This window comes from Sinohyriopsis cumingii, chromosome 16 (assembly GCF_028554795.1).
Source record: "Sinohyriopsis cumingii isolate HCF-2022 chromosome 16, ASM2855479v2, whole genome shotgun sequence".
Classification (NCBI taxonomy): Eukaryota; Metazoa; Mollusca; class Bivalvia; order Unionida; family Unionidae; genus Sinohyriopsis; species Sinohyriopsis cumingii.
The window spans coordinates 86245169-86533526 of NC_142976.1; the positions used below are offsets into that span (position 1 = coordinate 86245169).

Consider the following 288358-nt stretch of genomic DNA (forward strand, 5'->3'; position numbering starts at 1 on the left):
GATTATCATCACTTACACTTTCATATCCAGGTTTTACAATTTTATGTTTATTAAACATACCAATTAATATTTTTCCAGGTAGTTCTTCATTTTTAGTATTTTTAATATCCTCGACAATCCCTTCCATAAATTTGTTAATCAATTTTACGTTTTCTTTTATTGGTTTACATGCAAGTTTTTTTTTCCTGTCGGCGAGTTCAGCACGAACTTCACCAGTAACTTCAGGTATTTCTTCGCCGATGGGTAGATGTTGAGCTGTAGCTATATCAGCTGGAAGATCTCGTAAAATCTTTTTTGTTTTCTTAGTTCTCGCCGCTATTTTTTCAGTTTTCTCAGCGGTTTGTTTTAATACTGGAAAAATACCCTTTTTCCTCTCCTTATCCTCCTCCGCAATATCTCCCCATATAGTTTTTTCAACAGCCGCTGAAGCTTTTTCGGTAGCTGTAGTGACGAGTTTAAATAACTTTTTAGTGTCTTCTTCGTACTCAACTTGTGATTGTTGCTGTGCTTGTAGGTTTTCTCTAAATGAATCTCTAACAGGAAGAAATTTCTTCATTGCTTCTAATCTTTCTCGAGCTAATCTAGCGGTGTGTGATTGCTTGGCTGGTGGCATTTATTAATATAATAATTTTTAATTGATAGCAGCAGAGGGGGGGACCTCATTTTTTGGCCAATATATATTAATCTTTTTTTTGTAAATAAAAAGGGTGACCATTCCCCACAGTGATCTGTTCGCCCCCTCTGCTGCTAGAGGTCAAAGTTTCACATTAACTGTCTGACAATAGAACGGGGGGGGGGGACTATTGACCCACCCACCCCCACCCCAGCCGGCTTGCCCCAATGTGCGACCGCCCATTTGACGTGTCTTTTCTCCCTGTGATACGCCTTTTTATTCCCCCATGACAAGCCCCTTTTGCATATTCTGGTCAGTTCTGGCTAAATTGCAAAATAGCTAAAGTTTTGATTTAAGTACGTAAACGATAAAGCCGGTGTGACTAATAAACATAATCCTTATCCTTGCATTGATCTGGTGAAAAGGACTGCCCTTCGGACATACTTCAAAGAAACCATGTTCGACAGTGTGTGTATGCGTAAGCACCAGCAATTGATTACCAAATAAACGATGCCTATTTTGTTGTTACTTACGATGCCATGGACTTAATTTTAACAGTTCAAATCTGCAGTCACAAGTTACCGTACTTGTGGCAACTGTTTTTCTCACGTTTTATGTCCCACCTTATTTCCTTAGGTTTAAGTCTTAATGCATGTAATACTGTTTGCTGAATAAAATATTTATTCAGAATTAGTTCTTTAGGGCCACATATACTGCATGGTATATTTTGTTTTATTCCTTGTAATTTAATCATGATAATTAAACTTTTCATATACGGTAGAGGAATGTCAGGTGTTAACTGGCCTAGTTTCTTTGGCGGAAATGGAGATGCGATTTTGTTTGCAGAGAAAATTTCAAAGTGATCATTCATTTAAGCTAATTGGTGACAATTTTATTCTTTTAAATTTTTTTAATACTATAGTACTGTTGTAGTTGTTTAAAAAATCTGAAATTTACTTGAATAATGTTTAATCATCACGTTCTATTTACTGAAGAAAAAAAACAACTGTTGTATGATATTAATTATTTCGTCCAGTGCCGGTTTAGACGTGTGTGCGTGTGATTTGAATTTTTAACGTAGCTTTAACAATTTTTCAGTCATATAGCTACGATGTCTGCAGTGTGGTAGTTTAGGCTGTGGATTGCATACGTTATATTTAAAAATGGTTTGGGGTTGGGTTTTTTTCTTCTGACAAATGAAAATTGACAGACATAATGTAATAATAGGGACTTCGCTGCGCAAAATTGAGAGATATTACGAGATCGGGAGGTAGATGAGGAAAATACCCCCAAAATCGGGAGGTTTTTCTCCCGGCTTGAGAGTTGACAGGTATAAACTGTCCGGGCTTGTGGAATTTCATTCAGGACTTTAGTTTATTTAAGTCACCAGCCCGGGGCCTGTGCCTAACAAATTTCTTTTAGCACTTACCAGTACAGTACATAAACTATTATATCAGATTGCAGATTCAACTTTTGAATGTGCAACCCAAATGTGGTCTCCTGTCTGCCTCCCTCGCTAATGTTTATGTTTGTATTCGAGGACTTGCTTGTATAGCGTCACGGTACCACGTGATCTGTCGTCTCATCAAAACTCGGAAAAACTCGGCAATTTACGGAATCGTGGTATCTTCCACGCAATATAATCACTACCCGCTTACGATATTTAATTTATAAACATTGCAGTCGAATTAAAATCTGAAGAGAATTACATACGTAAAAGGAAAATTTTGATTTCTAGTCTCCTTTAAACTCAACAACAACAAATCAAGCGTTCCCTACAGAACTCATAAGAAATCAAGTTAAAGCACTAGGGAAAGACAGTAAAATACTAAATTTTCTATAAATTAGGAAAAACTTTGAGAAATGTGCCAATATATGGAATGATAGGCAAATAAATTTATCCGGAAAAATACAAATAGCGAAATCGTATTTATACAACTCGATTTGGTACGAATTTGACGTATCGGAATTTGAATTTTAAAAACCTAAATAAAATTGAATCGTTAATAATAAAATTTATATAGAATTGGGATCCACAAATACCAAAATACACATTACAAAAAGATAGAAAAAAGGATGACTCAGTCTCCCGGACTTGAGAGTTAAACAAGTAGTAAATTATATTTCCAGATCGAATAAACTTCAGGAAAATCCAGAATATCACTGGCAGGGCATATACCTTTACTGGTTTGGCTTTCTTCTATCCAATAAGCCTGAAATTTATAGAAATAATAGCATAACAAAAATCGCTAGTGCACCCCAAAATAGCGTACAGAATAACAAACTATAAAAAATGACAAAACAAGCAAATAATATTGGACAATGTTTAACAAGAATGAACTGGAAAATCTGATAAAACACAATACAAAAGTAAAGCCAAACAAGGTGGAAACACTAAATTTAGAGATTGACTGAAACATAGCGTGGAAATCGTTGCAAAAAATAAAAGTGATAAGCAAATAAACGAAAATTGCCAATATCTATCTACATGATGTAGAGTGGACAGGTGAAAATGCCTACCAGAGACACCTTATCTCAAACATCCCTCCTTGACCCATGTGCAAAAAGGGACCAGATAGCAAAAAACACATAATTTTATACTGCGGATCCTTAAATAAACAAAAACAAAACATAAAAACTAAAATTATAAGCAAATTAGGCAATTTTGAGCCCAAAAATCTTCTTTATACCTATAAAAGAACAGACAAAATTTTGTACAGAGAAGCGATAGACTTCATGTATAATGCTATAGAAAATAGGAGATAACAGGTTTGGATTAATGAATTATAATTTATACTCTGGAAAGCCAATAAGCGGCTAGCCACTTATAATGAGCTAGCTATAAGGACACCGACAGACACGCACCCCCACTTAAAAGGCAAGGACCCGACTTCGCCATTTAAAACCCAGCAAACCTTAATACATGTAACACTGGCCACTTTGGATCATGCATAACTATATACCAAACAAAATATTTGAAAAATGGAAAATCAGGAGCATGACTCCACGAAAGTGAGAGTCTTTCAACTGTAATACAATAAAACAAAATAAGTGGTAAAATATAGATATAATGAAATAAAACAGTTTGTGACATAATAGTAAATGGAAGCAGGACTCTATAGTGAACAAGCCACTCAGAAGTGGCATTCCAATGAGATTTCATGATAAGATTTCTGCAACCGTCCAGTTAAGAACTAACAACAATAAATACACAAATATAACATCTCTTCCCTTAGACGATCTCAATATGGACATGACGACAGACTGATGACAATATCCACTTTAACTAAAAAAATTTCCATCACGTTCACGTGATGGAAAATTTCAATCCCTTTTCGGGAAGAAAGCAATAAAAGCAACGAAAGTTTTGATCTTTAATTGAACACACATATGACGATTTGTTAACATTGATGTATTACTAATATGTAAAACACAAAAAATGGAAAATATAGAAATAGGGAACAATTTGCAACATATAATTAAACGGAAGCAGGGCTCTCCAAGTGAAAAGCCACTTGGAAGTGGAACTCCAAGGAGAATTCACGATGAGAATTCTGCAACTGTCCGAACTAGAAAATTGTCAGAAAATACTAAAAAATACTACGCAAAAAATGAAATGTCTTCTAGACGTACTCAATATGGACGTGACGACGGACTGATGACTACGATGGCCGATAGCGGCCGCCAGAATATAACATCAAAGTAACATTAATTTGTACATGTACACATTTTATACATGACGGATCTACATATTAAAGTAACAGAGATTTGTACATGTACACATTTTGCTCAAAAGTGTTCGTGACGGATCAACATATTAAAGTAATAGAGATTTGTACATGCACACATTTTGCTCAAATGTGTGCATGTACAACTCTCTATTACTTCACAAGTAAAACCAATTAACATTCCTTGCGCAGTAATAAATTAGAAAGAACAATTCACCTCTCTGATAACCTCTCGGCTTATTTATTTGTTCGTCTTAACCCAATTACCTTGGTCTCTATGTTAGCAAGAAAGCGGGAGGAAACCTACATCACAGTTATAAGAAAGATGTAGTTGGATCATCTCAGTTATAAGTAATCATGTGAGTGCATCTCTCTCTCTCTCTCTCTCTCTCTCTGTGACTGTACATACATACATACATACATACATACATACGTACGTACGTACGTACGTACATACATACATACATACACACATACATGCTATTTCATTTTTCATTTTATTTTACTGTAATTTTATGATGTTTGGTTTGCTTGTTTGTTTTTCTTTCTCCATCCGATGTGAGCCCTTTTGTTGCTGCAGAATGACGTCATGACCATGGTAACCTCATTGTACTGTCATTACTCGTGACCAAACACAGTACGTGACATACTTGTACTCGATTCAAGAACATTTTATTCTGAATGGAATAAAATAGAATAGTTTTATTTTTTTGAAGACTCGGAAATATATATTGGTGCTTTGTAAAAACGGACTCAATATTTGATCTACATACAGCATGTAATACAATAATTATCATTACCATGAGCAATGGAAAACTATCTGTTCAACAATGCTTTATGAACTTGCATACAGCTTTTGTATTTACAATCGTGATAAAATTAATAGCTTTGCATCAATGACTTATGTCTTTACAGTGTCAGCTTTGAGATCCCAAAAATCTGATATTAAGTTTTGTAAATAAGTTTTTATTCTTCTTGCATAAAATAAAAAAAAATAAAAAAAAATTTGTATCATCTTGAACTGGACAACATGCCAAACGTTTTTGATTTATATGGAGACTTCTTGGCTTGTCATTATATACCTCTTTGACTTTTGCACTGTTGATAGCTTCGTATTGTTATTATTATTATTATTATTATATTTTAGGTCGCACATTCCGAAGATATAGACGACACGACGACTCTCTCCCTCCCTCCCTCCCTCTCTCTCTCTCTCTCTCTCTCTCTCTCTCTCTGTACACACAGGGGCTCGTATCGTTGCTTACAATTGACCTATCATACATGTACTATATAATAACTACTAGTTGCATGATAGGTCAATTGTAAGCAACGATACGAGCCCTGTGACTGTACATCCATTTATCCATCCATCCCTCCATGCATCCATCATGTGTATCATTTCATTCTATTTTACTGTATTTAATACCTTAATTGGCCTTGATGATGGGAAATAGTTTAGCTTTCATCCTGTGAAATGAATACGAGTTTGTGATTTTTGAAGGTGTGGAAGCGTTAACACTGTTCTACCAATGAATGAAATTAACGTCCTATTTACGTCACTGAAAAGGTCGCATAATTGCTACACAAATTATAAAAATTGCTGAAATTCCTTTACTCTCAACAGAGCAATACTCTCCGATGAATACTAACAGCTTTCTGCAACTTGTATTTATATGCAATATGCTTCTTTATTTGTTAGGTCAGAAAGTTAGAAGGCTTTCAAGGCAAAGAAGAAAAAGAAAACGTACGTAATTGGAATTTTTACTTCATACTATCATGACGGATATCGGAAAATGTCCCGTCTTCCTATCAGTCCAGCAAAAACTAGTCGCTATTTTTGTTCTCCAGTTTTGCAGACAGAATACTTATGGAGCAGCCATGTAATTTTTTTTTAATAAATAGCCTTTGATGTATAAAGCAATAAGAATGCTCGCTCTGTCTATAATACGTTTTGGGTTTTGCTCACGACATATAGCCTATATTGTAATTATTGTTATAATTGTTATAAAGCTGACTTCTGAATTTTCTGAATTTGCTTGAACATTGCCCCACCGATAACTATAATAAGAGGTTCTTTCGTTTAATTATTTATGATACAAAAACTATATAAATTTCGCATGGAATATATTCTTTATTTTGATTTCAGTGAACTTTGTCTTGCACAACGCTGAGAAAAACTTCACGTACAAGGCAATATCTGATTTATTAGAAAAACTCCATGGCATAAATCTGAGGTAAAATGCACAATACATTTTGTAATGTAGTTATTTCTGACTTTAAATACAATCTGATATGTGTGTAACTCTTGTCGCATTTCAATCATAAATACAGGTTAGGCTTTTCGTGAATATTTCAGGTCACTATGACATGTACATGTATTGATATGAATGGGCAGATTACACATCCTACATTAAGATTTCTAAAAAGGAATACCATTCGTGAACATTTAAATTGACATTAAGAACAATGGCTGGCCGAGGTTGTAAGAAAACTACCAGGCATTTAGTTTTTGTTTTTTTAAAATTAAGATTCTTTATCAAATTACTCTTTTGCTCGTTATATTTAGATATGTGTTATATACTATTTACTTCAGCCATCGTCAATACAAATCGCCCACTTTCTTAGTAACTTCATTCATAGTATAATTTGCTATATAAATGTAGCTTATTGTAAAGATTCAACATTGGAAAACCCTGAAAATGATTGCCGTTAACATTTCATTTTTTTTGCCCGGATCTTGAATTTCAGTAGAGAGAGAGAGAGAGATTTTTAACGTAGCTTTAAAACGATTTCAGTCATAAAGTCTTATGTTACGTGTTTAGGCTCGAATAAACAGTAACAAAGGAAAGAGTGAAAACAACAAGCTTTGAAAAATTTAACAAATAATTTATTTCCCTGGAAAAACACTTTAAAAACTGAAAAAAATAAGAACTTACGGTTTTAAGAATCAAATCCAAACATAATTCAAACGAATGCGCAATTTCGGAAAGCCCAGAATTACGAAATGGAGGTTGTTTACATATAAAAATCACGTACCCCCAGAATAGCCTTGATTAAAACCAATTTTTGTACTCCGTGAATTAAAAATATAAAAAGTTGTTTATAGATTTCACTGATTTCTAGATCAAGGTCGGGAAGTAGGTCAGCATTAGGTGTTTACAACTGATGAGTCAAGGTCAAACTATTTGCTGGAAAAATATCGAGTTCCTATTAAACAAAACTACATTATTTTGACATGCAATGAAATTTAAAACAAAAAAAGATTTTTAAACCTTACAAACAATTATATTAAAACAAATATAAATTAAATCTAATATACATAACAAGAGCTTAATAAGTTTTCAGTCATATCGCCATGATTTCTGCAGTGTTGCAGTTTATAGTGATGTCTAGCACCGTGGCATCATGTCGCAGACATGTGGCATGATTTCCCACCCAGTCACAGTCACATTATCCTGATACCAGGCAGAGCAGTCCTAACACTAACCCCTTAATGCAGAGCGCATAGTGAGACATCTGTTACTATCATGTTTTAAGTCTTTGGTATGACTCAGCCGGAATGCCGTCAAAGACAGGACACACCATTCACAGTATACATCATGTGAAATTGATTGTTCATGTAGACTTTCATGAATGAATATGACAATAAATACAGATTTCTGAACTTTACATTTGTTTCCATGATATGTCATTTTCCTCCGTTTACAGTCGTTACATTTTTGCATGTTCCGAAACAACAGACCTAATTTAATCGTAACGACCACCACGAACATACCTTAGACTCTTTCCGTCATTTTATAGTTTTCAAAGAGCCATATGTTAAAGAGCTATATGTTAGAAGAAGGCTTCTTCAGATATAATTCAAAATGACTGCCATCGCTTAACAGGCTTGATGAAGCTGCTCTGGACCTTGTGATGTTTCTTATATCATATGTAATTCTTGATAGTGTTCATAACATTGGTGGTTTCGTCATGCATTGATTGTTCTGTTGTTGTGTGTTTCTTCATTTGCTAGGCTTCTTTGGGGTGGGTGGGGAAAAACTTAGATTTCTTAGTCGATTTCAACCACTCATACTACAACCGTATTTCGTTTTAAACATAACATCATCACGTTATACTTGCCAGTCCACCCATTTATGCCACGATGGACCCACTTTAACTGCACTAAATAGCAAGTCCGTGGCGCTCGATGCTACATTGTGCACTAAACTTATCAACCTGGGAATACATTCAACTTTACTTAAAAAGGGAACAGCAGTAAAAACAAGAAACGTTGTCAGGCGATAAGCCAAAGTGTGTGGATCTAACACCCTCCGGTTACTCCATGAAGCCGTTTCCACGCCAGTCCTTAAGAGATGGAATTGCTGTCATCGCAAAGAACTCCATAATTCACCGTTTTCAAGACACTACAACTATCAATATCGAATACACATAGTTTAAACTGGTTCAGACCTCATTCACAATGGAACAAAGGTCACTCCATTTTTCTGCCTCGACCTCCCTCCTCCTAGTAAAAACAAAAAACGTGACTGAATTTTTGTTTTTGGAGTAGTTTTCTACCTCCTGTAGTATGGAAGTTTGATAGTAGAAACCTGATCATTCTTGGACAGTTAAATTTTCACTTTGACTGTCCTGGAAATCCATACACGTCAAAATTCCTAGATTGTATTCACATTTTCAACCTCCAACAGTCAGTTATCCAGCCCACCCATCTTCCTGGTCACATTTTAGACTGGATTCTTCATTGGCCTGATGATAATATTCTAACGTCTTCATTGAACGAACTTCCATCTCATCACCTTTGCATTATATGCCATCTCACCTTACCAATCCCTAACCCTCCATCTCTACTACTAGGAGAAAACATCCGCATGATGCATAGAACCAAACGAATGCATGACATCGAAGCAGACCTGGCATCTTCACTTTGTTTTTGTAATGCCATGGTATTTGTTTTTCTAATCTTGTCTTTGTATATGTTTCTTTGTGTTATATAATAATGTAAAGCGCTTAGAGCTTCTAAAGATTATGCGATGTCCTAAGTCCATATTATTATTATTATTTGATAATCGTCGTGCCTACGTGAATAATATATAGAGCGAATTTCTATGCTAAATCTGCCCCTTATGGATCCGATTATATTTATCATTTGAATTATTGTGCATTTTATTTCTATCCAGTAAATAGTTTCTTCTTTTTCATTCAAATCGCTATTACCTGATTTGCCACACACTGTTGGCTACAGACAAATAACACACTTCGACAAATGAAAATACACGTTCGTAGGTATGTAGAGGTTGTTAAACCAGAAAGAATGTCTCTGAGCTAGTCGTTAAATATTTTAAAATTTATCCTGTTTTGAAAGTACACTCTTTGCAAAGTTCGTAAATATAACAGGCAAAGCATAAAATATTGTTTATGGAATAATACAGAAATAGTCTGTTGACTACTTTCTGCAAAATAATTGACAAGAGATTATGCTTTAAGGTCTGAAGTAACCTTCCTAAATTGGAGATTGAAGAGCAGCAGAGAGACTGGGCCCACCAACTTTTTCGTCCAACAGGACCATCTATTAAAAACTCTTCTGATAGAAGTTCTTATTTCACAAAATAAACCCTTCTAGCCAGAAACTATGATGACTAAATCCTCTTTTCTGGCTAACGGGGTTATTTCGACAGCGATAACTCGCTATAAAAAATAGTTTCTTCACGGGGGTGACGTCGACGGCGACGTTGGTGGCGTAGTCCCTCTGCTGCTAATCATTTTAGGATTTCTAGTTAAAAATTGTATCTAACCCAACTCGGTATCGTGTCCGAGGATCATGTAAATTTATCGTCACAAACCCGTGTGGTTTTCGTTGAGCATGACTAAAGAAATTTCTGAATTTATTGAGGTCCATGTCACCACTGCACCAAGTCTGATGAATATTTCTCAGCGTGTGTGCGTCAACTCCGTTAAACACTGCAAGAACGTTACAATTATCTCTGATCACTTTTGGAATTTGTGTATACCGTTGAGTCACATAAATGACATCAGTGTTTTTATGACGCCCACGGGAAAATATTCTCGCAGGGTTTGTTTGTTTATCCAGCATGACATCATCGTACACTACTAGATTATTAATTGATCCATCGATGTCATCAATGCCGGGTGCATCATTTATGTCAGTTATGAATTCAACTACGTTTTCGTCGGTCTCACTGATTGTTTTTGCACTCTCGTTAAAATCTTTTAGCACTTGATAACATCGCTGATCGTCCACAGACGGGGCTATCAAATATAATTTATCCCACTTCATCCACTTCATTATCAAATTCAACAACAGCTGTGTTTTACCCGACCCAGATGGGCCTATGATAATCATTCGAACAGAATTTGGTAGCACTGAGTTATGCTTGATTGGCTCTCGTCGCTTTGTCGCGGAAAAGTCAGTGATTTCCATTAGATATATCATAAAATAATATGAATTTATATTGTGTGAAATGCCGAGCACGTACCCCAACTACGGATACAACAACAATTACAACAAAAAATAATCGACAAGCGCTCACGGGTAAGTGTGAACGATGTGGCACAAAAAAATTTAGATTTATTTAAAAAAAAGCGGAGGTGATATCGCAGCCAAGTTAACAGCGCTGCCAGGAGCTCCGTGGGCTAAATATCCAGGAGAAAAACATCTTCCAGGATATAATTACTGTGGTCCAGGAACCCGACTTGATATCAGACTTGATGCTCAGGATCAACCAAAACCAGGTGAGTATCCGATAAACGCTATCGATGCAGCGTGCCATGCTCATGATGTAGCTTACCGAAGCAAGGATTTGCAACAGCGCCATCTCGCGGACGTGAAATTAATTCACGCGTTAAATGCCATCCCTGATAAATCTTTCAAAGAAAGGTTAGCGTCTTGGTTGATAAAAACTGCAATGAAGGGTAAATTAGCGTTAGGTACTGGTATATAATGGAGTCGATTTATTATTCCCCAAGCGGATATTGGAGAGGTAACGCAGCAATTGATAAACTTGCCAGCGCGGCATCAGTAACACGCGCGGTTGCCAAAAATTGGTTATCCCAACAGGCAATATGGCAAATTTATCTACCGCGCCCTAAACAAATTTACTTTGCGCATTTTGATGTTAGTGTACCAAATGAGGTTCATCAAGCTGATATATTATTTCTGCCACATGATACTATCCGAAGACGCACATACAAGTACGCGTTAACCATAGTTGATGTTGCCAGTAGATACAAAGATGCGGAACCGTTAACAACTAAAACAGCATCTGAGGTTGCTTCTGCGTTTGAAAGAATTTATCGGCGAGGACCTCTGCGATGGCCAAATTTATTACAAGTTGATCCTGGCAAAGGATTTCAAGGTGCGGTATCATCGTTGATGAAACAACATAACGTCACCATACGACGAGGACACACTGAAATTCACCGTGATCAGGCAATTGTTGAGCGATTCAATAGAACACTTGCTGAGCGGTTATTTGGATATCAATACGCGAAGGAATTCATTCAGGATACGAGATCGCGCGAATGGGTTGCAAGATTACCAAGCGTGATAGCTGCGCTAAATAATGAAATTACCCGAACCACCAACATGAAACCTTCCATCGCGATCACGAAAAAAAATATACCACTACAACGAAAGAAAGAAAAACAGCAAATACTGGGTAATGTTACTGTAAGATATTTATATGAACCAGGTGAACTTGAAGGTGGTAAACGAAGAGCGACTGATCCCATCTGGAGTGTTACCACACATAAGATATCCACCGTGACAAGATCCACTGGGAGACCAGCAATCTACAGGTTGGATTCAACTACTCCTCAACGCGGATTCACCCGTGAGCAACTTCAGGTAATTCCCGAGGACACACAATTGCCGCCAAAATCACTGAAGTGACTTAACTAGCGCTGGCACCCCGACGTCGATTACACTCAAGACAGGTCAACATGACATTATCACGTGTATGACCGCGACTGTTATCTTTTCTATCTACGGTAAATTGTCTTGAATTTTTATTCGAATACTGCCATAGCATTATACAATTACAGCTCGCACAGTGATTATTCTGCTGTTGTTTCAGCGCAACAACGAAGTCAACATCAAGATCAAAATCGCGATTATTTTTTTTGTCACTCTGTTTGTAACCGGCGAGTTTTTTTCTTATTACATCACCATCGGTGATGCTGTTGTTTTCATTGTTTTTATCAGCGTTTGATTTAAAATCCGAAGGATTTTCCAAGACAATTCTTCGCAGCTGAGATATTCTTCTGACTCTGGACACCGCCAAGTAGACTAAGTTGGACCATTCGATTCGATCATCAATGATCCAGACAGTTGTATCAGAGATAGTCAGTCCTTGAGAACAATGAACGGTCATTGCATATCCTAGCGTCCACGGGGATTTATTCATCGCTAGTGCATCCTCAACAGCATCGATGTCAACTAACACAATATCATTCAATACTAAATTCTGTTTCTCTGTCTTTCCTGGAATATCAACATCTATATTTTGTAACCGCGTATCAGTTGGTCTATAACATAACGGCGTTGGCAGCATTGGAAACTTTTTTTTTGTAACTGAAATAGCTGTTGTTGAAGTGTGTCTCTGACTATCTTTCTACTCGCCACTATCAAATCGTTTGGTTCCACACGCGTAAAAAGTCGCTCATCGAAGTTTCAGGAATCATCTCGCGCATGATTTCACATTGAATTTTATTCGGTTGTAGCCTGATTAGTGTTTTAAATTCTTTCAGCGTTGCATCAAGTGCTCGGTAATCATCAGTTACTTCTTCGTGATAATCAACAAAATTCCTCAGCCAATCATGCGGAGATGCGCCGACAAACGGAGGTGGTTGACCGTGATCGCCGCACATAATCACTGCGGTATTTTTCGTTAGCAGCCAATCAAGAAATGTTTTTAACGTTTCCAGCGGCACCGTACATATCTCATCCCAAATTATTATATCATTGATATATTTTGTTCCCATTCGATCTGGCGTCCACGTACCGCCGCTGTATTTGAAAAAGCTGTGATAAGTACAAGAATTGACTCCTCGCTGTTTCATCTCTCTGGCAAGTCTGTGTGTAGGTGTTAGCACAATCATATCTGAATTTCGAAATAATTCAATCGCTCGAGTTGTTTTACCAGACCCTCCCGGCCCGTTCAAATAAACAGTTTTATGTCTGGTGATTGGATCATCCACAGACGGTGCGGAAGATATTTCTGGCATTGTTGATTTATAATAATTATCCTCTGTTGCAACATCAGCGGATTCACAATACTCGTGTAACATCTCGGCTTTTATTCTCCACGAACCCCATTCATCTCCGCCGCAGAATTTCATTATATCGGTCAGTGATTCTGAATATTTCTTGTCGATGTAAAATGAATCCGTGGCAACTCTGACTGCGGTGTCAGGAAATCGATTTACCATCGATAACAAATTTATAGAAACATAAGCCAGCATCGAAGATCTCAAATGTGTGTATTGAGGCGATTCTCCGTCGATATAACTTACAATTGTGCCCAACTTTTTCCCGTCGGACAAGAACACATCCTCCCTGTTACAAAATATGTCTCTGGCAACCGCGTCGGCGATTATAAAATCCAATTCAGCTTCATCGATAATCAACCGCGAGTGATGCATTTTATGATCAAATGCTGCACCCTGAGTAAATTTACCGATTATTCTTCGTCCAAGATCTTTCGCTGTGATTTCACTGTTTTTGAGTTTGATCTTGAGAATTTTAGGAGCCTCACTGACAATGACATCCATTGGGGTATTTGGACACTCTCGTGCATACTCGCCGATAACTTCTTCGAGGGTAACACGCTCCGGTGTTGGTAACCAAACTGATGTCTGCGGTCGATAACATATGATTACTTCGCTGACAGTCAGCGATACCAGTATGCCGCTGTCAAGCATGTATCGCAATAACACTATTGGTACCCAGCGCTTTTCAACGAAGTGTCTGCCAAACCAAACATAACAGCACGGATGAAGTCCCGTGGCGAATTCAAACGAAGTCACACGAGCAAATCCTGTCAGGTCAGCGTCGGGTAAACTGCCGTTTACGGCGACTCGTGTCATCGAGTTCGTGGGGTGTCCAAACCGCGCAAAGTATTCGCGGCACTCGCCGTTCCCGAGAAAGCTTCCTGGGTAGCAGGCAATCATATCCACGGAAATCATATCCCGGTAGTCATATCGGGTATTCCACAACCCGCCATGACCATACTCGACACAACTTAACTGTATATCCGAAAGAAACTGACTTCGGGTTGGTCTCCACGAATTTCTTTCTCTGGCGGCGTGAGCGGCAACACTTGGAACTGTAAAACAATTAATCAATAATTGCTCATCGCTAGCATCTCTCATATACATTTTTGCGAGTTTTTTCATTTGTTGGTGCAACGATTCTGTTCTGTATAATTCTCCGTTGGGTCTCACAAATTGATCATAGTCGCCATCTTCAGAGCTCCTAAATAACCACACCGACACAGGGTCGGTTTTACTCAGCGCGTAAATAACCTCGTATATGTTTCCACGATAAAACTAGACAACACGGTCTCGTGGAAATATTGTAACCGCATCAGTCCACGCGTGCGAATTATGATCAATAATTTCAATCGGTGTTCCTGACTTTTTATAATGCTTCGAACTGTATAATATTTCCCCGGTTAGTGTTTTTACTGTTATTGAGTATTTTAATTTACTTGATAGCGCAGCAACATCATTTATTGTTGCCCCGGTATTCTTAACCGATTCACCCCATGATGTTATTTTTTTACGTCGCAGGTCGGTTAAACCGTTTCCTCGTTTTGTGTTTTTAAAATGTTCCATTACTCGCTCGGCTACACAATTCAGCGTAGAAACGCTTGCGTTTCCAAATCGCATCGGAGCGAGTTTATCAATTTTTGGTTTTTTTACAGGATATATTCCATAAATGACTGCGGTTACAGGATACGCTCGAGCGTAATATGGTATATCAATCCCGGTGAGCATTCCTGATTTACAATTGCTGCTTAACAGAGCGGTCTTTCCGTTAGCAAGAACAGGGTCGAATTTGTCACGGATAATCCACGTATCGTCGTCGACGTTGACAATAAATTTTATTCTGAAAAAATATTTCTTTTCACGTTGATGAAAATCAATATAATCAATAATTGTTTTTGCTCGGGCATCAGTCATTGTAGCATCGATGATGTCCTAGTCGCGGATAATTTTAAATGTCGACCATACATGAGATGCGCCGTCGTCGAGGAATTCTTTCTTACCCTCGTTGATAATATCGAACAGATCAGTTAGATGCCGTCGTCGTGGATCCGGGTTTAGCCTGTCAAGATCGAATCTCCCGGCGCCAACTGCGGTTAGCCTAGAAAACTCCTCCATTGTTATATTTAAGACAAATATTTAAATAAGAAAATATTATATATACAATGAACAACTGCAGATGGTTAAAAGTTGGATCTGTAACAGTCTGTGGTAAGCCCTGTAGGAAGGAATTCTGCGGTGAACATATACAGAGCATCAAACGAGGAAGCACAGGACCTATTCGTTGCCTGCGATGTGGCATTGGTGTCAGGGGTAAAACACAATTATGTGCGGGGTGTGGAGGGAAACGATACCGTGAACTCAAGCGATATTACAATAAAAAAAATAACGGAGACGCGCTAAAATCCGAAAGTGATTATATAACTAGGTTTTCAGACAAATTATAAATTAGACAAATACATTATTATATAAATGAGCCAAGAATTTTTCTCACATCCCACAATCAAGAATTACGAAGCATCTCGCGAGGGAATAGTCAGACACTGTAGATTGAAAAAACCAGTTGGTGTTGTTAATAATACTGGTTATCTCCGATTTAAGGTTGCTGGGGGTAAAAACTATTATATTCACAAGTTCGTGTTCGAGTGTTTCCGCGGAGAGATCAAAAAAGGTCTTGTAATTGATCATATTGATGGACAGAAACTTAATAATAATTTATCCAATTTGAGAGCTGTGACGCAGAGCGAAAATTGTAAGGCTGGTAATACTGGTCATGGTAATAAGATCGCCAGGAGAGTTATATCTATAAATTTAGATACAAATGAAGAAATAATATTTCAATCGATATATGCAGCTGGGAAGTATTTTGGTATTTGTGTGGCTTCAGTAGGAAAAGTTGCAGAAAATATTACCAAATCGGCGTTGTCAAAAACATATAATAATCAGAAAATTATATTTCGTTATTGTTAGGTAATTTACTGTAATCGAGAGAATTTTCCAACGGAGATAACTCTGCAGTGACTGTGTGAAAAGTCAAAGATATAATTATTTCCCCGTTGTTACCTTGACTTTGTCAAGGATGACAGCGCGCTATAACACTTTACAGGTAACAGCAGACGGTTTTCTGCACAAGGAAGTAAATAACTTCCCTTTATTTCCCCTTGACGCTATCAAGGTGACAGCGCAAGAATGACAAAGTACTTGATGAAATCAAGAATAAACGTGTATTCATCTTTTTTTTTCACAGACAATATCGTTATTTTATTACACTTGTTCGGGTTTATGGCTCATCTGTGGTTTCCACATGATCATATTTAAGAATATACGTTTTAAACAAATCACGCTGAGCTATTTCTGAACTTTCAAGTATCAGTCAGTTTATATACAATATCGTCCTAATACTATATTGGGGTTTCGAAACCCAACGAAGTTGCACACGTACTCTGTTATCGCCCCGTTTCGGGGTAACCTTTTACCCGGAAACAGGGTTGATTTCCGGGTACGTGTGCAACTTGTTGGATGTAGAATTATAACCCCGCATTGTGTTTGTACCGTCCTAGGATAAGTTATGTGTTTGTGCCGTCTTAGGATAAGTTAGAATTTAGTTATATGTTTGTACCGTCCTAAGATAAGTTATATATACAATTGTAAAATACAACTGCTGTAAATAGCTTCTACTGCTGTAAATATGCTTCTACTGCTGTAAATAGCTTCTACTGTAAATACTATATGTTTGTGCCGTCCCTAGAATTAAGTTATGTGTTATGTGTTATCCCCATATGAGCCTTGCTAGCATATCAAATGGTAAGCTAGGAGGTTCACAAATGGGGAATGTCTCTTCGTTTCGCAAACACACCCTCTGGGCCTTCTAGACTGTTATTTGGCAGTTTAGGAGCTCATCGGGGGTAGTGTTTCCGCCCCCTCCTGAGTTTGGTAGGATGTCATAAGACACCCTAGAGACTCAAAGGAGATGTGATGTTTTTTATTTCTTTAAATATTTATAAATATTTAAAGATTTAAAAATATATATAAATATGAATCAAGAAAATATCAATAATGTGATTGATGCTATTAAAAAATTAGAAAAACAAGGATTTAATATATTACTAAATGTTGAAACTATTCTGTCAGATTTTGAATCATTATACGAAGCTAAATGCGCAGGGCGTTATATTCTTCCTGCTCAATATCGATTCATAAAGATGATCCAAAATAATTTGTATAAATCGCTGGCCAGCGTAGCGGAGACACAAATAAATGAATTTGTTCCACTGTCTCGTGCAGTCGGAAAGATCAGGCTGGCACTGGCAGCCGAGTATGAAACTAAAAAAATAATTAACAATCGGGTCCGGAAATTAAAGCATTGTATGTCTGCTGAAAATCCAGAGAATTTAGAAAGCAATGATAGCTTTGCCACGGATGACGAAGTCATTCACGAAGTCAACGGGAAGTAAAAATACCTCACCTTGACTTCGTTAGATGCCTTGATAAAATCAAGGAAGTGAAATCGGGTACCTAGAAGTGAAATCGAAAGTAAAAAAAAAGTAATATTTTTTTTTACTGTGTAAATTATGCAACTGTCCGATTTCGTTGGTTTTCATAGCAAATTACCGTTATGAATCCACGACGCTGGTCTGTTTTGTTAATTTTTACTAGCAAATGCCCCCATGAATCCGTGACTTTGGTCTGTTGCAGAAAAATATTATAATAAAAAATAAAATCCCGCAGGAAAAATAATTATTATAGTATTTTTTTTGCAACTGTCTGATGTCACTGATTTTTACTAGCAAATACCCTATCAAATCGAGGAAAATGGACAATTTGGCTGGTTTTTACTAGCAAATACCGTTATGAATCTGTGACTTTGGACGATTTCCTTGATTTTTACTAGCAAATACCCCATCAAATCCACGACGCTGGTCTGTTTTGTTAATTTTTACTAACAAATACCGTTATGAAACCAGTGAAATGGACGATTTCTTTGATTTTCATAGCAAAATACCGTTATGAAATCGGGAAAATGGTCAGTGGTAAAAAAATATATATAAAGTAAAATATTTTTAAAGAATTTTCACTGAAGTATCTTATCGAGATGATCCCGTGAAATGCACGAGTGAGCAACATTGAGGATTTGGTCTGCATCACAAGTAATCATCGTGATATTGTTTTCGCGGAGTTGCTTCAGCTGAAAATCTGTCAGTAAAAAGTCATCATTGCCGTGTTTATCGATGATTATTTTAACAACGCCCGGGGAATGATTTCCGGTAAATATTTTTAGGATGAATTCTTCAAGCGCGCGCTTGTCAACGATGGAACATTTCACGTGTTGATACATTTGCTATGTTATTCGCGTTCATTTAATATAATTTATTGTGACAGTGCTGTCATTGATGATGATGCCGTTGGAAACGCTAGCGTTTCCCACAGTGCTATCATCGTCATCGTTGTCACTGTCAATAAAATCACTGTCAGAGACATCTTCATCTTCATCACTGACAACAAAATCACTGTCAGAGACATCCTCGTCATCATCATACTTCTGATAATTCGAAGATTTTTTGGACATTATTATGATATGATATTATTAATTGAAAGTCCTTGAAAAATACTTTGTATTTTTACGATGGAAATCGTTTCACGATGAAAATCTTAAGATGGAAATCGTTTCACGATTTCACCAGCAGATTAATACTAACAGTCTCCCCACGCAGGTCCAAAAGTCTACCCTGCTGGTCAGTGACTTTAAAATTTATCCTTGTCAGCGTAGGGTTATGACACCGCAACGATACCGGATTGATTGGCTCTTGCACAATCAAAAATCCAGGTGGCTCTCTAGGAGTAAATGAATACTTGATTTGATATTGTTGTGTCTATGTTGTAGCTGCCATCGATTACGTCACATACAAGATTGACCGCGACAACATCAGTGATTGCTACGATGCCAGGAGAAATATGCCGGCCATCACCGCTGGTGGAATTATCATGTGCTAAGATAACGGGTTCTGGTAGTATTCGTTTGTGTTGTGCAAGTATGTCATCGAAGTATTCATCGACGATATCAGTGACGAATTTTCGCAAGATGACCGGGGAAACATATCCTGGTAATTTAAAATTCGGCAGTTCAGCTTCGGTCAGCGAGTACTTATCCAAAAATTGTTGTTTAATGATGGAGCTACTGTCGGTTACTACCTGAATCATTCGTTGGTTAATATATTCCATATCTGCGGCAATCTGATTTAATATTTCGATTTGCTTAATAATGTGTCCACGTGAACCTGTTACATCAGAAAGATGTTCTTGGAAGCGTTGCCGTAGATGCGCTAGTTGCGCACGGTGCTCCACATTAATAGTTTTAAAAAATTCAGTAATTTCGCTCAGATAAACACGAAATCCTAATCCTCCTACTCCCGTTGAATATGTTGCACGAGTAAAAGTCCACACAATATCGCCGCCGTCACTAAGAGGCGGGATCCACCTATCCACCGTTGCACCTTTTATATCATCCAGACGCGGCCTATAACCGGGTGTAATTCCGTGATATGACTTCGCGTCAGTGATATAATCGGATTTTTCGGGTGCAACGGGTGGTGTCGGTGGTGCCGGTGGTGGATTTCGAGGCCATCCTAATACTGTTCTGATTGAACTGTTATAGATATCAACGGCGTAACCCGGTGTTGAGATTTCGATGATCGTGGACAGCGTTGGCTCGTGTGCAGTAATTGATATTTTTGCTTCTTTTCCGGTGATACGTTTTATTTGACGCTGTATTTCTTTGTTGATTTCCTCTATCTGATAACTCCCAGTGGATAACGCAATGACGTTCCAATCTGGGGTTCCATCAGCGTTATTCTGATACGAGAAAACAAATGAGTTATTCGGCAACTGTCCGTGAAATGATGTCGACCTGATATTGGGCCAACTGTGATATACTCGTAATTGTGCCAACGCGATTTCACTTACTGGAATTGCAGTTGGAAAATTAATGCTGAACTCTGGTTGCGTCGAGGACACTGATATCATTGTGGTCCTTACCGGAGGTGTATTCGCGGCTATGTCGAGCAACGCTTGGCGCTGAATTATCTCCATCGTTATTGTTATTGTTGGTTTTCAAATGAAAACCGTTTGCGGTTTCAGTATTTACCGCGCGCTCATAGTCGTTATATACACCGGACATCAGCGTGAATTCAGAATCTGATATGTTCTTGTCGTCTACGCTGGATGATATCAACGAGGACAATTTCGAGTAGGCGCTGTTGGCCGCGTTGGCTAGTTGTTGATACTCGTGTAATTTTGTTGTCGCGCACGAGGATATTTTTTTTGCGATGATGTTGGCGACTCCCGCAATCGTCGTTGAGGCTGAAATTGTGATTGTGATAGCGATTGCAGCAGTTACTGGTGTCAGCGCAGACAATAGCACACCCGTGGATGCAACTACCGCGGATACCGAATACACTGTTATGTCCAGCGCGGTCACACGGCGTTTATATTTTTTTATTTTTGTTGCGCATCTGTCAATGGTATTTTTCAACGTTGATTGCCATTCGCGTACCTGATCATACCGGTATTGCTGAGCGCTTGATGACAGTGTTGTCGTTGATGCTGATTTCATTTTTATTATTATTTACGTAACCAATTGAGGCGTTTCTGCGACGAATTCCAAACACCACCAGTAAGATGTTGCAGTTAATTTCTCGTCTGCGGCTTCAAGTATAAATATTTCTTCGGTTCCGCTGTTTAGTATTACAGTTACAACCCCGGAATACTTATCGGTGGAATGTCTCCAACGATATGTTGTGAAGATTTCAAACTTAGCGGCGGAAAACACAGACAACCTGTACACGCCAGTGGCTGTTGCTGTGTGTTTGATAGTATTATTTTGTCGGGACCATGTTGCGAATCCCGATGATACCGTGAATACGATGTTGGTGATATGCCCGGGAGTAACTGTAACGGGGACTTTAATCAAACTGGTTTTGTTAACGATCTCAGGAATTCCCGATACGATATCCTGCTGTGTTCGTTTGATCGTGTCAATGTCGGTCTTGATATCAACGAGTTTCATATCGACGACTGGAGGAGTTCCAAAGAACTTATCAACGGTCTCACCAGTTTTTTGATAGTTTCTGCGAAATCTTGTAAACGCGCCCACGTGAACATCATACTCTGCCCGCAACGTGGCTAGTTTACCGTCAATGGCGCTATCGCTTGTGTCTACGTATTGTTTGTTTGCGGCATCTTGGTCAGATTCGGGATTTTTTAACGCGTTTATTTTGTTGTGATTCATGACAAGTTCACCTGTCATTGTGTCGCCGGATTTTATTACTCTGTCGCTGACTAGGCCAACAACGAGTTTGTACTGCGCGTCGACGTATTGTTTATTTGCGGCATCTTCGGGACCTATTGGATCCGCTAACACAGTTATTTTGTTGTTGTTCATGCTGAGTTCGCCTGTCATTATATCACCGGTCTTTGCTACACGCGTCGCTGCAACTCTTCGTGCGTCCTCTCGCAGCATCGCAATTGATATCGACGAATCTCTGATTTTGCCGCCGTCAGTAAGTACAACGATGTTGTCCGGGACAGCTCCAGAAACTTTCATAATTATGTCGCCCAGTTTAACATTGCTGGTTTTTAGTTTGCCGTGTGTGTCCTGAAAAATAACAACCTCATCTGGGCCAACCTCGGCTAGATTTAAAAGATTATCAACGTCATCTTTGGTCGCATACTTCGATAGGTCGATATCTTTTTTTTCTTCCTTGGTTCTGCTTGATCTTCCATAAATGTCAACCATTATCTGTTATGGGGTTGTTTAAATTTGGAGATGATTTTTCAACGTGTATTCATGCACGACTTTATGAGGAGGAATCGCTGGATGTTTTGTTATCGCGTCAAGAACATTCAATACCTGCTGACCACATATCGGAGGATCGGTTAGTGTTTGTGTTGGTAACGTTGACTGCCAAACTGGAATTGAAAATCTTTGGACGTACATGAGAAACTCAACTGGCGGTGCTAGCCCGTACGAATCGAAATAGATAATTCCACGCGGATCGATCGCGTAAGCAACCCAGTGAGTTCCAGGACCTTCGCGGTTGTCGAGATTAATAATTCCTGTTTCTGGATTATTCGGTGTTGCTGGTAATTCATCTCGCATAAATACACCTCTGAAATTTTTTATACGTAATTGTTTAACAGCATCAAGCAAATCAAAATTACTCGCTGGAAGCTTCAATGGAGGAGGTGTTTTCAAAACCTTTTTGGGTACCATGACGCCGGAGTTCCCGGTAGTCTTAGACCCGCTCCGTATTGTTCCACTGGAAGTTTTAAACGATTGGGCTGAGGCATAGTTGTCTTTCGGGGGCGTCTTGTTGGTTTTTGTGTTCTTGTTTGTCTTTTTTTTAGACTTTCCTTGTGTAAAATTCCTTTTCCGGTTACTTTCTTTAGTGCCATTCCAGCAGCGGTTCCAACTGCTCCTAACGCGGCTGCCTTTGCCGCGGCGGCTGCTGCTGGTGCTAACGCGGCGGCAATTATTGGAAGAAATGGAAGTATTCCGCCGGTCTTTTTGACCATATCTTTGACCGCGGCCGGAGAGAGATCAATTCGAACTCCAGTCGTGCCCTGCTTCGCGCTGTTGAAATGTTTTAGCTGAGTTTTAGTCAGCGACAGCTTGTTTGGACCGCCCGCTAGCTGATTGTGTTTTAACGTTATTGATGTCCCACATGTGCTCGCGTTTTTCGATTGTAATTTCTTCGCCTGACCAGGAGTCAGTGACACATTAACGTAACTATATGACATTTTATTTAATACGATATTGATCTAATTGTTTACAAGTTGCTGCTAGCAGTGTTACATATTTTCCACTGGAGCATCGATGACTCTCATTCGGCCGCCAACACCCTCAAGCAACATTGCTTTATCGGAGAGTATGACAGCGATTGCTCTAAAACCACCAGCGGGAATATCACCAACTTTAGCCTTGAAGTGTATATCAACGACCGATTGTTTGGTTAGATCAAGATGTTCCAGTGAAAAGTAATAAATCGGATACAACGTTGTGAAATCCAACTGTGATATCTGCAAGCCGGTATCAATATTTTGATCACGTCCCATAAATGTCATCAGACGATGATATGCACGCGCAACTTGATTGTTTTCAAAATCTATCACTATATCCTCGGATGGTTCTTGATGTCCGTTTATTCGCAGCGAAACTTCAGAGACAGCTAGTTTGTCAAAAATCATGTGCGAGCGTATTTGACTATTTACTCTTGCGTTAGCCTGGAGTGCTACGAAAATATGTCGTGGTGCTGACACCCCCTGCTGTGATGCTATGTGCCACGTGAATTGATCAGTGGCACTCTGAATGGAATCTGTAGATGTTGTCAGCCACGATATCAATGATTTACCACCTGTGTCCATGAAAGAGAGTAACCGTTGCTCTTCAGCTAACGATGGTGACATCACTGGCATCCACAACGCAAGCTTAGATAATATTACTTTACCAGGATTAACAGCAGGATCATCACCTTCTCGCCAGATAGCGTCGTTGTCGTCACCTTTTCTAACAAGTACAACTGTATGCTTGGCTCCAAAAATAACCTTTCTGACACCTCTGCAAAATCCAAAGATGTGAGACAGCGGAATTGCACATGAAAATTTTCTACGATTATCTGATAACATCAATTTACGCGTAGCAAAACCAAGATTGTACTCTGGACTAGGCCTTAATATTGGAAACGCATCACCTGGCCTATCATCAAATCCAGCTGGCTGTGGGTGAACAGCAGTGTCTCGTGCTGTTTGTACCAGAATAACAGATCTGTGTTCAGGATAATCAGCATTATCCTTAGCAAACATCATAGTCGGACCAGCCGATCTAGTGTAATCATCTGAGTATCGTGCTAATCCCACGATTGTTGTGACAACGTCAACGTTATCCTGAATCGTTTCAATTTCCCTTCCATCGATGCTATATGAAGCACTTCTGAATAGTGCCATGATGCCGTTGTTGACAAGACCAACTCGAAAATTAGCTCCATATGCTGTATTAGCGATAACATCTGTTACAACTTCACCCGCGACTTCAAGGAATGCTTCAGCGGGTAAGAAATATCTACTTGTATCATGTACTTGTAATTCAATTCGCCCCCGCTGATTGGCTGATCTTGCTTCGTAGGAATAATACTGATAATCACGCACAGACTCATCTTTAAGCGTTGGTGCATCCATGTCGAACGCTGGATCTGATACTCGTTTGAACATTTTATATAAATTATCGACGTCTAAAACGAAGACCACTTCCTGATATCAGGCTCGTATTTATTTGTTCGGGTATTTGGTTTACTAGCTCCGCAAGTTTTTGATTAGCGGATTGATTTATTACTTTACTGACATCCGCGGGCATAAGTTCAGTGCTCGGCAATTTTACTGGCGGTGGTTTAACCGCGCTAGGTCTACGTGCTAACCGTAACAGTCTACTCTTAACTGACGTAAATGCCTTTCCGGCAAGATTACCAACAGCTCCAAGGGCTTTATCCTTGACAACATCAATCGCTTTCATCGACAGTTGTTTCGCAATCGGTAACGCCTTAGGGGCTATCCTTGAAAACAAACCCGTAACAACATCACCGAGACCATCTCCGTAGGTTGCTCTGTAGACCGGTAATCGTGAATTCACTACTCTAACTGGGCTGGGTCGAGTATCGTGTATGATCATTTTATTTAATTGTTGTTTTCTCTAACTAGTCGCTGTAATAACCATCTGCGAGTTCATTAACAAGTTCACGGTAGATGCCGATATCCATGATACCACGCTGAAATAGTCGTTGACAGATATCAGCCGCTTCATTAATTATTTCTGGTGAGTTATTTCCGGCACGTTTTCCTCCGATGAGAACTTCTAGCCGTGATACATCATCGACGATATTATTAGGACAAGCAATAAAACCGCTTCCTGTTTTTAGACCATCTCCGTTTTTTTTCGGATCCTTCAGAAGATATCATCCCTAGATCTTCAAGTACATCCCCCCTTTCTTCCGGAACCTCTTCTATTTTTAAAGCAGAGAAAGATGGAACTAGTTTCTCTTTTTTAGGTCTTCCACGTTTTTGTTTAGGTTTCGGTTGTTGTTCAGGTGGCGGTTGATGTTTCTGTCTTGGAGTTTGCTTTTGCTCTTGTGATCGCTGTTCTTCTTCCGGTTCTATGATTAATGGCGCTGTAATTGCTAATTTTTTAGCACCTTTTTTATGCCGTTTATCCTGTCTCGTTTGGATATCAAATCGATCCGATCCTGACATATACTCTCGATAAAATTGCTCACTTGTATCTAACCGTTCGATACCCCTTTTTATTTTATACACTCCATCAAGAAATTGTTGTTTTTTCACCTGTTGTTCGGCATTTTTTAGAAATTTTTCTCTTGAGTGATAAGCACGAGTAACCTCAGCACCAAAAGCGATTGCATCCTCTCTGGTATTAATTGGAATTTTTTTTATTTTATCCACAAAATCTTCAATAAAGTCTGTTTTATAATTAAATCCCTTAATTGGTTTAGGTTGAGCTTGTTTAAGTTCTTCTATCGCCTGAAGCAAACTTTTCTGTGATTGTTCAGGACCAGCAGGATCAGGTTTTCCTACGATAGCCGTTGTAACCGCTTTGGTAGCTACTGTTACAGGTTTGAATAATTCCTCCGCGGCCTCTGCGAAACCTTCCTTTACTTGCTGTCTTACTTGTAATTTTTCTCTGACATTATCTCTGACAGGAATAAATTTTTTGATTGCTTCAAGTCGTTCTCGAGCTAGTCTAGTAGTACGTGCTTCTCCGATGTTGGCCATTATTGTTAACTTAAATTTTTAATTCACAACAGAAATCCTAAAATGATTAGCAGCAGAGGGACTACGCCACCAACGTCGCCGTCGACGTCACCCCCGTGAAGAAACTATTTTTTATAGCGAGTTATCGCTGTCGAAATAACCCCGTTAGCCAGAAAAGAGGATTTAGTCATCATAGTTTCTGGCTAGAAGGGTTTATTTTGTGAAATAAGAACTTCTATCAGAAGAGTTTTTAATAGATGGTCCTGTCGGACGAAAAAGTTGGTGGGCCCAGTCTCTCTGCTGCTTGAAGTAACATCACTTGTTATAGTTTCAGCTTTTGTGTCTTTTGAGACTCTCTCTCTCTCTCTCTCTCTCTCTCTCTCTCTCTATATATATATATATATATATATATATATATGGGGGCGTGTTAACAGAGTCTTGGCTCTCCGCATGCATCAAACATAGATACGATCGTAGTAAGAGTTTGGAAAGTCATGGGCAGAGCAAGTCATACCCTTTTTCATTGTTTGGTGTCATTGCAGGGTATCAGGTATTGCTTTATGCCAATATTGCAACAAGAATTGGACATTTTGCTGGAAAGATGGAACAACCACAACATTTCACGCAGTAGACAAGCAGTCTGTCCAAATGCAGACCTACTGTTCTACACTTGCTTCCCGAAGAAACTGGTAATTGTTTTTAGGCACACAATGATTAACAGTGTTTTGCTGTATTGTATGCATGTTGTGTACAATACAATCCCGACATACATGTATATTGCGTTCCTGAAAAACCTCGTGTATGTCGAATTCGCACGACTCGGTTTGAATTTTTTTTCTCATAGGAAATAATAGAAAAATGAGGGGTTGCGTTACTTAGACTTAACATATATGACACCAAAGGTACCAACAATAAAAACTTTTCAACCATTACTTTATTGCCTCAGTTTGCGCATCTCGTAAGGCGTTCGCGTGTATAACCGAATGACGCATAAAATATTGCTTTTGGAATAATACAGAAATACAGAGGTGTATTTTCTGCTGGAGTGTTCACATTAATTCGCGTCAACGCGAAACATGGTTAAATCAAGTACGTGTAAGTTAGGAGCTAACTGTATTACAGGTATTTTGGCTATTGTTTATAGGTATTGACTAACCGTTGTTAGTGAATGTGGAAAAGCTAGTTCAGTTCTCACTTTGTGCGTGGTTTGTTCTGAGGTTTATATTTCAAGTTGTCTCTAGAAATAATACATGCAAGTCAAGGCAGTTAATACAAAATGGATTCATAGCTTGCAAGCGCCTTCGAAAAAAGGAATTTATTTTAGTGTCTCTGATGGGGATGTGGATATACATGTATTATGTGAGAAATATAACATTATGTTATTCTTTCCCTTTGGTTTACAACATGGTCTATGCATTATGATTGCATTGAAGTCCTTATGTAATTCCAGTTATTAATGAATATTGTGCTATAAAAGAAACCATGTAACATGATATTTGATAACATGTATCATTAAAAAGTGTCTTTCTTTAGAAACTCTGAGTATCCGACTTAGATTGAAGAAGTGAAAAGAATTAATAGTGAAAAGTGAAATGCCAGAGGTTCCAGAGGTCCAATAGGTGTCACTGTAAAATACCCGTATACAGACATTAGGTTGAAGTTGCTTGCCGTGTTCGCTCATCGTCTTATTCGTGCACATGTTGAATACCGATGTTGAATGTTATTTTTTTTTTTCACACATTGGTGATTATGTGATTCGACAGTGATATATTTGTATTGGTCCTGCAAAAATGTCAGCGTTTCTTGGATTCAGTCATAGTATTCATTGCCAACCTTATACGAAAATAGACATTGGTTTGTAAGAAATAACAGATCATAGTGAAAAAGTCTAGGGTGTTACTGTCAGGTTGTTATTCCTATATTGAACACATTGAATGAAGTTCTCTGAAGACAAAAAATCAGTGAAAGATACCATTTTCGTTTTTGCATGATAAGCCAATAAAATGAAAGCAGGCATACTTATATAACCAGATATGTACTGACAAATTATTTTTAATATATGCAGGTTTCACCGATTGTCAAGACGACATAGACTTCGCATTTTTTCAATGTCAAGAACCAAGCAGAAGTGGATCACCAGAGTTGACCTGCGTGATCGTGGTGTGTAACACATAATTGGCTGGAGTGATGCGCAGTAATGGAAAGAGGCATTGCAACAGTACTTTAATATCCTGGAAATGAGTCTTTACCAACATTTTCAATGTGTACTTTGAAACGATGAAAACTACTTTCCATCCCTCAGTCCGTACTTTAGAGTATTCTGCTGATCAAATGTATTGTCATAAACAATCATCTGCTTTAATGTTCTTAAAATACAAACAGTCTTAAGAATTACAGCCGCTGTTTTCTTCCTTTGAGATAACAAATGTACAGCTTTTTCAGTTTGCTGGAATGGGCATTTAAATTTACATTGCTTGAATTTATGGTCGCAAAACAAGAAGCATGATAAAGATTGTTTTATATATTTTCTTTCTCTTAACGACCATAGGTAACGTGCAAACCTTCTTTCTACTGTTGCGTGTGTGGTTTATTACTTTAACCATCTGGTCAAGAGGTTTGACACTTTGGTCACACGTTTTCTTCATTACATATTCTAAAAACTCTTGATTCAGTTCACCTCTTGTTTGGAATGTAGCATCTCCAGACATGTCCCCAGAAAGGGGTCATACGATCAAGAGGTATTCTTTACACTTTTTAACTAAGTTCATAACACTTTTCAGCTAATACTATATTTCACCAGTTACATATTTGATAATGTTTAGCAAATGTATTCCATTACCGGAATATCACATATCATATAATTTCCCTCAGTATCGTTCCGTCACTTCGGTTATTCCCATACATGGAGTAACTGCGTCATGAATTAACCTCAACTGCAAGGTTCATTAAAGGTGCGTTTGTCAGTACGAATAAAGTGGTGCTGAAGTAACTATCTCTGTATGATGTGTTCCATTTGGCTTCAGTATCTACACTCAGTTTAAGTTCATATGTGTCAATGAAAGAAAGACTCGAATTTGCAAATAAGGGGCCTGAGTGGGAGTGATATCGCTAACATTGCTTATGTTGGTCTGTAATGTTAAATACACATTGGGAGCAGGCAAAACTATTTTCGCTGAGTAACAGGCTAGTGGGTATGTTATGAACTATTGATGTTGCTGGTAATCCCTAAAACAGGAAGAAACGATGCATGCAATTCTTCATGAATAAAGGAAGGATAGATTTTATTACAAATTATATTAAGGCATTCCAGATTGTATCATACGCAAACGAAATACAGAACGCAAACTGAATTGGGTATGACTAACCCATAACGAATGAACACAAGGTTCTACAGGTCTTTCCTAGGGAAGCGAAACAGTTGTTAAGGGTGTCAGAACACTTTACCGACTGAAGATATCCTCATGCAGAAGTCAAATATTGAAACTAATATAAATGAAATCGAAGAAACAGGTCTTATTACACGCACAAATGTTTATTACTGACTACTGAAGAAGCGGACGTGTTGCTACGTAGGCCAAGAAAATCGAAACAGTTAACGCATTGCTTCATATAATAGCCTAATATATAAAAACAACAAGAAGCCAAATGGTTGCTTCAGTGACCATTAAATCGGTATCAGTGCCAGAAAAAAAAAACATATATATATATATATATATAAAACTTTGGAGTCGTAAATTGTTTGAATGATATCCCTTATAAAAAGTTTTGCCACTTCTATGCTTGTATGGAGTCAACAAGCTAGCTAGGTCGGCAAGCAAGACTTTGTCAGTAGCCAAGCGAAAAACTAACTATGAATCAATCAGCTAAGATTGTAATGAGGTCTCATACAGGCAAGATTTTACCGAAAAAAAGCTACTCGCCAGTTAACATTATCATAGTGCACTCGTATGCGTATGCACATATTGTGGACCTTTAAAGATCCGTATAAAAATACGAAACTTAAGTATAGAATCATTTGCATCACACACGTACTTGGTGACAATAAGAACGAAACAATACTTATAATAGTCAATGATTTTAATAATGATAGCATGTTTAGGCTGCAAGCTCAATAAAAATGGCATTTCAACAGCAACGTGATAAGCGCAATTAAAGGTGACGTTATTGCTATAAGAAGGCCTTGCAAGTATGAATTATTATTATTATGGCTGATACTGGCCGACAGATTACAAAAACAAAGTCACAAATTTGTACATGCACAAAAAAGGAATGAAGTTGCACGAAACCTTCACTTCTGCACTGCCATAACAGAGTTAAATGTGGAGTATCAGGACCAACCAGGGACATTGATTTCGTATGTATATTCTGTTTTCCAGATGATCGAATTTACTCAAAATGGAGTGGAAGTATTCCAGTTGTTCTGTATAATGTTGGTGTCTCGATCGGCAAATAAGTTCCATTTATAGATGTATGTACATTGTAATAAAAGCACATAAAAATCCACATATTTGGGATTCGTACAATCGACATTTCTCTCTCTCTCTCTCTCTCTCTCTCTCTCAGGCTTTACTCTTTGTAGCTAGCGCTCTCAATTTCTCTTCATATGTTCTCATCACGTAGGTAAATTATACTTTTTGACTTGCGTTATAAAAGTATAATGTACCTGCATGAAGAGCATTCTTATCGAGGATAGAAAACGCCAGAAGAAATAAAGAAGAACTGTTGCCAACATGTATGTCAGGCAACACCTAGGTAATATATAGAATCCTTGCATATACACTTTGTTATGAATTTAATTTATAATCTGTAAGTGACATAGACAATAACAGCTGTGTAAATTCATATGTTCTTCTATTCAGATTTGCTAATTATCGGAAAGTTTGTGCCGCGGGAGTTAGACGGACAAAGGATCTAGCTAGTTCCTAAATTGAACAATGTCTGCATGTCTTTAACTGTAAGAAACTGTGTCATAAACAATCTCGAAAACGGCGCCATGACTAAGCAAATAGGTGTATTGACTTTGTGACCCACTTCAGTAGCGCCTCGGCTTACGGAGCATCAATGTGCAAAATAGGAACATTGACACTCTAATTTTGTTCCGGTAAATTCAACTTTGAAATAAGTCATTCATCAACTTCCCGATAAAAAATTTAGTGTATCTCATGACAATATTTCTGACTTCTTGTTGAACTAACACATTTTTCTATACATGTACCGGCACATGGGCTTATTCACTTTCGGTGTTGTGCTGAGCCTGAAAACAGAAAATTGAGCTGGTGCAATACATAGTATGATATGCTTTAACATTATTAAGGTTGAACAGTTTCATGTGACGTAAGATATCGTAAAAATGCATCTTCTTCTGATAATCATGCACTGGTTTTGCGGTTTTAACATGTTCGGTTTTGATCGACAACATTAAATGGTTATATTCAATATGTTGCGCGCATGCAAACATTTATGTAAAAATCCCATTTAATATCACCTTAACTTCGTGACATTCAGTGCTACTTTCTTTTCGTATTTTAAAAAAAAAAAACTTGATTCGTTTCATCACTTTATCTCGAACTGGCAAAATGGAAAATTAGTAACAGTAAGGTAAGATCCGTTTAGGATAGCATTAATTTAGGACATTTAATGCACTTTAAGATGATAGATCGATTAGTTTGGACATGTGAACAGTTTGTATTATCAAAAACGTTTAGGCGATTGAATATATAAATACAAATACACAAATTATGCAATTATTTTTATCCAAAGTATATATGACTTCCCTGACCAGAACTAGTGGACTTGCCACCTATCACTGTTTACGTTACTTAGAAATATATTGTATCATATAATAGCTGTATACAAAGCCGGACACAGCAGTGCGATGACGAGACACAAATAACACCCAATACTGAGATAACCAAACCGTACACCTAAATCTCGAATCAGGTTTTAAAAACGAATGAAACGAGAAAAATAGTCGCAGCAAACGTCATGAAGATAAACTAGGTGTTATACACATTTATTGCAAGCAGATGTAAGATTAATCCGAAAAATCAACCATACAAATCTGTGTTGATACTGATGGACGATCTTGTGGGCCTGATGTCGCCTGTACATTAAAATGTGCAATTTTGCTGCATGCAAATGATTCAGAAACAAACCTGCGTACACTTTAGACACATTCCGTTAATTGGTAACAGCCATATCAAGCGAGAAATTCAAAGTGGCCACAGGACATATGGTTGTAAAAGTCCAGGTGGATTTACAAGTCACCAAACATATGATTTTCTCAGGAAATATAATCTACATGTCACCATAAGAACCCTTCAGCCGACGGTAGCTGCACAGCCACGAGAAATACCTGTAAGTGTATAACATGTACACCGATCTGTGCAGCCAAATTTGAATGCAGATAATTGCAGCTTTTAATGAATATGTGATATCAGCCCCTCACCCAGAAATCAATATCATCACGGGTGAAGGGCTGATTTATCAGTCTAATGTAAGATTGAATACGAAAAACCAGCACGCATTTTTCTAAAAAAGATGCAATTTTTTATCACGTCTTACGTTACATAAAACTTTTCAGCCTTTGATATTCTTGTGCAATTGTCAACTATGCACAGATTACATTAAAATATCACCAGATATATTGTTTGCAATACCCCCACCCCCAGTCCCATTGTATCGCACAGGACCGGAAGCGATGCCAAAGATTCTAAGCTGGTATATATACAATACACATTTTTGTCTTCTAGATCAATCCTAAGGATCATACTTTAAATATATGCAGCTTCTTCCATTCTGACCACCTTTGTTATTTAGGAAACAATGATTGACCGAGAAGATCCGACTGCAAGGAACTACTTTATTTATTCTACAAACAAATAGAGTGGTAGATATTGTTGAAGTAGTCTGAATAGATTGTTGTTTATTTGTCTTGTTTGTGGTTGCTTTTTTGTGCCGAGAACTTTCCTGCGGAAAAATAATGTACGATTTTCTTCTGTAAATTATTGTGCCGTCATACATCCAAGGCATAATCTTGTATCACAGAAGTAACCGAGGACTCACCTATTGATACAAGACAGTGAGTGAACTATAACAACTATATCATCCTACTCTCATACTCAAGCCCAAAGAAGTCATTCAGAAATGCCATATCAAATAATTCGCAATCAACAATTTCAACAAGTAGTATTAGTTGATTAATCGATGTGCTCGCGGATGGAAACATCTTTTCGGCAAATTAGATGGTTGGGTTCATGCTGAATTCAAGAAATGGTTCTCTGGATTCCCCTGTTTCAAATTTAAGAATTCTCTCAATTGTGACCTGCCGTAGTCTTCCAGCTGAAAAGACCGATATAGGAACGTAAGTAATGATGTTCGCACATGACGTAATAGTTGCATGCTTTTACTATGACCCAATATTTCAAATCTCATTATTAATGTCAACACATATTTACTAATACGTCGATCTTTCGTCGTAAATGTAAAATGAGCATAACAATGTTGTTAATTATTGGCATAAATGTTTTGAGCATTTGTAGTTTCAATATTCTTAGCAGATTTCTTCGTGGTGTGTGACTATTATCAGAGTCATATGCTTCTGCTAATACGGGCTAATACGTATAGTGGTCTTGTTTTGACTTTAAATATTTGGCACTGTCGAGGTGCTATTAAAATTATAAACAATACATATTTAAATCAACTTGTGAGATTTATTATATATATCTCATTCATGTCATTTATACTGCCATTAGTTTTTTCTTCAAGATTTGTCTTTCAAATGAATGAAGTAATAAATATAAAAAAAGAATAAAGATGGAATGTTAATTATAACAAAGAACATTTATTACTAATTGTGTATATCATTAGATGTTGAAACTAAAGCGAAACACAGGGATAATCACATTCGTGAATTGGGCTGCATGATAGGTTCGGTAATTGTCAGTCTGAGATTAACACTGCATATTACATGTTAGACATTCAAAACATTATTCAAAAGTTATCAAGAAGAAACGTTCTGCTTGGCAATGTTCAAAAACGTTATCAAACAAGTACGACACCACAACAAGAAGACATTTCATATGGTTCTGACGCTCTATTGGGCGAAAAGAATTTCCACCAATGACAGATAAGATCACTCCTTCCTTTTAACGTGTGAGTCAAAATAGCTGCTGTGGTGCACGTATTGGAAATGCGAGTGGCACTATTTTCATTTAGGATAAAGTACACATCATTAGAATTGTTTTGGTGAAAACCACATGTCATAATGATTATACATTTACAGAAGTAGTGACAACAAGATTCTTTTAAAATAGTCGTCATGGCAATCGTATTGGATGTACAAGTGGACGATTCCCATTTAGGTCCCACTTGGTATAATAATAGGTATACTTCTGAAAACCCCTTGCAGATATAACCATCCATTTTGAAGAAGTAGAGATAACAATATGCATGAAGGAGTAGTAATAAGAAGATATTCAAGATGGCTGCCATGACAGTCATATTGGACGCACGATCAGAACCATTTTAATTTAGGACCCGCTAGACATCACATGAAATCATTTAGTGAAAACACTATGTTAATATAACGATCTATGTACGAGGGGTAGGAGTAAAAACAAAATTATGACTGCGGCAGTAATATTGGTAGTCAGATAGGTACCATTGTCCTTCAAGACCAACTAGACCTGATAAGAAGCCTTTTAGTGAAAACGCAATGCCGATATGACCATCCATTCCGGAGAAATCGCAGTAAGAATATTTTCAAGATGGCTACCATAGTAGCTATAATGGACGGCAGATCGGTACCATTTTAATATAGTACCAAGTCGCGACATCAGTGAAAATTTAATTTTTATATTACCATCCATGAATGAGAATTAAGAAATAAGAAGACTTTCAACACGGATGTCAGATTGACACCATTTTCATTTTGGAGCAAGTGAACATTAAAGACGTTTTAGTGAAAACCACGTGTCATAGACCATCCATTCAGAAGGAGTAGGGATAACAAGATTTTCAAGATGGCTAGATACGGTTGTCTGCAGCAACATTTTCATTTCGGGTAAGGTAGACCATGAGATAAATGTGTATATAAAGTTTCATGACAATACTTCAATTAGATTAGGAGTAGCGACTAAAAACTTCTTCAACCATTTATTCAGGAGGACTAGCGGTATAAAGATTTTCAAGATGGATGTCGGCCATACTGGACGTCAGATTTACACTACTTTCTTATGCGACCAACATAAGAAATAATCTGTGTGAAAACCCTATGACGATATCATCAACCATGTAGAAGAAATAACAAAAACAAGATTTTTAAAAGAGCAGCGGCTACAGACATATTGGACATCAGACTGACCACATTTTCATTTGAACCAATTAGACAGCATAGTAAGTTCTTTTATAGCGAAAACCGCGTGTTCAGATGACCATCCATTCAGGATGAGTAGTGATAACAATATTTTAAAAATGGCCATTGTAGGGGCCATATTGGATGTGCACACAGCACGATTTTCATTTAGGGCCATATAAGCCATAAGATGAATGTGTATGTAAAGTTTCATGGCAATTCTCGCAGTAGTTCAGGAGGTGTAACAATAGCAAACTTGTACCAACGAACAGACGGACAAGGGAAGACGGACGACAGACGACTGACAATGGACAATAGACTATCCCATAAGCTCTTCTGATCTATGGCCAACACCATTTCATTTTGAACCGATTAGAAATCTTAAGAAGTCTTTTAGTGAAAACGCCATTTTGATTCAGGAGAAGTAGCGATAACAAGATCTTCAATATGGCTGCCATGGCGGCCATATTAACATAATATCATAAGCATTTTTATTTATTTATGTATTTATTTTATTATGATAAATATACATTTTCACAAGAAGTGTTTCAATTAATTCCATACGGCAATATGACCATCCATGCAGGAGTAGCAGCGATAAGAAGATGTTCAAGATGGCTACCATGGCACCATCTTCATTTATGACCAGATAGGGGTCATAAAAAGCCTTTTAGTAAAAACGCCATGTTGATATGACTATTCATTGAGTAGCGATAACAACAGTTTCAAGATAAATAAGGTGGTGACCATATTGCATGGGCGACCAGCACCATTTTCATTTTGAACCATGTAGACCATGGGATGAATGTGTACGTAAAGTTTCATGGCAATCATCTAAGTAGTGAAGGAGGAGCGGCGATAACAAACATGTGGTAACGGACTGAGGGACGACAGACGGCGGAAAGCAGACCAGTACAAAAGATTTTCTGCTCTATGGCCAGTCAATTAAATACAAAAATATTTTGAACCATCTTTATGTACCTTAGGCTTTCCTAAATGGTACTGGGAAATAGCAGAATACAGAAAATTCTGGCAATTTATGAAGGGGTGTGTGTGTGTGTGATTTAAGTTTTTAACGTAGCTTTATCAATTTTTCAGTCATATCGCTACGATGTCTGCAGTGTGGCAGATTATATTGATGTCTAGCACTGGGGTATGATGCCACAGACATGTAGCATGATGCCCCACCCAGTCACATTATCCTGACACCAGGCCGACCAGTCCTAACACTAACCTCGTAATGCTGAGCGTCAAGTGAGGCAGCTGTTAGTACCATTTTTGTAAGTCTTTGGTATGACTCGGCCGTGTATTGAGTAATTTATGAAGGAACTCGATAATAATAATAATGATAATAATAGGTCATTAAACATGATAATTACTGTTGATCAAATAAGATGAAGATTTAATTGATGAAGATTTAATCCCCTTAGCCGATAGATCTAGCTGAGTTGAAGCCTATAAAACTCGTGCAGTACAAGGCAAATTTAAAAAAAAAAAAAAATGCACACACATTCATTAATGTGGATAGTCACTTTATGCTGATTGGAAAAACATAGTTCTTGTTTATATCAAATGAGAATGAACACTAACTTAGCTGTTAAATGTCGTCTGCAAAAGTCTCAGCCGAATGCTGTAAATACGCCTGCCGATTATCAGTTTGGCTAACAGCGCCCCCCTGTGTTTGTTTGGATTTACGCTAGATGATTTACATTTTGACCTTAAATTGTAATGCTGTTTCGAGTCAGACCGTTTACTTTCCATACATTTCATTTAATACCACGCCATCTGGAATATGAGTTGATCATTCCATTCTGTACTTCAGACTATTTTAATTAATGCCGCATCATTTGGACTCGGAATACATCATTTCATTTCTTTTGGGTTAAATCATTTCATTTTAAACAACATAATTTCATTTAATACTACGTCATCTGGAAGCAGATTTCATCAATCCGTTTTGTTCTTTAAATCATTTTATTTAAAACCACATCATTTGGAATCTGAATTCATCATTTCATTTGTTGGGTTAAATCATTTCATTTCAGACTACGTAATTTCATTTAATAATACGCCATTTGGTTTCAGAATCCATCAATCCCTTTTGTTGTCAAAATCATTTTATTTAATGCCAGATCATTTGGAATTTAAATTCATGATTTCATTTGTTGAGTTAAATTATTTCATTTTAGACTACATCATTTCATTTAATAGCATGTCATTTGGAAGCAAATATCATCATTCCGTTTTGTTCTTTAAATTATTTTATTTAATACCAGATCATTTCGTTTAACGCCACATCATTTGGAATCGGAATTCATTGTTTCATTTTTGGGGTTCAATCAATTCATTTCATGCTACATCATTTCATATCACACAACATTATTTGGAATCTAATTCATCATTCCGTTTGTTGGGTTAAATCATTTCATTTCACACTACATCATTTCATTTAATACCAGGTCATTTAGAATCTAAATTCATCATTCGGTTTTGTTCGTTAAATCATTTCATGTGACACCACATCATTTGGAATCTGGATTTATCATTTCATTTGCTAGGTTAAATCATTTGATTTCATACTACATCATTTGATTAATGTAATTTTGGCGGCGACGGCTGCCCATACAAATATCAGCTGCTTCATTGGTTAATTCCGGAGAATTATTTCCAGCTCGTTTACCCCTAATCAGAATTTCTAGTCGTTGTACGTCAGAAAGGACGTTGTCAGGACAGGCAATAAGACCACTTCCCAAACCACTACCAGTAACACCGGTGTCAGGCATATCGTAAAATTCTTCTTCTGTAGGTTCTCCATATAGTTTATAAAAGTGTTCAGTTGATTCTTTTTCCGCTTGTTGCAATGGAGGAGGAAGTTGAAAGGAAGGCTTTTGCTGGGAATTTTTTGTTGTTGTCATTCTTGTTGTTGTTCCCTTTCCTTTTGTTTCTGTTCTCGTTTTTGTTCCCTTTCTTTTTGTTGTTGTTCTCGTTTTTGTTCCCTTTCTTTTTGTTGTTGTTCTTTTTCTTGCTCTCTTTGTTCTTTTAGTGTTTTATTATGACTTTCTGCTCCTGCTGAATAAATTCTATAACCAATTATCTTCTTTGTTTATAGAATCAACATTTTGATTTAATTTAAACACCCAGTCGTTCCATGTACCACTATTTTTTTAGCGTACTCAGGTTTTAAAAATTCATATCTGGAAGGAAAACCTTTGGCAGCAAACTCACCAAACTTGGCTATATCCTGTCTAGTTTTCATGTTATATTTTTGAATTTCTTGTATACCTTTTTTAGTAAATTTCTCCCTAAAATCAATTCCTCCCTTTCCTTTTTGGGGGTTTTTCACCAACAGCACCTTCAGGTATTTCTTCAAGTTGAGGTTGAGCTGCAGCTATCTTTGCAATTTGTTCAGCGGTTTGTTTGGAACGTGGAAGAAGACTTTCAGTAGCCGTTGCAACTCTTTCAGTAACCGCTGTAACAGGCTTAAATAATTGTTCTGCACCAGTTGCAAATTCAACTTGAGATTCTTGTCGTGCTTGTAATTTTTGTCTGACACTATCTCGTACGGGAAGAAATTTTTGTATTGTCTCTAGTCGCTCTCGAGCTAATCTAGTGGTATATGCTTCTCTGATGTTTGCCATTATTGATATAATAATGATTTAATTTACAGCAGCAGTGAAGACGCTGTCTCCAACTTGGCACCGACGCGATCGCTGCGATTTTTCGTTCAGAAAAACTTATCAGTGATAGGCTGGGTAAGTCAATTAGAGTTTATTAAGTTCGTTGACAGGGTTGCCTCATACCGGGTACTGAGACAATCGCGACCCCCCCCCCCCCCCCCCGCGATTCTCTAGGAAGGCTTATTTTGCGAAACGGAGAGTGAACCAATTAGAGGCTGTTCACCCTCTCTGCTGCTGAGAGCTTGTCCTACTTGTAAGGGGGCAGGAGCCAGTTTTTATGTACAAATTTAATACCGCAATCAGCGACCTAGTATAAAAAATCATAAAAAATCAAAAAAGTCCATATTTTTAGATACCTATATTAAAACAAAGCATAAGAATAGTATTCACTTGACCAGAGAAGTCAATGGCAGTTCATAGCAGAAGTTTATGCACCCCAACCCCTATTTTATACATGCATTTTTCACATCCAAAGGCCATTTTTGACAGCATATGGTGCTCACAGTGCAAACGCAAGCTCTTTCCCTGGATGAAAATTTTGAAAAACATTGTCTGCTAAATAGTTTGATGCAATTCAGAATAGTTGTCATCCAAGCCGTTTTTGAGATACTCTACTTGCCTTGAACCCACGTGTCTACTGCTATGGGAGGCTAGCTCTTCTTCCTAGCCGACTATTGGTATTTCACTATCAACATACTGCAAGCAACTATGGAAAGTGTACATGCCTGACATCAATTTCAAGAACAACACAAGCCAGAAACATCTAGTTCACAAATATGTTCATATCTATAAACAGTAAACAATAATAGCTGAAAAAGTCACACCATAGCCTTAAGTTAAGAAATTTGCCAGAGGCCAATTTAAGAAACTGGACCCTGCCACCTAACTGAAAAAAGTGAGGGACATTGTTTTATTAACATAATTTCCATCCCTTTACAGACCAAAGTTTGGATGACTCATTACTGAAATCAGCAGCTGACTCTTTGGTGCGGTATTGAAAGCACACATTTCAAATCTGTATAGATCCAGAAAATGGTGCGGCTGTTATGGTTTTCTTTTCACAAAAGCTGTCGTCACAGATGTGTCTATACTGATATAAATTTGATTATGAGCACTCAAAATTTTAAGTTACTGAATTTTAATATCATGGTGTTTGCACAAATTTAAAGTGGGAACTGAATTAGTACAGAGAGTCCTGAACTCTTGAGTTTTGTGCAGAAATATGGAATCCAAGCAGAATGCATCCAGAAATGTAGAGGTTTTCAATCTTGGATTTAGTCTCCCCATTGTGTTTCACACTAATATGCATATTCACAGAACATTTGTATACTAGTAGGAAAAGTAAGTGAGAAATTTAGATACATATCATAAACAAGACAAACACTATGCAGGGGGACAAGATCATAAGAACAGGCTGGAATGGAGAAGTATAATAAAAACAGTAATAAGTAGAAGTGTGCCTGCTTTTTTATGTGTGCAACATTATTTTCTTAGCTTCAGTTATAAATTTCATCAAAAGGAAGACAATAAAGGATGTACAGTTAACTAAACCAATATGAATTTAGCTACTTAAAAGCTGTATCAAATCAATTTTAACCTTCTGGTCTGTTTCTGTCCATTCTGGTGATATGTCCACTGAATTAGTATGGTTGGAAAAAATATTTGGCAAATTTTAAAAATTAAAAATCTTTTGGCAGATTATGATTATACTCTACTTCTGCCTGAGAATGTGAATAATTTTATTTCTTGGTTTGTTTATTGTGGTTGTTGCTCAATCAATATGCATCATTGAAAAACATTGATGCATTCTCATACTTTGTTACAAATATTTATTACAGATGCATATCTCCAGATATTGGTGAATATAGCTTGAATAAGTTATAACAGTTCTAGTTGGAACAATGAACATTGTTAAGAGAAAACTTAAGTGAGCTAAAATGTAAACTTTTTGGCAGTGTGTGATGCAGGATTGCTCAAGACTTTTCCATCTCATATGCTCACCATGAAAAATCCATTTGCACCAACTGATGATGACTTTTAGGTAACTGCCAGAAAGGCATAATTGATGATATTCTAAGTTCTACAAAAATTACTTGAGTCAAAAGTTATAAACTCATACAGCTGTGGCAAAAATGATTGACTAGTACCTTTGCTGCTGTTGCCACAGTTGATTAGTTGGTTGATTTAGTGTGGTTCGATTTGGGTTTTTTTGGTGATTTTTTAACAATATATTAGGTGGAGGAAGAACCCCGAAAGACCACCAACCTAAATTGGTTGATCTGTGACACAAACTCACTCTGTGAGATGTGCAAGTGATGTAAAAGCAAGCACCTTAGTACACTTGGGCACATGGAGCCTCTGTTGATTTGATGTTTATCTCCAACAGCTGAAGTCATTTAGACATGAGATCTCGGGGTTTCAGTAGATCATTATGGCCTTTACACCATTTTCAGATAAAGAGAATCTATATATGGCAGCCACTTTTACTGCTGAAAAAAATCCACGTCCTTTTGAGACTTATGTAGAACACTGACCTTCCACAAGTAACTGGCAACATTCTCATTTACACATTGGAGGCAAGTAATCACATGACAAGCATCTTGTACCACTGCCATGGAAGCTCCTCAGATCTGTTCACAAGACAAGCATCTTATACAACTCTGCCATGAAAGCCCCTCAGGCCATAGGTATAAGTCTCATATGAAAGACTAGAAGTGGGAGATAGAACCTGTGACAACTGGATTGAAAGTGCAGAATGTTACTGCTAGGTCATCAGTGATGATGATGATGCTGTTGACAATACAGTTAACTGCAATGACATTGATTTTATGAGTGCTCTGGGAAAAATGATTCCTTGACTTTCATCCATTTTTTAAAATCTAATTTATAATATAAAAATGTTTGACTTGCTATATTTTTTTTATATAACTTTATATTAGCCTTGCAACAAGGTGTAAAAATAATACATCGGTAACTGAAAAAGATGTTCTTACAAGAAATTATACAGTGTAAAAGTAGACAAACGATGCAACATCACTTCCACAGGCATCATTGGGTTTTTTTCTGACAAATCATACAAGTTTACCAAAACATTTATTGAAAAAAATAATAACAAGGAATCATAGAATCTGACCACACATTTAAAACAATGCAAGATTTAACTATTATTCTAATCAAAAGCAGCATGCCTGAGAACAAAGAAAAATAGCAAGACATAGTGATCACTTTAGTAAACACAGAGTTTAGTAAGGATACAAATTCATGATTTCTGTATTAGAATAGAAATATCTATTATAAAATCTGTATTCATGGATGTTAAATTAGTAGGTATTAAGGGACTGATCAATGACATCTACAAATAATAAGCCACCATGAAAATTTGTGATTTCACAGTATCAGAGATATACTTGGCTGACAGACAAACAACCAAAAGGACAAAAGACTGATTATAATGAATGAATACAAATAAAAATGTGCAGTAGATAATATGATCTATAAGAATTCAGTAGATTACCTCCAGCCAGCTGTCATTTAAATTGCTTCTGTCCCCAACCCAATATTAAAATCGCTTCTACTGCCCACTAACCCATAGCCAGAAATTATGTTTAAAAAATATACTTCTGTAGGGGGCAGTGTTTCTCGATTAAAACACATCTGACAGTGGATCATAATTTTTTAAACTTGCTTCTGTTGTGGGTTGGTTGAATTTGAAAGTGCCTCCCCCCCGTGATATATGTTTTACTGGAACAGCCCTAATATTCTGATGTGTAATGGAATGGAGTTTTGTTAATTCCAATGTTAGTTACATGATATATTAACAGTCGTAAGGAATAATTGTCATGACATGCACAAGTAGGAAATTTGTATCTTTCAAAAAATATTATTCAGATAAACCTAAAGACCCACCATTAGTTATTTTTAATAGACTATTTGAAGAATTGGGAGAGCTTTTGCATTTGTGCTTAATTCAGCTTCTTTTTCCCATCAGAATTAAGTTTTTTTAGTTAATGTAATTGCTGTCTATTTTATAAATGGTATCAACTTTTGATATTGTTGATTTTGTTTTCACTGAAATTGCTATTTTATAAATGTATTAACTTTTTATATTGTTGATTTTGTTTTCACTTTCATTACATGGCAGGAGGCCGTGGGTTCGATCCCTGGCTGAGTCATACCAAAGACTTACAAAAATGGTACTAACAGCTGCCTCGCTTTGTGCTCAGCATTAAGAGGTTAGTGTTAGGACACGTCGGCCCAGTGTCAGGATAATGTGACTGGGTGGGACATCATGCTACTTGTCTGCAGCATGATGCCCCAGTGCTAGACATCACTATAAACTGCCACATTGCAGACATCATAGCGATATGACTGAAAAATTGTTAAAGCTACGTTAAAAATCCAAATCACATCACACACACACTTTCATTACAAAAAATGTGCTGGGCTCTTGGTAGAATGGGTGCAGTTTTAAATTTCATCATTGCAATAGTCTACATTGGCTACCATTCTATATCCATGGGCAAAGCACTCAGCTCAACTGTCTCAGCACTAAATAACCTTAAGTTTCTGTGTTTCATAATACCAGACCAACCAGTGATGGGGGATTCCATCAGATAGATATCTTTATATAGCCACTATTTTACTGAGGTACTAAAGAACACTACATACATATATACAACTATATCTGCATCCTTTAAACCCATATGGATCAAGTTTTGAGGTCTGTTCATTGGAGCTAATGTGTGTCTAGTTTTTTATGTGAGGATTTTTCTTAGTTCAGAAATAGGTGGAAGAATGCCTCTTCAAGAATCAAAGTAACATGAATAAAAAACATAAGATCACTGTTACCTTTGTTATTTACTTTTTTGATCACATTTTTTTTCTAGTAAGCTTCCAAGGCATCATCTGTATCCTTGGTAGGGTAATGAAATTTGATAAGGACATGCATATTCTGAGCAAATGGTTGGCCCATTATTACACACTGACTCAACTATTCTATAAGCATTTAAAACAATTAGTCTGCCAAGTAATTTTGTTGAAAAGCACTTCTCACCTTCTTGATCTGGAAGCCAATGGCAGATCTGACAACCTTCATGAAGTAACCCTTAAGGGCTGTTCCATTAAAACATACATGGGACCCATGGATGGCACTTTTAAAAACATATATGCGAGGATAGATTAGTTTCAAAATTGCTTCTGTCCCTGGTTATTTATTCATTAAAATTGCTTCTAAAGGTGGTTGTCATAATTGGCTCTAGAGGTCTAAAAGTGCAAGCTAAATGTAATAAAAAAACTTCCACTTAAGATATGCTGTCATCAAATTCATAATTTATTTGATCTTAAATGTAAGAATTGTGCAGCCATTCGATGATGTACATTTTGTAAATTTTATTATGCATGCCAATTTATAGAACTTTAAAATTTTCCCATTGATCAGCTATAAATAGGTTGGAAAAGCCTACCACGTGACACTGCACTTCTAGTTTAACTAATCAAAGTGAAAATCTATTTTCTTAACCATAATGAAAACTAGCAGATTTTTTAATAAATCTCCTTAAAAATGAAAGTATAAATTCTGTGGCCACATTAATTTTAGTCTCGTAAGACATGGGTTGCATCATTCAGATCTGATACAATGCACACTGTGAAAAGAACAATGTAACCTGATTGGGACAGTAATGGTGGTGAGACATGTTTTTGACTGTGGAAGAAATCATTATTTGGTTGAGAAAGCACATCCTCGAGAAATAATTGACCGCTTCGAGGTAAGTTGTTATTTTTCAGCAAGCTAATCAAAAGGTGGTAAAAGACTACTGAAAATCAATTTATTCAATCATTACAAAAGTTGTTGTAATAGACACTCGTTTCTGTAGGTCAAAACCCATTAGGGTCTATAACAACACATACTTTTCTTCATTCAGGTAACATAGGATGATGGATATGCATAGAACTGGCAAGGGGTGTGTGTGCAGATTTTGCATTAATTTGTTTTATTAATTGGTTGAAGAAGTGTTTACTTTTTTTTTTTTTTTTTTGCAGACAGAAACAAATGCTTGTGTTTAATGGAGTCTCCATTGGAGATTTTAATTCCAACAATAATCATTCCAAGTCCAGCTCCAATGGATAATTCCAATATTTTGGAATATAGCTTCACAAAATGTTACTATTTAATGGTTATCAGAGGAAAAATCAGACTGATAATGCTTATAGTTGGAATGGAAAAACACTATAAAATTGGCATTGTATGTGTGTATGAAGTATCTTATGTGACACTTTAAGTGAACTAGTTGGATTCAGTTGCATTAATTTTTATTTAATTACTGTGACAGTTTAAAATAGTGGAACTATTGTAACAAGTATCAAAATATGGAAAGGAAGTTAAAAAACAAAAGAAACTTATCTTGAAACCAATGAGTTGGTGAGTAAGAGATGATTGGTTACTCAATCGTCCAGTTATTTTTGCGTAGAAATGATACTGTGCATACCTAATAAAAGAGTAACTTTGTTTGATCCAAGTCAAAATGTGTTTGGGTTTTTCATTGATGCTTCAGATTCTTAATGTGTAACAGTTCTTATTTTCATTGATGGTAGTAACAACCATGCAAGTATTTAGTAATGTGTTGTGGCTTGTTAACAACTTTAGTACAAGTCACACGGGTCATGTAGGCATTCAACACCGACTATTTCAGTCATGGGTGCCATTTTTTTAGAATTTGATTCTACATATTCTTAAGTGGAAAGTATTGACTTCATCTGGTTTCATATAGATCCATATTACTTTGGAAGGTCATTATTTAGATGCCCCAAGAGGTGCATATGGCAAAATCAATGTTAAAGTACATAAAATTTTTTAAACGAAATGAACCTAAAGGTGTGATCCAGTACAATCCGGATTGATGTCATGTGCTTTGATGTCACAATGAAAAATCCGTATGTCCCTTGATTGTGACAATTCCACTTGATGCGCTCTTATTTTGAGCCAAGTTTAGTACATGGCTACAATTGTAAAAGTCCACAGCGATAGATAATTCTTGTCTGAATGTTTCTTGGTGACAGTTAAGGTGCAGAGCATTCAATATTCAGGATTCAATAGACTTTGGTTAAAGAGAATTAGTGTTAAATTTTAAAAGAATAATTTATATTTAATTTTAAATGAGTAAATGTGCATACATGACCCGTATGACTTGTACTTTAGATGATTATTACAACTTTCTGCTTAGTATCCTGCCATCTCATTTTATCCATAAAATTTAAGTACAATGATATCACAGTGGCTGGCTGAATTAAACATTGATGACTTTTATGCTTAGATTTTGTCTATGTGCATGTCAAGTTGCGAAACCTTTGGACAGTTCATAATCTCCAAAATATACATAGCATGTAACAGAATTGTTGCCTTACATCCCATGCCTATTTTTTATTCACTAGAATAATTTACAAAATGAATGCACTAGGGTCTTTTTGAGTTCACGTTTATTTCGGTATGAATCTTATGTTGGCTTTAGATTAAACTTTGTTTTGTTAGGAACTGTCCATTTTGTATGTACACTGGGGGAGGGGGTTGAAGTTTGAATATTTGTTCATAGGGGTGGGGATAAGACCAAGTAGTACATACACACCTAATGACCATAACTTTATTAAAGCTACAATAAAGCCTATTTGCCATAGCCAACAACAAACAACCTGTTGTATTTTTGCACCTTCCAATTAATTTGTTCCTCCTTACCAATTTAAAAAATGACAAGCATCAAGGAAAGAAGTTGTAAATTTGTACAGTACATCATTTTCAATTGGTCAATGACAGGTCAGTCAACCATTCAGCATACAGTACTTGCGCATCAAGCTGGTGTGATCATGGCCATACAAGTCATATCAAAAGGGAAAGAAGTGTCCTCCCATGTAGTTTTTTATGTAACTGTTAAGTACAGCTAAAAACCCATTATAACGCGATGCTTCGGGTCCTAAGAATAACATTGCAATATAAGCAGGATCTCGTTAACAAATTCAAAGAAAATGTCAAATTAGCTACATGTTACTTCCTCCAAACATTAAACAGTGCCATCTGTATTCAAAAATCATTTAACTTGTCTGAACTTTACAGCTTTTGTTTATTTTCATTGACAAAATTATAACTGCAATATGTTTTGGAAAATTTTGGAAATAAAGGCAACATTAAACAAAGTGCTGGGATTAAAAATCTGCTAAGGATACGAATAATTGGCTTTTCTGCGAGCATGTATTTTGGATGTTAAAAAGAGAGGTCACCTTAAACTACAAAATGGGAGCCATGCTGCCATCGCGTTATAAGCAGAATTATAACGAATCACATTATAATGTGTTTTACCTGTAAATTATAAGCAACTTGATGAGCCCCTGTGTTTTCTGGTTTCCAGAATGGATGATGCATGGCCATCAGAACTGTTATCTGCATCCAATATTTACAATGTCCAGTTTTAATATTTTTAAAAAAAAGAACAAATAAAAATGTAACTCCACAATTTACAGAATTAGTGAGATTATCACAGTGAATGATCACATATGTTACTTGAAAACAGGGACTTGCCCATGCTGATATGGAGACCATGTTACTAAAGAAACTCCGCTTGATTCAAAATGCAAACTAATTGGCAGTGTTTGAAGTTGGGGGGGGGGGGTGTACTAGGCAAGAGCATATGTACACTCTGGGGAGGGGATAGAAATAACTACACCCTGCAGTGGGATGGGTGGAAGGGAATGACTGTTTGCATATGTTCTAAATGGATAGCCCCGTATCCTCACCTGGAATAGTAACTCATTAGGCCAGCAATGATGATAAACAAAAGTTTGTCTATTGTGGGATATTTTAATTGAAAGGGAATGACTGCGTGAAATTTAAATTATTTTTACGCCATCATATAATGTATTTTATTTTTGCTGTTATATCTCTGGCACACACACACACACATATTACTTGAGCTTAAGTTACAAGTTTTCTTTCCCACCCATCCAGTCAATGCCAACATGGGCAAGGCACCTTACTCCAGTGTCCTGGTGCTACATCAGTAAATAACCAAATAGTTTTAGTACTCAGCAGTGTAATAGAAGAAATGGTTTTATCTTAGATTCCTAGAAATTCTTATTGGTCATTAGAGGTGCTTCCCTTTGAAAGACTTTTTTAAGTTTTAAAATATTGCTTCTCCTTCTGTCATACTCTAGATGACATTTTATTGCTTTTTTCCAGACAGAAATGCTAGAAAGTGTACGTAATGTTATATCAAGAATCACTGTAATGGACCAAACAGTGACTTTAGTACAAAACAACTTCTGTTCATGTTGACATATTAAGATATAAAAGTTGAACTTGAGGTCACTGAGGAAGTAGCTGCCATCAACAATGCAAGTGCTGCTCTTAAATAAAAAAAAGGCCTACAAATAGAGTTCAGTACTTGATGCAGAATGGAGTAATCCAGAAAGTAACCAACTGGTACAAAGTCAATTAGTGCTTGTTTTATTTAGGTGATGTTAATAATTGTACAAAATATCGTAAGATTTCTTTGAAGGATTTCCTGTTTAAAAATGTTATGATAAAAATTGTTATGTGTATACATCTCAACAAAAGTCTGTATAGTGTTACTTTGATTGCACTACCAATCCAATCAGTGAGGGTATTCATGTTTATAATACAAAGTGTTGACAGAGTTTCCTTTAACTGCAGATAAGTTTAAAACCCACGCAGCTTGTACATTTACAAACTATGTCATATATAGATAAATTACAATGAAGAATACATTATCTGACATATATTTTTGTATCTCGTTTTCCCGAAAATTTTTAAATATCTTACTTTGAATTTAGAAATGAATCCCTTAAAATTGTCATGATGTAAAATGCTGAAAGAAGAAAGATTTATTGGTTCTATTGATATTTCTGTAAACTTTGTTTTAGTAGATTAAATTACCAAAGTATACGTTCAGAATTGAAAATTTGCAATTTATGGATGCCATCTATGGAATTTCAGACTGTGCATTGGTCATTATTATAAATGTTAATGTCATACATATAACTGAAATCCCAACATATCAGTTATCCTGAGCATTCAGTTTTTAAAATCACATTTTCTGCCATAAGCCTGTTGCTACAATCTAGGTACATGTATTTGTGATCCATAAAATAACAAATGTGGATGTAGATACAAGGGTTAGGGTCAACACTGCTTGTGTTAGCTTCATTTCAGATGGAGTTGTCATGAACAAAATATTGAGTTCTAAGTTTGTTGGTTAACTTTACTGGCTCTCAAATTACAGATGCTCATGCATATTTTTAACAAACTTGAATTTCTTTAGTGAAGTTTGGACAATTTATTGTTTTAGCTTGTTAACGACTGGGACACAACATTTTAACACTGATGTAAGAAATCATTTTGGTAATATACTTTGAAATAAAGATGTTTATACAATATAAAATAAATGGAATGTTGGACAGGTGCACCATATGCACCTCTAGCTGTACTGACAGGTGAACTGCATATATGATATTAAGCATACAAAGAACTAACAGAGGTAGTGCCAACTCTTTAATCAACTATTAAGCATTATAAAACAGGACATATTATACATCTTTGATTATAAAACAGTACATATTATACATCTTTGGCATTCCTTGGGTCTCACCCTCCGCTGCATGAGGTTAGTAGTGGTAAGATGGTAGAGAAGCATGCAGTAACTATGAGGCGGAATCGCCAGTCTGACTGATGTCAGGGCCAAATGGCCAACATGCCCTATCTATGAGGCAGAATTGCCAGTATGACTGATGTCCAGGCAGAATTGCCGATGTTTTGAGGCGGACTCGCCAGTATGACTGACTGACATAACTGTTAAGGCAGAATTGCCGCTGTATTGAGGCAGAGTCGCCACAACTGTTATGTCTGTAAGTCGAGTGGATTGGGGACAGAATGCCCAAATGACGCTGCATGCCAAGTAATGGAAATGCAGTAGTATGCAGCGGAGAGCCCCAAGGAACGGATAGATAAGGATGAGAAGTACCCTCAGTTCTGTTAAACTAAACCTGAAAGTCACTATCAATATAAGCAATTATATATATGAAATGAACGATTGCCATACTAAGAATTACACAACAGTGAATCATCATAAATGGATACTACTGCAAGAACCCGTGCCAAGGTATGACTATTCCGGGGTCTATGCCTGCACACCATGTTATGGTGATACCAAGACTGAAGTCACATTATATCTAGAGTGGAGTTGTAATTGAGTCTGTGATGCAAGAATCTGTAGGCAAGTCATATATGACGAAACTGGCACTGCAATGTTCCCGGCTTGTTCTCTGTTGGGCGCTGATGTATAAATAAAGTTAAGTTTCCACATACTGCCAAAAATTACTCTGCAGACACGTATACAGTTCATGTAGTTCAATACTGAAGTCAGATGCATATAACCGCTTGCAGTGCACATGCAGTAAACTGATTAAATTAGAAACCAACTCGATACACCAATGAACATTAGTAAACACAATGCTTAATGCCACCCAATGGCCATGAATCTGATGATCCTGCTCCACAGAACACAGTAAACACACTACTGGTGCAAAACACACCTCACCGCCGACTGAATCTGATGATCACACTACGCTGAAAACTGCAGAAAGAACACGCACAATTAAACACTTAGAATAATACACAGAATCTGCTTATTCCCTTCCCAGAATAACTCATGTAAGGAATCTGAATGATCACCTCTGAAAGAATACCAGGACACACGAACTAGTCTATTTGAGAACACACATACATCCATCAGATGCACTTCTCCGAGAGAAAGGCTTAGTTGAACATGCTCCTATGGTGTTACATCATCTATGAGTGGGTGGCTCCACACATGGCCTGCTGTGCTTGCAGAATGGCGTCATTCGAGGTCCGGATATAACGTAAATAAGAATCTGAAGTCCAGCGGCCTAGCGTTTTAACACGGTGGTCCTCGATCCCAGCATTTGCGGCTGTAGTGGCAGCCCCTATCCGAAAGGAGTGCCCGTTGAATTTGTCTTGTGGATACCCTAGTACGTGCAGGAGCAAACGTAGCTTCTCCAAAAACACTGATCTAGATAGTGGATTAATACCATCTGTAGTAAATAGCGGGTCCGAAGGTCTAAGACAACCCATCCTGCTGCGGAGTGCTAGGTACTCGTGCATAGCCCGTAAGGGGCAGGTACAGTTATGGACTGCAAAAAGTCTGATCTGCACACCATACCGGAATGGATCTGCCTTTGACGCTCCCAACATTAAAATCCCATTAGAATTATCTGCAGAAATAGTAAAGTCACTAATACGTAAGTACTCCATATCCATAGCTGACGTCACCGTAAATTCGCCACAACGTAAAAAGGCAAAGAAAGCTAGTGAAGAATCAGCAAGCAACATACCATCCACTCAGCGACTAAAGAAACCTTTTTGAAGCAAGGTGCACATGCGCACTAAGATATCGAAGGTAATGGGTAATCTTGAGTTAGGTGCATTATTCTGCAATTTCTTCACACCCCGCAATACCATTTGCAATCTTGGACAGCACGAATATGACTGGCCATCAAGGGGGTGCTGTATGCCACGTTTTACACAGAAATACTTCACACCACACAAATACAGCTTGATAAATGCATAACGAATAGCAATACTCTTGAAGCAATATGCCACAAAACCAACAAGGGCATCCTCATCAATTGGTCCTGAAGGTTGATGACTCCTATGATCCCAGCGACCCAACATGACCAAAAAATGACAAGGTTTTCCAACCCGTCAAATAGACCGCTTGCTATGTGCTGCTTGTAGTAACCTGTCCACAGTTTTGGTTAGTAAAATATCAGTTCCTCCAAGACTGGGCATGGGTGTGGAGTTCTCTCTGCAGTTGGAGCCAGATGCCAGAATTTTTCCATCTGAAAACGAGAGAGAGCATCTGCAATGAGGTTATCTTTCCCTGGGACATATTCAGCTAGAATTTCACAACAATATTGTGTTGATATCCAAGTTAAACGCCTGAGCAATTTCATTATCATAGGAGACTTAGATCGACGCTTCATAATTATCTCGACTGTACTGATGTTGTCACAATGGAACAAAATTTGTTTCCTCTGCCACGTATGGCCCCATATATGGGCTGCAACTACAATGGGGTAAAGTTCCAGCAGGGCCATTGACAACTTGTCTGTGCCTAATACATCTAAATTATCTGGCCACGATCCTTGGAACCATCTGCCTTGGAAAAAAACGCCAAATCCAAGAGTTGATGCTGCATCAGTAAAGAGATCAAAATCTGTAGCAACCGTAATATTAAAATCCAAGAAAAAAGAAACTCCATTCCATTGAGCCATAAAATCCCCCCACATCTTTAGATCCATTCTATATTCGCTATTTATTTTTACATGATGATTCAATTCGGTGGTGGTTGTTGACAAGGATATTAGATAGGATGTGAAAGACCAACCTGGGGCGATCACTCGACATGCATAATGTAAATGGCCTAACAAACTCAGCAATTCCCTCTTCGTACAAAACTTCCTTTGCTAGAAAGTTTTAAGCAGTGCAGCTAATCTGCTCAACTTATCTTGTGGCAATCTAGATTCCATTTTTTCAGAGTCCAGAGTTATACCTAAGTATTCCATGACCGGAGACGGGCCTAAAGTCTTATGGGAAGCAATTGGAATAGATAACCTATTGAAAATCAGTGTGATTAAAGCCATTGTTCTTTCAGCTGGAAAACCAGGCTCATCAATGGACAAGAAATCATCTGGTAAATGCAAAAAACGTGTGAAACCATAGTTATGTTGGGCTATCCATGCAATTGCTCTGGATAGTGTATCGAAAATCTTAGGACTACTTCTACTACCAAACACTTAGTGTAGAAATAATACTGTTTTCTCCACTGGACACCGTATAGAGGCCATAATGTTGGGAGTATGGGAATTAGCTTGAATGCATCAGTAATATCAGTCTTACACATATTAGCACCCATTCCTAACTGCACCAGAATGTGAATAGCATCATCTATTTTTACGTAGGAGAGTGAAAAATCCTCTTTGCTGATTAAGGCATTGATACTTTCATGCTCAAGAGAACTGTGTGGAGCCGACAGATCTACTATAAGTCTGTACTTGCCAGAATATTTGCTTTGTACTACGCCCAGGGGGCTAATCCGGAATACAGGAAATGATGGACTTTCGAAAGGGCCTATGAGGTAATTTTTGGAGAGCTCGTACTCGAGTAATACATCAACTACATCGGGTTGTGATGTCGCTGATACCAAATTTTTACACACCAATGAAGAAGTCGGCTGATGAGAAATTCCTGTATGAAAACCATAGCAGAGACCATTTATAAGATAATCCACAAATTCTTGATCTGGATGGTGTTGCAATTCTTCTTGTAATCTAGTGATGTTGATTGGTGTGGTTGCCTGAAATGTGACCGCTATCTCCTGATTTAGTCATTGAGGTTTTATAGGTGGTAGGACCTGCTTAGGCATCAGGTCGCACTTAAGCTGAGAATGAGTTTTTTTGCAAGTCAAGCACACGTGTGCATTACTACAGTTTGCTTGGAAACATCCATTTGTGCCATTGAAATTATTACATATTTCTTTCCCTAAGTGTAATATTCTTCTCCGACCTTGTCTATCTATTGGAGTCTGTCTATTCATTAAAGGTCCTTGTCTTGGTTGACAAATTGCTGTCTGTGGAGCAAGGTGACAGAAATCTGAATCATGAGCAAAACTCCGGCAATGCTGACATGGAACAACCTTGTAAGCAGACAAGACATATGTTTGGAGCTTGGGGTCAATTCGGCTCCAATCTACTTTTATATTCATGTAGGTGCAGTAAATGGCTGCTTTGCGTGCAAATTCTTTGTGATATTCGTAGAAAGCTGCATTTTTATAATTTCTTTTTGATAGAGATCTAATTCTTGAGTTCTGGATGGGAAGGCATCACACATAATAGCCTTGTACCGACTAAACGCCAGTATAAACTCGCTAATAGACAAGTTCTTGGACAGCCTATGATCGCCGACCTGTGTTAAATTTGCATTTTGACCCGGAATCTTTCCCACCAATTTCATGCCCCACTGGCCCGACTGAATGGTTGTCTGCTCTTCAAATTCATGCGGCATGAGAAGTAACGATAAGTTTACGTATTTACCTGCGATGATCTCCTTCCGCAGTTGTACGCTGACGGGGTCAATATCCGGAAGTGTAGAGATAGGCACGCCATGGTCAGACAAATCGACGAACGCTCCAGCGTGACCAACCTGGTTTCCGTGGCCGACATCGCTGTTGCGAGGGTATGAGACTGTGTCTCAGTACAAGGATATCCCGTATGGTTTGACATACTTAACTGTGCTTGCATTTTTATCACTGCTGCTTGGAGAGATGATACTGCCTCCAATAGAACGGTATCCTTCACATGACACTGGTGTGTTTGTTGTTGTGGATGATTAACTCCGGTGCTAAGAGAACCATCTTGTTGTGGTTGTTGAGTATTCCTTCCGGTGCTAGGGGCACCACCTATCGGGGACGTAGAACAAGGTATTCTTATTGCACGCGGCTGCGCACTACGTTGACTGGTTCTCGATGTTGATCGATTGGATGCAAGTAAGGGAATAGCTGCCTCGGTAGATTGCCGCAGGCTAGCCGCTGGCTGGCTGGCAGAAATACTGAGCCCAGGTTCGTCCAGATAATTGAGCGCGTCTGTAGGTAGTGACGTCATCACGAGCTGCTGCAAACCCTCCCTGCTGGTCATGTTCTGGTGACCATTTAATTTGCCATGGAGATTCAACTTTCAGAAATTTGAAATAGAATCAAAACATTTGGCACAGGTTGCTGCACTTCAGGCATAATGCTCAATCTCCCAGATGCGAAGCCTTCATCAGAGTGGCTGATAAATTTAGTAACTATGGTAATACCATAGGTCAACAGAATATGACCCCTAAGTTGTTGCCATCAGATCTTCATGTAGGACAGTGGATAATCAGATTTAAACTTTGTAAACATTTTGGTTCACAGAAAGCACAGAGCACAAGACAGTTGGATAAAATAAACAGTTTTGTTGAGACATTCAAATGGTAAAGACTTTTTTACGTTCTTGGATAAAGTGGGATTTTATTTTTAAAAGGTCGAAGTTTAATTTCCATGGCCAAATTCAAAAGGCTTTGTTATAATGTTTCTTTGTTACCAGGTTTAATTGGTTATGCGTTTGATTTGTGTGGTCCATCGGAGGAAATTATCTCAATTATACTATTTTAATCACCTGACGTACTGAAGCCAGGTAGGCAAGGGCAGTCATTTAAATCACAAAGGCACAAAAACACCTTATTCATTACATTAATTTAGAATTTCATGTTACTGATTCAGTGCAATTAAAGTATAAATAGAAATGTTTTTGTTTTGTGCTTTGTATCCATTAATTTATAAATTTACCTGTATGTTGAATAATTGAGTACAGTTCATATGGACAGATCTGATTTTCTTTATGAACTTATGCATGTCAAACAAGTGATTTTTATGATTCAACAGCTAGTAGATGTATATTTACACTTACTGACTCCTGTAATATGTGTGTGTGTGTGTGTGTGTCTATATATATATATATATATATATATATATATATGAAAAGGCCTTAATAACATCTACAGCTGGCTACCCAATTTCAAAACTGCCTTCCCCCAGTTCCATGTATGTTTTAGTGGAACACCCTAAATCACAGACTTGTAGAATAATAGCATACATTTTTAAAATAAGATCATTGCAGTCAGATCTGGAAACTGACTTGTTTGTTCATGTTTAATTTGGACCTGGGTTTTATATAAAGTTCATTGGAGCTGGTCAGGGAACAAGTTAAACTTTTTCAGAAATACCTTAGAGGCATTACACAGCCCATGTTTTTCAAACAAAACATCTGCATGATCAAGCCGGTGCTTATTAGCATTTTCTAGAATAAGTGACCATTGAACAAAAACACCCTGAAGACAAGAGAAACCACAAGTCTCTTGAAATATTCAAACAGCCAGCACAGATATATAAAAAGGAATACTTAGATTCTTTAGGGTAAAAACTGGAAAGGCAACAATTACATTTATTGGACACCATGTGTTGATTTAAGTATGTCGCATGACAAGAGTGATGATTGCAATTGCCACTATAAACTGAAGAAACAAAAATAAAAAAGATTGCACTGAGAAATTTTTCATGAAGCCATTGAGCTCCATGAGGTTTGGAACTGCAGTTTCAAAAACTGTACAGAAGTAGTTATCATCTAAGTGAGCATTACAAGCATTTTTAGTTAAACCCTTTACCTCACAGAGCATAGTGACAAAGTACAGCGTGCTATAAATAGAACACATGTTCCCTTGCATTCGCATAGGCCTTCCTGTGAACTGTTAAGCAATGTAGTGTATGTTACATTTAACAGCAATTTTAACCATTTTACATTTTTGGTACACATATATGTGGAAAAATTTAAGAGTAAAGTCCGATTGTTATAGCTGTGTAATTATTTTTCACAGAAGAATTTTTTATGTGCTTTAAAATCTTGAGAGAACTCATTCACCGTTATGTCAGTTAGGCTGCGTAACCAACCGTAGCTGCCATTTCCCATACTCAAAATTTACATATTTGTCGTCTGCATCTACATCACTAAGTCGTCTGAATTTGATAATTTATAAAAACTAATTGCTGCCTACATGAATATCAGAGCCTTTACCTAAGTTAATGAATCTTTCATAGTTGTGATTCTAATCGTGAAAACTTCGTAAGTACTGAATGAAATCTGCTACCGCCATTTTGGAGAGTGGAGATTACGACCCAGTTACTTTAAATAGCAGATATCGACCAGTGCATAAAAAGTGACCACGTGATCTGGCGTAATTGTCATTTGCAGAAAAGAATGTAGTATCTAATAGGGGGGTTTTCCCTGAAGGTCGCGCTACAAAAACCAGCTCAAATGGCTGATGTTTACAGCAGGCGTCAAAAGGCGCTTCCATCATTCCATGCAAATGGAGTAGAGGTGTCCAAAGACGCTTGCATGAGGTAAAGGGTTAACATAATATTAGCCTTAGCAGCATCCATCTTTTACCATATTTCTGAGCTTTTTAAAGGCATGTTTCCATGTAGACTATAACAGTACATGAAATCTGTTACACCATCTCAATAGTCTAACTTAGAGAAAAATTGCAACTGCCTTAATGAGGTCTTGCTAGGGTTGGCAGGGTCTGAATAGCTGTTACTGAATGCCTCTAAATGCATGACCAGAGCAAAACATTGGTAGATTGTAATTATATGCAATATTTATGTAAATCTGTATTAAAATTTACTAAGAAGCTTTGAAGGGGATGTCAAATTTGTTTTTTCCACTTGCTTGCAAGGATGCTAAAAGGTTTCTAGTGATAACAACAAAGCTTCAGTAGAACATATCCTTAGAAACATTGTTAACTGTCTAAAACTATCCAAGTGGGGGATGGTAGAGTAAAATTCCACTATGGGATTTGTATGGTTCATAGCGAAATGACCAAAATATCCCACTGAATGAATAAAGATAATAAATATTAAGCAACCTCTACTTCCTCTCTGCTAAGGAGAGATCATTGAGTTCCACTCAAACATAAAGTCGGCAAAAAATGTTTAATGAAAGTAACAAGAAGATGTCATCTGTACAAAATACTCATTTGGTTTAAACACTGTTTGCTTGCACTCTTGTACAGTATGAAATTGAGACTGAAGTTTATTTCTGAGGGCTTGTGAATAAATAATTTCAGTAAAACGTTTCATAACAAAATAGTCATTTCAGTGCTAAAAAGGGAAATATTGGTTGAACATTATAGTGACTCAAACAGATAAAAGTCTCAATATTTGCTTTTGTTTCATTTTAACCAAGTCTACTAATATGATGTGATATAACTGCAAGAAATTTTGGAATATGAATTTACTAACTCCTGAAAGATGGACACTACAAGATTGCTGAAATGACTACATCTGCACCAATAAAAAACTGATTTAAATTATCAAAAGAGATTTTTTGACTAGCTTTTCACATAAATAAGGTATAAATGTCCAAAACAATTTTATATCATTATTACACTGCCAGTCTAATAATCTTATTATTATTATTATTATGAAAGAAGGCACTAAGACTTTGTTGCAAATTTTCTATGGCTATGACCTTGACCCCACAATTAAATGGGTTCAGTAATCAAGTCAAAGAATGAATTGTCTTCTGTTTCTTGGTCTTACAAATGCCTCCTTGATGCCTGGCGAGTTAAAATGCACCATCATTAGCATGTTTTTGGGATGATTTATGAACATCAATGAATGAAGTTCCAGTACACTTTCATATTTTTTCCAAATATTCACTGAAAAAAGGTTTTAAAATAATGCCTTTAGTCATTTTAGTGGATTTTTCCACCACTTCTGGTACTTTCTTACTCTCTTCTCTTGATCATATATATGATCACATTCTCTCTTCATCTAATTTCTGACATTTCAGCAAAAGCTCTACACCCTGTGAAACTTCCATTTTTCCTATTGTCAGTGCACAATGCACTGATGGTTTAATTATCAATGATAAAACTTAAAAACATGGCATTCAATTCAGTTTTTCTGACTGAAAATACTAACCGTAAACCCAAATTCTTTAGTTATAATCCAAATCAAAATATGTATGCCATGCTAGTTTCACCTGCGCAATGACTGTTTTCATAATTATCACCATAACTTACTAGATCCATGGAGTAACATCTGATATTTCCACTTCAGGCATTTATTGTACCTCATCATGTGCAGGATGTTGATAGGTATTCAATGAACAAAATAGATCAATTAACCACGAATATCTGATATATATGTTAAATATTTTAGCAAGTAGTGGAAATTTTCACTGATTCAATAGATTAGTGATGGCTGGGTTTTTAGTGATCCATCACCAAAATCGCCAACTTCTTGCTAGTGGAATAGCATTAATTTCAAGATCTGCTAATAATCATTAATGTGCAAGTAACAATTAAAGTACACCCATGTTTCAGCAAATATTTTTCAATCTTTTTCTGTTACCAGATGTATGCAAATTTTTAAAAATAAAGGTACGCTATTTGTGGGTTCAATTCGATACTGTTTTTGTCTTTATCAGCATGGAAACACATTCATTCCAAGTATAACTCGATATATATATGTTATACAATGAGACCACTCATATGACTTCACTTCAGAGTTCTTTCATATGACATTACATTAGAAAAAATTTGCTAAAGGTCTTTCAAACATGTCAGCCTTCCCGAAAGCCGTCGGTCCGTCGGACATGACCGACAAATTTTTACCCGGACCGACAGTTTGTTAGTCGGCATCAGACCGACTGTCCGGCAGTTTTCTCACTCTGCACCGCTCGAGTAGTCGTTCTTGAATCTAGTTTGTTAAACAGATTTTCATTGGTTACAAGCTTTTGAGCGATCCAATCGCTACGCCTGTTATAAACAGTTATGCGGCTCACCTGTCATCATGGCATCGTTGAAATATTACGACGGAGCGAAACCAGGGAAAAAAAGAAAACTATCTTATGAAGAATTGAAAGAAAAGAAAAAAGATTATGAAAAACATAGAGTTGAAAGAACCTTTAATGATAAATGGAAAGAAAACAGAGACTGGTTAATATTTGATGAAATAAAGCAAGTTATGCAGTGTGCCATGTGTCTCAGTTTCTACGGCGAGAAAGCGAGGTCTGATGAAAATTTGCGAAACACAAACGCGTTTATCGTCGGATGTACAAATTTTAGAATGTCAACAATAAATGATCATGAACATTCCAAGTCCCACAAAAAAGCATCAGAGTTTGTTTCAGGCAGACAGAAAACTGCTCAGGAAAACTAGGGTCAGAAGCCGGCAAAGCACTTAGGCAATTAAAGGCAGCTGAAAAAGGTAGATTAGTGCATTTGTTCAGAAATGCACACGCAGTAGCCAAAAATAATCGTCCACTATCAGATTATACATGGCTGTGTGAAATTGACAAAGCTAAACAATTAGACATAGGCAGTACATATATTAATGACAAAGCAGCTGCAGATTTCATACACAGTATAGCACAGACAGAGAAGCAAAAAACTGTCAATCTTATAGAGTATAATCCATTTTTTGCCTTTATGATGGATGGAAGTACAGATATCTCAGGAGATGAACAGGAGACCATATACATAAGAACTGCAATGAAAGGTGTTGTTAAAGAAAGGTTCCTGAACATCAGCACTCCAAACTCCACAAAGTCTCTGGATCTCTTTGAGAATGTTATGCAGGTCTTCAAGGAGAACAACATCAATGAAAGTATGATTCATTATAAAAGTTTAACAAATTCTGTAAATTTGATTAAATAAGATCAGATTTTTTTTAATTCTACAAAGCAATGATTAAATTTGGTAAAGTGATAATTATTAATAGGTACATTAAAAAACTATTCCAAGAATAAATTAAATTCCTTTATTTGATTAAAGTTAAGATAAATGTTTTTTTGTACAGATTATTATTATAAAAGTTAGTTTTTTGTGTTTATAGAAAAACTAATCGCTATGGGTAGTGATGGAGCCTCCAATATGACAGGAAAACAGTCAGGCTTATCAACGTTGTTGAGGGAACAAGTAAACCCAGAGCTGGTCAATGTGCACTGTCTTTGTCATCGCCTTGAACTTGCCTTCAGAGATGTTGTTAAGAAAGTAAAACTATATGAAAAACTTATGACACTCCTTATTGGACTCTATTATTTCTACAAGAAAAGTTACAAAAACAAAAAAGGGCTAAAAACATCCATTGAAGCTATGGGAAAAGGTGTATATCCAACGAAAGTCACTGGTACAAGATGACTGCCTCATTTATTCAGAGCTATTTTTGCATTCTTGAAGACCTACAGAGCACTGGAAGCTCACTTGTCAACAGCAAGCAATGGCAATGCCAAAGCCGAAGGTCTTCTGAAGCTGATGATCGACAAACAGTTGATGATTTTTGTATTGTTTCTACAAGTAAGTATCATTCTTAGCATATTAAGAAAAATCATTCAATTAAAATATGTTTAGATTTTGGACTGATAATAAAATTATCCTCTGCTTTATTGCAGTACACTGTTCCTTTATGATAATTATAGCCAAAAAATTGTAAATTGTTGTAAAACTCTGTTCTTTTTAGGATGCCTTGGAGCCATCAATGAGACTTTCACTGAAGTTGCAGAAACCAGAAATGACATTATCAGACAGTTTATGTTGGGTGGAGTCTACTATTGAGCTACTGTCAGAAAAAAAAGAGAAGTATGTATAGCATATTTGGTGAAAGTGCTTCTGTAGAATGTGAATGTAGTGTTCTGTTTATAAACTGTCAGATATTTGATCACCTTTACACATATAAAAATTTTAATTGCTGAAAATTGTTAGAAATTTAAGAATATTCCTTACCCTGAAGTTTGCAGTCTGTCAAGAGTACCATTTGCATGAATATTTTTTAGGACCTGTGAGGCTATGAATCAGCTTGTTGTTTCTGGAAAATTTGAAGGAATTGCTTTGAAAGGGGCTACTCCAGCAATGAAATATGCAGCTGAAATTTTGCAAGGTTTCTGTGATGCCATCAAGGAGAGATTCCAGACTGAAGCCAAAAATGTTGTAAATGCTACAAAAATTCTCAGTTTCGGAAGTTGGCCTCTGGCGGGAAGCTCAGAATTTAAAGGTCTATTTTTGCTGCAGTTGAAAATTTCTACAGTTGACAATGTCTTGCACAGTTTGTATAGCTGTTCAGTTTTGTTGTTACTTGCATGTGTTTGCCTTTCTACAGTTGGCAGTGTCTTGCACAGATGGTTTATAGCTGTTCAGTTTTGTTGTTTTTTGCATGTGTTTGCCTTTGATGCTGCTTTATTGGTTGTCACCGTTGTGACAAAATTCAGTTTGTGTTTGCATTTTTGCTTGTTTTATTTTTGTTTCTGTTTCATTTTGTCACACAATTGACAGATTTATGAACATGATCATGTTATGAAGAACTGCTCTACACTATCGCAACAACATGGTTCTTTTGTGTTAACCACTTATTGAAATGGAGTGAAGGAATGTACAGGTATAAAATGTGTGGGTTCACATATGTAAGAACTGTTTTTTTTTTCTTTTAAAGATTATGGAAATGAAGATGTGAAACTGGTTTACCACCATTTCCAAAAGAGCCTGTCACAAGTGGTTCCTGGCATTTCTGCAGACAGTTTGGTCAATGAATGGAACCTTCTAAAGAAACTGGTTAAAAGAAAGTAAGTAATGCTGTTCTAAGTATAATTAAGGTTTGTAATAACAATAATTCATCCTTATCATTTTGAATCAAGGAAGCTGAGTTAAAAGAATAAGATGGTTTTTCTCATTTATTAGTTTATCAGGCTTACATAATATTTAGATCTTGAATTTTCCACTTTATCAATCAGTGTTTATTTATCTTTTAATTACTCTTTGTATTACAGTGATAAAAGGTTTGTTTCAACTATTCCAGGTTTGGTGATATTACATCTCTTTCATGGAGTACTGTGTTCAGGCAGACTACAGATCTCAGCGAGATAATGCTGCTAATTGACCTGATGCTGACTGTACCATCAACCAGTGTAACCTGCGAGGCAGCATTTTCTCAGCTGAAGCTGTTAAAAACTTGTAGACGATCTCGTTTGGGAACTTCCCTATTGAGTGACCTGATGATGGTGAAGCTTGAATCCCCAGAAATTGCTGAATTCAACCCTGAAAGTGCTATTGACATTTGGCTGGTAAGCATTATATGTTCAACTATAAATTGCAAAGTACTAAAAGCAAATAAAAGTATGTAAAAATGTGCAGAATAATTGACATTATACAAACTGATGCAGTTTTCTTTTTAAAGGACAGGAAACCATCAAAGAAACACACATGTTGAATATTTTGTAAATTTCTGTGTTTGAACATTTAGTTTTTGGATTTGGATTAAATTTTGTGGCAGGTGCATTTGAAAAATGCTCATGTTCCTAATGGTTCTGTAAATTTCAACAATTTCAGGCAGAGTCTGTGATGGAAAGAAATCTTACATACAAGAGAAAGAACAAGAAGGAAACAGTCTCAGAACCTCAAACATCACAGGAAGTTATCACACTGTCTGACACTGAACAAGTCTCTGAGGCTACTGATGATTCCATCAGGGAACCAGTTGATACACAACCATCGACATCACATGTAACAGTTGTTGTTGAAACATCGGTTCCCTCTGGGTCTGTCATGGAAGACCAAGACTTAACCCAGCCTCAAACTGCCAAAGTGGCTGAAACGGTTTCAGCTATTGATAGTGTATATATGTCACTCGAGATGGAAATTAATAAGCTATGCGATGATGATGATATTAACTTGGACATTGAGGAAGAATGTTTAGACTATCAAGATGAACTTGACAATTTTGATAAACTGATCATGTTTACAACAGACTATCAGTGAATTTGACTTAACTTTACTTGATTAACATGTGTTATTTACACTTAGAAAATAGAAAACAAAACACGTTACAAAATACCTCAATTTTGTTATATTTTGTCGGTCTGACAGATTTTTTTTCGGTCTGACAGATTTTCAGGTTTTGTCAGACCGAATGTCTGACACTTTTTTTTAGCTTTCGGGAAGTCTGACATGTCCCAGTTAAATTTGATATTTAATGTTATTGCTGTCAGATAAAAGACAAGTTAAACTCATAATATTTAATATCATTATGTTGACAATTTTTATAGCACCACATTTCTATGATTATGACAAGCCATGTTCTTTCCTTTCTGCATTCATTAACCTTAACCATGCAGCCTTTGGTCTATGTAATACTGGATGTACATAAATACATACAGTTTAACTCCACATCATCACAATCCTGACAACATACGCTTCAAAGGCTTTATCTGGTAAAAGGAACATTTCTTGGCATGTTGTTTAGGGTCTTTTTAAAGTGGTTCTTTTTTAATTCTGTCTGTATCCTGGCAAGTAGAAGTAACCATAGCTATTTTATCCAGGAACACAATTTTTCTGCACTATCTCAAAAATCCAGTCTGTTCTTTCTTCTTGCCTTTCTGTTCTTCCTGACATAAAACTTCCTTAAGACTTTTATTTAAAGCCTGGCCTACTCTTTTCCCCGTCTGAAAATAGTAAGGTATATAATCAGAACATGATTAGTAAACACAAGCTGACTTTTCAACAAACACAGCAATGAGAATAATAGTAATATAATGGTTGATTCAACTGTAAAAAGCCATTTTCATCTTTGTTTATTTAACTATGTGCACAAAATTTAGCAATACATCAGTGAATCATAAAGCATCATTGGTTGAAAATTCAGAGTATTGTGTATATGTTCAATATGAATATTTACAAAGCAAACATGTTCAAATATCAAACATAAATTTTTTTCCCACATCCATTAGCCTGCAAGACAAGCTCATATGGAATTCAACTAGCCCAAAAGAAGAACAACTGGACCTCTTAATCAAATTCAATGATGACTTCTGAAAATTCAATTGTCCATGCCAACATGTAGCTGTCAGTATTGACTGGCCCTCAAAACAAACAGGTCATGTACTGGCAACTAAACTGACCAGACACAATAGTATTCAATATACAAATTGAAGTTTTAAATGTTAACAGATGTTACCCATAATTTGTATAGAATAATTCCTAATTCAAGGAAGTGTTGCTAACCACAATGCACTAAGAATACATTCCTATCTACATGTCATAATGCAAGTATTTTCATTAATAACAAATACCGGATTATGAAGACCTTTAAGTTATTACTCCACTAGAGTCTAATGTCCATATCTGTGTTTGCCGATTTGCACCTATCAGAGGCGGCAAGCTTCAAGTCGGCAAATATATAAGATAATGTTAGAATGAAGGGTTACCGCTAAAAAACATTTCAAGTTGTTTCCTTCTGAAGCACTGGTGGCTCAGTGGTTAACATGCTAGACCGGCAATAAAGTGTCTGATTTCTAAAACTGAATCAACCTGGGTTGACTACCATCATGTGTTCTAGTCAAAGGTACTTTAATCAAATTACCTCGTCACTATATAACCTACCTGTATTGAATTACCTTGTCACTATATAACCTACCTGTATTGCTGTGCTATAAAGCACCAAACCAAGCCTCGATAAACTCATTTACTTTTTTTAAATGACTGCCTTTGCCAAATGTTCCAATTACAAGCAAATACACGATACAACATGCAATAAAAAGCTGCAGTAAAAAGTAATTGCAAACAATGAAAACTGCTTTTACTGCATGTATCACCAAATTTGGTGTTTACAATTGTCCTCTTTATTCTATATAGAGAATATATTGCTATAAATAAAGTGATCTGATCTAGTATTACCTCCATCATTTCTTCTACACTAGAAGGGTCTAGACTCCCTGAACCTTCCTTTTTAAGGGCTGTCACTGTTCCCTTTTCTGTTACACCCATCATCAACCTGCAGGTACATGTAACAAGATTTTAGTAAATATCACAAGACATTTTCTCATTTCAAGTGCAATTCACTTAGCTAAGTTTGCCTGATACTTATATACTGGTTCACTTCTGGAAAAAATAAATTCAGTTTTGTGATTAAGAATGTATTTATTTTTACTGCAATAAATTACTGGAGACAATTTTCTAAGTTTCCCCCAGTATATTTATCCATTAGTTTATTGTAAGATCTGTAAACTTCATCAGCAAAAAAATAAAACCAGTCACTGTGACCATGAAATTACAATCCCCAAACCCACTGGCCATTTCCTTACCCAAAGTTCAATCCATACACAAAGTCTGATCCTGGTCTGTTAAGTAAAACTAATGCTTTTTTTTCAGAAAATATTTTCCTTCTTTCAGTCAGTGACCTTGGCCTTTGACCTCTTATCTCAATAGGCTTATTTCTTACCCCTGCGATCCACAATGATTAGTAACTGACGATTGGTAGAGAACTCAAGTTACTGTGTGTAATCCAGACTGGTAACACGAAAATGGACAGATGGGCAATATCACAACATTTTGTCTTATGGCAGGTACATAAAGAAACAAATTAAACTTTATCATGTAGCAATAGGTTAATCACAAAGCACCTACTCTCTACAAATTGCTTGATATGACTTTAAACTGAAGAACTTAATGTTAGCAAAACAAAATCTGAAGAAGATAAACATATAACATGAGAAAAGGTTTAAGCTGCACACACAGCCCTTGATTATTAGTGCTATTAACATTTACAATGAAAAGTTTCATTAATCTGGGTGCCATAATTTTCCTTTTCAACATACTATCATACATCTTTAAGAGTTAGCTATGAGAAAAGTTATGAAACAGAAAAGTTGACATTTTCATCTGGTAGAACATTGTTATGCTTGCCCCACATCAACATTATTTCATAACTATGCAGCTTTATCACCATGACATGCCAGCAGATATTCAAATAAGTATAACAACTTTTGACATGAGAAATGTCAGTAAATGTACTTAGCATTTCAAAGAACAATTCAGACCATTTCAATTTCCACCAACTTTTGTACTAAATGATCCAATTTGGTCATACCCACTTTCTAAGGATCTAGGCAGTCACAAAAGAAGAATGCTGATTGGCAAAAAGAGGCAAAACTTTCCAGGTCATTACCCCAAATAGATTTCAACATCAGTTATTGTCTAGACATTCTCTTCTTTATAAATAGATTATAACAGGATGTATTGCATGAAAAATTGTGGGAATCAAAAGAGAAACTTAAAATGCTAAACTTGAATGCAAATTTGGAAATATTTTTCTTGTGAAAAGTAATGATATGCCAACTAACAGAAATGCTTTAAATCATCTTTCTAACTGAGGTTGCATGACTGAACCAAGTCATACCAAAAACTTATAAAAATAGTATTAGCAGCTGCATCGCTTGGTGCTCAGTCATTCACAGGTTTGTGTTAGGATTGGTTGGCTTGGTGTCAGGATAATGTGACTAGGTGGGATATTATACTATATGTCTACAGCATGATGCCCCAGTGCTAGATATCACTATAAACTGTCACACTGTAGAAATCATTGCAGTATGACTAAAACTTTTAATGCTACATTAAATATCTAAATCACACACAGATGGTTATTAATGCATCAACAGCAATCACATCAAACTGACAACAAAGTCAGGGAAGCATGAAATGTGGTTAATGGTGATCTATTTGATGGATAAGGTTGTAGTATACATTAAGATGCACCCCCTAACCAAGTTTTATGTTCCAAGTAAAGCAGTATTATACAGCAGAGAATAAAAACCATGATGGTTATGGGCTAAGCACAAAATCTAAACATTTTAAGCCAGTTAATTGTGAAATGAGGTCTGATGTAGTATGGATTTGGTCATAATAGAGGTGTATAGAAACATCTAGTTTTCTAGTTTGGTGAGTCTCGTATGAACAAAACCTGAGAAATAAAATACAAACTTTAACCAAAATGAATAAAGCATAATATAAAGGACAGTGACCTACTTTATAATGAGGTTACTGTACTCCTCAAGTGGTATTCCCACACCATGTTTCACAATTCCAGGCATTACAGTACACACAGTGCAAAACAGCTAAACTTAATGCAAAAACTTAACCAAGCATGTTCAGTTAATGGACATGTTTACACAAAGTAAGTACCTCGGGGCAAATCCTAAGAAACCTACTCGCAACTGTTGCCCAGGAAATTGGAAGAATAAATGTCTGATATTCAGCGAAGGCATACATATGTACATGCTTTTATCTGTGTGGATGGCAATGTTGGATGTAAAGGGTAAGCTCATAATTAATGAAAAACGTTAACTCAAATGTACTCCTAATACAATTCTTGAGCCCATAGCTGCACCCAAGAGCAACAGATGCTGAGAAAAGAGAGGGGTTAGAGTGGGGGTGAAAAGATGTTATAGGCCAAACATGAAGTATATTGGGAAAGGAGTTAATGACAAAGATGTGAGAGAATAATTGTTAGCCAAAGCTGTACTTGAATGTACCTGCTCACTGACTTTTGACCCAAATACTGTTTTGAGGTATTAAAAAAAAGAGAACACAAGCAAATAAGAAACACAAACACACACACATAAACAAACACACACACACATAAAAAAACAGAATAAATGAAGGAACATAAAAAAAGAATTCACCTGGCAAGACAACATGCCTCCTCTTTCTGACTTGCATCAACAACATGAGAATGGCCAATCTGAAATTATAATTCAACTAAGATCATGTACTTGTGGACATGGACAAGTGTTATTTGGTACAAAAGCTATTCAGAGTGATTAATAAAACAAACTTAATACAAAGTGAAAATGTTGATATGACCTAATATTTACATGATAACATGCCCGGATAACTCATGATCCCGCTTATAATGCAGTGTCCGGCGTGGCTCTCGCTTTTTCCCCAAAGAAAATATATTTTAAATATTTTTAAAATATGCTGAACATGAAAAAATTACGATAAGAATTGGTAAATTAAACCTTGATACATGGCTCGTTTTATCATCGAAAATGGTGATTAATGCCCGTAAAGATAGAATCCATATTGTGAAATTTACACGTTCTAAATAAGATATCATATATTATGTAAGTTTTTTATGATAAATATTTGTCAATACACTGTAAATAAACAGTCTGGTGAAATAGAAATCAATGAAAATTTCTGGTAAATGCTAACAGGTGACAACAGAGAATGAAAACAAAACACTAATTAAATGTCTTGCTACGTGAAAGTCACGTTCTAATCCTTTAATTCCGTTTCAGTGTAAACATTATAATTGCAACACATTCTGTTCTATGAAAAGATTTAAAGAGTCAATCGACTGTCACATCGAAACCCATGAGAACTTCTGTGAGAACCTAATTACATGCCGGCTTTGTTTTGATAAACAACTTGGGGAAGTGTTTGTTGCATTAACAAATCAATTATGAGAGCTGAGTTGTTTTATCACTTTGAATACGTCTTTTGTATCAAATCAAGCAAGGGAGGTAAAAAGAAAAAAAATTCAAAGGCATGCAAATCTGAACATAAGATCTTGTGGTCACAACTGTTATCAAAATTCATTTTATTTGACCAATCGAAAATGGTTTCACATTTTTATATGGTGACTGGAGCCACAAAATGTTGACTATGTAAAGATCATACAGTTGAGAAATCTGCGGGATTTTTCTCGGCGGCAGAGAAATCAAGGAGTAATACACAAAAATTAACTGATTTTCTTTTCAAAATGTGAAGTTACCACCATGTCAGCTAATTCTGCGCGTTGGGTAATTCTGTGCAATGATACATCATTTCTGTAAACACTGAATCACATGTGCAATGATACATCATTTCTGTAAACACTGAATCACATGTTATTTTTGTTCAAAAATCCATTTTGTATCAAGAAAGAATGATCGTACTTTAAGTAAGGAAAGTGATCTTCATAAAGTGTACAAAAATATCCAGGGCCACAAGTGGTCTAAGGCGATCTCTGTTACAGATCACTGCCATCTCACCTGTCTGGTTGGGTTAGAGTCTCAGATTCGGCTAATGTGCATATATGAGAAAGCTTGCCAGTAGCTTCTCGTGGGTCGGTGGATCTTTCAGGGGCTATCCTGGGTTCTTCCTCCACCATTAATACTGGTCACCATGTATAGCCTATCGTGTGCTGAAAAATGGCATTAAACCCTACAACAACAACAAAAATGTCCCGCATTTCGACTTGAAATGCATGTGAAAATGTGATTTCTAAATGTCAACATAAAGACCAACTCCATGACCTTCTTGAACTGGTAACTGAGAAAATCCGATTTACTATTATCTTTAGAATCATACAAATAAATACATTATATAAAAGAGGGAAAGGTTTACCTTAAAATACTGCATTTTAATCCAAGTTTCCAATTTTGCAAGTTGTCCCACAAGTACAAAATGTCTGCTACCCAAAGTGTCAACATGCCGTTAGAACATAAATTCTCAAGAAATTCCCCAGCATATAGTCTGTTTCTAAATTCTTTAGTAATTTTTTCACCATCAATAAGATGTAAACACATTACATCCTATTCATTGTTGTTTCTCTTCCACATAATAGCTTATATTTTTTATAAAATGTTGAACTTTACTAACTTTTTTACAAGATCAGTTTAGTTTGCTTAATATCACTTGCCATTTATTGGCATTTTACCTCGAATTTTGTAAAACTAGCTATAAAGCTAATCTAATTACTTGACTGAACTGCTGACAGAAACAGTCCAAAGTAATGTATTTCATTTCTATAGTCCGATGGATAAACATTACATCTTTTCAGTGCTGTGCGCAGAATAGGCCAACAAATCGCGAGAGAGGAAAACAGGGGTGGTATCCCCTGTGTCCAAAATTAGTATTATTTTGAACAGAATATTCTGGTGACAATTGCCTCTTTTCAAATGGTTAGCATTGATGTATTTTATTTTTGTCAATCGGTCGAATTCGGTATGCATTTTGCTTCAGTATTGGAGACAGAAACCTTAAGTGCGCAGAAATGCCAGACAGCATTGTACATTTGTCAAGTGTCACAAACGGCAAGTATTATCGTGTTCTAATTTACGTTGTTTTAAATTTGTAGACCCATTAAATTCATGTTGGTACTGATTAACCCTTGTGATTTTTGTTTTCATTTTACTTCTACCACAATCAAATCTATCTTTCGTTTGACAATGTTTCTCAAAAAGAGTGTCAATCTTTTGTATTAAAAAAAAATTTAGAATTTGGATCAAACAATTAAACTAGAATGTATCCAATTCAACACATAAATTAGTGATGTAGTACACAATATGTGAAGTGGTACATGTGTTAAGTGAACGGAAACCATGTGGAATAATGTTTTGATGATCTCCTCAATATACTGTAATTTTTCCTGAAACTAATGTTGCTCTAAACAAAGTATACCGTTATGAAGAGATATTTATTCACAGTTAATCTCAGCACAATTATAAATTGAGTATTTAATACTATAACCTGCCAACACACCCACCACCCGTTTTCCTTTACGTCGATCCCTTTATTGGTTTTGGCTTTTTTTATAGGTCCCGCGATAACTCGCACCTCACTTATAGTGCGTCGATGTTTTTGGACCCCAATGTGCGCAAGTTATCAAGGGAGAGGTGTATATTCTCACAGGCCATGACATCGTTCATCATTGAACCCAACAAAATTAATCTCTGATGTTGACCTATGGATCACTAATGATCTTCAAATATCCTTTTCTAATATTTTTAGAAAATGACTGGTGTCTCCTGTCTGCTTTCTTTCTGAAAACTTGATAATGGTTGAAGATGTGTACAAGCATACATTCTGACTACTATGTCTGATCCATACCAGCATTTGTTCTCGCAGGTGAGACAACTTTGTTTCCTTCCAACTGACATTTGTTTTCCTCCAAAATATAAAAGGAAAATTATGTAAAAGATTCCACTATAAAAAAACTCGGGAATAAAATTACAACACTCAGTGCAGATTTCACCTTGAATTAAACAAAATGCTACATGTTAAGGGAACCAAAAGAATAAAAATGAAAATAACTTGCAAAAAAAATGTTCTGAGGGGTAGAAATGGAGAAATATGTATTGCAAGAAAGAGATCAACTATCACAATATTGCATGTTACCATATATGAAAGAGCTTTTGGTGTCACTGAATTGGAAATATCCTAAATCTCCATAAATCTCAAGCATAACAGCTATTTCAAGTTTCTGATCTATGCCAAAAATAATGCTGCAAGCATGTAAATACTTCGGCACCAAAAATACAGATAATGTGTCCGAAGATGAAAAGATAAATATTAGATTTACAGAAGATAAGGTGTATGCATATTTTCTTCTTCAGTTAACAATACAGGCAATGAACTCAAATACAATTCATCACAATTCAAATACTTCCATTTTTTTCTCTTCTGGTTTTGGACAAAAATCCTTTATAAATGCTACTTTCAGTTAGATGATCTATTGAATTGGCATTAAAAGAGATGTCATGGCACATTACCTTACTGTTGTTACTTACCTTGCTAAGTGTAACAATACAAGGAGCAGATGTGACATCTAGATGTTGGACATCAAATGGATCATCAGACAGTTCAATGTCCACATGCCCCTCATCTTGACTGACCATAACAGTTGGAATGCTAAAAAAAGAAAGTAATTGCATCATGCAATCTGGCTGAACCTGTGTCTGTTCTCCCATTGAAAAAATGATCACCACCATCACATAATTATAAAATATGTCTCAAATCAATTTATTGTAAATTCTCTGACAATTACTTTTGAACCATATGTAAAAATTGTTGGGTATATTTTCAATTTTGTCAGAAAACAAAATATATTCATTGCTGCATTAATTATCCCTGCTGATGACAAAATTCAATAAACCTTCAAAATAATGAACCTTGCTTTTATGAACTCCTTGATATAATGAGCAACCTCTTTGGTTTCATTTGTTTGTTTTGTTTGTCTCAATGACACACCAAGGCAGTTAATATAGGCTGGCCTGGATGGGTACTGAAGCCCTGACCCTTGGATTACAAGTCCAACACTACCAACTGATATAACCACAGCTTCCTCAATCACTTTGGCAACAGCAAAAACATATTTAACTATAACATAAGGGCTCTTAATAATGAATTATTCATTTACACCCAAAATTGTTCATTACAGGAAAGGAATAGTGTAAACAAGTAAAATAAAACTGAATACATGATTTGATGTTTCAAATGTTTCTGGATTGTGCACTTGCTTGAAACTCATTTGTTCTGAATTTGATTCCTGGTGCTGATATAGGTGATCATTGATTATCATGTTTTCTATAGTTTCCTTTTCTGCAATAAACATCTTAGCCATCGATGTAGATTTTAATGGGTGTAAGAAACTGAACAAAAGATTAACAGTCAGGTGGACAGACAGGCAGACAGACAGACAATGTCAAAACTGAATGCCCCATTCATTTTTTAATGAATAATATGAAAATAGTTTGTGTCATCTGAAAACAAGATAAACAAGAAAGAAGATTTGGAAACTATGATTGTATAAAGCAAACAAAAAGCAAAATGTTATTTCATATTTTTTTGTTACATATTGTAATAAAAATAAGCAAAAATTGAATAAACACATAATAAATGGTCTGGAAAATGTTTATCATTCCATAGAATTTAAATTTAAATGCACAATCACTGCAAAAGCTTACGAAAACCTTTTGATCATGACCCCCCCCCCCCACAACCAGGCTGGAAAAAAGTACTCTTAACTGAGAAGTGGTCTGATTGCAAAGGGTAATTTTATTCATTTAATTGGCTAATGGGTCTAAACAACCTTACTTTTATAGGGAAGTGGTCTTTACTCTCGGTGGTTGCATTGGAAGATGATACTGTATATTACAAAGCTATAAACAAGCTTTAACATGCAGTCTACATATAACAAACCTTAAATTCAGATTTCAACCATACACTTTCCTATTAATTGCACCAAAAAGAAATCAACAAAATTGGGTTAAATTAGTTTCTGAAAGTCAGAGACATGCTTTTTAACACACAAAAGTGAAATACAAATTCAGTTTTTATCCTAAATGCAATAAATAAAACGTTAACACAAAACTCTACATGCAGCAAACCTAAATGTGACCTTTAAACTCAGAAAACGTGAGTACCATGAACAGCAAATTATATGCCCTCCATGTGTTTCATAGACCTGTGTAAGCACTAGTAGGGAAGTCGTGAACAAAACTCAATGTGCAGAAACCATTATTTTCTAATTAGACTTACCATGACCTCTGACCTTTAGATTCCAGAATGTACATTTTATATGACCTTAAATGCAAGCCACCCACCAAGTTTGTTCAAGGAGCCTACTGCAAGACAAAGTTATTCTGCAAATTTTCTTTGAGCCAAAATAACCTTGACCTTTGCATATTTTTTAACCTCAGAATCAATTGGCTTCTTTCATACCTTGCTGAAAGCTTTCCACACACTTTACTCAAGGTATGCAGTCTAACATATTATGCAGAAACCTGTGTTAATCTTTGCACCACAGTGACCATGACCTTTAACCCCAAAATCATAAAGCTGCTTTGTTACCAAACAGGTCATTCATATATTTTGGGGAAGGTACATGATCATCAAAACAACAACATGGTCAGATAGGGACACCATGAACCTGAAATTCTGCTTTCTTTAACCAATAATTTCTTTCAGTTGTCATCAGTATTTACTAAATGCTATACACCTCTTGTTTAAAGTTGTTTAATACTTGACATTCTATCTGGCTCATTTTGAATTAGTCCATTCCTAAATATTTAGCAGAAGTTTAAGGTCTCTTTAATGATTTCAGTTTTCAAAGATGCAAACAGTCAAACAGAATGGTGAAAAAGAATTATAAACATACTGGCAGCAACCATGGGGTATTTATGACCACAGCAACATGATTTCACATCAAAACAATAGTTTAGATAGTTCAAGTAATGAGAAAGCAGCATCACTAATCAGGAGATCCATTAACATCAACCTCACTTGATGTCAATACAGCATACATGGCTATCACTAAAAATAGTTGAAAGACTCCATGGAAATCAAATGACTGCAGCTTTATTATTTATACTTTGGAACAAATTTGCCTTTTATTTGAAATGCTGAAATCAATCTGTGAGTTACAATTAAATGTGTAAACTTAATGAACTGTGGTATTTTGTATCATGTACTAAAGGACTTTATTAAGATTTTTCTAATCCATTAAAATCCATTGCTGATGCAATTAACCAATCTTGATCTGAATCTTGTAATCCGGAATACAGACCAATACCAAAATCTCCTTATTAAACCAATCACTTATTTTTGGGTCCAAACATTTTCTTTCTTCAATTACAATCAACTTTATATCAGTAAACTGAAACCAATCCACTCTGAAACCAAAATAAGTTTTCAATTCCAAAAGTCAATTTTACACTAAAATTAATCCTACCAAAATGAATTTAATAAGTACATATGACTAGTTAATGGTCTTTAATCAATGGTCTTTCAACTTCCTACAGCCATTAGAACTTACATAAAACACAACTTAAAAACACCCCCAGATGCAATGAAATCCTAATTATCAGACATTTTAAAACGACTGTTATTTTATAAAAACATTTTAACATTAACTTGCATGTCAGAACATCTCATACCTAGGTCAAAAAGACAACCTCAGTAAACTGAAAACCTCTACAAACTGAAATTTCATTCTGAACAGGTTTGACTGGGTTAGTGTCAAGTCAATTGCTATCAAATGCATGCACAGAATAAATCGCAAATGAATTAATACAATCCTAAATGCACTGAATGAAAACAATTTTAAAATAAGGAACAGTCTTACAATCTCAATACTGCGAGGTTTAATTGACATAAAATCTTACCATGTATTATAGAGAGCTGCTTTCACAGCAACTGATGCTGCATCAAATAGGTTCCCACCACATTCAAGTAACTTAAAGAAGAAATGGATGAAAAATATGGTTTGGTTACTAATGCTGTTTATATTTCCATCAATGAAACACTCCAAGCTGAAACAGACTGTACCAAGTAGGACATACTGATACCATATATGATCACTGATAAGTCCAACTGCAAACTGCATAGACCCTGATCTGCTGGTGCAGTATGCACTGGCAGATCTGGGTATATGCAGTTTGTTGGGAGTAATCAGCAGCACAAACAAGGTCTATGTTGTTTGCAATTGGATAGGGCTCATAAGTGATAAAATAAACAACACCAACACGTAGAATGTGTGACCGGTTTCACTTTAATGCTTCATCAGACTGAATTCAAACTGAATTCAACATCACTGCCTATGTCATTAAATATGTTGTTTCTAAGTGATCAATGAAATAAGCAATATGACATAAACAAGATGACGTCATAGCTTACATTTTTAACCTAATTATCTTATACTTTAACGAATAATTTACATGGTGATGTGCATATACAGGAAAGATTAATGATATCTTAATTGTTTGATTGCTTTCTGGGCTGGGGTGTAATTAATCATTGGTAGTTATTGTTCCAAGATTCCTGTCATCATAAGCTAGAAAAGATTTTAATGGGATAGTTTGGATACAGGTTCATCATATGATGTTTCGTTTAGGAGGTTATTCATATTTAGTTGTAATTTCTGGGGTTTTTTTTGTTGTTTCTTAAAATTAAAATTATATTATTTTTATTTTTTGTTGTTTTTCTGTGTGTGTGTGCATGTACGCAGTTTACTTTGTTGTTGTGCATACTTATCTGCTTATTGTTAGGTTCCTATAGATACAAATGGTGTGTGTGTGTGTGGGGTAGACTTTATCCAGCAGGCCATATCTGTTTAGCAAGCGTTGCATATTCTGGTGGGTCTTTGTTTATTTTGTATTCTGTGGGGGGTATCAGTTACAGACGTGTTGACTGAGATTCCCTTGGGATAAACTCTTGAAGAGAGTTAATTCTCTATCCCTCACATCTGTTTCTGTTATGTTCCTATAGCTATATTCGCTAGTCAGGATGAAATAGTTGTGTTTTTGTAGTATGGCCAGGTTTACCGTACATGTATAGGTGGAGGGATTGGATCTGCTCAAATTAGTACAGTCACAGACAGGGGTGGGGGTCCATTGGGATAAACTCCTTAATAGGGTTTTTGACTACTGCCTCCTCTGTGTACTGTTTCTGTGTTACTTAATTTCATAATTGGTTGATAATTAGTTGCGGTGGTGATTTTTTTTATATAATGGTAGACAATCCTGATTTAGTTAGTTTGTGATCGCAGGATGGGGTGGTGGTTTCCATTTGGGATAAACTCTTTAATAGAGCTATGCCCGCCACCCCTTCTGCCTACTGTTTTAATAGGTTGTTGGTGGGGTTTAGTTAATTGCTATGTGCTTTGTGTTCTGGTTTTTTTTTTTTTTGTAATAGTAATTAGTCCTTTGTACATGTTGGTTGTTATTTTGATGGTTTGGTAGTCCATATTTTATCATTTCTAATTTGCAAGATATTATTTATGTATTGAATTATCTCATCATGTAAGTTTTTATCCTCTATGTTGTCTGTGTACAATAATTGTTTTGTCTGCAAATTCCCTATTTAATTTTTTATTTTCTGTTTTATGGCATCCCTTTATGTTTTTGTATTTGAACAATATAAAATTAAATGTCGTTTGCTATCGTATTGAGTGTTGCATAAGATACATGGTTGTTGTTGTTGTTGTTGTGGGGTTTAACGCCATTTTTCAGCACATGATAGGCTATACATGACAGCCAGTATTAATGGTGGAGGAAGAACCTGGGAAAACCCCGCAAAGAACCACTGACACACAAGAAGCTCCTGGCAAGCTTTCTCACATACCCACATTGGCCGAATCCGAGATTCAAACCCACGCAGACAGAGGTGAGATGGCAGTGATCTGTAAGAGCGCTTTAGACCACTCGGCTATTCGGGGCCCCAAGATACATGGTGGTATGGATGGGATGATTTTCCTAAAGAAGGCTTTTTCTCCTGTCGACCACGCATCGTGTAGGTATAGATATAATCTTGTTTGAGTGTTGGTGTTTTTTTACTTTACCCCATTTCTCCCAGATTCGTTTCCAGTTTAGGTCTGGGTGTAGATATTCTATTTGTGTTTTGTGTTGGTTTGTATAAACGTTATGTAAGCATCCATATGTTTTTTCTTCATGTAAGCTCCATATTTCTTTGCTAGTTCTATATTCTATGATTGTTTTTTTATTTTATGTGCGATGTCTGGGGGTTTGAGTTTCTTTGTTAGTTTGTTATTTTTATATATTTCTGGGAAATTATTTAAGATTTATCCAAAGAAATAAACATATATGTTTTTCCATGGTCTTCGTCAAGGTGTTGTAATTTTTGCATTCTGTTAATGATGTTTGTTGTTTGTTTGATTGCAAGAATAGGGATGTTAAGCCCCCCTTTCTTTTTTTCCCTTTGCAGTGTCTGTTTACTTAGTTTGTGTATTTTCCCATTCCATATGAATTGGTATATTACCTTCTTGAATTTCCTAATGTACTGCATATCAAAGTCTATAACACTAAACTCATACCATATGTTACTAAAAAGGTATGTTTTAGCTATGTGGGCTCTGTCGATAAGGCTAAAATACAGCGAGCTCCACAAACGTAATTGTTTTTTAGTTTGTTTAGTACATTTAGGTACAGTCAAACCCGGTTATCTCGATTACGTCGGGGGTGTAAAAAAATCGTCGACATAACTGGGTCCCGAGATATCCGGGTTCATAAAAACCGGTAATTTTAAAAATGTCCTTGAGCATTACTCCTGTCTCTTGCTGGTGTTTACTGGAATCCCCTCCCACTGAATGTTACAATAAAATAAAAAAAACGCTTAATTGATAATAAAATGAAATGAACTAACCTGGTGTTGTTATCATTAGCAGCAGAGGGGGCGAATCGGACATTTTGTCCAATCGTTATTTGGCTTAATTATTACTTTCTGCACTCAACGATCTAGTGTCGTCAGCGCCTGGTAAAAAAAAAACGACGACGTCGTTGGGGGATCGTCGCGTCGTCATTTGGTTTAATTAACACCTTCTGCGCGTCGATCCCCAGCGTCGTCAGCGTCCGGTAAGCACATCGACGACCGCGTCGATGTCATCGCCCCCTCTGCTGCTAAGTGGTTATTTACAATGATCTTACAAACAGAGTGATCACTAACTCCTCCTCCTGTAGATCAATTAGGTTATTTGACTGATCGGTAAGTCTAAAATTAATTCTCGTTAAAAACCGATCATGGCATCGCATATAGACCGGATTAATCGGACTCTCAACGATTAAAAATCCCGGAGGGGCTGTTGGTGAAAACGAATAAAGGATATACCCCTGTTGAGCTTGATTTGATTGCTTGGTATCCACCTGGTAACTCCCTTCGATAACATCACACACTAGATTAATCGCTATCACCGATGCAATATTTACGTTGTATGGAGCAATATGCCTACCACCATCTCCGTTATCGTGTCTGAGGATAGTTGATGGGGGGGTGTCCGCGGGTGGATTCTCAGGCCAACCTAGTATGGTTCTTATTGAACTGTTATAAATATCAACCATATACCCCGGTGTGCTTATTTCAATCGTCGACGATAACGTCGGTTCATGAACCGTAATAGCGATTTTTGATTCCTTTCCTGTGATCGATTTTATCCTGCGTTGAAATTCTTTATTGATTTGCTCTATTTGGTATGACCCAGTTGGTATTGTAACCTCCTCCCAGTTTGGGGTCCCATCGGGTTTATTTGTCCGTGCAAAAACCAGCGAGTTATTAGGTTGTTGTCCGTTAAATGCGTCCGCTCGGATATTAGGCCAACTGTGATATACTCGCAATTTTGCCAGCGCTATTTCCTTTACTGGAACCGGTGATGGGAAGTTCACACTGAATTCGGGTTTCGTTGATGTTATCGATATCATACTTGTTTGTACCGGAGTGGTGTTCTCCGCGATCCGCTGAAGTAATTGAGACCCTTCGGGGTTCAGCGACATTATTATTATTCGTTGTCTTTAGTGTCTAATTTTAACAACCAGGTGGTTTCGGCTTCCAGTTGAAAATCCTCGATTTTTGACATCGCGGAGCTATATAACTGGACCATCGTGGAGAATTCAACATCGGATACGAACAAATTATCAATCGATAACGAGATCAACCCGGATAATTTCGAGTATGCGTCGGATACTATTTGATGTTTTACTGTATACTCGTTGAGTTTTTTCTGAAAACACGATGATATCTTCCTAGTGATTGCGTTGGCAACTCCAGCAACTGTTGTCATTGCGGAGACAGCGATTGGAACAGCGATCGGGGTTATCGTGGTCACCGTGGATAAAATAACACCGGCGCCAGCTACTATACCCGACACCGAGTACACGACCGCGTCGATGGCGGTTATTTTACGACGGTATTTTTTTATTTTTACACGGTATTGTTCGGAAAGCGTTTTCAAGTTCGCGGAAAATTCTTTTGCGGTATCGAATCGATATTGATGTGACGTCGGTGATACCTCTGATTCAACTTCCTTGGTGGTCATTTTTATTTTAAAAGAGCTAGTGTTTTTAATTACTTAGATTCGCTGCAAATTCCACATACCATGTAATGTTTGCCCGGGCTAGATTTCCATCAACGGCATAAATTGTAAACTGTTCAGTTGCGTTCTTGTCTATAATTGTTGATATTGTATTGTTAAACCCGGATGAACTCGACGATAATATATTAAACTGCATCATTGAAACCAGTGTCAGTCGATAAATACCCTTAACAGTTGCGGTGATATTTACTGTATTCTGTGTAGGAGTCCAATCGAATGATCCATGCCGAATTGTGTATACTGTGTTGATGATGTTCTCATGAGGGGTTTTTATTTTTTCGAATTGCTCTGCTACTCTCGGTAGTCCGTCTTTAATCGTTTCAACATCAGTTCTGATTATTCCTACTTCCCGCCAATGCGCGTCTACATTATTTATGATCGTTACAACATTAGTTTTGATTGTTTCTATTTCCCGTGTATTCTCGGTCATACTTTTTTTGTTTGCTGCAACATCAAGTTTGATTGTTCCTATTTCATATGTATGAACGTCTATACCTTTTTTGTTCGCTGCAACATCAGTTTTGATTAATCCTATTCCCCGCCAATACGCGTCTATATTTTTTTTATTCGCTTCAATATCAGTTTTGATTGTTCCTATTTCCTGTGTATGCGTGTCCATATTATTTATGATCGTTGTAACATCAGTTTTGATTGTTTCTATTTTCCGTCCATGCGAGTCTACATTATTTATGATCGTTGCAACATTAGCGCCGATTATTTCTATTTCCCGTTCATGCGCGTCTACACTCTTTTTGTTTGTTGCAACATCAGTTTTGATTGTTTTTATTTCCTGTCCATACGCAGTGATATCATTTATAGTTATTGTAATCTCATCCGGCTTGGTATTTTTTTTACCAAAGAATTTATCAAAGTTGTCATCGATCCTGTTAACATTTTTTCGCAACGGGGGTAAATTGGCCGACATCGCCGTAAACTCCAAAATAGCATCTCTTATTGTTTTAAGATTTGGTTCGGCTATCATCGCGGTTCCAAAAAAACTATTGATAATGAATTGCATACCGGCGACAGATACTTGTACCCCCTCGAACTGAATTGCTTGTATGTTAAATTTATTATACAAATTTTTTAACGAATCCGACATGGTTATATAATTGTCGCCAAGTGTACTTATTTTTCCATTTATTATCGATATATCTTCACCCGGTTTGAGTCGTCCGTCGCTGGTATACAGCGCGATAGTGTCCTCGGCGGCATTACGCTGTCGTATTAAAACGTCATTCAGTGACACATTACCGGATTTCAATTTACCCTGGCGGTCTTGAAATACAACTATTTCGCCCGGGTCAACACTTGTTAGATTCAACATATCAGCGATTTCATCCTCAATTAGTTTTTTTATGTCGGCGGCGGCCGTTTCCGTGGATTCTTTCAGCGCCGAAACCGGTCGTCCCCAAATATCAATCATTATTATTGTAAATGTTATTCTCTAAAATCCGTTGAGCTTCTACAACCCCACTAGTGTATTCGTTTACAACCATATGAGGTGGTTTCCGCGATGATGAAATCGCCGCGAGTACGTTCAATACCTCACGGCCACATATCGGTGGGTCACTTAATCGCTGTGTTGGCAGCGTGGAATAAAAAACCCGGGCTGAACACGCCCGGGCTGAACACGCCCGGACATACCGCATGAACTCTTTCGGCGGGGCTAACCCGTATGAATCAAAATAGACGATTGCACGCGGATCAATCGCGTACGCAACCCAATGAGTTCCCGCTCCGGAGGACCCATCGAGGTTAATTATGCCTGTTTCAGTATTCCTTGGGGCCGCCGGTAATTGATCCCTCATAAAAACACCTCTGAAGTTTTTTATCGCTAACGCGTTTGCGGCGTCTATTAAATCAAAATTAGACATGGGAGTTAATAAACGGTTCCCGGTAGTCTTAGACCCTTTCCCGAATACCATGAATACGGGGTTCCCGGTAGTCTTAGACCCTTTCCGGCCACGGGTCGTTTTTTTTTGTAACCTTTCCCGGTTGCCTTCTTCAATGCCATCCCCGCCGCGGTACCAACGGCTCCTAACGCCGCCGCCTTAGCCACTGCTGGTGCGGCCGCGGCAATTAATGCCGGAATCGCAGCTAACAGCGGAAATATCCCACCGGTCCTTTCCATGTTTTTAATTGCTGCGGCTGAAAAATCTATTTGAACACCCTTTTTATTCTTCATCGCATCATTGAAATGTTTTATTTGACGCGCCGTCAACGATATCTTATGATTACCACCTGCCATCTGTGACGGCTTCAGCGTTATTGTGGTTCCGCATTGTTTAGCCGACTTTGATCGTAATTTCTTGACTTGACCATTAGTCAACTCTACACTGACTACACTATACGACATTTTATTGTAAACGCGTTTGTGCTTTCAATTACATGTTTTCCACTGGTGCATCAATGATTCTCATTCGTCCACCAACACCTTCTAGCAGCATTGATTTATCGCTGAGAATGACAGCAACCGCTCTATAATTAACACCACCCGGGGCTATACGAGCTCAGAAGTGTATATCAACGACGGATTGTCTCGTTAAATCAAGATGTTCCAGCGAAAAATAATAAACCGGATACAGGTTTTTAAAATCAAGTTGTGATATTTGCAAACCAGTGTCGACGTTTTGATCACGACCCATATACGACAGCAATCGATGATACACACGTGCGATATGGTTATCGCCGTAATTAAGCTGTATATCCTCGGATGGTTCCTGTTGTCCGTTTATTCTCAGCGAAACATCCCTGACTCCTAATTGATCAAATATCATATGGCTGTGTTCTTGACTGCTCAATCGTTCCCTATTCTGTAGCGCTATGAATATATGACGCGGGGCTGAAACACCCTGTTTTGACGCCAGGTGCCATGTAAACGTATCGGCGACGTTATCCTCTTTAGCATCAGTTGTTACCGCTAGCCAACTCAACAACGATTTCCCTCCCTGTTCCATAAATGCTAACAATCGTGCTTCCGTGGTAACTGATGGAGTCAGCACCGGCATCCACAATGCCATTTTAGTTAAAATGACTTTACCGGCAGCGACGCCAGCAGCATGCCATATTGCATTGTTATCATCGCCCCTTCGCGTCAGCGCGATTGTATGCTTAGCCCCATAGATGACTTTTCTAACATTTCTGCAGAATCCAAATATGTGATGGAGTGGAATCGCGCATGAAAACTGTCGGCGTGGTCCTTGCAACATTCCTACTCGTGCTGCGAATCCTAGATTGTAATCATTGTTGGTGCTTTTTATAATATTGAAATTAGCGCCTGGTTTTGCTCTGCGATCTGGATTGGTTGCTTCAACCTGGTCAACTGCGGTATCTTTTTCCACCAGCACGTTGATGTACTGAATATGGTCAGCGTTATTGGTGGTGTCCTTCGCAAACATCATAGATGGGCCCGCCGATCTTGTATAATCATCCGAGTATCTCGCCAACCCAATTATCGTTGTTGCAACATCAACCTCGCGTTCTATTGATTCAATTTCTCGCCCGTCAATAAGATATCTGGCGCTCTCAAATAACGCCATGATACCGTTGTTGACGAAGCCAACTCGAACACGATGGTCATTTGGGTATGGTGCATTATCGGCGGTATTTGTCACGAGTTCTCCCTCGATTTCGATAAACGCTTCACACGGCAGAAAGTATTTACTGGTATCTTGGACTTGAAGTTCAATTCGCGATCGTAGGTCAGGTTGCGCTGCATAATAAGAATAATATTGATAATCACGGACAGAATCATCCCTGCGCACTGGGGCATCCATATCAAACGCGGGATCAGCGGTTCGCGCAAACATTTTATTATTTATCATGTTGATGTTTTCAATTGCGATTTTTTCGTCGTAAATTCTTTGAATTTAAACCACTTCCCGCTATCGCGTTCATGAGCGCGTTGGTTGCCGCATCGGCGGATGGCGAAGTCGCCAACGACGGAGTCGTCGCCAATGACTCTAATTTTTCTTCCACGGCGTTATTTATTACTTTACTGACATTTGCAGGCATCACTGTCGTTGATGGCATTACCGGTGGTTTCTGTTTTTTTCTCCTGGATTTCACCAATGACATTAGTTTGTCTCGTGCGGCAGAAAACGCCCTTCCGGCAACATCTCCAATGGCACTAATACCCTTATCACGAATAACATCAATAGCCTTCATTCCTAATTGTTTGGCTAACGGCGCTACTTTTGGAGCCATTCTTGTAAATAACCCCGCAATGGTGCTACCGAGACCATCTCCATAGTACGCGCGGTAAACAGGCAATCGTGAGTTTACCACGTAGACGAGTACTGGTTTATCGTGGTTGTAGTGTATGATCATCCTTATTAAAAACACCAGTTTTCCAATTAATCATCCACGAGTTCGTCTATGAGCGTTCGATATGCATTAATGTCCATAATACCGCCTGCAAATAACCGCTTGCAAATATCAGCGGCCTCATTGATTATTTCCGGAGAGTTATTTCCGGCTCGTTTTCCTCCGATTAGTACTTCCAGCCGTGATATATCACTGAGAACACTATTAGGACAGGTAACGCCGTAGGATTCTTTACCAACAGAGTATCCTTTTCCTTTTTTTGGTGTTATACTCTTAACTTCCTTGTGGAATGCGTCGTAATCGGATTTACTACGATGTGGTAATGCATCTTTATGTTTACTCGCTAAATACACTATTCTTGCCCAGTCCTTTAACGACTTTATATTTTTCTCGTAACCGCTATTGATATGCTTCTTATCTCGTATGTTCTTAGCAAAATTGTTGGCAGTAAAATTAATTAATTCTTCCCTGTTGCTGAAGCCTCTAATTTCATCTATTGTGCTCTTCTTGAGTACAATACGGGGTATATTCCCCTCTTTTTCTTCCGGTATTTCTTCTTCTGGTATTTCTTCTTCTGGTATTTCTTCTTCTGGTTCTTTCGCAGTAGCGCCTAGTTCTTCTTCGTCGGCCATTGTAACATAGGGTTCTTGTGGTTCGGTTATAGCGAGTGGTGGCGGCCTCCGTGTTGTAGCAGCCGCTATTTTTGCAGGAAGTGTTTCTAAAGACCTTTTTGTTTGTTCGGTCTGAGCCGCTATCTTTTCAAGCGCACCAAGAACGGGTACAGTTGCCGCCGTAACATCCTTAGTCGCTTTAGTTACCGGGGCAAATAACTGTTCACTTCCAACAGCAAAATCAGTTTGCATTTGTTGTCGCGTTTGAAGTTTCTCTCTCACTCTGTCTCGTAACGGTATAAACTTTCTAAGCGCTGCTAGCCGCTCTCTGGCTAGCCGAGTAGTAAGTGATTCACCTACCATTATTGTAAATTGATCCGCAATTTTCTAATTTTCCGCCGAGTGTACCATCGGGGGCTCCACGGAGTTTTCGTCTATAATCCTTCTAATGTTTTTGATCTTACTAGAAATCTCCCGGCGTCGTTCATAAACACGTCCGAGTTTTTTTCGTATTATTTCAACGGCAGTAAATAGTCCAATGAATGCATTTGCGTCATTGTGGTACAGGTTCTCATTAATCGTATGTTGTAATCGTTTTATAAAAAAATACTCGCGGGCCAGGGTAAAACGCCCCCGTTTCGACTGTTCGTTAATAATCTCATAATCGGATAATATTTTTTCACTGTCGAGACCATCAGATAATTCAATTCCTTGATTTTTTAATTTTGAAATCTCAGTTAATATATTATTGATGTCTTCGATATTCATTATTCTTATAAAACATCTTATTTCTAATATCAAAAATTTTAATAAAATTATTGGGGCCATTTTTGACCCCGTTTTTTGTATGGACAGTACAATGCCGTAGATCTCCACTCGAGTGTTGTGGCAGATTGCAGGCATACATGGACAGTACAATGCCGTAGATCTCCACTCGAGTGTTGTGGCAGATTACAGGCATATACATATACTTAATTAAGGACATTCACATCTTGGAACCCCAAAGCATACATCTCCGGGAGGGAGGCCTAGGGTGACAAACGTCATCGTAGACCGCCCAGAAGATATGCTTGGGGGACATCACTACATGTACTTAATTAAGGATGAATATATTTACAATGAAATGATTGATGGATGATGGGACGGCACAAGACAGCACAAACATAAAACGGCGGGGCGGAACTCTACGGCCAATTCAACCAATCAAAAGCAACCCAATTAAATTAACCCGGTTGCATGATTGTGAACAAAAGACAACCACACGCCCGGGTCAAGAGCGTGGGTTAGTTTTGATTAGTTGAATTGGCTTTCGAAAGCCCCAGGCTTATAACGAGTCATCTTGTATATAAAGTGACTAATACAGCGGCGTCAGTCACAAGGTGTGTGTTAATTTGAATTCCCTTGAATCGTTTGAATCCTTAAATACTTATTAATGGTGTTTCACGGCATTTAAATGAAACCAAATACTCAAATAAAACATTAAAAAAAAGAATACAGCTGTTAGATAATAGCGTGTATTTCATTAGTTTTCATCGTAAAATGATTAATTAATCGCAACATTAATTGGACTTGAAGGGACGCAACTCTTGTCATGAGACGCTATCACAAAACGAGTTATCTCCCTTTGATGTTATATATGAAAATCGAATTCTGTGACCCGTCTTTTTTGAGATCGCTGTTTTAGTTATATTCTCCGCAACATCTAGAACTGATTTACTACAAATATCGAAGTATTTACCAGCCGCATTCATAGAGCGAAATATTTTTTCCTCGTGCGTTATTGTATCAAATGACTTTACGGGTTTTGCCTTTCTCATCCCTCCTGTTTTTCCAAATTTGGAATTTTGACTCGGTGTAACAGCTCTTAGATTACACAGTCTGTTATTTTGAGGACATCCATCAATGTGATCAATAACGAGACCGTCGTTGATCAGTCCGTTAAACGCTTCATACACCATCCTGTGAATAAGATAGATTTTTTTCCCAGCATTAAATCGCAAGTATCCGTGATTATTTACGGTACCAACCGGCTTCTTCAGTCTGCGGTTTCTAACAATACCGTCGCGAGATGCCTCGTAATTAACAAACACAGGGTGAGGTCTGAACTCTTGGTCCATTTGTATAATAATACTACTTGTCTAATTTATTATTTGGTTTAATTATGAATCTTTCAACGTAGTCTTGGGGGGTTTTGATGACGAAGTCGGCGGTGGGGTTGATGACGGCGTTTTTAATTCGCTTGTCATAATAGCGTTTTAGTTCCCTGTATCGCTTTCCGCCACAATTGATACACAACTGTGATTTTCCTCTTACACCGACGTGGCAAACCAAGCACGGGAGGGGGCCAAGAGAACCATTACGAACGCTTTGTAAATGATACCCGCAGAATTCACCTCTACATGATTTATTGCACGGGGTTGTCGACCCAATCATCAACCATTTGCAGTGATTCATTATACTATATTCTTTCATTTAAATACTTGTTTTAATTATATGGATGAGTTCGAGAGATTGGCAGCAATTAAACCCCGGAAAAATATTAGGTTTAATCTCGATAGAGTCCTCAAGGACACATCAAAAGCGTTAATAAACGATAAAACCCTGTTGAGTAAAATACGCGATTGTATCAATGAATTCAAGCGTGATGGCGCATCTCACAGTTGGTCAACATTTCGAATTGATGGCATTGTTGATGCTACCATGAACGACAACCGCGCAGCAATGATAATATCACAACTTGACGGTAAAAGGTATTTCTTCAGAGTAAAATTCATTGTCCGGGTGGAATCAGGCGATTGGATCATGCGTGATAAATTTGAACCAGTTCTCAGCGACAAGAAAACAGTCACTGTCAGCCGCGACTCCAAGCCGGGGTTGTTAACCGGAATTGACAAACCATACTATGAACGAGCGTATCCTGAAACAGCAGTTGTTTATGGAATATACCCGTTAAATAAGAAACCTGATATCGGAAAACTGAAACCGATGAAACAGTCAACTGGGATAAATTGTGTAGCAGAACGAATAATAGAGCATTTTACAAATGCATGTCGAGGAAACAAATTGACTGATTTACGACGTAGCAAAATCAACCAGTGGGAACTAACCGTAAAAGAGCGTGGAGCAACCATCAGCGACATAGCGAGATTAGAAACATCGCTGAGATTTCCAATAACCGTTACAACGATAACCGGTGAAGTATTACACGAATCAAAGTACAAATCAAAGGGAGCCCCAATCAAAATTATCGATCATAACGAACACGCATGGACGCCCGTGATCACAATATTTCCACGGAATAGAACAGTAAAGTATATACCCGAAGAATTCCTGGGAGAACAATTCTCCAAGGACGGTTTTCTCGCGGAGAGGAAACTATTTGATGCTATTGCCTACTTGTGTAAAAACGACCCTGTATCAGTGTGGTTACTTCGCAGCGCTGAAAACGATGCGGATACCTTTGATCAGTTTGTAAGGCCAAACGGTGAATTATATCGCACTGAAGCATTTCACAACAGGATGAAAAAAACCGCCATAGAATTTGAGGAGCATGATGAACAACTGCTAACAAATTGTTTTACGATTCCATCGGTTGCGGCTCATGTTGCAGCAAGGAAAAATGCGTGGAGACCAACGCGCAAGGAATTTCTGCCGGATGTACAATCCAGTTGTTTGGAGTATTATCACGGTGGATTATGGAACACTGAATACAACCGCGACGCTATGATCTCGGTTGATATGGTTGCCTGTTATCCAGCGAGTTTTCTCGGGTATGGATCCGCCGCCGAGTACTTTAGACGATTTGGACACCCCAGTCATGAAATGACTCGTGTTGCTATTAATGGACCACTGCCTGATTTTGATTTAACCGGATTCGCTCGCATAGTATCATTTGAATTCGCGGCAGGACTCCATCGCTGTTGCTATATTTGGATCGGTAGACACATGGCTGAAAAGAAGTGGCTGCCAATAGCGCTGCTACGGTATATGATTGATTGTAGCATGCTAGTTTCGTTGATTGTCAGTGACGCGATTATATCATACCGGGCACAGACTGAAGTCTGGTTACCAGAACCGGAGCGTCTAGATAGCATAATTGACGAGTCCAGAAAAAACATTGATGCCGACGAGGAATATATCATCGAATGGTCCAGGAGGATATTTAACCAACGAAACCGCGAGGCAAAAGATCTCGGTAGAAGAATAATCGGTAAGTTCACACAAGGTGGAAAAAACTGCGACTACAAACGATATTGCTCACGGCTGATTATAGATGACGCAGAATATGATTTCGTAATCAAGGACGCAGTGGCAAAAAATAGATACGTGAACTGCAAAACAGCTTTCTTGTCCAATGGAACGAGGTTGGGTACAGTTGTTACCTACAGCGATGGAGACAGCCCAGCATACCCGCATTTGAGGGCGTCTATGCTGGGTTATGCCGCTATCAATTTATTCTCGATGATAAATAGATTCCCCGATACCGCGGTTAGAGTAGCAGTTGATTCGTTTTACATAGACGTAAAGTATAAGGAAAACGTAGCCGAGTTTACTAGTCCGGACGAGAGTTGGGGTACATGGAGAATTAAAAATGAAATACGACGCGATTATTCCCCGTCAGCAGATGTCACCGTTGAGAACAACTACTTACGCGGTGATAAATTGTCAGAATGGTCTAATGCACCATCGTGTTCTGATCCAATTTGTAGACACAAGACGGTTTATTTAAGCGGCTGTGGCGGGTCAGGAAAGACGACTCGGGCAATTGAATTATTTCGAACGCGGGCAAGTATAATCGTGCTTACACCGACCCATAGACTAGCGCGAGAGATAAAACAACGAAATGTTGACGCCGTTACTTATCACAGCTTTTTTCGATACAGCGGCGGTGAGTGGACTCCTGATCGAATGGGTGAAAAATTTATTCCCGACATTATCATCTGGGATGAGATATGTACTGTTTCGTTAGATACTTTACAAATGTTTCTTGAGTGGTTGCTGCGCGCGAATACAGCGGTAATCATGTGTGGGGACCATGGCCAACCACCACCATTTGTCGGCGAGGGTCCACATGATTGGTTAAGGGGTTTTGTGGACTATTATGAAGAAACCGATACTGATTACCGAGCACTTGATGAACAACTGCGCGAGGTTAAGAAATTAATCAGATTACAGCCGGATAGAATTCAATGTGAAATAATTCGCGAGGTGATTCCGGAAACGCCGTTAAATGAATTCTGGGAAACATGGAGACCAAACGATTTGATTGTAGCGAGTAGAAAGATAGTCAGAGACACACTTCAGCGGAAGTTGTTTACGTTGCATAAGGAAAAGTTTCCAACGCGTCCAGTGCCGTTATGTTATAGACCCGCGGACACACGGCGGCAGAACATTGAAGTTGAAATTCCAGGCCGGACAGAAAAACAAATTCTCGTGCTGAATGATATCGTGCTCGTTGATATCAGCGTCGTCGAGGACGCGCTACGTGCTGATAAATCCCCGTGGACGCTAGGATACGCAACAACAATACATTCCTCGCAGGGACTAACCATCACGGACACAATTGTTTGGATAGTTGATAATCGCATCGAATGGTCAAATCTAGTCTATCTTGCAGTGTCCAGAGTACGAAGGATAAATCAGCTTCGAAGAATTGTTATTGACGGAGCCGATGACGGAGTCACTGACGAAGCCGGCGACAAAGTCACCATCGATGCAAGCGTCATTGATAGAAAACTCTCGGGTTACCGCCAACAGGATAAAAAAAAACAGCGGCGTTTTGATATTGATGCCGAATTAATAATCTCGCTACGACAACAACAGAATAATCACTGCGCGAGTTGCAATTGTATAATGAGTTGGCGTTATTCGGATAAAGACACTCGCCAATTTACCGTGGATAGGATCGATAACAGTCTCGGTCATGTCAAAAACAATGTGAGGTTGACCTGTCTTGAGTGCAATAGACGCAACGGCGCTAGTTAAGACCACGTGGGGGTAATTGAGTATCGTTAGGTATCACTTGTAGTTGCTCGCGTGTAAATCCGCGCTGAGGAGCAGTTGAATCCAGTCTATAGATCGGTGGTCTACCAGTTGATCGTGTTATCGTTGATATGTTATGTGTGGTAACACTCCAAATAGGATCGGTAGCCCTTTTTTTACCGCCTTCAAGCTCTCCTGGTTCATATAGATATCTAACAGTGACATCGCCAAGAATCGGCTTAGAAACGCTATTTATTTTTAATTTTCCGGGTATATACTCGTATTTAATCGCGTCGCTGGGCTTCATGTTGATTACTCGGGTAATCTCGTTATTTAACGCTGCAATTACACCTGGCAACCTTTTGACCCATTCACGAGATCGTTTTTCTTGAATGAATTCCTTCGCGTATTGATATCCAAATAACCGTTCAGCGAGAGTCCGATTGAATCGTTCAACAATTGCCTGATCACGATGTAGCGCAGTATGACCTCGTCGTATCGCGACGCTATGATGTTTCAGCGTTGATAAAACAGCGCCGCGAAATTCACTACCAGGATCAACTTGTAATAGATTTGGCCAGCGCAGAGGACCTCTTCGATAAATCCTCTCAAACGCATCGGCTACTTCAGTTGCTGACTTTGTTTTCAACGGTTCCGCTTGTTTGTATCGACTCGCAACATCAACTACGGTTAGCGCGTATTTGTAACCGTTGTCATGCGGCAGAAATAGTATATCAGCCTGATGAACTTCATTAGGTACGCTGACATCAAAGCGCGAGAAGTTGATTTGTTTAGGCGGTGGTAGATAAATTTGCCATATAGCCTGTTTGGATAACCAATTAGCCGCAGTGGTCTTTGTTACCTTTGCAGCGCTTGCAAGCTTACCAATTGCGGCCTTCCCCTTCCAGTATCCTCTCGGAGAATAATAGATGGAATCCATCGTTTTTCTTGGATGATTGTTATTAATTACCAGCGCCAATCATTAATTTACCTTTCATAGCCGATTTTACCAACCATGAGGCCAATTTTTCTTTGACGGATTTATCAGGAATAGCATTTAGCGCGTGAATTAATTTTACATCCGCGATATGACGCTGTTGCAGATCGCTACTTTTGTAAGCAACATCATGAGCATGACACGCCTTATCAATAGCATTTATCGGATACTCACCTGGATTGGGCTGATCCTGAGCATCGAGTCTAATATCTAATCGTGTTCCGGGGCCACAGTAGTTATATCCTGGGAGGTGTTTTTCTCCTGGATACTTTGCCCACGGTGTTCCGGGGAGTTTTGCCAATTTGGCTGCGATGTCACCTCCTCGCTTTTTTTTAAAACATCTCCGGGTCTAATAGAAATAAATCTAAATTTCTTTGTACCGCATTGTACACACTTACCAGTAAGCGCCGATCTGTTATTTCTTGTCGTAACGGTTGTCATATCATTTGTGCCAGTACGCACTCTACACTTCACACAATATAGATCCATAATTTATGTATAGAGATATGAATATAATTGATTTTTCGGCGACTAAAACAAGAGAACCAGTTAAGCATGTTGCAGCGTTACCAAACTCGATCCGGATGATTATCATCGGACCATCTGGATCCGGCAAGACGCAATTGTTACTCAATTTAATAATGAGATGGATGAAGTGGGATAAGTTGTATTTGGTTGCTCCTAGCGTAGATGATCAACGATGCTACGAGGTGTTGAAAGATTTCAACGAGAATGCATCAGCGATCGCTAAAAAGAATGTTATTGAGTTTATTACGGATATCAATGATGCACCGGGTATTGATGATATTGATGGCGACGTTAACAATCTAGTCGTGTACGATGATGTTATGTTAGACAATCAAAAGAACCCAGCTAGGATATTTTCCAGAGGCAGGCATAAAAACACTGACGTGATATATGTCACTCAACGATACACTCAGATTCCAAAAGTAATCAGAGATAACTGCAATATTCTTGCTGTATTCAACGGCGTTGATACACACACGCTACGAAATATTTGGCAGACATGGTGCGGCGGTGACATGGACTTTAATGTTTTTCGAAACTTTTTTAGTCATGCTCAGTCGACCCCACATGGATTCATAACGATAAATTTACATGATCCTCGGACACGATATCGTATCGGACTTGACCAAATATTCGGTTAGTTGTAAATAATTTTCATTGTAAATAACCACTTAGCAGCAGAGGGGGCGATGACATCGACGCGGTCGTCGATGTGCTTACCGGACGCTGACGACGCTGGGGATCGACGCGCAGAAGGTGTTAATTAAACCAAATGACGACGCGACGATCCCCCAACGACGTCGTCGTTTTTTTTTTACCAGGCGCTGACGACACTAGATCGTTGAGTGCAGAAAGTAATAATTAAGCCAAATAACGATTGGACAAAATGTCCGATTCGCCCCCTCTGCTGCTTCATTTATTCCTTTTTTATCATCATAAGTAATTTATTAAAGAAAAAATATATCTATGAACTCCTTATATCACATGTAGCGTATGCATCCATTACTGTAGTGTGCATCACTTATGTCAGATAACACACGACGCATTTTTATAATTGATGTGAATATTGAAAAACAAATCATGTTTGGTTGTACTCAGAGGTTTGAATATGTTATCAGATTGAAAAATGGATCAAAGAAAATCACAAATGAGAGAGTGAGAGAGAAACATCCACCGATTGCTTTCAGGCACCCGCCATTCACGCATAACGCGGTGTTAGGTGCAAAATAACCAAGATTGTATTATATCCAGGTTAATATATGACAGTATCTCGCAGATAAAGATCAATAAATGTTTTTGAAAATACATGTACATGTACATTGACTGTGAGTGCAAATGACACTCCTTTCGCTAGCATGGGTTACAAAGAGTATTTATTAAAGCAAGTTAATGTTGAGTAGACTACTTACCCCGCAGGCATCAATGCGAGTTTGTATCAATTATGATTCCAGATGGCAAATAAATAGATGCGCGGGTGGTGAATAAACACATCCGGTAGCGAGCAGTAAACTAATTCTTTGAACTTACCGGCAGGATATCAAATACAAAGGTTATTTTATTGCAAAGCAAACCGACTCTGGAAAGTGACTTTTGATTCTTTCAAGTGTGCCGATTCTTATTTTCTTTTCTGTTTTTCTTTTTGCCGACTTGGGTTCCCCTTTACTGGTATTCACAGGAATTTTGAAAATAAATTAAAACAATGGAAGCCAATTTTTCTGCCAGACCTAAATAAGATATATTACAAATAAGAAAACAAAACAAAATTAAGAAGACCTCAAGCATGAGAACTAAATTATGGGGCCTCGACTGCCATTGTATAGAAGCCAAGTGCCTGAGATTATCCATTCGCGTGCATATATACGAGCATATATATAGGGTGATATTCATGTGACTACTGCCGTAACGGACCAAAATTGTGCCTGAAAATCGATCGCTTTTGCTGACTATTTCTTGTACAATTTCTGTGAGATTGACGTTAAAAAGTTGCATTTCGTCGAATTAAGCGGGTCCACATGTTACTTCGGACCGAAACTTATGCCCGACATAACCGGGTTATCGACTTAACAGAGGTCGAGATAAGCGGGTAAAAAATAGCATAACAAAGAAGAATTTTTTCGGGACCGGGCCAAAACGCTCGACATAAGCGGGTTGTCGAGATAACCGAGGTCAAGATAAGTGGGTTTGACTGTAATTTAAGTGCTTCGTGTTTTTACCCAAAAAATGCAGTGTTTTAATGTGTTTCTTTATTTTTTCAGTTGGTAAACCTGGATAGTTTCCACGCCAGTTCCCGAGTAACAAGATTTCGGTTTTCCCATCGTTTATCTGGGATCTGGATGCTTTTCCATAGTTGTAGTATTCTTGCATTAGATGGTTATATGAGGTTATGTCTTTTATAAAATTGGAACAGTCATCCGCATGCTGTAGCATCTTTATTTCCTCTTTTAGGTTAGGTATATGTATCCCTCTGATGTTTTTATTGCTCTGTATTTTGATTCTTAGTGCTTCAATGCCCATTACAAAGAGTAACATGGATAAAGGGCATCCCTGTCTCACCAATCTCTCTATCGGGAATTTGTTTGTAATCGCACCATTAGTTGTATTACTGCTGATATGTTGTTGTATAGGATTTCTATCCACTCTTTATAAATCGGTCCAAAATTAAAACAATTTAGGATTTATGTAATTTTTTTCAACCCTATCGAAGGCCTTTTCTTGATCTATTAGGATCATCGCTCCGGTGTCCTTTTGGCTCTCAATAAAGTCTATAATGGTTTATATTGATAAGGTGTTGTCTAGAATATTTTTGTTATTTTTGTCATCACCTCCAAATGTTTGATTTATACTGATTATATCGTTAAGTGTAGTGGTGGTTCTACTGGCCAGTATTTTACTTAGTACTTTATAATCTGTGTTTAGTAGAGTGACTGGTTGCCAATTTGTTAATTCATTTGCATTCCCTTTGTTTTTGTAAATTAGCATGATTAGTCCTTGTTTCATGCTTGGGGACATTTCTTTTTGTTTGAATATTTCCTTGAAGATCTTACATAATAATAGACATCATATATAGCCTATCTTGTGCTGAAAAATGGCGTTAAACCCTACTACAACAACAACAAATCAGTACATGTTTTTGGAAAGTCTTATAGAATTCAGCAGTTATGCCGTCTAGTCCCAGGGATTTACCCTTGTTTAGTTGGTTTATTGCGTTTATTATTTCTTGTTCCGTGATGGGTTTTTCGCATAGGTCTGTATTCTCCTGGCTTAGTTTTGAAAAGTTTACATTTTCCATGTAATGTGTTATACTTGATGTTGGTATTTTTTTGTGATTGGTATAGATTTGCATAAAATTTATGTATATAGTCTAGTATTTCTGTTTTATGTTTTAGGACTTTTTCTCCTTCTTTTAATTCTGTGATGCTTCGTTCCAAACCTTTTTTAATCTACTCTTTCCTATATAGGTGTCTCCCTTCTTTGTAAATGTAGTGAAATTTACCCGCTCTGAGTCTATTTCTTATTTCTTCTTTTTCTTTCAGTGTATGTAGGACCCTTGTATATCTTTGTTTGTGGATTCAGGATGGTGGATAATATGACATTCTCTCTTAATGTACATTTTGTTTTTTGCTATGGAGAGTGCATATGACTGGGAGATTTTTTTAATGTTCTTTTTTTTCTGTTCCCATTCCTCTATTATATTATTGTAGTATGTATTGTGGTTGGTCAAAATATGAGCAATTTCCTGCTGATATGTTTCCAACTGTAGTAATTGATTGTTTAATTTCAAGTGTCCCCTTCCCCACTTGTGTGGGTTACGGGTTTTTATTTCCACTGAAATAGCATTATGGTCCACTAGTTTAAAAGGTAGGATTTCAGAGTTTGTTATATTTTCCTTGGTTTGGTCATCTACATACATTCTGTCTAGTCTCAAGGTTCCATCATTTTTATAGTGATATGTAAATTGATTTCCTTTTGGACTTTTGAATCTGAATGAATCTGTTAGTGAGTGTTCCTCTATCAGGCTGGATACGGTGGGGGCAAGTTCTCTGTCAAATTCAGACATTCCTCCCTTCCGGTCCAGGTCTGATATACAGTAGTGCAGTTAAAGTAACCAGCTATCAACATGTGTTTGAGGCTGAATTCTCTTAGGTATTCCTGTAGGGTTTGGTAGTAGTGTTTCCTATGTGTTTTACTTCCTGGTGCATATATGTTAATTACGTGTATGCTGTTAATAAAAATGTGTAATACCCTACCTTTCAGTGTGTCGGGTATGTTGCAGTTTTTCCATTTATTATTTTTATGTTCTTATTTAATATAAAAGCTACCCCTGATCTTGGGTTAATTAGATCTTTTTGTACGATGAGTGTAGCGTCCAAATTGTTTTCCAGGTATTGTATTACTTGAATGTTTATGTCATGTATTTCCTGCAACAGGATAATGTGATAATTTCTTGCAAAATATAAGAGTTGTTTGGCTTTATCATGGTTTAGTCATTACAATTTAGAGACAGAATGCGTAGTGCTTGCTACATTTCCACAGAGAAAGTATATAAGTGTTACTGAGTGTTTATTCTGCTTTTTGAGTTTTGGTATTGGTTGTTTGTGGTGGTTTGTTAGCGGTTATGATTTTGGGTTGGTGTTTTAGTTACTGTTTTGTATTTTGTTGGTGTAGTGTTTTGGTGATCCATGTTTTGGTGGCTGTTGTATTTATGTGCTTGGTTGATAGTGCTGCTTCTTGTTGTTGGTGCTGCTTCTTGCAGGCATATGAGTTTTGCTGGTTGTTGCATGCTGATTTCGTGCGAGGTTGCTTTTGCCATTTTTGGTGGGGTCTGCTAAAGGTTGTTTCCTCTTTGTTGTTCCTTGTCATTGTTTTCTTGGGGCCTGGTTTCATTTAATTCGAATTGCTTGTTTTTCAAATCCTTTTTTTTGTTTCGTGGTTCTACAGTTTGGTAATCTGTTTCGGTCACATTTTCACTGTTTGCCTCCACCTGCGGACCATCGTGCTCATCATCCAGTGCTGCCTCCTCCTCACTCTGCATGGCCTCCTCCTCCATTTGTGGAGCTGCTGGGGGCTGGGGCTGCTCTACGCTGACAGCCTCCTGGTTCAGCTCATGGTCAGAATCCCCACCATCGTCGGAGATGTGTCTGAACAAATCATCATTTGTCGATACCACCGCCGTATATGTACCCCGTCCGTTTGCTTCTCTGCAATATCTCCTCACGTGGCCCTTTTTCCTGCAAGCGAGGCAGGGGCGTGTGACATTGCACCCTGGGTACCACGAGTGTACTACAAAACCATGCACCTTAAAAAACTCTGGCACCCTTTCCACATCTGCAGCATCAATCTGCACTACTCTCTTTCCCGTCCTCACTGTCGGGAAACCCTGCAATGTCTCCCATCTGACCTTGCAAAGCCCGATATCCTGTCTGGTTTCTATGCCCTCCTTAAACAAGTCCATCGGAAACTCATTCAGATATCTGGTAATGTGAATATCAATGTATTTTCGTTTTGTAAGCCTAGTTATGGGTGGTGCTGCTGTAATCAGGACTTATGGGTGGTGGTGTTGTAATCCCTTTTATAGTAAAACTCTCAAAATTGATTAGCTTTGTTTTGTTTTTAGGATAGATCAGTATAATCCCTCTTCCTATATTTGTAATGAAATCGATATTTTCAAGGGTTACTCCCCTGGCAGTTAGTGCCCCGAGAATTTCAGGGGTTGCCGGTCTTTCCGATGCATGGACTTGGGACAGATCTACTGCTTGGACACAATCCCATCTTTCTGCGGTGAAAAGTCTGCCTTCTTCCGCTTCGGTGAAGGCGTGCTTGGGTAAGAATTGCTTACAAACCTCTTCGCTGTACATCTTGTATGAATGAACACAGAATGCTTAATTGTACCGATATATGGTAAACCTTACAATTTGATGTGTAGTGGTGGTGTGTGTTGCAATAGGATCTGAAGCTGTACTTTAGAGTGTTGCCACAGCCTGGTTCCAATCCCAGCTATGTTAGCTGGGTAGGACACAGATGTGGCACCCTTCTAATCCAAAATCAATGCGTGTAGGTGTAGGTTTCCCTATCCACCCAGTGATATTTGTTGTGTATTTGTATTGATTGTTAATGAAACATTTTTGACAGGGTTTCTTTATCCCAATGTAGGTTGGAGGGCTGAGTCCCTTCCGTCTGGCTCCGGGCATGGGCATCGGCCCACCATACCTAGAACTTGAGCTGGTACTACCTTCCCTTGAGACTATCTCAAGTCTCAGGGTTGGTCTCCCTCCTCTTTGGTTTTAGTAATTTGTCGTGAAGTGACTTTGCCAGAGTTATGTTTTTCCATGTGTTGTGTTTGATTGTGATTGTGTTGTAACTGTTGTTCCCATTTTTGTGTTGGACAACTCTATTTAGGTCAAATTCTTCTTGAGTTTGTTTTCCTTACTTATTCCTAGTGTATAATTTTGAAAATTTGTTAATTTATTATCAAAGAAATTGTTTTTTCAGTAAATTACTGAAGTGTGAAGAGTTTTTTGTGTGCGTGATTGTATTTGTTGTTTAAATTGTTTTTAGTTATCCTGTATACCTTAGTATACTTTATCCAAATTAATTTGTTTGCTTGTGCACCTTGGCGCTAATTTGTGTAAATTGGTTATTACATGAAATCAAAGTCCATTCCAGGAGTAATTTGTATGAAGTTACTTTTGTAATGGTCACGGTAGTTGAGATGAGGTTGTTTGTTGTATTAGATTCAGATTTTTTTGTGGGTCAAACTGATCAATTGGTTGTTAAGAGTGTCATTATTTCTTATAAATTCTTAGCGAGTTTCTTGTTTTCAGCCTGTTAATAAGTCCCATCTGTTAATTATTCCGTGAATTTCACTGTTCTGTACACTTGGGCTGGTCTGCCATTACTCCTTATGTGCCTGTGTAGCGGTCATTAAAATCCCTCACATTGGTATCATGTTTCAGGTAAAGTTGGGTTCTATCACATTGGTTCATGTGGTAGCGGGGAGCTGAGCTTCCCTGCATGTGGTCGTTATGTCAACACTAGGGTGGTTTGTAGTCTTTGCTCATGGTTCGTGCTAGTGGCTTGGGTTATAGAAACCGTTATTAGCCAGTGTACGTAATAATAATAATAATAATGAGGACTTTGTATAGCACCTAATCTTTAGAAGCTCTAAGCGCTTAACAACATTACACAACACCTATAAGATAAAAAAACATATAATGATATGATTACAAAAACAAACACCATGAAATTAGAAAACATATGCTGAGAATATTTAAGGTAGGAAACATTATTAGGTCTTTAAGTTTGTTCTTGCAGTCAAAATTAGTGAGTTTTGAGAGCACTCTTGAATGTGAGCACTGTGTCTTTGTGTCTAAGTTCAGTGGGCAACTCATTCCACGTTGCTGGGCCCTGGTATGCAAAAGAACGTTGTCCATATGACTTTGTTTTCATAGTGGGAATAATGAGTATACGATTGTCAGAAGAGGAGTGTAAGTATCTTGCTGGTGTGTACACATGGGTGAGATCGGATAGGTATGCTGGACTAGAGTCCGACTGTGAAACATAGCACAGAGAACAAATTTTGTATTTGATTCTGGATCGAATGGATAGCCAGTGTAGGGTACAGAGCAGCGGGGAAGTGTGCTCTGATTGTGGTACTCTAAGCATGATCCGAGCAGCTGTGTTTTGAACTTTTTGAAGTTTCTGGAGTAGATATTGAGATGAACCAGACAGAATTGAGTTACAATAGTCCAGTCTTGAAAGTACTAATGAAATACAAATGTTTTAGTGGCATCAACTGAAAGATATTTGCGAATTGAGCTGATGCGTCTCAGCTCAAGATATGCAGCCTTGCATATGTTCATGACATGTTGGTGCAATGTGAGAGTACTGTCCAGAGTAACACCTAGGTTTCGTACTGATTGTGTGAATTTAATGTTGGTGTTGCTGACATTTATTGTTTGAGGTAATGGATGTGAATGAAGTCTTTGTGTTGTGATCAGAATGGCAACAGTTTTATCATCATTCATCTGCAGCTTGTTACATGTCATCCATGATTTCACATCAGAAATGCACCTCTCTACACCTTGGATGGTAGCATCAACTTCAGTTGGGTGGCTAGATTTGTATATTTGGGTGTCATCAGCGTACAATTGGTGAGACACTGGATGATGACCTATGACACTTGAGAGCGACTGAGTGTACAGAATGAAGAGAACAGGTCCAAGAACAGACCTCTGTGGAACACCACAACATAGATCAACTGGGCTGGAGTGTATTCCATTTGCAGATACAATTTGTGTCCTGTTGACCAAGTAGGACTTTAACCACAGTAAGGCTGTATCATGAATGCCAAATACATGCTGGAGATGGTGAAGTAATATGTCATGGTCTATCGTGTCAAATGCTGCAGACAAATCAAGGAGGGTGAGGACTGTAATCTTCCCGCTATCCAACGCAGAGAGAATGTCATTAACTACTTTTAGAAGAGTAGTTTCAGTACTGTGGCAAGGGCGATATGCAGATTGTACATTGCAAAAAAGACTGTTTGAACTTAGATGAGATACAAGCTGGGATAGAACAACCTTTTCTAAGATTTTTTATACGAATGGGAGATTAGAAACTGGGCGGTAGTTCTTTAAATCGTTATGGTCTAGTGTTGGTTTCTTCAGCAGAGGCTTTACAATGGCAGTTTTGAAAAATGATGGGAATTCCCCGGATGAGAGAGAGGTATTAATAACATCAGTTAGTGAAGGCAATACTGGATCTAAGCACTCAAGCAGCAGTGATGTTGGAATTGGATCAAGTTCACATGACTTTGGTGCACTCTTCATCACGACTGTACGTACGAAACCCATAGAGACAAGTTCAAATGCTGCTAATGGTTGCCGCTCAAATTCTGTATCCCAACTGTATGGTGACGACGAGTCAATTTAAATTGTGGTGTCAAGCTTATCTCTAATGGTTTGTACTTTGTCACAGAAGAAATTTGCAAACATGTCCGAAAGGTCAACTGGAGAGAAGATAGTTGGAAGTGGTGTATATTTAATCCTTGACATTAGCTTGTTAGTAATCTCATAGAGCTCTTTGCAGCTGGAACTTTCCATGATCTTAGTAGTGTAGTGGGCTGATTTCGCTGCATGGACTATATTTGTGACATTTTTCTTAGCGGCTTCATAGATTTGCTTATGAATAGTGAGTCTGGTGGAAAGCCAGAGCCTCTCAGCTTTACGGCGGTCTCTTTTAGCAGTGCGAAGCTGGTCCCTAACACTGCTATACCATGGAGAACACTTTTGAATTGATACTCTGCACTTGGTAGCTGGGGCATGTTTGTCAAGCAAAAAACGCAGACAGTTATCAAGTTGTTCTGCGGTAGTAGGTAAGCAAGTTGTTAGGTTAGCTTGGATGTCGTGCATTAGTTTGGTTTTATTTATCATACGGAGGTTTCTCTTAGTAGCAGATAAAGGTGGAGGGTTAGGGACTGATATGTCAAGATGGCATATAATGCAGAGGTGATCTGATACAAGGTCATGGGATACCAAGGAGGACCGTAGAATGTTATCATCAGGTCTGTCTCCCTTCTTTCTTCTGTTTTGTCGTTCTTCCTGTTGTCCGTTGGTACTGGGTTGGCTCCGTTACAGAGTCACCTGGTAATGGGTATACCTCTCCCAGAGGTACTTTCAACTGGTTAAGTTGGATAATTTGTGTTTCCATTCTCTGTCTATGGTCTTAAGCACCGGTTGCCTTATTCCACTGCTCAATTCCACAAACATTGAGTGTACTTTGTTGTTCCAATATTTAATATTGGATTGTTTTTATTTTTATTAGTTCCTGTAATTAGTGTGAGTCCGTTATTCACTCATAGTCCGTATGAATTTCCATTTCATCAACATTGTGTTATATTATTTTGTTTAATTGATTTTGTTTAAGTATCCTTGTGTTTGTGTAATTCATATTCTATTCATAGTCCTTTTATCATTTCCAGCTGTCAGCATTTTTTTCAGTCCAGTTTTGGTTATTGGTTTTTCTTTTATGTTAAGAGTTCCTTGCATATACGTTATCCGTGTTCAAGTTGTAGTCCTTTGAGCGTTTCCTAGTTGTCAGCATTTTTTTCAGTCCGGTTTTGTTATTGGTTTGTTTTTCTGTTAAGAGTTCCTTGCGTATATGTTACCCATGTTCAAGTCGTAGTCCTTTGAGCGTTTCCTGGTTGTCAGCATTTTTTTTCCCAGTCCGGTTTTCTTATTGGTTTGTTTTTTCTGTTAAGAATTCCTTGCAATATTGTTATCCGTGTTCGAACCGTAGTCCTTTTCCATTTCCTGGTTATCAACATTAATCCATTTGTTTCTGTTTTGTGTTTAGTTAAAATAATCCATGTTTGTTGTAACCATTTAGACGTGAAATTGTTGTCCATTTTTCCGGTCCAGTCGTTGATCACGGTATCACATAGCTGATCACGGTACTCCCAGAAAAACTTAATTGGTAAAAGTATAATCTAATATCATAAAAATAAGTTTACTAATTCTTTAAAAATGAAAGTGAATTTATAAATTAATTCTCAATATAATATGATTAATTATTTATAAAATACTTGATAGTAAGCGTTATGCACACCATATTTTTTTATTATATAAATTGAGTTCTGATAACCTATTTAACATTTGTCAAGATTGTATCAAGATATATTTTTTATATATAGTTTTTATTTTATTTTTAATTATTTTTTTTAATATTTTTGTTCCTATTTAATATTTATTTATTTTCTATATCTAATAAGTGTGCATTATACATAATACAAATATTGATAAAACTTTATCTCTATTTAGTAATATATATATATATATATATATATATATATATATATATATATATATATATATATATATATATATATATATAAGAATATTTGGTTTAATTTGGTTTGGTAGTTTTTAATATTTCTTTTAATTTTTTTATTTTTTTATTTTCATTATATGCTGTAGTGAGACATTGTATCTAGTTGCTGACCTTGTTCCAAAATCAGTGACAATTTTGGTAAAAAAAAACTTTTTTTCTCTTTTCTTTATAATCTTTCTCAGATTAAGAAACATTAAGTTGAGTCAAGGTCATACCTGGGCTACATGATATTTATCATGTGCCAATTGGTAACAAACTTGTATTTTTTCTGGAAGAATGAACTTTTGACCCTCATCCGGGAATTTGTTTTGCATCTTAGTCAGTAGTATAACTGACGTTTGGAGAAAGGATTGTCAGATGAGCTTAAAACACTTGACACGTTAAGTTGTATTATTATGTGACCAGTTTGGACTGAATTTTATTTTCTTCAAATTATTGAATTCAAAAGATTACTTTCCCTGGAAATACAAAAATGCTCTGACAAAATTCTTGGATAAAAACATTCATTGGAATTTTATACTTTTTTAAAACTTCATTCTTTTTTCAAAAATTTTTCAAACAGAACTTTATACTGAATTCAAACTGGAATAATATTTATGTCATTCAACAAGAGACTGTTGACAAATTAACACTTTGCTGGCCATAAAAGACACACCATCGCATTCAATTTTGGATCTCAACGGGACTTCAACTCAGTTTCATTCAGACTATTTATTATTAGGACTTGTGTTTTTAATTCTTGGATTACAATTTGGATTTAATTCGCATACCATGAGTTCCTTTTTTCAAATTTTTACTTTGTATTCTAGGGAAATAAATTATTTGTTAAATTTTACAAAGCTTGTTGTCTTCACTCTTTTCTGTTACTTATTTTAAGAGTACAGACTCGTAACAATATACAATATATAAATATATATATATATATATATATATATATATATATATATATATATATATATATATCATATTGTAGACACATGTGGAAAAAAATCAAATCTGCTGAAAAATATCCTAAACAATATACTTGACAGTTGTGAATAAAATCATAAAAAAGAACCATGAATATATCTTTTTAAACTGAGTTCTAAATGGGACACATATGATATACAAACAAGAAAAGTTTCCTTGATAAAAGAGAAACTATTACTAATTCTGATTTTATCAAGTGACAACCAACTTCATCTTTCATAAAATATCTTAATTTGAGTATGTGCTCAGCTTATAAATTTTTCTCTTCTGTGTAGAACTGGCTATATTTTATTGTGATGACAATATGACCTGCCTGCTATGAAGATTTTAGAGTCGCATCTGACAGGGCTGAAAAAAGACCTTCATCCAGCAGTCCAGTAAGAGTGAACAATTTTTCAAGGCAAGTAAAATGTTTTTAATTCTTGGATTACAATTTGGATTTAATTCGCAATACCTTAAGTTCTTTTTTTCCTCATTTTTCACTTTGTATTCTAGGGAAATAAATTATTTATTAATAAATATGTGAAGGCAACATTCACAATAGCCCAGAACTAACTCCCATATGAAGCAAGTTACATCTGACTTTTCAATCTTTACAGGAAATTTATGATATCATAACCTGCCAGATTCACACATTTTCTGTGATGATGGACAAATGAATTTCTGGGTATTTTTCTTTGTAATTTTCAGATCAGCGCAAGCATGAAAGTATCCAGTTTTCCATTTCTTTCCAACCTCGGATCCAAACTGAGGTCTGAACACGGCTGAGCTATATAACTTAAAAGGAATGGAGGAAAATAGGCACTGCTGCTTGTATTACTTGGAAATTCAAGATGGTTAGTCAAGGCAACATTCACAATAGCCCTGAGAAACTAACTCCCATATGAAGCAAGTTACATCTGACTTTTCAATCGATACAGGAAATTTATGATATCAACAGAGAAGAGTAATTGTAAACTGTACATCTGTCATTGGCCTAACATGTGTCAAAGTAATCCATACTCTGAATAGTCTCGTAACACATACTATGAGTGGTCTTGTAAACCATGCTATGAATGGTCTTGTAAAACATGCTATGAATGGTCTTGTAAATCATGCTATAGTCTTATAAACCATGCTATGAATGGTCTTGTAAACCATGCTATGAATAGCCTAGTAAAACATGCTATGAATGGTCTTGTAAATCATGCTATGGTCTTATAAACCATGCTATGAATGGTCTTGTAAACGATGCTATGAATGGTCTTGTAAATCATGCTATGAATGGTCTTGCAAACCATGCTAAGAACAGTCTTGTAAACCATGCTATGAATGGTCTTGTAAATCATGCTATGGTCTTGTAAACCATGCTATGAATGGTCTTGTAAATCATGCTATGAATGGTCTTGTAAATCATGCTATGAATGGTCTCACAAACCATGCTATGAATTGTCTTGTAAACCATGCTATGAATGGTCTTGTAAATCATGCAATGAATGGTCTTGTTGTTGCTGTTCTAGGGTTTAACGCCATTTTTCAGCAAAAGATAGGCAATAAATGTCGGCCAGTATAACTGGTAGAGGAGTACCCTGGAAAACCCATGGAAGAACCACCAACCCACGAGAACCTACCGGCAAGCTTTCCCACGTATCCATGCTAGCTGAGCCTTGGACTCGAACCCACGCAGACAGAGGTGAGATGGCAGTAATCCGGAACAGTGAGCGCTTTAGACCACTCGGCCACTCAGGGCCCCGAATGGTCTTGTAAATCATGCTATGAATGGTCTTGTAAACCATGCTAAGAATGGTCTCATAAACCATGCTATGAATTATCTTGTAAACCATGCTAAGAATGGTCTTGTAAAACACGATATGAATGGTCTTGTAAACCATGCTATGAATGGTCTTGTAACCATGCTATGATCTTGTAAACCATGCAATAAATGGTACTGTAAACCATGCTATAAATGGTCTTGTAAACCATGTAATGAATGGAATTGTAAACCATTTTATAAATGGTCTTGTAAACCATGCTCTGAATGGTGCTATAAACCATGCTCTGAACAGTATTGTGAACCATGCTATGAATGCAATTGTAAAGCATGCTATGGATGGTCCTATAAACCATGCTATGAATGGTATTGTAAACCATGCTATGAATGGTATTGTAAACCATACTATGAATGGTATTATAAGCCATGTAATGAATGGTCTTGTAAACTATGCAATGAATGGTATTGTAAACCACAATATGAATGGACATTCTAATGTTAATGTCATAAGATTTGTGTGATTTTGTAACCAGCCCACGATCTAGTTACACTTATAGGGGACCAAAAGACCTGATCCAAAATCAGAATCAAACAATAACAGTTTGACTAGCAAGACCGTGTAACCTATTACCATTGCCCACTTATATAAAATTACCTTGACTTATGCCATTCTTATGATGTCCAGATTTTGCACCAGTAACTAAAAATGTATTTGTCGTGTGTTACATCAATGACAAGGTATGTTATTTGTTTATCTCTGGTGGAAGACAATCTACAAGGTGCTTCCAAAAAGAAATCCTTTTCATTTTAGAACATAAATATTTGTTGTGTACAGAATATTTATCCTATATTTTTAATAAAATTACTGAAAAGAGTAAACCATTTCAAACACCTCTAAAAAAATCAACTATTTGTAAGTCAACACAAATTCTACAAAGACAGTTTTGAAGTGGCAGAGATCTACAAATCAAAGTATACAGTATGTATCTCCGCTTGGAATTTTAACACTAAAGGTAATGTACAAGCTGAAGTGAGGTTCTCATCAGGTTCAAAACAGACCATTCACACCTATAACTAAGCCTCTAAAATCTAGACTGTCAAACACCATCAGGAGACACACAAAATGGTCAGCATGATCAACAAGTCAGACAAATTCTGCTATGCAATTCAGAAGGTTACATATGTTGTTAGGCAGGAAATCAATTACAACGAAATGACAATGTGGATAATCAGAACTCAATAATCCTGGTCATACTGCTAAAAACATTAAATACTCACTAAAATATCCACATAGAGGACCCAACACTGTTGTCCTTTGACCACACACAGCTTTCCAAGGTCCAGGCAGCTTGGACAATCATATGCTCTTGTCAACATATTGCTTATTTCCACTGCCAAATCCTCCCCTCCACGTCCTTCAAACTCAGGGGTGGCATTAGCTGAGCTGAAATGTAAATGTGGAGCTAATCAGGAAACGTATTGTTTTCAATGCAGTCAGTGCGAATTTCAATGGGTATAAGTGTTTGAAAAGAATTTATTTCTTGTAAAAATCACCATACCTATACCTTTCTAGTCAAAATAATGCAAGATAAATTTTAAAAGATGGCAACAAGTATTAATAAATTATCAATTTTTAAATTGGTCAATATATTCCTCAGAAAGATAAAATCCAGACCTGCATATAGATTAGTGCTAATGGCAAATAATGAAACTGAATTGATCCATCAAATGCCTTCATGCTAAATTTTTTTTCACTGTAACATACTGGAAAGATCCACTTGAAAAGCACAATAAATATATTTTGAAAAGTTTAATAAAGTTCCAGAGTATTTACATGAGGTCACCTTTCAATGTAAGCAGTGAATTTACCAGTCCACAAAGAACTCTAGCCTGCCCTTGTCAGGTTTCTCTGGGGATGGTTCTCCAAGCTCTGCCTTCACACCCACTAGGATCTCTGTGTTGGCCTGCCAAAGAATTGTCAAACCTCAGGGAAAACTGAATGGTTATTAAAGATAATATAACATCTGCTAATCCAAATCTACAGAAGATGCATGGTATTATCATCCCTCATAAAATATAAAAAATTTCATACTGTATGGATTGAGAGAAGAAAAAGTTTTAATGCTCCTTCCAGTGTATTGGTACGGTAATATGGAATTCCTTGCCCTACATGCCTGATGACCAGTAAGCAAGATGCCCACCAGAGACAGAGGTGGTTCATTCAGAGGCATCTACATAATGCTTGGACACCAGAAATTAAGGCAAAGAGATCTTTGTACATTTGTTAATTATTCTAACATGTTCAGGCTAGACCTGAATTTTTGAGGTGAGTAACTTCTCTTTTTGGACAGAACAAGTGAGAGCTGAACAGAGAGAATTGGAGCAAAGCAAGAAATGTATGTGGGTGGGTGGGAGTGTTTTTGTTCTCCTACTGAATTATGCACTCTATTTCTCAGTATGCATATCTGCATTGAAGCAATCAAGTAGAAAATAGTCTCAGTTGTATGTGTATTATAAATACATTTTGTATGTGTACAAAAATTATCATATTCATATGCAGTGTATTTTATCCATGACTTTAAAACAGCACAGTAGAAGCTATACAGTGCAATTAATTTTAACTGATATAGGTAACTAGATTACAGTATTGTAATTACAAGTTAGTAAAAATGCTTAATCAACTACACAAGAACAATGATTTTTCTTTTACTTTATGAATGTTCACTATAAAGTGGCAGCTGAAAAGATTTTTAAAATTGTTTGAAACAACCCCTTTATAATGTACAAGACAGCAAATGTCTCCATACCATACTGCTCATCCTAATTTCTATGTTGCCAATAAATCATTACTATAACCATTCATAGACAACACAATGACGCATTAAAGTTGAAATATAAATGAAGTAAACCCTTCTTTCCAACTGAATCAAAACAGTCAACATGTGAATGCATCTATTTCTAGAAAAAGCGGTTTTCATATTGTAACCACTCACTTTCTAGCTTCATTATAACAGTCTAGATTGCAAATTTATGGTTTAATTATGTTATGTGTTAACTGGCATTGATTAAATGGTATTTGCTTTGCTGCTTTTCCCCCCCGATATTTTCACATAAATGAGTGGTCAGAAAACAAATGAGACTTTACAGTGCTTCTCAAATTCCACAATTCCATTGTCCCATAAATGTCTGACCTACATAATTACATCTTTAGGCTAGATCTTCAAAAACATAATATTCAGATATTGCTTTCTATGAAATGAATATCTTCATTAATATCTTTGCACAATGGTTTATGAAAACAAATTCGTATCATCAAATGATAACTTGCAAAAATTGGGCAGTGATAGTTGCTCACCTACTTAGTAAAAGGTCAATTTTAAATCACCCATCAAAACAAATACCCATGAATGTGCAAGAGTTTCTCATATCAACACCAACTGTTTAATACCTTGATGCATACCAGTTTACCGTGAACTACAACACAACACTGGAACTACCTGCTCGGGTGAGGAAGCATCTCAAAAACTATGTTCACACAATGTACATCTAAAACAAATCACAGGGTAAAATTGTTTTCACTCACCTAACAGAAGAATGCAAAGTTTACAATTTTTAGGTGACTTATTTGCCCACTTTTTCCGGTAGCATCAACCTGCTTGCTTCATATTATTTAAAAGTACATTATCATAGCACTGATGTACTGTATGCTACACTACAGTGTTCTGTATGTGTGTGCCTTTTTTTCTTCAAGTGTATTGTAGTACTTATTAGTGAGCCTCAAGGGAGAATAGTATTTACCAATCTGAAAATAACCTCCAATATCCAATGAGTCCAACTTATTGGAGAGCAGGCTAAATTTATTAGAGGGCAGGCTATCTTTACTGGATGGGAGGCTATATAAAAATCTATTCATACTTTTTTGTGTTATCACAATCACAAGCCTGAACTGCTAAAAGCCCAGAGGTCTCACTAGGATTTTAAAACTAGGAGTCCAGGACTCCCATTTTGGTAAAAATAGAAGTCCCACCATCAAAAGTTGCAGTCCCTTCTTTCCTACAGAATCAACACAGACGTGAATGCATCTGTTTTTATATGGAGAGGTTTTCGTAATGTAATCACTCACTTTAATATAGCTTCATTACAACAGTCCATTGACAGGATTGCAAATTTATGGCTTATTTATTTGTCTACGTACTTGTAGTCATGTTAGGCAACGGTTAAATAGTATCTGATTGGCTGTTTTTTCCCGGTATTTAAGCAAATACATGTCAAGTCAGAAAACAGCTTAGACCTTAAAGTGCATCTCGCGAATTCCACAACATAGCATTGTTCCATAAATTTCTGACCTACATAATTTGCAATTTAAAGTTAAATCTTTAAAAAAATAATACCTAGGTTTTGCTTTCAATGATTTGTATATTTTTCTCAACATATTTGCCCGATGATTTACGAAAACAGACAATCTAATAAACTGGTACATCCCAGACTTAGCGAAATCTGCCATTATTTCCCATTAGGCCTACTGGTTCACTTACAGTTTCAAACTAATTTTATGACGAAATAGGGTACAAGAGGCAGTCAATATATATCCACATCACCGATTCTGATCTTAAAACACATGTTTGTATGTTTTATCATCAAAGGATATCATGCAGGAAATTGATAGTTGCTACCTTACACGGAAAAGGGTTAATGGTCAATCAGCTATCAAAACATATGCTTGTGAATGGGCAAGAGTTTGTTTGTCAACGTAACTGATATCAAAACTAGGCCCAGCTACTGATGTCTTGATGAATTCATTTTGCTAAAACACTAGAACTAACCCTGCTAAGGTGTGGGGCATTTTAAAAAAAATATGGTCAGCCAATGTACCTCTTAAATAATCACAGGGCGAAGTCGTTTTCGCTTTTCTAACAGAAGAAGGCAAAGTTTACATTTTTAGGCGACTTAGTCACCCACTTCGCCTGGTAGTGTGACCCCTGGCCCTCCCCCAAAAACTATGAAAATTAAAAGAACTATTGGTTGCCAGTGAGTTTAATTTCTACATTCTTTATAACACAGACATAGCTCTTGTTCGTCCTCAGAGTGAGACTGAATTTTGTCAATCCAAGTAAGGACTTATTCCAAACACTAAGCTAGGCATCACACACTTTCTTACACTTAGCTACTGTCCCATCTGAACTATCAATTCTAGCAGCTTTAGCACTCTTCTGAATCTCGTTATAATCTTCATCAGTTTGCTGTTTAGCCCCAAAATACTTATCCAAATTTACGAATGACATTTTGTCTAGGTCTCAACATGTCTTGACTTTGAGGTCAAGTGCACTGCTTGTTCTGCTACCTTTGGAAATGAACACAATAATGAAAGCTAAAGTTGTTTATTTGATGTACTTTTATAAATGGCCACATGTACATCTCTGGGTCTTTCTGCCTCTGAATTCAATCACTGTAAATATCAGTACATTTTCCCACCCGGCTGCCAGTCAAAGCCTTTGAACTTGCAACCCAGCTATTGCATCATGTTCTTTTTGATGTACTCTTATAATGGTAACATGTATATACATCAAGGGATCTTTCGGTCACTGAATTCTGTCATTGTAAATATCAGCACAGCTAACTGATCAATACATTTTCCCAGAAAGCAGGTGGCTGAAGCAGGACTGTCAAGTTTTTGAATTTTGCCACACACCTGTTACATGCATACAGAGGACTCCCGCCTCAGTGATTTTCAGCGCCCCAGATCAAAGATTGTTGTCCAAATATGCGTAATTAAGCGTTTCCGAGACCACTGAAGCCACTGAAGCCAGAGTCAAAATATTTCAGCCTTTAAATCAATGTCAGTGTGCATTAAAAATATAATGGTCTACAACTTGCTGTATTCATAAACTTTCATTTTCTATCTATGTTTACATCTTAAAACCATACACGTCATGCCAATAATTAAAGTTATCAAAAAAGATATATGCAAATAGTACATGTAGATAGAAAACAGAAAATGAAGATAGGAAGGGTTAAGTTATATTATATAGTCTGAAGAGCAAAGACAAACAAATATCTATTTGCAGATCATGATGACTTGAATTTTAAGAGAAAGAGAGAGATATATATCTTGACGTAAAAGTCCTTTAATTGAAAAATTAAATGTAACCAAAAACAACTGTTACGTTAATTTTAATTGTTTTAATATCTCATAATACTTTTCATCATATGTATTTTTCTTTGTAGAAACTCGTGCTTGCAAATTCTTCTGTGACAAAGTGCAAACCATTAGAGATCAAGTTGACAACACAATTTCAAAGGTCAACCTTCAAAATCTTTTGAACCGGTCTATAAGGATTTTGTACATACTTGCTTGATGAAGAACACCACAAAGTCATGTCAACTTGATCTACTGCTCGAGTGCTTCGATTCAAAATTGCCTTCACTAACCGATGTTATTATTTCTCTGTCATCCAAGGTATTACCATCATTTAAAGAAACCAATGCTTGACCCAATGATTTAAAAAACTACCACTATTTAAAACCTCCCTTTTATGACAAATATCTTAGAAAAAGTTGTTCTGTTACATATTGAATGTCATCTGAATTTAAAGTCCTTTACAGTCTGCATATTGCCCTTGCCACATTATCAAAATGGTCCTTCTAAAAGTAGGTAATGACCTTCTCTTGGATAGTGGAAAGATTACAGTCCTTACTAAGCCTAACTGACTTATCTGCAGCATTTAACACAATAAACCATGATATATTACTTCCCTGTCTCCAGCACGCATTTGGCATCTGCGATACAACCTTACTGTGGTTAAAGTCATACGTAGGTGAAAGGGTACAAATTGTGTTCATAAAGGAAACACAATCCAGCCCAGTTAATCCATGTTTTGGTGTTTCACAGGGTTCTGTGCTTTTTTTGACCCATTTTCTTCACTCCGCCCCTCTTAAGTGTCATAAACAGTCATCTGGTGTCTAGCCAATTGTACATCAACGACCCAAATATACAAATCCAGTCATCCAACTGAAGTTCATGCTATCAACCAAGATGAAGAGAGGTGCATTTCTGATGTAAATTCATGGATGACATTCGACAAACTGCAGAATGATATAAAACTCAAGCCATTCTGATAAACATATAATGACTTTCTCATTCCTACCCTTTACTTCAAACAAAGAGTCTCTGCAATAACAAAATTTAATTCACACAGTCAGTAAAAAACTTGGATGCCACTCTTAAGAGTACTCTGTCATTACACCAACATGTCATGAACATATGCAAAGCTGCATATATGGAGCTGAAATCCATCAGCTTCATATTCATACACAATTACTTCCTTTATATCAATGCCACTAAAACACTTGTGTGCTCCTTAGTACTTTCTAGATTGGAAAATGGAATTCTTTTCTATATGGTTTATCTCGATGTTGACTAAAGAAACTTCATGAAGTTCTGAACAAATCTGCTTAGATTATCCTTAAGTACCCTTAAATGGCAGCCTATTCACTCAAGAATGATATACATGTTCCCTATGCTACACTGTGCTGACTACCTCCACTTGCAGCCTATTCACTCAAGAATGATATACATGTTCCCTATGCTACACTGTGCTGACTACCTCCACTAGCAGCCTATTCACTCAAGAATGATATACATGTTCCCTATGCTACACTGTTTTGACTACCTCCACAAGCAGCCTATTCACTCAAGAATGATATACATGTTCCCTATGCTACACTGTGCTGTCTAGACAGTATACATTTGCAAAATGAACAAGTGTAGATTTTCATCCACTACAAATAGGCTCGAGTTGTCGATGCTGTAAATATCTGAACTGACAAACAGTCATCAGTTTTAAAACATGTTCAACCTAATATTCATTATGTTATTACATTTGTTTAAATTTTGTAATGGGACACTGTCTGATGAAATAATGATTAAAAAAAATCGCACCACTATCAGACAAATGCAAAGTTTTGGTATGACAATTTTATTTTTACTTTGACAAGTGTAGCAAATAGGGCTGTCAAAAATCACGAAAAACCAACCCGGGTACCCGTTGCGAAATTTAACGGGTACCCGGGTACCCATTAGCACATGAATGACATGTACAACCATAGACCAACTAATTGTTATCCCCATTTCTTTAATATTTTATATGGCGATAGAGGCTAACCGTGTAATGCACTACTCGGTCTGATGCGTCCGCACCGATGTAGCTGCGAATGATCTGACCGCACGCTATTAATTAATAAATTTATTTAGAATGACCTTTGTACACAGATGGTAGGTATAAAACCGTCTTTGTGTGTGTGTGTGTGTACGAAGATTTCAAGGTGTCTAGGTGATAATTGTTCATAATATAAATTGTGGGATTTCTTCGACATGTGTGTTCGGAAATCAAAGGTATCCATCTGGATTTCATTAAAAGAGCACGCAATGTACCGATCATTTAGCACCCACAATCAATAGTTATCGTCTACAAAGACGTTTATTACCTGTAGAACAATGCTATGTTTTAACCTTGGTATATAATGCCTCGGGGATAATGGTTTGTCCTGTTGCACAATGCCAATGAATTTTATTAATCCAAACAGACTCACTGATGTATTGTTTATTTATATTAAGCAGGGATCTGGTTTCTAATTAAAGCCATAGCTGTTACACCTGTTTGAAGTGGTTGGCGAGTGTGGCGATTTTTTTTTATGGGTACCCGCGTTTACGTTTCAATACCCGGGTTTTTCAATACGGTCGGGTACCCGGGTACCCGAGTACCCATTGACAGCCCTAGTAGCAAAGTAACTATATGCACACTTAAAATGGGTTCTTAAATTCCCAATGCATTGATAACATTTGATAGGATCAATAATGTTTTCAAAATACAAAACAAAAAAATACAAAGTCTGAAAGTGATAAATTATTTTGCAGGTACATGATATTGAAATGTTAGTTTTAATTGAAAGATGGCAGCATTTCCTGGTACATTCTGCAAGGAGCTAAATATAACATCACAGGATTTAGAAGATCAAACCAACCTGAATCCTACTCACGAAATTAGGTCTTGCAACATTGTTTCAATGACAATTATGAATAAACATTGCATTTGTTTTGTTTTTGAAGTTGTTTTACATACATATGAACTACTGCTAATGTGATACATGTTTATTAAGTTAAATTCATAAAAGTTGTGAAGTGTTTATATGCTTTTCATTTATAAATGAAAATACTGAAGTCGGACAACAGATTTAATGCGAGCAATGAATTCAGCAGGATAAATGCAATCAGAATATCAAATTTCAGAATAATATCTCAACAAAAAAGAAAGTTATAACATTTTTTATGGAAAGAACATTTTACTTCGATTTCACGACTGCCACATAATCTGAATATATTTATGTAAGATACAAATTCTAAAAATTTGTAAATCTTTTGAACTTAAAAGTTGCATAACTTTTTTTTTAATAGAGATATTTTAAAGAATTAAACTTTTGGAATGCTGTTAAACAGATCTATATCAAGAAATCACGTGCTTTCAGTTCTTTCAATATCAGAAAAATGACTGGGGTTGCTAGACAATGTGATCTCATTCAAGAGTGCTCTAAAAAGGTACCTATTTTGAGTGAAAGAACACACTTAAGACTGTTTCCTTACCCTTACTTATTTTCAACATGCTTTTGTTTGTTATTTCATGGTGTTTGTTTTCATAATCTTGTCTATACACATCTGTATGTGTTAAATGATATTGTAAAGTGTGCAGACCTTATACAGATTAAATGCTGTACCAAGTCCTCATTATTATTATTATTATTATTATTACATACCCTAGGGGCCCCCAAGTGGCCAAGTGGTCTAAAGCGCTTACCTTTCCGGATCACTGCCATCTCACCTCTGTCTGCGTGGGTTCGAGTCCAAGGCTCGGCTAGCGTGGATATGTGGGAAAGCCTGCCAGCAGCTTCTCGTGGGTCGGTGGTTCTTCCCTGGGTTTTCCAAGGTTCTTCCTCCACCAGTTATACTGGCCGCCATGCATAGCCTATCATGTGCTAAAAAATGGCGTTAAACTCTAGAACAACAACATTACATACCCCAACAGACTAATCTCTTCAGTGCCATCAACAATAATGAATAGCAAGACTTTCTGCAATGATTTATTTGCATTCCCAAATGAACTGTTCAAGAATACCTTCCTTTATATACTTACCAAAAACAATTATAACCTTGACACTTTGAAATAAGCAGCATGCATCAAAACAATCTCAGATGCAAACATTTTAAGGATAATTTTAGAAAATTTATTTTTATCAACTTAACTATATGCCAACAGTATGCATGCATTGGTCTGCTGTATGTACTGCATAAATAACAGATAATAAAACTGTGCATTAATAATAATAAAGGTGGCTAATCATTAGAGGCAAGTGTCTTTTTTATTTCCAAACACACCTGTCAAAAAAATCTAACAAGTTATATTATTAACAATTATCATATATTCAGTCTGAAATCATCATCGATGCATCAAAACAATATTTTGATAAGCTGAGATTCAGCAAGCTCAGCTTGTTTGGGCCTATTCAAACAATATCTGTGATCCTGTTATGACCTGAAAGCTATCAAATCCTATACTTGCATAAGCTACAATTAAAATGAGAAGTTAAAATATACATATTTATTCCCTATTTATCAAAACTCACTTCAAACAGAAAATATTCACAATATCATATCAGTATTGAAAAAATGCAAGACTAGCTTTGACATGAACTACACAATGGAAAAGACAAACTTTAACGATGTAACATATCAAATAAAGATCAGTAGATGAAGCAAAAACAAGCAATTATGGTACAGAAGAATGCAGTATAAATAAATGCTAAATCAAGGCACTGATATATGCACTGTCTTAAAAAAACAACCTAAAGCATTACTAAAACTGCCAAACTCCCTGTCCCGAAGGACATGTATCTTGAGAATTTGAACAAAATACATATGACAGATTGCTTTTATATAGCATACCAGCCTGACTTTTGCAGAACCACTAGTACTGGACACCACATCTGTCTCTATCTCCATATGTCTATAATCTTCACATCCTCTTCCATCGTCTCGAAGGTTGTCCTGTGAAAAAACCACCAGGATCAAAGAAAAATAATGTAATGGTTAAAAGTCTTTTTCCTTTTATTTTCCAAATAAATAAATCTATTTGGTTTTGGAAACACTGCAATGATTTCTGTTAACAAACAGGAATACTTTCATTTATTTGAACTGCAAATGAAACCTACAAAATACCAAATGATGCAATGTTGTATACAGCCTGCTCACTCTATAACCATTTATTTGTGGTGAAATTTCTGCCTTTAGTTTTGCCATGTCAAAATTTCAGTACTTAGTCATAATGTACTTTTAAATATTGTAGTCTTTAGTTCTTGTGCTATATTGTCTCATACTTGCCATAAGTTATGTTTCCTACTGCATAATTTTGTTAAAGTGCCTTCATTACAATGCAATCAGAATACATGATCTTGCCATGAACCCTAAACTAAAAATGTTAAATAAAGATATAAATGTCTATTTTCCAGTATTTATTTAACTGGGCAATTCATGAAATGACTTTTATCAATACTTATATGTGAAATTTAGGTCATCTATGACCTACTTTGGCCTTCAAGTCTTATGTCTGTACATACAGCAGCTTCCGAGAAATTGAGCTAAATTAAACATCATGACATTGGTGCCATCACCATTGGAAATTGGATTAATGTGAATCACCTATGCTCTGCAGGCAAGAAAAACATGAAAATTTACCAAGGTATTGTTATAAAAAAAAGTGCTCTGTTGTTTTAATTGAATTTTTTTTAGGTCAAGGGTACTGGACTTGTAATGTAATTGAGATGAAATCTTCAACAGGTGTTTACAAAAATAGATAAGTCTTTCTCTAAAAGAGAAAGGACAAAATAAATAAAATAAACCCTATATGCATTTAAACTTTTGTGTATGATTATGACTTTGTATGTGTGATTTGATGCTGTTATCTGCATTTCTGGCAAGAAAATAAAAAGGATTAATATGGGGAAGGATATATATATATATATATATATATATATATATATATATATATATATATATATATATATATTGCAATGATCAAAACTGCCACCCACCAAATTAGGGAAAAAACTTGTTTCAACATGCATGTATGATGGCTGAATAAACCAGCACTGGTGAGACCAATTGGACAGTAAATTTCTGATTATTTATAAAGTTATAAATCATGTACGCTTTTTTTAGATTTTTTGACCATCACTTTTGTGCTAGCTATTCCAAATGACAGCAAACATCTGTTGGCTATTGTTTACCCTGGATTGAGCAACAAATATATATATTATGCACTGAAGACAAACTCAAAGACTATATGGCTTTATTGTTCAGTAATAATTTGATTAACAATTATCAGTTTTTTAAGGGGCTAATCTCTTTAAAAAATAATCAATAATTTATTCTTCAAAATACAATGCATCATGCCAATCATTAAATCAGTATTATTTTATTTCACACTAAAGCTTTTAAGTTCTTTAAGAAATTTATGAAATTATACAATTTTGGAAGTCGTCGACATGTCAATCATGTTATATCCAAATTTGCGTTTAAAGAAAGCGTGTTACAGAGGGGTTTTACTGTACTTCGTACTTGTCTTGTGTATACTTATTTACTGCTATTGTCAACTTGGGTTTTTGTTTTAAAAACTCATTGCTACCATCATAACCAATGCATTGGGTGAGTACGTAGACCACTCGCCCACCCGGGACAATGTACGTCTTGTTGCGGTAATAAGGACACAGCTTGTTGAGGTAATACACGATTATGAACCCTTCCTAATGAATTTGATGGGAACCTGAATTCCATGGATAATGAATGTCTTTTCTGCATCACTTAATAAAACGTCAACCATGGTTGCTTTTGGTGGGAGCAATGTAAATTGGTGAAGGTTTGGTCGAAATGCACATGCGACTTTATAGTAAATATAACCGGAAAGTGCTTTACGTCAGCATTATTAGTGCTTAGTCTTCTAAACAGGAGTGACTGTGAGCCAGATGAAAGTCGAGTCCAAGTATTTACCGCAAACCACCACAAACCTATCGCAAACCAACTTTAAAATGCGTTATAATGCTAATTTATCTGTGAACATATGTTATAAGTAAGCAAAATGTGCAATCATATATTACGTGAAAACATATTTAAATGAGACTGTTAATTTTACACCGAATTGGATTTGCAGCAATAAAGTGTTGTCACGATATGTGCATTTCTTTTTTCATGATCATTTAAATAGCCATTACAATTGAAATAAGCAACTTTATTTGACAATATTTGAGTGTATTTTAGTACAGTTTAGTAACTAGGTACGATGTCGTAGCCTCAACGGCCCCGAAGTTGGGGTACTAACATATGCATTTCTTTTTTATAACTGTTTTTAATTTTATTCCCCAAAATTTCGATTGTTCTATTGATTGTTATCGAAATCATTTATGTGAAGAAAAAAATGTTTATTGGATTTATTTCTTATTCTTACATATTAATTTAATTATCTACCATTTCCATTGCAATCACATCCCTTGCTGGCAGGCATGTCTAGGAAGGAGTTGTTTAAACAGTATTATTTCCTGTTTTTGAACAGATGTAATGTAAATTGTAAGAGTTTTCACCAATTTACATTGCCCCTCTCAGTGAAATTTAGTAAATAAATTTAAATAATGTGGACAAATTAATTCTGCATAAAGCGTTTGAGACAGTGATATTGATAATAAGTTGTCATTTGATAGGCTTTCGCAAATTGCAGCATATCAAAGTCCATTTGGAAACATCTTTGATTTTGAAATCTATGTTTATTTCAAATGATTTTTATTTTCAGTTTTGCGTTCTTGCCTAGCTATATAATACTGCAGAAATATTTCAAAGGAACTATATCATTGTATCTACCATCTCAATCTGCCAGTTCATATCATCTGACTGGAAGATGCATGCTATTTTTATTTGATGTAAAAACCAGAGAGAAAAAATATTTTTAACAAGACAGGGTTGCCATAACTAGTTCTTACATAAGATTAAAAACTTTGCACAAAAAAACACATACTCGCAGAATAGTTACATGTCAAAGTGTATCCTTGAGCAAAACAGAATACTGACTGACACTCGATTGAGGAGAAAATAAATACTAAAACGTTTTTTTTATACATATAAATGCATATGGCAGAAGCCCCCTCAAATTTTAGAGTTCAGCATTTCAAAAAATAATTTAAAAAATCAAACATAATAGATTACAGGATAATGATATGTTCAATATAACAGTCAAAGTCACTCACCTGTCAATTCATTCGAATTGTTTTGCTTTTTCATTTCGATATTTTCCGTTTGTTTGACTTTGAGCAATGTTCTTACCACAATTTGAAACAGATAATTTTCCTATTGTTGAAACTATTTCTGTTACGTCTTGCTTTATTTCTCGATTTCTTAAGATAAATTTCCGGAACATTTCTTTGCGTTTCTCATGTTGCAACGCCATATTATGCAGTTGACGCAATATGCGGTATCATTTGGGTGCAGACGGTAATTACTTTGACAATGCAGTGCACATTTGAATTCTACAAGCTGGAGGTATACTGCTTGAAATAATAAATACCTGAACCAGCTCAGGGGTATGCTGTGGCTTCCAGTCAATCTTGTTTGTATTATGTTGTTTGGGCATTATTGTTTGTCCATAAGTTCTGGTTTAGATTTTATTTTTCTTCTTCTCTGTTCAGCTACATTTCGATGCAATTTCTGTTTTACGTGGCTGTCATAATATTTAATCAAGAGAGGGTAGTCACGAAGAAGTAATTTCTCAGGATTCCCCTCAAAGACGACTGAAATGTTTGCATTAACTAACCCGTGTACTATCACTTTACACACGGCTGTTTCCCACACATACCAATTATCACAGTTTATCGGCAATAATTTCTAAGTAATTGTTTCGGTTTTGCTATTTTCTTTAACAATTTTCTCGATACAGTTTGTTCCTTACTTGGAAGTTCCGTGGTCCATTTAAAGAGTCGGCTCGTTTTAATTCGCAATAAAGTTTCCTAGAGTTTGAATAGAGCAGTTTATCTGCTATTTTATTAATGGTTTTGGGATTAGTTTTCACGCACGGCCGATTGACATAAGGTTAAAAAAAAACACTAACTGTTGGGAATAAACTACTATCCGATGACCCATGTCTGTTACTGATAGTGGAAACTGTTGTAAAATATGCACATATTCAGATTCATTTGAAATTTTCAGATTTGAGTGCATAAGAGTGAGATTATATATTACAAGCCAGGGGTCTTTACTTGACCGAGCGGCGTCAAAACCCTGGCGCGATTCCCGCTAGAAGTCATAAGTTTACCCCAACTTTCCAAAGACTTCCATACAACTTCAATTGTAAATTAGAAAGCCCGACGTATCCATTCTATACCTCTTTTACTCTAATTAATGCAAGACCACAGATAAAACAAAATGCCGAATATCTATCAACCGCACATGTGTATGGTTTCTCTTCATCAGGGAACTATTTTAACTCCGCCACCTTAGGCCAGTCAATGTACGCTTTCCAGGCACATTTCGCCAATATAACTGCACCACATTTGCCACCATGGCGACATAAACGGTATCTGCCGAGTCCCATCTTATTTATTCCTTTGTGTAATTTACCAGTTTCCTACCGTAAATACTGCCACTGCAGTCACACCACTGTGGTGTAAAGTTGACATTGCCCGGAGTGGGAGTGGGAGACAAGCGCCCCAATCCTCCAAAAATGCCCCATACGGCTTGCATCTCTGATTGCCTCTGTCAACTAAAATCCAGCTCCTGGCCTTCTTGAGTTGCTTAGATTTGAAGTCCGGCAGACCACGTTTTCCACTAACAGGAGAAGGGGTGAAGGCGGGCCACTGGCGCCTTAAAACCAGTTGCTTTGGATAGATGGGACTCGTAAACCTAGGATGGTAGCTCATCTAAGAAAAGGAAAACTCCGATTCCAAACCTCTGCTGCCTTGTGGCTATACCCACTCATGGGAAAGGCTAAGGGAGTAAACCCCGACAGAAAATCCGGAGATGGAGTCCCTAAGGCGGTCTGGCATTGAATTCAACGTCATTCCGGCAACTACTGCGACGCCGTTGGTGCCAAGCTGTATCGGCATTCGTCGTTCCCTTGGGCCCACCAGCTGCGTGGAGAGGGTGGATCTGCTGCATGGACAACAGCTGATTCTCCATACCACCCTGCCCAGGCTTCATAGCTCCACTGGAGAGGACACTCCAGCGTCGTCGTACGGCGTCGGCACAACACGAGAAGTAGCAGTCTACCGGTTCTAAGTCAAAGCTCGATTGGCGAAGAGCTTGGCGCCAGGGGTTACTTCTGACGGTGGGGGAGATCACCAGGTCTCACTGGACAGCTACCGCCCGCCTCAAGCTGGGCAGCCCCCAGTCAGTACGGTGCTGCCCGCCATGGCCTGTCTGCTTCACTGGGTGCGTGGAGCTTAGAGAAACATCTCGACAAGTGGTCCACAAAAATCCGCACCAGGAAAGACTAAAAAAAGAAATAAGAAGACTCCAACTCTTCGTTTTGCAACCTGGAACATCAGGACCATGTGTCCTGGATTGACTGCTGACCTACAGCAGATCGACGATGCACGAAAGACTGCCCTCATTGACAGAGAACTCTCCCGACTGAACATCGACATTGCCTGCCTCCAGGAGACCCGACTGGCTGACAGCGGCACCATCAGGGAAGCCAATTACACGTTCTTTTGGCAGGGGAAGCCCTCTGATGAACCTAGGCAGCATGGTGTAGGCTTTCCCGTAAAGAACACGCTAATCGCCTTCATTGAACCTCCATCATCAGGTATTGAGAGAATCCTTGCCCTCCGGCTGTCAACATCCTTAGGCCCGGTCAACATCTTCAGCGTGTACGCCCCAACCCTCTGCTCCACCCACGAGGAGAAAGACAAGTTTTATGAGGCTCTTGATCAGGCAATATCCAGTATCCCCAACAATGAAAGCCTTTACTTACTAGGAGACTTCAATGCTACAGTGGGAGCTGACCATGAGGCCTGGTCCACCTGTCTCGGCTTTTACAGAAGGGGCAAGATCAACGAGAATGGTTAGCGACTGCTGGAGATGTGCTGCTTCCACAGCCTATGTGTGACCAACACTTTCTTCAAAAGCAAGGAGATCCACCAGGTGTCGTGGAGACACCCACGTTCACGCCACTGGCACCAGCTAGACCTCGTCATCACCAGGCGCGTGCAGAACTGGCCAGTGTCCTCCTCACCTGGAGCTACCACAGTGCCGATTGCGACACGGACCATTCCCTCGTGGTCAGCAAGGTGCGAATATTACCCAAGAAGCTGCACCACGCCAAGAAGAAGGGTCACCCATGCATCATCACCTGCTGTGCAAGCAACCCAGAGAAAACACAGCAGTTCATCAGCAAACTGAAAGAAGCCCTCACCAAAGTTACACCTGATGACACCATTGACTCCAAGTGGTCCCATATCCGTGACTCTGTGTACAATTCAGCCATCACAGCTTACGGGAAGAGGGAGCGAAAGAATGTCGACTGGTATGAGGTAAACTGGGAGGAGATGGAGCCCATGACTGAGGCAAAGAGGAAAGCCCTCCTGGCATACAAGGCTGCACCTAGCCCCAGAACACTACAAGCCCTCAGGATTGCAAGGAACAACGCCCAGAAGACCGCCCGCCGCTGTGTCAACACCTACTGGCTGAACCTTTGCAACAGTATACAGACAGCTGCCGACACCGGGAATGCAAGAGGAATGTACGAAGGTATCAAAAAGGCGACAGGCCCCCCACCCAGCTACAAGACCGTCCCCCTCAAGTCCAAGACGGGCGAAGTCATCACAGACCAGGGGAAACAACTGCAGCGATGGGTTGAGCACTATCTCGAGCTATATGCAACCTAAAACAATGTCACTGGAACTGCCCTGGACGCCATTTCAGACCTGCCTGTTATGGACGAGCTAGACACACAGCCCACCCTGGAAGAGCTCGGAAAACCATCGATCGCCTTGCCTGTGAGAAGGATTCTGGAAGCGACGGCATTCCGCCTGAAGTCCTCAAGAGCGGAAAACCAGCACTGCTCCAGACCCTACACATACTCCTCTGCCTTTGCTGGGAACAGGGATACATCCCACAGGACATACGTTACGCCAACATCGTCATTTTGTACAAAAACAAAGGAGACCGTAGCGACTGCAACAACTACCGGCGCATCTCCCTCCTCAGCATCGTCGGAAAGGCTTTCGCCCGTGTTGCCTTGGCGCGCTTGCAGATCCTAACCTTCCGCGTCTACCCAGAGTCCCAGTGTGGATTTCGAGCCGGCAGGTCAACTGTAGACATGATCTTCTCACTACGTCAGCTGCAGGAGAAGTGTCGCGATCAGCAGATGCCCTTCTACATTGCCTTCATAGACCTGACGAAGGCATTTGACCTCGTTAGTTGGAGTTGACTCTTCAGACTCCTGCAGAAGATTGGCTGCCCCCCACGTCTGCTTGCTGTCATCATGTCGTTCCACGAAAACATGCACAGCACAGTGTGCTTCAATGGCGCAACATCTGAAGCATTCCCAGTCATCAGCGGAGTCAAACAAGGCTGTGTCCTTGCGTCGACGCTCTTTGCCATTTTCTTCTCCATGCTTCTCCAGTACGCATTCAAGGACTGCAGCGAGGGAGTGTACATCCATACCAGGGCTGACGGCAAGCTGTTCAACATCGCCCGTCTCCGTGCTAAGACTAAAGTCACAGAGGTAAGTCATCCGTGAATTGCTCTTCGCCGACGATGCAGCCTTGACATCACACACGGAAGATGGACTTAAGCAGCTCGTATTCCGCCTCTCCCATGCTTGTAAGTAATTTGGACTGACCATCAGTTTGAAGAAAACGAACTTCATGGCGCAGGACGCAGACTCCCCTCCCTCTGTCACCATCGATGTTGAGAACTTCACATACATCGGGTCAAACATCTCCAGCTCACTCTCCATTGATTCTGAGGTGAACGGCAGGATTGCCAAGGCAGCAGCAGTGATGTCCAGACTTAACCAGAGAGTCTGGAACAACCCCAACCTCTCCGAGAAGACCAAACTGCGTGTCTACCAAGCCTGCGTGCTCAGCTCACTTCTCTACATCAGCGAAACATGGACCACCTATGCAAGACACGAGAGGAAACTCAACAGCTTCCACCTGAGATGTCTGCGGCGCATTCTGCACATCCAGTGGCAAGACAAAGTACCCAACACAGAGGTTCTAGAACGCGCCAACATGAACAGCATGTTCTCCATTCTCAGCGAGAGGCGCCTTCGCTGGCTTGACCATGTCAAGAGAATGGACCCAGGGGGCATTCCCAAGGACCTGTTATATGAGGAGTTAGCAGAAGGTGCACGACCAACTGGACGACCACATCTGCGCTACAAAGATGTTTGCAAGAAGGATATGAAGACGGCAAACATCAGTGTCAGCGACTGGGAGAGCTGTGCAAACAACCGTTCCATCTGGCGTCTAGCTGTCAGGCAGGGAGTTCAAAACGCAGAGGAAGAGAGAAAAATAAAACAAGCTGAAAAGAGAGCTAGAAAGAAGAATAAACAAAAGCTTACTTCGGAGCTACGCCATCGTCTCCCGTAGATGGACGGATGCCAAGAAGAAAAAAAAAACAAAGAAAAAAAACAAAAAAAGAAAAGTCACACCACCAATGTACACCAATAGATTTTAATATGGACTATCTTACCTTCGGTTTTGGCCTGAAATCACTACTATAATCTAACAATACAAACCCGTTTGTTTGTACCCCCCTCCCGATTTAAATAATGGAAACTTTAATGTGATAAAAAGTGAAAGGAACTTAGTCAATTCATTCATTGATTTATAGTTTCTAACCTGACTGTGAGTAGAGTGGCCCTAACACCGTCACCTTTTGCGCTTTTCGTGCTTAATAGAAGTTTTCAGTATAATAGACGGACATACTCGGATCCATTTCCAGTTTCTAGACAAGTCCATTTTCACCAAAGGGGTGTTTCACGACTACAGATGTACATATTTAAGTCGTCTGCTTCCGATATTTACAATGTCGAATCAAGCAAAGGAAAATAATGACAACTACAAATTTGCTTTTCATGTGGATTTAACAAGCGGTTTAATTTCTATGTTCATATATGCAAAGAGATATAATTCCAAACTCTCAACGTTATGTAATTTACGGAATTATCCGGCAGTTGCCGAACAGGATAAACTACATCATTATGTTGTCTGATGGAAATAAACTAGCGTATAGTGTACGCAATATGACTCCGTGTTATTATGGAAAGTCCATTAGGCATGAAATGGTGCAAGGGATGCCAGCATTAGTGTCATTCTGGACACAGTCAGTTAGAAATTATAAATTAGTGATTCAATTGCTATAGTTCTGTAGAGTTTTTATCACACTAAATTTAAACGTTCTCGTTTTTGAAAACGGTAGGGGGGTACAAACAAACGGGGATGTAGAGTCAGACTATAGTGAACCATGGTATCATGGAAACTTACTAACACTTCACTCCGTGACGTTTGCTCCTAGTAATTGGCTAATTATTTCGAGCTAAGGATATTTCCATTGCGCCGAATTCCAATAATCACACAAGTAATCACACAAATCTAAGAATTCCTTAATACGGGGCGCTATAACCAAATGCGCATAAGACTCATTAAAGAGTTGAATGAGATCAGGCTAACTAGATACTAGTTTCGCACTGTTCGTTCTCAGCTTATTGCATTTATCTTAACAATCCCTGACACACATGATCCTTTTCTGGATCCAGTGCACTTGAAAGGATTGTTATTCGCCATATGATCTATCTATCTATCTAACTATCTATCTGTATGTATGTTTAGTTTATGTAGACCTGTTACATAATTCGGTATGGGTTGATGGCATAGTTTCATCCACTAATCTCTTTAACAAAGGCTTAGCTCATTAAAAGCCATTACTTGCAGAAAAATAGTTACACTTTTATGAATTTCACATATTCTCACCCTGTATTCTATATTGCAGTATTTTTCAAGTTTGAAAGAACATTTTGAAAAATATAAATTTGTATTTTGTAAAGTGTATATGCTCCCAAAACAAAACGTTTGTTTTCTGTTAAATGTTGGAGCAAAAATCAGGAGTAACACATCTGATAATCCCGTATGTGTTTAATACCGAAGTGTTTCAATATCTCAGTCTCGTCACGGTCGTATCTTAGTATTGACCTTGGTGACGATTATATCATCATTTTATGCGTACACAGGAAGGCACTTCAGGCAGGAGAACTGTTTACAACATAACTCTGAAGATCTCACTTTTATTCAGCGTGTTTTTGGTTTAGGGAAAATGGAGGATAGCGATAGCTATAACAAGTACATTTCTGCATGATCTTGAAAAACTATGAATATTATTTAAATTATTTGCGTTCTTCTGATTTATTTGAGCACGTACAGGGGGGCATTCCAATATCTCCCATATTTCGATAAGTCGCTATGCTTTCGCGAACTGCCAGTTTTTTCTTTTAATACAGATGTGTTATAACTCTTTCTTCCTGTGATATGAAAAATAAGGACATATACATTACTGAGTCACATCACCCTTGCTTAATACTCCAGTCCAGTTCTACGTTAGTTGCTGGCTTGTACGGTCCTGTCTATAATTACGATACGGAGTCGAAACAAGTTCTTATAATCTGGCCTAAGATGATTTATGGAAACTAGGTAAACCCTAAATACCAGCAAAGCTTACTGATATATGCCACATGACATAATAGAGGTGACTGATTGATTCTGGTGCATGTTATAATACCTGTTTAAAGTAAAGGTTAGGCAAAGAGACCAAGCTATCAGGTCACGCCGATCCTTCATTTACTATTTTCCACTTTTAGGACAGCCAAAAACATGCAGGCCTCCACATTTAGAAAGTCCCATCTTGTCATCCAGCAGCAATACAAAAACTGTAGGTATGTTTAAAGAATATGTTTATCTCTTTGGTAGCCTCTCTAGAGCCATCAAGGCCAGCCCACCACTCTCGCCAACCTAATCTATAAATGTATATGCTGCAGCTGCTAATTAAAAGAATGTTTATATTAATGATAGTATTTGATTTGTTACAATTTTCATTTGGAGGTAGGCTTAGTCCTACATGTAAGACCTTGATGCCGATATTTATGTTATGGGCGTCATGGTCTTACAGCCTAACTAGCGAAGCTGTGTAGCGTGTTTTGATGTCAACTAATATTGTTACAAAAGTCAAATTTTCAGGAATATTTCACACAAGTGACAACTTAAATTATGACGCTTTTCTACAAAGTCATAATGTCTTAGTCAGACTTTACTTACTCTGATGTCTTTCCTCTAATAAATTCAAATTCTCACAAATGAAATGGACCTGTTTTCCAGTTTCGTTGGCCTCCATTTCATTTGGCTGGAAAGTGATGAAAGCCAGGAATGCCAAAATCAGGTTAAGTTGAAATATTATTCTTTATCGAAACGAATAAAAATATATTATGCCTATTGGAACTGTAAGCAATGGTTCGTTTTAATCAAAAAACATATCCCCAACATGTACCTATTTGAACTTACTTTGGCATACCTCGACTACTTCCACATTGCAACAAATTTAAATATATGTCAGTGGAATGTGAAAATGCGTCTGTTTGTTAGTATCATATTTTCATTCCTCCAGGATAAAGACAGCACAGTAATTATAGGTTACTGCATTTGTATGGGAAAATATGAACAAGTTTTTTGGATGGAATACTGCACAACCTTGGGAGTGCAGCATATCCTTCTGACAAAACGAGTTCATATTTTCCCATACAAATGCAGTAACCTTTTTATTATATGCTCATTTTTTTATTCTACTTAAGGCTTAATTATATAAACAAAATACACTACAAAATACAACGTAAATGAATGTATGCCGTATTCCAAACTAAGTACGCAAGCGCATATTCATCATTACGCAACAACAACATTATTACTGTGCACATAACTCCACCCAGATAAATTTGAACTTAGTCGTGCGCTCGACGTAACTTTCGAAAGAAAATGGCATGTCTGGATAAAATTGAAATTTGGAGTTATATTGTAAATGAATGTGCATTGCAACAACTTTTCCATTTGATCTGGAATGAATAGATTTTGGTAATTTTTTTTATTCTACGAAAGTTCGTGATTATGGACTGGATTTGTATGTGCAGTTCCACATGAAATACATGGGATTGAAGAAGCTAGGGAGAAGCGTGTTGACATCTGCAGATGTGTTTCTGTTTCTGTCATTGAATGTTTGAAATCATAATGTGGGGAAAATATGAAGTCTTTCAATTGCAATTATCAAAAAGACGCTATGGAATTTAATGCTTATTTCATTTTGAGTGCAGTAAGGAGGATGTAATTGCACTTATCGAAATTAACAATACAATTTTGAAATGTGTAATCAAGATTGAGAACCTATGACATGGCTCATGTAATTCGGATTTGCAGAACTAAGAAAGTACATTTTGAGGAAAATCAGGATGTAAAACTGTAAGTATATATTTGTTTTTGCCATTCTTATCACCAGCTAAAGAAGACAGTATAGGACTTGTCACTTGTACGTTATTTGTAAGGAATTGTTTTGTTGCGTTTGTTGTATACTGTAGCTAGGCTAGATCCAAAACATTGTATCAATGTGGAATGTGCCAAAGCAGCTGGTATGTGGCAGTCCACGAAATGTCTGTTTTAGTTCATTCAGAAACAAATTTAAACAACCACAATGTAAAGGGCCTCTTACGCGAGTGTCGCAAGTGTACATGATTTGTTTAAAAATCAAAAGTGCTGGCATCAGCATCCATTGTTTGTTTACAGTAGAAAGTAGTTCCTTTATGCATGTGAATGCTATATGTGTATTGTCACGCAGGTTCAATATCGGGTAGTACTGAATGATTCTGACAATGTAAAGTTAACGGGGTAAAAAATGAGCATATAATAAGTATATTAATTACACATAAATTAGCGGAAGAGTGTCGATATAGGCTGCCAATTGTGTGAGATGTTCCTAAAACTTTGATTACTCATTCCGATCTCAACTACATCGGAATACACTATACAAGACCGTTATTTGGATGGTAAGACATAGCATTAAAACAAAAACAACATGTGCTATGTCTTGCATGGTAGGACTAGAGGTAGGCTAAGAGCATGGGTGCCTCTGCTACTGACTGACTTTAGAGTGAAAAAATTATGATAAAAGTTTATCTTAGAGCAGCCAAATGTTGATTTGTAAATGCATTAATAATTCAAATATCTGCAGCATGCACAATCAGCAAATATAATTTTGGATCCATTGATGAGTGCAAAATAATTCAAATATTTGGGCTATTTTTATCCTGCCATTTTGTTACATCATCATCACTTTCTTCAAAACAGCTATGTGTAATTTAGAAAAGCTAAGAGTAACAAAATGCATCATTATGAATAACCCTCGAAAATTGTAGCCATGAGTAACTTGGAGTTTGTTATGACAACTCGCTAGCCAAAGAATGCCAACAATGTGGGCTCTGTCTGCGTGCTTTTGAGTCCAAGGCTCGGCTAGCGTGGGTACGTGGGAAAGCCTGCCAGTAGCTTCTTGTGGTTCGGTGGTTCTTCCCTGGGTTTTCCAGGCTTCTTCCTCCACCAGTTATATTGGCCGCCATGCATAGCCTATCTTGTGCTGAAAAATGGCATTAAACCCTAGAACAACAGCAACAACTAACAGTGTGGGGGCTGGGGGAAGACAACAACAACTGTCAACATTGAATATATAGTACCAATTATTTAGAACTTTTTAAAAATTGCTACATTAAATATCACTGTAAATAATACTATTATAATCCAAACAGCAAAATGGGGGATGAATAAAAGATGCTGAACACAAAATAGAAAAAAATGAGCTTAAAAACAAAGCATGCGGAAAGTAACACACAGCATGTGATACCCACGTGATGTCTGAGTGGGACAGAGTGCTTGCTGCTGACTCGTTAGACTCTATTGAATCTGAACTGATCTGAATATGGCCTAGTTACTTCGGTACAGATGTGCAGTTGACAATATGCCGAAAGGGGTGGGTATGTGTGCACCGAATATGCCTCTGTGCATACCTCTCGCCCATGCATGGCATGCATTCAGGATGTATAAGTACATTATTTTTGTTATTCGAATTCTGTGTTCTTGGCAATCACGTCTTGCATCTAAACTGAAAATAATAGTCAAATTGATTGTCAGTAAATAAATTATTTTTTAAAAATAGATAGAAAATCATGATTTTTTGTGAAAATATCGCTGTATGAGAGCCTACTTGTTGTTTTCTGAGCTCGCAATGACATTTTTACACTCGCAAATTGCGAGCTTGCAAGTAGGATTTTTGTGGGTTGATTATGAATTTATGAAAGACAAGGTAATGTAATCAAAGCCCAGAAGAATATACCTTTAAAATTCTGCAAACTTTAAGACCCAGAAATGTTAGTCATGCATATAAGTCTTCATGTCCACCAAACCAGATACTGTTTATTGTTATGTATAATTACAACAAAGACACCAGGAAGAAAAAATTGCCCACAGATAATAAAACATGCCAAAACCTTTTTATCACAGATGCAGCATGTAATAAAGGTTCATATTTTTTAAAGTATGAGTCATAATTTCAATATACTGAATTTCGTTTCTGCAACATTTTTTGCGAAATCCATTGGTTCACGTGGGGATCTTTATTGTGGTGCTCAAATAGTTTCTAAACATAACGGCTGGAGCACACGAAACTACCTTACATCATTAAAACATACAGATATAGCTATTTGATTACAAGCACTTGCACATCCTTCATGTCCATGGAGTTCCAGAGTTGTTGTATGCAGTACCAAATGTAACTACAATCAGAGGAGCGCCAGTTTTGTTCAGGTAGCAGAAGTTTCATCTGAATCAAAAGCAACATAGTAAAATTAGACCATTGGTTGTAGTAATTTTAATGTTAGAATTGGTGTTTCTGAAGGGATTTTTCACTGTAGATTTATGTAAGCATGGTTGAATCTGTAAAAATGGCAGTTACATTGTGCTGTATTTCCTGACCAGTGTACAATATTACTGTTTTTGCCTTATAAGAGCTACATTTAACTCAGAATTTAGTAATGTACTTAATGCAGCAAAATTTGTCCACATGCAGCAAGTACTATGCTGCCATGACTATATCTTCAGGGTTATTGTTTTTGGAAATGCTAATAAGTAAGACACACAAATTCATTATCTCTGTTATCTCATGTCATAAGCAGAACCCTTTTGACATAAATAGATATTTTTTCTCCACCCATTTATTTTACTTCTGTTTACATTTTTTTTACAAAGTTATGGATTTTTTAACATCACATGTGATGTGTTGTTTTAATTTATTTGAATATCTATAGAACATTTGCTATTTTAGTTTTGATTAGGTATCCAAGTTATATGTATAAAAAATGTATTTTCTTTTGAAATGTAGGTAATTAACTTATAATATTGTTTTTTCACATGTGTATACCTGACCACTGAATACTGTCTAATAGCACAGATCAGATTAAATAAAAAAATTGTTTTCAAAATTTTTAAGTTTGAAAAAGTTAATCTTGTGTATGTTCTGCAGATAATGGTGTCCAATTATGTATGTTTGTTTTATGTCAAGTTATTTCTTTATGTCAAGTTTCATAGAAAGCTTCAATTAAAAATGCTGTGAAATCAAATATTCTGTATTATTATGCTTATTTGTGCCTATTATCCACTTTTAATATGTGCAAAAAGAGGACACCAAGTTACACGCGCAACTTTTTCAATGTGTTGTTTTTCTCATCATGTTTAATTAAGTTATGAATCTCTGAGGTCAGCTTTATAAATATTAAATATAAGCTCAAAGGAATGCATAACAAATATTGTTTATATATATTCAAATTTTGTCATATATGTAAACCTTTTGGGACCCGCGATCACAGCCAAGCACCTAACTAACTACATATACCTATTAACATGTGTTGAGGCAGAAATACTTGCACTTGCATCATGATTGGAAGTACTGAGAAGTGTAGCATGTGCTGTATAAATTACTACTGTAAAGTACATGCATAGCAGCTTTTTAGAGACAGTGAAACATATCACTGAATGGGGTGTTATATTGGTGTTAAGACACGCTAAGCACTTTGCAGGACTTGTGGCTCAGAGATTCTATGTGCATGTGGTAGGAAAGAAATAATAATCTGCTGACTGAAGAATTTTTGAGGCTAGTTGCTGTTAATATTTTTAAAAGTTTATCTGTGAGTATACAGACCTGTTTGACACCCTTAGATATGAGGAATTTCTCAGAGGGTTCACCGTCAGAGAGAATCATTCCAGTCATGTCATCGGGAAGGAGCCGGATGAGGTTGGTCAACTTCTGGGGACAACCAGGCTTCTTGAGTACTATCCAGAGTGTGTCTCTATTGACTGTATCGAAAGCCTTTGTCAGGTCCATGAAGATGGCATACAGATTCATGTTCTGCTCAAGGCACTTCTCTTGGACTTGTCTCACTGCGAAGATCATGCTAATGGTGCTGTAGTCTGAGTGAAAATCACACTGAGACTTGGGGATGTTATCTTCTGATACTGCCGCAATAAGCCTGATGTGAGCAAGTATTTGGCTAGCTATGGAGAGCAAGAAGATGCCACTGTAGTTACTGCAGTCTGTACATGTGCCTTTATTCTTATAGAGGGTCACAACTGATGTGTCATGGAGGTCATCTGGCATATCTTCCATCTAGATGCTGATTAGCTCATCATGGAATGCCTCCAGAGTCTGTTTACTGAGAGCCTTGTACACCTCCACTGGGATACCACCCTTTCCAGGTGCCCTGCCACAGTTCATTTGCTTAATGGCCATCATGAACACCTCTATCACTGGTGGAACATCCAGTTGGTCATTTGTTGGCTGTTGGGGTATTTGATCAAGATCAGATTGGCTGGCTGATGAGGGCAGGTTTAGGAGCTGACTAGAGTGTTCTTTCCGTCTGTCCTTAATGCCAGCCTTGTCCTTTATTAGTGTACTGCCATCTGCAGGAAGCAAGGGGGCAGAGCCAGACTTTGAAGGGCCAAAGATTGACTTGCTGGCATTGTAGAATTCTTTGGAGTTGTTAGTATAGGCACAGTGTTGCACTTCATCAGCTTTCCTTTCCCACCACTGGTCATACATCTTGCTGAATTCTCTTTGAGCATCAGCTTGATAGGATTTGTAGTGTGTTTTGTTTCGTAATGGAGTTTGTGTCATTCTGCCAGAACATGAATGCTTTGTTCTTTCAGGCAAGTAGATCTTCAATGGCAACATTGTTCTCGTCGAACCAGTCATGATCAGTTTGCTTCTTGGGGCCCAGAGTCATCATAGCTGTTTCTCTTATCATGTCCCTGAGCTTGTTACATTTGTTAGAGGCATTTCCATGGATAGGTCCATTGGTGGACAGCTTGTCTTCTAGGCTTTTCTCGAAATTGAGCTGGGTTAAGTCTGCTGGAGTTTGACAATGTTGAAGGCTGTGCGCACAAACTTAGGATGCCTTGGGTGATGTGGGGCAATGTACAACTTTACGGTAGTTTGGACAAGTCTGTGGTCTGTCCAGCATTCCACTCCTCACATTGCATTGGTGTTGAGGACAGCCTGGGCATCACTCTGGTGGACTGTTGCATAGTCGATTAAGTGCCATTGGCGAGATATGGGGTACATCCAGGTTTTCTTGTGTTTGTTCTGAACATGGAGTTTATGATGAGGAGGTAAAATTCTGCACATTTGCTGAGTAGGAGTAGGCTGCTGTTGATCATCTTGCTGACACCATGCTTGCCAAGCACACCTTTCCATCGACCATAATCAAATCCAATGTGGGCGTTGAAGTGCCCCAGTAGTATGATCTTGTAGTCAGCTGGAACTGAGCACAGTACAGAGCTGAGGTCCGCATAAAACTGCTCGATGGTTTCCACTGGAGTCAAGAGGATATGGGGCAAAGGCACTAATGAATGTTGTGTGGCGTTTGTGGCTGATTGGTTGTCACAGTTTCATTATCCTCTCATTGATACCAACAGGCAGGTTCGGAAGCTGCTTCAGAAGACCTGGTTTGATAGCCAGGCTGACTATGTGGATCCTGTCATTGTTTTGGGCTTGTCCTTTCCAGAAGAAGTTGTAGTAGCTTGCTAACTCAGTCAGAGAACCCTGACCTCTGTGAACCTGGTTTCACTTAAGGCTGCAGTATCAATATTGTAGCGTGAAAGCTCCTTAGCAACTAGGGCTGTTCTCCTGTGAGGTCTTGCTACGTTCTCTTTGTCCATGAGAGTATGGATAGTCCATACTCCAATAAAAAGTTTTTTTATTTGATAGTTTTGACCACAGATATGGATGATTTTGCCATCTGCAGCAAGCTTGCCAGATTTTGAAGGGCAGGCTGTTTTTTTAGGCCACCTATTCTAGGCACCTCCCTATGCAGCACTGTCTTGAAAAGTTCTGCTCAGTTGCCCTGGATGCTGCAGAACTGTTCCGCTGCCCTGGGCACAGAGCATAGCAACCACTTGTCCAAGGGCTGCCTACATGCAGGTCTCTGACTACAACTCCCAGTGGTCATCTCCACCTATTGCTTCGCCAGTTGCCCATTGCCATAGGACTTTGGTAGGTGCAGGTAAGGAACGTTGAGTGTGATGATGGGGATGAATGATAGTTGCACAACATGACCTGTGCAGGAAGGAGAGTTAAGTGAGGCAGCCTCACTCTCCCGGCCTTGGTAGTTGGAACTCAGTAGTACGAAGATTCGTCATGGCTGGGGGCCACTTCGGTTGCATTGGATGTCCATGACATCTTAAGTGCCTTTTCATGCCCTGCACTCTGCACAAAGCATTTGCAGATTTTCCTTTGTGTCCATTGGTTCATTCAGTTGATCTCTTCAGCCCAGTCTATCGAAGCTGGCTTTGCATGCAGTGATAGGTAAGCTCCTAACTCATAGAGTGTTTGAGGCCTGTCAGCCACCCTCAACCTGGTTTAGCTGGCCAGTCAAAGCCATTGCCCGGGGTGTGGCCGCTGCACATGCTACAGCTGCTTGGAGCCACATTGTGAGAGCTGAGCGCCTTGTGGAACCAAAGGTGGACAAGCTACTTCTAAAGGAGCACAAATTGCACCCCCACCATATGTATTACCCCTCCCAGATCACCCCGAACACCACACACATACATACATACATACATACATACATACATACATACACACACACACATACACATACATACATACATACATACATACACACACATATACATACACATGAAGAAAATCATGATCAAAATTAGTAAATGAATATATCGCTTGCTTTATTGTCAACAATGGAGGCTAGTTTCTGGAAATTTGAATTAACATCATGAAATCCTCAGCTTCTACTAAGAAGTCCTGAATTTTTTGACATTTTCTTTACAATAAATAAGGGTCAATTTTGGGGGCTTTTTCTAAGAAAAAAATGAGATACACACCTGCCCTGCATGTTAAAAGAAGGTTTATATCCACCTTGATTGGATAAACACAACTGGGAGTATTCTTAATGGAAAAGACAGTACCTTGCTGCAAGTCATTCTTTAACAAAGATGCACTCTAAGACATCACAGTATTTAGCAACAAGGCTAAATTGTCATGCAACTTTTGGCTAGAGAGAAAGGCACTTTTAGTTGTTAATAATAATACATTTGTTGAAGCTGACATTATCATGGAAATCATTAGCTTCTTTGATAATTGCTACCATCTTACCTATTAGCACAAAGTTTGCTGCAGGTAGATGTGTATGGTGTTGACAGCAAACTGACAGTTATATCTATGATCACAGGGGTGGCAGGGGTTTATATATTGCCAACAACCATTGTGGCTTCGCTATCCATAAACGTGTTGATAACTGTGATCTGATTCCTGTAGCTGGAAATTTTTTTAATATTAAAAGCCACGATGAAATTAGCAGTTGCCTGAATAAAATCTCAACACAATTGCAATATAGGCACTACATGACAACAACGTCTCTGAAGAAGAGTTTGAACTTCTAAACAAAGTCAATTAAATTACAACCATGAAAAATGAAATATCAGCTTTGTTGCACGAGACATATACTTTGGCTCTAATCCATGAAGTGACTAATCATAGGTTGTTTGTTGTCTTTTATGTGAATACATATGACATCCATACAATTTAGGACCATAATTCATAGATAAAACTGATTGATATGTTGAAATATTGTTTTCCTGAAGATTTTTGGAGGAAAAGGAGGGGATTATGTGATTCTTCCCACCCAGACTTGTGTGTACAGAATTCTTCCCAGGTTGAATATGGTGTGGCAAATGCACTATTCTTTGATCTTGGAAACCCAGTGATTTCATGTCCCTGCTACATCTAAGTCACTCATTCACACTGCCTTTATTCAAGGCAAAGTGATTGTTTTTTTATTTTAAAAAAATCTAAGACCAAATAAGTATGTTCTATTTTACTGATTGTCAAAGCAGTTTAAATAGGAAGATTGCTTTTCACCAGTTGAGAAGGCAACTAGTGTGTCAACCCAACAGCAGGAAACTCGCTTCTGCCAATTTGTAGACATGGCATCTGCTAATTGTGTTAAAACTAGCTTGTGTCAATTTGTACACATGCCATCTGCCATTTGTGTTAAAGCTAACTTGCACCAGTTTGTACATGCTAAATGCTATTTGTGTTAATGCTAGCTTTTGGCGATTTGTACACATGGCATCTGCCATTTGTGTTAAAATTTGTACACATGGCATCTGCCATTTGTGTTAAAATTACCTTATACCAGTTTGTTCACATGGTTTTTGCCATCTCTGCAAAAACAAGCTTGTGTCAATTAGTCCACATGGCATCTGCCAGTTGTGTTAAAACTAACTTGTACACATCATCTGCTGTTTTTGTTAAAACTAGCTTATGCCAATTTGTACACATGGCATCCGCCATTTGTGTTTTGTATGCATGGCTCATGTTGATCATGTTAGAACTAGTTTGTGCCAATTTCTACACATGGCCTGTGGCATTTGTGTTAAAACTAGTTTGTGCCAATTTGTACACATGGCACGTAGCATTTTTGTTAAAAACTAGCTTGTGCCAATTTGTACACATGGCATGTGGCATTTGTGTTAAAGCTTAAGCTTGTGCCATTTGCATTGATGATCTTATCACCATGAAATAGATTTATGTCAGTGATTTCTTTAGAAAATTTTAATTTGTGTACCAGTTAAAAAGTAGTAAGGTTGGCAATAATGAAAGCAGCAAAATAGTTCTACTCATCATTGTGCTATTTAACAATGTAAAGGAAGAAGTGAACAGATTGGTATGAACAAACTTTTTTCAAACTTGCAGTATTCAGAATCAGTTCTACCCCTTGTATCATTTAACAAGGAATACATATTTATTTACCAAAAGAACTGGCAAGGACTTGGACTTGCAGATCCATATAACATAGGCTGATGGTGTTAAATGTTTAATATAGCATATGAAAAGAAATAGGCTTAGAATAGAAATATCCCTAAAATACACCTATAGATCTACCACTAGCTGTCAGTCATTTGTTGCTTGAAATTCAAATGTGCATCTTTCCAGTCATGTCAAGGGAAACGTGTTACATTAATAACTACACCAGTTGTATTAAGTAAGTTTGATGTAGGGGACTTGTGCTGTCCTAATGGTTATATACCTGGACAGTTTGTGCATTATAACCTGTGTACATTAATTGCTTCATAACTTCATTACATCTTCATCTCATTTACACAAAATGTTTACTATCAACCAAAATCTCTCTTTAATTACCATACATACTCTCTTATAATTCAAGCACAACTGCAAACAACATGGACCAAGATCTGCTGTCACATAATATGCCAGCAGATCAGGTTCTATGTTTGTTGTATTGATTACTCCTTACAAACTGCATGGACCTGGATTATGTATTATGTGACTTGCTTATGCCTTGTATTGCAGTTTTGAAAAGAAAATGCCATGATAATGAATGGGCATGGGTAGCTTACTTCTTGCAGGGGCCCCGAGTGGCCGAGTGGTCTAAAGCGCTCTTCGTTACGGATCACTGCCATCTCACCTCTGTCTGCGGCGGTTCGAGTCTAAGATTCAACCAGTGTGGGCATGTGAGAAAGCTTGCCAGTAGCTTCTCGTGGGTCGGTGGTTCTTTCTGGGGTTTTCCGGGTTCTTCCTCCACCATTAATACTGGCCGCCATGTATAGCCTATCGTGCTGAAAAATGGCGTTAAACCCCACAACAACAACAACTACTTCTTGCAGTTTTTTTGTTTGAGTACTTAGGAACTTAACAAAATGCAGAGGTATTGGATATATGGCAGAAATAGGTAGAACAAGTCTCTAAAGCATGTACTGAAAATAAAGTAACTATACAGTGCTGCAGTGCAAAGCAAGCTTGCATAGTTGCAGCATAAATGGACTTCAGAAAAATGCAAATATGCAAAGTGGCACTTCTTTTGATTCATATTTTGTAATAATTTTATGTGAGCAGTTCTGAGTTTTTGTTATGTACTATTACAAATTAAATAAGGAAAAAAGTTGTTTTTCTTGTTGTCATTGGGTTAATGCCATTTTTTAGCATCAGATTGGCTATACATGGTGGCCATTATAATTGGTGGAGGAAGAACCCGGGAAAACCCTGGGAATAACCACCGACCCACTGGAAACTACTGGCATGCTTTCCCACATACATAGGCTGAGCCAGACTTGAACCAATCTGGACAGATGTGCGCTGTCAGTGATTAGTAAAGGCTAGCACTTCAGGCAACATGGCCACTTGGGGCTCCCAAGGAAGAATGTAACAGTTGTTTAATTTCACTTGCAATACAAGCAAACTGTTATCTTTCTGGTATCACGGTACCAATTGTTTTCCCATAGACCTTTAATGCTAATGTTTGGAGAAAATCCTACTTTAGCATGCATGTCACACACTTTTCTAGAGAGCAGTGTTAGATTGTCAATTTGACAAGGACAAAACCAGGTACTCCATTGCATTTAAGAGAGATAACTCTGCTGGAACTAGACACTGGTAAGAGTTATCTAGTCACAACAGACACAATTTCAGACATGTGTACCACATTTTAAAAAAAATCATAAAAAATACAAAATATCATCTAGATAGGGATTAACATAATCTCACATGTTGCCAGGAGGCACAACTTTTTTTTAAGCCTAACAGAAGGTACAACTCTTACATAATGCACCAATCACAGCTAGTTTTGTTGTTTATTTCGAAATACAATGTTCCCTACACCTTAAGCCACGCCCACCTGGACTTGCACAATTGGTACCGTTATACCTTCTGTGTCCACAATATTAAGTTACATGTCTATAGTGGATGACCTACAGCTATATATGCTTATTATTTTTAAGATATACTGCAATAATTAATTTTTATTGTCAAATATATAGAATTCATTATTCCAAGGAGGGAGGGGAAAAGACTATGATGGTTGTTTTAGATAGAATATCAATTTAAAGTAACACCCTAATTATAAGACTAAAATAGATGTGCATGATTATCGATTTGCATTGCAAACCATTTCAGATTGGGATTTGAATGGGACCACAGTCTCATGTTCCAAGGAAAATGTTGTGACCCTTGTACCCTGCATAACTATTAAGAAACTATTGAGATCCCCCACACACACACTTCGGCATGAATATTTTTTGGTATATGCAACTCAGCTTGTTCTTATGGGTTTGTTCTTACCCCCAGCCATGGACCTGGAGCACATGGATATGTATTTTACAAACACTTGTTCTAAAAGTTTAACAACAATACCTTTGCTACAGAATTTCCATAGCAATTGACACATTAAGTTAGTAAAGTATCTAGCGTTTAATGTTGAATAAATGTGATTGACATAAAAGACATTCTTTTAGTAGATAGAATATGTTTGTCCAAGGGGAAATACACATGATTGTGCATTTCAAAAAGCTGACCAATGATTTAAAGGGGTATGCACATGAATGTAACATTACTCAAGTAGACAAATTTCCAGGAGGACAATATAAATTGATATGTGTATATACATAGATCACCTAAGATGTACTTTAAAATTTTATATAAGGTCTCAATTCTTTCTTTGCTAGCCAGTGGTAATGGTTTTCAACAATTCTACTTTTGCCTATTGCCACCTGCATTTTAGTAATGTAGTCACTGTTCATTCTCACTGTACCTTAGAACGCATTAAATTCCACTTTGCTGGGCTTTTTTAGTGTATCAGCATATAGGAATTATTTTACATCATACTTCAGAGATAAAATTTTCATAATATTTTGTTCAAGATTAACGATTTATAAATTCTCTCGCATCCTTTTTTTTTATTCTTCAGTGATGAAGGTGGACCCATAATTGAAATCTCCAAGACATGTAGAACTACCCCAGTTGAGGATGGCATTGTCCGGATCAATTGTGCACCACTTCTTTACAAACTTGGACTGATAAGATTTTTCAAGAACACAAGTTTATGGTTTGTGAAGGATATCTGTGGAATAGTCTGTGCTATATTTACCTGGTTACTGATTATTTATGCTGAGTTTGTGGTCATGTTCATAATGCTGATTCCCAGTCCCTATCCTGCCTACAGCATTTCCAATGCCATTCTCTTCAACTTCTTTGCCTTCTTGGCAGTGGCTTCACATCTGCGTGCAATGTTCTCAGATCCAGTAAGTAGTACTTAAGCATACACACAAATAAAATTATCCCATTACACCTGTTCCTAATAATCACTCTTCCTTATGCACACCATCCCAAAATACAGACTTCAGTTAAAGGGAAAGTGCAGGGTATTGAGGCACCATTGAAAATTTGGGAATGGCTGCAATCCTGACTGGACATTGAGAATGAGAAGATGGGGGTGGAGGCTGCTACATTTTTTAATACTTGTTTTATAAATACGTTGGGATGAATTGTCAATGAAATATTTTTTTTAAAGATTTAGTTTGTCTTCTGTATAAATTGCTCATATTTTTTTATAACCAAACTTTGAAAGATCATTAAAAGCATTACTCTTAAGTGGTTTTGACACACATCAACACATGTACCTCTAAAAATGTTGGGTATTATGTCATTAGTTTTTGCAAGTGAATGTGGATAAATTAAAGTGTTACTGTTGATTCAGCTAGGGAGATTCATGAAACAACAACCATCAACACTGAAACTGTTTTTCTTTTAGTAAAATATTGATGCCGCAATTTCATTGTGAGTGATAGTGAAATTTCTGAGCATACCTGTAAGTGGCAATTCAGGAATTTTAAGATCACTACAAACTTTGGAACTTGTTTCTCCCTTATGAACCACTCCAGTGGCCTAGTGGTTAGAGCGTCTGCCTCAGATGCGGGAGGTCATGGGTTCGATCCCCAGCCGACTCATACCAAAAACTTACAAAAATGGTACTTACAGCTGGCGCTCAGCATTAAGAGGTTAGTGTTAGGACTGGTCGGCCTAGTGTCAGGATAATGTGCCTGGGTGGGGCATGATGCCCCAGTACTAGACTTCACTATAAACTGCCACATTGCAGACATCGTAGTGATATGACTGAAAAATTGTTAAAGTTACGTTAAAAATCCAAAATCTAATCACATCACATCTCCCTTATGAACTGTATCTTTGAGTACTCCTTTCATTTGCATCCCTTGCTATCATCAATCATACTTCGATTAATGTTAGGTCCTTTAATTATATTAATACTATTATTTGTAATAGTGTGCATGAGTTAACTGGACACTATCATGACTGCTAACTCTAACGTGGATCGGATTTGCACACCATTTAACTTTTTGATTATTCCACCCACTTTGTTTGATTTGATACAAAGGACATACTTAATGTGGTAATACAAAGCAGGTTTACTTTAAACTGAGTGTTACAATACAACAAACACTGCACAAATTGAAGATCAAAACAGTCAAAACACTCTTGTAGACATAGCAATGATGGTAGAGTGATACTTTTCACATTTGAATACAAGATAACATATATATTTGTTTTGATTACACAGAAACCAAATTAAAAAAACAGAACTAAAATAATAATTTCTCTTGACAAAATTTATGTAATTGGTATTTATTTCTTAAAGTGCTGCCACTATAGGCATTACTAATGTTTTTATTTATTGATATATCATCGATTGTACTAAGAATTTATTTTTGTATAGAAAGCTTAATAACATATATAACTTATCAAAACTTCATCTGAATATAATGATGTAGAAATCAGATTTCCAGGATTAAACTATTGTTTTCAATGACAAAATGAGCAATATATCAAAGTTACATTCACTAGTTTTGAAAACAATGTCTTCAAGTTCAACAAATAAGGAGCAATTCTTTTGGTATTTTATAGAAGAAAAAAGATTGGTATCCATGCCTGACCCTGCATTGTAAGCAGGTTCAGTAGTTATCCAGATGTGAGTTATGGAAGGAGAGGTGTAATAAAATATTTCAGTATACATAAGATCGTAATGCTGCCTAATACTGTCTGATATTGTTGTGCATTTCAAGTAATTTCACATTCCTTTGGGACAACAATTTACTCCTTTGTTCATTTGACAACATTCACTGAACTGAGGATTATCTTAACAAAAAGAACTCAGGGTATACTTATAGGTGTATAATTTTCTACTCCAGTCTGTAAAATTGCTAACTCTCAGCATAGAACATAATAAGGAAATTAAAAGCTTTGCCAGTGGTTTTCACTGTAGTAGTTGAGTTGAAGAAATAGCTATTCTAACAATTTTATTGTAACAAATTCAGTTTTGGGGCTATTCTGTTTTATTTTATTTAGTAAAGTAAAATTCAATGCTGTCCAATCGTTGATTTACAAGATGAAGGATGGACTGAAGCAGTTTTGATACAAGATGAGTTAGAAGTCCAAATACATATGATAATCAGTAAAATCTGTTTCTTTAATCCAGTTTTGATACAAGATGAGTTAGAAGTCCAGATAATTATGATAAACCATAAAAATATTCTTTAATCCAGTTTTGATACTAGATGAGTTACAAGTCCAAATAAATATGATAAACCGTACAATTTGTTTTTAAATCCAGGGTGCAGTACCAAAAGGTAATGCTACAAGAGAAAATATCATGAAGATGGGATTGAAGGAAGGTCAGGTGGTATATAAGTGTCCAAAGTGCATCAGCATTAAGCCAGAAAGAGCCCACCATTGCAGGTTCCTGTCTGCTTTTCCATTTTCTGCAAATTTTGAGATCTTTTCCTTTTAGATATGAAAGAGAAAACAATGCAACAGTTATCTGATGTTCATATTTACAAAATTAAATATATTATCATTATATATAATCTGTCTTAAGAGTGAATTTGCCAAAACCAGTACAGATTTATGGATTTAAAAGCATAATTTTGAATGGTGTTTGGAAATTGGTAATACTTAGTCAACATGATCAAAATCTCTTAACATTGCACTTTTGAAAGTGAACTTTTCTTTCCAAACACTTCATTCAGATAAGTAAAGTTTTCAAGGTAAGTTTTGGCTTTAACTTGTTTCCAAAGAATTCATTCCAAATTCTTTACATTTTAAGACATTTGTGGGCAAATTTGATTTGAGTTCAGTTTTCACAGCTGTCATGGCAAAGTAATAAGTTCTGATAGTTCATAACAATAAAAATTACCTGTTTTTAGCATTTGGATTTTCAAACGTCTAGTGTTGAAAATGTTTAATAATGTTTTAATTTTCCTAGAGATAACATTTACCAATTTGTAAGCATGTCTTTGTTTCTAGCGTTTGTCAGAGATGTATTAGAAAAATGGATCATCACTGCCCGTGGGTCAACAACTGTGTAGGAGAAAATAATCAGAAATATTTTGTTTTATTCACAGTAAGTAAATATTTTAAGTCCAACATAAAAGTGAGCAAAACTTAGTCTTGAAGACTGGTAAAATAGTGCTCATCAAAGATGCAAAATATTCCAATTTTGACAGAATATTTCCTTTTTTAACTTCCACTTATGCCACTATGATCACTTGAGATAGATTCTGATTTTCATGTCATAAAAGTTTATACGTGCAAACTGCAGCTGACAATATATCTTGATCACTGAAATGCTTGGGATGACTGATTATAATTCTTGTAAGAATGGATACACACACACTTGTATCAAAAAAACAGTTGACAAATCATTATTCACATCAATTTAGTGCTGAAATTCTACTTAGAAAGATGCTGAAATGGAAGGAGGCTATTAAGCTGGTTTGTTTTCAGAATTAGTATGCAATGCATCATCACTGGACTAAGTCTTTCTTTTGGATGCCAGCATCTCACAAATAACTCACAAATATAAGACATACAACTGAGAATACGTTCTCTTGTCCTAGAAGTCTGCAGAAAATAAAGCTACTGTTAGAATTAGCATTTTCATATATTACCATTGCAAACACACAAAAGGCATGGACATATGCACACACACTAAATAAAACTTGAAATATGTTCAAGGGACATGGATACACTACCACAGTGCCTGAAATAACCTAAGCCATTGTTCTGACTTCCCCAAAGATCTTGTTAAAAATGATCTTCCTGCATCTGCATGGCTGTGTGAGTTAGTATCGGACATGCCTTACTGGTGATACTAGTTATTGTGTCAAATCTTGGCATTCTTAGTGGTAGACAGCAGTTGCATTTCAGCATGCTACCTTTAGAAATGAATCACGCTTCCTTATCGTTCCAATCATTTGCATTCTAGTGATCAAAATGGGCATGCTGTGCTTTTCATTATTACATGTATGAAGTAAAATCTGACTTCCGAAACTTTCCTACTGATCACATACTAGCTTTTAATTTTTGACAAGACAGCTTCACCAGTATCATTGATGGCACACAAAGTGTAATAGCTATTGTTCTTCAACACTTTACCTTACCTCCAACAAATTAGTTTGTTCCACTTTGTGTACTTCGGCTATTCAAATTAACATCGTAAGATGCCCAAAAGAAATGCTCAGATGACTAGCAGAAAACATTTCCCAAGTTATTGTCAAGTAAATTGGAATAATAATTTTTATTCTCTGACCCTCTTTACATTTGAATCTTCTGTATGACAAATTAATTGTATACTGGTAAACTGCACAAGGATAATTGTATAAGTATTAAGCATGAAGGTATTTAAGTCATAAATGTTTACTGTTTATACAGGTTACAGGTTATACGCATATGTCACATTGTAAAAAATGATTTTTCTCTCTCTTGCAATTTTATGGATTTGTTGGAAATTGTGTTTTTATAAACATGATTGTGTCAGGGGATTTGGGGTCAAAAAATAATGTTTGCTATGTGACATGACATGACATTATAATAGCAGATATGTGTCAGTGTTGGGAAAGAAAAATGTAGGAGCCATGTTACAACCAAAAGGCACTTTGGCTCAGTAAAGTCTCATGCTTTACGTCAGGCATGTCCAACTTCCTCCAGGGCTTGGGCTGGATGAACAATTTGTAAAGCCACACCCTATGATGTATGTAAATGGATAAAACCAGATCATGGACTGATTTGGCCCACAGGCTTTACCAGCTTTACATAAATTCTTGAATAAGAATTTGAAATAATGATTGTTTTATGTTCAGATTACAATTTTTCAAAGCTGACATTCCCGTTTCAGTTTTGTAGAGGTTGGTATGTCTGAGTAGTGAAGCTTTTGCAGCTGACATAAGTAACTATGACATACCTGTAGTTCTTCAGACAGTTCTTGCAACCAGATTATTGTTCTTTTTGGTAATTTTTGAAACCATTAGATACCCTGATTTTTATTGTGCCATTAGCTTTTATCGTTAACACAGTTTAAATAATATTGTCGCCCCAAGTGGCCTAGTGGTCTAAATCGCTCTCTGTTACAGATCACTGCCATTTCACCTCTGTCTGTGCCGGTTCGAGTCTCGGATTCAGCCAAATTTGTGGGCATGTGAGAAAGCTTGCCAGTAGCTTCTTGTGGGTCGGTGGTTCTTTCCAGGGTTTTCCCTGGTTCTTTCTCCACCAGTTATACTGGCCGCCATGTATAGCCTATCATGTGCTGAAAAATGGCGTTCAACAACAACAACAACAACAACAACATAAATAATATTGTCAAAAAAGCAGCATAAAAGGAGTAACTGTTTTGGCAATACTTTTGACATTTAAATTTATAAGATTGTTTATGCTCATTACATCATTGCCTGTTGTATTTTAGAATTGTTAAGGATAATCATTTTGTTATATGCTTTTATGTTATCTTTCAGATGTATATATGTCTAATATCCATCCATGCGATTTACATGTCTGTGCATCATTTCATTATCTGTTTAGGAAAGGATTGGAAAGGTAAGTTCGTTGTTGTATTTGAAAAAAATACCAGTTTTTATTGCAAAATATATTTAATTGTGATAAATTAGGTGAAAACAGTGGGTTCTTTTAAGTTAATGTTGTGTTTACTATGTCAAATTGAATGACTTGTTAGGAAAACATACATGCAATTGTTACAGTAAAACCACATAGGCATACTCTTTAGGTTTTACAATTAGTGATTTCATATTTGTGGCACAAATGCTCTTTTCTTTTCAACTGTTGTATCTATTTTTTTAAACAAGATGAACTGATAACAGTTTATCAAAACCTTATATTGGATTGATAGCTATTAGTTCTTACCAAAATGACTACAAGGAGCATCATTTGGTTACTTTTTTTTACTTTTATATCAAGGACATCTGGTCATGAAAATGTGTATATTCCCTTGAGTAATATGCATGGATAGGTTAAATTGTACTTTCTCTAAGGTTAAGTTCATATGATAAGCCCAGCCATACTTTTTCAAATGGTTATCAGATAAAGGCATCATTGTTACCACAGAAATTACAGCCATACTAAAATCTTTATGCAAATAAAAACACAAATTGCATCATCTTTTTTCAGTTTCCATTTTCATACTGAAAGTCTTGAAAAACACTCTATTTGACAACCCATTAAAATTATAATGTTAAGAAACATTATTTTTTCTTAAAATCTGGAGTGAGTATTCCATTCTATTGTCTGCCTACTCACATTCATTTTGTATTAATGCCTAGACACAGTTATTTAGTATTAATGGCAGTGAAAGAGTTAGTATTCTGTACTATTGACTGCATACATTCGTTTAGTATTAATGGTAATGAAAGAGTTAGTATTCTGTACTGTTGACTGCCTACTCACATTCATTTTGTATTAATGGTAGTGAAAGGGTAATATTCTGTACTAACCTGCCTAGTCACATTTATTTAGTATTAATAGCAACGAAAGAGTTAGTATTCTGTACTATTGACTTCCTTTTCACATTTATTTAGTGTATTAATGGCAGGGAAAGGTTTTGTATTCTTTACTATGGAATGCCTATTCACATTTAGTTACTGTTAATGTCAGTGAAAGAGTTAGTATTCTGTACTATTGACTGCTTAGTCACATTCATTTAGTATTAATGGCGGTGAAAGAATTAGTTTTCTGTACTGTGGACTACCTAGTCACATTTATTTAGTATTAATAGCAGCGAAAGAGTTAGTATTCTTTACTATGGAATGTGTAGTTACATTTATTTAGTGTTAATGGCAGTGAAAGAGTTAGTATTCTGTACTATTGACTGCCTAGTCACATTCATTTAGTATAAATGGTTGTGAAAGGGCTAGTACTCTGTACTGTGGACTGCCTAGTCACAGTTATTTAGTATTAATGGTTGTGAAAGGGCTAGCACTCTGTACTATGGACTGCCTAGTCACATTCGTTTAGTATTAATGGTTGTGAAAGGGCTAGCACTCTGTACTATGGACTGCCTAGTCACATTCGTTTAGTATTAATGGTTGTGAAAGGGCTAGCACTCTGTACTGTGGACTGCCTAGTCACATTCATTTAGTATTAATGGTTGTGAAAGGGCTGGCACTCTGTACTATGGACTGCCTAGTCACATTTGTTTAGTATTAATGGTTGTAAAAGGGCTAGCACTCTGTACTATGGACTGCCTAGTCACATTCATTTAGTATTATTGACAATGAAAGAGTAGATAAAGCAGCTGTAGCTTCCTTGCAGTTACCTATTTTCAGGTCATCCATATTCGCTAGTGGTCATCACAAACAATTCTCTGTTATTCATTTTTCACTTGGTTTCTGTCATTCATTTTCAGTATCATAAAGTATCTAATTTTTAAATTAAATTTGCTTCATATCCCTATGAATCCAATGACCAGAAAACTGGCTTGTCATTTTTTGCTATAGCTAATGTAACGGGCATTGGACAGGTGCATTGATGGCAATTTCCACCCTACTTGACAGATTTTATTGTGAGTTCCATTAAGGAACTTTGTGATGATGTACTGCCAAAACAAATGCAAATTATAAACAAAATTTGACCCTTTATTTCATATGGTTTATGTTCCATAATATTTCAGTGGTCCCCCTCTTGAACAGCCCATCCTTCAACTAGCAGTAACCCGCTTTATATGACTTTAATCTCTTGGCACAGATGAGTTTGTATTCACAAGTATCACTATAGGATGACCACCTTTATAACATGGCTGGCAGCTGGCATAGTAGTGCAAAAAATACCAAATTTACCACTAGCAATCAGATGCATCATGGGGTTTACAAATCACAATCCACAAATATGTGTTGATTTATAAATTGAACATGTTTACCATTTACATTTTTTCCATGCTAGAAAAGCATCAAACTTCATACAAAAAAAGTAAGTAATCAGATTTCGTTACTGCTCTGTTTTCTTCTGATGTCAGATTTTTAATCACTTTGATAATTACTGGCTATTATTACTACTGATAATTATCAAGATGACAAAAACAATCTTGAGAAACACAGTATTGTTCAGCTCAAGTCAGTATAATATCTGATAACCATAAAGTCAAAATGGTGTGGTAGCCTATGTGGCTTCCCGCTTATTGATTGCAAAATGTATTTGAATAGGTATCAGATTAAAACCTCTGGATTATGTGACAATCTCACTTACCTTGTAACACTGATTTGTTTGTAATAGCTACATATTGGTTTGACAGTGGTGTTGCTGCCACTGAAAGAATTATTTGTTGTAGAAAGTGGAAACTGTCGTCAGAAATGCTTAGTTTAGAAGGAACAGTGAAAGGACTTCAAATAATTGAAAACGGTGGAGAGAACTTTAATCACTGCTGAAAATTGGTTTACATTCTGCAGCAGTGGAAATATGGAATGGATGGAGAATGCTAATTACAGCCAGATGTTTATACCCACATTTTGTTCACAAAGTATTTAAAGTATTCAAATGGTTTTGCACACAATTGATGATTATTCCAAATTATTTTAAATAACATCATGTTTTGATACAAGTTTAGTCAGATTGTTTCCATCAAATACATGTGATTTTTAAATGAAAATTTTAAATATTTTAAAATTAATTATGCTTTTTTTGCTTTATATCAGAGTGATTATCCTCTAGAAAGGCCACATTCCAGGTACAGAAGTAACCTTATAAGAGAGGGATGACTATTGTTTTTTTTAACATATAGAATTTCATGTTTTGAACTTTTATCTTGGTTTACATTTTTTACACCTATTTGGAAGGATTTATGTATTTTTGCATGTTTAGAACTTTAATTTTAATTGCCACCATATAACCATTTGTTTGCTACCATGCCATGAAACACTGATACCTACCTACATACCGACCTAATTTTATAGAAAAAAACAATGATAAACCCACTCTACTTTTTTTAAATTAAAAAATTGGCTAGGCAGCACCCATCCCCACTCCCACTGGTTCATCATAGGAGAAGTACTGTTTACAGAAATTGAAATTATTTACTGCATTTTTTTGCATTTACAGAATGTTCGGGAGTATCAGCCCCTGCCACCACAGTTTTCTTAATTCTCCTTGTATTTGAGGGTCTCCTGTTTGGAATCTTCACAGCCATCATGTGTGGATCACAACTGTCTTCTATTTGCTCAGATGAAACAGTAAGTATTTTCTGATAATGTATGTTTGATATGAACACTGTAAAACCTGTATAAATTTGATTCCATTATAACCTAACAAATAGAAAATTCTTATGCTATAAATGTTGTTTTTCCTGAATAAATATGACACTACTAATAATCTGAAGTTTTAAAAATCTGTTCATTTGTTCCAATACTTGATGAAGATTTTTGTTGGGTGAATTATCAGCAGTATTAAGGCAAGCCATGTATACTTGCTTATAAATTGAGTCAAACTGCTTACAACAAAGATCTAATCTGCTGTAGCATAATGCACCTGCAGATTAGGGACTACGTTGTTTGTTCTACTGATTATTCCTAACAAATTGCACAGACCCAGATCTGCCATCACATTATGTTATGTCATCCATTTTTCATCACTTTAAATTTCATGGATTTGGCAATATTGTTTCAGTATTTCCAAGAAAGGGCAAATTTGAACACCAGAATTATTAAGATTGGCAATTTATAAAAGCTTAAACTGTGAGAAAAAAAAGGGATTTTTATGTGCTTGAGACATTTTACCAGTAGATGTGCACAATTGTCATAGAAGTTTGTTCCACCCACTTGCTGACTGGTGGGTGGAGGGAGTAAAACTAGTTAAAAAACTCCAGAAAACTGAGACAGAATTGTTACAATGTACACATTTTTTATCCAAATAAAATCCAGTTATTGTAAAAGTATTGTTTTTTCTCATATTCTGAGACACACTCCTTTAGTATTTTTTCATGTGCATTTATTATGCACATTAATGCAAATAGTGTGGAGCAAGGTCTGCCGGTACATTAATGGAGATGTATGTTATGTTTTTGGAAGGGTTAGATAATTGTGCTCAGAATAGGTTGACAGGTTCATTGGTTATCACAGAGTTGTTTCCCTTCTATTTGTACTTTTGGAGTTTGTTTCCTTTTCTATTTCTTATGTTGTGATTAGTCATCCTTCAAAGGAAGGATGTATGGAGAATTGATATACACATATCAGCTTAATCTTGTCAACTGAATACATGATTGCAGGTTACATGCTAATTGTATCAAAACTTGTACTGAGAATGCAACCAAATGTGTAAAAATCATACATTACTTTTTTCAAGCCCAACACTATATCTTCATTATGGCTCTCCAATATTCAGAAATTCACACCCTCTTTTCTTTTAATTGAATGGATATTTCTATCCATTAATTTTCAGTCCTAGAGTAGGCCCAGACTAGTGAGTTGATACATATATATATCAGGGCTGAGGAAAACACATTTTTGGCCACTAGTCCAGGACAAGTGGTTTTAAAAAATTCACTAGTCCCACCTTTCTCTTCACTAGTCCCACCTTACTCTTCACTAGTCCCACCTTACTTTTCACCGGTCCCAAAATAGTAATCACATGCCGAGATTTGATGAGACATATGTATTTAATCCATAGAAGAAAAAAAACCGAAATAATATAAAACATAATTATTTCTTAAAAGAATTTAATTTTTCAAAAACATTGGTTGTTATACATTTGGCTTCTTCAGATTCATGTATATATGTTTTATGTTGAAAATATGTCCATGTATAAGTCTGCCACCTGCACCAGCACTAAGCCAGCAGTTGATAGCTTTGTCTGGGTTAAAGTCCTCAAGCTCTGGTCCATTTGCAGAAATGTTCATTAGCATTTGTAAACTCTTTTGGTTTAAGGAATTCCTTAAAGAAGTCTTCTCCGAATCGCTGTTAATACCATCCTTTGGGAAGGAGCACCAGACAGATGTCCCCCCCCCCACTTCCAAAAAAAAGAAAAAGGTGCTTTATATCTGTGTGTACCCCCTCAGATATGCTGTGTTGTTGTTTAGTTACAGAATTTTTTATCAAAAATTATTTTGAAATTTTTGATGGGGTATTTTATTTCCCTTCCTTGCAAAAATAATTTAGCAAACTCATTTTATCCACAGAGTAAGTATCAGCTTGCTTGACAGCTACTTCTAAAGTGATCATAACATCAATTTTCTCATTTAAATACGAACTGAAACATCTCATTAATTAGCGTAATTGTTTCGCTTCAAACACAATATCGCACGTGGAAGTTAATCATCTGTATAATCAATTATAAATTAAAGAATCATTACTGTCATTTAATCAGTTCATAAAGGAAACCAACACTGATGTCGGTAAAGTACCTTTCATTAATTTAATTACACTGACTCGCTGGATTAAAATCATAGTGAGCTGCTCATTATGATCTAGATTGAGTAAACTCATTGCAACAAAAGCGCTTACAACACTGCTAATTGATCACACTGGCTTTCTTTTGTTTAACGTGTTTTGATTTGCCGATAATTTGGTCGCTTAGCCCAATATGCAGTCAAGCGGTAACAGTATGTAAATGTATACATGAAGAGGGTTAGAATCAAGTATTCAGTACGCCCGGAGGGCATGATTGGCCAAATAAAGGTAGATATAGTGATTAAAGCACGAAAATAAGGACTAGCCTGACTTTTTTAAAAAGCACTTGTCCCGGACTAGTGACTTTGAAAATGTTACTTGCCTGACTTCAAAAATGACTAGTCTGGGACGTCGGGCTATGGGATTTGCTTAGCCCTGTGTGTGTGTGTGTGTGCATATATATATATATGTATATATATATACAGTGTGACCCCGCTATAACACGGTAGTTGGGAGCCATAAAACCTGACTGCGTTATGTACCGAACCGTGTTATATGCAACCAAGTCGGATAGCTGAAGAAAATGTACCCCCCGCAAAAAAAAAATTGTGGGTGGTTGGGTGGGTAATAAATGCGGGTGGTAAAATACGTGCTTCGTCGGCACAGTTACCATTTTGAATTGATGCATATTAAATGAGAAATACACCTGTAGTGAACACAGAGAAGACATAATAGCTTACTTTACTTAGAGAACCATGAATTGGTACAAAACCTAGGTGTTACTCTGGACATTACTCTCACATTGCACCAACATGTCATGAACATATGCAAGGCTGCATATCTTGAGCTGAGATGCATCAGCTCAATTTGCAAATATCTTTCAGTTGATGCCACTAAAACACTTTTGTATTCTTTAGTACTTTCAAGACTGGACTATTGTAACTCAGTTCTGTCTGGTTCATCTCAATATCTGCTCCAGAAACTTCAAAAAGTTCAAAACACAGCTGCTCGGATCATACTTAGAGTACCACGATCAGAACACACCTACACTGGCTATCCATTCGATCCAGAATCAAACACAAAATTTGTTGTCTGTGCTATGTTTCACTGTCGGACTCTAGTCCAACATACCTATCTGACCTCACCCATGTGTACACACCAGCAAGATACTTACGCTTCTCTTCTGACAATCATATACTCATTATTCCCACTATGAAAACAAAGTCATATAGACAGCGTTCTTTTGCATACCAGGTCCCAGCAAAGTGGAATGAATTGCCCACTGAACTTAGACACAAAGACAAAGTGATTACATTCAAGAGGGCTCTCAAAACTCACTTATTTTGACTGCAAGAACAAACTTAAAGACCTAATAATGTTTCCTACCATAAATATTTTCAGCATGTTTTTGTTAATGTTTTCTAATTTCATGGTGTTTGTTTTTGTAGTCATATCATTATATGTTTTTTATCTTATGAGTTATAGGTGTTGTCTAATGTTGTAAAGTGCTTAGAGCTTCTAAAGATTAGGTGCTATACAAAGTCCTCATTACTATTATTATACTTATCAGCAGCCAGCATTTTCCAAGGTTTCGGTCTGATGCTCGTCAAGATAAGTCTTAATGTCACTATGAACACAGTTTTTGAACTCTTTAAGTAATATAAGTTGTTTAAGACTCATAATCTTGTTCAACTTTCTTGCCTAAGCACCTTCTATCAAATAACTGCTCTTTTTCTCTAGCAAATTCGACATGAGTTTGTCCAGCTTCATTTCTATAGTTTCTGAATTTTTGCCAGTAAGCTTCAGGCACTAACTGATAACCCCTTAAGATGCATTCTTTGACCGTATCATAGTGACCACTTTGTTGAACTGATAGTGAACAGTAAATATCACTAGCTTTACCATTGAGTATGCATTGTAATAATTGAGTCCAGTGCTCCCTTGGCCATTTAAAATTTTCAGCAACTTTTTCAAAATAAGGAAAATATTTGTCGACTTCTTTTTCTCTGAAAGGGGGCACTAATCGAATATTCTTTGCAAGATCAAAACTTAAAGTTGGATTTGAAGTATGAATGTGCTTTTCACTTGCCAGTTCCATCTTTCATTCTACATTAATATTCCCTTCCTTTCTTCTCTCTTTGCATTTGCATTTGTTCTTTTTGTAACTGCATTTGTCTTTGTTTCTCTTTTTCTTCTGCTTGTATATGCATTTTTTTCCCTTCTCTTTCCTGTCTCTCTCTCCTCTTTCTCATTTTGTAACTGCATTTGTTTTTCTTGTAATTGCATTTGTTTTTTATCTTTCTCCAATTTCATTTGTTCTTTCTCTTTCTCCAATTTCATTTGTTCTCTCTCTTTTTCCAACTGTAACTGCATTTGCATTTAGTTTTTTTCTTTCTTCTTTCTGAAGCTCTAGCTTATTCAACTCCATTTCCATCCTGTATTTTAGTTCTAATTCCTTCATTTTTGTGTCAGGGTCTGATACAGACTTACTGACTGAAACCAAAGCACTTTTATCTAAAACATTCTTTTCTACCAAATACTGAACCAAAATATATCTTATTTCCTGTTTTGTTAAGGAAGCCTTTACTTCAGAAAGATTGTATTTTCTGGCAAGTTGAATCAAATCATCTTTTTTGAAAAGATCTTATTGTTCCTGGGTAGGATTAGAAAGAAAAATGACCCCTTTTGATGACATTTTAGAAAAAGCTTGCCTATTTCACTAAATTAAAAAACTAGGGTCTTCAGATTTCAAAAAACAAAAGTTTTCTGAAATATTCTATCCCAAATTCAAAACAATCCTTAGGACGAGTGCCCCATTTTTTATGTCACTTGTTTAGGCTCAAATAAACAGGAACACAAGAAAGAGTGAAAATGACAAGCTTTTAAAAATGCAATAATCTATTTCCCTAGAAAAAATCTGTAAAAATGAGGAAAAAAATATGAATTTATGGTTTTATAGAATCAGATCCAAAAATAATCTGAGAATTATCAAAGAATAAAATTTTTGAAGTCTTAATAACAAAATGTTCTACTGATTTCACTTTCGAATCCCAACAAAGAATCCAAGATGGAAGACGATGAATTATGCTGCAATCTGTAGTGTTGAAGTCTACAGTTCCCTGTAGAAACAAGAATTATTACTCCGGTTTCTGATAGCTGAATACATTTTTATAAAAAAAACTGTTCTTGTTCTACAATATTACATAAGCACACGTATTTTCCAGAAAAATAACAGAATTAATTCTTTTGAATCCAAGTAATTTGAAATAACTCCAATCCAAGTAATTTGAAATAACTCCAAACAGCACAACATACAACTAACAATTTAACATTCCAGCTTCTACTGATTAATCCTCCAAAACATGGGTTATATGGGCTTTCTAAACTGTAAACAAGGGTCATGTGATCATCTTCTAGAAGTTTATTGAAGCAAATTCTTGTTACAGCTCGCATTTACCCAGTGTGACCTGACACAAATCAATCATTTTTACTCTAATAAATGAAAAAAAATAAAAAATTGTTTATATCTTAAAGACAAGGTCCCATCATGACCTTGGAAACAACCAACCATTTTAAAATAAAATAGAACTTGTTTACGAAGGTTGCTACAAATTCTGAAACAAGGTCAGGATTTAGATCAACACCTGGTGTTTATAAACTAACAGTCAAGATCAAACTATTTTCTAAAAAATGTATCATCTCTAGTGAATAAATTTACATTACAGTATCATGTACTGAAAAATAAAAAAATTTAAAACTGGCAAACAATTAAATTGAAATAAATATATATTAAGTCATATATAATTAAATCAAATGTACATAACAGTTTGTACAGTATTTACATACAAGTGAGTAAAATACCCAATTCAAAGACAATATCTACACTTTTTGAGTACATATACAGATATGTTTCACGAGTTAAGTGGAAACATTCTATTCTCAAGTGTGGCAAAGCCAAAAGTGACAATACAAAATATTTCCACTTCACAAGTATTTTCTTTTATCTACTAAAAAAATTCTTGATTTTCTTTTTGTTACATATTTGTTCAAAGCAAAACCCATCTATTTGCATGGACTGTCTCCATTCTGCTCCACAGTGTTTAAAAAATTTAGCATTTACATATCATGCATTGAATTGTGCACTCTTTCAAAATAATGACTGAATTCGTATGAAAATGAAGAGATTTTTTTATTTTCATTAACACATTTCATACTGTTGGGATGGGGTAGAAACACTACAGAGCAGTCATGCTGTGTCTGACAGACTGCAGGGCATTATGTCCTTAAAGAACATATTTTAATGATTGTGAGTTTACTTGTAAAGATTTTCATTCTTTGTTTTATTTATTTCTATATTCACATCTGAATTTTGGGTGTCCATGGCAAGCTTGCAGGCTAGTTTGGTAGCAGATGTATTCAAGGGTCACCTAATTTCAGTTTACAAACAGCATTAATCAATGCCTGATTTATCCATTGTTTTCAAACAAGATTATGGTGCGAGTTAAAATTATCACTTAAAAAACGTTTAATACATGTACTCTACTGTAACAGTAGTTTTTTCTCTCTCCAAAATGTGAATTATTTACCATAGAGAATTACATGTATACAGTACTGTATGGGTTAAGCATAGGAAAAGATCATGTAAGTTTGGTCACTGACAGGTCCCATAATTCATTTAGAATGTTAATTATAAAAAAAAGTAATACTTGGAGTCTACTTTTTGCTGTTTGGAGTTTGTTTTAGAACATTTCTTAATGGTACCACACTGATTTGCATAAGTGTACACTAGAGGGTCTACAGTTGACAAATTTTAAGATCTGTACATTTTGATGTTTAAAAAGAGAAAGATATGGAGCAGAAGAAGAAGGAAAAAAATTGAAATAGGCCTAAATATAGAAATACTTTTATCCACTGCTTTGCACAATTTCAGCTATTTGTTTAAAACAACAAAAATATGGATTTGTAAACAGCTAGAATGAATGGTATTAAAGTTAATTAAATTGATTATTTTTCAATGAAAACTGAAGGCATTGAAAATAACAATTTAGAGTTACCTATTTCACTTTATGATACAACTCTTTGGAATGTAACTATCACTTAAGTTGGGGCTTAGCTGAACAGGTTTGACTAACAGAGCAGATATATTTCCCAAATGGCAAAAATAGGTCCAAAAGTGATATTGCCACTGTGGCAGTTTCATTTTGCTCTCACTGATATATTTCATTATCTCATTATGAAATATATGATTTATTAAAATCTTTTCTAGACCTGGGTGAGATCAAACATAAGAACATTCACCACTTTTAAGTCAGTGACATCACATTCACTCATGTTCATTGCTTATCAATTTCTATCGATCTTGTTTTTAAAGCAAGATAGAAATTCAGATGCTAGAAGTAGAATATCTGTTCTAAATATCCTATTTCTGTCAGAAATACGAATTAAAGTATCAATACAATTTTCACAATTACCAAAATAAAAATGGTCTCCATAAAAATAAATTAATTCACAGTTAACTATGTTTTCATATTGGCCTTTGCTATCACTTTTTTTTGGTTGAGTCATTTGGGAAAGATTACACACTTAATACAAATTAGAGTAGCATACGATCAATCTGTATCCCATTGTTCATTTCAAAATTTGATACATGCAACTCCTTTTTTGATCTTAAATTTGTGGCCAGAATTTAAAGATCCAATTTTAATCTTTAATAAAATTAAGTTTAAAAATTGATTTGAAATTATTTTTCATTAAAACTGGATAATTGTCGTTCAGTCTCTGTCACTGAAGGCAAAATATCAATTCAGTCAATGCTTCCTTCATACTTGTTTTTTGCAAATCTGAGATTATCAGTTTCTCATGCTGCTTATTTGCACACGTGTTGTAAAGTGTGTGCTTGCATATGTGTCCTTCCTTTAAATTCACATAAATGTGTAGATGACAAGGCTGAAGTGTTATTCTGCCCTCATTGAAAGATACATATTTATCCTTGGTTAGTCCCCACTTTGTCTTTAAAAATATATCAGAAGTGCATTGCATGAAATAAAACTTGATTTTTAAATGTCATTATGCATTTTCAAATTCAGTTTATCCAGCATCAACCTTTAGGAAGTGAAGTGTATGACCACTTAAGGCAGGTGACCGCTGAAGAGAGGTTTATTTGTCATATAAATAATTCTTATAATATTGACATTGACAATATCACTGTATAAAGTTAGTGATTGCTTAAAAGAGGTGGAAAATTATGTGTTTCACTTGTGCATAATATATGTCCTACTGTAAACAGTGTAAATCCAAATCATGCATCAGTTAATATACCATAAGATCTTGGTCTATTATTTGTTATATGCATGTATTTGGGTGTTTTTTTGTGTGTAATGTCATGTTGGAACAATACTGGCCACGTAGCACCAATTTCAAGTTAGGTTCCCGAAATTAAATGCAAAGATAATAAAAAAACTGAAAATAAATTTAAGAAGATAAAACCTCCAAATAAATGTTCGCATGTAGTCATATAAGATCCAAGTAATAGGTACAGATGTCAAAATCTGTGAAAGGTATATAAAACTTTGACATTACAATATTGAACATACCTGATTATTTATTTTTACATGGTTGATTTGGAATTTGCTACAGAATTATAAATCCTTACTGTACACTCAGATTGGAAATATTCAGGTGTTTTCACTGAAGTCTGCATGTGCATGTTCTAACCCATTTTAACTGTCATAAATCCCAATTTACTTTGATCTTTTTTCAACATGGTATACTGTTTATACTTAAAAGTCAAGTCAAACTGCAAACAACAAAGATCCAGATCTGCTGTAGCATAATGCACCTGTACAGTGTATCCCTAGGGGAACAAGACTGAGAGTTACAAATCTCCTTGGTGTCAAAACTGGGGGTCAGACTGAGTAAAAACCAAACTTTGGCATCAGAACTGGGGGTCAAGTTAAAAATTTGTGGATCTCTGAAGTGTAAATGAGGGTAAAAGGAAACACTGCCTGTAAATCAGGTTCTGTCTTGTTTGTCTGATTACTCTTGACAACAGTACAGACCCAGATCTGTTGGAGCCAGCAGGTCTGGGTCTTTGCAGTTTGCAGTTGGTCTCATCTGATAAGCTAGTATATATGGTAGGTATAAATACATGTGCAAAACATAAAAGAGGGTGTATGTAGTAAACACAATACCACATGTGTGTTTTATTCTAATTTGGTGACAAGAACTCATTTGATAAGCCCAGGCACCACATCAGTTTGGCTATTACAGTGTAGAACCAGACCTGCCAGGAGATTATTATTCCTACTCTATGGTCTTAAAATAGGTAATAGAATTGCGTGAGAAGCAACAAGCTTTGTAAAATTCAACAAATAATTTAGTTCCATAGATTACAAAGTAAAAATTGTAAAGATAACTTACTGTATTGCAAAATATATTGCAAATAACTCTAGAATTTCAAACACACGTCCTATTGATTGAAGTTCTGAACAGACTTAGTATTATTCTATGAATCCAACACTGGAAGTGTTGATGTGCCTCTGGTGTCCTTGTAATGTGCCAACTGTATTTTATTGAATCACAATAATACAATCCAAAAATATATCTTTGTTTAAAATGTCTCTGTTTCCAAGAATGTTATTTTTGAGCACTTTGTATTTCCAGAGAAGAATAATTGAATCTAAATAATTTGAAAAAATAAATCACAGCCCAAATGAAATACTTGACACAGCAATGATTCAGTCTTAAGATCATTTAGCACGAATGTAAAAGTTCTAGAAAAACAAGGTTATATAGTCCTCTGCTTGACCTCAGGTAAAACTTAAAATTTTCTATTAATTTAAACCCAAATGTTACCTATAATTTCATTCTGGAAGGTTCCATATATTTACAAGATACAATCTTAGTTATAATTAGAAAGTCTGTTACTAAAATTATAATACACAGCAAATACAGTGCCCTTGATTCAGGCCAAGATAATACTCCTAATAGTTAAACCATACTCATAGAGAAAAATTTAGCTATGCATTAATTGTTTATAGAATTTTTTAAAAATTCATGGATTCAGGTCAGGTGGAAAATGAACTTGATTTTGACAAGGTCAGGTCAAAAATACAATTATCAATAGCATATATTGAATAAAAAATAAAGACCAAATAATGCAAATCAAATATATATAACATTATACAGTAGCAAATCTGAGTACATTTGTATATGTTGTTCTCAGTAGGAAAATATGGGACTGTGTATTTGTTTTTTTAAGCCTATAACAAACAGAGTTTTAAATAATTCATGTCTTCTACTTTGTTTCAAACTTGTGAATTTTAATTTCAAGTGGTGTTGTAGGTAATGGTTTTAATCAGTTATTATTCCTTTATATTATATGGTTTCCACTGATAAGTCATAGTTTTGGAATGCAGTTGTATAAACATTTTGTGAAGTCCATAAATTAGACATACAAGTTTTTTTTTATTATACATCAAAAATGGAATAGAAATAAGAAAATAATTCCTTTGCACATGTATAGTTATTGGGAAAAGTTGAATTTCAATTTGATTGAATGGGGCCAGTACAGAGACTGTTCAGTGGGAATGTAATGTATGCTGAATCACAGTACAATTTTACCAGTAACAATGGTAGACTTTTTTTGTGGAAAACTTAATCATTTTAAACAAAATGGACATCGCTTCTCAAAATTTTACCCTGAATGTAAAATTGAAGATTTTCCCATTTTATGTATGTCAAGTCAGTAGCGTCTCATGGCTTGAATCAAAAGAAGCTATGACAGATCAGTCTTTGACATGGCTTGCTTCCTTGCTTATATCACCTTGGAATTAATGTCAGTCGAAGAAAATTTATGTTAAGGTTTTGTGTGCGTTTTTTCATTTGCAGATTTGTTCCTAAAGATCTTGATAGATTTTTCATTATACTTGGCATGAACCATTATGAAGCTGAGATAATTTATTTTTCAAGGTGTTTACTTGCCTCTTTTACCCTGGGAGTCATGGTTACTATGATGAGAGAAAATTTGCATTACTGTTAACCTGTTTTCTACCCATTAAATTTTAATACATGTTATGTAATGAGGTAGTTGCATCACAAAAGATGTTTTGAAAACTTCACATTATTATCATAAAGGTGAAAAAAAATCAATGAAATGTGCATTTACTAGAAAGGTAATATGTTTTCATCATATCTTTATTTATTGTTTCTCATCTTATTGTCATTGAAATTTCCCAAAAATGGAGAATTTATACAAGAACGTTTCTTCAAGATGTCATAGTTCTGCTTATTTTATCTTCTTTGTTCTCAATGAATCTGGAATTGAATATTGTGTGCTACATTCCAGCTGGAGGACAGTGTTCATTAACAGTGCTTCTCACAATTGTGCAAGGATTATTGATAAAAATGTTATTTGCATTATCTCAAAGAGAGAGAGACAAAGTGCTGACTTTTAAACATCAATAAATAGCTATTTGTAAATGCAAATCACCCAAAGATACTGAAATCATATTACTGATCATTGTGGTTAAGCTTAAAGAATTAAATATAAAGATAAATATATAAATATAGAAATCAATGTGGTATGCCACTGGTTACAAGCAGAAATTTGGTTGTACAGTATTTGCATATACTTTTGTGTCTTATGAATGCTAATAAAAAACCCTCCAGCACTGTAAATTTATATTTGCTCTTTGGTTTCAATTAAGTCTGTTGTGAAAATAAGCTTTAGGTGGTACCTACATTTGTGGAGCGGGTAATGGTCTTGACCAACAGATTGATGATTATTCATTGTGTCTTAAATCTTGTGATTTTAGCAGCCTTGAAATCTCTGAAAACTTATTTCCTGAAAACAGTACATTTGCAGTATTTAACAACTCAGAGAGTTAGCCATATTTTTGGAAAACTAGTTTTTTATTTTAAATCCATCAATTTTCTGTAGAGTATTATGCTTTGCTAGCCCATCTGTCCATTAACTGTTCCTTTCCTGCATGATGACTTCAGCTCCACATTATAGACCTTCACCAAACTATATGTGTATATCTTGCACTTGAGGTAAGAAAGAAGCCAGTCTGTATATTGGCAAAATGTAAAAGTCAGTGTGACTGAAAGAAGAAAAATGGTTTTCACACAATAATACTAATTCTGCATGGACCAAGCTTTGTGAATAGCTAGCATTTGGATTGGGATGAAGTCTTTCAATTTTAGGAATCAAGATGTGAATGGTTAAGGTGAATGTAATCAAAAGTAGAAAAATTTCTTCTTGAACAATAACATTAATTCTGCATCAGATTTAGACCAAACTTTTATAGCTTGCTCTTGCAGTAAAGAAGGCAATCAGCATAGGTATAAAAATATCAAAGGTCAAGGTCACTGACTGAAGAAAGAAAAATGTTTTCTGTACAAGAATTTCAGTTGTGGACTATAAGATTGTAGATTACTTACATATTTGGTAAGAAAGAAGTCTGTTGATCTTGGGGTCAACAGAGAAAAAAAATGGTTTCTGTACCACATGTTCTCCATAACATACTTGGAAACTTTGTGGATGACTTGTGGTTGGAATAGGGGAGAACCCTGTTGATTTGTGGACAAAGGATGAAAAGTCAATATCACTGTGGCTGAAAGAAGAGAAAATGTTTTTTTTATGGTAACTTTATCATAATCTCTAGACTATACATTGACCAATGTCAGTGGTCATTTTCTACTACAGAAATTGGGGGGGCCCTGAGTGGCCGAGTGGTCTAAAGCGCTCACCGTTACGGATCACTGCCATCTCACCTCTGTCTGCGTGGGTTCAAGTCCAAGGCTCGGCTAGCGTGGGTACATGGGAAAGCCTGCCAGTAGCTTCTCGTGGGTCAGTGGTTCTTCCCTGGGTTTTCCAGGGTTCTTCCTCCACCAGTTATACTGGCCGCCATGTATAGCCTATCTTGTGCTGAAAAATGGCATTAAACCCTAAATAAACAACAACAACTACAGAAATTGACATGAGTTTGTGGTAGGCATGTGGTCATCAGACACTGGACAGTATTGTTGTTCAGACTTCAGAAAATTAACTTTTTGCATCTGCCCCTGACACAGGACCATGTTACAGTATCAATGGATGTTTTACTTTAGTATCATTTATTTTTGTTGGGTTCAATTTTCATGGTTTTGTAAAAAAAATTTAAAGGCATTTTCGTGGGTATTAAATTCATGGTTTTGCCTTTCAAAGTTTGCATATTAGTAGGTATTTAATTTCATGGTTTAACCTCTACAAATATCCAAACTAAAGAATAAAAAAGAATAAAACTATGCCGACTCAAATGGCAGTGACTTTAATGTTACCACCTGTATGAGCACAAATTAAAGATCTGGCAGGTTCAGTACTTACACTGTGTTTTCAACCAAGTGAATAACATCAGTCGAAGCTGATGCAGTCAACAACACTAAAACAATACTTCCATCTCTATGAGCAAAAATAAAACACCTGTCAAGAGTAATTACTTTCGCCATGTTTTTCTTTGAGTGCTCAACATCAAAGGAAGCTGACGCAGCCAACAACACTAGGCCAGTCGATTATTAAAGTACATATGAATGATCTCTTACTTAAACCACTGTCCATCAAGTTGCACCGTCAGTACTTTCTGACATTTATGACATTAATAAGGTGGCTGCTGAATGGATAATTGCAGCTGATGTGACAGTGAGTGAAAGATCAAACCTAATTATCAGTGGTTTTGAGAAACTGGACTTGTTTAATTCAGCAATTTGGGGGATATTTACCAGAGAAGCATTTGTACCATGAGACTTGAATGATATGATGTTGATACAGTGGCTTTGTCAAAAAAATATGTGAAGTGTGAGCTTTAATACTCTGCTGTAATTAGTGTATATACGTAGTGTTTCATTAATAATAGTGTTTTAAGAAATAGTTATAGTATTTTACAAGGTTGTTGTTTTTTTGGATTAAAAATGCATGGATAAAATGAAATGTGCTTTCAGAAGGATTTAAATGTTTCAGCAACAGTTGTACTCGAATGAAGGATTGATTTGAATATGTATTAAACTTAATTTTCATATACTGTTATTTTGTATTATATTTTCTTTCATTTTCACAATTACTATTGTTTGAATACCTTATGCTTTTTCTCTATTTTCTCTCTATCCTTACTTACCTCACATATCGATTTAAGGCAGTGAGTGTCAAATTACTGCTATCGGGCACCTATCAAACGTGTACATTGAAACAATATAAAATGATTTATAATTCTTGTTTCAAAAGCATAATATAAAGTTAAAACAAATACATATAAAAGTTAATATTTAATTACCAGATTATATTATTTAACTGCTCCGGTGGCCTAGTGGTTAGAGTGTCCGCCTCGGATATACAATAGGTCGTGGGTTCGATCCCTCGGCTGAGTCATACCAAAGACTTAAAAAATGGTACTAACTGCTGCCTCGCTTGGCACTCAGCATTAAGAGGTTAGTGTTAGGACTGGTCAGCCTGGTGTTAGGATAATGTGACTGGGTGGGACATTATGCTACATGTCTGCGGCATGATGCCCCAGTGCTAGACATCACTATAAACTGTCACACTGCAGACATCGTAGCGATATGACTGAAAAATTGTTAAAGCTACATTAAAAATTCAAACCACACACACACACATTATTTAACTTGTTTTATCAAATACTAGTAGCTGTGTTAATCTCAAGGAATGAAGCACTATAAGAAATCATGGGGGGTGCGTCATCCTACGTGGCTCACTTTCTGTTGGGGATAAAAATTTGTGGTTCGGGGCAACAACGAAAACAATGAAAATTGGTCCCCTACAAAAATTGATGATATTACAGTATGCTAATAAATGAATAACCTTGATAATGTGTCTGCAGTATGTGCAAAACATGCCATGCTTCCCTTGCCGCCTGACTTCAAAAGGTCAGATGCTGTTAAACATGCGTCCACAAATTTTGTTTTGCTAGGGTCTTGCCAACTTTGCAGGTGGGTTCTCTGTCCTTGAATCAAAACTTTGCTATTAAAAATTAATCATGCTCCCATAGTGACATTGCTCCTAATTTTACCTTTCCAGCAACCAAAATAACCATGTTTTATATATATATATATATAGATTAAAATCCAAATTCATGGGAATATGATGTAGTCTCAAGAAAGGTCTATCATTTATTTAAGATTTGTTTAGAAATTGTGTTTATTTAAAACAGTTGTCAGGTGTTTGGGAGTTTTAAAAAAAATGTTTTCGTGTGACATTTCATGATCTGGCAGGTATGCAGTTTTTGGATCAATAGCTGAAAGGTAAAGATGGGTTTTGCAAAATGGCTTTTATTCTTATTACAGTGTGACCCCGCTATAGCGCGCTCAGTTATAATGCAAATTCGGCTCCCAAAATTTCATATACAAGTATTTTTCTTGTACACAAAATTTTTTTCTTCTTAAAAGTACGAAACAAAACCGTAAAAACGATATTATCATTTTGGCAAAGAGATTGCATATGAATAATACAAGAAATTTTGTATGTATTTTTCTTGTACATGAAAAAGTAGTTTTTTCTTCTTAAAAGTACGAAAAATAACGCATAAAAGTTTATTCTGGGATCGCGTAGGTCTTCGCCAATGTTGCAAATTTGGATTGTTTTTCCTAATTGGTGGCAAAACATACCAGGTGGCAATTTTGCTTTATTGGCGACGTTGTTGGCTGTTTAAACTGTTATATACAACCATTGGTTTGGAGTGCAGAAATTCAGAGGCCCCATGCAAGGAAGCTGCAAACTGGATATAAAATGCACTGAAATTTATCTATTGTTAAATAAACAAATTCTTTGTCCATATTGACAAACCATTTAAACAGTGCATTGTTATATTATAATCTGCTTATCATGACATCTAGCATGAGTACTATATGTTGTGAAATATCCGCTTTTTTGTTGTTGACATTACTGGTAACGGAGATCAACCAGACGTGGTATTATCTCGTAATCTATCTTTCATCGCTAGTAATTAATATATTTACAAAGACTAGCATTTGTATGTGGATGGTAAGTAAAATTCTCTTCTTTTCACTCAGTTAAATCCTTCAGAACACTCACATTTTCTGTAATAATCCCTGTCATCAAACAAGAACAAATGCATCTCTATTGTCCGTTGACCCTTTGTTAATTTTCAGATGCATGCGTGAAAGTCAGCATCACGCTGCTACCGCAAATGTAAAAAATAAATAAATAAAAACTACATCTTACTTATTGGTTTATTCAGCAGGCATGGAGGGACAGTAACTTGAATAGTACAAACGAAGGCCAATTCCTTTTTAAAAATGTACCCAGATAAAATAGTTTCCTGAAATTTCAAAGGAAACAGATTACCTTTGAAGCACCGATTGTTATGAAAACATACTTGGAAAATAAAATCGGTCTCAATCATGCAGTACAATTATTTGATGTTGCCGCCGCAATAAGAAATGGGCATTTGTTTGGTTCTCCAAGGCTGTCCTTTAGCAGTGACTTCAATAATGCATGCACCCTTCATCAAAGAAAGCCGACTACAATCTTTCAATAAAACAAAGAACATTTCATCAAAGGAAGTCAGTACCAGACTTAAAGTGATGGAATCTGATGGATTTTTGCATTTTCCAATGTGACTGGAACACTTTAACTGTGCCGTGAAAGTTTTCTTTTTGTAGTGAACAAGTTTATGTTTACGAATGCTACCAACGGCGGCTTAAAATGCAACCCAACTTTTACCGACTTGGGACGTACTGAAAAGTAAATGTGCTTCGTCATTTGTTACATGATTGTGCTACATTTTCCCACTGAATTGAGACCAACATGACCTTTGACAAAATCATTGAATATTTTAAAGCTGTGTGTGTGCATATTTTCAATGGAATCACTTGCATTGTGGATTCAGTGTATATGATGAGGTTCACGGGTGAGTACACGATGCTGATACTATTTATGCTATACATTAGACATGTATATATAAACAGTATTCACATATATGTACCAATTCGTGGTTCTCTAAAATAAAGTAAACTATTATATATGTCTCCTCTGTTTTCACTACAGGTGTATTTCTCATTTAATATACAGTGATTTAAGATGGTAACTGTGCCGATGAAGCACTTATTTTACCACCCGCATTTATTACCTACACCCCCACCCCGCATTTTTGGGGGGTTCTTGCATAATTTTCTTCAGCTAACTGACCTGGTTGCTTATAACACTGTTCGGTCTATAACACGGTCGGGTTCTATGGCGCCCAACCACCATGTTGTAGCGGAGTCGCACTGTATTCTAGATTTACTTTCTTGATCTAATGTTTTTGGATGGCTTGCACTATGGATATTAAAAGCCATCTGTAGATTCTGGGGCCTATAGGTCAAAGGTCATGGCAGTTGTATTCTGATGTAAAGAAAGTAATAGTTTTTTAACATTAATTTTAGATGAAGGCTGCAGTTCTTAACCAAGGGTCCCCAGTCATTGAATAATCTCCAGTCATGTCCCAGTCATTGAATAATCTCCAGTCATGCCCCAGTCATTGAATAATCTCCAGTCATGCCCCAGTCATTGAATAATCTCCTGTCATGCCCCAATCATTGAATAATCTCCAGTCATGCCCTATTACAGTGCTGTCCAACCTTTTTGACACCATGGGCCACTGAAAAATCTTTTTCTTGAAGCAGAGGGCCGCAGCAGAAAACTGAAAATCAAGAACTATATAGTGCTCGAGCTCTGGCGAGCCATTTAAAATCAGCCCACGGGCCACATGTGGCCTGTGGGCCTCGAGTTGGACAGCGCTGCCCAGAGGACTATTGAACACAAAGTAGATGTATGTGTCGTTCATGGTACTGTTGTAATACTGTATGTACTCACTTATAAGTCAAGTCAAAGTTCTTATCACACAGGTTTTGGTCTGCTGTAGCATAATGCTCCATCAGATCTGAGTCTTGTTTGTTTTACTGATTACTCTTTACAAACTGCATGAGCCCAGATCTGCTGGCACATTATGTGAATGTAGATCTGGGTCTGTGCAGTTTGCATCTGGGCTTGACTTCAGAGTGAGTATATACGATATGTAATCTTCATTTTTAGTTATTGGTTAAAATTTGGTTTGAAAGTGTGTGCAATAAAAACACATTCATTTTTATTATGAAAAACTGCAGTAAAATGTAGTGATTTGCATACATTTATGATTAAAAAAACCATGTATTACTGTCAGATGATGACATTTCACAGACACAATAAACTTTATTATTGACACCATTTGGAATATTATTCTTTTCAAGGCCAGGCTTAAAGGACACATAATAAATACGATGGAGCGAACAAGATTTCCATTACATTTTAGTGGAAGGTATTGTGGATGTTGTGTCTTTATATAATATCCGTCCATATCATGCATTGTTCTACCTTGGCTGAGCCGTTAAGGGATATTCTATGTACCTCTGTCCTTCTATATTGGTCCAGATATGGGGATTTGTTAAATTGTTTGGGACACTGGCAGTTTGCTTGGGGAAAATGTACCCTGGGTTCACTCAAGCGACACCACTTCATCCTTCAGTTCATAACCACATCTCTGAATCCACTGGGTGGAAATTCACCAAAACCTAGTATGTATTATGCCAGTATGATGTTGTGGCTTCTACTCCTGGGTTCCTTGGATGAAGTCAGTAGTCGTATATACAAAAATTGCAATAATTTACAGTAACATTTTTTAATATCTATTTTATAAGACTTTGTAGGATAATGGTACACTATATATTTAATGGTTACAACCACTGGGGTCATGGTCCAGAAAGGGGAGTGGAGGGTATGAATATGCAATAAAAATATGATGGGATTGGCCACAGCAAGCTATGGAACTAACTCTACTCCAATTTACAATGAACTGCATGAAATGGCTCATAGCAGATTGATATACTGTACCTGTACTATAGTCAAACTGTTTCCAGATATATCATGATTAGTATAGTATTTTTTTAATTTATGACCCACACTCCACAAGCATTGTAGAACCAGATCATCCATTACATAATGTGCTGGCAGATATGGGTCTGCACTATATGGTTAATGCATGGTTTTTTGTAAGAGTGTATTTTCAAATCTATTACTGCTTTATATAGTGGCAGATATGGATTCACACTGGATGGTGTTGGTTGAGTGTTAAGCTGGCAGATTAGGGTCAGCACTGTGTGGGTCATCTATTATTTTATGCAGACCGCGTAGTCTCTTGGCTGTAACAAATTTATGCAGTGGAAGATATGGATCCACAGTTTGCTATTCTCTGAGTGTTATGTGTGTAAATATATCAATATATACAAAGTGCTTTTCTCTCACATCAGAAATGATATTTCTTGAAAGTCTCCATCGCATTATTAAGATCTTGATCTGAATAAAATAAAACTGTTCAAGTTTCTGGAGTAATTGACTGTAATTTGCATACATTTATGAAGAAGTCTAACTGATTGCCAGGGCTGCAAATGGACATCGTCAATTTACATATATAAAGGAGTCAAGAAGACAAGGATAGACCCTGCAGCCAAACAATATCTTCCAATAAATATAAGACAGCAAAGTTGCTAATGTATTATCTCGCAATGATTTGGCCCTAATGAAACCAGCTGGCCACTGAATAGTAGTCAATACAAGTATATTTTATACCAGTAGTATAAATTAGTCACTGTAACAGTCATTGCATGAAAAAGAAAATATCTGTTCAAAATGTCCTGTTTGTCTGTCCTGCATAACTATGGTAAGATACAGAAAAGGACTCCCCCACTATGAGGAACGTAACTATAACATTGTTCCTAGGTATGGTCATGGATCACATATCATTAAGTTGAAGTAGAACTATATCTTTTATTAACTTAAAGCTGTCTCTTTGTGAGGCAGTATACTCTGTGCCCTATAATTAAAGTATTATAGTGATAGGATACTTCATTTTAAAGCAGTCTCACTACAAGGCAGTGTACTCTATGGCTCCCATTGACAGCATTATAATGAGGGAGTACTGTATCATGTACATTATAAGGCAGTCTCACCATAAGCTGGTGTAGTCTTTGACTCCCATGGGCAGCATTATACTGAGGAAATAATGTATCATGTACTTCACTATAGGCCAGTTTCTCTTTAGGTTAGTATACTTTATCATTTCCATGGAAAACATTATAATAAGGGAGTACTGTATCACTTTCTGGTGGCACTAATATCACCATTAAAATGCTATGTTAAAATTTTGTGTTAAAGGTTTTGCAAGGCAAGGCATGCTATTGCATGAGATTCAGGAGTCACATTTTATGCCACAGAAACTCATTTTCCATTCTCTGAATGTGACACTCACGTTTTACTTTAAGAAATACAATTCTTGTAAACAAATTGTCTTTCTTGATTTGATTTTAAAAAAATAAAGTAGTCATTCCTGACTATAAATTGAGTTTGAACCCAAGCCGAGTCACACCAAAGACTTGTAAAAATTGTACTAACAGCTGCCTCACTAGGTGCTTAGCATTAAGAGGTTAGTGTTAGGATTGGTTGACTTGGTGTCAGGATAACGTGACTAGGTGGGACATGATGCTGCGTGTCTGTGGCATGAAGCCCCAGTGCTAGACATCACTATAAACTGCCACACTGCAGACATCATAGCAGTATGACTGAAAAATTGTTAAAGCTAAATTAAAAATCCAAAAACACACACACACACACACACACACACACTGCTCTGGTGGCATAGGTGGTTAAAGCTTCTGCCTTAGATGCAGGAAGTCATGGGTTCGCACCTCGGCCGAGTCATACCAAAGACTTATAAAAATTGTACTAACAGGTGCCTCGCAAGGTACTCAGCATTAAAAGGTTTATACTAAGGACTGGTCAGCCTGGTGTCAGGATACTGTGACTGTGTCATGCGGTCATGATGCCACCTGCCTGCTTCATGATGCCCCAGTGCTAGATATCACTATAAATTGGCACACTGCAAACATTGTAGCGATATGACTGAAATCTTTTACAATCTATGTTCAAAACCAAATTACACACATGTAAATGATTTACAGTCTTTGGTTATGAAACAGTACATATAACTGCCAGAGTAAGATGGAAGGATCTAATTTTCATGGATACATGAGTCAAGAGGAAAATTATTTCCCCAGCATGCATACAGTTTAGTAGTAAAGACTGAACTAACAAGGTTTATGGTAGTGATCTCTGGAATATATTAATGACCTTATATGGACCAAGATAACTTTAGACTGTAGGATGTATTTATTTCCTAGCTTCTGTCATCAGTTTGCATGATGATGGTCATGACAGTTGTTGGAAAGCAAGTTAAGTCGAATTTTGCTAGTATAAATAACCAAGGGACCACAACAATAATAGTACAAGAGATCAATAGTGCGAATGAAAGAGATTTAATGTATTGATTAACTTTCTGTTGGTTGTTGAAAGGACTATATTGAATAAGGGCCATTTTCTGCCCCCGTTTTTATGGGGAAAATTTTTTCTTGCAAATATCACAGCTCTGTGCCGTATTGTATTATTCGATGTGTAAATCACCCTATTCTGCATTAAATATGCACATAAATTTCATTTCCATACCAAAACACGACCTTTGAACATGGTCTGGTATGGGAAATTTAAGAGAAAATGCTACATTTGAGCAACTTGAAACTAGAAATAAGATATAAGCGCAGGCTTGATCAGACAAGGTATTTACACTGATTGATTAATTTTTATTAAAAGTTTTAGGTTATCATATTAACTCATGTGTTCACATTTGCGCTAATTACTAAAAATTAAAAAATTCTTGAATTTTGCTGTCTATGTATCATTGTCGTTTTCCCTCTTGGCACCGTACCTGCCGAAGTATCGCTACACGTGAGCAATTAGACCCGCATTTCTAGAGTGCGCAATATTATTTCTTTCATTATTATATTAGAAAATTTCCGGGAATAATAACGATTCAGATATTTTAAAACTAATTTTATCCATTCTTTCTCTCTTTCTTCATTCTATCTAAATTGCATTGGAAACAAGATTTTTCGAAGAGGCGCTGAAGGGGCATTTGGAACTATATATATATAAACAAAGACTACGTGGAATAAACATTAAATGAAATTATATTTTTACGTTGCCAATTTTTGGCAAAAGGATGCTTTAAATAATAGAGTAAGTACATATATATTATTTGTTTTATACATTAATAACATGGGTTTTTCTTCAGTTCCATCACGATACCGTTTGCTATGATTAATTCACTATTACAGCGTAATTCCGTATATGTCATCTAAATTAAGCTGTCAATTTTCTGCTGGAAATAACGTTTACAACCTGCGTACTTTTTCATTAAATTTTGTTAACTGTGCCTTACTTAATATAGTAACAATAGCAATTCTTTAAAATTCTATTACTAAATGTGCAAACAACAATTAATAGTCTGTAGTTAAATAAAGCAGCTTGGAAAAAATGTCATCTGTATGATATACACGTACAACTGCAAGAGTTTGAATAGTTCAGACGGTTGAGCATCGATATCGGAAACCTCTCGCAACAAGTTCGAATCCATCAAGCTGCGATTCATTTCTGTTTTTCTTTTTTTTTTCTTTTTAAGAATTAATATTCATAATATCAACAGCTGTGAATTTATTTTTGAAATAAAATTAGTAACAGCTCAGCAAAACCAACAAAAAATAATGCACAATTGAAAAATCAATTTAATTTTTATTTCAAGCAAGGTAACATTTTTATCAATATGTTATTCATCTAAAATCGAACATTACAATGGTGGCCAATCATGTCTGCATCATAAAATAATGGTAGTGAAACCCATGTTGTGAAGTGGTTATTCTTCCATATTTAGATAGTATAACTTTCATATAAGTATATTTATATTCATTTTTTTCAAGGGGTGTGGGAGACAATTTATTGATTTTTTTCTTCTAAAAATAGAAACACAGTAGTGTATGTGTTATACAGCCATGAAAATATAAGGATAAAAGTACATAAATACGCAAAGAACACTTTTCATTTCCAGTGAAGGTAATAAACCCATATATTCGGCGAAGAAGTGAACATACAGGCCCCTGTTAACGCCTCATTTACCGTCATATTCAATAATATCAAGCAAGAATTTAAATAATTAAATAATATTAAACATCATTCAATAATATTAAACAATATTTTATTGAGGAACAGTTTTTGTATTGTCTGATTAAGTACCTTTTTGTCAACGTATTTTAGAAAGTTTTCAGTTGACGTATAAGTTCGATATTCTATTTTTGTATACAATGGACCATTTTGGAATAGTTTTAGAAACTAAACTTTATATATATACAGCTTTATAACCTCTAAATTAATAAAAATGCATATTGCAAATTTGAAACTGAGTGAATAGCTCATGGAAAAGCAGTATCGATGAGAAGTAAATGGGAAAGATGACTGCTTTTCATGTATTTTCTGATAGTGTTTTGACACCCTGTAACCATGGCAACGGACACGCGAACACAAAACTGATGTCATAAATAACTGTTAACCACCTCATATGTACATTATACATACTATAAGGACATTTGGAGAGGGGGCAGAAAATGGCCCTTATTCAATATAGTCCTTTATCTAGGGTACTTGAGTCACCCATGTTCAAGCCAGTGTGATTGTACTTCATGTTTTTTGCACACAGAAAAGCTCTGTACTTTTGAAAGCTTCCAATAATGTTTGCCTCAGTGCCCAGTTTGTAGGTATTGACAGTTGCTGCTTGAGGCATTATTTTGAGATTGAGAGCTGTTGGTGCTCACATTGTTTGAGTTCATTTGTCACTGTTATTGAAATGGTATTTTAGCCAGTTGCAATTTTTTGTGATTGACTTTGGTCAAAATTCAGTCTGTAGTCACTTCCACTTGCAGACAGATCTGTTGTATTTTTTGTAATGAATTAAAGATAACAAACAAATTGTTCGTTACATAATTATAGATCAGTAACAATTAATTGATAATCAGTTATGAAATTGTTGCTATTTTTCCATAACATTAACTGTTTCTTGCTTTGAAAGGTCATGATTATAGTGTTGTCTTTTCTCATGATCTAACAAATTTTGGATAAAAATAATCCATTTTTTTTATTTACTAGCATTTGTTAATGTAGTACATGCATTCCTTTATACGACTGCAAATCATCTTCAGGTTTTTTAGATTAATGTGTTAAGTACATGTATTCCTTCATAAGACTGTAAATCCTCCTAAGATTTTAGAGAGAATGGTTGTTTTCTATTTGAGCTTTAAGTAATTTCTCAAGTTCACTAAAAATTGTCTCATTTGCTAAGTAAGTGTGTTTTATGTTTACTAGCCTTCTCTGACAAATATCTTGCCTGGGTGTTGGCATCCCACTCAATGTTTTTCTGCCTGTTAGTGTATAGTTAGCAAGTTGTAGGCATCACCATCAAAACTTCAATTTTTTATGAACAAGCTTTTGAATGTCAGAACTTTGTCTTCGACAGGATGTCAGCCGTAGTCTAGGTTTAACCATCCCACTCTTGTTTCAACTTTCAGATGATAACTTGCACAACATTTAACATACACATAAAAAATTCATCTATATTTATTGACCATTTAATTTTTTGTGGAGGGGGGGCTGTGATTTTCTTTTGAGCTGAGATATTTTATTTTATTTTATCTCAGTATAATTATTTTGTTTTTCAAATACATTTAGCATAATGGATATAATATGGTGCTATTTAGCTATAATGGATATAATATAGTGCTATTTAGCTATAATGGATATAATATGGTGCTATTTAGCTATAATGGATATAATATGGTGCTATTTAGCTATAATGGATATAATATGGTGCTATTTAGCTATAATGGATATAATATTGTGCTATTTAGCTGTAAATCAGAGGAGTATACATTTCCAAATATTTTTGTTAAAAAAAGTCTCAGGTCCCTATCTCTCTCGAAACATGAAATTGTGGTCCCTAAATGCTGTATATTCCCTAAATAACATCCATGGGGGCATTACATTTTCCAAACAAGGGGCATTTGTTAGAGGACAATAATGAAAGCTAAAGTTGTTCTTTTAATGTACTCTTATAATGACCACATGTACATCTTGGAATCTTTCTGTCACTGAATTCAGTTGTTTTAATTATCAGTACATTTAAAATGATCAGCCCATTTGCCTACTCAGCTGCTGGTTGAAGTAAAACTGGTAAGTGTTTGTACTTGCCGCTCAACTGTTGCATCATGTTTAATACTACACGTGTTCCTAAGACATTGATATATACATTATAACAGTGTGATGAATTGAGACTGCTGTTCCATTTCATTGTAGTGTCTAAAACAGATGGGTATTACAAAGCACAGGTCTTACACTGTATCTTGTAAATTTTCTTTCCTTTAAATGGAGATTGGGTGTAAATTAGAGTGGTGACATTAATTAGGGACTATATGGTAATTGCATTGTACTGTGGTATATATCATGGTATGTTCAGAAATACAGTGATACAATATTTTTAAGGTATCCAGCTCCAGTAACTACAGGTAAATTGAGAAGTAATTGTTATGTCACAAAATGAATGTTTGCCAGAATGAATCTGTATTGTGCAAGTTTTAAGGTAAGAATTTAGCAAATTGGGTATTTTACTCCTCAATTTGAAACTAAATGCATTGTTGAAATTTGATTGGGTATTTTGTTACTCCTCAACTTCAAATTAAATGCAGTGTTGAAATTTGATGGGTAGTTGGTTAAAACTGCAGAATGCAAGCCTACCCAATTAAACTGAGTCTTAAGCATCCAAACATGAATCATGGCTTTTTGAATGTATCATTTGGCTTTGTGATCATAACTGCTTCATAGTGCATTCCATTATTTGGTTCTCTTTGAAAGTGCATTCACAAGGATCAAGCATTATTATTTAATATGTGCATGGAACATCTGGAACATGAACAGATAGAATAGTTTATATTGATCAAATGCACCATCATAAGAATCCTCTATGCTTTGGCAAGAGCACAGTACTCACAACATTTAACTAAATGACTACAATTATACCAATTTTCTTAACTGTAATGCATTAAATAATTTAATTTAGCTTTTCTAGTCGTTTTATGTGTGTAAAATAGGGAGATATATTATGTTTTTGTTATCAAGAGTGCTGCAATGGTTATGATTTAATGTGATCCCTCATTTTAAATCTCCTCACTATAACACTGACCCCATTATAATATTGAAATGGTCATGAATCCCATTATATTAGATGAATTTTTGAAACTGAACCTTAATTTAGTTTGATTAATAATAGGTCTTGGCTGATAACAACAACCTGTATGGCAAGTTTGTATAAAGTATTCCTGATAATTTTACTGTACATAAATAATATCACCATTTGTATAAAGCCTTGCTAATAGTGTACTCATTATAAGGTGATGTCACATATAACATAGAAAACTGTTATTATTCTTGTTAATGATGTTATAAAGGGGGAGTACCACATAAGATATCTAATTTGAGAATTTATAGATGAATGTGGAACTACGTGACAAATAACTTAAAACAATCATTGAATCACTAATTTAATTAACGAGAGCTTCTTTTGGTTGGATAACTAATGTAGTTGCATTTTGATAATGAGGTTTGAAAAATGCAGCAGGCTGCACTCATAGTGCATAATTGTCAGGAACAGACTCCATTAGTAATGGTAATCAATGACCTGTTGTGTTAAATTTTCAAAAGCACTTTATGATTTCAATGGAGAGGCACAATACAATCATTCATTTTGGTTCCCAGTAACATTATGCATCTGGTATTTTGTCTAGGCAACCAGAGTCACAAGGTGGATTTCCTTCCCAATTTAAATATCAACAAAGAAATTAATGCAGTTCAGACCAATTCTTTTGATTCTATTTGACATACAAAATATACATGAGAAGATTGGTTCTCTGTTTCCTGGAATGGTTCTTTATCTGTTTATGTTTGGTGCTAGGGGTGGCCTGTTAGATACAGTCAGATTTATCAATCTTCACTGACAAACTGTCAAAAATCCAATGAAGTTCAATAATACTTGTTTACTTGTGACAAGTCTCAGCTGTGGGTGAGATTGCAGCTAGATATTGAATCTTGAGTTAGTTAAATTATTATCAGTTTTATGCATTGCTGTCTGTTGATAGCAATGGTAAGTGTTTATTTTAATTTTTCAGAGAGAGAAAATCTGCACACCAAAATTTAAAAAAATGTGCCAGATTTTATTTTATTCTTTCTTTAAAAGATGAGTTTTTTTTGTTAATTTCTCGAAGGTCAAGGATATGCCAAAATTAGTGAAGGCCTAGGACAACGTAATCTTCATTATAGATGTAATTTGAGGATGAATTATGGAATTTGAGCAAGGTTTATTTTAAAAGGGAAAATACAGGAGAGAACTCCCCCTTTCATGCAGGAAAGTTGTGAATTTGTTTATCACAGTCTCTATGGACAGAGATCTCAATAAGGATTAGAGTGATGCTTGCTAAGGGCAAAAAAGATAAAGATATTGGCCAAATATTAGATTTGATTTTTAAAAAAATATTTTCTCATTTTTTATTGTTGTTTATTGATACTGATGTATGATATTCAGCTGTTGTCATCCCATCACTTTCATACAGGTAATTTAATTGGTACATATTTATTTCCATTCTTTAAAGAATCAAATACCATATCAATACAGTCAGGCTCAGGTTCCAACAAAATAAATTTGTTAGGCTTCCCAATTTGTATTGACAAGCCAATGCAGTTTATAACTTTAGAAAGCTCATGGAAGATATGCCAAAATTGGCAATGGAAGTTAATGTAATCTCATGCATCTTCAGGAGGAATTGTGTATTCGAGGAAGTTGAAGGAATGATGATTGAGTACATGATTGTGATTCAGAAGAATTTTTGATCCAGTTTGCTATTTGGCATTTGATACAGTACATCATATATTGGTTTTCTGTTTTTCAAGATTGGTTCATTATGTTCTGGATTGTTTCTCTGTTTTCCAGAATGGTTCTCAATTTTCCAGATTGTTTGGTGTACTGGTGACAGAGGTGAAATGTATTCAGATTTATCACAGTCAGCATTGACAATCTGTCTTGAATCCAATGAAGCCCACTGATTCTTGTTTACTTGGAGTGTAAGAATCATTTTCCTTTCAGACTTCTTCAATGATTATCAGTTTGATTTGGTACAATCTATACATTGATACCCTACTATAGTCATGTATGCTCTGAATATCTGATTTAGTGTTTTACATTGTGTATACCATAAGAACAAAAATCTACATATAAGAGTATATGCATTGTATTGTAACTACTATGTTAGTATACTAAAATATGCTTTTCAATAAGTTTGTATGATCATAATTTCAGATGCCTTTATTTGTCACTACATTTTGCAGTGGTGGACCAGGATCAGAATTTTGCTAGCCAATTTTCCTTAGTGGTCTGTTTGGGTTTGTGGGCTTTAACAACCTTTTTCAGCACTTCATAGGATATACATAGAGGCCAGTATACTTAGTGGAGGAAGAACATGGGGAGACCCTAGGAAAAAACCTATCAAACCACACATGTTAATGGCAAGCTTTCTAACATTCACACCTTGGTTGAACTGGGACTTGAACTCACACAGACAATGGCAAAGAGTGTGAGTGATCTGTAAAGGGTAAGCAGCTTAGATGGCTTGGCCATGCGGGGCACTTTTCCTGATAGACACCACTGCTTGTTTCCTTTTAACAATAGCTAACTCCATTTTCATTACTATATGAATTATTCCCCCTAGAATTCAAAAAGAGAAATGTGTCCATATGCCACTATAATAAGCTTCACATCAGTTCTGGATTTATTCAACAAGTTCACTAATAGTTATAAATCAAACAAGGGACAAAACATTTTCTCTGAAAAACTACCAGATTTTGGTGGATGTTTGTGCTTATCCCAGTAAGAACCAGCAATGCTTATCCTGATAAAGAACCACCAACCCATGGGAAGCTATTAGCTTGCTTTCTCACATACCCACATTGGTTGAGGCCAAGACTCAAACCTACACAGAATGAGGTGAGATGCCACTCAGCAACCCTGGCAACTTGTTTGTAATCTGCTAAAGTATGCAATGTCTTTGAACATTTAATGGTGTAAATTTATGACTTATAAACTAGATTATGATGAGAGATCATTTTTTGGTAAGTCATTCAACCCATTGAGCCTTTTAACCATTCCAGAAAGATCATTTTGATGCAAGCAATTTATATTGGAGGTAACCTTTGTAGCTTACTTAATAATTGAAGTCATCAGATGTTCAGTGATGGGTACATAAAATAACAGCCAGTAGTGATTTGGACTAGTATTTTATAGCTCAGGGGTAACAGATTTATTTGGTATTTGTTTATCTTGATAGGTGTCAACTGAAAGGTCCAAGTAATATATTTATCATCATTAGAAGCTTGGCTGCTTTGATTGATATTGAGTGTTTTCTTTCAGACAACTTAATTTTGGCAATATTATCATCGTAAAAAATAACTCAGCAGGTTAGCAAATTTAGCCAGAGGGGATACATGTTAATCATGCAGCAAAAATATTGAATTATGTTACAACAACATTTATCATAGGATAGATTTATATATTTTTCAGTGTGAAATTATCAGGATGTTTTGGTTTATCTGTTGCAGTGTTTTAAGTTAAACTAATAGCTCCAGATGAGAAATTAATTTATATACATGGGGTCTGTTTTTTTTATGTACTGTTGATGAGAAAGTGTGACAAAACCTGATACTGTCCTTTAAAGTCATAATCCAGAAGGAACACTGTCTTGTAGGGCAAATATTTTGCTTACTGTATTGTATGTGGAGACCATTTGGAAATAATATGGACTCTAATCTGCTGTTGTATAATGTACTGGCATATCAGGGTCTATGTTGTTTGGTCAAATGATTACTCCTAACAAGCTGCATAGACCCAGATCTGCCAGTGCATTATGTGATTGCAGATTTGGGTCTGAGCAGTTTTCAGTTGGACTCAAAAATGAGCAAGTAGAATATATCAAGTTGCTTGCACTGTTTTAGTCCTACATTTTCTACCTATCATCTGTCATTTGAAAATATTTTGAATGTGGTGTAAACATATGTTTCATAATGCAAGACAGGTATTATGAAATGTTGATATATTATTATCTAATGGTAATTCATTAAAATAACAGAGTACACTACCACACATGAAATTTGAAATTTAAGTTATACTATTTTCGTAATGATGAGACCTTACCTGACTTTTTTATACTTTTAAAAGAAATTGCTTTTAAACAAATTTAATTGATTTAACCAAAGGTCATGTAACAACTGTTTTTAGATGGTAATTCATAGGGAGATAGATGGTGGTACAACCATGGAGCTGCAGTAGGGATGGAAAGCAATGAGAGGGTCAGAGTTCATATATATAGTAGGGTCTGTTGTGTATCACAGTGTGACTAGATAGAAGAAGCATCAGCGTGTTGAATAAGAAGCACCTGATGTAGTTCCAACACTAATTTACAAGGAGACATGGTAGCCCAGTGGTTAGTATCCTGGATTTACAGCCAAAAGGTTCAGGTTCAAATCCTATGATCAGACAAGCCTAGATAGGGTGCCACAGTGTGTCATTGGACGATGCACTTTACTTGTGTCACTGTGCTGTAAACACAAAAATGAAAGCAAGCACTGATTTTGCAATTGGGTTGATTTGCCCTCATGGATAAAGTACAGCAATGTCAGTCATTTATTGCATAACAAAGATCTCATTGGCTTACAGACTTATTTATCAGAAACTGGGTGTGAATGTTCCATTATTTGACTTGTTTAAGTTGTTTAACTCATTTGGCCCCAGCACTGTTATCAGTATCTCTGCTGCTATGCCCCAGAAGCACTAAGCTGTGTCCAGCTGCTTGTGCCCCAGAGTTTTTACCTGTTTGAAAAATTTTGAAAACATCGTGCACATGCATTTACTCTTACCTTAATTTCTTTTCTTATATCCAATTAAAATCCATGAAATTTTCACCATTTTTTCCAAATGAATTTGTCTGCACAGTGATGTATTTTTTTCCCTATTTGTCCAAGTCTTTCACAACTTATTTATGCACTATTTACAAAATTAAGTGCAACATTTATCCGCAAGTATTCTTTTCATCATCGCTGTCGGCATCCTCATCTTCTGATGATTCAATCTCAGAAACTTCTATCTCAGAAATGGCTATGTCCTGATCTAAATCTCACAAAATATCCAGCTGCTGAACATATCTTTCCTCAGTTTGCTCAATATTTTCGAGATCAAACCAGAGAATCTCCTCATTTTTGCTCTCATCCAAAATCACTCTTACATCCGCCATCATTTACTATTTTTCATGAACAGAACACATATAGTGAAACTGCTGTCAAACAGTAACCCTTGGCTTCTGAACAATTGAAATTTCCAGAAACAAAAGTAAAATCATTTTTGATTGGTTTAATAGTTGTTTAGTTCTTTGGATAAAACTAATTTCTGACCAATCAGATACGTTGTATCTAACACACATTCATCACACCTGGAAACGGTATTGGCCATTGAATGCAGTAAACAATCCACGACTACAGGTGGGATCGGCCAATGAATGCAGAAACCGGATCACATCTACAGACGGGATCGGGGCCGAATGAGTTAAGGGTAGAACAGGAGCTCATTTGGTCACCTATGCACTAAAGCAAAAATGACTTTAGCAAGTGCAACAACAATGGATTCCTACTGAGATAATGACCTCTTAATCACAAACAATCTTCCACCTGCTATACTGCAACAAGAGGTCTTGGTTGCACCCACCTTCCAAGCATTGGCATGTCACTGTCTCATGGCTGAGAATTCAGGCATATGAGATTAAGTCCTATGCTCATATGCAGATAGGAATGAGGTGAAGAACTTCTATGATGCTTTGAACATGATCTACAGGCCACAGTCATCAGGAACATCTCTGACAGCACCACACTACTTACTGACAAAGAAAAGATACTTCAAAGATGGGCAGATCTGTCAGTGAGAAACAGTTGATGGACTACTCCAAGTGGAAATCTAATGCTTACTGACACAGGGAACACACTTGACTTGCTGTCAAATGGCAAAGTATCTGGAGCAGATACTATTCCAGCAGTCTACAAAACTTGAAGCTCATACAAAGGTACAGAAACTGACTGAACTCTTTGAGTCAGTATGGACACTAGGAATTATACTCCAGGATGCATCCATTTTTCATTTTGTACAAGCAGAAAGGCAGTATACAAGCCTGTGACAACCATCTTGGGCATCTCCTTGCTGTCAATAACCTTGCAGAATCCTTGTTAGAATTCTGCATCACATTGATCAGGGGTTTTTGCCTGAGAGTCTGTGTGGCTTCAGGAAAGGATAAGGGAACACAGACAGGATGTTTGCAGCTTGTCAACTCAGGAGAAATGCCAGGAACAGGATTCAACCTGTATGCAATATTTATTGTCCTGATAAAAACCTTTGATACAGTCAGCCATGGGTGCCTTTTGCAAAATTTGGTTGTCTAGAGAAATTTGTCCTGATGGTTATGCAGTTCCATGATGGCTAGTCATCTGAACCATTCCTTGTCACCAGTGGAGTCAAGCAAGGTTGTATATTGACTCCTGTCCTCATCAGTATTATGTTCTCTGCTTTGAATACTGGTGTCTTTAATGACTTTGATAATGGGATCAACATTAAGGTACTGGACTGATAGCAACCTCTTTAGTCGGAGGAGACAACATATTATGATGAAGTTATGGAAGTTACCTTTTGTGATACTCCTATTTGCTGACAGTTATTCCCTGAATGCAAAATCTGGGTCTAACATGCAACAGAGTATGGAACATTTCTTTCACCTTGTGACGATTTTGATCCCACAATCTTTATCAAGAAGACATGTGATATACCAACCTGCACCAGGAAAGCCTTATGTGGAGCCTGCCATGACAGTAAATGGCCAAACTCTCCTGGTAGTGGACAATTTCACCTATCTCAGCAGCACACTGTCATACACAGTCCACATTGATGATGAAACCAATGTTAAAATTGCTTAAGCAAGTGTGGACTGGCGCAGATACCACTCCAGTGTATAGGAGCACAGAGGCATTAGTCTTCAAATAAACCATTGTGTTGCTAATCCTGCTATTTGAATGTGAAACCAAGACAGCGTAAAGATGCCATGCCAAGAAGCTGCAACATTTTCACATGAACTGCCTGAGGAAACTGATGAGTCAAATACACTGAGGTTCTCACACAGGCAGGCATTCCAAGCATCAACACTCTGCTGAGGAAATCACATTTGAGATGGCAGACCACATCACCAGGATGTCAGAAGAGCAACTGCCAATAAAGATCTTCTAGAACAAGCTAAAGGAGGAAAAGCAGTCTCAGCATGGTCAAAAGAAAAATGCTTCAAAGATTCCCTCAGGTCATCATTAAAACAATTCAACATTGACCCACAGTCTTGGGAAGATCTTGCACAAAATCACACCACCAGATGTAGTCTCATCTATGCTGGAGGTACAGACTTTGAACAGAAGACAATTGCAGAGGCAGTGCAGAAGCATGAGCAGCATCAGTCTGAAACTGCAGCGTTTCCTCTTTTGAGCAAGCAAACCCATGCAGCATCTCCTGTCATGTATGCCACAAACAGATCAGAGCACAAATTGGCCTGATCATCCACTCACATACTCACAGAAACCAAACCAGTTAGTTATGTCATGGTCATCTTTGATCAGGCAGGATGAACAGATCAACATATAACATGCACAGTTTGATCTTTATAATTTGAAATTTCTTGCCTAATTTTTGGGAACATTTTACTATATACTTTAATGCCTGCCATCACTATATCTTGCCATGATTTTATTTCAAGGAGATAATGTTAATGTAGTAAAAAAGCAATATCCAGGTTTAAAGGATTCAGGTATTCTCCTCTCATCCATATGGTACCGTTCTGATGGCCTTGTAATTAAATTATCCACCTCGTATGTGAGAGGTCATGGGTTTGAACCCTGGCTGAGTCAAACCAAACACTTACAAAGATGGTACTAATAGCTGCCTCACTTGGCACTTAGCATTAAGAAATAAGTGTTAAGACTGGTAGGCCTGGTGTCAGGATAATGTGACTGAGTGGGACATGATGTTACATATATGTGGCACAATGCCCTGGTGCTAGACATCACTGTAAACTGCTACACTATAGACATCATAGTGATTTGACTGAAAAATTGTCAAAAGTTACAATAAAATTCCAAAATACACACACACACACACACACACATGGTTAGTTGCATATGTACCTAATCTGCCAGAAATACATCAGCATGACCTTCAGACTACCCCAGCTTGATATTAGGTGAAGATCAACTGGCAGGAACTTTTGTTAGCTAATGATACATAGCTGCCAACATTAACCCTTGAATTTTGATAAGTGGACTCTTTCATTATGTTGTATCCAAATCATGAGATCTAAGGTAATCATTAAGCACTAAGACATCCATACGTAGGATTACAGTGTGCATTGTGGTGTCCTTAGCTGACACTGATATAAATTGGAATATCCTCAGCTTTTTCTATCACATCAAAAAAATGCTTTGGATGTGTTTGAGTACTATTTTCAAAACTACTTTTGTTCACATGCTGCAGTATTGCAGATGATAGAGACAGTCACAATCATAACATTGCCAGCCATTTCTGTTGTAACTTTTGGTGTGCTCCACCATCACCAAACCCATCAAATTGATGCATATTCCTACAACTGCTTCCAAGGTTATTTGTTGACCTGACAGAAATGGCATAGTGATGTTCTGGTGAAATAGATATATGTAATACAATCACACAGTGCAAAACCTGTCTTGAAAAAACACCAAATTCTGCCAGAAAATCTTGGTCTCTCAAGACAAGTTAAAATATTTTATAATTAATGCATTGGGAATCTGGTTTCTCAAGGCAGTTGTCTCATGTCATTGGTCTTTAAAGACAGGTGTTGTTTTATTTACAAACCTAATCTGTTTATTAGGGGGTTTTTTGTTTCTTTTTTTATATTTGAATTATGGCCCTGTTTCTTTAATTATCTTTTCTTTCCTTCCAGTGGAAAGTTATCAAATAATCAAGGGAAGAATAAAAATTACGCTCAGCGGATACATTTTGTAAATACGTCTTAGAAGTTAAAAACTATCTGGATGATGGGTTTGTCTCTTTTCCCCTTTTGCAAAATTGTTGATATTGAAATAAGCCTCAGGTAAGAATTTCTTGATTTGTAACAGCTATGTTTGAATTTTATGACACAGAGTGTTTCAGAATTTAGAACATTATTGTATTTGAGATTGCAGATCTCAGTGCAAAGTAGTCAACCTGCACAAAGGAAGATTCTGCCAAAGACTTGATAGGGAGTTACTTACAACAAACCCAATTTTCAGGAAGCAGATACTCAAACTATTTTTTTAATGAATAGATCTTGACTACTATCAGTTTCCAGCTGCAAATTAATATATCCCACGTCATTTGTGATCACTCACAAAGGTGGGAACTGAATATGTTGATTATGAAGTGATTATTCATATGTTTGTTTTGATAACGTGTTCCCTTCTGTGTCAAGATCATCATATTTTGTTTATAAACTGCCTGACCAACTGCAGACTGTATAGACCATGATCTATTATATCCCACTGTATTGTGTACCAAGATCCATGTACTTTCTTCCACCTGTGTATTATTCAGTCAGATCTTGGTCTGTACTTAAAGCAAACATTGTAGGTCTACATCTAATTGTGTATTATTCAGTGTCAAATCTTAATCTGTACTTAAAGCAAACATTACAGATTTACATCTAGTTGTGTATTATTCATTGTCAAATCTTAGTCTGTACTTAAACATTGTAGGTCTACATCTAGTTGTGTATTATTCAGTGTCAAATCTTAGTCTGTACTGAAAGCAAACATTGTAGGTCTACATCTAGTTGTGTATTATTCAGTGTCAAATCTTAGTCTGTACTGAAAGCAAACATTGTAGGTTTACATCTAGTTGTGTATTATTCAGTGTCAAATCTTAATCTGTACTTAAAGCAAACATTACAGGTTTACATCTAGTTGTGTATTATTCAGTGTCAAATCTTAGTCTGTACTTAAAGCAAACATTGTAGGTCTACATCTAGTTGTGTATTATTCAGTGTCAAATCTTAGTCTGTACTGAAAGCAAACATTGTAGGTTTACATCTAGTTGTGTATTATTCAGTGTCAAATCTTAATCTGTACTTAAAGCAAACATTACAGGTTTACATCTAGTTGTGTATTATTCAGTGTCAAATCTTAATCTGTACTTAAAGCAAACATTGTAGGTCTACATCTAGTTGTGTATTATTCAGTGTCAAATCTTAGTCTGTACTTAAAGCAAACATTGTAGGTCTACATCTAGTTGTGTATTATTCAGTGTCAAATCTTAGTCTGTACTTAAAGCAAACATTGTAGGTCTACATCTAGTTGTGTATTATTCAGTGTCAAATCTTAGTCTGTACTTAAAGCAAACATTGTAGGTCTACATCTAGTTGTGTATTATTCAGTGTCAAATCTTAGTCTGTACTTAAAGAAAACATTGTAGGTCTACATCTAGTTGTGTATTATTCGGTGTCAAATCTTAGTCTGTACTTAAAGCAAACATTGTAGGTCTACATCTAGTTGTTTATTATTCGGTGTCAAATCTTAGTCTGTACTTAAAGAAAACATTGTAGGTCTACATCTAGTTGTGTATTATTCGGTGTCAAATCTTAGTCTGTACTGAAAGCAAACATTGTAGGTCTACATCTAGTTGTGTATTATTCAGTGTCAAATCTTAGTCTGTACTGAAAGAAAACATTGTAGGTCTACATCTAGTTGTGTATTATTCGGTGTCAAATCTTAGTCTGTACTTAAAGCAAACATTGTAGGTCTACATCTAGTTGTTTATTATTCGGTGTCAAATCTTAGTCTGTACTTAAAGAAAACATTGTAGGTCTACATCTAGTTGTGTATTATTCGGTGTCAAATCTTAGTCTGTACTGAAAGCAAACATTGTAGGTCTACATCTAGTTGTGTATTATTCAGTGTCAAATCTTAGTCTGTACTGAAAGCAAACATTGTAGGTTTACATCTAGTTGTGTATTATTCAGTGTCAAATCTTAATCTGTACTTAAAGCAAACATTACAGGTTTACATCTAGTTGTGTATTATTCAGTGTCAAATCTTAATCTGTACTTAAAGCAAACATTGTAGGTCTACATCTAATTGTGTATTATTCAGTGTCAAATCTTAGTCTGTACTTAAAGCAAACATTACAGGTTTACATCTAGTTGTGTATTATTCAGTGTCAAATCTTAGTCTGTACTTAAAGCAAACATTGTAGGTCTACATCTAATTGTGTATTATTCAGTGTCAAATCTTAATCTGTACTGAAAGCAAACATTGTAGGTCTACATCTAATTGTGTATTATTTGGTGGCAAATCTTGGTCTGTATGCATTTCAAGCAGATATTGTACTTCAAGATCCACTTGTTTATTATTCTGAGGCAAAATTTGGTATATACTTAAGCAAATAATGATCTGTTTGACTATGTATTATTCAGTGGGCAATTCTTGGTCTGTACTTCTTGCAAACATTTTAGATCCAAGTTAAACTTGTGTATCAATATTAAGTGGCAAATCGTTCTCTTTACATCATGCAAACAATGAAAATCAAAATCTGTTTGTGTATTCTGTCAAGGTGGAAGAAAGCCACTTTTCCTCTGATTTTGACAGGTTAAAAATCGGCTGAGCTGAGTTAAACTTTACTACATACTTGTCCCTGAGTCAAGTAGATGCAGATTCACACCTTAAGAATAGCTCTGAGTGCATCTTCTACCCTGTTGAAGCTCCACACCTGTTAAGAATATATATCATACGTTAATTATAAATAAAATTGTTGTCAGTCTAGAACATGCTGCAAAGGAAGTGAACTTGTTTTTGTTTACACAGTAACCCAATGTGAGCATGATAATACTAAACAGAAGTTAATATTGGGAACATGTTATGAGTGCAGTTGCACTTGATTACTTAATGGTGTTCACATTTACATGTACACTTTTCAGTAATTTAGATATAATATTGATGCAGACAACATTTCCCTTTCAGCAAGTACATCTTATCAAGTCAGACATCTGAGAAGCTTTGAAAATGTCAAAATATTTATGAATTTTCATCTTCTCAGGCAACATTACTGTTGTCCCGGGTAACTTGTATTTACAGAACTGAAGATTTATTGACACATTGTCATGCCAAAGAGAGGATGCCAGAAGATATTTTCATAAGAGTGTAATTTTCACAAGAAAAATGTTGCCACCTTATATTTCAAATGAATATTATAAGTGTTTCATCCCATTCCCACCAACTTTATCTATTTATAAATCAATCAGACAATGTTGAGACAACAGCTGATTGATCAGAATGAGTTTGGGGTAATGGCCTAGAAATGTACCACTTGTTGTGGCCAATCAGTAATCTTCCTCTTCATGGCACTCCTGTGTGGCTCAGTAGATTGTCAATTTGAACATAATGGATCAATTAATATGAAAGTTGGTGGTAATGGAGACGGTTGGAATTCTTTCAAATGCAAGTTGCTGACATTTCCTTGTGAAAAGTTATTACATACTTAAACAAATATCTGCATGCATCTTTTCTTTAGTGTGACAATTTATTAAAATTAATATAAAAATTCATATAAAAAATAATGGTGATCTGAGGCAGGCATGCGTAACAATGTCTGACAAAACAAAATTCATAAAGTTTTGGCATACTCAGTCTTTTAACTTCTCCAATTCTACCTAATAAAGGGGTATTGGCCAGAGTGGCTGAGTGGTCTAAAGCACTCTCCGTTAAGGATCACTGCCATCTCACCTCTGTCTGCATGGGTTTGAGTCTTGGATTCAGCCAATGTGGGTATGTGATAAAGCTTGCCAGTAGCTTTTCATGGGTCGGTGGTTCTTTTCAGGGTTTTCCCGGGTTCTTCCTCCACCATTAATACTGGCTGCCATGTATAGCCTGTTGTGTGCTGAAAAATGGCATTAAACCCTACAACAACAACAACAACAACCTCATAAAGGTTTGTGATAGCTCCTTGAAAAGGAAAATTATGATACCTAGATTACTTAAAGGTTTCATTGTAAATGGGATGACCACTCAGAAATAAAATGTTCTGTGTATAGCTGCAATTTCTTGCATTACAAAGTTAAAACATTGTTGCGTATTATATATTTATCTTGGAGACATGTATGAGTTGTTGTTGTTGTAGGGTTTAACGCCATTTTTCATCACACGATAGGCTATACATGGCGGCCAGCATTAATGGTGGAGGAAGAACCCGGGAAAACCCCGGAAAGAACCACCGACCCTCGAGAAGCTACTGGCAAGCTTTCTCACATACCCACATTGGTCGAATCCGAGACTCGAACCTACGCAGACAGAGGTGAGATGGCAGTGATCTGTAATGGAGAGCGCTTTAGACCACTTTTCATTGTTTTGGCCCAATTAACGATCAATCTTAAATGTAGCTTGTAAGTTAAAGTGTAAGCCGGGTAGTGGATAAGTGTACTGTGTTGAGTACATGTATAATGAAAACAGTGACAAGTAACTAAAGTAGCTCACTTGTCCCAGGGACAAGTGCTTGGGAAAATTTTTCATGTGTCCAGTCAGTGGCAGATGCTTATCTGTTCTTAAGGCCAAAGTTGTTCAATCAAGATCTAATCATGTATTTTTTAGTGGAAAAATCTTGGTCTGTACTTAAAGCAAACAGCATAGATCTAGATTCCAAGTGTCTTATTCAGTGGCAGATCATGGTCAGTACGTCAAACAAACAATGTAAATCCATGCCTAATCATATATCATTCATTGGCCATCATTGGTCTGTTGTTCAAGTAAACGGCGAGGATCCAGATCGACATGTTTTTGTTTTATTCAGTGGCAAGTCTTAGTCTGTACTTCTTCCTTTAGGATGGTGGTTCTTCTGGGGGATTTCCTGGGTTCTTCCTCCTCCAAATATACTGGCTGTCCTGTATAAGACTGTCAAGTCCAGAAAAGTGGCATTATACCCACAAAACCAAACTAAACTTCAAGCAAACATTGTAGATCCAAATCTATGTGCATATTATTTAGTGGTAAGTCTTGATCTATACTTCAAGCACACATTGTAGATCCAAATCTATGTGCATATTATTTAGTGGCAAGTCTTGATCTATACTTCAGGCACACATTTTAGATCCAAATATATGTGCATATTATTTAGTGGCAAGTCTTGATCTATACTTCAGGCACACATTGTAGATCCAAATATATGTGCATATTATTTAGTGGCAAGTCTTGATCTATACTTCAGGCACACATTGTAGATCCAAATATATGTGCATATTATTTAGTGGTAAGTCTTGATCTATACTTCAAGCACACATTGTAGATCCAAATCTATGTGCATATTATTTAGTGGCAAGTCTTGATCTATACTTCAGGCACACATTGTAGATCCAAATATATGTGCATATATTATTTAGTGGTAAGTCTTGATCTATTCTTCAGGCACACATTGTAGATCCAAATATATGTGCATATATTATTTAGTGGTAAGTCTTGATCTATTCTTCAAGCACACATTGTACATCCATATCTACATGTGTATTTTTCAGTGTGAAATCTTGGTCTGTACTAAAAGCAAACTGCAGATCCAGATCTACTTGAATGTGCTTTGGTTTGTCATTATTAAGTGGCCAATCTCGATATTTATCATATACCTATCCTATCAATTGTCTAACCAAGAATGGACCAGTGTATGTGTGTGTGTGTGATTTGGACTTTAATGTAGCTTTAACAATTTTTCTGTCATATTGCTACAATGTCGACAGTGTGGCAGTTTAAAGTGATGTCTAGCACTGGGGCATCATGCCGCAGACATGTAGCATGATGACCCACCCAGTCATATTATCCTGACACCAGGCCTGCCAGTCCTGACACTAACCTCTTAATACTGAGCACCATATGAGGCAGCTGTTAGTACCATTTTTTAAAGTCTTTGATATGACTTGGCGGGGGTTCAAATCCACGATCTCCTGCATCTGATGTGGATGCTATAATACTAGGCCACTGGAGCAGTCACTTGACATACAAATGAAAATGTAAAATTCTCTTTAATAAATCTGTATCATTAAGTTCCAGTATTTGTTCAATCCTGCTGTAATTAATGGTCAAAATATTGCTGTCGTTCAGATGCAATGTCCCGATCACAGCCTCACAATGTCCTGCCAGAAAAGGTTCAAACACTATCAGGCAGGTCTTGGATGTGAACTTTTCAAGTTATTCAGCTGGTGAAATCTCCTGTGGTGTAAAATTTGACAATTGCACAATAGCTGTAAATCACACATACGGGTCTGCTACCTACATGTATCAAGGAGCTAGTGTTATTAACAGTAATAATAGTGAAAATGAGTGACTGTTGTTACACACAATTTGTTAATAAAACATTTATGCACATATCAGCTGTTAAAAAATTGAAATTCAGTTTATAACTTAAGATAAATAATCAGAACATCATCTGCCTTTTCCATGAAGTCAAAAAAGATGTAATTTGTCACCATTGTGAACAATATTCCAAAACTGCTTTCATTCACAGAGAGCAATATGGCTGCAGAAGGATACAAAGTCGCAGTCTAGACATTCTCAGCATTTGCTGTCAATACGTATTTGGTGCACTCCACCAGTGGCATTTCATTGGACACATCAAATTAATGCTTATTCTTACAATTAGTTCTGAGGTTATTTCACCACCTGTTTGAAATGGCATGGCAGTGTTCTGATCATTAAGATAAAGTTCATACCAGACAAGTTGAAATGTTAAGCACTTCCTTTTTCTTGAATTTATATGAAAATTGATTGGTATGAAATTAGACTAGTATTTCTGTGTAGATTCAACTTTATCTTTTAAAACAAACATTGAGATCTGTCATGGCTCATTGGTTAGCATGATAGACTCAGGTGTGGGTTCAAGTCCTACCATCTAACCAACCCGGGTCAGCTGCCGTGGTGTGTCCTTAGGCAAGATAGTTTGCTCCAATTGCCTTGGCACTAAATAACCTTCTTATGTAATTTCCATCTCATATCATCCATATGATAAATGTTAAAGAGAAAATGGGACAAGCCTCCTCCCCATCTGATCCCATTTATATCTTAAAAGACATATGACTGGGCATTGCGCTATCTCAAAGAGAATAAGATGGCTATACCAGTGACATAAAAGGTGAATAATATAAGCAGAGACATCCTTTTCCAACAGTTTCATAAGAGTTTTTTATCGCAGACCCAATCAAGGATCTATAAAACGAGTAGCTACAGAACTAGCATGAGTTTGAAAGTATTTAAAATTAAAGTAGCAAGTGTAGTAGGTGTGTAGTTATCTTTTTCCATGATATCAACTGATAAGGGAATGAATATAACATTAGAAAAAGTGTGTGTGTGTGTGATTTGGATTTTTAGTATAGTTTTAGCAATTTTTCAGTCATATCACTATGATGTCTGCAGTGTGGCAGTTTATAGTGATTTCTAGCACTGGGGCATCATACCACAGACATATAGCATTATGTCCCACCCATTCACATTGTCCTGACACCAGGCTGACCATTTCTAACACTAACCTTTTAATGCTGAGTGCCAAGCAAATCGCCTGTTAGTACCAGTTTTATAAGTCTTTGTTATGACTCGGCTGGTGTTCAAACCTGTGACCTCCCACATCCAAGGTGGATGCTCAAACCACTTAGGCCAAACTCACACCAAATCAGGGGTCATTCTAAAGTTTTTGAGGAGACTGAAATTTACAAAGGATATGACATGACAGGATTAGACAATACAGATGGATATGGGTAACAGAAAGTGAATATGCCTGCTCCATAGGTATGACACGACAGGATTAGGCAAGACAGATGGATAGGAGTAACACACAGATGGATATGCCTGCTCCATAGATATCACAGGCCAAGGTATGAAAAGAAATGAAGTAATGGTGAGTGGACCATGCTGGATGCAATGATTTTAGTTTTTCTTGCACCTACTTAAAATTGAAGAGATTCAGATGTGTTGATATAGATGTAAACTGTCAGTATAGTTGTACATTTCTTAAAGAATCTGCACTAAAAATCATCTAAAATATTACTCATTGAAAAGTATACAATTTGTCCCACCCAGTCGTATTATCCTGACACCAGTCGGATCAGTCCTAACACTAACCTCTTAATGCTGAGCACCAAGCGAGGCAGCTACTAGTACCAGTTTTTTATGTGTTTGGTATGACTTGTCCCGGGGGGCTGTTGATTCTGTTTGATCCAAATTTTCTGTACAGATTCATAAAACATTTTAATATGGCTACTCCAGACTGAGCATGTAACTCCTGATTTCTCCTGATTTTGAAATTTTACATTGGCCTTTGAAATCTTTTGACAACAGTTTCAGCTTTTCATATATTAAGAAGTAATAGTTTTAGGAGCAAATTCACAGTACTCAAATGGAAGCATTTATTGTACTTCAGATTCCAAATTCTTTTAGTACTTCTCCAAGCATATTATGTGAGCTACTTGCCTTTATTCTATTATCTGTGTCCACAAAATGTGTGCAGGTATGCTGGTAAACACTTAAACTGGCTCTGAAATTGGCAATAAATAAACTGTGTCAGTGATTACCAAAGTTAACTCACTCTCAGTTGTCTTTCAGAATTTTGCAAATTGCAATTTTTATTTACCCAGAGTTGTATGTGAAGGATACTTAAAATTGGAATCAATAATTTCTCTGAAGATTCAAGAAGTAACATTGAATATTAATAGAAAGGATTCATGGGTATTATTGAATTAAGATATCAGACAACAATGTATGACTACATTTTAACATTAAGTCATAGAGTTCTTCAAGTTTCAGTGGCTTAAATTATGTAACATCTAGATTTCTTATGCTTAAATTACAATCCTCTTGCTAGATGGCCCAGCATTTTCATAATAAACTGCATGTACAATTTATTTATGGTATATAATTAATGAAAATGTAATAATTTATTTGTTCTTTGTTTCTTGAAGTACAAAAAGAAGTCAAGATTGTGCTATTGAAACTTGTCCATATTCCCTGCCTGTTCATCACATAGAACATTTGAATAAGGTTTTTAAGTGACATGTAAAGTTAAGATGGATGGTCTAGGTCTATGATTTTATATAAGAGTGCACAGATAAAGACTTTTTTGAATTAGTTGATATTTATTGGTCACTAATTACAACCATAATAATTCTATCTTTTTCTGCATTGTACTGCATGTAGAGAGTTGATGGGGAATATCAATCTTCTTGGTGTATATTTTTAATTTTACATGTCACTGATATATTTCGTAATAAATTCTCGGGATTCAAGCCATATTTGGAATGAGATTTTACATGTAGAAGACCTTGAACAAGTTCAGATTTTCACCTTCTCCTGCCAAATGTTAATAGTTCAGGCCTCTGTTCAACTTAAAATTGAGTCAAAATTTCATTGCCATTCTCTAAGTTTTGATTGACTTCATGGATTCAAGTCAAATGTTAGAACTTTCTTATATTTATCACATTTATTGCATGCAGAATGAGGTACAGTAAAACCTGTCTTGAATGAATCTCTGCTATGAGAGACCACCTGTTTTGAGAGACCAAATTCTGAATGCATGGATTTATTGATTATATAGTGTTAGGACTTTTGATAAGAGAACATCTGTCTGGAGAAACCACATTTTGTTAGTATATGGGGTGGTCCTAAATATCTAGGTGGGGAAAGAAAGATTATTGAATTTTGAATTCAATTTTCAGAATAGACTGTATATATTCATGATCGTTAATTAAAGCCAGTTAAGATATACAATGAGAGATAACCAAAAAAAATAAGTATTTCAGGATAAAAGTTAGAATGTATATCAATTATAATCAGTCATAGAAAAAGAACAACCTCATCAGAAATGAGAAATTTCTGGTAGAAGCACTTTCAGTAGTCACAGATGATAAGAAAATCTCCATGCCCTGTGTACTTGGGAGGTAATAATGGAGTGCTTGAGCATGACATAGGGACATCTGTGATTGTGTCCCTCTCACCATAAGGGTCACTTAGTCCTCACTATAATGCCATGGCTTGAGCAGCCACAATTATTTAAACTGTCACATTCATCTGAAATAATCTTTCTTTAATTTTTTGCATCTTTTCAGTGCAAAATTTTTATGCAGAAGGCCTCTTCTTTGGAACTTTTTCCAGATTTTCACATTTCAGTGGAAATTGGTAACTCTATTCTGGTGAATATAGTCTGACACTGCATGTAACATTTGATACAAACTGAAACAAATACCATATGTACCCACTTAAAAGTCAGATCCAGATGCAAACAAGATAGACCCCGATTTGTTGTCACATAATGTTTCAACAGATCAGGGTGTGTGTTGTTTGTTCTACTGATTACTCCTGACAAACTGCATGGACTAAAATTTGATGGTACATAATGTTCCGGCAGATCTTGGTTATTGCTGTTGGGCTCAACTTATAAGCAAATATACATGGTTTATGCAAAATAAATTATTAAAATGCATGTTGTTAATTGATATTAGTATTAAATTCTATTGATGTTACAGTAACTAATGCAGACATTTACTGTAGGATTTTCATAATGGAAGTCGGCACATATTCACCAGAATAAGTGCACATATGAAAACTGGAGATTCTATAACCATTGAAAGCATTTTAAGGGACACAGATTGCTGTCAATTCATTTGTATCCATATAATCTATCTGTGGAGAAAATACGAATGTTTTTCCCAAAACCATGGATTTAAGACAGCTTAAAATATTTTGTTTTTTGTCTTAATTTTAAAATAGGATTCCCATGAAACTAAATAAACTCCCAATACTGGCTGCTTCTCAAATACTTTGGTGCTAACCTTCACTGGATTTCTTAGTCACTTTTCTATATCCATCTCTGTTCTGTCTTCAGGGTATAGAGCAACTGAAGAAGGACCGGGGAAGCTCGGAGAAAAGGTCCTACTGGCTGAGCATCAAATCTGTCTTTGGTCATCCATTCACTTGGCGATGGTTCTCTCCCTTTGATGCACCAACCTCTTATTACCAAGAAGCAAGGCTTTATTCTGTGTGATGGCTATTCTTCTTAATTATAAGACTATGTGTGATATAAGCATACATTTTATCAACAGTGTCTTGGTAGCACCAAAACTTAGAAGTAAGAAATATTTCTCAGTAAAATGTGGCATGCTCTCTCTTTCCATGCTAGGACAAACGGTAACCAGAAAAACTGTATGACGTGTGATTGGCTTCATCAGCGTAGTGGGTTTTTTATGTACCAACTTGTACAATGTGTGATTGGCTTCATCAACATATTCGGTTCTTATGTACCAAGTGTATAATGTGATTGGCTTCATCATCATATTGGGTTTTTATGTACCAACTGCATGATGTATGATTGGCTTCATCAACATATTGGGTTTTTATGTACCAACTGTATGATGTGTGATTGGCTTCATCAACGTATTGGGTTTTTATGTACCAACTGTATGATGTGTGATTGGCTTCATCAACATATTGGATTTCTATATACCAACTGTATGATATAATTTTTGTATGTATTTGAACTAACTAGGGATTACTCCAGTCTCAGCAGTTATTAAAGTTTCACAGTAGTACATGTTTCAGTTGTGCCTAATATTTTCATGCCAGAATATTGCTATATAGAAACTTCTGTATGTCTTGATTCAGAAGAAGTGGTACATATAATCATGGCATCAATTCCGAAGATAGCATCTTCTGGGATTACTTGCTGTATGTACAGTATTTGTGTTGTAAGTTTTACTTTTGTTCTTCTTGTGCTTATTCTATGTATGTATAGATAGCACATAGCCGGAGCAGTGTACAGAGTTGTCCTTGCATTTGGAGGGAATTTTATTGTAATATTTTAATGTTTTTAAAAAATGTTTTGACTAGCTTCAAAAACAGATGAGCATTTGAGCACACTATGACATACATATACTCAGAGATATGTATGTGTGTGTATATGTGCATGCATGCAAACATGAGCATATGTGTTTTAGTGCAATAGACATGCTATGAAATGCTTTTGTCAAGAGGATTTCGGTGTATTATGTTAAAGCAGAATATATATATATATATATATATATATATATATATATATATATATATATATATATATACACACACACACAAGGAAATCTTGAAAATAAAATATTATAGTCATATATATCCATTTTCTGTATACTGAATAATCTAGGCAGCTAATATCCAACATGTTTGCATAATCAGGCCTATTCCAGATAATTTTACAAATCTCATTTTGAACCATTAGCTGTTTTAAAATAATGCAATAGCATGTGCTAGTTGAGTGCATTCGGTTTGAAGTAAATTAATTTTTTGATAATTTGTAAACAAAATGTATAGTAATTGTTCCAGAAAGATTAAGAAATGTGTATGCCTTGCTTTGTTTAAACATGTGCCTTGCCATGTTTAGACACTTGCTGGATCATGCAGGAATATTAAAAAAATTGATCCACAATGTTTTACTTTTGGTATTAAAGTCTTCCTCAATGTTTTGACAAAATTAAAACTTAGAAATCCATCTTTGATCCCTAAGTTTTATGGCCCTGATAATGATGACCAGCAAGGAATAGTAAGAACAGTATTTATTCAAGAAATTAAGTTCCAGCCTCCTCTATTTCAAAACAATATTTGCAAATATGTACAAGAGGTTATGGAAGTATATTGTTTACCCTAAATAGTTGAGACTGACTTAATCAAAGATCTTGACATGAATTGAAAGCATGTTTTAGAAAACTTATTCTCACTTTATGAATTTTTTTACACTTAAAATATCTTAGTGAAATAATACATGAAGCATATTTCATAATAGTGTTGTTGGGAGCATTTGAAAATTTTTATTAAAGAGTGGAGCTTTTCAGTTGCTTCATGCACATGCTGATCTAGTTCTGAATTATTCATATGATGAAATTACTTTATTTTTTCGTAGTGCTAGTATACATTCCAATATTTTTTTCTGAAAATGTGCATTCCATGACAGGTACTCCAGGGCATGCTTTTTGTATAGCTAGGTTAATTTAATAAGAGATTGTGTTCTTTCTTTCTCTCTCTCTCAGCCTGTTGTGTCCTAGAAAATTCTATATTTGTGCTAAAAGTCTTCATGGTTAGATTTTGATATCAGATTTTTACGCAGCTATTTATCCTGTACTAGCTTTCACTGTTTTGAGGAGAGAGAGGGAGAGACAAACAAAATGTTTATGAATTTCTGAACATATATCAAGTAAATAGTTGCATATTTTTGCCTTTGCTGTTTAAATTATGTGTATAAACTAATAGATTGCTTTGACTTTTATAGTTATGTTTTGATATTGCCTGTGTATTTTATATTGTTGAATAGCTCATTGATTCCACATAGTGCTGGTGAGTGTATGTGTAGTGCCCAGTGTGAGATATATCTGTGATGTTGTATGCATATCTGCAGTTACTTTTATATTACATACTTGGTTTTCAGTTGTATAGACATTGTTGCCCATTAGTGTGAATGAGAGATAATGTAGTTTCGTTTTGTTCCTCTGATCCAGAACTGAAGACTGTGCCTGTTCCAAAGGTTAAACTAAACAAAAATTGAATTCAAAAGTGGAATAATATTTTTCACTTAAAAGAAAAGAAGGAAGGGTTTATTTTTTATTTGTTGATTTATTTTATTCATCTATTTATCAGTACTTTGTCCTTTTTTATATTGTTTTTTTTAATACTTTCAAATATTCAGATTCATTTGTGAATTGAATTGGTTAAAAACTGAAAAAATAGAATAGGATATTCAGAATATTATTTCAGTAATTTAATTATCAGATTAAGTGGTTTGCAATGGAAAATAGTTATCCTAATTTTTCTCTGAATTTGTGTCCTAACTAGTTTTTGTTTTTTGGAAATGTTTTAAGTATTCATCCTCCACTTGTATTGTGTTGAATTATTAATGACTTTATATCAGTATTGTAACATGCATTTTTGCTATGAGAATAATAAGACCAACCAATTTTCATGTTTATTTAGAAGTATGTTTTTGAATGTTGTAACTTTGTAATAGTTGTAAACTTTATTTAGTTTGGTCTGGTGTTTTACCACTCAGCAATACAAATAGGTTTATTAGTGCCAAGCTAAATGGAGCAAAGTGCCTTACTCATGGACACACTTCTGTAGCCAGTCTGGGCTCATCTCATGTCAGGATACAAAAACCCATAATCATTCAGTTGCAAATTTGGCACACTAACCAATGAGTGACCATACATCAGGTATATTGTATCCACATCCCTGAACCTGCAGAGGGTATAGTTGTAGACATTCACTGCTTTCCTGTATACAAAACTTCTGTTAAAAATTACTATTTAAGTCATTAGAGACAGGTGCATACAATTTATATTGATTTTTAACATAAAAGATATTTGATATCAGTATGTTGCCTCATCTTTTTTACGTTGACACCATTTCTGAAAAGCATGGATAATCAGCAAAATGAATGCAGTTTTACTTTCTTGATTTTATCTGATTAGTCAAGATAATTGCATGAATGCTACATCAAATCAGTCATTTCTAAAGTTAAAAGAATATCCATGGTTAATATATCCTTTGTTGTTAATTTTATTTAGAAGCAATACATAGCTACTGTATTGTCAGTTTGTTTGCTTGTATCTTTTGCATGTGACAAGAAAACTTGTGCACCTCAAGCAGGACAAGAAAACACAAAGAGTAAAGGTCTTTGACCTTAAAAAATATTTGTTATATTCTAAGCTTCCAAATGAATCTTTCTTTCATGCCCAATTTCAATACCAACAGGTGAATGCATAGCCATTTGTTTCTTCCTGCTTATGCTTGGAATATGGTTGCAAGAGGCCACGGGTTCAAACCCATCAAATCATACCAAAGACTTATTAAAATGGTACTAACAGCTACCTTGCTAGGCGCTCAGCATTAAGAGGTTAGTGTTAGGACTGGTTGGCTTGGTGTGACTCCATGGGACATCATGCTATATATCTGCAGCACAATGCCCCAGTGCAAGACATCACTATAAACTGCCACACTGCAGACATCATAGTGATATGATTTAATTTTTTTTAAAGCTACCTTAAAAATCCAAATCACACACACACACTTAGAAGGAAGTTAATGAGCATATTTACCTGCCATGGACGTTGTATTTTTAAATAATTTTGTGATGTGAGAGAACCAATTTGATACCATCCTGGTTTTGTCATGATTATCCTAATGTACATCAATCTAGCAATAAACAGGACAATAAAAATATAAAAAGGTGGAAACAATGAAACACAAGAATTTGTCACATGTTCTTACCTGCACTATACTGTTATGCATTGCTTCTAACCCTCACCCAACCCCCATATCTGTAACAAACTTAACGTTTGCAAGATGTTTACTGAGCAGTAAGGCAGACGAGATTCAGTTTCTGTATAGGTAGGAATGACAAGAATAACTTGTGTGATGCTCTGAAGACAGTCTACATACCGTATTCACTAGGAGACTCCAGAACTGAATGTTGACAGTGTCACAGTACTCACTGGCAAAGAAAAGGTACTTCAGAGATGGGCAGAATGCTTAAACAACATTTTCAATCAACAATAATCTGTCAGTGAGAAGGCTGATCAACTGCCCTAATTGGAAATCAAAATGTTACTTGCTGATTCTCCAGTGCTGCCTGATGCTGAGAAAGCAATTGATCTGCTGTCAAATGGTAAAGCAGCTGGAGCAGATACTATACCAGCAAAAGTCTGCAAAACTGGAGGCTTATACAAGGCAGAGAAATTGACTGATGCTTAGTCATTGTGGACACCAGGAATTATGTCCTTGGATGCATCCATCATCCACTTGTACAAGCAGAAAGGCGCATACAATCCTGTGACAAACATCCAGGCATCTCCTTGCTGTAAATAGCCAGCAAATCCCTTGCTTGAATTCTGCATCACATCAATCAAGGGCTTATTCCTAAGAGTCCACGTGGCTTTAGGGAAAGACGAGGGTCCTCAGACATGGTGTTTGCAGCTCATCGACTCCAGGATAAATGCCAGGAAAAGAACTCTTAACTTGTACGAATTATTCATTGGCCTGACAGAAACCTTTGGTACAGTAATCCATTGTGGCCTTTGGCCAAGAAAGTCGTCGTGATGGTTTTCACATCGATCAAGGTGTCCTGCAGTAGAGTCAGTGCTGCTTCAGGAAAGAGCGAGAGACCACAGACATGGTGCTTGCAGCTCGTCAGTTCTAGAGGAAATACTAGGAACAGAATTTCATTCTATATACGATATTGATCATCTGACAGAAGCCTTTGACACAGTCAGCTGTGGAGGACTTAGGAAGATCATGGTAAATTCTGGTTTCTCGCTCGTGTCGTGGATGACGGCGAATCATCTGAACATTTCCCAGTTTATTGAAGTCAAACAAGGCCGCTTCTGGCCTCATTGAATGCTATGATGTTCTTTGCCATGCTAAATTATGCCTTCTGTGACTTCGACACTGGGTGTGACTTCTGTTACCTAAATTAGTTCTTTCAATCTGATTAGACTACAGTCAAAGACGTAGTTATAGGAAGTAACTGTTCGTAATCTATTTTCTGACGACTTTCCCTGAATGCCAGATCTCACATCTGGGTTATTAAAAGTACAAACAGTCTAAGCTTCCACATGCTGCAGATGAAATCAAAGTTGCGATGGGCAGGCTACGTCACAAGGAGGTCGGCAGAGCGACTGCCAAAGATCTTCTGCGGTAAGCTAAAAGAAGAGAAACTTAATGAGGGTGATCAGAAGAAACGTTTCAAAGATTCCCTCAAGTTATTCTTGAAACACTTTATTACTGACCCTGAGTCTTGGGTGGATCTCGCACAGGATCGCTCCATCTGGTGCTTTGAACGAAGGAGAAATGTCGGGGAAAGTGCATAAGTGGAACAGCATAAATCTCAGAACTGCTATACGTGTTTCATTGATCATGAAAACCCAAGTGGCATATCCTGTCAAGTGCGCTACAGGCAGTTTAGGGCACAAATTGACCTGGTAATATACGAACAGCTATTTACATGCATGGATCAGAATAGTAAAAGTGAAACTAAATAATCCAATGTGCGGTGAATACCGTGATTCGTGAACAGACGTTGTCCAAATTGGTTTCACCTATTCCAAGGCTAAATACAAAGGACGGAAACAATTCGTTGGAAGAAAACGCCATTGAAAAATCAGACACAACAGTTAGCAATAAAATGTTTATCGTAGGAAAGTTAATGCATAAAGTACAGAAAATAGAGTCAAACTGTTGTAGATGGATACTAAAAAAGAAATAGTAATAATTATAATGATAATAGTTTCATGCAGTTTGTTAACAAGTATTGTAAAGCCTCTGCTGAAGAAACCAACACTAGACCATAACGATTTAAAGAACTACCGCCCAGTTTCTAATCTCCCATTCATATAAAAAATCTTAGAAAAGGTTGTTCTATCCCAGCTTGTATCTCATCTGAATTCAAACAGTCTTTTTAGCAATGTACAATCTGTATATCGCCCTTGCCACAGGACTGAAACTACTCTTCTAAAAGTAGTTAATGACATTCTCTCTGCGTTGGATAGCGGAAAGATTACAGTCCTCACCCTCCTTGATTTGTCTGCAGCATTTGACACAATAGACCATGATATATTACTTCACCGTCTCCAGCATGTATTTGGCATTCATGATACAGCCTTACTGTGGTTCAAGTCCTACTTGGTCAACAGGACACAAATTGTATCTGCAAATGGAATACACTCCAGCCCAGTTGATCTATGTTGTGGTGTTCCACAGGGGTCTGTTCTTGGACCTGTTCTCTTCATTCTGTACACTCAGCCGCTCTCAAGTGTCATAGATCATCATCCAGTGTCTCACCAATTGTGCGCTGATGACACCCAAATATACAAATCTAGCCACCCAACTGAAGTTGATGCTACCATCCAAGGTGTAGAGAGGTGCATTTCTGATGTGAAATCATGGATGATATGTAACAAGCTGCAGATGAATGATGATAAAACTGAGGCCATTCTGATCACAACACAAAGACTTTCTCATTCACGTCCTTTACCTCAAACAATAAATACCAGCAACGCCAACATTAAATTCACACAATCAGTACGTACCTAGGTGTTACTCTGCACAGTACTCTCACATTGCACCAACATGTCATGAACATATGCAGGGCTGCATATCTTGAGCTGAGACGCATCAGCTCAATTCGCAAATATCTTTCAGATGATGCCACTAAAACACTTGTGTGTTCATTTGTACTTTCAAGACTGGACTACTGTAACTCAATTATGTCTGGTTCATCTCAATATCTACTCCAAAAAGTTCAAAACACAGCTGCTCAGATCATACTTAGAGTACCACGATCAGAGCACACCTCCCCGCTGCTCTGTACCCTACACTGGCTATCCATTCGATCCAGAATCAAACACAAAATTTGTTGTCTGTGCTACGTTTCACTGTCAGACTCTAGTCCAACATACCTATCCGATCTCACCCAAGTGTACACACCAGCAAGATACTTACGCTCCTCCTCTGACAATCGTATACTCATTATTCCCACTATGAAAACAGTCATATGGACAGCGTTCTTTTGCATACCAAGGCCCAGCAACGTGGAATGAATTGCCCACTTAACTTAGACACAAAGACACAGTCAGTGATCACATTCAAGAGTGCTCTCAAAACTCAGTTATTTCGACTGCAAAAACAAACTTAAAGACCTAATAATGTTCCCTACGTTAAATATTCTCAGCATGTTTTTTATTTTTTTAATGTTTTTCTAATTTCATGGTGTTTGTTTTTGTAATAATATTATTATATGATTTGTATCTTATAGGTGTTGTCTAATGTTGTAAAGCGCTTAGAGCTTCTAAAGATTATGCGCTATACAAAGTCCTCATTATTATTATTATTATTAACATGGATAAAAATTGTCACAAAGATTTACGTAGTGTCGTTAACTGAAGCCTGGTTGACAGATTTAGCAGCCTTCATTGTGAAGGTTATAGAGTTCTCCACTTTCGGGGTAAATATATCATAAAGAAGGTCAGCCATGTAACATTCCAAGTGCAAAACGTGAAAAGAAGACTCGAATTTCCCTGACGTTTTAGCAATATTATTGTCGTAATGACAATAATTACTGCTTTTTGAAGAGAGCAAAATATTTAGAGCAAAACGGTGCTGCAGAGTTTACAAAATAACGAAGTCGGTTATATGGATATTCCATCCTTGCAAAAATAGAAGCAAGTGAACGACACCAACAATGTTTCCAAGCAGCAGAGAGGGTGAACAGACCATAGAATTCCGACAAAACAAATAAAACAAACAAATAAATCATCTCGTAGAAAGGTCAAGATTTTACAAATGAACTTTTCCTTGAGATGTTTTATTTCTGTAATGGACGATTGTACTAATGAAACCTCAGTTCGAAATAGTATCTGAAAAAATAAAGTACTCTACGTGTTTATTTATTTCTTGTTTATTTTTTTGACGACCAACGTTGGTAGGTACCCTCTCTGCTGCTCCCCCTGTTACCCAAATATTTTATCAATACCCACACGATATCTTGTTCTTGGATCATGTAAATTTATTGTTATAAATCCATGCGGAGTAGCTTGCGCTCGTGAGAAGAAATTTTTGAATTTAATTATATCCATGTCACCACCACACCAGGTTTGATGAATATTTCGCAACGTGTGTGTGTCTACGCCATTAAACACAACTAAAATGTTGCAGTTGTCTCTGATCACCTTCGGAATTTGTGTATATCGTTGAGTAACATAGATCACGTCTGTATTTTTGTGTCTACCTCGGGAAAATATTCTGGCTGGATTTGATTGTTTATCTAGCATCACATCGTCGTATACAACTAAATTATTAATAAATCCGTCTATGGAATCTACGGATGGTGCTTCATCAATATCGGTTATAAACTCTATAACATCATTATCTTCATCCAGTAATCGCGCGTTTTCATTGAAATCTTTAAGTACATCATAACATCGTTGATCATCAACGGATGGTGCTACTAAATACAATTTATCCCATTTCAACCATCTCATTATCAGATTAAGTAATAATTGCGTCTTACCTGATCCAGATGGTCCTATGATAATCATTCTGATGGAGTTCGGTAGCGCAGGATGATGCTTAACAGGTTCTCGCTGCCGAGTTGCTGAGAAATCAATTATATCCATATATATTATAACATGAATTTATATTGTTTACGCTGTAAAGTTAAAACTCCAACTACTGATTTAGCTACGGTTATAACAAAAAACAAAAAAATAGCGTACGGTGGAAAATGTTCTATATGCGGTAGAAAGAAATTTTCATTTTTACCTAATAGGCGCAGTGGTGATATTGCTAATTTGATGTCAAAGTTTCCAGGTGCTCCATGGGCTAAATACAGTGGAGAAAAACATCTACCAGGATATAATTATTGCGGTCCTGGTACCAGACTTGATATCAGGCTCGATGATCAAGATCAACCAAAACCAGGCGAGGAACCAATAAACGCTATTGATCGAGCTTGTCATGCTCATGATGTAGCTTATAAAAGTCAAAATCTACAAGATAGGCATATTGCAGATGTAAAATTAATTCATTCATTAAATTCTATAAAAAATAAAAATATTAGAGAATCATTAGCTAATTGGTTAGTAAGATCCTCGATGAAAGGTAAATTAGCGATTGGGGCTGGTAATTAATAATGGAATCAATTTATTATTCACCGAGAGGATACTGGAGAGGCAAAGCAGCAATTGGTAAACTCGCTGATGCAGCGGCGGTTAAACATTCTACTGCTAAAGCGTGGTTGTCCAGGCAGGCAATATGGCAAATTTATCTACCACGTCCTAAACAAATTCAGTACTCGTATTTCGATGTCAGTGTTCCTAATGAAGTTCATCAAGCTGATATTCTGTTTTTACCGCATGATACTGTGCGTGGAAAAACGTACAAGTACGCGCTAACCATAGTTGATGTTGCAAGTAGATATAAAGAAGCAGAGCCGCTATCAGCGAAAACATCATCTGAAGTAGCCGATGCGTTTGAACGAATTTATCAACGAGGTGGTGGACCACGAGGTGGTCTGCGATGGCCACAGCTACTACAGGTTGATCCTGGTAAGGAATTTCTTGGTCCACTATCATCGCTGATGAAACAACATAATACCAAAATACGACGAGGTCATACTGCAATTCACCGTGATCAAGCAATTGTTGAGCGATTTAATCGAACACTTGCTGAGCGGTTATTTGGATATCAATACGCGAGGGAATTTATTCAGGATAAAAGATCTCGCGAATGGGTGGCAAGATTACCAGGCGTGATAGCTGCATTAAATAATGAGATCACACGAACAACCAACATGAAACCCATTAGCGCGGTCACAAAAAAAAATATACCAACACAACGAAAAGATGCTGGAAAACAAAAAATATTAGGTGATGTTACATTCAGATATTTATATGAGCCTGGTGAACTTGAAGGTGGTAAAGCGAGAGCGACCGATCCTATTTGGAGTGTTACCACACACAAAATATCTACCGTGACAAGATCCACTGGGAGAAACGTAGGCGTTTCCAGACCTGCAATCTACAGATTAGATTCGGCCGCTCCTGAACGTGGATTTACACGTGAACAACTACAAATAATTCCCGCGGATACACAACTACCACCGCGATCACTTCAGTGATTTCGATCACTTAACTAGCACTAGTGCCAGCGCTAAGGGTGCCTGCACTCAAGGCGCTAGCGCTAGGGTGCCTGCACCCCGACGTCGATTACACTCGAGACAGGTTAACATGGTATTTTCTCGTGTATGACCGCGACTATTATCTTTTCTATCTACGGTGAATTGTCTTGAATCATTACTCGAATACCGCCATAACATTATACAATTACAACTGGTGCACTATTATTATGCTACTGTTTTAACTCAATAATAAATTCAACATCAAGATCAAAGTCGCGTTTATTTTTTTTGTCAGATTGTTTGTATCCGATTAATTTTTTTCTTATTATATCATCATCGATGATGTTAAATTTATCAACGATTTCAGGAATTATAATTCTACGTAATTGAGATATATTTCTGACCCTCGATACCGCTAAATAAACTAAATTTGACCACTCGATGCGATCGTCTACAATCCAGACTCGTGTATCAGAAATAGTTAATCCCTGAGACGAGTGGATTGTCATAGCGTATCCCAACACCCATGGAGATTTGTCAGCGTGTATTGCATCTTCAACCACACTGATATCAACGGCGACAATATCATTTAATACGAGATTCTGTTTCCTTGACTCTGTCAAGGGTCCTGGAATATCAACATTAATATTCTGTTTTCGTGTATCTGATGGTCTATAACACAACGGTACGGGTAATTCTGAATATTTTTTTTTTATGCAGCTGAAATAACTGTTGTTGTAAAGCGTCTCTGATTATTTTTCTACTTGCTACGATCAAATCGGTGGGTCTCCATGAGTTCAAAAAATCACTCATTGATGTCTCTGAGATCACTCCACGTATTATTTCACACTGAATTTTGTTTGATTGTAATCTGATTAATTTTTTAAACTCCCTCAAATTTGCATCAAGAGCTCTATGATCATCATCTATTTCTTCGTAATAATCAACGAAATTTTTTAACCAATCATGTGGAGATGGTCCAACAAAGGGCGGCGGTTGACCATGATCGCCACACATTATTATAGCGGTATTTTTCGTCAACAACCAATCAAGAAACGTTTTTAATGTATCCAATGACACCGTGCATATCTCATCCCAAATAATTATTTTAGGTATATATTTTTCTCCCATCCGTTCAGGAGTCCATGTATCTCCGCGCCACCGAAAGAAACTATGATACGTGCACGATTGTACTTGCCGCTGTTTCATCTCACGTGCGAGTCTATGTGTGGGTGTCAGCACGATTATATCTGAATTTCTAAAAACATTAATCGTTCGAGTTGTTTTGCCGCATCCACCAGGTCCATTGAGATATACTGTCTTATATCTGGTTATTGGATCACTCAACGATGGTGCCTTCGACATTTCTGATATTTTATTACCCTCACGATAAAAATCTCTCATTGGAACATCTGCTGATTCTGTGTAATTGTGTAATAGTTCCTTTTTTATTCTCCACGAACCCCATCGTTCATCATTACTTGTAAATTTCATAACAGGTTCTAAATATTTACTTGAAATATAAAACGAATCTGTTGCGACTCTGACTGCGGTCTCAGGAAATCTATTAATCATCGATAATAAATTTATAGAAACATAAGCCAACATGGAAGATCTTAGATGAGTATATTGCGGGGATACGTCATTTATGTAACTAACGATCGTACCTAATTTTGTTCCGTCGGATAAATAAACACTCTCTCGATTTACAAATATATTTTTCGCCGTTGTATCAGTGATTATAAAATCGTACTCGGCATCATCTAGAATTAATCGTGCGTGATGTCTTTTATAATCATATGCACCACCTTGAGTAAATTTACCTATAATTTTTCTACCGAGATCTTTAGCGGTTTTGAGTTTATTAGGAATATCATCTTCGGAAACATCAGGACATTTTTCCTTAAACTCGCTAATAACTTCAGAATCTGACATGGGCAACCAAACTTTGGTTTGTGCATGATATGATATAATTGCCTCACTGACCACCAACGATGTCAGTATCATACAATCTAGCATATATCGCAACAAAACTATAGGTGCCCAACGTTTTTCACAAAAATGTCTGCCAAACCAAACATAACAAATCTTGTGAAGATTTTCGTTAAACTCGAACGATTCAATACAGGCGAATCCAGTCAGATCAAAATCAGGTAATGGTCCATTAATTGCCACTCGCGTCATCTCGTTTGTAGGGTGACCAAATCTTTCAAAGTACACAGAACAATCTCCGTATCCCAGAAAACTTCCTGGATAACATGCAACCATATCAACCGAAATAACATCATTGTAATTGTATTTGGTATTCCATAATCCGCCATGTCCATATTCGACGCAACTTGCGCGTACGTCCTCGAGTAAATCAAATCGTGTTGGTTTCCATGAATTTCGTTCTCTGGCGAAATGAGCCGCAACAGATGGAACGGTAAAACAATTAGTTAGTAATTTGTCAGTATTTTCCGCGTGCTTGCACTGTAAAAACGTCGCAAGATTTTTCATCTCGTCATGGAGGGATTCTGTGCGATATATTTCACCTTTCGGTTTGACAAACTGATCAAATTCACCCTCCTCATTACTTTTAAATAACCATACCGATACAGGATCGGTTTTACTTATTTCGTTGATAAAATCAAACATACTATCTGCCCCAGAATTATCTGCCCAGAATTATCTGCCCCAGAATTATCTGCCACAGAATTATCTGTGGGGTAAAATCTAACAGTTCGATCACGTGGAAATATTGTTACCGCGTTAGTCCATGCGTGCGCGTTATGATCGATAATATTTATTGGAGCTCCTTTCGATTTATATTTCGACTGGTACAGTACTTCTCCCGTTATTGTCGCCACAGTTATTGGAAATTTTAATATTTTTCCTAACTCAGCAACATCTTTTATTGTCGCACCGGTATCCTTAACTGAATCAGCCCACGAGTTTATTTTTTCACGCCTTAAATCAGTTAATCCATTTCCACGCATCGCGTTTGTAAAGTGTTCTATTACTCGTTCAGCCACACAATTTAACCTTGAAAATTTCATCGGCGCTAGTTTATCAACGTTGGGTTTTTTATTTATCTCATAAATTCCATAAATAACCGCCGTTACAGGATATGCTCGCTTATAATACGGTTTGTCAATACCTGTCAGTAGACCCGGTCTGGAATTTTTACTTAATATGATAGTTTTATTATTACCAAGGACAGGATCATATTTGTCACGGATAATCCAACTACCTGTTTCTGTTAATACAATAAATTTTACTCTGAAGAAATATTTTTGATTGCCCTCGTATTCAGCGATGTAGTTAATGATAGTTGCCGCTCGCTTGTCGTTCATTGTGGCGTCCGTGACAGCTTCCTTGACTCCGTCAGTGCGTATGATCTTGAACGTTGACCATGTATGAGATGCACCATCCGTGTAAAATTCTTTCTTGGCGTCGTGAATTTTCGAGATCAAACTTTTATTTTTCGGATCAACCAGATCTCGCACTGGCAAGTCAGAAGATAATCTGTCAAGGTTGAATTTATATTTAACAGGCCTAGTTTGGGATAATCTCTCAAACTCGTTCATATAATTAAAACAAATATTTAAATAAAGAAAATTATATATATATATATACAATGTCCCAATGCAGATGGTTGATGATCGGCTCGGTAAATCGATGCAACAAATCCTGTAGAAGGGAATTTTGTTGGATACACTCACAAAACATACGACGAGGAAGTCTAGGACCAATACCATGTCTACGGTGTGGTATTGGAGTGCGAGGAAAGACAGAATTATGTGGGAAGTGCGGCGGAAAACGGTTCAGAGAACTTAAAAGATATTATGACAAAAAAAATAATAGCGGTGAAAACGCTATAAAATCCGTGAGGGATTATATATCAAGATTTCAGACAAACAATGATTTAAACGTATAATATTATTATAATGGAGCAAAATATATTTGTCCCACATCCTGTCATAACAAACTATGAATCAAATATTAATGGTATCATCAGACACTGCAAGTTGAAGAGACAAGTTGGTTATATTACTAATGTTGGTTATCTAATGTTCACATGGGGGGGGGGGAAAGAAACATTATCTGTGTCATAGATTTACGTATGAATGTTTCTTCGGAGTGATCAAAGACGGTCTTGTTATTGATCATATTGACGGGGATACTCAAAACAATAATTTATCCAATTTACAAGCTATCTCTCACAGCGAGAATAATACACGTGGAAATACAGGAAGATGTAAGACAATCGGAAAGAGGGCGGTAATTTCCACAAACGTAGAAACTGGCAAAGAAATTATGTTTCGTTCAATATCTTCTGCTGCGAAATATTTTGATATTCACCCGCATTCAGTACAAAAAGTAGCAGAAAATATATATAAAAACCACTTTCTCGAAAAGATATAAGCAGAAAATTATCTTTAAGTATCAATAACTATCATCACCACATTATTAACTATCATCACCACATTGAATTAATTTTTTTAATTTATGTCACAGTAGGTCCTCCATACACTACTGAATTTTTGATTATATAAAAGGGAGATTACTTTGTAATATATAGTTTTCTTCGTAGATTTTTGGTTTTTTATGATCGTAATTAGTCAGTTTAACTAATTACATCGTAATTAATTACATCGTAATTAATTACTCGTAGAAGTATTATTTATGGTTTTTAAATATTTCCCCATCATACAACATTACGAGAGATCATGATAATGTTATTGATCCGTAGGAAGCTGTGTGTGGAACAGAAACCGTTGTCATGGTAATCGACCTGCGGGTGTGTGTTCATGCCACTGTTATTATTGATTCTCAGTCTGCTTAGGAAAACCACTGTTATAAATACAGAAACTGTTATTATTCAGAAACCGCTGTTATAAATACAGAAACTGTTATTATTCAGAAACCGCTGTTGTAAATACAGAAACTGTTATTATTCAGAAACCGCTGTTATAAATACAGAAACTGTTATTATTCAGAAACTGTTATTATTCAGAAACCGCTGTTATAAATACAGAAACTGTTATTATTCAGAAACTGTTATTATTCAGAAACTGTTATTATTCAGAAACCGCTGTTTAGTGTAAATATTGGTTCCTTAGCTATATAGCTAGCTATATAGCTAACTATATATTAACTTCCGAAACATATGTTCGTAACAAGGTTTGATAGCTCAATCAGTATGGTATTGGACTGTGACGCTCGCGGTCCAGGATCAAACCCCCATGGCTGACAATTTGTCGGTGGTGTACGCATAATTGCGATTTTTATAATAGTGGGGGGAACCGCAAACTCCCCCCCGCTCAGCAAAATTCCCACCCACAACATTGACTTGTGGGTGATACATATTTTCGTATCACCCACTGGATTAATTATTGTGGGTGGGATTTTGCTGAGCGTACATGTTTGTACTGTCCTTAGTTAAGTTATATGTTTGTGCCGTTCATTCATAATCTGAGCTCGCTAATACACTCGATAGGGGCTCTTCATTTATTGTATATATCCATTTCATTGTATATATGTTATGTGTATATCCTCTAAACTTGGTAGATTGCGGTGGCAAGCTACGAGTTTAATGAGGATTGTGCTGTCCTTAGTTATATGTATATCCTCTAAACTTGGTAGATTGCGGTGGCAAGCTACGAGTTTAATGAGGATTGTGCTGTCCTTAGTTAGTTATATGTTATGTGTATATCCTCTAAACTTGGTAGATTGCGGTGGCAAGCTACGAGTTTAATGAGGACTGTGCTGTCCTTGTGCCGTCCTTAGTTAGTTATATGTATATCCTCTAAACTTGGTAGATTGCGGTGGCAAGCTACGAGTTTAATGAGGATTGTGCTGTCCTCCCTCTTGGGCCTCTAGACCGTTGTTTGGCGGGTTAGGGGCTCTCGTAGAGGGAATATTTGCCTAATGAACTTGGTAGATTGCGGTGGCAAGCTACGAGTTCTTGGTTGTGCTGTCCCTGAAACATCCCGACGAACTCGCTAATACACTCGATAGGTGTTCTAGGGATATTTTTTTTATTTTAAAGATTTATATATTATATAATGAACCATGAAAATATCAATGATGTAATTGTCGCTATTAAAAAATTGAAAAAAGATGGAATTAATATATCTGATGAACTTAATCCTGAAAAAATAGTTTCTGACTTTGAGATTTTACAAGAACGTAAAACCCAGGGGACACACACACTATCATCTGAATACAGGCTCATGAAACGGATTCAATCGGCAATGTTTCAGTCGCTAGCTACCGTAGAAGATGATCATGTGAAGGAGTTCGTTCCTCTTTCTACCGCCGTAGAAAGAATTAAATCGTTATTATCCCACGAGTATGAGGCAAAGAAAACGATTAGTACCCGTATAAGACTATTAAGAAAAATTATGTCAGATCGTGAAACGATCCAAAGTAGTAATTCCGATGAAGATGACTGAGATCTTTGATCAGAAATATTATTTCTGAATTTGATGGGTTAGTAATTTGTTTTTTTTTACTGAAATTTAACAAATTTGTACAAATTTCTTAATTTTGACTACCATTTACCCCATCAAAAACATAAAATTGTACAAATTTCTTATTTTGACTACCATTTACCCCATCAAAAACATAAAATTGTACAAATTTCTTAATTTTGACTACCATTTACCCCATCAAAAACATAAAATTGTACAAATTTCTTAATTTTACAAATTATTTATTTCTGAATTAATTTATTTATTTACTGAATTAATTTTTTTTTTTTTACTAAAATCAAGAAAAATGCACGAATTACTTGATTCTGACGGGGTAGTTGGTAGTCAAAATCAAAGAAAAATGTACGAATTACTTGATTTCTGACGGGGTAGTTGGTAGTCAAAATCAGGAAAATTGAGCAATTTTGTTGTATTTTAGTAAAAAAAAAATAAAAATCTCAGTAAAAATAATATTATTAATAAATAAAATTAATTTATAATAAATAAAATTTATTAGGAACAATTTGACAAGGTTAGAATTTCTTATTTCTGACGGGGTAGTTGGTAGTCAAAATCAAGTAATTCGTGCATTTTTATGTTTCTGACGGGGTAGTTGGTAGTCAAAATCAAGTAATTCGTGCATTTTTATGTTTCTGACGGGGTAGTTGGTAGTCAAAATCAAGTAATTTGTACAATTTCAGTAAAAATCAGGAAAATTAATAAATCCTATTTTTTTTTGTGATAGAAATTTTAATTTTTACTTTCATCGACCAGCTTTTTTAGTTGCCTGGGCCGATTAATTTGTACCAAACACAAATTTGTGCCAGTAATAATAAAATATTTTTTTATTTATTTTTTTAAGTTGATCGAATTTGAGTCTGATCTCTGTTACAAATGTTCTTCTAACTGTTAAGAAATCCTCGCGTGTAAAAACCCTCCATTACATGAAGATCTACGACAAAAGTCCTTAGGACAAAAGTCTTACGACAAAAGTCTTACGACTTTACATACAGATTTATTACAAGCTCTTCTTCACGTATGTCAATTAAGCGATTAAGGTGGTCTGTGAGTTTAAAATTGATTCGTGTTAACATATTATTGTAACACCGCAAATACACGGGATTAGTTGGTTCTTGCACGATTAAACTTCCAGGGGGGACTTGTGGTGTGAACGTGTACAGGATGTATCCTTGTTGAGCTTGATTTGATCTTCCGAGATCTATTTGATAGCTGCCATCGATTACGTCACAAACCAGATTGACCGCGACCGTCGGTGTTATATTAACGATCCCCGGAGATACTTGTCTTCCGCCGCCATGTGGATCATTATCATGTCTAAGAACAGCTGCTGGTGGAATTAATTTTCTCCACGCATCGAGTATTTTAGGAAAAAACTCATCAATGACATCACTGACAGATTTTCTTAATTTATCCGGATTATAATCAGGAAACTTAAACGTTACAATGTCAGCTTCGGGTATTTTGTACTTGGCTGCGAAGGATTTTTTATAATCGCCTGATGACTTAAGAACCATATCTCTAATTCTGTTACAGATAACTTCAAAAGAATTAACTATATAATTTAAAACTTCTATGTACCTAATAATATTATCGCGCGCAGATGTTGAATCAAATAAATACTCTTGAAAACTATCACGTAAATTATTTACCTGTATTTCATGGTCTAAGTTTATTGAAGCAAATATAGAATCAATATCAAAAGCAATACCACGTTCATCAAGACTATAAAAAAGAGCTCTAGGATCATATACAGGTGCTCCCCCCCTCCATCCTGGTTTTACTTCTATGTAATCTAACCATTCTGAACTCATTTTAATATCATGACGAAGACTTTTCGATGATGTAAAATCCCCCCTCGTTGGTTCTGGTGGTCCTTCATACACCCTGGGAATTTCAGGCCATCCTAGCACGGATCTGATTGAAGATTTATAAATATCAACTGCATAATCAGGCGAGTTTATTTCAATCGTCGAGGACAGGGTGGGTTCATGAACATTAATTGATATTTTTGATTCTTTTCCTGTTATTGATTTTATTCTACGCGCAAATTCCTCACTGATCTCTTCAATCTCGTAACTGCCAGTTGGTATTCAAACAACAACCCAGGCAGGTGTTCCATCGGGTTTGTTCTTGTTAGCAAATACAAGCGAATTATTTGCTGGTGTACCATTAAAATGATTTTGATCTGATATTTGGCCAGCTGTAATATACTCGTAATTGTGCTAGTGCTATTTCTTTTACTGGAATTGCAGTAGGAAAATTAACACTAAATTCAGGATTAATTGAACTTACCGAGATCATCGTTATCTTTGGCGGAGTTGTGTTGGTCACGATCTGCTGGAGTAATTCTGTCATTATTGATACTTGTATCTTTAATACCGATACCTTCGTCGTATATTTTGGTTATCATTGAAAATTCGAAATCAGATATAATTCCATCACTGAGACTCGCTGATAACAACGAGGATAATTTCGAGTATGCTACCGTCGCTGTATGTAATTTTATTTTGTAATCGGATAACTTTTCGTTCGTACAAGTACATATTTTTTTTGTGATGATATTAAGCACACCTGCAATAGTTGTTGCTGCTGAAATACAAATAGTTACAGCTACTGGTGCCATCGTTGTCAACGCTGATAATATTACACCGGTTCCAGCAACAACAGCGGATACTGAATAAACAATCACATCAACGATAACCAATCGTCGTCGATATTTTTTTACTTTTACTGTATATTGATCAACTTGATCTTTTAGCGCAGCCTGCCATTCACGTGCTTGATTGTATCTGTATTGTGCACCGTCCATATATATTTTTATACAGTAACCAATTGATGTGCTCCAGCTACAAATTCCAAACACCACCAGTAAGATGTTGCGGTTAATGTCCTATCAGCTGCTTCCAGAATAAATATTTCTTCGGTTCCGATATTTAATATAACAGATACAACCCCGGAAAACCTGTCTGTGGAATGACGCCATGGAAACGTTGTAAATATTTCAAATTTTGCAGGACTAAACACAGAAAGCCTGTACACGCCAGTGCTTGTTGCGGTATATTTGATAGTATTATTTTGTTTTGACCATGTTGCAAATCCCGATGATACCGTGCATACGATGTTTGTGATATGCCCGGGAGTTATTTCAGCTGGAATTTTAATCAAATTGGTTTTATTGATAATCTCAGGAATTCCCGCTACGATGTCTAGCTGTGTTCGTTTGATCGTGTCTAGGTTACTTTTGATATCAGAAAGTTTTATATCGATGACGGAAGGAGTTCCAAAGAACTTATTTATGGCATCATCGGTTTTCTGAAAATTTCTTCGAAGCCTTGTAAAACCGGTTACGTGAACATCATATTCGGCCCGCAGCGTGGATAGTTTTCCATCCACGTCGTCGACGTATAGTTTGTTTGCGACGTCGTTGTCAGATTTTGGAGCTGTTAAAGCTACTATTTTGTTCCCGTTCATGCTAAGTTCACCTGTCATTGTGTCACCGGTGTTTCTCACGCGATTAGCAACACTTTTTGCAATTTCATCTCTGATGGTTTTAAGTGACATACTTGAATCTCTGATTCTACCACCGTCAGTAAACACGGGAATATTATCTGTAACTGCACCGAGTACTCGCCGGACTATATCATTCCATTTGATATTGCTGGTTTTTAGTTTACCATATCGATCTTGAAAAATAACAACTTCATCTGGGTCAACTCCAGCCAGGTTCATGATATCAGCAAGGTCATCTTTAGTCGCATACTTTGACAGATCAACGTCGCCGGGCTTTTTCTTAACGCGTGAAGAAGATCTTCCGTAAATGTCAACCATTATAATAAGATCCGTTGTTTAAAATGCTTTACGCGCAACAAATCGGTTGCTTGTATAATCGTGCACGACTTTATGTGGCGGCCTGGATGATTTTGATATAGCGTCGAGTACACTAATTACTTCACGGCCGCATATTGGCGGATCTGTCATTGTTTGTGTGGGTAGCGTTGAATACCAAACTCTGGAACCAGAGGTTGTTGCGTGGAGTGGTGCGACATACTTGATAAATTCAACAGGTGGAGCTAACCCGTACGAATCAAAATAAACAATTCCACGTGGATCAACCGCGTATGATACCCAATGAGTACCAGGTCCGGAACGTTCATCGAGATTAATAATACCTGTTTCTAGTTTGTTTGGTTGTTTCGGTAATTGATCTCGCATAAAAACACCTCTAAAGGCAGATATTTTTAATTTTTTAGCGGCATCAAGTAAATCAAAATTTGATGCTGGAACGTCTAACGAAATGATCCTGGAAGCCTTAGGCCTCTCCCCCAACGAGATCCTGGCAATAAAAATATGTCGTGGTGCAGAAACACCCTGTTGTGATGCTATATGCCATGTAAATAAACCATTAATATTGCTTTGAGCAGCATCTGTGGTTACTGTTAACCATGATAGCAATGATTTACCACCTTGATCCATAAAAGATAGTAATTTTTGTTCCTCAGTAATAGATGGAGTCATTACTGGCATCCACAATGAAAGTTTTGATATATTTACTTTACCAGCATCAGCAACACCAGCACCTCGCCAGATTGCATCATTATCATCACCTTTTCTTACGAGCACAATTGTGTGTTTAGCTCCAAAGATGACTTTTCTAACATTTCTGCAGAATCCAAAGATGTGAGATAATGGAATTGCACACGAAAAATTTCTATTATTTCCTAGCAACATATTTCTACGTGCTGCAAATCCCAGGTTGTAAGTCGCACTAACACTTTTTATAATATCAAAAGCAGCAGCTGGTCTGGCTGCGTATTCAGGACCATCAGCAACCGGTTGTGGATCAGATGCAGTATCTGCTGGTGTTCGTACTTTGGTATACTGAACATGATCAGCGTTGTTGGTAATATCCTTAGCAAACATCATTTTTGGACCAGCTGATCTTGTAAAGTCGTCAGAATATCTCGCCAGACCAATTATTGTTGTAGCAACGTCGACATCCTTCTGAATTGATTCAATATTTTTTCCATCAATCATGTATGTGGCGCTATCAAACAGTGCCATAATCCCGTTGTTGACAAAACCAACACGCCGATTGGCACCATATGCCGCATCATTCCCCCTTACAAGACTACCTTCTACTTCAATAAACGCTTCAGCGGGCAAGAAATATCTACTTGTATCATGAACCTGTAATTCGATTCTCCCCCGCTGATTTGGTAGTCTTGCGTCATAAGAATAAAATTGATAATCACGTACTGACTCGTACTTAAGGACAGGTGCCTCCATATCAAATGCTGGGTCTGATTCGCGCCTGAACATTTTTATTATAGTTACCATTTTTCCAAATGATGATCATCGTCGACGAAGACCACTTCCTGCTATTAAATTTGCTGTTATATTTTTTTCTGCTTCTTCAGATATCGCCGCTAGTTTTTGATTTGCAGCCTGATTTATTATTTTACTTACGTCTGCGGGCATCACCTCAGTACTTGCCAGTTTCACCGGTGGTTGTTGTTTTCGTCGCAATAATCGTGCTAATCTTTCTTTGATCGCCGAGAACGCCTTACCAGCAACATTGACAATTGCACCAGGAGCTTTATCACGAACAATATCAATAGCCTTCATCGATAATTGTTTTGCTACAGGTGCTACTTTGGGAGCTATCCTCGTGAATAATCCCCGAATGACATCACCAAGTCCATCTCCGTAAATAACACTATAGATTGGTAATCGTGAGTTTACCGCTCTAACCTGTGTGGGTTTACGATGATTATCATGCACAATCATCTTATTTTATTTACCATTTATCTAACAACTAGTCATCAACGAGCTCATCAATAAGTTCTCGGTAAACGCCAATATCCATGATACCACCTTGAAATAGTCGCCGACAAATATCAGCTGCTTCATTGGTTATTTCTGGTGAATTATTTCCGGCACGTTTTCCTCCTATGAGAACTTCTAACCGTGATACGTCATTGATGATATTATCAGGACATAAACCATGTCCTGTTTTAGGTTCATCTTGAGGTGTTTTAAATACTGGTGGTTGCATTACCGGAGTAAGTACTTCAGTGGTGGCCGGGGGTGAGTCACTTTCTCGAAATCCATGTGGTGAATCTATCGGTGCAAATGTTATATCCGGTGCAGAAATTTTACGTAAAGGTGAAGGAATTTTCTTCGAGGGGGGTGATTTAAGTGACTCTTTAGCCTTTTTAATTTCCGACTTCAACCTTTGCTGCGGCGAAGAAGATTGCTGTTGTTCTATTTGTTGCAGAGGTGGAGGAAGCTGATACTGGGAGAACTCTCCTTGTCCTAGTTGTTCCCGTCTCCCTCTAAGTCTATTTACTTCTTCATTAAATCTTTTAAATTCTTGACCTCTAGCTTGTTTTTTATTGTAATATACGCGATATATCCATTTAATGAAATCATCATCATTTGTTTTTCCATAAAAGGGTTTTAAAAAATTAGATTTATCAGATATATTATCTAATGTCATCTCAGGTAATTTCTCTCTTTCAGTTTTTCTAATTTCCTCAACAACTCCTTCGTTAAATCTTGCAATTAATTTTAAGTTCTCCTCTCCTGATTTGGATTTAGATGCAAGTTTTTTTCTCACATCGGCGACTTCAGTACGAAGTTCTCCAATACCTTCAAGTATTTCCTCACCAACAGGTGGAGGTTGAGCCGCAGCTATGTCAGTTGGAAGGTCTCGTAAAATCTTCTTTGCCTGTTTAGTTCTTCTTGCTATTTTTTCTGATACCGGAAGAAGATCTTCTTTGATGACAGTTGCAACTTGTTCAGTAGCTGCAGTGACGGGTTTAAACAGTTTTTTAGTGTCTTCTTCATACTCAACTTTTGCTTCTTGCTGCGCTTGTAGATTTTTTCTAAATGAGTCTTTGACAGGAAGAAATTTTTTAATTGCTTCTAATCGTTCTCGAGCTGTTCTTGCAGTATGAGATTCTGGATGTACCATTTTTATTATAACATAATAATTTAATTAATATCAGCAGAAGAGGAGCAGCAGAGAGGGTACCTACCAATGTTGGTCGTCAAAAAAATAAACAAGAAATAAATAAACACGTAGAGTACTTTATTTTTTCAGATACTATTTCGAACTGAGGTTTCATTAGTACAGTCGTCCATTACAGAAATAAAACATCTCAAGGAAAAGTTCATTTGTAAAATCTTGACCTTTCTACGAGATGATTTATTTGTTTGTTTTATTTGTTTTGTCGGAATTCTATGGTCTGTTCACCCTCTCTGCTGCTTTCCATTTGTGCAATTTTCTGTTCTGTGTCCTTTGCTTTATATTCGTATAATTGGTCCGTCTCGGATAATAATAATAATAATGAGGACTTTGTATAGTGCCTAATCTCTAGAAGCTCTAAGCGCTTTACAACATTAGACAACGCCTATAACATAAAAAAACATATAACGATATGATTACAAAAACAAACACCATGAAATTAGAAAACATAAAAAATGTGCTGAAAATATTTATGCTGGAGGTTGCAGGATCAAACTCCAGCCGAGTCATACCAGAATAATGTGACTGCTAAATATCTGCAGCATGATTCCCCAATGGTATTTATCAGAATAAACTGCCACACTTTGATAACACCGAAGCGATATGACTCATTTTAAAGCTAAGTAAAAAAAAAAATACAAACATGCACATCTAACGTGACGCGACCATTTATACTCGCTTATAAGTCTTATTAACTGAAAACAACATGGACCCTGATTTGCTTCAAACAATGTACCGACGGATCAGGATCTGTATTGGTTGTTCTACTGAGTGCTCTTAACAAGCTATAGATCCAGATCGTCTGGCGCATTGTTGAGGACATACATGGTTCTCTCATATTGCATTTGGATCTGACTTATAAGATAGTATGTACGGTAATTTCACATCGGAGACGTTGTAGTTTATCACCCATAGCGTGAAATTGTGGTAAATAGCTTGAGTCGTAGAATCATACATCCAGATTAGGTCACATTATATTTGATGGTTTCTGTATTAAATGTATTATGTTGTCTTAATACAGATATCAGTGTTTCACATGACTTCCGTCAGTAAAGGTATAAAACGTCAATCATGTGATTTAAAACTATATTGTGGACCTGCGATTAAATGAATAATTTGTCCTCATCCAGCTTTTCACCTATTACAATTAAAGATGATCGGAATCGAGAGTGGGGGTGGCTAAGGAGAGAGTATAATCTAAGTGAAAGTGTTGGGCTGCTATTTTTTGGAGAAGTGTTTTTTCAAATGTATAATTGAAATCTGGTTCATTAGCACATTGATTACAACTACTTGAGTTTGTGGATCTTGACAGTGATCTTCCTGATCTTTTTAAAAATGATTTGACAGCTCAGATATAAAAGGTAATGTAATTTTACTTCGTTTTGTGGTGCCTAATTTGTAATTAATTTATTCCGATAGCTGCATCAGCCATGGAATCGTATTGTGGAAAGGAAAACTCACCCAAATCCTATTTTGAGCAAAGTCTCATCTTACATGATGAGGTTAGTTGATCGACGGTTTGCCTCTCTCTCTCTCTCTCTCTCTCTCTCCTTCTGTCTCTCTGTGTGTCTCTCTCTGTCTCTGTTTCTGTCTGTCTGTCTGTCTCTCTGTCTCTCTGAATATGTCAGAGGAGATCTTGTCATAAACATAGATGAAAATCATCCTCAGTGCCGTGTTGTTTTTTTTCTCGCAACAATTTTATTTTTATACGTGGCATGAAAATGCACTCTGTGGCATTCAAGACAAATATATTTTTTTATTATGTTTTTGACTCATAAGACTAATTTGAGCTGGTTTGACGCGGACGATTTGGTGACATCAAGCATATTCAAACATCGGAATTGCACGTGCTTATAGTTTTTCATGCTTGTTATTCAATTGTAAATCCTCTTGTACGTAATTTGTACATAGTGGATATAATTAATTATTGATCGTGCTATCATAACGATGATATTTATGTTCGTTCGTCGAAGCTTCCGCGTGGTTGTGAGATCTCCGCTTCGTATGGTACAGATATAAAGATGCCTCGTGAGTCTGCTTGAAAGAAACAAGCGCTTCCGAGAAAGACATTGAATACGTAGGATTACACTCATCCTTTGTGCTCCGCGAAAAATTTGCACTCAGCAAACCAGGAATAATCCTTTTATTTTTATATTAATATTAACTTTACTCCGAAACTATCAAAATATTCTTTTTTTCTTCAACGGTATCACGATTATTCAATGGCTTTCTTTTTTACATTGATTAAACAAAATTACTCAAAACCAATATAAGACACTCTTTGCGGTTGGCAATCACATCAGTTCGCTGTCGAATGTTTGACAGGTTAAAATACTACATACTCTATTGTTCCGAGCCTATTTAAGTTCAGGTTGGCTAAGATAATTACAAATTCTGTGAGGAATTTAACAAACTGATTATTTTATAAGTTCAACGCTAAACTGGGTGGAAGCCGACCAATGGGAACTTTGCGTGCCTAAAATAACAAAACAAACACAAACGACATTTTTGGGTGGAAATAAAAACAGTTCCAGTATTACTCGCGTACGTCAGAATATTATCGAAACTGGGTCTGAATCATGATTTACCAAAACTTAGAAGTTTACACAAAGGAAGATAAAATCAGCTAATCTTTATTCAACATAATGCAAGCTACTTCAAGTCAAATACATATCATTAATATACCAATGCCAAATAAAAGATATGACGTGTGTCAACCTTGACATAGCGTCAACTATTTCGATGTATCCAAGTAGGAGTTCCACAAATTCAAAGATAGACGAACGATTGTCAAAATCTAGTCTCCTTCATCTTGTTTTTAAATTTTCTGTCGAGCACGCCTTGTTTGAATCAAAACATAGCGATCACGTTGGCGTCCGTCCATATGTACTTCCTTACACACCCTAGGCTAAAATCCATGTTCACATTTATTTCCGTACCCTGCTATATCACTCTTTTCGGATCTGAAAGACACCTTGTTTCAGATTCGACATATAGGTAATGGTGAGCTTCTTGTACCATTAAAGTGGCTTCTAGCGAGATCCCAAAATGAAAGAAAATGCGAGACTGAGAAGACGCCACTATTGAATTGGTTCCTAATGCAACAATGATTTTACTGCGAATTCGGTATTGGTATTTACATCTTTTAATGCCCTTTTACAACTATATAAGCTTGATGGCGAACTGGTTATCTCGTTGACTTCTTCAGGACAATTAAAATTCAACAGTGCTAAAATTAATTTGTATATGTGTGTGTGTGTGTGTCATTTATATTTAACGTAGCTTTAACAATTTTCCAGTCATATCGGTACGATGTCTGCAGTGTGGCACTTTATAGTGCCGTCTAGCACTGGGGCATCATGCCGCAGACATGTGGCATCATGTCCCACCAAGTCACATTATCCTCATACCACTCTGACCAGCCCTAACACTAACCACTTAATGCTGAACGCCATGCGAGGCAGCTGCTTCTACCATTTTTATAAGTCTTTGGTATGACTCGGCTGGGGTTTGAACCAGCGACCTCCTGCATCTGAGATGTAGACTCTAATTATTTAGCCCCGCCTCCCCGCCCCGCTGTTTCATCTGCATGTAAATTCATATTCTTAGTCCTAGATTATTTAGACTTGTTTCCATCCATCATATTCTTTAAAATCCGTCTTTTTTCATGGTTGACTCTCGAATGTGTGCATGTGGTTGTGATAATGATTCTGAAAAATATTCTTATATTACCTCTTTTTGATGCACATTGATCCCAGCTGATTTAATATATTTTTCTAGTTGTCACTTGTGCAACGCAGAATTATTATTGAAAGGCAACGTCGAACTTAGTAATGAAACAAACTCCGTAATATTCATAAATGCTAAAACTTTTGTTCACGAAACCAGACGCTTTTTAGTATATGCAGTTATATTCTAAATACTTGTTGTATGAAATAAACGAAACGGATGGTTGTACCCAAATGAAGCTAATTTTATATGATCCCTCTCCTTCGATCTTCCCCCAGTAATTGTTGATTTACCTAATTATATACGTATATATTTCTGTTCCGCTTTAAAATGTTTAAGTAAATTTTAATATATTTTAAATGTTTACATTGTTTTCACATATGCCAAATTATTTATTATTTGATTTTACTTTATTATTTGTTAAAATGTTTAATTTTTGTCTTTTTTCTTTACATTATGGACATGTTTGTATCAGTTTTGTGTGTTATGTAGAAGGACTCAGATGAGTTGGTTAACTCAATTCCAATCGCATACTGTTTAATAAAACGGCAATAATAATATGTTTAAAAGAATCAAAGTTTTAAGTAGCAAAAGACAAGGAAAGGTAACTACATAAAATGCACACTATCTTGGCAGCTTCCTTTGCAGATAATTGATGAAGTTACACATTTCATTACATTGTGTGAGTGCATATCTATCTATCTATCTATCTATCTGTATGTCTGTCCGTCTGTCTGTATAAATGTCTATCTATCTATCCATCCATCCATCTATCTATCGTTTGTTCGTCCTATCGTTCTATCTTTCTCTATCTCTCTATCTCTATTCTCTCAACTCCGACCGAGTCATACCAAAAACTTATAAAACTGGTACAAACAGCTCTGTCTGTCTATCTATCTATCTATCTATCGTTCGTTCGTTCGTTCGTTCGATCGATCCTTCGTTCGTTCGTCCTATCGCTCTATCTTTCTCTATCTCTCTATCTCTATTATCTCAACCCCGACTGAGTCGTACTAAAAACTTATAAAAATGGTACAAACAGCTGCATTGCTAGGCGCTCAGCATTAAGAGGTTAGTGTTAGGACTTGTCGGCCTGGTGTCAGTATAATGTGACTGGCTGAGGGTTGTTATGGTTGGGGTGGGGTGCTCCCAATATTTTAATCAAACTATTATAGAAGTTCAACGATGCTCGATCTTGGTTGGAAGTTAAATTTAGTGAAAGATAGATGTAAACCTCTGAGCCCCCCCCCCCCACTCAGCAATGCCGACGGTTAGATGTTAACTATAAAAAAAATGGTTGAAATTCAATAAATAACAATATAATAACAATTCAGTAATTAAATTGCACTCATTCCGCTCGACCCTTCAATAGCCTACCGCATCACTTGATTGTCAGTTTGAGATCGATTTCCACCTGTCCTTGTATTCTGTCACCTGTGGTATTCTCTCTCCTTTTTCTCCTAATTCATTCTTCTCTTCCTCTCCGACTGTCTCCAAATTCCTTCTCCTCCTCATCGACTTCTCTATACTGGCTCTCCTCCTCCTCCAATATCTCCTGCAGACTCCTTTTCCTCCTCCTCCACCTTCTCTCCACCGACTAGACGTCCGTCGACTTTTTTAGACATCAAACACATGGCAGCAGTAATATTTCCAAGACAGTATGTATATATGTATGTATGTATGTGTAAATTTAGGCTAATGAATAAAGGAAGTAGTGTCACGTAGATTTTGTCAACGTCATTGGAGTGAAATTTGCATTGAGGAAAGCTGCTAATAACTTGAGTCTCGACATGAAATAATTGTAAAACGAAAAACCGATTTAGTTTCTACTCTATTGTGTGTAATTTGTGCAAAAGAATGTAAATTGCCTTAGAATCCTTGGAGTAAATGACTGCAAAACGAAGAAGTCAATTAAATTGACACCCTGGTGCGAAAGAGTTGTAAGAGCAAGAAACTGATTGTATAGTAGCACCAGTTCTTATCGTTAAAAGGCAGACGTTATAAAACACTATATCGTCATAGAGTTTAATGTGGTAAATAACAGTAACATTAAATACCAACCCACTGTCAATGGTTAGTCTGTACTCCTTTTGTTATTGTGTGCCTTTTTAACAGTGTAAATGTGTAGACTAAATATTTGAGGGACAATTGACCTTCGGGACTTAAATTTTAGCCTCGCAGATTAGACTTTTCTTCGTTTTGGGCATTAATTATAGAGTTGATTTACTTTGACAAATAGGTTCCCACTGTCAAAAATGTCAATGATACGGTCCCTTGGTTGCATAATTTGAACTTGTTCTAAATGTTCATGATTTTTCGCAAAAAACGCAAAAGATGAATTTTCTTTTTTTTTTAATACTTTTCTGCACTGATCTTTTTTTGCTGCACTATGTAACTGCGATATTTTCTTTTTAAAAGACCTTAAGTATGTTTTCTAATTTTGTAGTTCGTGGCTGTGTTTAACGTTTATGCTTTGGTAGTTTTGTTAATATGGGTTTACATAGTCTAAATCACCGGTTCCTGCAGACTGAACTTGAGCCTGACTGTTTAGAATTTACTAAGTGTAGTAAAAGCCATTGATGGGATGATGGTAACGTGTTGTATGCATGTTGAAATAAGGACTATACAGGAAGCAGTTAAATGGCACTATGGCTTCAAATGAATTATTTTTTTGCACAAAATTTGAACTTTCACTAAACCTTCAGGACTTTTGTATGTGATTTCACTCAGAATAACATATCCTTATCTCCTCCTATCTTTTCTTACCCGTCTCTGCTACGCACGAGTGCCTATACCACCAACTTTGTCGTATCAGTTATATTGGTGATGTGTGCTTACTCGTGATGGTATAAGGACTGGTGCGTACAGGCAAGGCGATATGGGTGCCGTTTACCCGCGGACCTAATTTTGAATCTCCGTAACTTGTATGATTATATATATATATATATATATATATATATATATATATATATATATATATATATATAATCATCACACATCTGGGATGAAAATGGGTAGCATATATGATATGCCATAAAAATATTTCTCATAACACCGTATAAGTAGAACACAATACTAGCTGAAACATACGTGCAAGAAATCTTGATATGATCGTTGTCTAGGAACCAGAAGAATGTTTGAACACAGATAAATAGTTGGTCCATGCGTAAAATCTTGGTTGCGTTTATGTTAAGCTACCAATTTTAGTGGTCCGTCTAAGTTACTTAACTGTTAGCAACTCCTAGATGTATGCAATATTTCAAGGAGGGTTGAAAGCTTTGCAAAAGTATTACCTTCACACAGCTGCCATTAATCATTTCAGTCGATAATGTCCAGACCCGAATCATTTTTTGCATTCTGAATATGACGGTAAAAACATAAGGAAAGGAACTTCATCATTGTTGCACTCATGTGACTAAACAGTTGTGAAATCAAAGCATATCACATAGACAATGTTGAAGAGTAATGTTTTACAAAAATGAAAAATCTTAAGGAGGAAAAGGTGTATTTACAACACCCAGAAACATTGCATGGCAAATGTAGCAAAATAAAGCAGGAACCCCCCGTGTAATCTAAGCCATATGCGGAAATACGATTACATATTAAATACTATACCATGGGCTTGGTATATACATTTCAATGACAGTACACATGGATGATCTAAATTATCAGACCAACATCTTCCTTTTACTGTTTTGTTATGGTCAGTATAATACAAAAACTAAGGTCTCACTGGACATAAACTGGTGAATTTTCATCCGACAATGACCTATTGCAGATAAATAAGAATACTTTTACACTGAAGATACAAATAAAAACAATCTAATGATTTTTTGTAGAAAGCATGCACGTGATATTTTGACTGCGGCAATCAGGTTATTTCCTTTTATACTGAACCAACACTGCCACCAACCCCTCTTTTTTACATTAATTTTTAACAGCAAAGAGCTATTTTGAATATTTTCCTGTGACAAGGCAGCTAAAAGAATCAGTATGTGCCTTATATATGAATAAAGTTCACTAGCACTATAACAAATTAGCATACTTTTCATCACCCATCAACCATGTCCAGTGTTAGTCTAACTGTGAAAGACAGTCAACAACAAGCCAACCCATTTTCAAGCCTAACTCAAAGTAAATCTAAACCACATCACATATTTAGCTTCTATGTGAATTTATAAGTGCTAGGCTTATGATAATTAAGTTAATTCCTTCCACCTGAAAAATTAGGAGGTGTCAAAATATGAAACTATCCAGTGAGGCCTAGAGTTGGTAATTTGATTCAGAAGCCAATGGAGTTAAGTGCCTTGCCCACCGAAATTCTAATGCAACTGACACGTGGTGATCAGACAGTTTGGTTTGAAACCCTTGCCGTTCGACCGCGAATACGGCATGCTATTAACTGAGGCACTGCGGCTTTTTGTTCTGTACTGAGACGGAGGTCAAAGTATGATGCATAAAAGCAACCCAGTCAAAACACACCTGTGTTGTTGTTGTTGTTGTTCTAGGGTTTAACGCCATCTTTCAGCACAAGATAGGCTATACATGGCGGCCAGTATAACTGGTGGAGGAAGAACCCTGGAAAACCCAGGGAAGAACCACCGACCCACGAGAAGCTACTGGCAGGCTTTCCCACGTACCCACGCTAGCCGAGCCTTGGACTCGAACCCACGCAGACAGAGGTAGGATGGCAGTGATCCGGAACAGTGAGCGCTTTAGACCACTCGGGGTCCCTTACACACCTGTGTAAGTGACATATTCGTTTCATATTTAAACGTTGGACGATCAGCAGTATATTTAAGTATATGTAAACTTTATGGGAAGCTTAAGGGCTGCGATTAGAAAAGGTTTTTTTTCTTCATATATTATGACTGACTTCTCTGATTTTTTCACCAAACAAATTGTTCAAAGCATTTAAAACCAAAATGGTTAACTCGTTAAAAGATTTAAAGCTTGTTTGCAAAAAAAGCGTCCAATGCACAAAGGTTGCCTTCTTCCTCACATTCTTTTTCGTTAACGTCGTGCGTATCGTAACTTCTGCCCAGTTTGTAAATATTAATGCAACCAGAGTCATCTCATGTTGCGAATATCAACGGCAATTGCTGGTAGTAACTAATATTGTCAACAAGAGTATGAAAGATAAGTTAATTATGTGTATGTTGTTTGTTTTACCGATTATTCCAAATCGGTGTCAACCCAAATCGGATTTAAGGCAGACTTTCATTTTCAAGGTATGGGTCCTGGTCATTTGCAATAAATACTCGCGGAGAAATACACTATAGAAAACTGTGTACGCGTCTGAGAGGAGTCCTATAAAAGTAGAATTTAAACTCCTGATGCCACAGACATGTAACATCATGTCCCACCCAGTCACATTATTCTGACACCAGGCCAACCAGTCCTAACACTAACCTCTTAATGCTGAGCGCCTAGCGAGTCAGCTGTTAGTACCATTTTTGTAAGTCTTTGGTATGACTTAGCCGGGGATCAAACCTACGACTGACCGCATCCGAGGCGGACGCTCTAACCACTAGGCCACCGGAGCGGTTAGTAATGACAGAAGAAAACTCACGTTATTACTATTTGTAATAGAAGACCTGGTGGTTATACAACTTTCTTGAACATGAACGCTAACTCAGAAAAAAATTAACAATTAAGAACTGATTGATTTAATCAATAGAAAAGAAAATGAAGTAAAATGAATACTGTAGAGTTCATGGCTGTAACAAATATGATAGATTTTTAGATAGTTAAAGTATACACCTTCTATTCACCACAAATTTTAATGTATATTTGTTTCAATATTTATTTCTATAAAAATGCATATAAAAATTTAAATTATCTTAAGAACGGGCCTTTTAAGCCAAACCAGTGCACGAAATATGTATCATATCCATGACAAAACTTTATTGTCAAGGTTCTAAAAATAGGAGATCCATATATTCTTCAATAGCCGCAATAAAATGCTATGTCGTAATTTGCATAATCTGTTATTCTGGTATTTAGGCATGACTACAAATACCGACTGTGCCACGTTTTGAACGTTTGGGTAATTCACTTGTAGTGCTACCAGTCTAAAATCGAATCCGATATTCGCCGTTGTATTAAATTATGAAGACTACTGCGAGTTCAGTGTTTAATTCATTGATTTTTTCAACAATGGCACGGCATTTTCTAATAAACTGAAGTCGACAAAGAGTTTCTCGCGTTTAAAAGTTTAATGAGTTTAATGTATTTTGTTCAATTCTTACAAATCCACCTCTTCTTGCCGTTATTAAAAGCCGCATAAGTGACTGATCATGCATTACACAGGTATTCAAATTTTATCATCTTTAACTTTTTGCCTGAAAAAGTATTTTTTTGTCACTAAAATGAGAATATCAAGGGTCAAGTATTGCTTAGAAGAAATTGTCAGTTGTATAAGTGATTCTTGGCACAAACCTTTTTAATAGAGTATTGATTAATTCTAAGAAACATGTTGGTTTTAGTTCTAGGAGAGCGTAACAAGAATGAAGTGGCAGTTAAGACAGCAATCTTAATTGAGCGAGTGAGAGCTTGATCTTTTGCTCGAGACAGGGTCCAAGGATTTTCTGTTATCAACGTTCCATTATATACGAAAGTTCCACCTTTTAGTGCCGAATGATCAAACTAAGTAATTAAATGAGAATTAAGCATCTGAGTATTGTATCAGCACAGAACACTAGTTTCAATAGATATGGTGGTTGTGGACAATACTTTTGATTCACCTCTCGAATCAGTGAACCAAGGTACTCTTCCAACTAAGAAACAGCGAAAACTACTTGAAAATATGCAATGCAGGCGCTTCATGATTAAATGCCGTTCCCTCCCATTCAGAATATCATCGGCTTTGTTTCATTGCATGCAAGAAAAATAAAGTCAGATACAAATAATGACGATTTTGTACTGCCCCCAAGTCCATGGTTGTGATTGCATCATAGTAACTTCATTGACGTCACTCGGATTAGACGACGTATAACGGTTTCAGCTTATTGAAATCGAAATATTTGTTCAATTGTTTAATTACAAAGTTGCAAAAATAACATTAAAATCAAAAAAGAAGGTATTTGAATGATCGCTGAAACATCGTCGAGTGTTCTTTTCAACGCCGTTCACTTTATATATGTTCTTGCACATCTAGCTGGACGTTCATTCACCGAAAGCTTACCAGTTTGATGTATTAGTACGATTAGCTCCGAGTCCCTTTCAGAGTTATTCTACTCGGATTGGATATATAAGGTTATTCCGAATGCGACACTACCCTGCTCCTACCATTCTCTCTTATAGTATCCCCTCTGATGTGGATTAAATGTCTAGGACAGTACTGCACAGCTTCATACCACCCCGACTTATAAGACAAAGTTTAACATCTTTGTAGTAGAGTCTTTGACTAACAGTACCATGATCGCATGCCAGTATAGAGGATACACATGCAAGGAAATACGAATACATAATGATTTAATAATAATAATAATAATAATAATAATAATAATGAGGACTTTGTATAGCGCCTAATCTTTAGAAGCTCTATGCGCTTTACAACATTAGACAACACCTATAAGATAAAAAAACATAATAATATTATTACAAAAACAAACACAATGAAATTAGAAAAGCATAAAAAAAAATAAATAAAAACATGCTGAGAATATTTCAGGTAGGAAACATTATTAGGTCTTTAAGTTTGTTCTTGCAGTCGAAATAAGTGCTTTTTGAGAGCCCTCTTGAATGTGATCACTGTGTCTTTGTGTCTAAGTTAAGTGGGCAATTCATTTCACGTTGCTGGGCTCTTTTATGCAAAAGAACGCTGTCCATATGACTTTGTTTTCATATTGGGAATAATGAGTATACGATTGTCAGAAGAGGAGCGTAAGTATCTTGCTGGTGTGTACACTTGGGTGAGATCGGATAGGTATGTTGGACTAGAGTCTGACAGTGAAACGTAGCACAGACAACAAATTTTGTGTTTGATTCTGGATCGAATGGATAGCCAGTGTAGGGTACAGAGCAGCGGGGAGGTGTGCTCTGATCGTGGTACTCTAAGTATGATCCGAGCAGCTGTGTTTTGAACTTTTTGAAGTTTCTGGAGCAGATATTGAGATGAACCAGACATGATTGAGTTACAGTAGTCCAGTCTTGAAAGTACAAATGAACACACAAGTGTTTTAGTGACATCAGCTGAAAGATATTTGCGAACTGAGCTGATGCGTCTCAGCTCAAGATATGCAGCCTTGCATATGTTCATGATATGTTGGTGCAATGTGAAAGTACTGTCCAGAGTAACACCTAGGTTTCGTACTGATTGTTTGAATTTAATGTTGGCGTTGCTGATATTTATTGTTTGAGGTAAAGGATGTGAATGAGAAAGTCTTTGTGTTGTGATCAGAATGGCCTCAGTTTTGTCATCATTCATCTGCAGCTTGTTACATATCATCCATGATTTCACATCAGAAATGCACCTCTCTACACCTTGGATGGTAGCATCAACTTCAGTTGGGTGGCTAGATTTGTATATTTGGGTGTCATCAGCGTACAATTGGTGAGACACTGGATGATGATCTATGACGCTTGAGAGCGACTGAGTGTACAGAATGAAGAGAACAGGTCCAAGAACAGATCCCTGTGGAACACCACAACATAGATCAACTGGGCTGGAGTGTATTCCATTTGCAGATACAATTTGTGTCCTGTTGACCAATTAGGACTTGAACCACAGTAAGGCTGTATCATGAATGCCAAATACATGCTGAAGATGGTGAAGTAATATATCATGGTCTATTGTGTCAAATGCTGCAGACAAATCAAGGAGGGTGAGGATTGCAATCTTTCCGCTATCCAATGCAGAGAGAATGTCATTAACTACTTTTAGAAGAGTAGTTTCAGTCCTGTGGCAAGGGCGATATACAGATTGTACATTGCTAAAAAGACTGTTTGAATTTAGATGAGATACAAGCTGGGATAGAACAACCTTTTCTAAGATTTTTGATACGAACGGGAGATTTGAAACTGGGCGATAGTTCTTTAAATCGTTATGGTCTAGTGTTGGTTTCTTCAGCAGAGGCTTTACAATGGCAGTTTTGAAAAATGATGGGAATTCCCCAGATGAGAGAGAGGTATTAATAACATCAGTTAGTGAAGGCAATACTGGATCTAAGCACTCAAGCAGCAGTGATGATGGAATTGAATCAAGTTCACAAGACTTTGGTGCACTCTTCATCAGGATTGTACGTACGAAATCCATAGAGACAGGTTCAAATGCTGCTAATGGTTGTCGTTCAAATTCTGTATCGCAAATGTATGGTGACGACGAGTCAATTGAAATTGTTTTGTCAGCTTATCTCTAATGGTTTGTACTTTGTCACGGAAGAAATTTGCAAACATGTCCGGAAGGTCGACTGGAGAGAAGGTAGTTGGAAGTGGTGTACATTTGTTCCTTGACATTAGCTTGTTAGTAATCTCGAAGAGCTCTTTGCAGCTGGAACTTTCCATGATCTTAGTAGTGTAATGGGCTGATTTCGCTGCATGGACTATATTTGTGGCATTCTTCTTAGCGATTTCATATATTTGCATATGAATAGTGAGTCTGGTGGAAATCCAGAGCCTCTCGGCTTTACGGTGGTCTCTTTTAGCAGTGCGAAGCTGGTCCCTAACACTGCTATACCATGGAGAACACTTTTGAATTGATACTCTGCACTTGGTAGGTGGGGCACGTTTGTCAAGCAATGAACGCAGTTATCGAGTTGTTCTGCGGTAGGAGGTAAGCAAGTTGTTAGGTTAGCTTGGATGTCGTGCATTAGTTTGGTTCTATTTATCATACGGAGGTTTCTCTTAGTAGCAGATAAAGGCTGAGGGTTAGGGACTGATACGTCAAGATGGCATATAATGCAGAGGTGATCTGATGCAAGGTCATGGGATACCAGGTAGGACCGTAGAATGTTATCATCAGGTCTATAAAGAATCCAGTCTAAAATGTGACCATGTTTATAGGTGGGTTGGTTAACTGACTGTTTGATGTTGAAAACATTATCGGAATCTATGCGTTTTGATGTATTTGAGTTTCCGGGACTGTCAAAGTGAAAGCTGAAATCTCCAAGAATAATCAGGTTGCCACCTATCGAATTTCCATAGTCCAGGAGATTCGGAAACTGTTCCAAAAAAGAGAGTCAGCCAGCTTGTTTTTTCTACTAGGAGGAGGGCGGTATAGGCAAAACAAAAGATGGGCTGACCTTTGCTCCAGTGTGAGTGTGGCTTGGACTAGTTCAAACGATGTGTGGTCGAAATTGAATGTTGTGGTGTAGTTAAGACATTTTATCATGACTTCTTTGTGATGACAGCAATTCCACCTCCGCGAGAATTACGGGAGAACAACTTAATGGCGTAACCAGTGGGTGTTAGATCCGCACACAAGGGCTCATCGCCTGATGTTTTAGCCATGTTTCTGTCAGGAAAAATATGTCAACATTTTGGTTGTTGCTAAAATTAACTATTTCTGTGCGTTTTTCAGGTGGTCCTACTGACTGGGCATTGAACAATGCAATGCGTAGAGGTATTTCTTGGATAGCTTACACAAAGGTTGACGAATTAATAGGGATTTGAATTAAGTTATCTAAATTAACGGTCGAATTTTTTTTAAATGGTTGTGCCGAAATAAGGGAGATAGCTGGGATTCTTCTTCCTGTTCTACGCCGGCCAGCTTTGAAACAACGTTTCTTTTTTCGCTTCTGTTTACATTTAGGTAATGATGAATGTAGTCTCAGTTCGTTTAGTCTAGAGCACAATGTAGTGTGGAGAGCCAAGGAGTGATCATTTAAAGCAATTAATGAGGGTCCATCGTAGCATAAACCGGTTGACTGGCGAGTATCACGTGATGGCGGATTGTTCAAAAACAGTGGAGCAAGACAGCTGAGAAAAAGTCTAATTGTTCTCGTTTCCAAAACAAGGAGATGAAGAAACACATACGAATTTAATAGCCAATACATAATGAACAAAATAACGAAGATGAAAACAGGCAACAAGCACAAATATCATGAAAATGGCACTAAAAAACGGAACAGCTGCTTCAAGCCGGTTAAGCGATAGCGGCCATCTTGTCTCATTTTTTCATTACTACCATCATTTTTGCTTTTGTGGCAAGTTTATTTATGGCTGAGGGGTGGAGGGTATAAGAAGTTAGACGATTTTGAAGTGATAATATAATACAGAAACACTGTATCAGTAACTTTAAAATAGGATCAACACAATGCTTTTTTCCAGTAGGTGAAAACATTCAACTTACACAGACCTTCTGAACGGTCGCCTGTGGTAATCTTAAAGTCATTTGTGATCAAAGCTCAGAAGAAAACAATCAGGGAAGTAAACATAACAATGGCTTCCAAAACAGAAGTAAAACAAGAAGCAAAAATGTTTCTGGATTGTATTTATCAATGCTTTTACAGGCGTTTATAGGTTACAGATTGTATGTACCAATGTAATCTCTTCATAAATGAAACCAAAAATGATGACTCAGTTGGTTAATACCAAAGATTTCAAAAATTATTTAAGCATCTCTTTACTGGATTTAAACAAACATTCATATGCTCAGTTCGATAGCTGTTATAAAGTTGTTGGAAAATTGCACTGACCAAGATTTTCTGTTTTGGTCGTGGAGATGTATTTGATACTCTGAATTATGGTTTACTTTTGACAGATCTGATGCCACTTTTTCACTATAATTAATTTAGGCATCTCATTCATTTCAATTTTAATTGGTTTCTTATTCAAGCCTACATGTCAGAATGAATCCATTAACTTAGAAAGATCTTGACACTTTATTATAATTCTGAAACTTTCCAGCACAACGTGACTGGATAATATTAAATTATTAAAAAATATCAGGATTTTGGTAAAAGTAGCTTTTTCCTCAGTGACCTAAATCAAATCAAGACTTAAACGTTTAGTTTAAACAGATTCTATTGCCAAGACTACAAGCATGGATACAGGGCAAAAACATTGGAAAGAAGGTTTTCAACTTGCAGGTTAGTTCCCACTGAAAACATAAATACTTAATTCACGAACATGCATGCAATAGTTCTGGAAAACGTCAAGACAGGTGACGTACATACATGTAATAAAATGAGAGGAATGAAGGAAGGATAAGAGTGAAGGAATAGTATTTGGCGTATTTTGGTATGTACAAACTTTAACTGCAGTCATAATGGAACTAAACGTACTCATATGTTTGTGAATCTTTTTGTGTTACTAAATTTCTGCATTTCATTTGGTAAAAAAAAATTTTGTTTCTCATGTGTAAAGTACGTTGCCAAATAAAAGTGTATTAGTATCAATATTAATATTCATTAATGTTAATCTGCGATAAAGTCTGTTTCCTGCGTTATTAAGTAGGCTGTATTCAAAACAAAAATGATGGTCGTTTGCCGTTGGAAATGTGCATGAACAGGAATGATTGGCAATAAGACTACACCTAAATAAATCACAATTCAGCGTACTGTATTCTTGTCTTAACCGAATTAATAGCACCGAAGTCTGCCAATTACAAAATTCTCAATAACTTGGAACAGAATTTTTGCGATCGTAATTTATATTTTTGAAAGCTAGTAATGATTAACAATTTCTTGTGGACTGTAGCAGACCGTTCCATGAGTCGATAAGTGCTAGTATATACGATTCCTTGTAACAATTAGGTTCTACATTTTGTTATGTATATTTGATTTAATTATACCTGATATAATATATATATATATATATATATATATATATATATATATATATATATATATATATATATATATATATATATATATATATATATATATTTCAATTTAATTGTTTGTTTGTCAGCTTAATTTTTTTTTTATACATTTTTCATTACATGCTATTGTAATGTAAATTTAATCACTGCAGATGATACTTTCTCCAGAAAATAGTTTGACCTTGACTGTTTGTTTTAGTAAACACCAGATGTTGGCCTAGATCCTAACCTAGATTCAAAATTAGTAGCCACCATGTAAATAAGTTCCATTTTTATTTTAAAATGATTGATTATTGTCGAGGTCATGATTTAAGATGCAAACAATTCTTTTTATTTTATTTCTTCGAGTAAAATGATTTCGTCTTATCAAGGACATACAGAAGCTGCATGATGTGTTTATATATGTAAACATGACCACGTGACCCTTATTCGGGGGGGGGGGTAAAATTCAAGTTTTAAACCATCGTATTAGATTAGTAAACACAGTTGGGCTATTGTACTGAAAGGTGAGTGTTGTGTCGTTTGTAGTTATTTCAAATTACACGGATTAAAAAGGATTAATTTTTTTCTTGGAACATACGTGTGCTCTTGTGAGATTCTTAAAAAAGACAGCTCTTATAAAATTGTATTCAGAATTCCAAATCCAGAGTGATATTTCTTGTTTCTACAAGGAACTGTAGACTTCAACACTACATCGTCATCGTCTTCCATCTTCGTCGGGACTCGAACTTGAAATCAGTAGAACATTTTGTCTTTAGGATTACTAAAAATGTATTCGTGGATTATTCTTGGAATATTTTTGGATTTGATACTATAAAACCGTAAGTTATTTTTTCAGTTTTACATAATTTTTCCAGGGAAATGAATTATTATATTATTCAAAGCTTGCTGTTTTCACTCTTTCTTGTGTTACCTTTTATTCGAGCCTAAACACGTAACATAAGAATTTATATTGAATTATATTGTTCTAGTTTCTCAGATTATAAGGCACAAGTTGGGAATCAATCGATTAAGTAATCTCGAGCCTGGACGATGAGAATTATCTAAAAAGCTATAGAGATAGTTGTTCGCCTTTCTGCGAGAGTAGGTCATCCAGTTGCAAAATAGTTATTCTCTACTACCAAAGTTTGGAAGTCAAGTAACTATTCTGACTTCTCACCAACTGTAAATTTTCACGTTTTTCGGAATCTAAGTTAGTAACAAAGGCCGTATTTCATATGCATATTCCAGAATTGTGCGATTGTACGCTAAATAATTTATTCAGATTATGTGTTGATGATACATAGTTTCTCTGCTTCTGTTGCCCAATTCCCATCAATATCTTCCCTTTCAAGTATACTATATTTTCATCCACTCTGCATGACATTGCTTTATCCTTTACTCAAAATTAATGAAATACGACAGACTCCAAATGGAATCTATATCCGTTTACTTTGAGGTATTATCCAAGACTATTAGACTACATTACCCTGGCAACAATCACGACATACACTGCATTTTCAATTTTACCGCCACCATTACAGCAGAACTGAAACAATCTTAACGATACTATACGTTTAGACTGAATTTTTATGTCTCATCTTTTCATTATGGTATCTCTAATTTTCGTTTGTGTATTGCATCATTTGTTCCTATTATCAATGTTTCTTTGTGTTTCTTTGGTTCCATGACATCCCATCCTCTTTAAACAAAAATTAAGCTTATTTCAGTGTTTAATGGGAATCAGCCCATGTATGAGCGCACCTCTATTTTAATATAGTAGCTTCTATTATTGAGCCGTATTCAGGTGTCATTTCTTAAATGAACGACGGGTAAAGTCTTCAATATAACGTTGAAATATATTTTGTTTTTCTGTTGTTTTCTTCAAATAACACAACATAACGATTAATATGCTTGTTGTTAAGTAGATCATGAAAGGTTAATGACTGATTATTAAAAACTATTAGGCCCTTGCTCATGTGGCGTAGAAAGCCCTCGCGTGTTCCCACATGAACTTCGGTCCATTATTGTTTGAAATACCTAGTTAATAACTTATGCTTAGTAATTCGTTTATATTGAAGGATATGATTGTGTGTGTGTGTGTGTGTGTGATATGGATTTTTAATATAGCTTTAACAATTTTTCAGTCATAAAGCTACGATGTCTGCAATGTGACAGTTTAGAATGTTGTCGAGCACTGGGGCATCATGCCGCAGACATGTAACATGATGTCCTAGCTAGACACATTATCCTGACTATAGGCTGACCAATCCTTAGCCTCTTAATGCTGAGCTCCAAGCGAGGCAGCTGTAAGTACCATTTTTATAAGTCTTTGGTATGACTCAGCCCAGGTTTGAACACACGACCTCCCGCATCAGAGGTGGACGCTCTAACCAATAGACCACTGCGTCTGTGAGAAGGATAAATGACTCAATAAATTAAAGCCATACAATCTTATTCTGCGCAACTTGAAAATAAATGAAATCCTAATCCGCCAATGACAAAATAGTAATGATTGAAGTAATAAAGTCTAGTTTCAATCCAGGTTAATCGTCAGCATCACCAATAAATACATGTATTCATATATTCGCTATATAATCTACTGATTTGATTATTTGGCTACGACAGGTCCAACTATATATGCTTGGTGAGTTCTTGTTGATTATATATTAACAAGACGTACCTGAAATTTATTTTGTCACAAAGTATATATTTGCATCGAAAGTTTTATTTCATGGCCCAAAGGTACTTTATTCAGTGTTGTATTTTCACAATTTTGTTGGTTCTACGTGTGTTTGTCTTTTTTATTTAATTATACTTCAATTCAACAAAACGAACCGTAATTGCTTATAGTACCAGAACCGTATCCTTTGTTTGGCTCGTCATGAGAAGATACCTTCTTTCTTATGCATGCTAAAACTTCAAAGCACACAATTGCACGAATAACGAATTTGATCCTAACTGAAGGATGGCCCACATATGTATGTTCTCTTTATCCATTTAGTATGCAGAGGGCGCTGTTTGCCTACCTTGTACGCAATTAGTTATCGTGCAGTAATTTAAGTACCCACCAAACGATATTAGGATGCCTTTAGGACTAATCGTTGAAAGACGACTGCAATTTTATCTTACCTTCACAGCTTTCGTTCAAAATAGATCACAATGTACACACTGAGGATTAGGCCTGTGCAGTAAAACTATTTTTACGAGTATGTGTGACTATTGAAATAGAGCGGATGGGGTTTAGTCATCCTGGAAGCCATTTTGGTTGATCTGTTAGGAAACTTGTTTATCATATAATTGTTGCTTTAACCCTAAATTGGAGCTTCTCCTGAAGCTATTCCTACATTGCATTCTGAGCATCGAACTTTCTTGCAAAGCAAAGGAAACCAAGAATGCCTTTATCTCATCACAATAGTCATCACAATTATATAGGAATTCTTCATGCGCACAACATCGTTTTCTTTCACATATCCAAGAATATAACATCTTAACAACTTGAAATTAGTTTGTTTTCATATTTTGAAAATTACTTGCAGCACATCATCTATTTTGCTACGTACACTTAACTTGTAAATAAACTGAGCACCACCATTGTAAAGACCGAATGTAATTAAAGCATGCATGAATACAATGAAGAGGACTGGTCAGAATAAAACGAATATTAAGTTGTGAATCTTTTATACTGGTCTATATGATAATAGGTTCATACTCCATAGGAAGCGAGCTTGTGTTTTTGTGCCATTAATAATTCCCGAAATGCAGTGAAAATAGTGAGCAATGTAATCAAAGTGATTGATCTCACTAGTTTAGACAGATACACAAGCGAATGTCTTTTATGAGGCAAAAGATTGTCAAAGTATCGTTTTTGTTATCTGATAATACATATATATTTCAACAATCAATACTTATGAATTATTACTCCGAACATCCATCTATGTTAATATGTATTAGATTCTTTCAACATGGTCCATCTAATAATTTTTTCCAGTGCATATAATATGTATAATTTGCAATTAATATGTACTTTATTTCTTGCTGTGTTAACGATACCTACCCAATCCAATGCTTATACGACATAATTCTGAATACACATGAAATGCTGAAGACTCATAAAGAATTGAAGTGAATCGATCGTGCAGTAATTGCAGGGTCAACTTAATTTCTTCAAACTAAATCAATCGCTTATAGAATTATAAAGCTTGAATAGAAGTACACATCGTCCAATCAAATTGACAAGGAGGAAATCATTCAGTGACCCGTCTGTACAAATTAACCAAACACGAGGTTACTTGGGACTATAACTAAATTTTGAACTATAGCCGATAGATCAAATATAAACTATATTGGATTAGGCCTGGAACAGCGGATAGAAATGGAAATATAGAAACATTTTGATTGATTTGGGGAGTTGTATTTGATTGAAATGTCATACATATGGCCGAGAAAAGACTCAATTTGCTTTCATATTCGCCATGTTGACTTGAGATGCAGCGCTCGCAAATAATGTCCACACAATACGCATTAATAAATCCTTTTAATAAACGCTTCCCTGTTACATGTTTCACGATTTAAGCTCAGAAATCGTACATAGACTGGGATTTTTTAAAATATTTTATTGGATACCATGCCAATTATAAAATATTTTGTTCTCACATGCTCATTAATTGTATAAGGGTTATATATTTAAAAAAATAAAAACTTTATAAGAACGAATATCCATGCAATAAACAGAGTTGATTAAATATTCCATGGTTTGTACAGATACATTCTTGTGTTAGATCACTGCAGTCCAGAAAAGAATACATGCATGGACATTTGAGCTATAACGTACATATATGCAAGAAAATCATGAACAAATGACTATAAGAAATTAATTAAGAAAAGATTTCTTTGCACTAATCTCCTATCCATATACGGCACTTCAGTCTGATTCAGTTAAGTCAGCATCAAATATACGAAGATTAAGGTTTACGGTTATTGATATCAATCATGGAAGAATATCACTTGTGGAGATTGTAGACCGTATATGGGAATGCATTAAAAAATAACCGCAGCGTCACCTGGGCGATTCTGCCGCTATACTAAACCGCCAACTAAATAGTAAACATCGTTCTGGAGAGTTTAATTTGTATGCCTTAAGGGCTATTGCTATTACGAATAGGCTTACCAAGGTGGATGAGTGCAAGATACAACGATCGTTATTTGTTTGCGTGTATATTGGGTCCTGCGTACAATGCACGTTGCAAATAGCACGATTTCATGAATGAGGATTGCCATATTGATCTTCTTCCAATCAACCCTGTTCTAGGTCGGACACTCATGCTATACCAATACCTGTAACCCGATGGCTGTCGAACTTTTCCATACTGAAAGTATCGTTAGTAGTGTAGTGGGAATGTCTAGGGACAATGGGACTTTAACGTTAAAATAGGTGGTTTGTACCCTGGGGACAATGGGAATTTAACATGGGGAATTTTAACATGGGTGGGACTATAGAGGGACAGTGGAGTGGGACTGTCTAGGGACAATGGGAATTTAACATGGTGGGACTGTCTAGGGACAATTGGAACTTAACATGGGATATTTATATAACACAGACAATAGACAACAGACAAGAAACAAATACTTATACAACAAACTAAAAAAAAAAATTGGTGGGGGTTGGCAAGAAAGTCATTTCTTTTCGAGGCCTATGAGGGGCCCTGAAAAGGGCCTTTCGGTTTATGTTAACATTATTCTGTTAACATAGCAGGCATTGTATAGGTCTCCTTCTTTTCCTCAAACTTTGTCTGACTTCTGGTCGGTAAATCAGAACCTCTTCAAACAGCCTTGTCTCTCCACATAAATTCTTCTTTTCCAAACGCTTGTATCCGCCATTCTGACAATGGTCCACGATGATCTGACATACATGGGTACGTCCGCACGGAACAGCATTAAACATACTAGAGTAGAGGATTCTACGTTGGTCCACATCTTGTGACGAAAACAGGTGAAGGAATGCAGCGAACTGCGGTTATTTATAGGGGAAGGGAGGATCGAAACGGATTGAGTTCATTCACCAATCCAAACACGCGTTACAAACTTCTGTCACCAGACGGAGTCAGTCGTCAGTAGTGAATGGGGCCACCATAGGGACAATGGGACTTAGCATTAAAAACACCCCTGGGCCACTATAGGGACTATGTAAATTTAACATGGGAAAAATTGCTGGGCCACTCACTATAGGGACAAGGGAATTTAACATGGGAATAGATTTTGGGCTTGTCTAGGGACAAGGGGAATTTAACATAGGAGAAAAAAAACTACTTTAGGGACAAGGGGAATTGAACATGGGAGAAAAAAATAGCAATTCTAGGGACAAGGGGAATTTAACATGGGAATAGAGTTTGAGCCTGTCTAGGGACTAGGGGAAATAGAAGAGAGTCGGGACCCTATTTTAATATGGTCCCGACCTGATGGGTCTCTATTTTTTATTTTTTTTAAAAAATAAAAAAATAAAAAAAGGGGTAGGCAATTGAAAGGCTATCTCTTTTCGAGAGACTGGAGTGGCCCTGAAAAGAGCCTTTGAGTTTCTTCTTCTTCTAACTCCTTAACTTCTTTATCCATCCCCTTATTTTTTCCATCATTCCTTTCTTCTTCTTTTCTGTTTCCGGTATCCAGTCCGGGTGACCCATGGCTCGGAACTTCTGTTGGATTTTCATCCATTTAGCGTTTAGTTTCTCTAGTTCTTCCTTTTTCTTTCTATTTTCTTCTTCTTTTCTATCTTTTGCCCACCTGTCCTTTATTTTCTCCACTTCTTCCTCTATCACCTTTCTCATCTTTTCTTCCCCTTTTTCAATTGTTCAACACTCCTTTTGACAAAGGGCCACTCTGACCTTTTTTCTATCTCTTCCAAGAACCTTCTTACTTCTTTTACCTTCTCTATGGCCTCTTTTATTGTCCCCACTCTGACATAAGGGGGATTTATCAGCCCTCTCAATCTCTTCACTTCTTCTTCAATTGATCCCTCTATCATCTCCCTGGCTAATTTTAGTTCGTTCACGCAGTGCAAACTTGTTCTTAACCTCCAATCTCTTTCAATCCTTTCAACTCCATATTCACCATCCACCATCCAAAAATAAACATGCCTTAAATCATTAAACATTTGGGACACTTCCATCTTGTTTTTATTCCTTAGAATAGTGCGAACGACAAACTTTGTGGGTTCTTATAGTTAAAGTGCGGACGTGAAGGAAATACATCCCCTACTTTTCTCATTTCATATAATATACTATCCACATAAGTGAAGCAGCAATTAACAAACCCCAAATCTACTATCCACACACGCAAAGCATTATAATTAAACCCAATAATCTACTAACCACACAAACGTACTTGAGCGCTTACAAACACACACACACACACACACACACACACACACACACTGAAAAAAGAGTCAGTGTTTATATTTACACTACTCTACATACACACATTGGCAAATCGATTACTGTTTCTTTTCTAAAGGTTTGGGCAGCCCTGAAAAGGGCTGTTTGTTTTTGAACTCCAGTGACACCTGCTTAATGACGGCACCTTCCAGGCCTGGCACCACACACACATCTTCTTCCCCAGTCTCCTTTTACTTTTTTTCTTGGGAGTGCAGAGGCGGGATGATTGGCTTCAGCACCCCAATCCTCTGTCTCTGGTATCTTGTAAGTCATCCTCTCTCCTATTTTCTTTTCCTCCTCTTCCCTCTGTCTTCTCTCCTCCTCTTCTTTCTTTATCCTTGCCTCTTCTACGATGGCCTCTGCAGCCAGCTCATTCACTATACGCCTGGCATATTCCAGGTGTACATGAAGTTCAAGCAGTTTTGCTGGTCTGGTGTTCATTCTCTTGATCAATCAACAAGGGTAGCTAGACTGCCGAGCGATTTTCAACTTATGCTAAAAGCGCGGACTTGAAGGAAAACATCCCCTATAACGAAATTTATCTTACCTAGATCATGACCAAACAACGCGCGGACCTAAAAGAAACACTCATTTTTTTATACTACCCATTACTAATTTAAAAATTTTCATTAATCACTTCAATATACTATCCACATACGCAAAGAAATCAAATCAAACCCCAAATCTACTCTCCACGCACGTCAAACAGCAAAAAACATTATCATTATCTACTATCCACACAAACACATACACTCCCACCACATAAGAGTCAGTGTTTATATTCACACTACTCAACATGCACACATTGGCAAATCGATTGTTATTTCTTTTCTAGAAATTGGGGTAGCCCTGAAAAGGGCTGTTTTTTTTTTTGTATGCGAAGTTGAAGCTAGGGCGATCTTTTAGTTTCTAAGAATGCGACGTCCTCTGACGATAGACTTTCTGACGATAGGTCTGCTTCTTCGGAAAGAGAAGAAGAACTCTTTGGTGTCGATACGACAATCGACAAAGCCTCTGTCAGGTTCAGGTTTCTGTTGCTGCTGTTGTTGCTGCTGTTGCTGCTCTCTCTGCTGTTTCTGAAGTCTGTACTTCTCTGTCCATTCTTCTTTCTCCCTGTTCACTTCTTCTCTGAAGAGCTCTTCTATCAGGTCTTCAGTGACTTTTAACATTCTCACATTTTCTGTCTCTTCAGGCTTCGGTATCAGACTGTGTCTGACCCTATGCAAATTCACGTAGGCTTCGTTTAGCTTAGCTAGTTTGGAGCACATCTTCGTAGGAGGATGAGTCGACAATGGATGGTTAGACTGGAGGCTACCCCAGCTTTAAAGTCAAAGTGCGGACGTGAAGGAAAACATCCCTCCACGGTTTTCGAGCCGCAACGTTCAATGAGTGTCATGAGAGAGGTAGAGAGAAGTCAAAGTGCATGAATCAAAATTCTTATAGCCAAACAAAAGACAAAGGCATTTTTTTCAAAACACAACATTTTTTGTTCAAAATCACTTAACACTAACAAACAACTATAACATTTTTAACAATAATCCAACAATATAACATCAAACATTTTTTTCAAATACCAAATATTTTTTCAATTCACACATTATTTTGAACAGGGCTGACAACGTTGTGAATGAAATTGTGATTTCCACTGTTGGAAGTCATTAGGCCATTGATGGACACTACGTTTCCTAGCTTGAGACAAAAGATAAGCATAATGGTCACAAAGCCATCGATCTACTTTCACATCGTTTCTGGAAGAAGAACGAGGATCAAACTGATTCACTAAATCTTCAAAGGAATAGCTCTGACTGCGATGATGCAGAAAATACACACAATATTGTCCACACACCAAGGAATCTGTGCCTTGTAATTTCACATTACTGAATCGGGTGATCTGAGCATTTCTTCTCATAAAGTTAATGATATCGTCTTCCAAAGGAGGCAATCCATACGAATCAAAATATTCCACACATCCTTCAAACGCTTGGGTAACTGTCCTTGGAACAGATGATCTTCGATCATAGATCGCTGTCCAGCGGGAATGGTGAACGTTTTCACTTCTACGCGTCGTATCGGATACTTGGCGGTCGTTCTGCTCAACGTCTGACTGACGTCGTTTCCCACTTTAGGTAACACTTCCACACGACGCACGTAAAGTCGGGCTTCTTGAATGATAGTTTTGTATTCATTGGCATGGGCCATCAAATGGAAAGCGGCACTGCTACGATTCAGTCTCAGATGGATATCCACCCCGCTGAGCAAATACTTTTCTTGTAACCACATGTCCAAATGCAAACGATCCATCGGTTCTAAACTTCGCCCTTGCAGAATTTTCTTACGACGGTCGTTAAACCCCACATTGTGAGGATTGTCATCTTCTGTCAGGACTGTGTCGCTAAACGTGGCTACACCTGCCGTGTCAGGTTTCCATACCACGCAAGCATCCAGATGAGTATTCTTGGCTTCTTTTCCGTACGTCAAGAGATTTTCCAGGTAGGCACGATATGGGTAAGTATCCATGCTGCTGCTGACCAGTTTGTTATTCAAGTACAAGTCCACTTCGCTGAACAAGGAATGCATGAAATTGTTGACAGGAGCTACTCTAGCATCGCCTCCTGGATTGGTGTTGTCCGTTTTGATCACTTTCACTTTCAAATACAGGTAACTGCTATTCAGATCGATGTAATCTTCGGGTTGTCCTTTCATTTCAAACTCGATGTGAGCGGAATCCGTCAAAGAGGAGACGGGATGAAATTCCACCCACTAGATTCTTGCATGGCCATCATCGTGGGGGGCATGGCAAACAGATCCAGTTCCGTCTTGGAACAGGCGCAAGACTCTCGGTGCATCATTTTGTTCTGTGTCTCAATAATCGAAAACGTCTAAGTCTCGAACGGTTCTTCTTTTCTTTGCCTTTCTAGCTTTAGAAGTGTGAAGTCTGGTGAAAGGGTGTTTTCTTCGTCGTCTCTTTCTGCCTTGTCCTTGCTGAATGCCTGACTCGGTAGCGTGCAGGGCATTTATAGGTGTTTCTCGTCGGCCCAAAAGGTCTTTGCCCGTTTGCAGCAAGACATTTTTGCCTGCCCTCATGAAGGCTTCTTTAGGATTTTGTTTGTCGATGATGACATTTTGGAAAAATTCTTTGCCTTGTGTCAGTGCGGCATCTTTCAAGGCGTGCAATCCGCGTGTCACCATCGGTTTCAACACCGGGGCCACCGAACGAAAGGCCGATTTTAACATATCTCCTAAACCGTGTCCTCGCTGTCGAGCAACCCCTCGGTACACTGGATACATGACTTACGAGTCGTGAGAGAACCGTTTTCGAAAATGGAGTTTCACCGTGACTTTTCCTTTGGTGAATGGAATATTTTGTCCCAGATCTCCTTTTATAGCAATGTTGACCGTGTCCAAATACGACTTGCTGACAGGCAAATAGTGAGGATATACAAATTCGCGGTGAACGTGGTAAGTGTTTCCACCTTCCTCGTCAGCGGTCGTGGCAGAATCCACTTCGAAAGGAATGACACGCAGTAACGGCACAGAGGTGTGTCCCACCACGTTATACTCCACCACATCGGAGTACACAAACATCAAATTCAGTCCTTGGTTCAGTTCTACCGGGGCACGAAATAACTTGCTAAAAGACTCGTTGTCGTAAATGATTGGTAATTCGTTTTTCTTGAGCATGGCCATTCTCATGTCCATGTCTCCGCCCAACATGTCAAACAATTCAGGACAAAATAAAATGGACACGATTGTACTCCCGTCAAATTTCATCAAGAAGCGACGAGCTGCTTTGTGGTATTCCAGGGTGACACTTTTTTGACACTTTCCAAAGCTTTCAGAAACACGACATTAAACCTGGAGGTTATGGTGCTCACCAAATGTTGACCACTAAAATAATAGCCTGGGGGAACGAACAAGTGATAGGTGTTGTACTTTTGATTTTGTGTGCCAGGGGTTTTTATGTTATATTTGCCATGGGTATCCAAGTACAGTTGCATTTGCTCGTCATGAACTTCCACATCAAAAAAGTTTTGATTGGGAAGGACATTGAGGACTTGGGTCGGGTGAATGATTTCTACTAAAGCCACTTCCCAATGGGCTTCGTGATCTAATGGGATGGTCTGAGGTAATTTGGCCGTGTAACAGTACAACGTGTTCTTGGGAAACACCTCCATGGAACTGTCACTGGGTAAGGTTAAGTAAAATTGGTTTTGGTGACTCATAATTCCAGAGTTCTGTGGCTGTCCGAGGGGTTACTGCACGTCAGAGGCGTGTCTCCGCCCAAAATAGGGTTGTTGTTGTTATTGGAGTGGTGACTGACACTGGCACTGGACACAAGGTTCCCGTTGTTCCCGTTCGAGGAGAATTTCAGGGAGGGATTGGGAAGCAGGTAACCGATGCAGCTGCTCAATAAAATGGTCCACAATTGTTTGTCTCCTTGTTGCAAACTTAAATTGGCGATGGCTGCCCCGATGACACAATACACCACGAAGATTTGGCAGAAAAAGACGACTTGCGTTTTAGGCACACGTTCTCCATACCACACCCACAAAGGTTCTTTTTGTAAATCTTGCAGAGAAGAACTAGGTGAAGGAGTGGTCGACGTAGCTGCGTCTGTGTGAAAGGGCATGATGGTCACTTCTTTTTATAGTCGATGACTTGCGACGAGTCGATCCGAGAATCAAAACTGGGTGGATATCCTTTCAAACGTACTTTGACTTCTTTAACACGTCGTTTGCCCACTTTACGGGTTCTGCGTTCGAGAATGCTTTCGATGTCGTACACGTCGTCTTCTTTTTTGGTGACACGTTGTAACTCGGGTAAGTAAAAAGTTCCTTTGAGCACTTCTCCGTTCATGTCTTCCAATTTATAGACGGCAGGATGACGGCCATGCACTCGTCCATCTACACGAAACAATTCGGTAGTCCAGTTAGGTAAGTTACCTTTGTCGAAAGTGCGTTTGGTTTTGCCAATGCGCACCCAATCTCCTACGGTCAACAGTCCACTTTTCTTGGGGGCAGCCCTCGTCTGGGACGTACCAAACAGGCGCTCAAACATCAACACTTCGTTCTCGGGAGTCACTTCTTGCGGGGCACGTCCGATGCTTCGATGGTAAGATTGGTTGTACGCTTGCACCAGGTGCGGTAAGATGTCGATGTACTTCAGAGTGTGGTGATGCGTAAAATATTTCCACATGCGCTCTTTCAAGGTGCGTTGAAAACGTTCCACGATGCTGGCTTTGGTTTCAGGATTCTCGGTGGTAAAAAATGAATGTCACGTTTCTTTAATTCTTTTTGGAAAGCTTGGTTCAGAAATTCGGTGCCTTTGTCCGTTTGCCATCGAAGAGGGTGACGACCACTTTGCTTCAACACTCGTTGCAGGGCTCGCACTAACTCACTGCTCGATTTGGAAGTCAAGGGTGCGACCCAGGCAAATTTGGAAAAGACGTCGATGACACAAAACAAATATTTGTACCCGCGATTGTAACTGGCCAAATGAGAGACATCGGCTAAATCGGCTTGCCATTGATGATCGATGCCTTCCACTCGGGTGCGACTTCTGGAAAACTTGCGTCGAATGGGTTTGTGTAAAGTGTAGGTAGCTTGTTCTTGTAACCACTTGAGGTAAACGGAAACTTTTCAGTCGAGTTTTGGCAGCACGATTCAATTTTTGAACTCCTGCATAACCTGCAGGATGGGAGGGATCGTAGTAAATGCTGGCTAACACTTTTTCCATTTTTTGTGTTTGTTTGTTAATAAGACACCCACTCCTGGAGGATGCTACTCTTTTTCTCTTGGGGTATTTTCTTGGATTGCAATGCTTTGCGTGTGCGACCAGCAATAGGTGTCGAAGAGGAGGATGTCTGAGCGGGGGATATCGGTTCTTGTTTCACTTCTGTCTTCACTTCTGTCTTCACTTTCTTTTTCTCTTGTGATGAAGAAGGGGTGGTCATCATCTTTTTAATCCATCCATTTCTGGAGGTAGGTGGTGTTGTTAACTTGCGTACTTTTTCTGGTGGAGTTTCAAACCCTTCTTCTTCTTCTTCTTCTCCTTTTTCTGTCTTGGTCACTGGTAGTGGTGATGGTGCTGGACTTTTCATCAAGGTCTTAAAATCTTTCAGAGTGGGAAGAGCTGTTTCGTCTGAGGCTTTCTGGTGAAAGAGTTGCAGTCGTTGCAAGAGTTGACCGTACTTTTGCAATTTTTCTGTTTCGGACAAATCTTGGCGATCCATCAAGGACTGCAATTCGTGTTGTAACTGGGACATCTCGCTCAAATTGGGATTGGGAGGTAAATGCGGGATGCGTTGTTCTTGCCAACGATGGTATTCCATCCATCGTTTGTAAGGCACTAAAGCCAGTTTTCGTCCTTCCATGGGGTTGTCAGGGGTCGATTCTGAGATCTTGGGACTCCAGAGGGCCTTTTTATCTTGCTCCCACCAGTCCTCCCAACATTGTTCCCAAGACTCCTTTCAGCAATGGGCCTAGCAAGAGGGGTAAAATTCCTCCACGTTGGACCAACATCTTCTTCTTTTGTCCGATGGGAATTTTCTTTTGAACCATTTGGCGAAGAACGTGATGTTTGCCTAAGCATTGTTTCTGGTGTTTGGACATAGGGACCGTGCCTTTCAGGACGTTCAAACAACATTCGCACACGGTATCGATGACCTCTTTGGAGGCTGATTGAATGAGTTTTTTTTCGTAGGGGTGGAGAAGCTTTGGACAGGACAGATAACATGTCCCCATGTTTGACTAAACGTGGAGGCAGTCCTTTCCTTTTCTTTCCTTGGGGTTGTTTAGAAGAGGGATGTTTTCTGGAGGGTGACATCTTCAGGAGCACCAAAAAACTGATACCCCTACTTAGTCACAGGCCTTTTTTATACTGGAACGCGTCGTCACTGATTGTCTTTACGTCGTATTAACTTCAGGACAGGCATGACACGTCGTGCAGGGGTACGCAACGGACTAAATCGAGCCAGTTCTTGCTTGGACAAATCCAGTAAACTTTGTAACATGCCCGATCTTTCTTGGACTTTGATTTTGGGAGAAGGTACTTTGTGAGCAGCGGCCACTGCCGCTAAATTGGAGGTCTTGGCAGTGGGGAAGTTCTTGGGGTTATCAACGGAGAAGTTCTTGGTGTGATCAACGTCTCCAAGTACTCTTCAGTTCTTGGTGTCATCAACGGAGAAGTGAATGAACCTGAGGCTACCGGAGACGCGGTCACCGCCGTTGCAGGTCGTGGTTTGCGAGTGTAAGGTTGCGTCCTGGCTGAAGTGCCTCTCTTGCGACTAGTTTTCTTCTGTGGACTGTTCTTTTTCTGGGGACTTTTTCTCTGCTTCTTTTTCTGGGGGCTTTTCTTTTTCCGGGGTGGTGTCTGGTAAGAGGAGGGTCCCGCCACTGGAGAAGTTCTTGGAGACACGAGTCTCCTTGGGGACCTGGTCTTGACATGGTGGCTCTTTTTCTTCTTCTTGGAGCTTCGTTTGACTTTTTTCTTGGGGAGAAGTTTGGGAGAATTAGGATCCCATCTTAAGAGAGAGCGAGTGATGACCCCTGCTAGAGTACCGCTCCCTCCAGGTTTCAAAATCATTTGTTTTTTGGTTTGAGTGTCGATGCCGAGATCGGCCAGTTGGGTCAAAGCGACTTTGTTTCGATCAAAAAAGCGTTTGGTATGATGAGGAAACTGAATGATCCCTTGCAGTAATTGACGTGCAGTCACCGTGAACCATCGTAAGACTTCTTTGAGACTAGCTTCTAAGACACGAGCTCGTGTTTGTGGATTTTTTCTCGACTGATGCCATACAAGACACGAATCAATTTGACGGGGAGATGCGATTGAAGGGACGTCATGTTGACGCTGTGTGAGACAGACGAAAAGTGACTGAGGTTTTTTTTAGATTTTTTTGTTGAGTGAAATTAAGTCGAGGACGGAGACGTGTACAGGACAGGCCCTCCGTCTTGGCCCCAGTGGTGAAACAAGTGGGTACGAAATCGCAAATCATCGGGGGTCGTAGGTTTCAAATCGACGAGTAAATAGGCGTGTGGAGTGTGAGTGGCATCGTCGTATGCCTGAGTCAGCCAAGGGTTCCTAACTGTTTGGCTAAGACTTGCACTTGCGATTTATCTCGAGGGCTTTTAAACAAGACACGTAATGCGCATTGAGACTGATGGTGCGATGGGCTTTACTTTGTTGAAACAAATTTTGAGTGATATAAACGACACTGGCATTACGGTGATGCCCTTTGCGCGTGAACCACAGCTTAATTTCTTCTTCGTCTTCTCCTAACATGTCGTCGAAAATGACCAAATGGGTTTGACGGGAGTCAGAGACGATGCCATCGTCTTCTTTAGGAATGCCTTCCACAAACACGATGGAATCGCCTTGACTTTCTCGCAAGAGGCTGTACGCCGATTGCCACTCTTTGTAACACCACACGATGCGTTGAGGTGGACGATCGATCAAATGATGTTTATGTTCGATCAAACGTTTGACGAATTCGGTTTTGCTTGAACCGCTAGGTCCAGCAATGAGCATGTTAAAGGGATGGCGAAGATACAAAGCCTCCCAACTGGCACGATCTAAGTGTTCGTCGATGACTTTGACAGTGGAGGAAGAGGGAGCAGAGACAGCAGAGGTAGCCATAGTGTTAGGAATGTCACTTGTGACACGAAAACAAACAAGACAAGAGTTTATATACTTTTTACAGGACACGTTTATTGAATGTTTTAAACATGAACACGAAAGACAAAAATACATAAAAGCCAAAGGCTTAAGTACAACGATAAAAGGCACATCAAAATCATCAACGTGGAATAAAAACAAGTATCCGTACAACATGTTTTGGTAATGTTCTGACCAGTTCTATAGGGGGTAAGGTCACACAAGTGTCCTCCCGAAAGGGTCTTTCAGGCATGTCCACGACAGTCCTGTCCTGGGTGACGGTTCTTCTTCTTCTTCTGGCACTGTCACTAACACTGGTTGAAAAGTAACTTTTTTCTTTGAACAACTCTCGTGCATACTGGGCCACTTCTTGGGTCCAAGCCTCAAAACCCCCTTTTTTCCAGTCACGGGCATCTGTCCAGTGGGGGTGTAAGTCACAAGCTACACACACATCGTCATACACGTCTTCGGTAGCTAAAAGTTGACGAATCTTTTTTTCCTGTTGAGGTCGAGAAGTATCCAGATGAAAATGCAAGGCTTTGAGCAAAAGGAGTCTTTCGTGACCATTTAAGGACATTGGGGTGATAAGCACTGTTCGTAAAGAGTCCACAAGGAATCGGCTGGTAAACGAAATCCCAGAAAACAAGTCACTAAGACACACACTATGCGTCGTCCCAAATTGAACGGATACAGTTTTTGTAATAATTGATGATAATGATCCACGGTTTGAATATGGTCATTGAGTTCCTTCCACGGAATCTGTTCAATCACTTGTGACAAAAGCCGTGGCATGGATTCCTGTTTTTATACCCTCTTTTTTTCTTAAGCAATACACGTACATTCTACCCAGATATCTTCGTTCTCCAGTAGGAAATCTTGCATACTGTAACCTACAGTTCAAACTTCGATTAGAAGTTTTCTCTTCCGCTAAGCAGATTCCACGTAAAATATGTTGGTAATCCTTTAACTTGTCTTCCTCAATGCGTTGCTCTATGTGAATCTCGAAGTAAACAAACTGATGAACATTTCGTTCATTCACTAACTCACTAACAAGGTCTGACCACTGAAACAATTTCTGACGAATCAGTTCTTTTATACCATTCAGGTACCGGTGGTTAAAGATCTGGTGACGTAACGGATGCAATTGTTCTTTACGTTTGATTTGTATTTTGACCAGCTCTCGGTAAATGCGTTCTCTCAACTCCACAGGCAAAGCACGAATGTTCTCTTGTAAAGTATCCATGAATATTTCATACTAAATTCTCTTTCTGACACAATAAATGTACCGTTTGCACAGACATGGTTTTAATTCATTGTCGAATCTAAATCGTTTAATCACTAATCTACACATTAAAATTCGTTCAGAAGTTTCCTCTTTCACTAAGTTGACATTGCGTAAAAGATATTGGTAATTCGTTAACTCTTCCTCTGGAATTGGATGCAGTAAGTTTACAATGTAGTAGATAGAATTATCAATACCAAACCAATTCTTTTTAAAACCAGGGGGTCGTTGATCAATGTCTGTCTAATGGAACACTTTCAACTCAATCAGTCCTTGTATAGCATTCAGGTACCAGTGCTTCAAACACCGTTGACGCAACGGATCCAACTGTTCTTTACGTTTGACTTGTATTTTGACCAGCTCTCGGTAAATGCGTTCTCTCAACTCCACAGGCAAAGCACGAATGTTCTCTTGTAAAGTATCCATGAATAGATCAGTCCGTACAATTCACAATCTTCTCCTAGAGCAAAAGTAATCCACATAGTGAGTAATTTCTGACCACTGCCATTCAGGGTAAAGTCCAAGAATCTCATTAAACTCTTTTGATGTAAGCGGTCTAGAGTGATATAATAGGATGAATGCACACTTGACCCAGAGAAATCTAACACACTGATTGACTTTTTTTCACTTTCCTCTTGTGAATTTCTCGGCACAAAAGTTCTACAGTTACCCAATGAGATTTCACTCTGGCAAGTCCCTGCCAAACTTCCTTGTAAATCTTCTCTTGCAGTTCTTTAGGTAATGATTCAATATCGTTTTTGAAATGAAGTTTAAATACTGGTCTCGGTGATGTCCAACATTTGATTCCTAACCAATCTGGTTTCTTCTTCTTCAACGACATGGTAAGTTCCTTCAATGTCTCGGTCCCACTAAGGGTAAGTAATGACAATTCGGTGACCAACGAGCATGTTCTACGTAGGCCGAATCTTGCGCTTCCCAGTGGTGAAGTGACACACCGCAACTGAAGCACTTGACTTTATCCCCTTCGCCCAAGTAGAAAAATCCGGGTCTGGCTAATTCTTCGGGGGTCGGTCCTCCCAGATACTTAGGCCATTTTCCTTTGAACGATTGAAGACGATTTTCAAAGTCGCAGTATTCCGACAAACGCACATGGAACGAATATTCGTCTTTCACAGGTTCGTTTCGATGAGGGCAGGGTGACATGGACAGGGGTTTGCTCAGGGCTGGATGACATCCGTAGGGGGGTAGACGTGACGGTGGACATTCACCTTTAAAACGAAACCCAGTAAAGTGTCCAAGAGGACAGGCGGCATCGCTTTCGCATCCCTCAGGTTTGACACGCACAGCATCACTTTCCATGATAGGGGTAGTGAGAACAAAGTTCCCATGATGCTTTACGGCATCGCTAAGGTCACAGCGTACAGCATCGTTCCCATCGCAAGGTTCACAGTCGCATTCCACTTCAGAAGCCCCAAACTTGAATTGTGCCTTTCTGAACTTGTTTTGTGTTTCTCTGAAAGTATTCATCTTGTTCGCTTGGTCTTGGTAGTCACAATGAGCTATCGATCTTGCCTAGGGTTCCTTTTTATATACAGACCAATACCGACGTGTCCATACGGTAAGGTGAAATGATTGGGAAGTCGCACTCGCTTCTGGTACACGATTTGATAGACTTTTTCCAATAGTCGACTGACGATGTGGTGAGTGGGTAAACGTACAATCGTGTTGGGCTGATAGGTGATCACTTTAAAGTGTTCATCTTCTCTAGACTGCAAGGCTTCTTTCAATACCCCAAAGTTCACCAGTCGACTGGTACGATAATTCAGAGTCAATCCTTTCACTTTACACGTCGTGTGCACTTCTCCTTGTTTGTCCCGGTATTCGTAGCCGTAATTTTTTGGACCACCACTGACGAAACTTAGAATCTTGTCGTCGGGGTGCTCGTCTGCCAAGGCTCCTAAACGGTCTCCTTCGATGTCAGGGTGCTGTTGACTCGGGTGATCGATGTAAATGCAACTGTCCGTGTCAAAGTACAGGACACGTTCCCCTAACAGTTCTAAAGCTTCGTACAGTTTTAAGCGAGCATGAGCAGTCACGTAAGCCGCAATGATGACATTTCCAAAGGGGTCGTCTTCTACAAAGTCCAGATCTTCTTCGTAATTGACCAAGATCAAATTCTCGCGAACGACGTCCACGTGTTTCATGAATTTGGTTTTGTCGTGAATCATCTGGAAGTAGCGGGAAGGTTCTGTCAAATATTCCGTCCTGGGTAAACACGGTCGTTGTGCCATTTTTCCCCACAAGCAATTTAACATCACTTTGGCAAACGATCGCCTGCCTTCGTTTTTCTCGATGTGGTCTGAAGTGATGCCTTCTTGTGTCCAGTATTTCTCTTTGAATTGTATTTGGTCTTCGGCAGTGTGACACCAGGACGGATAGCCACTGGCTTCTTGCTTCAGTTTCAAAAAGGCATCCACGTAGTCTGCGAAAATGCCTTTCTGCGTGGGGTCACCGTTGTGGTATTGTTCTGTCTTGAGAAAGTGACAAATTTCGTACACTTCTAACAGTTGGTATCCCATGTCCAAAGCTTTGAACAATTCTAGGCTGACCCAGGTTTCCGTCAAGGCCCGTCCTTCCTGGGTGTGCTGACAAGGTTGGTCTTGGTTGCACGTTTCGGCACAAGTACGACACAAAGGAAACATCATTTTGCTTTGACAATGGTGAGGTAAGACGGAATGGTACAAGTCCGTGGGAGGCAAAACTTTGCACTTGATCAAACCTTCGTATTGTCGAATGTTTTTCAGGTCGATGTGTTCGGTGAACAATTGCGAGTGCCCTGCAGAAAAGCGACAATATTTGCACACGTAGGGATACAGCGAACACACGTCCAAGTATTTGATTTTTTCTCCTTTCTCTTCGTCGACTTGGTACAGCAAACAGGTGGCATTCGTCCTTCCTCCGTACAAACTATCCATCGGGTTCAGGGGGTCCATGAACTGGTAACTTTCCACGAGGCGTTTAAACTCGGGATCGGTTTTCAAACGGTGATCGTACTCGTGTTCCCACATTTCCACCACTTGGTATCCTTGCTGTTCTAACTTTAGGCGTCGCAGACAAGTATCCTGGTACAAGTCTTCCATGGTTCGTTGTAAAAATTGATTTTTAGTACCACGGTCAGGGTAACAGACGGGTCATCCGTGAAATAAGCAACCGTTAAACTCGTACACGATCTTGGGGTTTTCTAAGTCCCAGCCATCGACCGAATGCGTTCCGATGGTCTTTTCACCCCCTCCGTTGCGGGCATGCTGATTCCACTTGTCTTCCTTGTCGCACAAGTAATGTAACCAACGTAGGGCTTTGACCGAGTATTGACGTTTGACATAGTTGGTCGTTTGAGGACTGATGACAGCCACGGTGTTTTCAGGCATGAATCTTTGCCGGTACACTAAGGAACACGCTTTGGCAATGGTGCAAGCTTCTTTCAAAGGATCGACCCCTCCGTGTTCCATGAACAGTTCTCGAAATTTTCCACAGCATCGACGTAAAATGTCCACGTCGGAACGACAATACTTTAGCATTTCTTCCTGAAAGTCGAAAGGGTCCGAGGCGTGAGCCTGGTACCAAGCGTAGAAAGCTTCTCGTTGTTCGGTACGCATGTTGTCAGGGTCGTAATAGTGAGCCTCAGGTAAATGGGGTCGAACGACGTGTTGATTGGCTTCGGTATTGAAAAAGTGTGGAAAGTACCCTTTAGCCATTTCTGTCATTCCAAACGTTTTAGGCATTCGACTCAAAGGCATGGCCAAATAGCTCATCGAATCTTTAAACTGTACTTGTCCCACTTGCATGAAAATGATTTTGGCTCCGTTCAAAGTGACTTTAGGACGCTCGGTACCATGTTCCGTATAGTATTTGAGAAGCAACTGTCCATCGTATCCGGAGAAATTGTGAGCCATCACCGTGGCATGACGATGTCAATCTCGGTAACGTTCGATGTCCTTTTGGCTCCACGTCTTGTCGATGGGGTCTAAGACCCATCGGGCGAAATCGGCTAGCGTGTTCGGCCCTCGAAAGATTTTTTCACGTCCTCCGGGAAACTTACTGCAGTGAGGGCAATAACTCAAGATAGGTTCTTGAATGCACTTTTCGCACGCTCGATGAGCCACGCAGAAATTAGGAATGTGAATACCGGTCTCTTGCATGCATTCGAAATCGAAAAAGATGAAATTGCCTTTCTTCTTGTGTCCATCCTCTTTCTCTGGTTGGGGTTGCTATTTTTGCACGTAGCATTGGTGTTCCAAGTCCACGATGTGGTGACAAATGTGACATTTTTTCTTTCCTGAACATACGTGTACGTGTGCCATGGTACTATTGGTATGTATGCCTTGTCCACACGTAGGGCACAATCTCAGGAGTTGACAAGCACATTTTTTCTGTGAACCTTGCGTCTTCAGATGTTGTTGGTAACAGGTAGGGCTGACAAACGTGCGCAGACAAGTTGAACAATGCACTGGTTCTTGTCCTTCGCTCAGACAGGGTAGAGAGGCCAAACATCCTGAGCATTTCGATCCACAATGCTTGTGTTGCTCTCGATTGTTATAACCATAGTCACATTTCTCACAATGATATCTGTATCCCAGGAATCCAGTGATACTGGTAATGGTATCAAAATGGTCATCGTGATGATAGAGGTGAATGTATTTTCCATCCTTAAAATCTTGGCCTCGAAACAACAGAGGCCCGCGTACTTCTTGAGGGTACACTTTCAAGGTGTAGCGTGGAGCTAGGATATCTTGCAATTTTTGCATTTCAGGAATGCCACAGGGTTTGTCTTTGGACAGGCCGGCTTGTTGCAACAGGAGTTCTGTTTCACTTCGTTGTTTGGCTCGGTCCGATTTTCGAATGTTCTCCCAGGCTCTTTTCCATTCTGCCGTGTCGTTTTTGTCGACATAGGTTCGTCCCACCACAATTGTACGGGCTAAACACATCTGGTCCTGAGGGTTGTTAATTCGGACGAGGCTCTTTTTGGTGGTGCGAAGGTCGTTCACCAATAAGACCTTTTTGCGGCCAGTCCCTTGAGGAGGAGAGACGTGGGTCATGTCCAGTGTGGCTTTTCCATCGGTGATGTCAAACTGGTCATTGGATTGTTGCACGTGTTGAATCTTGTCCATGACTTTGGAAGCGGTCAATTCAGCAGGGCTGCTAAACTCGATCCAAACAGGGGATTTCAAACCGTCGTGTTGTATGGAAAGTCTCAAGCGATCGTCTTCTTTGGCTTGACATTTTCGCTTGAGTGTGGTGAGCAAAGAATCCCACATCTCGGTGATGAACCTTTCTGCTTTCTCTAACGGTACTTCGGACTTGAAATCTTTAAACTTCACCGTGTATTTGTAAGCCGTGGTTCTAAATTTTCTAGAGGGACGCTTTTCCGTCTCTCGAATGTCATAGCACTTTTCAGGGTTGACTAAGGGCGGTGAACTTTGTTTAGAGGGTTCGGATTCTGGTTCATTCATGTCCTCTTCAAAAACACTGGCATGAATCTGTGCTAAGACTTCAGCCCTGGTACGAGGCGATAGATCACGTTTCTGCCTCTTACTTTCTTCTTCTTTCTTCTTGAATAAATTGGATCGCTTAATCTTGATAGCAAAACGTCAAATGACTAAAGTTTAAACACCATGGACTAATTTATAGTCATGGCAGACCAGCGTATATAAAAGGGTGTATGTCTTGTCCTTTCACTATTCATTTCACTCTCAAACCGAGCACAACGATGGAAGAGACTACACAAATCGAACGTTTCATCAGAGCTTTGCGAGGGGTCATTAGAAAATTCTCTTCAGACCAGCCCACAGACTACTCTCCTTCCTTGCGAGATAAAAGTCAAGATACTTGCTATATCTGTCAGAAGAAAGGGCATTGGTCTTCAGAGTATCCAGACCGTCAAAAAAGAAAAACAGGGGCTAAAAGAGACAAAAGTCAAGATACCTGTTATCATTGTCAAGACAAAGGACATTGGTCTCCAGATTGCCCAAAAAAGAAACAAGAGGAGTCAGAAGAAGAGAGGGATTCTTCAGAGGAAGAAGAGAAAGAAGAGGAGGAAGAAAGCAGACAGGTGAAGAAAAAGAAACAGGAGAAGAAAAGAAGAAGGGAAGAAAGTGAGGAGGAAGAGGAGGAAAGACTGTAACGGTGAAGAAATTCAAAAAACAGAGAGACTAAACAATGAGACAGAAGAAGTCTATGAACTTTTTAAAGTGCTCTGTTGTGAATTATGAACTGGATTGTAAATATTTATAAAAGAATAAATTAGGTATAAAAAGGTAAGTGTCTTTGGGTTTTGATTTTAAAATAAGAACGTACACTCACACATTCATAAACAAACACGTACTATAGAGGTAAAATGTTTTTTTGAGTTATTGGCAATTGAAAGTCTATCTCTTTTCGAGAGACGTGGGTGGCCCTGAAAAGGGCCTTTTTCTTGGTGTAGGGGTGAGTTTAAGCAATCAACCTTTAACTGCCTTAAGCCTTTGCCACGGCCAAGGCCCCACCATTAATACTGGCCGCCATGTATAGCCTATCATGCTGAAAAATGGCGTTAAACCCCACAACAACAACAACAACAACGGCCAAGGCCTACTTCTGGACTGCGTACTGTTGATGATGATGATTTGGTTGAAATCACTAAGGGTGGCACGGTAGGCTTAGTCACAGGGTTTTAGTGTTTAGCTCGGGAAGGTCGTATTCTCCACGGTCGTAATGAAGTCATTTGTTTCAGACTTCTTAACTCCGCTAAAATGTCTAACAGTACCATGACCGTTTGATTTTCACACCCTTGTTTCTTTGCTGCTGCTTCTTCTTCTTGTTGTTATTTTCTTACCTCTTCTTCTTGCTGTTGTTGCTGTAGAAGAAAAGCTTGTTCCGCTTCCTTTTGCTGTTGTATAAATTTCTCCAATTCTTCTTTCTGTCTCTGTCTAAAATTCTCCACTTGCGGTAATGAAGAAGGTGACGAAGGTTCCGGAACAAATTCTTGCGAGGTAAGAAAATCCACAAAATCCCAATTCACCTCTTCTGAAAGTAAGTCCGGGTTCCCTTGGGTGGTCTCCACTGCTGGGGCACCCCAATTTATCGTTTTCTGAGTTTCCGTCATGTTGAAAAAACTGTCACATGGATTGACTGCACACAGGCGCTAGCGAATCTATATAGACTACATGACGTCACAGACTGCTGTCTTCCGATTGGACGTGGGCTGACTGAATTTTGTAACGCGTGTTTGGATTGGTCAATGAACTCAATCCGTTTCAATCCTTCCTCTGCCTATAAATAAGCGCAGTTCACTGCATTGATTCACCTGTTCTCGGCGCCTCAGCATGTGGACCGACGTTGAATCTTCCACCCTTGTGTCAACAATGATGTTCAGGACGGACATACCGATGTATGTCCAATTTGAATGGACAGTTGTCCATAGGACCGCCACCAGCCTCTGGATACGTAGGATTTACGTGGAGAGGCAAGGATGCCTCAAAAGAGTGTTAGTGTATGGTCCTACCATTAGACGAAGCCTAAGGACAAGAAGTCACAGATGCCCTTTATGTTAAGGGCATATATAAAATCAAAGGCCCTTTTCAGGGCCACTCCAATCTCTCGAAAAGAGATAGACTTTCAATTGCCTACCCCTTTTTTATTTTTTTATTTTTTAAAAAATAAAAAAATAGAGACCCATCAGGTCGGGACCATATTAAAATAGGGTCCCGACCCTCTTATATTTCCCATAGTCCCTAGACAGGCCCAAACTCTATTCCCGTGTTAAATTCCCCTTGTCCCTAGAATTGCTATTTTTTTCTCCCATGTTCAATTCCCCTTGTCCCTAAAGTAGTTTTTTTCTCCTATGTTAAATTCCCCTTGTCCCTAGACAAGCCCAAAATCTATTCCCATGTTAAATTCCCTTGTTCCTATAGTGGCCCAGCAATTTTCCCCATGTTAAATTTACATAGTCCCTATAGTGGCCCAGGGGTGTTTTTAATGGTAAGTCCCATTGTCCCTATGGTGGCCCCATTCACTACTGTCGTCCAATCCGAAGAGAGCAGTCTGAGACGTCAAGTTCCCTATATAGAGGCGCTAGCGCCTGTGCGAAGCCAATCCATGCGACACAGTTTTCAAACATGACGGAAACTAAGAAGAAGATGAATTGGGGTGCACCGGCCGTGGAGACGAAAAGCGATGGAATAACAGGGACTACCCAAGTCACGGTACTTTTAGACATTTTAGCAGAGTTAGGAAGTCTGAAACAAATGTATCAGACTTCTTTATTACGACCAAAGAGAAAATGACCTTCCCGAGCTAAACAACCCAACTCTGTGACTACGCCTGCCGTCCCACCTTTAGTGATTTCTACAAAATCATCATCGACAGGAGGAAGTTTAGAAGTAGGCCTTGGCCGTAGCAAAGGCTTAAGGCAGTTAAAGTTGATTGGTTCCCATTCCTAAGTTTGTTGTTTATACAAACAAATACCCAAAGGCCCCTTTCAGGGCCACCCATTTCTCTCGAAAAGAGATAGCATTTCAATTGCCAACATCAATAAAAACTATATAAAATTTTTTTTACCCATATTGTGTGTGTGTGTGTGTGTGTGTGTGTGTGTGTGTGTGAGTGCGTGAGTGTAGGTTCTTATTCTAAAAATAAAACCCAAGGGACACTTACGTTTTATGCCTGGTCTATTCTGGTACAAATTTTATAATCCAATTCACAGCACAACATAACACTTTAAAAAGTTCTTAGGCTTCGTCTGTGTATGTCTTCTCTCTCTCTGTTTTTTTAAATTTCTTCACCTTTACAGTTTATTCCTCCCCTTCTTCTTCACTTTCTCCCCTTCTTCTTTTCTTCGCATGTTTCTCTTTCTGCACGTGTCTGGGTTCTTCCTTGGGGGAGGCTACCTCTTCTTTCTCTCCATAATCACTCTGTTCTTCTTCTTGCTCCTGTTGTTTCTTAGCGCAATCTGAAGACCAATGATAACAGGTATCTTGACTTTTGTCTCTTCTAGCACCTGTTTTGCTTTTTTGACGGTCTGGATACTCTGAAGACCAATGCCCTTTCTTCTTACAGATATAGCAAGTATCTTGACTTTTATCTCGAAACGAGAGTGAGTAGTCCGTCGGCTTGTCTGAAGAAAATTTTCCCTATGACCCCTCGCAAAGCTTTTATCATAAGTTTGATCTCTGTAGTCTCTTCAATTGTTCTGCTCGGTTTGAGAGTGAAATGAATATGGACAGGTCAAACACATACCCTTTATATATATGCTGGTCTGCCAGTGATATAAAGTGGACCATGGTGTTTAAAATGTAGTCATTTGACCTTTTGCAGTCAAGATGAAACGATTGCATCAATTCGTGAAGAAAGAAGAAAATAAGAGGCAGAAACATGATTTATCACCTCGTACCGTAGCTGAAGTTTTGGCACAAATTCATGCCAGTGATTTTGAAGATGACATGAGTGAACCATAATCCAGACCAAGAGAGTCTTCACCTAATCAAAGTTCACCAGTATCACCCGCAAAGTATTACCACATTCTAGAGACGGAATAGCGCTCCTCTAGAACATTTAGAACGACAGCTTACACGTACACTGTGAAGTTTAAGGAATTCAAGTCCGACGTACCACTGGAGAAAGCAGAGGGATTCATCACCGAGGTGTGGGATTCTTTGTTAACCACTCCGAAACGCCAATGTCAAGCCAAAGAAGACGATCGCTTGAGACTTTCCATTGATCACGACGGTTTGAAATCCCCTGTTTGGATCGAGCTTAGTAGTCCAGCAGAATTGACACCTTCCAAAGTCATGGACAAGATACAACACGTGAAACAATCGAATGACAAGTTTCACTTCACCGATGGAAAAGCGACACTGTTCATGACCCACGTCTCTCTCCCCAAGGGGACCGGACGCAAAAAGGTGTTATTGGTGGACGAGCTTCGCAGCACCAAAACGAGACTCGATTAAATTAACAATCTAAAGATCAGATGTTTTTAGTCAGGGTCATCATCGTAGGATCAACGTATGCCGACAAGAACGACACGGCAGAATGGAAAAGGGTCTGGAAGAACATTCGAAAATCGAACCGAGCCAAACAACGAAGTGAAGCAGAACTCCTGTTACAACAAGCGGATCTGTCCAAAGACACACCCTTCGGCATTCCTGAAATGCAAAAAATACATGTCCTAGCTCCACGCTACACCCTGAAAGTGCACCCTCAAGAAGTGCGTGGGTCTCTGTTGTTTCGAGGCATAGCTTTTAAGGATGGAAAATACATTCACGTCTATTATCGCGATCAACATTTCGATACCATTACCAGTATCACTGCATTCCTGGGATACGGTTATTACTGTGAGAAATGTGAATATGGCTATAACAATCGAGAGCAACACAAGCATTGTGGTTCGAAATGCTCACGATGTTTGGCCTCTCAACCCTGTCTTGACAATAGACAAGAACGAGTGCATTACTCTGCTTGTCTGCGCGCTTTTGTTAGCTCTGACTCTTACCAACATCTAAAAACGCAAGGTTCATAGCAGAAATGTGCTTGCCAACTCATGAGATTGTGTCCTACGTGTGGACAAGGCATACTTACTAATAATGCCAAGGCATACGTATGTCCAGGAAAGAAGCGATGTCACCTTTGTCACCAAATTGTGGACTTGGAACATCAATGCTACATTCAAAAATACCAACCCAAACAGGCACATGATAACCACAAGAAGAAAGGTAATTTCATCTTTTTCGATTTCGAATGCATGCAAGAGACCGGCATTCACATTCCCAATTTCTGCGTGGCTCACCGAGCGTACGAAAACTGCATCCAAGAACCTATATTTAATCATTGCCCTCACTGCAGCAAGATTCCTGGGGGACGTGAAAAAATCTTTCGGGAACCCAACACGCTGACCAATTTTGCCCGATGGATCTTAGACCCCATCGACGAGACGTGGAGCCAAGAGGACATCGAACGTTATGGAGATTGTCATCTCCATGCCACGGTGATTGCTCACAATTTCTCCGGATAAGATGGACAGTTGCTTCTCAAATACTATACGGAACATGGCAACGAACATTCTAAAGTCACTTAGAACGGAGCCAAAATCATTTCCATGCAAGTGGGACAAGTACAGTTTAAAGATTCGATGAGCTACTTGGCCATGCCTTTGATCCGAATGCCTAAAACGTTTGGAATGACAGAAATGGCCAAAGGATACTTTCCACACTTTTCAATACCGAAGCCAATCAACATGCCGTTCTACCCCATTTGCCCAAGGCTCAGAATTACGACCTCGACAACGTGCGTACCGAACAACGAGAAGCTTTCTACGCTTGGTACCAGACTCACGCCTCGGACCCCTTCGACTTTCAGAAGAAATGTTAATGTATTGTCGTTCCGACGTGGACATTTTACGGCGCTGCTGTAGAAAATTTCGAGAACTATTCATGGAACACAGAGGGGTCTATCCTTTGAAAGAAGCCTCTATCATTGCCAAAGCATGTTCCTTAGTGTACCGCCAACGATTCATGCCCCCAAATACCCTGACTGTCATTAGCCCTCAAACGACCAACTTTGTCAAACGTTAATACTTGGTCAAAGCCCTACACTAGTTACATTACTTGTGCGACAAGGAAGACAAATGGATTCATCACGCCCGCAACGGAAGAGGCGAAAAGACCATCGGAACGTATTCGGTAGATGGCTGGGACTTAGAAAACCCCAAGATCGTGTACGAGTTTAACGGTTGCCTATTCAACGGATGTCCCATCTGTTACCCTGAACGTGGCACTAAAATCAATTTTTACCTTGGAATACTTGTACCAGGCCAGTTGTTAGCGACGCTTGAAGTTAGAACAGCAAGGATACCAAGTGGTGGGAATGTGGGAACGTGAATACGATCACCGTTTGAAAACCGATCCCGAGTTTAAACGTATCGTGGAAAGTTACAAGTTGATGGACCCCCTGAACCCGATGGATAGTTTGTACGGAGGAAGGACAAATGCCACCTGTTTGCTGTACCACGATAACGAAGAGAAAGGAAAAGAAATACTTGGACCTGTGTTCACTGTATCCCTACGTGTGCAAATATTGTCGCTTTCCTACAGGGCACCCGCAATTGTTGACGGAACACATTGACCTCCACCACATTCGACAGTACGAAGGTTTGATTAAATGTAAAGTCTTGCCTCCCACGGACTTGTACCATTACTTCACCATTGCCAAGGAAAACTGATGTTTCCTTTGTGCCGTACTTGTGCCGAAACGTGTAACCAAGACCAGTCTTGTCAGCACATCCAGGAAGAACGCGCCTTGATCGGGACGTGGGTCAGCGTGGAACTGTTCAAAGCTCTGGACCTGGGATATCAACTGTTAGAAGTATACGAAACTTACCACTTTCCCAAGATACAGAAATACCACAAGGGTGACCCAACTCAGAAAGGCATTTTCGCAGACTACGTGCATGCCTTTTTGAAACTGAAACAGGAAGCCAGTGGCTATCCTTCCTGGTGTCACACTCCCGAAGACCAAAAGACATTCAAAGAGAAATATGGGGAACAAGAAGGCATCATTTTAGACCACATCGAGAAAAACGAAGGCAGGCGATCGTTTGCCAAAGTGATGCTAAATTGTTTGTGGGGCAAAATGGCACAACGACTGTGTTTACCCAAGACGGAATATTTGACAGAACCTTCCCGCTACTTCCAGATGATTCACGACAAAACCAAATACATGAAACACGTGGACGTCGTTCGTAAGGATTTGATCTTAGTCAATTACGAAGAAGATCTGGACTTTGTACAAGCCGAAGAATTTGGAAATGTCATCATTGCGGCTTACCTGACAGCCCATGCTCGCTTAAAATTGTACGAAGCTTTAGAACTGTTAGGGGACTGCGTCCTGTACTTTGACACAGACAGTTGTATTTACACCAATTGCCCGGGTCAACCTCACCCTAACATCGAAGGAGACCGTTTAGGAGCCTTGGCAGACGAGCACCCCCACGAGAAGATTTTAAGTTTCGCTAGTGGCGGTTCAAAAAATTACGGCTACGAATACCGGGACTAACAAGGAGAAGTGCACAAGGAGTGTAAAGTGAAATTATTGACTCTCAATTATCGCACCAGTCGAGTGGTAAACTTTGGCGTATTGAAAGAAACCTCGCAGTCTGGGCAGGATGGAAACTTGAAAGTGAACACATACCAACCTCACAAGATTGTAGGTTTACCCACTCATCAAATCGTCAGTCGGCCCTTGGAAAAGTCTATCAAATCGTGTACCAGAAGCCAGTACGTCTTCCCAACCACTTCACTTTGCCGTATGGACATGTCGGTATAAAAGATTGGTTGTAAGAGGATAGCCACCAACCAGAAGAACGACTTCGCCACAGCAAGAATCGAGTGAGAGACCCAAAGAGAACTCCAAGTTCAAACCCTATCATTTTCCGGTCTTCTTGCCTGACTATTGTCATTGTGCCTGTCGATTGGAAACGTTTCAAAAATGGCCCACGGATAAGGAAGGATTACCTACTTCGAATGGTTTAGCTAGAACAGGATTTGTCTACTTGGGACTTGAGAGTGGATTGGGATACGAAGTACAGTGTTTCAGTTGCGGCCTGAAGTTACGAATGGATCTATGTATGTATAAAGATTCAGCTATTCTGGAACATACTCGATGGTCTCCGCACTGTCCTTAGCTTTCTATGGCCTACCACCCATTACACTACGGTACAATTATGACGGTACCTTAGAGAAGGTAGTACCGTTTTCCAGGAAGATAAAGGAAGACTTCCAAAACTGGACATAAAAAAGGAACGATGTACAAACTTGAGACATCATTGCGACTAGTATAAAAAGGGACAATGTGAAAGATCGATAGTTCATTGTGACTACTAAGACCAAGCGAACAAGACGAATCCTTTGAAAGAGACATCATTCAAATTCGAGAATTGTAAAAACATTTTACCTTCCCATAGTGTGACTAGTAGTGGATGGATAAGACCCATGCATTGCGACGGAAAATGTCCGGAAGGAAACTGTAAGTGTCCATGCGGTTACCATTGTAATTGCGTAACGGAGTTTGCAGACGAGTGCGATGCTGAACCTTGCGATGTGAGCGATGCAGCAACGCATCATGGGAACTTTGTTCTCACTACTACTATTACTACCACTAGACCTATCATGGAAAGTGAATCTGTGTGTGTCATACCTGACGGATGCGAAAGCGATGACGCTCCTTATCGTGGACACTTTACTGGTTTTCATGTCAACCTTCACGTCTACCACCACACGGATGTCATTCAGCCCTGAGCAAACTCCTGTCGATGTCACCTCATTGAAACTCACCTGCGAAAGACGAATATTCGTTCCCTGTGCGTTTGCCTGAATACTGCCTAAATATATGAGAGGACCGACCCCGAAGAATTAGCCAGAGCCGGATTTTCTACTTGGGTGAAGAGGACAAAGTGATGTGCTTCAGTTGCGGTGTGTCACTTCACCAGTGGGAACAACAAGATTCAGCCTACCTGGAACATGCTCGATGGTCCCCGAATTGTGACTATTTACCTTTAGTGGGACGATATCGGTAATCCCTGAATGGATACTTTACAAGAGAACATTCGTGGTTTGCCTGTGGAGTTGAGAGAATACATTTACCGAGAACTGGTCAAAATTCAAGTGAAACGTAAAGAACAATTGCATCCGTTACGTCACCGATGTTTAAACCACTGGTACCTGAATGCTATAAAAGGACTGATTCATGAGAAAGTGTTTCAGTGGTCAGACATTCATCAACTACCCCTTGGTTCAAAGGATTGGTTTGTTATTGATGATTATATTTGCTAACAGGTAGACTTACTGCAACTAATTCCAAAGAAAGAGAGAGTTACCAAAATCTTTTACACAACGTCAACTTAGTGGAAGAGCAAACTTCTGAACGAACTGTGATGTGCAAGATAGTGACTAAACTATTTAGATTCGCTACTGGAGTAAAATCATCTATGTGCAGACAATTCACTTATTGTCTCCGACAAAAGAGAGAATTTAGTATGACATGATCATTGATACTTTACAAGAGAACATTCGTGGTTCGCCTGTGGAGTTCAGAGAACGCATTTACCTAGAAATGGTTAAAATTCAAGTGAAACGTAAAGAACACTTGCATCCGTTACGTCAACGGTGTTTAAACCACTGGTACCTGAATGCTATAAGAGGACTGATTCATGAGAAAGTGCTCCAGTGGTCAGACCTTGTTAAATACTAGAAGACGAGAAGGATCAACATGTTCATGATTTTCGTTACTTCGAGATACACCTACTGCAACGAATTGAGGAAGAAGAGTTGGAGGATTACCGAAATCTTTTATGCAACACCTGCTTAGTGGAAGAGGAAACTTCTGAACTAACTCTGAACTGTAGGTTAGTGCTTGGAGCATTTAGATTCCCTACTGGAGAACGACTATCTACCCGAAAAAAGAGGGTATAAAAACAGGCTGTCATGCCACTGCTTTTATCAAAAGTGATTCAACAGATTCCGTGGAAGGAAATCAGTGACACTATTCAAACAGTGGAAGATTACCAACACTTAGTACGACAAGTGTATCCGCTGAATTTGGGTCGACGTGTGGTGTGTGTCTTAGTGACTTGTTTTCTGGGTTTTCGTTTACCAGCTGATTCCTTGTGGACTCTTTACGAACAGTACTTACCACCCAATCAAACATGAAAGTGGTGCCTTTAAATGGTTACGAAAGACTCATTTTGCTCAAAGCCTTGAGTTTTCATTTGGATACTTCTCGACCTCTACGGGGAAAAAAGATTCGTCAACTTTTAGGTACCGAAGAGGTGTATGACGATGTGTGTGTAGCTTGTGACTTGCACCCCCATTGGACAGATGTACGGACTGGAAAAATTGGGGTTTTGAGGTTTGGACCCAAGAAGTGGCCCAGTATGCTGGAGAGTTATGATCCAACATTTCAGTGTCCAAGGAAAAAAGTCACTTTTATACCTGTGTTAGTGACAGTGCCAGAGGAACCCGTCACCGAGGACAACCATTCCCTTCAGGACAGGACTGTCATGGACATTCCTGAAAGACCATTCCGGGAGGACACTTGTGTGACATTACCCCATATCGAACCTTTAAGAACGTTACACTCTGTCCCTAGGACATCTTGGTTACCAAAAACATGTTGTACAGAGACTTGTTTCTATTCCACTTTGATCGTTTTAATGTGTATTTTATAGTTGTACTTAAGCCTTTGGCCTTTTTGCATTTTAGTCTTTCGTGTTTATTTTTAAAAAATCAATAAACGTGTCCTGAAAAAGTATAAAAACTCTTGTCTTGTCTGTCTTCGTGTCACAAGTGACATTCCTTGTACTATGGCTACCTCTGCTGTCTCTGCTCCCTCTTCCTCCACTTTTAAAGTCATCGGCGAATACTTAGATCGTGCCAGTTTGGAGGCTTTGTATCTTCGTCATCCCTTTAACATGCTAATTGCTGGACCTAGCTGTTCAGGCAAAACCAAATTTGTCAAACGTTTGATCAAACATAAACATCATTTGATTGATCGTCCACCTCAACGAATCGTGTGGTGTTACAAAGAGTGGCAATCGGCGTACAGGCGATTCCATCGTGTTTGTGGAAGGCATTCCTAACGAAGACGACGGAATAGTATCTGACCCCCGTCAAACCCATCTGGTCATTTTCGACGACATGTTAGGAGGAGACGAAGAAGAAATTAAACTTTGGTTAACGCGCAAAGGGCATCATCGTAATGCCAGTGTCATTTACATTACTCAAAATTTGTTTCAACAAAGTAAAGCTCATAGCATCATCAGTCTCAATGCTCATTACGTGGTCTTGTTTAAAAGCCCTCGAGATAAATCGCAAGTACAAGTGTTAGCCAAACAGTTAGGAACGCCTTGGCTAACTCAGGTGTACGACGATGCCACTCAAATTCCACACGCCTATTTACTCGTCGATTAGAAACCCACTACCCCCGATTATTTGCGATTTCGTACCCATTTTTTTCACCACTGGTGTCAAAATGGAGGGCCTGTCCTGTACATGTCTCCGTTTTCGACTTAACCAAAAAAAATCTATGAAAACCTAGGAGACTTTTCGTCTGTCTCACAAAGCGTCAACATGACGTCCCTTCAGTCTCATCTTCCCGTCAAAATGATTCGTGCCTTGTATGGCATCAGTCGCGAACAAAATCCACACATATGTGCTCGTGTCTTAGAAGCCAGTCTCAAAGAAGTCTTACGATGGTTTACGGTGACAGCAGGTCATATACTGCAAGGTATCATTTGGATTCCTTATCAAACCAAACGCTTTTTTTTATAGAAACAATGTAGCTTTGACCCAACTGGCCGATCTTCGCACTGACACTCAAACCAAAATGCAAATCATTTTGAAACCTGGAGGGAGCGGTACTCTATGAGGTATCATCATTCGTTCCCTCTTAAAATGGGATCCTATTGTTCCCAACGTTCTCCCCAAGAAAAAAGCCACTCCCAAAAAAGCCAAACGAAGCCCCAAGAAGAAAAAGAGCAACGATGTCAAGACCAGGTCACAACCCCAGAAAAAGAAAAGCCCACGGAAAAAGAAACAGTTTGACCGAGATGTCCCAGTTACAACACGAATTGAAGTCGTTGCTGAATCGCCACGATTTGTCCGAAACAGAAAAATCACAAAAGTACGGTCAACTCTTGCAACGACTGCAACTCTTTTGCTAGAAAGCTTTAGACGAAACAGCTCTACCCACTCTGAAAGATTTTAAGACCTTGATAAAATGTCCATCCCCACACCACCACCACCACTACCATCCCCAGTGGTCATGAAAGACACCACCCCACGAAAGACTCAGGAAGAAGAGATACACCGTCAGCAGCTCCCATTTCTAATAAGATTGCAGCGTGCTTGTTGACACCTTCTCCCACACCCCAACGAGAAGAAATTAAAGCTTGGGTTAAAAAGATGATGTCCACTCCTCCTTCGACAGAAGTGAAAAAGAAAGAAGGGAAACCAGAAGTGAAAAAAGAAAAGAAGACCAAAGTCATTTCATTACCACCTCCACCACTAGCTTCGACTTCTACTACCGTGGCCCATAGGACACGTAAATCCGTTTCCATTCGCCCCGTCCAAAATAGCATCAGCGAAGAGTGGATAACTTATTAACAAACAAAAAATGGAGAGGGTGTTAGCCAGCATTTACTACGATCCATCCCATCCTGCAGGTTACGGAGGAGTTCAACAATTGTATCGTGCTGTAAAAACCTCGACTGAAAAGTCTCCGTTTACCTCAAGTGCAAGAACAAGCTACCTACACTTTACACAAACCCATTCGACGAACGTTTTCAAGAAGTTGAACCCAAGTGGAAGGCATCGATCATCAATGATAAGTCGATTTAGCCGATGTCTCTGATTTGGCCACCTACAATCGCGGCTACAAATATTTGTTTTGTGTCTTCGACGTCTTTTCCAAATTTGCCTGGGTCGTGCCATTGACTTCCAAATCGAGCAGCGAGTTAGTACGAGCCCTGCAACTGGTGTTGAAACAAAGCGGTCGTCACCCTCTTTGATGGCAAACAGACAAAGGTACCGAATTTCTGAACCAAGCTTTCCAAAAAGAATTAAAGAAACGTGACATTCATTTTTTTTACCAACGAAAATCCTGAAGCCAAGTCCAGCATCGTGGAACGTTTTCAACGCACTTAGAAATAACGCATGTGGAAATATTTTACTCATTACCACAATCTCAAGTACATCGACATCTTACCGCACCTGGTTCAAGCGTAAAACCATATTTACCATCGAAGCATTGGAGTGTCCCGCAAGATGTGACGCCCGACAACGATGTGCTGGGTTCTGATTGCCTGTTTGGTATGTCCCCGACAGTGGCTGTCCCCAAGAAAGTGATGTGTTGGCCGTAGGAGATTCGGGCGCATTGGCAAAACCAAACGCACTTTTGACAAAGGTTACTTACCTAACTGGACCACAGAATTGTTTCGTGTCACTGGACGAGTGCATGGCCGACATCCTGCCGTCTATAAAATGGAAGACATGAACGGAGAAGTGTTAAAAGGAACGTTTTACTTGCCTGAGTTACGACGTGTCACCAAAAAGGAAGACGACCTGTACAACATCGAAAGCATTCTCGAACGCAGAACCCGTAAAGTGGGAAAACGACGTGTCAAAGAAGTCAGAGTGCGTTGGAAAGGATATCCAACCAGTTTTGATTCTTGGATCGACACTTCGCAAGTCATCGACTGAAAAAAGAAGTGACCATCATGCCCTTTCACACAGCTTCAGCTACCGCTACCACTGCAGCGACCACTCTTTCACCCAGTTCTTCTCCGCAAGATTTACAGAAACAACCCTTGTGGGTGTGGTGTGGAGAACGTGTGCCTAAAACACAAATCGTCATTTTCTGCCAAATCTTTGTGGTATATTGTGTCATCGGTGCAGCCATTGCCAATCTGAGTTTGCAACAAGGAGACAAACAATTGTGGACCATTTTACTGATCAGTTGCGTCGGTTACCTTCTCCCCAATCCGTCCCTGAAATTCTCCTCCAACGGCAACAACGGGAATCTTGCGTCCAATTTCAGTCACCGCTCCAACAACAACCCCCCACCCCCCCCCCATTTTGGGCGAAGACACGCCTCTGACTTCCAGTAACCCCTCGGACAGCCACATAACTCTGGAATTATGAGCCACCATAACCAATTTTACTTGACACTACCCAGCGACAGTACCATGGTCTGAACAGCACGTTGTGCTGATACACGACCAAATTACCTCAAGCCATCCAATTAGATCACGAAGCCGATTGGGAAGTGGCTTTGGTAGAAATGATTCACCCGACACAAATCCAAAACATCACTGAAAATCAATGCACTTTCCATGTCGAAATTATGAACGTCAAATTGCAAGAGGAGATGAATAGAATTGGGTTTTCAGGTCCCACAAAACCAGCAAGCAATTCACCATTCACTATCTACACTGTGAAAATTCCGCTAGGCTATTATTTTAGCGGTGAACATTTGGTGGACACCATTGCGTACAAGTTCGAGTTAGCCTTTGGCAAAACCCTGAACAAATCCCAAAATATTGTAAAGATTGAGTACCATAAAGTGGCTCGTCACCTGCTGATAAAATTTCAGGATCACGAAACGTTGGGCATTACTTTTAATCGTGATTTGTTTGACATTTTAGGTGGAGACACAAAAATGACTTCGAATTTCGAGCCAAGGATCAACAACAATATCGAATTTTACAAGCATTTTCGTTTCCCGGTAGAACTGAACCAAGGACTGAATTTGATTTTTGTGTACTCCGATGTGGTGGAGTACAGCGTGGTGCGACACACGTCCGTACCGTTACTGCGTGTCATTCCTTTCAAAGTAGATTCTACCACACCCAATGACCATGAAGGTGGAAACACTTATCACGTTCACCGCGAATTTGTACATCCTCACTATCTGTCCGTCAGCTAGTCTTATTTTGGCACTGTCAAGATTGCTATAAAAGGAGATATGGGACAAAATATTCCATTCACCAGAGGGAAAGTCACGGTGAAACTCCATTTTCGAAAACGGTTCTCTAGCGACTCGTAAGTCATGTATCCAGTTTACCAAGGCGTTGCTAGACAGCGAGGACACGGTTTAGGAGATATGTTAAAATCAGCCTTTCCTTCGGTGGCCCCCGTGTTGAAACCGATGGTGACACGAGGATTGCACGCATTGAAAGATGCGGCATTGACACACGGTAAAGAATTTCTCCAAAATGTCATCATCGACAAACAAAACCCCAAAGAAGCATTCTTGAGAGCAGGAAAAAATGTCTTGCTACAAACGGGTAAGGACATTGTGGGTCGACGAGAAACTTCCATAAATGCCCTGGGCGCTGTCGAGTCAGGCATTCCTGCTTCCCTGACGCCACAGCAAGGACAAGGCAGAAAGAGACGACGAAGAAAACACCCCTTCAGAAGCCTTCACACTCCTAAAGCTAGAAAGACTAAAAAAGAAGAACTCTCCGAGACTTAGACGCTTTTGATTATTAAAAAAGTTACAGAAACAAAATTGATGCACCGAGAGTCTTGTGCCTGTTCCAAGTCGGAACTGGATCTGTTTGCCATGCCACCCACCATGATGACGATGCACGAATCCCAATGGGGTCGAATTTTATCCCGTTTTCTCTGTCAAGGACTCAGGATCAGCCGCCATCGAATTTGAAAGACAGCCCGAAGATTACATCGATCTGAATAGCAGTTACTTGTACTTGAAAGCGAAAATTATAGATACGGATGATACCGAACTAGAAGACGATGACAAAGTAGCTCCCGTCAGCAAATTCATGCATTCCTTGTTCAGCTCAGTGGATTTGTACTTGAATAACAAACTGATCAGCAGTAGCATGGACACTTACCCTTACCGAGCGTACCTGGAAAATCTCTTGACATATGGAAAAGAAGCCAAGAACACCCATCTGTATGCTTGCGTAGTATGGAAAACTGACACACACAGCAAGATTAAAGCTCTAGATGACAACAATGTGGGGTTTAAAGACCGTACAGAAAATATTGATAGAAGCCGTATTCTAGAACTGATGGATCGTTTGCATTTGGACATGTTGTTGCAAGAAAAGTATTTGCTGAACGCAGTGAATGTTCGTTTGAGACTGAATAGAAGCAGTACCGCATTCCATTTGATGTTTGAAGCTGCTGTTAACAATTACAAAACCATCATCCAAGAAGCCAGACTCTACGTACGACGCGTGGAAGTGAAAACCTTCACCTTTCCCGCTGGACAGCGATCTATGATCGAAGATCATCTGTTCCAAAGTCATTTACCCAAACGTTTAATCCTTGGCATCGTCAAGAATTCAGCCTTCAACGGAGCGTACGATGCAAATCCTTTTGAGTTTCAACACTTTGACGCGACTAAGATTGAAGTCAGTCGCGATGGCAAGACCTTGTGTACCAGACCCTTCGAACCTGACTTTGACAAGAACAATTACTTGAGGTCGTACTTGTCCCTGTATGAAGACACCCGACAGCTAGGGACCAACACCAGTCACAGCATTTCGTACAAGGATTATGCAGGAGGTTACGTATTGTGGGCTTTTGATTTCACTCCAGACCAAGGCAGCGACGAGGGAAATTTCCACTCTATAACATCTGGTCAGATTCGAGTGGAACTTCAATTTAAAAAAGCACTCGGAGAGACAGTGAACGTCATCCTGTATGCAGAATTTTCGATAATACCATAGAAATCAACAGTTTGAGAGAAGTCATTCTAGACTATTAGAAGTAATGGAAGACTGTTATCCCTCTTTACATAGTGGAGAATCTTTGGACATGGAATGTGTGGAGTCTGTGGAAGGAAAACCCCAAGACAAAGACGAAAAGGACATCGTGATAACGTCCAGATGGCCAGAACAAGAACAGCATTTAGTCTCCTGTTTTGCCAAACATTTGGCAGAAAATATTATGGAATTGATCAAGAAAGATTGCTATGGATGTCAAAACGATCATCCCAGCCAAATTCAACACGATAAATGTCTCATGCTGTGTCAAGAAGAAAAATTGGACGAGTATCTGGACAAAGCTTGGGGTCTCATCTCGGAAGAAGCCGTGTTTCATCAGTGGTATAAAGGCTTGCGTGAACATTCTTGGCCTCCAATAGCGCCTCTGGAGATCCGTCGCATAGAAACTCTCTTAGACCAGGGTACGAAGTCAGAGCTAATAACCGTTTACTTGTCAGACATTTTCCAAGAGAAAGTCAGGATCGAATTGATCACTTATTATTGCCTGTGAAGAAAAAACAATACCAAAAATGGTTACCTGGGAACCTTATTACCTTTTGAACCACAGTTCGTATACTGCTTCTTGGAATCCTGTCGTATGTGCAGATGATGAACTACCTCATCGCAAACCTCAAGACCATGAAGCTTATGTGATCAACACGGATGACAGTCATCTCCCAGGAACCCACTGGATAGCCGTCTACTTTCCTCAAAATGGATGTGTGGAGTATTTTGATTCGTATGGATTGCCCCCTTTGAAAGATGATATCATTGACTTTATGAGAAGAAATGCTCAGAGAATACGATTCAATAATGTGAAATTAAAAGGCACAGATTCATTGGTGTGTGGACAATATTCAGTGCACGTTCTATATCAACGCAGTCTGGGATATTCTTTAGAACATTTAGTGACTTATTTTGATTGTCGTTCTTCTAGAAACGATGAGAATGTAGATCAATGGTGTTGTGACCATTATGGTGATCTTTTGTCGTTAGCTAGGAAATGTAGTGTACATCAATGGCCTAATGACCTCCAACAGTGGAAATCACAATTTAATTCACAACGTTGTCAACCTTGTCCAAAATAGTTAATTATTGGGAAAAATTTGTTGCTTGTTAAAAATTATTTATTGCTAATTGTTAGTTTTTAGTTGTTAGTTGTGAGTTATTAAAATTAAAATGTTGTGTTTTGAAGAAAAAATGCGTTTGTAGTTTGTTTGCCATAGGTATCATGAACCATGCTCTTTAACTTCTCTCTATCCCTCACATCAAACTAATTTAGCGTTCCGACCCGAAACCGTGTAGGGATGTTTTCGTTCGCGTCCGCGCTTTAACCATAAAAGCGGGGCAGTCTCCAGTTGACCATCTATTGTTGACTCATCCTCCTACGAAGATGTGCTCAAGACTAGCCAAGTTGAACGAAGCCTACGTGAATTTGCATCGGGTCATGACAAGTCTGATACCGAAACCTGAAGAGATAGACAATGTTAGAATGTTGAAAGTCACTGAAGACCTGATAGAAGAGCTCTTCAGAGAGGAAATCAAGAAGGAGAAAGAAGAATGAACGGAGAAGTACAGACTTCAGAATCAGCAAAGAGAGCAGCAGCAGCAAGAGCAACAAGAACCAGATAGAGGTTTTGTCGACTGCCGTGTCGACACCAAAGAGTTCTCCTTCTCTTTTCGAAGAAGCAGACCCTATCCTGTGGGAAAGCCTGTCGCCAGACGAACCCGCAATCTTAGATCATAAAAGATTGCCATAGCTTCTCGTTCACACAAAAAAGACCAAGCCCTTTTCAGGGCTACCCAATACTCTAGAAAAGAAATGATCATTGAATTGCCATTGGTATGTTAGTCAGTTAGAAAAAAAATAGAAGTGCGTCTATAAGCACATGATTTGTTTATCTTTGTTAGAAAGTGCGACTCTAAGTCCTTCGTTTCCATCGCTTATCAAAAAATGTTCAATGAGTGATTGTCAGTAAAAAAAAAGTTAGTGAGTGGTTTTTTTTAGGTCCGCGCGTTTTTGATGATACTATGGATAATGTAAGATTTGGGTGTAAGATGATGTTTTCCTTCACGTCCGTGCTTAACGGTTTTATAGGAAACACTCGTCAGTCTGGCTACCCCTGTTGATTCGTTAATAGCAAAACGATGAGTACCAGAATAGCGAAGTTCAGATGCATCTGGAATACACCAGGCGACTCCTGGATGGGCTGGCTATGGAGGCTATAGCCGAAGAAGCCAGAATATAAGAGGAGGAGGAAAAAAAGAAGAATGAAGATAAAATGGAAAGAAAAAATTAATCCTGCCTCACTTCATGCTGAGAGCTGTGTGTGAGGTGAAACCTGAAGCAAGGACGCCACCACAGGTAGCACGATAGCCACAGTCACAACAACAGCGTCAACAACAACCACAGCCAATGATACTACCAGTGCCAATATATTCTGTACCCCAAATTGAAAACTGGGAGGAGGAATTGGAGAGACAGCGGGAACCACGGCAAGGACAGCTTCCTCGGTGTGGCATATAAGAAGAAGAGAGAAGGAAATCTTCAGAATCCCAGAAACTGAAGATTGGGGTGCTGAGGCTAACCATCAAGTCTCTGCACTCCATTCTGCTACAGTCAGCTGGGATAATGACTGGAGCAGGAGATGTGTCTGCGGTGCCAGACCTGGGAGATGTCATCATTAGCCAGGTGTATCTGGAGTTCCAGAAAAACAGCCCTTTTCAGGGCTAACCAAAACTGTAGAAACGAGACTATTCAAATTGACAATGGTATGAGTGTGAAGTAGTGTGATTATAAACACTTACTCCTTTAATAATGTGGTTATTTATCTGTTTGTATGAGCTCACGTACGTTTGTGTGGATAGTAGATTATTGGGTTTTGAAAGCGCTCACGTACGTTTGTGTTGATAGTAGAGTGTGTGGTATTTTAACCTTCCCTTCTGTGTGGATGGTATGATTGTGTTTTGTTTTATGCTTCTTCGCGAGTGTGGTTAGTATATTTTGGTTATGTTATTTGCTCCTTCGCGTTTGTGGATAGTTAATAATGTGGTTAGTTTTTTGTCTAATTACCTTTGTGTGAATAGTAGATAATATGAGAAGACAAAAGTAGAGGATGTTTTCCTTCACGTCCGTGCTTTACATATAAAACCTCAAAGCGTTCGTCATTCGCGCCATTCTACTGAGTAAGCAAAGAAGATGAGCATACAGCTGTTCAACGCACTAAATGACTGATGCTATTGGATAGTGGATGGGAAATATGTGGTGGAGAGGCTTGAGAAGGAATGGAGGTATGAAGTTGCTAAGGATTTTGTGACAAGATAAGTGATCATTCTCAAAGTAGCCATGGATCTTCTCCAGGGCATGAAAGAAGAGGGAGCAAAAAATTAAGAAGATTCATTGACCCTAAGTACGTGAGAGTAGGTAGCTTGAAGGAAGCCCTGGATTATGTCACGAGAGTCACGTGCTTCCTAGAAGATATCTTGGAACGGAGTGAGAGGTCATTTGTGAAGTGGGGATTAGACCAAATCATAAAAGCAGAGGAACTGATGAGAACAGTGCTGACACAAGAGGTAAAGAAGACAAAAGAAAAGTGGTCAAAGGAAAGGAAAGAAGAAGAGAATAGAAAGACAAAAGAAAGATTTGAGAAACTCAACAATAACTGGATAAGGATACAGGAGGAATTCAGAGCATAGGCCATCCTGACTGGATGCCAGAGTCAGAGATAAAGAAGAAGAAGAAAGGAATATTAGGAAAAGTCAGGAGCTGGTGGAACAAATGGAGAAAGTAGAAGAACCCAAAGGCCCTTTTCAGGGCCCCTCATATGCCTCGAAAAGAAATGACTTTCTTGCCTCCCCCCAAAATATGTTTTTTAAATGTTGTAAAAGTATTTGTCTCTTGTCTGTTATCTATTGTCTGTCTTATATAAATCTCCCATGTTAAATTCCCATTGTCCCTAGACAATCCCACCATGTTAAATGCCCATTGTCCCTAGACAGTCCCAATCCATTGTCCCTCTATAGTCCCACCCATGTTAAAATTCCGCATGTTAAATTCTCATTGTCCCCAGGGTAAAAACCACTTATTTTAACGTTAAAGTCCCATTGTCCCTAGACAGTCCCACTCCACTACTATCGTTGTGGTCTGTTCTTTTTAAATAACGAAGAGAGTTATAAAACACACATGAAATAATACTATAAAATGACTTATTTGCTTGTTTACATTTTATTTCTTTTCTCCCATCTTTCACTGAATGTAGCTCCCTCAATATTAATTAGGCAACGTTTATATCGTCACTCCTTCCTTCTTAATATCCCTCTAAAGATAATGAAAAGTAGTTATCACTAGCTACTTTACCTTTATAAACCTATGTATATAATATCCTTGCAAGTATGAGAACTATTGTAGTTATCGTATGCGTTTGCGCTTGTGTATGTTAAGGAACATCTCGCAAAACAAGGGTGTGATTCAAATTAAGAAAAGGACAAATGTTAACAGTATTACAGACTGGTTAGGTAAGAACATATAAACAGTTATATACCTTAGATGATGGTAATTCGTTAAGTTCTGTTGGTGGTTAGGATTTTTATTAATCATGACTGTTAAATTAGGTATTGTGCAACATGCATTAGTGACAGTGAATATGACTAGTATATATATATATATATATATATATATATATATATATATATATATATATATATATATATATATATATATATATATATATATATATATAGATATATATATATATCCATGTACTTTTCTGCAGTGGATTATATTGTGTGTCGAATAGGTCACTTAATGGGGGAGGGGAGAAGGAGTGTATTAAAGAAAAAAGAGTAACAACATCTACAAAAATACGGTTAGTATTTTGGGATTGATATTAGTTCCTCAGTAAAGGGAAAAGTTCACATCAGCAAATTTATGATTGTCGATAAGGGTTAAGCTTAATCAGAAAGCGAAAAAATTACGGAGATTGAGATTTAGACCAGCAGATAATAAAACAATAGATAATAATAACAACAACAACAATAATAATAATAATAATAAATAAGTAAATAAATAAATAAATAAAATTTCATGTTTTATACCTAGGATTCATAGACATTTTAGCATTCTTACTTAACCCAGTTAGATATATTTTCTGTGTGTTTTTATACGAGTTCGTTTCAGTGCAAGAACGGCAAATGCACACTTCCCAATTGTTAAATAGATCTAAACATCGTCATTCAGGTTTGAATTTATACACTAAGATCTATTTCTTATAAAGAAGTTGAAACGTTCGGCGATCATGATATTACACACGATAATTATTAAAGCCACTGTAATCTCTAATAGTAACTGGATATTTTTTAATAACAATTCTTCTCTGACAAATACGATTGACAATGGATCATTGCATGAGAAATCAACAGCGAAAGGCTTTCAATTCCAAACTACATATTTGAAATGAATGTACCGGATTTTATAGAAACACGCAGAGAAGAATTGAGAAATAAATAAATAAATTTCTGATACTTAAAAATGAAGGATATTATTTAATTAATATATAAATGAATCAATGTGGTAATCTGATATTCAGATGGATTCATCTTTGTTTGCATAAGTGGAAAGAAACAAATGTGTTCACGTTTCAATGTCACTATGCAAAGTTTAAATAAAAGCAAAATTCCGTTAAGAAAGCAGCATTCATCTCGACACTTTGATGAACGGCAATAAAGGTCAAACGCTATCGGAATGTTAAAGAATCACAGATATTGAAATTTAAAGAAGTCGATCATACATCAATTTAATTCTAGTATTTTGTTTTATTTTATTTAGGACTAGCATGAGCGATACCATTTTTATTAACTGCAGCCATCATTCATTATTTCCCTTTTCAGAGATAACGATCCTACATAGGAAATTGAAAATATGTTAGAGAGAGAGAGAGAGTATTGTAAATAATTAGCATAGATGAACATAAGAAAAGTCAATTAGAAGCGCAGCTTCCCTTGGATGATTCTCATACGAAGACACGGTATTTAATGTAAAGTAAGGCTTACTTCTGCGAAACACAATACTTAATTAATAAACACATACTCGTTATGTACAATATGTAATATTTCATATGTTATGTCATAAATAGAATACACCAGGATACGACTATCATATTTTCAATGATCACGCTTCCAAATTTTGCCAGTTTGAAACTAGATCTTATTATTAGGAAAATAATCCATGTTTTACGGATGCAGAGGGCACTGATGTAGACATTATAACATTTCTTAGTGTTTCGAACTAGTCTAATTCGTCTAAGTCGACACCGTTGGAAATTCCCTGCTCAGGAGATGTTGGAAAATTTCGTCATCACATATATAATGAAGGAACATACCAAGACGAATTTTAAAATTATGCATATGTCCCAAATATTTATATTTTGACGCTCAGTGCATTCACTGCTATTAAATGCATGAATTATTACGTCTTTGTACGAATAGATGCAGTGCTTACACTGATGCAAGGAATTATAACAGTGATCAGAACGTTTACAAGGTGTGTAATTAACTGTAATTGTATTGATGTCTTGGGACTTTTCCATAAAATTGAGGGTTGTAGATAAGTACGAACATTTGTTAAATCTTTTGTAGGCAGTATGTCAGAAGTTTGAAAAGGGCTCGTATTTATACTTTATGATTTGTTTCCATTGTAATTTCCCGCGAAATATTTTGTCTCTAATACAATTTTCACTAATTTCATAACTAATAACTCAAATCTTTTTATGTCTCCCAATGTAATCAAATCCATCTAAGATATCTCCTTTAGGAAATTAATATCAACATGGAGAAATGGTACAGACACAAGAATGAGAAAAATTAACTTAGAATTACATATATAAATCATAAACTAGGGCATATATAATTAGGAATACAAGTTTCATTTTTTCTTTGTTTGATTGTTTATAATCCCTCTTTCCATAATAGCATCACCCGAAGGTAACGGTTCCCGCTATTTACCTGCCCTAAGTCTCCCATCACAGGGAGGAAAGCGATATGGTCGTCCCCTACCGGGTATGAGGTATTACGGAGAACATTTCAATAGTAAGGTTCAGATTTTCAATTCTATGATTGAAATGCTGACACGTTTTATATGATCCTAACCTTAATAGTGTTAACAAAAGAAAAAATTAGTACTTCGTACATTCTGTTATACAACTTAATACTCACTGCTCTGAGATCAAGTTATCTATGAAGCAATTCACCTGTATAATTTTTGAATTAATTCATTGATTTATCAACGTTTAAAGAAAAACAAAAACAAGCAAACATTCAGATTGTTTCCAAACTTCACTTAAGCTTCCTGCAGGAAACAGTGCAGCTGACATGATAAACGTTCTGTAGATTTCGGTGTCATTTAGTCCACGTATTTAGGGACATTCCGTACCTAGTAGGCACTACAACAAAATCTTCGTCAGACTGATTAAGATTTTTACCAAGTAGAACATCAAACGTACTGATAATATGCAATAAAACAAAGCCTTCATTATATGTGTTCTTCAAGACGAGATCAGCATATGAGCAGGAACAGCTGTGTTCAAAGTATTACAATGGGGACAATTATGAAGTATCATACTTTATGGAGTGAACAGAAACATGAATAAAGTTATTAACCAGTTTTAGTACTCAGTTTTACCCTGTATTTGTCACAAAATGTCAAATTAGTACAAAGATGTATATTTTTAAATCAATTGAAACGATGAACGGTTAAAGCATATGTACTTAAAGTGATTATTCTCATATTCATCTATGGTGTTTCATCATTCAAATGTGTATGTGTGTGTATTTGATTTAATATATATATATATTTCAATTTCATTGTTTTCAGTTTTAATGTTTTTAATTTTTGTTTATTTTTCATTATATGCTATTGTAATGTAAATTTATTCACTGGAGATGATACTATTTCCAGAAAATAGTTTGACCTTGATTGTTCGTTTCGTAAACACCTGGTGTTGATCTAGCTCCTGTCCTTGATTCAAAATTACTAGCAACAACGTAGATAAGTTCTATTTTTATTCTAAAGTGATTGGTTGTTGTCGAGGTCATGATGGGACTACTGATTTAAGATGTAAACAATTTTTTTATTTTTTTATCTCTTATAGTACAATTATTGGTTTTCGTCAGGGCCACACTGGGTGTACGTGATCTTTAACTAGTACATAATTTCGATTAGTTTCTGGAATATGCTCATGTGACCTCCTCTTCGCGTTTTAGAATACGATATAACATTTGTTTGGGAGAGATATTCTCAGAAGTAGTTGGGCTTTTTCTGTACACTGGAATGTGTATGTTGTGCTACTAGGAGTTATTCCAGATTACTTGGATTCAAAAGGATTAATTCGTTTTTGCCTGGAAAATACGTGTGCTCATATGAAATCGTTGAACAAGGACAGCTTTTATAAAAAAAAAATTCAGTTTCCCAAACGGGAGTGGTATTTCTTGTTTCTACAAGGAACTATAGACTTCAATACTACATATTACAGCATACTTCATCGTCTTCCATCTTGGATTCTTCGTCGGGACTCGAAATTAATAAAACATTTTGTTAGTAGGACTTCAAAAATTTTAATCGTGGATTATTCTTGTATTATTTTTGGATTTGATTCTTAAAACCGTAAGTTGATATTTTATTTTTTTTCAGAATTTTCCCAGGGAAATAAAAAGCATGTTGTTTTCACTCTTTCTTGTGTTACTGTTTATTCCAGCCTAAGAACGTAACATAATAATTGGATAGCTCGTCTTAAGGATAATTTTGAAGTTTGGCTAGAATATTTCAGAATTTTTTTTTGAAATTTGAATTTCCCTAGTTCTTTAAATTGTTGGTGAAATCGGCAAGAGTTTTCTAAAATATCAAAGGTAGAAAATTTGTTAAAATTTTACTCAGGAGTGGTTGGATATTTTGAAAATGGACGTACAGCTAAAATGTTGGAATTAGAGATAAGACAGGTTCAGTTTCAGATCGAAAAGATACAAATGGAAAGAAAGCTGGAAGTAAGACGAATGCAGTCTCAGAAAAAGAAAGATGAAATACAAATGCACTTTCAGAAAGAGATGGAAATATGAGGAAAGGAGTTACAAAAAGTGAGTGAAGAGCGAAAAAGACAATCGCAAATGCAAAGAGAGAATAATGAAAGGGAATTTCAAATTCGGCTTAAAGAATTAGAGCTGGCAAAGGGAAAACACCCCCACTACTTTTGATGTTTTAAAATATATAAAGTTAGTACCTCCTTTTCTGGAAGAAGAAGTAGACAGATATTTTTGTCGTTTTGAAAGAATTACTGAGAGTACTGGACACTATTATTACAATGTGTACTCACTGGTAGAGATCGTGATATTTCCATTGCACTGTCACTAGAGCAGAGCGCTATGATATAGTTAAGGACTATATCTTTGATGGGTTATGAGTTAGTCCCTGAGGTTTATGGGCATAAATTCAGAAACTATAAAAAAAGAAGCTGACCAGACATGTGTTGAATTTGCATGGCAAAAAAGTATGACAATTTGATAGATGGTGCTCTTCTAGAAAGGTTAATAAAGATTACGAAAGTCAACTCATATTGGTTGAAGAGTTTAAGAACTGTGTCCATAGTGACATTAGGGTTTATCTTGACGAGCATAAGATCGAAACCTTGGGAAATGCTGCTCGTGCCGCTGATAATTAAGCTTTAGCTCATAAAGTTTCTTTTGTAAATAAGACTTCTACTCAACAGTCTTCTAGCAGGAACGTATTTCAGCCTAATACAAGCCCTTCTAAAACTCAAACTGGCACAACTTCTAAAAATCAATATTCAGAGCTCCTTGTCTCTTCCTACGCGTACCTATTGCAGGAAAAAAGGAAACGTTATTTCTGGTTGCTACAAATTTAAAATAGGCATCAGAATCAAGACAGACCTATTCCAAATGCTCTTATTTCTAAGAGGTCAAGGTCACGGTCATGTATTGAAAGCAACACATTTGTTGGGTCTAATA

At 37.4% G+C, this 288358-nt stretch overlaps 3 protein-coding genes, 1 long non-coding RNA gene and 1 pseudogene across 8 annotated transcripts; 3 read left to right on the forward strand and 2 right to left on the reverse strand.

The window, feature by feature from the left end:
- The first annotated feature begins 4492 nt into the window (after positions 1 to 4492).
- On the forward strand, positions 4493 to 28833 carry LOC149780947 (uncharacterized). 2 transcript variants are annotated; one of them, XR_016414920.1, is made up of 5 exons: positions 4493 to 4700; positions 6041 to 6085; positions 6488 to 6575; positions 26982 to 27128; positions 28505 to 28833. XR_016414920.1 is itself a non-coding variant. In XM_089936442.1 (4 exons), exons 1-4 carry the CDS (start codon positions 6022 to 6024, stop codon positions 28605 to 28607), a joined length of 402 nt encoding a protein of 133 aa, XP_089792568.1. In that variant the 5' UTR covers positions 6006 to 6021; the 3' UTR covers positions 28608 to 28833. The 2 variants fall into 2 exon arrangements, 1 of the variants encoding a protein (XP_089792568.1); XM_089936442.1 differs by lacking the exon at positions 4493 to 4700 and having other exon boundaries at positions 6006 to 6085.
- Positions 28834 to 31699: 2866 nt separating this feature from the next.
- On the reverse strand, positions 31700 to 59788 carry LOC149780948 (uncharacterized). 2 transcript variants are annotated; one of them, XR_016415184.1, is made up of 2 exons: positions 54643 to 59788; positions 31700 to 33780 (listed from the first exon to the last, which is right to left on the reverse strand). It is a non-coding gene; the product is annotated as an uncharacterized LOC149780948 (long non-coding RNA). The 2 variants fall into 2 exon arrangements; XR_016415183.1 differs by lacking the exon at positions 54643 to 59788 and adding an exon at positions 47816 to 47927.
- A 196-nt stretch (positions 59789 to 59984) lies between these two features.
- Positions 59985 to 64015, forward strand: LOC149780949 (zinc finger protein 862-like; annotated as a pseudogene). Its single transcript, XR_016415185.1, has 7 exons — positions 59985 to 60800; positions 61029 to 61489; positions 61653 to 61771; positions 61966 to 62183; positions 62619 to 62748; positions 62982 to 63246; positions 63512 to 64015. The product of XR_016415185.1 is annotated as a zinc finger protein 862-like (transcript).
- A 167-nt stretch (positions 64016 to 64182) lies between these two features.
- Positions 64183 to 119670, reverse strand: LOC149780950 (exosome complex component RRP42-like). The gene is made up of 9 exons (XM_089938050.1): positions 119526 to 119670; positions 117650 to 117751; positions 108526 to 108620; positions 107935 to 108100; positions 75889 to 75959; positions 72514 to 72634; positions 68638 to 68696; positions 65855 to 65951; positions 64183 to 64623 (listed from the first exon to the last, which is right to left on the reverse strand). The coding sequence occupies exons 1-9, from the start codon at positions 119580 to 119582 to the stop codon at positions 64519 to 64521; spliced, it is 873 nt and encodes a 290-aa protein (XP_089794176.1). The 5' UTR covers positions 119583 to 119670; the 3' UTR covers positions 64183 to 64518.
- Positions 119671 to 127980: 8310 nt separating this feature from the next.
- On the forward strand, positions 127981 to 201584 carry LOC149780951 (palmitoyltransferase ZDHHC3-like). Of its 2 annotated transcripts, XM_089938051.1 has the most exons (8): positions 127981 to 128088; positions 128604 to 128678; positions 142101 to 142434; positions 144819 to 144943; positions 145511 to 145607; positions 147994 to 148075; positions 151583 to 151713; positions 197898 to 201584. In XM_089938051.1, the coding sequence occupies exons 1-8, from the start codon at positions 128063 to 128065 to the stop codon at positions 198054 to 198056; spliced, it is 1029 nt and encodes a 342-aa protein (XP_089794177.1). In that variant the 5' UTR covers positions 127981 to 128062; the 3' UTR covers positions 198057 to 201584. The 2 variants fall into 2 exon arrangements, with proteins under 2 accessions (XP_089794177.1, XP_089794179.1); XM_089938053.1 differs by lacking the exon at positions 128604 to 128678.
- Positions 201585 to 288358: the final 86774 nt, after the last annotated feature.

Excerpts from the sequence above, each read along its gene's own strand:
- LOC149780950 (XM_089938050.1), bottom strand. The coding sequence starts at position 119,582 with ATGGTTGACGTTTTATTAAGTGATGCAGAAAAGACATTCATTATCCAT. Across the intron at positions 117,752-119,525 it reads TCATTATCCATGGAATTCAG|GACAACCTTCGAGACGATGG; the intron begins GTTCCCATCAAA and ends GTTTTTTCACAG. Across the intron at positions 108,101-108,525 it reads CTAGAGTTCTTTGTGGACTG|CTCAGCTAATGCCACCCCTG; the intron begins GTAAATTCACTG and ends TTTACATTTCAG.
- LOC149780947 (XM_089936442.1), top strand. The coding sequence starts at position 6,022 with ATGCTTCTTTATTTGTTAGGTCAGAAAGTTAGAAGGCTTTCAAGGCAA. Across the intron at positions 6,086-6,487 it reads GCAAAGAAGAAAAAGAAAAC|TGAACTTTGTCTTGCACAAC; the intron begins GTACGTAATTGG and ends TTTTGATTTCAG. Across the intron at positions 27,129-28,504 it reads CTTGCTTCCCGAAGAAACTG|GTTTCACCGATTGTCAAGAC; the intron begins GTAATTGTTTTT and ends TAATATATGCAG.
- LOC149780951 (XM_089938051.1), top strand. The coding sequence starts at position 128,063 with ATGGAGGATAGCGATAGCTATAACAA. Across the intron at positions 128,089-128,603 it reads GATAGCGATAGCTATAACAA|GACAGCCAAAAACATGCAGG; the intron begins GTACATTTCTGC and ends TTCCACTTTTAG. Across the intron at positions 151,714-197,897 it reads CTATTTGCTCAGATGAAACA|GGTATAGAGCAACTGAAGAA; the intron begins GTAAGTATTTTC and ends TTCTGTCTTCAG.